General features: G+C 43.6%; 6 protein-coding genes across 34 annotated transcripts in view; 3 read left to right on the top strand and 3 right to left on the bottom strand.

The window, feature by feature from the left end:
* The window catches only part of ABLIM1 (actin binding LIM protein 1), a 199,220-nt gene extending 149,119 nt beyond the window's left edge, over nt 1–50,101 (top strand). For 6 of the 22 annotated variants that reach the window (XM_027648231.1, XM_027648230.1, XM_027648225.1 and 3 more), the window contains 17 exons: nt 2,514–2,572; nt 4,967–5,029; nt 11,581–11,658; nt 13,741–13,896; nt 18,558–18,593; nt 19,876–20,005; nt 28,055–28,159; nt 30,421–30,468; nt 32,738–32,908; nt 34,570–34,661; nt 34,795–34,891; nt 36,897–36,958; nt 37,263–37,323; nt 38,282–38,289; nt 39,561–39,635; nt 42,606–42,686; nt 43,948–44,535. In XM_027648231.1, coding sequence (XP_027504032.1) covers nt 2,514–2,572; nt 4,967–5,029; nt 11,581–11,658; nt 13,741–13,896; nt 18,558–18,593; nt 19,876–20,005; nt 28,055–28,159; nt 30,421–30,468; nt 32,738–32,908; nt 34,570–34,661; nt 34,795–34,891; nt 36,897–36,958; nt 37,263–37,323; nt 38,282–38,289; nt 39,561–39,635; nt 42,606–42,686; nt 43,948–44,061 — 1,436 coding nt within the window. In that variant the 3' untranslated portion in view covers nt 44,062–44,535. Of the gene's footprint in view, nt 1–2,513; nt 2,573–4,966; nt 5,030–11,580; nt 11,659–13,740; nt 13,897–18,557; nt 18,594–19,875; nt 20,006–28,054; nt 28,160–30,420; nt 30,469–32,737; nt 32,909–34,569; nt 34,662–34,794; nt 34,892–36,896; nt 36,959–37,262; nt 37,324–38,281; nt 38,290–39,560; nt 41,236–42,605; nt 42,687–43,947 lie in introns of those variants that run through there. The other 16 variants (XM_027648216.1, XM_027648219.1, XM_027648217.1 and 13 more) reach the window with 16 other exon arrangements.
* Nucleotides 50,102–65,287: 15,186 nt separating this feature from the next.
* On the top strand, nt 65,288–135,018 carry AFAP1L2 (actin filament associated protein 1 like 2). 4 transcript variants are annotated; one of them, XM_027648183.1, is made up of 20 exons: nt 65,288–65,425; nt 108,679–108,807; nt 109,334–109,411; nt 113,921–114,012; nt 117,794–117,884; nt 121,576–121,659; nt 123,937–124,139; nt 124,686–124,865; nt 125,414–125,503; nt 126,285–126,369; nt 127,587–127,691; nt 128,332–128,543; nt 130,179–130,324; nt 130,931–131,042; nt 131,716–131,955; nt 132,044–132,221; nt 132,462–132,629; nt 132,901–133,082; nt 133,705–133,827; nt 134,184–135,018. In XM_027648183.1, exons 1-20 carry the CDS (start codon nt 65,410–65,412, stop codon nt 134,208–134,210), a joined length of 2,541 nt encoding a protein of 846 aa, XP_027503984.1. In that variant the 5' UTR covers nt 65,288–65,409; the 3' UTR covers nt 134,211–135,018. The 4 variants fall into 4 exon arrangements, with proteins under 4 accessions (XP_027503984.1, XP_027503983.1, XP_027503986.1 ...); XM_027648182.1 differs by having other exon boundaries at nt 123,934–124,139; XM_027648185.1 differs by lacking the exon at nt 121,576–121,659.
* A 6,163-nt stretch (nt 135,019–141,181) lies between these two features.
* Nucleotides 141,182–165,974, bottom strand: VWA2 (von Willebrand factor A domain containing 2). The gene is made up of 14 exons (XM_027648088.1): nt 165,906–165,974; nt 159,169–159,227; nt 158,486–158,560; nt 156,410–156,543; nt 154,839–154,948; nt 150,609–150,803; nt 150,122–150,252; nt 149,343–149,475; nt 148,640–148,695; nt 147,698–147,805; nt 146,278–146,859; nt 145,413–145,964; nt 142,239–142,361; nt 141,182–141,527 (listed from the first exon to the last, which is right to left on the bottom strand). The coding sequence occupies exons 2-14, from the start codon at nt 159,215–159,217 to the stop codon at nt 141,394–141,396; spliced, it is 2,382 nt and encodes a 793-aa protein (XP_027503889.1). The 5' UTR covers nt 159,218–159,227; nt 165,906–165,974; the 3' UTR covers nt 141,182–141,393.
* A 1,343-nt stretch (nt 165,975–167,317) lies between these two features.
* Nucleotides 167,318–187,592, bottom strand: TDRD1 (tudor domain containing 1). The gene is made up of 21 exons (XM_027648209.1): nt 187,379–187,592; nt 185,014–185,078; nt 184,698–184,845; nt 184,202–184,307; nt 183,051–183,090; nt 182,066–182,114; nt 180,451–180,534; nt 179,947–180,123; nt 178,635–178,742; nt 177,952–178,122; nt 176,939–177,187; nt 175,655–175,777; nt 174,245–174,355; nt 173,883–174,053; nt 172,719–172,964; nt 172,083–172,199; nt 171,751–171,861; nt 170,477–170,644; nt 169,917–170,138; nt 169,701–169,747; nt 167,318–168,239 (listed from the first exon to the last, which is right to left on the bottom strand). Exons 2-21 carry the CDS (start codon nt 185,068–185,070, stop codon nt 168,147–168,149), a joined length of 2,598 nt encoding a protein of 865 aa, XP_027504010.1. The 5' UTR covers nt 185,071–185,078; nt 187,379–187,592; the 3' UTR covers nt 167,318–168,146.
* An 8,254-nt stretch (nt 187,593–195,846) lies between these two features.
* On the top strand, nt 195,847–232,081 carry CCDC186 (coiled-coil domain containing 186). 2 transcript variants are annotated; one of them, XM_027647910.1, is made up of 17 exons: nt 195,852–195,965; nt 196,786–196,867; nt 209,683–210,370; nt 212,717–212,843; nt 214,779–214,907; nt 215,853–216,065; nt 217,544–217,663; nt 218,220–218,324; nt 218,661–218,759; nt 219,537–219,623; nt 220,171–220,313; nt 222,778–223,033; nt 223,648–223,837; nt 224,910–224,990; nt 226,025–226,235; nt 227,301–227,520; nt 228,214–232,081. In XM_027647910.1, the coding sequence occupies exons 3-17, from the start codon at nt 209,700–209,702 to the stop codon at nt 228,295–228,297; spliced, it is 2,736 nt and encodes a 911-aa protein (XP_027503711.1). In that variant the 5' UTR covers nt 195,852–195,965; nt 196,786–196,867; nt 209,683–209,699; the 3' UTR covers nt 228,298–232,081. The 2 variants fall into 2 exon arrangements, with proteins under 2 accessions (XP_027503710.1, XP_027503711.1); XM_027647909.1 differs by lacking the exon at nt 196,786–196,867 and having other exon boundaries at nt 195,847–195,965.
* ADRB1 (adrenoceptor beta 1) lies at nt 227,527–262,740 on the bottom strand. Of its 4 annotated transcripts, none has more exons than XM_027647914.1 (3): nt 261,463–262,740; nt 251,766–251,820; nt 227,527–228,113 (listed from the first exon to the last, which is right to left on the bottom strand). In XM_027647914.1, exons 1-3 carry the CDS (start codon nt 262,738–262,740, stop codon nt 228,109–228,111), a joined length of 1,338 nt encoding a protein of 445 aa, XP_027503715.1. In that variant the 3' UTR covers nt 227,527–228,108. The 4 variants fall into 4 exon arrangements, with proteins under 4 accessions (XP_027503715.1, XP_027503714.1, XP_027503712.1 ...); XM_027647913.1 differs by lacking the exon at nt 227,527–228,113 and adding an exon at nt 243,416–244,181; XM_027647911.1 differs by lacking the exon at nt 227,527–228,113 and adding an exon at nt 248,799–250,072.
* Nucleotides 262,741–287,130: the final 24,390 nt, after the last annotated feature.

Here is a 287,130-nt window from a genome sequence, read left to right as displayed (position 1 = left end):
TTCTGTTAGAAATATGTGGAAAACATGCAAAAGGAGAACATGGAAAAACAAACTGTCTGTCTTGGGGCTTTCTATGTTAAGGATAGTTTGAACAATGCTAGCAGAAGCACTCTGACTTGGCACTTCTCCAACACACAAAAATGAGAAAGAAGCAGCACCAGAAACTTTCTCTTTCCCTTTGACTACCTGGTAATACATTATTATATGGGCTGCCCAGAAGGCTGTTGCTGAGCTTAGGATGTTGCCCAGTATTTAGAGGGATGCTGATGTTGAAATAATGGTACATGCAAAGTAAAAAGCTGAATAAATGAACATGCTAGTTGGTGTTTGCCAAGTGAGCAAACAAACATATATTAAGAATGGGAATAAGTACAATTTGCTGAATTATTTCTGGTAGAAAAAAAAAAGAGGAGCGATGCAGCTTGAGAATCTGCACCATTCCAAGCATTTCAAAATAGATTGGCATGTTTGGATGAATAGATCATGAAAAATACTTACATTTAGTTTCCTAACCTGCTCTATCTGATTTGAGTTTTTAAATTTCACATCTTCCAAATCTCTTATCATTTTGTGGAAGAAAACTCACAACCATTAGCTAAATTTCACCATGAAAATGACATCCAGACTTGCATTTCTTGTTCACTTTCAGCAGCTGCAGCATTCTCCTGGGGTGTCCCTGTAATTGTGCCAGTCTGTGATAAATACTGCCCAAAATGCCCTCACAGCTTTTTCTTTGATACTGGGGATAGCTTAATAGGAAAGAATCATAGAATCATTAAAATTGGAAAGGCCTCTAAGATCATCAACTCCAACTCTTAACGTAACAGTGAGGCACAGAGGAATAGGGATCATTTTTCTCAGTGCCACACAGGAAAGAAGCTCAAAGCTGGATTTGAGAGTTGAACCTAAACCTTCTGAGTCTTAGCTCATCCTTGAGCAATAAGTGTCATGTTCATTAAAGTGTTACTCAGATCACTTTTTGTAACGTGATACGGACTTACAACAAGAACTCTCTTGCTCCTGAGTGGACAGGGCACGCCTGTCTCCTGATCTGGCAGACGCTGTGGGGTCCTGGCTCTGAGGGTGCTGTTTGTTTACAGAGAAGGCTGTTGGTACGCTTCTCCCTGTTGACTGATGGTTTCCCCCTGCCAAATGCACAGTTTCTTCTTCCTCGGCTTGGACTCGAAGCCAAACATCTCAGCCCCTTGATCCAGAGTCACAGTGTTCTCTCCTGTCTCCTGATGATGGTTATGTTGTGTACTGCTGGGAAATGAAGTGACTCCCGCTGGTCTTTACTTCTGTACCACACCATGTAAGGGTTCATTAGAACAAAATTTCCAGGGGCCCTGACCCATACCTCCCCTGGGCTCTGAGGGTGGGGTTTCCTCTGGCTGCACTTGAGCTAATAGTCACCAGCAGGAGACCTGGACTGCTCTGTTTGGTTTGTCTGTGGACAGAGTGAAGAGGTGATGTTCCCCCCTGCAGATAGTTCAAGGCTCTGTGTTGGCTTTGTGGTGACTGGAGTGAAGAATGAATTTGACTGCAGATGCAGTCAGTGTTAAAAACCAGCATTAGCTTTTGCTCCGTTTCAACTTGGCCAATACCTGCCAGCAGCTTCCCAGCAGTGACCACATTTTATACTCTGTTCCAAAGGAGAACTGAAATGGGATGAAAATGCTCCTTGCCCCTGGCATTGCTCTGCCCTTGGGAACAGCTGAATATTTCCATTTTTACAGCATGAAAGAATTCCATATTTTGGGAAACAAACGGCAGAGGCCCTGACTTTTTTAGTAGCATGTATAGCTGGAAATACCAGCTGGAAATACGTGCCACTGACCTTGCAGAGCAAGGGAGTAGGAGTGATATCTGTGCCAATGACATATGCAGTGTGCTGGGATCTGGGGAGAGGCTCTTTCACATGCTGCTTTGCACCACCTGCCTTACTGGCCTCTACAGCCCTGTAGACAGCTCTGACTCTGCCGTGTTGTGAATTTTCTAATTTTGCTTTTCATTTTGCATAAGTGCAGGGAAGAAGTAATCTGAGTGATACTTTACAGTAACTGAATATGACACTGACTGCTCAGTGGACTTAGAGTCAGAATTTCCTTTTTACATGTGGTGTAGGACATAAGGGGAGAACAGATCAAGTAACCATGGTCCAGTTCCTTTGCTCTTAGTCTCCACCCTGCCAGAGGAACCCTCTGTCTTTCTGTTCCTCCAGCTGGTGCTCGCTGACTCTCTTGCTACTTGAGCCTACTTGATTTTTAATTAAGAATGTGTGCAAAGTGCTTTGGCAGCCCCAGGACGAGGCTGCTGTAGATATGCCAGGGATTTGAATATCTTTTAGTTTCACTTGTATTTCTCAAAAACTAGACTTTAATGTGAATTACTTGCATAGTTCATACAGATTCACCACCTGATGCCATGAAGTGATTCGCTTTCATAACTGACTTATCATAAGCAGAAGTCATCTGCTTTTCTCTGAATAAAGATGGGTTTCTTTCCTCCTTCAGGTTCCACTGTCTGGCATCCCGACTGTAAGCAATCCACTAAGACAGAAGATAAGCTCCGGGTAAGCTGAATTCATGGCAATGACACACCATACATTTTGTACACACGATAATTGAATGTTGTTTTTAAAAGAGTGACTTTTTCCATGTTTTTTTCACATAGCTGTCACAACTCTGGCAGAATATACAGTGGAGGCACTTCAGAGGTATTGCTCTGATTTTTAGGCTTACCACCTTCACATACCTGTCTCAGTGCACTGCCTTAAAGATAGTGTCATTTACTGACATACAGACGTGGCAAAGTATTTAAGACACTTCATTTCATATCTCAGTTGTTGTGAGAGAGACTCTTAAGGAGAAGATATGAACAGGGCAAATGCTACCATATATTTTAGTGGGTTTGCACATCTGTGTAATTGCTTTATAGTTATCCCCTGTTCTGAGTGGTTATTTGTAGCATTTAGACAAGATGAACTCTTCTTCCTTTGCCATACAAATAAACCTCAACCTGAAGTGATCCTAATTTGAATGCCAAGAAGAGCCACAGTTACCCTCGGAGTCACTTCAGCATATCCAGACAAACTTTCTGGATCAAATCCTGACAATAATGCTGCACTGATGAATGCTAGAGCCTGGCTTTTTGTGTGCACCAGGCAATTCTAAGCCCTTATTCACTAATTCATCTTCTGGACAATTTACTCTTTTTGATATCTCAGTTGGTCCCTTGAATTTTGCTAATTTGTCAGGATGTGAGAATTAGAGACTCCATGTGAATAAAACATCTTTCAGACAGGGAAACTAAGAGGTACTGGTGTGGAGATACCTACAGTATCCTGTGGGTTGTCTTCTCTGTGGGTTTCATTCATTTCTTTAGCATTTATTCCAGTACACTGGTCTGTAGAACATTCTCTGCAGAGAATTTATTATGATCGTAGGTAATGTGCAGGTAAATTCTAGTTGTGCAGAGTCCGTGTTACTGTGGGCAAAAGTATAATTGGCCCTACATGGGTATGTTGTCTATAATGGCCTAACATCAGTGCAGGTGCCATCCATCATTCACACATTGTTCTGTGCTGACTTTTTATAAGAAAATGGAAAATTATGCCAGACTGGATTTTCTTCCTCATTTAACAATTTGAATGTAAATTTGACAGTGTTTTGGCCATGCTTAAGTGTCAGAACACTTGTGCTTCGTGGTAAATGGTTGGGGTACAATACTTCCCTTTCACTTGGACTTGGGAGTCTTATCAAAGCACTCCTGACCACACTGTGGCCCTTACGAACCTTCTCCAGCTGACTTTACAAATCATTTGGTTTACTTCCATTCCCCATGGAAGTGGCCATAGTCCTCCTCAAGTATTTTCCTTTTTTCTGTCGCATATTCTGACATATCAGTATTTTTCCCCCTCAGCTAATTTTAATTGAATTGAATGAAGTAAATTAATTAATTTACCTGCAAGGCTTTTTTTAAGTGAGTTCTTGCAGGAAAATAAAGTGAAACAAAAGAAGGTGTATTGAGGGAACATATGAGAAATGTTACAGTACAGCTATCCAAGGTTGCCTTGTTCCTGAGTGAGAGAGTCTATGCAGAGGTTTAATATGTCTTTAAAAGGCATTGACAAATGCATCATACTGAAGCTGGCTGAGAGATGGAGCATTTTTAGCTTCAACACTACATCCCAGGTTGTCTACTCTGGTGCAAAGTCAGTCACTTTAAAATTAGTTGGAGTTCACTTTGATGACTTTGAGATATGCTTCATTCTATTGACCCAAATGAAGGAAGTAGCAAACAGGTAGGTACAGAAACAAACAAAACTGGGGGAACTATGTGCTATTTGAGCATGTCAGCACTAAATTAGGAATTGTATTTTAATTTAATTTCAGTTTCTTATGACATACATTTAGACCTAATGTGAGAATTGGAACCTGGTTTTTGAGTTGACAAATAGCCACTTTCAGGGTTAAGCCTAGATTTTCTGGTGGTTCTGCAAAAAGCCAGTGCCATTGCCTATTTGCTTGCTGGGTTTCCTTTCCCTATGGAACAAAACAAAACAAAATAAAGAGCCCTTTTATCACTGGAGTAACTTCAGAAGTTTTCAGCAAGTTCTGTTTTCTTTTAGTCACTGAATTGTGATCTAAATTAATCATCATTCTAGCTGGTCAAGATCTGAAAGGGAGTTCATTAAAGCAGGGGTTGCTTTACATCTTCCCCCCATGGATACTTGTGGAATATTACAAAGCCAAAACAAACAGAAAACAGAACAACCATAATGTATATTGTTTAGGTGTTTATTTAAAACTGTCTGGCTGTTCATGATTCTGCAGTGATCAGTAAGTAACACAGATACTATAACGCAAGTAGATATTAGTAACTTGATTGAAAAAAGAGCTTAACCACTGAACTGGGGAAACTGCTTTCCTTTTCACTCATTTTTCCCTTTTGTGTTTCATGACAGCATTCCTCATCTGAGTTCTTTTATCCAAAGAGTCTGGTTCTGCGCAGGCCACGCTCTGCAGAGGTTTGCTGTTGTGTTTTCATAGTGTTGATAATGATCTTCTTTACTGAGAAGATTCTTCATTATTGTCATTTGCTGCACTTGCTACTAGTCCTGCCACACAGCTTTCCTGCTATCACTTGCCACCATGGGCACTGACGCTGTATTTTGCATCACTTGTTTCAGTGTTGCTTGTTAATGCTCACATTTTTTGTTGACTGAAATGCTTAAAATTAACTTATTTTTTTTAGGTTCAGATGAGCTTTTGGGGGCTGTAGTATTGGTCTTCCAGTATTCCAGAAAGTTTTTCCCATGAAACAAAAAATCAGAGTGCAAATATGAAGCAAATGAAAATGGTGAAAAGCATCTGACTTTAAAGTAATGGTTAAAAAGAAATTGTTTTCCATGAACAATTACTTATGTTTTTAGGAAAAAAAAAATCCCATCAGTTAAATCAGTTCTTTTTTTATATGTATCGACCAAACACACATGAATACTTTAGTTGAGAAAATGTCTACAAAATTCCAGGTTTGGGCATATTCCATGTGCTACCTGAGAGCATTTGCCTCTCTCTAATCTGGCGCACATCCACATCTCAGTTGCAAGGTCTTCCCTGTCCTCTTGATTCTGGAATAGCTTTCTACTTTCAGACTTTGTTGTGTTTGCTTTGCACTTACAAACACCACCCACTTCCATTTCTTCTCCTTCAGGGCAGTACTTATTTATTAGGTGTGTCTGCTGTGGGGGACATGTGGCTGTGCTGCATGCAGGTGCACCTGAGGTAGTTTTCACCTGGTGATGAAGTCAGAATGCTCTGGTATGGACTTAGCACAGGCTGGCAGTGGGCAGACAGGCTGAGAGAGTCCATACTACTGGATTTCCATTGTGTCAGTTCATGTGGCCTTCACATCTCTAATTGCAAAGTAGATGTGGTCACGTGTCAGCCAGGGCAGGATGCGTGTGATAGATCCAGTCTGCAGGATGGTCTTAGGTGGTTGGATCCAATACTGTGATTAAATGGGGGTTAATGCAAGCCCTGTACTCTCTGTCCTGCACAGTAGTTTAGTCACTTAACTACTCTTGAATATTACTCTCTGCTAGCTACAGATCTGTGTATCAAGAAAATACAGCCTGTGTTATCCGTGCTCTTAAGAGAGCAACGTCTCTTCAGTCCTAGGCTTTATGGAATTGAATGTTGGAGTCTAAGAACAGCAAACTGTGGGACCATGTAACTCATCTTTTAGGCTAGTGTAGTGATTTTTGCATTCAGCTTAGCATACAGTGCTGAAATCCAGGAGCCTTAGGATTAAAAAACCAAATCCTATCCAATAGAAAAATATGCAAGGCAAAATAGGGGCAGCCCACGTCAAAATAAAGGAATGTTCTCTTCCTTGCTTTGTAGACTGTGTGGGATACAGATAGCTTAGGGTCAGATGAATATCCTCTTGTATAAATTTGGGCAGTACTAAATTGTGTTTAGATTTATGTGTGGATTCTACTAAGTGTAACTCAAGGCAGAATTTGGCCTCAAGTGTTCTGCAGAGTAGACACAAAGATAGTATCATTGCTGTTACTATAAAGGTGGGCTAAAGGTTTGAATCTACATGAAGATTGTAGTTTGAAAATGGTAGGGTGAGAGCCTGTGAATTTCCTGGGAAGCTTATATTGAATTCATTATGTTCTGGACTTCCCACTTTATTTTCTTGTTCTTTCCTATCTTATTCTTAACTGACTCTTGATGAAGGCTAAGTTTGCATGAGTAGTCTTGTAAGTGTTTGGTACCAACATACCTGCAGTGATTACGTGCTGAAAATTCATTCTCCTCTCTGGCGTTAGTGCCTAAAAAGGAAAGAAAAATTAGTTGTAACATATTAATATCTGTGTTTGTGTGAATTTGAACTAAACCTGTTCACTGGTTTTGTCTTGATGCATATATAGTGCAGAGAAATAAGAAATGCATGCATTTGAAGGAAACACCCTTGTAAGGAGGAGGGTACAGTTAAATAGCAGACAGGCACAGTGAATGCTCTGACACAGAGGGGCTTTCTTGGTCTTGTACACAGCCACTGGAAATTACTGAAATCTGTAGGAAGCCTATGTTTTGTGAACCCTGGTTCCAAGTCCTAAATAACTACAAAACCTTGCAATTGATGAAGCAGGTAGTCAGAGTAACAAGCGTTGTACTGAGAAATCCCAAATCCCTTGGTGTTGCAAACTCGTGTCAGCCAAGTAGAAGATATTCCATCCTAAACTTCTAATAACTTATTTACAAACATGCTTCACTTAAAGTAGCTTCTGAGGTTTAGAGAATTTGCTGAAGCTATAATGTTAAGTGTTATTAAGTGAAAACATATTCATTCCTCTGCAGCTATTATCACCGCCTTGCATAATGAACTCTATCAAAAAATTAAGGCAGGTACTGTAAATGGGGACGATGCCTTTGTTAAGCAGTAGTGCATCCACTTGACCAGATGTTCTTGGGATCAGTTTTGATCTGGTTGCCTGCACCTGTAAGTTTTTATAGAGCATGATGCTGAACATCTGTACTTCAGAATGCCAGAGCCACCACATTGTAGCAGCATTTGGATGATGTGAATGGCTCTAGGCTCAATTCTTTATTTTTCTTTTTTTTTTAGAAGTTATTTATTTAGATGGTGCACCATGCATGATGACATGACAAACAGAGGTAAATGCAGATGAACATCTTAAGCTTTGCAGTCCAATATTAAAATATCAAGTTTATCAATTTGGGGCATATGCATGGGTGATATGATAATTGAGCACTCAATTCACAGTGAACATAAGACGATGAGCATGACAGTTGGTATTACCTCTGCCAGTCTGCAAATGAAACTGGTAAAGAACTTCTGCGTTGAAGTCAAATGCATGAAATGAAGAACAAAAACAAAAATAAGAACTGTGTGATAAAGTGGGAAATACCGAGTAGTCTTGTAGATACTTTAGATGCTTTGTGATCTGTTTTTTTCCTTTGGCTTCTTTAATGACATGCATGACTTTTTGTTGACTGAATTTCTATTGTTTTTCTTCATATACTTCATAGAGTTTCTGTATTTGGTACAGACATCCCATATTGATATATTTACTACTGTTGCATCCATTTGCGTGGAAGATGAAAGAAAAAAAGTGATGACTCTTCTACTGTCAGAAAAAGTGGAGAAAGGCCATGTACCACAAGAAAAGAAAAATTAAAGATTAGTTCTTAATCGAATTTTTCTTGAAATTTCTCTGCGCAAAGGTGGCATTATGAAAAGCTCTACTTTCTTTCCTTCAAGAAAAAGAACAATGATACCAAAAATGTTCCAGATTTGTTTGTAGAAGGAGTAAGGCAGCTTAACTTGTTTGGTTGCTGGGAGTGTAGAACAAGTGAATGCTACTGTGATGGAAGTAAATACCTCTAAATTATTGTGTTCATATTAAAGATTGTTTCCTTCTTCTTTACCTGTTTTTTTCCAATAATGTGTGCAAGACAAGCTCACGTTATCACCACATCTCCAGTGTTAAAGGTTACCTAAGGGCTAGCCACTATTCCTGTTATTTACCTGTGCTCTGATCAGCTCCCCTCTAAGGTGGAATTTACACCCCACTGCAGTTACATCAACACAGAACTGGACCTCCAGCGTGTCTCTTGCCAGCTGTTTAATGTAAAAAGTCACAGTGGTGTTACACAGGGTCAGGGATTCTCAAATGCTGATGAAAATGTAATGTACAGGTCTCTTAGGAGGGGAGCCAACCATAGCAACTAAAAGTATGCCAGAGGAACAGCTTTTATCAAGGAATCTTTAGTGTATGTTTGTTAGGCAAGCAGCATAAATGTTTTTAAGTGTGATGCAATTGTCTTTAGGGGAAAGTGCAAAAGCTGTGAAGGATTCCCATTCCATATGGGAAGCAGCAGAGTAGGAAACAGCCATCTGCGATGGAAACAGCATGTGTAATTCAAAACAAGAAATAGGGCAAAGTGAGGCAGGAAGGGTGAGTGTAGATGTAGAAGTCCTTTTTCATGCACTGTCTTTGAGGGTATGTTATAAATGTAAACAAGATACAGGACTGGGAGCTAATAGAGGAACCTCAGAGTTCCAGGTCTACTTGGATTCAGCTCCTCAGGAAAGGAGCAGCGTGTGCTCAGGCAGTGGATGGCAGGATGGCATCCTGCCCAGGCTGTGTGGAGCTTTGCAGAAGATGGAAGGTAAAATTGATGTACACAGAAAGAATTACCTAAAATAGAAAACTGGTTTAAAGGGTGTCATATCTGGCTCATGACCTTATTAATGGAATGGTAATGAGGAACTTGGAGCAGAAACACAGTGAGGAAATGAGGAACAGGTGCAGCAACATGCCGGTCCATCTGACAACTGCTCCTATACTCCAGGATTAAGAGCACCTAAGAAAGCTGTTAGCAGGATATGGCTGAAACTATCTTCCTAAGATGTCTTAACTTTTTTTAATAAATTCACTGCAGTGATAAATGTAAGTGAATTTTCCTTAAATGAAAAGATTTTTAGCAGTGACACTAAGAGGTGAGACTAAGGAGGTGGGCTGAGGGCTGAGAATTTCTCATTTTTTGAAGCAATTGCAAAAGATCCAAAGGGCCTGCCAAATGGGAATAAGCTATAACTACCTCTAAGACTTGTTTTCCTACAGCATGGAGAATTGAGCAGACAAAACTCTTAAAGTATGTCTGCCAAAAGCCAAAGGTAACAGAGACACCCCTAACAGTACCTCAAGTACTTAATACTGTTCCCTCTGTTGTAATGAAAACAATTGTTTTCCATAGCAACTGCAGCAAAATGCTACATGTGTCTCCACTCAAACAGAGTGAAATGGAAGAATGGAAGGGGGAGTAAAGTGTTTCCCAATGCCAGCCAGATTTTCCAGCTTAATTCTTGTAACATTTCCATGAAACAAGTGGTTGTTGTTGGATTTTTTGGTTTGATTGCATCATGGGAGTAGCTTAAGGGCAGCTGAAAAATTCCTGTCCCTTTTGAGATGTAGGAATTTGCAGCTACAGAGAGAAAAGAAACATGTAAAGGTCCAGCTGAGAAAGTGTTCTCAGATGTGCTCTGGAGAGTATTTGTGACTTTATCAGTCCACAGCCACATCTGCTTTCTGTTTGATCTTAATCTTCACGGGTTTTGGTGGCACATACTCAAAGCCTTTTATTCCTCTGGTGCTCCCTGAGTGTGGTGATTTCATTTCCACAAATGAAGTCAGAGAAAGCCTGCTGTCTGATCCACAATCAGTCTTCAACATTTCATATATGGATGGTTCCAATAGATTTCCTGGCTATGAAATTAAAAGTAGAAAGTCTCTGAGGTCAATTGAAAAATCCTTTCAGGAAATGTACGCTTAGAGATAAGAAAGATCCAGTAGCCTTTTTGTGTTCACTCCAGTACTTCCTATATAAAATCAGTGAGCCAGGCTGTCAAGCCTTGATTCTCTTCAGTGTGTACCTGGAGGTCCCTTAGTTCAACGTCACAAGCTGATGAGGTAAGGACTGTTTACCAGGGTTTAATTTCAAGTGACTTTGAAGTATCCCAGTGCACTGGTGTCATCAGAGTCATCTGCTGACGCACTGCTTTTTGATGGGATTTGGTTCTTTGCAGCCACTTAGGGAGCAAAAATTGTTTATGGTTTCTCAGTTGCAGGTGGGATATGGTTGACTACCTTTGTGTGTCTGCTGTATGCCAAGTTCAGGAGTAGTTGCCACAATAGCAAGAGTGACTTTTGATCAAATATATGTTTTTCAAATTCATCAGGTTTTCAGGATCCCCTCATCTCAGTGATAAGTTTTCTCCTCTCACAAAACTTCCCCCAGGGCATCTGTTTAGTGTCTGTTTAGTCCTGACAAAGTGTTGGAAAATCTACTAAACATAATAGCACTCGCTCTGTAGGGGTGGGACTGTTCTCATGAATTTCAGACGTTGTCATTAAACATCATGACTTTTGCAGTATGAGGAATCATGGAATTTCAACCAGCAGTTTGACTTCCCTGCTGCATCCTGAGATGGTGCTGCAGATATAGGGAACGGCTCCAAGCAAAGGATTTCAGGTCCTTCTACTTAGGAGGACTGCATTCAGTTCTGTATTCATAATGGAAATCCATTGATTGAACACCTGGAAAGTGATAATGTGTGTGCTGTGCTCCTCACAACAGTTTTGTCTGCTGAACTGCTGATACCTCTAGTGGTTTGTGAACTAACGTTTTGCTAAAATGACCAGCAGGACTATCCTGGATGGTACTTTGGTTCCTGCAGTGTCTCTGGCAGGTGTTGTTTGATTTTGTTCATTATTGTTGTCGGTCTAGTCTTTTACGTTGTTTGATTTAGAAAACCTCCTTCCCCTCTCACAGCACTCCTTCCCCTACCAAAAAAAAAAAAAAACAACCAGCCCACTTGCCTCACAAGATTGTGAAATTTACCAGAATGCTTGCATTTGTGTTGACATTTTTTCCTTAATTCAGTTAATTTCAAGATGTGTGCAGATTTCTTCATTTAAACTCAAAATTACCAATGTTGATGGCTTCAGGTTGCTTTCAAAAGTTACTTTTTGTTTTTCAGCCTACAAGAACGTCATCAGAAAGCATTTATTCCAGACCAGGTTCCAGTATACCTGGCTCTCCAGGCCACACTATCTATGTAAGTATTACTTCTGAGGAATAGGCTGCTTGCACATGAAATACTCATGCTGAAATGAGTCACTGTTACACTGATGCCAATGCCTTTATTCTAGTGGTGAAATCATTAATTCTCCATGTAGGTTTTATAATTGTAGGACTTCGAGGGCAGAGTAGGCCTTTTCCAGGTCACATTTCCCTTGGAAAGATACAGTAAATCTCTTGAAGTCACTTCATGATGTGAAGGGGGACAGAAAGCAGACGGCTCATTTGGCTTTGTAAGGGTTATGTGAGGAGATCTGTGCACTTTGATACACAGTTTTTGAGAGATCTGCTGTCTGCACTTGCAGGATGTGGGGAGGAGAGTCAGCTACACTGAAAGAAGCCTGATTGATCCAACACCTTCTGTTTCAGAAGTCATATGTTTTGGTTGTGAAAAGAAGGGTGTTTTGAATTTAAGATCAAAAATGTAACTAACCATAATGCTGAATCACTGATTTTATAGATAACCTTGAAACTATATGGGTGAAAATGTAATGTAAGACACAGAAATGTATCAGTTGCATGTATAATAATGCAGAAAAATCACCAAAATCACAAATCTCAAGTCCTGAGTCTGAGTTCAACTCTGGTTCTTCTGTGCATTTCAACAACCACAAAAATTAGCTGATATGTGAAAGGTGTTCACACTGCAGGTATCAAAACACACTGCAGGTATCAAAACACAGAGCATGTCCTGGAGAACTGCCATTCTGCTGGTAATATATTTTATAAACTGTAGTGTATGAAATTGAACTGCTGCTCCAAATCAGTCTGTAGGGCAACATGGTGGCTTAGACCGAGGTCTACAAAAAATATCTATACTTATTTATTTTGAATTAAGAATATCCAGACATATTTGTGTCTCATTAACAGACTGTGGTAAAAATACTACAGAAATAACATGTGTTAATATACCTACATATTTTATGGTTACATTTGTTTAAGGTGTTTTATTATATCTGGTAAGGAAAAGCTAAACAGATTTGAGGCTGTTTTTAGACAGTGAATTTCCCAGCTATTTCAAACCTAGTTTCTCTAGCAAAAACTGTTCTGTATTGTTTCTAGTTTATGGCACTGCTTAAGAATCACAAAGACCAGTGGTTGTTAGAGAGCTTGGAAAGGCAAATGCATGTTAATCTGAAAATACTAGGCCCTAGTACTCAGAAAGAACAGAACTGAGTGTGAGTTTTGTTATGCAGCCCACTATGACTAAATAAAAAATCTAGTAGAAGTGTTGAAAAACAATTTGAGTATCCTTCTTCTGTAAGGTAGGTAAAAATGTATGATGATATTTTTTAGAAATCTTTTTATAAGGAAAGATATTAGCTCTCTAAACATAAAGCCTCTTTGTAGCTCCTTCTAGTGTATGCGTCTGACTTTGGAACTGATTTCCTACTTCCATTTTTAACTAGTCAAGAGTTCCTTGCAGTCTTAGTGGAAAAAATAGTTGATACCAGTACCATGCAGTTGGTCAGCAGCGGATGTCTTAGTCAGAAGCTTGGGTATAGGATGAATGAAGAGTGCAATTTAATAATTTCATGTGGGAGTTTGGATACCCAGTCCTCACAGTCCTCCTTGTCTTTTTATTTCCTTTTAATAAGTTCTGTTTCCTCTTGTGTGCACAGTTATAAGTTGAATACCTGTCTGTGGTCTTCAGCATGGAATCCCCTTGTAATCTCTGTAATCTGCAAACTAAATCGATGTTATCACACATTTTGCATGTGGGAAAACAAGAGCAGAAAGGTGACAATACTTGCCTGAGGCAAAAAAATGAATCATTTGCAGAGCTGAAGTTTCCAGCTCACTACTGGGGATAAGAAACTTTTGTATATAGAACTATATATGCCATGTTCTTTCTTCCCTAAACCAAGAAAACAGTGTGAACTGTTGCAGAGGAGGCCTGCTGGAGAAGAACAAGAAGCATTCACTTTGCATGTAGAGTGCCAAAAAGAGTTTTCATAGCAACAGTGTGACAACAAATACACAAAATCATAAATTGTGTAAAACAGAAATTGCCAGTGCATTTGTGTAAGTTAATTTATCTTCTGTCTTTGACCTTCAGGCAAAAGTAGACAATGAAATCCTTGATTACAAGGATTTAGCAGCCATTCCCAAAGTCAAGGCTATTTATGACATTGAACGTCCAGACCTAATTACTTATGAGCCATTCTACACTTCCGCCTACGAGGACAGACAGGAGAGACAGAGTCTTGGAGAGGTAATGAACCAACTAGCAACTCATTCCGCTGTGTGCTTTGTACAGAGCCTGCTTCGCTTCTAATTGACACTCCTAGATGCTGTTGCTGCTGCTGTTCACAGTGCTTTTTGTCTGTTTTGTCTGGGGTTAATGGGAACACTCATGATGATGCCTTGTGTGTGAAACTGCACAACTGGACACCAAATCAACACCAGCCACTGGCAGAGGAATGGCGGGGGGAGGCTTGCAGGCTGTCTCCGTGTGAATCCTCATAACTCTCATGGATATCCTAGTCTTTGGGTACAGCAAAGTCCAGAATGTGGGGCAAAAGCCTCATGTTGTGCTGGGGAGCACTGATATTCACAACACAACGTGAGGTATACCATGATATTCTATGGTAGAAGCAGGACTTAAGAGCAGCAGGATACTTTATCTCACACATACTGAAGGGAAATATATTGCCGGAGCACTTTGCCAGACATTCTGGATAAAATCTGAACTGGGTCAGGATGAAGTGCTCTTCCACCTGGGAAAGCAGGTTAGTTGTATTATAGAAATACCTGCCTCACATTTTAAACTGCTAATATTTAGTAAGGATTCCTGTATCATGCAATGATAAGAGAAAGCTATCTCTATTTTCTTAAACTTGTATTCAAAAGTATCTTTCAGATTGTAGGGTCCCCAGTTTTCTCAGGTGAATTTCCATAGCTGCAGTTACTATTTACATGATTCCAGTGCAGACTGTGAAGCAGGTTTTGTCATGTAATACCATCTTTCTGTAAATCAGACTTCCTGAATGCAAATCTAAATGGACACGGAAATGGATTTACCTCCTTGCAGTCTCAATGACTTTACTGATTACAACTGAATTGAGTATGAATTTGAGCTGAGGAGAAAAGAATTACAGTAAATCATTCAAGCACCAGTGGTCTGTAGATGCCCAGATCAGTGTGACTGATAATCTGCTTTCTTAGCAGTGTTCTGCCCACCAGCAGGTCAGAGCTCCCTCAGTTTTTCTCCTTTGTCCTTTAATGTTTTATTTATAGCTTCTTAAATAATAACATTAATTGAAAATTCAGGACACTATTCAGCTCAGGAATAAAATAAAGAGATTAACGGGTCAGAACATTACAGAATTTCCCTCCTCCGATTTATGTTGGTAGTGTATCCAGCTGGCACCTGGTTCAAAACCACTGAGTGGTCACCATTGGTGACCTCTGACCAATTCCAGCAGGCCTGACCCGTTCCACAAAACCCACTACAAACACAAGTCTCTTGTTAGTTACAGAGGAAGAACTAATTTCACCAGAGAAGGTAAACTATTTGTTCATCCTTAAAGGGAAGCTCCTTACTGACAAAGCAGCATGTTGGAAGCTGATAAAGCAGTATGGTGTAAGTTGCCTGCTTTTATGCTTGTTCTGGGAATAAGCAAAAGCCTTTGGGGTTTCCTTATATCATATTTTCACCAGCATTAAATTCAGTTAATTTCTAGTGAGTACAGAAATTTGTTCTGGAAACAGAAGAACTGGTTTTTTCACACAATGCTACTGCTGACTTCTGTCACCTTGGGCAAGTTACCTCACCTCTTTGTATCTGTTTCTCCTCCCTTCCCTTGCCCTGATGAGAACACAAGCCCATTGGGGTAGAGTGGTCCCTTACCTTGTGTTTGTGTTGTGATAGTCGAATGACAACAATCTGGATACATCTACATCAGTCACCATCATCTTTAAAAAGCAAGGGAGGTGACATGTTTAGTCATGGCAGGGATTTGCAGACTCTTGAGTGATTTAACCTGCATTCTCTTTGCAGAGGGGGGGGGGGAATTGGTGATGTTAAATAAAAGAGGACCCTGAGTTTATTCTACACTAGAAATGCCCCTCACCATGATTAAAAAAAAAAAAAAAATGGATCACCAGTCTCAGCTAAGAAAGATTTCTGTGTGTATAAGGGAAATGTGCAAGAGGCACCAAAGTTGATCCAGAGATGGAGTCAAACCTTAATTATAGGGAATGAGCTACAAAACAATGACATACTTTAGCCACAGAAAGTGCGAAAACACAGCATGAGACTGTCATCCTCATTGCAGTGGCAGGGAAGTGCTCTGCCAGGTTTCCCACTCATGGTCCCTTTTTCAGGAGAATCCCGATGTTTGTGGAGCTCGGGAGGCAGCGCTCTCCCACAGCTCCCCCTCGCGGGTGAGCTCCGAGCGTGCACGAGATTAAAAGATACGAATGAAATTTGCAAATTAATTTTTGCTACCGAAGCTGGCCCTTAACACAGTGATAATGTTTCCAGAAATCGTCAGATACTCAAGTTCTTTAGCTCTTGCCATTCTGCCCTGTGAGCAGCAACCTGATGAGTACCGAAGTCTTTTCTCAGCTCTGATCTTTGTTGTGTGTATATATATATATGCACACACACACATATATATGTGGAGAGAGAGAGAGAGAGACAGAGAGAAGGAACATTTTAGCTCTGTGTCCTTTATTTCATGTATTCTCTCTATTGAAAGCACTGAATGTCCGTAACAGCTTTCAGTAAACAAGCTGTCATAAAATGAGAAAAAGTTTTTTCTAATGTCGTAGATGCTTCAAAATGGAGAAGGCATCCCACCTGGTAGTTCAATTAAAAGACAGTTAAAATGGCATCAGTGAGAACTTGTGTTACAGAAGTACACCTATAAAGTTTGTAGAAACTTCCCGGAGCACAAAATGACCTGTGCAACTTCAGGTATTAGGGCAGTAGAGGTTTCACTGTGTCTTTGGTCAGAATGGGTCCTTTTCCACTTCCCATTCCCCTTCCTCTTCTTTCTCTTCCCTATCTGGAGTTGTCACTCTGTATTTCCACTGGTTTACTGTTCTGGAAAAGAGCTGCTTTTCTCAGCCATCTGCACGATGTATTTCAAACTGATTATAGTGTAGACTCTGCAATACACCAGGTTTTAAAAGACCTCATAAACCCTGAACCAAACATTCCTTGGCAGCCTCAGAGTTTGAGATATGACAGCTCACCTGTGCATGATAAACAGTAACTTGGCTGTGGAGTGTGGTTCCATTTCTCAAAAAGCGACAAGATGATGTCAGGTAGTGAGGGAGTAAAAATATATGAAAGGAAAAAATATATGGATTCAGCAGGCTACTTTCTGGACTGCCTTCCCAGTCTTAGATTCCTGTGACTACCTTTTACTGTAGCCATCACCTTAGCATCTAGGTAACCACAGCAGGTGATGGAAATTTGTTTATTTAGAGTAACACATGAATTACTAGTAGATAAATGGGGGAATGCACCTCACAATATGTGGTCTTTTGATTCATATTAAGAGTTTTAGATTAGCTCTTGGTTTTTATGGAGTATGATGGTCCAAAGCACTGTGTATGATACGTTTCATGTGGAGCAAAGCTTTTAGAGCTGCTGTTGTTAGATTATAAGAATTAGGAAAATAAGAATGTAGAAGACATTCAAGGCTTTGACTGAAAGTGTCAAAAGCAGTCTTTAAAAACTTTATGGAAAATTGCTGAAAAGGAGATGTTCTGTATCCAATAAAAAAATGTAGCTCCTTTGTTTGGATACTTTGCATTCCCAGTGTCACCAGCTCTGTGAGATTTAATGGTCTCTCAATGCAAAATATATAGCTGGATATTTAATACCAGAAGTTCTGCATATGCTTTACACTACTGCTGTTGTACATTACTGTAGTAGTTAGACCAGAATCTGCAGTTTTGCTTCTGAGATACTATCTTAAAACTATATCATTCTGTAATAATTATGGTCTTATTTAAAAGCATAATCACTTGCCCAGTTTATTATGACAAATAATATTGAAGTTTTGTGCACAAAGAAAATAATTAAGTCCTCATCTTCCAACTCCAAATTGTCTGGTGATTAAAGGGCACATAACTGGTAATTATACATGGCCTTTATTCTTGTTCATACCATCAATGTATGCATAATCATATGTCTCATTTCTAAAGGTATTTCTTGCCTCAGTTTCCCTATCTGTGTTATAGAAACTTTTCATAATATTGTGCATATTTCTGCCCACTGGCCTTTGTGCAGTTCTTTCAATACACTTGCTTGTAATTCCTGTCTGTTCTTACATAACCATGGAGGAACACAGAGATTTAAAGGAGGTCATATCAAAGAAATGTTGATGACAACTACATGCTCCTTTGCATGAGTATGAAATGTAAGGCCTTGGGGAGAAGCACATTTTTGCCAGAGTGTGTGCGTTGGAGGAAAAACATGCTTCATCCTGAAAGATATTCTGTATTTTGATTTTCCATGCAAAGCTCTGAGTTAAGTTTATTTACTTTTGATTTCCATTTTAAAGATTTCTTCATAACAGGCATAGTTATTAAATTAATAACTCTTTCTGATTTTGATCTTCACAGCTATGTTTTAATTACCACAGTGATTAGATGGCTAAGATGATCTTGCATACTTGACTGAATTAATCACCCATGTAAAGATTCTCCCAGAAACTTTAAACTTCAGTGATTTATGGACCAGTTCCTGAGCAATGTGGAAAAAGCAAATTCTGATGATGGAATGGCCTCAGTAATTTCTGCATTGCCACTTTACATTGCCATATATCAGAGTATCTGCAGCAATGTTTAGATTACCATTTTCTGGCCCAGTGAATGCAATGATATTTCATAACCTTATGTTTTATGTCTTTGCAGTCTCCAAGGACATTATCACCTACCCCTTCTGCAGAAGTAAGTCTGGTGGAACCTTTGGGGGCAGTCTCTTACTGTGATTACAGTTATTCAGTTGAGCAAACCCGGGTGTTGGTTTTGTTATCAGTCTGATTCCTCTCAGTTTGCCACATAGACATGTTTTCTAATATTGAAACTTAACAAAAATTATTTCTAAGAAGGAAACTTAAGCTCTTATTGACAGATTGTACAAAACATGAAGCTGCCACTCCTCCTCTATTGCTGTTTGTAAAGCAGAGCCCTTTGTCCAGCAGGCGTCACTTCTGGTACATTCCTCCTTCCTGTGGCACAGTCAGATTCCCATCCTGAGAGCTGGATGATTTACATCAGATAAAATGCTGCTCTAAGCAACTAAATGATAACTCATGTTTGCTACTGAAACATTTGCAGTTTTGTCTTGAAGAAAACAGAACTATGGTTTGGTTTGTTTTTGCATAGAAGTTAAATTGAACATCATAATAAAATGAAATTAATATATAAACCATTTGGGAAGTAATTTGTCATGATACAATAGATACTATTGCTTATGCATTATCATTTTGAGGGCGGAGAGTGTTGCTTTTTTTGCACCGTAAAAGTTGTACTCATTTCTATGTGTTGAAAAAGTGACTATAAAATTTCTTGTAAATCTTCATGAATTAACATCAGTCCTTTCCCTTTTGTTCTAGTTTGGTTTGCTTTGTGAGGTTTTTGGGGGGTGGGTTTGTTTTGAGGGGGTTTTTTTTGTTTCTTTCTTTTGTTGGCTTTTTTCCCCAGGAAACCAAATAAATTGAATTTCGCTATATGAGAAGGTGTCATGTTTTCTGATGCAAAGGGAATCTAATTTGGATAGTAAATACCTATTGATGTAGCTAGTTGTGACATATGGTAAATTTAGGCAGAGAACGCTGTGCTGTAGCTTTTGAATTTTTGCTGCCAGGTTAACCAGCTGAAGGCAAACTCATATGTCTTGTGCAGGACATTGCAGGACAGACATATTCTGGCTGTAGCTTCCCTTGTGGAGTCACGGAATGTGGGCAAATCTAGGATTATATAGAATTTAACAGAAATTACAGGTGGGGTTGGAACCTTCCAAGAATGAACTCTGTCCTTGACTATAAAAATGGATTGAACTCTTTGGAACAGATCACTGGAGAACAGTAATAATGAAGTAGGTTGAAAGTTTAAGGGATATTGCTGTTTCAGTAGCTTCAGCTGATGCCTTCAGATCCATGGAAGTTAAGTGCTGCTAAAGGTGTGTAATGTGCATTTACATTTATTAGTGAATGTTTCTGTTCTGCAGGGTTACCAGGATGTCCGGGATCGCATGATTCACAGGTCTACTAGTCAGGGCTCCATCAATTCTCCAGTGTACAGTCGTCACAGCTACACACCCACCATGTCACGCTCCCCTCAGCATTTCCACAGACCTGGTAAGGGCAACTGCATTAGAAGTATGTGTAAAACTATTGTTTCTTTATTATGCCACTTAGTGGTGCAGTGAAGCACTTGTTTCTTTTAGGAGTGAAAAGTCAGGATTGAAAAATTGTTGCATATTTTAATATCTCGTTTTCTATCTGTTTTTTTTGCTCTTGACTGTTGTAGTCTTTTGCACTAGGCTAATGAGTGTTGCTTATGTCATAAATATGTATCTTCTGGTTTCATTTCCGATCAATTATTTTTAAAATATTTGTATGTTTCTGAAAGCAAGCAAATATTTGCAGCAGTGAATCACAAACTTCATTCTGGAATTTGGAAAAAGTATCACATATTGGAAACAAAAATTATGGCTTGACTACACAGAAGTCAGTAATGTAGGTTTACTCCCTTCTAAAAAATTCATTTAAAGCTTGGTACCACCATAGAATCTCATATTCAGCAGCAAAACACCCATATGTTCCAAATTGTTAGTCATTTTTTAAAGCATGTACTCATGGTTCACAAGGTATCTTTCTTAATTAAAGCCATAGGCAATTGCCTGGGAACACTTGAAAACACAGACTTCATTTTCTGTTTTAGCAGTGATGTGCAAGTTCTCTGTGCAATCTAGAAAATGTACAGGTCGTTCAGGTTCCCAGTGCATTCAAAATTACTGGTTGTGTATAGAAAAGCTAGACATAAAAATGAACTATTCATCCACACCCAAACAGCGTAAAAATGTATTGCTAAATGCTATTCATTGAAGACTCTTCAAGACTGATTTTATTGTGTATGGTAATGAATTAAATCTTTGTAATCTGTTTTTAAATTAAGTGATACAATCGCACGGTTTCATCTTCCTTGGTGATTACAGCTGAACAGTTGGGATGCCAAAAGCCCATATGCAATAGGAGCTGCATTTTTAAAATTAAAGATTTATAATAGAGCCACCACTGTGGAACTTGAATGCTGTAGCCATTTCCTAGTGGGGGTGGGCTGAAAGCAGCCAATTGTGTCTGTCAGTGAATGCCTTATTTACGGGACCCAGGGGAGGTGGGACAGAAGCAAATTGTGTCTGATACTTAGTGCTGACAACATGACTGTGTTTTAAGATGACGTTACAACTGAAACTGAAAGAGACTTGAAAGCGTGAAAAAGCTGCAAACTTCTGTCTCTTGATTCTGACAATTCTGAGGGGATTTTTCCATTTATATCAGTTGTGTCAGAGATATGAACAAATCCAGGTTCTATTCCAGACTCTACTGTGATTGAGTTTTACTGTCTGTGTTCAGTCAAAGACCTTCCCAGAAGCAGTCTCTGTTGATGTAACTCTTGTGATGAGTGGATGGGCTCAAGCCACAGTTTGGATCCAAATATAAAATCTTGAAAAGTCCACACCCTGAAGGATTTTCTAAGAAGATATTTGTTCAAACTTATCTCTGCTCATATGTTCTCGTCTTTGACTCACCTGTTACTGTTCCTCACGTGACAGAGAAGTAATTCTGTCAAATTCATTATTTGATGTTTTCTACTCTGCTTTGGGGTAATCACTAACACTACTTTAATAATTTTTCTACAGTAATTATTTTCCCACAATAATTATTCATGTTGAATAATAGCACATGTATATTTACCTGTTTTCTCCTAATGGCACTTCTTTTCACCATGTTATTTGCAAGAATAATTTCTCTCTCAATAAACCCAGGGGCCCCAGATATCTTCTCTTTTGCTCCCAGCTAGCCCTTGAGAGAGAAGTGAACTGCTGTATTGACGTTGTCAGCATAAGGTTCTTCAAAAATTGAGTGCTACATACAAGCTCTGAAAAAGTTTGCAGCCTTTTCCTCCTGCTGTGCCCTAGCTGATGTTGGCAGCATTTTTGGAATGTCTTAAAACTATAGAAAACAGCTTGCATGCCTCTTGGCTGACATTTTTTGGTCAGGCACTTTCCAAACCAGCTGCTTTCTTAACTAATTGAGCATCAGTGTTTGTGATGTTTGCATGCTGGTAGCAAGCTACTTTCAGGTAACAAGGCATAGATCAGAAGCTCATTAAGCCAATAATGTTATGCTAAATTAGTGATGCAGTACAAATCTAAGCCTCTCTTCTAATACTTCCTGTAATTTTGTCTAACATTTATGAACCCTTTGGTACGTCTTTAACCTTTTTTTTTTTCTCCTTCCTTCTTTTCAGAATCCTAATTGTTCAATGCCTTTTTTCTTTCCCTTCCTCTGAAGCCTCCTTCCCTGCCTTTCTCTTATTGTTTTTCTTTGTTTTCATTGTGTTCTGCCCCCCGACTCCCTGCTGCCGCAGAGCTGCTCCCTACTGGTGTGCAGCGCTTGTCATACCTGCGCACGAGCAGTCTCAGCTCCTCTCACCATGACTCCCGCCCCAACTCCCCCTTCCGACACCACTTCATCCCCCATGTCAAAGGTAAGGAGCCAGGCCTCTCCAGGGAGTACCCTCCAGGCTAGAGATTTATTAGCATTCTGGCAAAGCTGATAAGGTGTATCTCTGTAAGGTGGTCGTTGGCTGTGTAGCTGAGCATGCCTCGAAATGTGCTGTTGCACTTAGAACTACGTTAGCATAGACATAATGTCCTTTTTTGGAGGAAATATGTCATTTCTAAGGGCCCTAGTTGAAGAGCCACCAAGCATTTACCTGGTAGAAATACACAGAAAACCACTGTCATTTGCTATTTAGAACCTGTACGTGCCTAGTTTAGCTTCTTTCTAAAGCAGTGCATAACAATCACTTTAGCAGTTAGCATATAAAATTTAATTATTAGTTCCACATTCTTAAAGCATGCATCGAGAAATTGACTACACTATTGCCTGAATGAGAGCAAGGTGATCAAAAATATGGAGAAGAAAAATGTTATATAAATATCAATGGCAACAATGCAGTTAATCATTATTATCCACATTGGCAATGATTAGAGCCCAGCAAAGTAAAATTAAAATCTCCAGACCTTTCTTCAACTAATGTGAATTGGCAGGCTCTGCTAAAGGCAGTAGCATTGCAATGATTTACATTATTTAAGGATCTAGTCTTTTACTAAATCTTTTATTTCCCATTATTTGTTTTGGAGAAGGATTGTTCTTTTATTGTATCCCTTCAAGGAACTGATTTTTAACTCAATAAGATTTTAGTTTTGTTTCTTGCTTTCTGTGAATGTAGTTTTATGTTAATTTCTACTGGAGCACTCTGACTGGGCCATCTCTTCTTTTGGGGGAGAAGGTCACAAGCTTATATCACTTCAAGAACTCAAAAAGAGGTAGCTGTGTAAATTGAACATAGATTCTAATCTGGCAGCATTGATGAATGTAGTTAATCATAAATTGGAGATAATCAAAAGCAGTTTCAAGAAAGTTGTTGCCATGAACTTTCAAGAAAGTTGTTGCCATGAACTTTCAAGAAATGATAATAGATCTCAACATCATACATCTTTAGGCATTCAGATCACCATTACTAATTTTATTCTTGCCTTTTCTTAGATGATTTTTGTTAATCTGCACTGTCCACCTTCCTATTATGTCACTATTAAAAAAATACCTCACTTAAAAAAATTGGGACCCTTAAAAATAGATACAGTGCTCATTTCAGCATGCAGTTAATTCATAGTCCTTGCAATTTCAACATTTCTTTGCTGTAAATAAAAATGAATGCTCACACTTTTTCAAGTGGCATTTTCATTCTTTTTCAGTTGAGAAAATAGCTTCTTCAACAGATAAATGAGAAGAACTATTGGAAATCCATGCTTATTGTTTTCAGATTTCAAAGAATTACCTGGTGTATAGATCAGGTGTCTCTCTCAGTTATTGGCACAAAAGGCCAAGTGGGATTGCAAGCGCTATAGGCAAAGGGGTGGGGATGGTTTTCATCAGATATGCCATGGAAGATGTTGTAAGAATCCACAATTTTCTGAAGGCCTGAGCATCATTTGTATGTCGTAACTCGGCAAAGCTCATGAAAGCTCAAGTTCATGTCACTGTGACAGTGTTCACCACGCAGTGATGTTGTACATGTGAGAAGGGGCAAGTAGCAGGTACCCATTTCTTGTAATTCACTTGGCTGAACTGAAAGAGCAGCCAAACAACTGGTTGAGAGGAAGAAGCACAGTGCAGCAGAAAAGGGAGATCATTCTGGCACTGGCTGCATCTAATGGAGCTCCCTGGTATTCTTACCTTTAAGGGATTGCCTCGGGTATTCTAGGTGTCTGTTTTCAGAGTTTGAAGAACTGCACTCTTTTCCTGGAGTAGCATTTCTGTGTCTAATAAGGAATTAGAACTTGTAAATGTATCTGAAATGAGGACAGTAGCACTGTTTGGGGTTAATTAGATGTGATGGATACATTTGCAGTGATTCAAAAAAGAGGCGTCATGTGGTCACCTTGTTACTTGGTCAGCATTTCTCACTTGTACTTTTAGCAAGAAGGTGAACTTGATGTAAGTTTGTAAGAAAGACCTCAAAAAGCTGTAGTTTTAGGGTTTCTTCTTTTAAGAGTCAGAAAATATGGATCGTGCCTAAACTGCTTTGGTAAAGGGGTGTGATTTCCAAACGGCATAATGATAATTAAAGTGTTATATGACACATTTCACTTGTGTTATTTTGTATAATCAAGCCAGAAAAATAGACATTTAGACCAGTTTCAGTGTGTTTTCATACAACATAAGGTTTAAAGGCAAAAGTCAAGAAATTGGAGGAGTGAAAGGGACTAAATATGCCTCAGAAACTCTTAGTGAAGTTTTTTGATGGAACATATATGTTGAATAAACTGGAAAAGCATGTAATATGCATCAGCTTAGACTTCATCTAATCTGATTTGGACTCCCCATTGAATTTGGTCTTGTCTCAATAAAGTACTGTCTTTGCTATAAAAGAATCAAAACAAGTCCACAAATGAAAGAAACCCTGACCCTTCTGAAATCAGAGACAAAGGTCTTATTGAGAGCCAGGATTTCATCTCACATGCCTAGAATTTTTCAAAGGCATTCAAGTGTATTGCAAAGCTCCCATAAGATTTCCATATAGAGAGCTCCAAAGTATTGTGTATTCCTTTGCTCACAGACCCTTCCTGTGAGGAATCTACCCACCTTTATAGTGAATTTGGGCCTTGGTTTTCATAGGTTCCTGCTTTCCTTCCCTGAGGCATCTTTCTGAAATCAAATAATCTCTGTACATGATAACTATTTCCAGGGTTTTGTGGATGCAGCTGAAAGTTCTGCTCTGGAAAACAGCTGTTTTGGCTCTTCCATGATTTTCAGTTTTGTGTGTGAAATAAGAGCTACACATCTGGACAAGGTGATGAATGATACTTTGACAAAACCTGGATAGGACTTAGGGTTTCAGGTATTTTTGTTTGTTTTCCTATGTTTATTGAGAAGTAGAGCAACTAGACTGCAAGCCGACAGAAGGCTCAGTGTTGGTTGCGTGTGGGTTTTCTGTCCTGATTCTGTGAACTGAGCTTGTGAATCACACAGTGAGCCCAGTGGTGATTTTACAGCTGCATCTGAAGCACTTAAACCTTGTTCTGAGAGTGATCTCCTCAGGGATGGTCTAATGAGAAGCTAAGTACATGTACTATTCCCTCTTGCAGAGGTTGGAGGTAATGAGTCTGCCATCCTAGCAGGTGTAAAGGAGAGTTATTTGTCACTACTGGTAGGAGTAATTAGAAAGGGAGAGACTGCACAGGAACCCCAGGAAATACAAGCCAGCAGAGACATCTGTAGAGCATCATGTGCAGGATGGTACCACAGTAATTGTCTGGTACTGGATGCATTATACAGCATTACCAGTTCTCTCTAAACAAATTATCTGTGTCCCAGATACAAGATTAGCCAGCACACATTTATTTGTGTGAGCATACTTAGTTGCATCTGGCTGAGATAGGGAGGGGTATAAGAAGGATTTCTTCCCTGTATTTTTAGCGTTGGTGATTGAGGCATTGCAAACTGAACATGCCCACATTTTGACTCCCAGTTCCCAACAGGTAAAATGTATTTGTGACTCCTTCGTTGTGACAAGTCCACAGGTCAATAAATCCCTTTTGTTCTTCTCTTTCATTGAGTGAACTAATTGCTAATGGAAGCAGAAAGGCGGAGTGACATGTCTCTATATCTTGAGACTATATCAATATTGATGGGCGGTTTTTTGCCTTATGGAATAATGATTTTGCTGAAAAGTAACTCATAATTTCTCAGTACAAACAAAAGACATAAGTAAAATCAGCTTAACCAAGTGAGGTGTTTCACCATCACAAAATCTCAAAGGCTGGAGAAGTAGAATTGCTAAGTAAAGGACCATAGATTGAGATATGGCAAAAATGTTTTAATTAATCATTCATACTGCTTTTCAGAGTTAGTAAACCTAGCACTTACTGTTACTTGGCCAGAAGCTCAGCATTGCTGCACCCGAATTAGAAAACCACTATCAAGTCACGTGGTTGAAAGAACATCATGTCTTTTAGGGCTGAAATGTCAAAGTGGTAAATATAGAATTTTGCTCATGCATTCTTCTGGAAAAATTTTGTACAACCAAGCCCCCTGAAATGGGCATGTAGTTTATAAAACATGTATATGCAGATGGGCTAACTTGTACACTGGCAGAGGCCTCTGTGGCACATCTCTTTCAACAAGGTTTGTAAAGAGCATTTTTTTCTCCCTTTTGGTGCCTTTTACATTGGCAGATGACTGTTCAAGTAAAAGATGATTTTTTGTGTAAATTGTAAGGAAAACTTCTTTTTTTTCTTCTCCCACACCTATCCCTCACCCCAAATATATAAATAAGAAATGTGCTGAGTCCAAGGTTTTGGGTCGTCTAACAGGACATAGGAAACCTGTAGGTGAAAGGAGGCCTGCAATTTCCTTTTTCTTGTGTTTTATAGCTCTCCTGTACTTGTTATCATTCTCATCACCCCCCTACTCCATTTTTTTCTTAATCTGTTTTCCTAAGGTTTTCTAAGCCTTTGTGCATATTTGAAAATGGAAGGGATTTGATGTTCCCCTTCTTTTCACTATTGTGATCATCCCCACTCATGTAAAATAAGCACCCATGCGGATGGTTCTCCCTAGTATGAAGAATGGCACAGTGTAAAAGGCAGCAGCATTCTTTTAAGGTACACACAGAGCCATGCGTTTGGATATCTGGCTGCTAAGTCTTGATATTTGGGGATCAACCAGCATGGTTCTGCAACAGCCCTCTTGCTCTGGCAAGACACAGGAACTTTCAGGGCCGTTGGATTGCTGAGGTGCATTGTTAGGAGGCAAAGGAGTCCCAATAAGAGTAATCCTACAAGTGGAACAAACAGTGTGTGCAAAATGGAACTAAAGTTTTTAGGCATTAGATTCAGGTTTGGTAAATCAGCAGTGGTGAAATATTGTCATCAGAGCCCAGTTTGGCATTGACAGAGATTTGGAGTGTCACCAGCAATGCGGGTGCAGCCACCAGATGGGCTGCACTGCTTTACAAATTATTTTGGCATATCAGAATTTTTCTAAACCAGTGAAAGAGTGTGTAATGAACAGTTATGCCTTTTGATATGGGCCAAGTGAGCTAACAGCTATTTTCTGTTTCTAGTTTCTGTACACTTTTGGTTTAGTGAACTGTAGTAACTGCCAGTATCTGCTTCTATCTGCTTTCAGTTTGCATATCTAATGCTGTGCTCCATGTTTGCGCCTTTGAATTCCAAATATCAATCTCCATACTAAAAATTGATTGCCAGGTAACCTTCCATTCTTCTTTTCCACACTGCCCATCTAAGCACCAGCTCTGAGCACACAGCTCCTGCCTGCATGCCATCAGAATGAGTCTGAGCTGCTCAAACCTCAACTCCAGCCTGAACATGAATTTTTGTCTCTGCAGGAATATCAGGGGGATAAAAAAAGTCACCCAGGGCTACCAGTTCTCCTTATTGTTTGTATTTATATTTTTGGTTCAGCTTCTTCCTGGAAGTTTTGATTCCACCAGTTTTGTTTGGGTGTGATTGGACTTGCTTTTTTTTTTCTTTTTCTTTTTTTAATTGCTCTCCTTCTTCTCATTTTGTTTTCTCCATTTTTTCATTGGAGGCAATGAGCCGTCCAGCGGTCGGAACTCCCCTGTCCCCTATCGGCCTGACAGTCGCCCTCTCACTCCAACTTACGCTCAGGCCCCTAAACATTTCCATGTTCCAGGTAGGAGCTGGCACTGTATGTGTCTTGGTGTCCTGTCACAGTGTAGAATGTAGCCTTTGTAACTTCTGTCTTGTCTCCATCGTTTCACACTGTTTACCATGGGTTTCACCCTCAGGGTTTGGAACTGCTTCTCGGCTTGCTGAGAGGAGTAGTGCCTTAAGAAATATGGGGCTTCGTTGTGATTTTTGCCTGTTCTGTTGGTCAGGTGTTTCACTGTTAGAATGTCTTGGTTTTCAGAGTCTGTTTTTGGCCTGTAAGCTGTATATGAGCTACATAGGGCTAGATTTTTCTCCCAGTTGCACCATCTGAGCACCAGCATAGCTCTGCTAATTTTAGGAGTTGGTTTTGATTGACATGCAGAAAAGAGGTGGCCAGTGAACCATTACGTATGTTGTACATTCAGATTGCTGTGACTTGTTTCAGTTTTGAACCCAATAATTCTAGTTTAGTGTTCCTTTTTTTTAAAGCAGGTGAGGATGTTTCTTTACTTGTTTAGTGCAATGGCATGGTGTCCTCAGGCATACCTACAGATCCACAAGGATATATATATATATATATATATATGCCTTGGGATGTCCTCTATATAAAAGGCAGTGTCTGTTTTGAAGTGAGCTGCAGAGTTATTCCAGCATCTGAGAAGATCATCTGTCTTGGATTTTGATGGGATGAGGCTGTGTCCCCATAGGGTTGTGGACATGCATCTGACTGCATCAGTGCTAGCTGAAAGCCTTATTATATCCAGTTATTTTTCAGATCCCCTTCAGCCTAGTGTCCCTCCACGCTGCCAGAGGTTACTGCTCCTCCTCCATTCCTCAAATCTGGCAAATAAACTGTTTGTGTGCACTCCCTTCAGCCCCAGCGTGACCTGGCCTGGCTAAGGTTGGCTGGTTTAACCGCTTACGCTAACCTGGCTCACTTGGACTTGCGTGAGCTGAAGCATGAATAGCTGTGATAATCTCGAGCACGGTGGGAGAGTGGTGCAGCCACAGAAGGAGCTGTGCTCCTGTCTCACTTAGAGCTTTGTGGTGTAGATGTGCGCAAAAGCACTGCATGACTACCCTTGTGATGTTTGTACCTATTTGCTGGTCAAGTGGCCATAACTGATCACACGAGTGAGATACCACAGTGTCCTTGAGTGCAATGCGTTTGCCTGTATAGTTAAGGATGTGGGCTCTGCAGAGCAGGGTTTGCCTCTGTTTCAATGGATTTTTAGGGTTAGCTTTCCTTAACGCCAAAGGCAAGGTTGTCTTCTGTAGCACTTTAATTGGATCTGTGATACACCACATGTATTTCTGAAATTCCTTTTCATCTTTCATTCTGTTGTAACTGAAAACTTTTTTCAGGCAGAACAAAGTAGCAAAATGGGTTTCTGATGTTAATTTTCTAGTTCCCAGTAGCTCGTTTTGGTCTTCTAATAAGATTTTGGCACAGTTTTTCACTGTAGCACTGATTTTGGATTAACTTTTGTTATTTGTAGCTGTGCTGAATACATGAAATGTTGGCTTGGCTGGGAAGGTAGTTTAGAACAAAATGGTTCCTGTCCTAGATTATTGTTTGTAAAAATACGGTATCTTTTAGACATGCTGTAGATTTACTGCATTAGAGTTCTGGGAAGAGTTTTTATTCTGATTTACATAAATGATATACAGTGTGGTGGGCCTTACAAAAGAGAGTTACAGAAAAAAAAAGAAATAAAATCTATCCTTATGGTTTGAGAATTAGTAGCATATCAGTTAATACTGCATAAAGCATCCCTTTTGACTCGCTGAAGTGGGCCTGTTCAAAACAATGTCCAAGGCAGGTATTTTGTGCTCTAGATTTTGAAGTGAATTGTAGTCTCACTGCATTCTCCTCTGCTCAATCCAGCCAGTCAGTTGGAAAGAAAATTGAGCTGAAGCACAATTTTCCCCAGAAGTTATTTGGGATAGTTTTCCCCAAATGGCTTTTATCCTCACCATTGAAATGTCTTGCCTGCTTACATTTCTTCTCTAATTTATTCCACTTTAAGTCATGACTTGATGCATCTACATGTTACAGAATCAGCTCCAAAGGACTTCATACCACATGTCTTTGACTTTTCACTTGTTCTTATATTTTCTTTTCTTTAAATAATCTGATTTTGTACAATACTAGAAATAGCTTTCTGGCTTTTTCTTGTTTACATCCTTGATTTGGTCTGTCTGTTGTTTTAGTGCTGGATATCGTTATCTACAACTGAAGTAGTTTTCATATTCCCTTTTTTCTGTGTCTTAATATCACAGATCAAGGTGTCAACATTTACAGGAAACCGCCCATCTACAAACAGCACGGTAAATGATCTTTCTCTTTTTATTTAAAAACTGGAATGCCAACTGAATGATAAGGTGTGCAGATTAGTGAAAAGCATTCAGTTTTTAATTTGTAAGCATAAGTTTAGTAGTCGAAGTTTGAAACAGCTGTTATTGCATGTCCTGCCAAGTGGTTACGTTTTAAAGCATGTTGTTTCATTTGGATCATATGGTTTAATCTTGGCCATGTGGATATTAATGGCAAAATTGCCACTAGCTGGGATTTTGCTGTTTCTTTAGCATTATGATGCCTTTCAATATTTCACTTCTTTAAATTTATATTTTCACAGTACAAGTACCGGTCATGTTAAAATGCATTAACAACAAACTCTTCTCTGATGGGGAATTCTTGAAATTTCCTTACTTTAAACAAACGCCATATAATAATTTACTTCAACAGCAAAGATGGAGATGTTATTATCAGACTGGAATTCTGAATGTATCTGTGGCTTCAAATAAGAATCTTTAATTAGTGAAGGTATTATAGGTGGCACTTATCATTGACAGGGCTAATTTGATTCTCAGACCCTGTGAGACAGCTCAAGTAATACACTGTACTTGTTTTTCCAGGGGTTTGGATTCTGAGTTGGACAGCAGTGTTAGTGAACTAAGCTTTTTGATGGAGATGTTGCTATAGCAAATCTGCAACACCAGTGATGGCAGAAGGCCACTGCCTTGCCTGTCATTAGTACTGCAGGACAAGGTCCTGTTACAATGGAGTGTGTTCACTCTTCCCTCCTCCTGTGAACACAAAACTGTGCATAGGAGATGATTTTTATTTACTGTGGTGAAAGACAGATGACTCCACTTCTTAAAGACTCTTGAGTTTGCATCCTTTTGCAGACTTTTTATCCAGTGAAGTGTATTTAGGGTTAAGTGGCAAATTAGCAGTTCTACCAGGTTTAGATGAACAGTTGGCTGAGAGGCATTGAACTGAGCTGAGCAGGAAAGCCCAGAAGTCCGTTCTGCAGTCAGGAATTGCAAATTACGCTGCTCTGGTATTGCATCAGGGTTTTTTCCTTTCTTTTTTTAAGTTTCAAACCATATGCTCATTTTTGAAAAAGTCTTAACATTGTTTCTGTTTATTTTTATGGTTTTAATGTATCTCCTCACCTTCCATTAACATGTGAATGTTTAACCTCTGACATCACCAATTCTAATACGTAAGTACTGTTTGAAGTCATGCTTTTGTAAAGTCTGACCAGCTTCCTCCATGCCTGCAATTATGGTTAGATTTTCCCAGTCATAAACTGGTCAGAATTACCAGTGATATCTAACACTGATGTTCCTAAACTACCCTGAACGTGTTGGATGAGCAAACGGGGCATCACTTCGTTAACAGATGTCTTTCTGTTTTTAAAACAAAAAGAGAAAAGGAAAAAAAGTCCAGCACCCTTGCTTCTGATACAATAGCTTCATGTAAGTGAAGGTGATTTGAGCTAACAGTTTGCATCTTAAGAGGTAGTTAAGGCTGGGTTTAATGTAAACTGAATCCTATTGGATTTTTTTTTCTTTTTAATGTCAAGAAGTGAAAGCCATAATGCACATCCTCACATGCTTTTATGAGACTTTGGCTTAGAATGGAATCTTAAGTGGATGCCCATGGCTGAGCTATTTTATTGATGAGGTTCAGTGCATTGCAAGTGCCTTTCCCTGCCAAGTTGATCTGAATGGAGTTTAGTATTTATTAATAAGTTTATATCTGCTTTTGCTACTATTGCATGCTATAAACAAGAGCATGCAGCAGAAAAAAAATTCCCCTAGTTAAATATATTTGTTTCAGGTTTCTATTTTTTGTTTGTTTTGCAGCTTTTCACAGAAATATAGGAAATAATTATCATCAGTAGTGTTAAAATTAGTACTGTTCCTCTGAACTATTTGTTTTCTTGCCCTAGAGGGAAGACAGATCAGTACATAAATCTGGGTTCATCTTCATTAATAATCAGCTGTCCTTAAGAGATATTGATGAATACTCTTAGGCTGAATTTTCTCACTCTTGCCTAATCATTCTTCCACTGTGAAATCCTAGTAAAATCCAAAGCTGATTTGGGGTTATTTTGGGAGTGGGAATGTGGGAGGAGAGGAAGGTTCGATTCCAGCCTATTGGCAAGAGAAAGGCATTACCTTGCTTCAAATTGCAATTAGAATAGCAAAACATGAAAATGTTCACTTCTGAAAATTAACTGCTTGTAAAGTATAAAATTTTGCCAGAGTAAGGAAGACCTTTGTATCGATACAGATTATTACATAGCTAAGTTCCCTGATTGCCATCTAGATGCAGCTGCTTTGGCAGCACAGAGCAAGTCCTCCGAGGATATCATCAAGTCCTCCAAGTTCCCAGCAGCTCATGCACCAGCACCCAACGAGATACCAAAGATTGAGACGGACCACTGGCCAGGTCCTCCCTCCCTTGCTGCCATAGGTATGCAAAAGCAAATGGTGAAACGATGCGGCTTGAAAGGTACTGGTAACCAAAGTAGGTTAATAGTGGAGCTGTAAAAATGGGTAGTAAAGGTGGCGTCCACTCCAGATGTTCACCACGAAGTGCAGCTCTTCTGGTGAGACCACTGAATGTCTGAATCTGAAACTGTTGAATTTTGCTGAGTAGAAGAGGTTTTGCTAAAGGACTTTGGAACTGATCACACAGATTAGCCCATAGGAAAATTTAGTGAACTCTAGTGCAGTAGCTTAAAAAATGTGGTGTGTCACACAAGCCTGACTTCTTTCAGTTATTCTATTTAATCTTTTAGTCCTAAGGTAATAGCGGTTATGCCACAGAAAATATTATTGCTTCCAACCACATGACTAATTTCATGGCAAGAAACGATGTCTGAATTGGAACAATTAACAGACTAAATAAGTCCTGATTTTCAGAGTTATTGTTTCTAGAGACTTTGTATTTTTCTTCTGTGTTGTAGCACTAAACATATTTTTTTTCTTTAATTCATGTGCATCATCATTTTAGATTTTTTTTGTTTTGCTTTGTATTTTTTCCTCTGTTAATTTTCATTGACCCTATAGCATAAAATAAGCTATCTAGCCTGGTTCATTCATGAAGACATGTCCGAAGCACTGAGGTGGTGTTTGTTTCAGGTTTCTGTGAAGGAATGTATGGCTTTCATCACAATGGGATCTTCAGAGAAGTACTGGGAGAGGAGACACAGGGTGGGAGAGCAGAGTGATCAACTGAAGGGGCTGCACATGAAGCAGCAATTTTTTGAACATGTCCTTTAGATAGGATTGCAGCCTGAGAAACATCAGTTACAGGCATAAAACATCTGTATATTTGAAAATCTACATACTTGAAACACTGAGTTTGTCCAGCATAGAGCTGGCGAATAACTATATCAGATATAGCCTGTGCAGAAAAAAATACAACTGCTGTCTAAATGCTTGCACCAATATCACATTCTATGTATTCATGGAAGAGTCCTGGCATCCAAATTGGATTATTTCTTAAGGATATTCAAGAAAATAAAAATTATTCAATAAAAGCTAAGGAACTAAAAGGTAGAACACCTATGTCTTAGTTAATTTTAGCTTTATCCAATGGATCAAATTAGTTTACTTCATTTAAGACTAAAAATAATGCCTTGTTTATTTCAAATATGAGTATTCATTTAGGAGACTACTAGTTTAATTTTCCATTTGAAATGTTAATTCAGATTTGCTTTTCTGAGTCTAGATAAAAGTGTAAATGTAAATCAGACTTTAAGTTTTCAGCTGCTGATCTAGTTACTGGTGCTGTTAAACCCCATGTTTCCAGAACTAGCAATGTGAGCTCCTTTTCTCTATTACATTGAATCTTGGCTTTTGCATCCAGGACCATTGTTTGGTTTGGAGCTCACGTGCAGTTTAAGCTGTTGTTTATTTTATAGCAAGCCTGATAACCATAAGGCAGGCTATCCAAGTGAGTTTTATTAAGAGTGAGCTTTGAAAAAGTCTTTTGACTTTGCAAGAAATTACTGCTTTGTTTATTCAGCAAATCAGACTGACCAGTACTTTGAACCGGCATTGAAATCTTCAAGCTGTGATTGCACTGGTACACAAAGCTGTCTCTGTACTGTGGTTTTATGGAAGCAGGAGCTGACATGAGACGCAGATCAAGTGGAAGAGAGGAAGATGATGAGGAGCTACAGAGGCGCCGGCAGCTGCAGGAAGAGCAGCTCATGAAGGTGGTTATGAATTTGTCTTCATGCTATTTCTGAACATCCTGCAGAAAGGGCCCCTTTGTTTTCTGTAAGATGTTTCTACCACTGTCTTGATCAGCTTTATTTTACTGATATATCTTTTAATTGTCATTTATAGCTCAACTCTGGTCTGGGACAGTTAATATTGAAAGAAGAGATGGAAAAGGAGAGTCGCGGTAGGTCAGCCCTTTCTGCCAGTCGTTACGATTCTCCAGGTAATTAATGTAGGCAATAGAGCTAATAATGAACAGTGAATAATAAACAACATGTTTACACATACCAGGCAGTGTCCCAGAAGAGAGACAACTGGGAAGACTGCTTGATATGTGTATGTGTGGTGATCTGCCCTGAAAGAGTGACCTAATTCTTTACCTGGTTTTGGTGAGGGTGGGAGTGTCATGGCTGGGTTTTAATTAGAAGCAATATGAAGTTGAGGATTCAGGCAATTCTAAGGAGACAGATGTTCTAATATAAATAAGGAGTGAACTAAAGTGTTTGGTGACTGTCACATTGCATACGTGCTAATAGACTGGGCTATTCAAGTACAATAACAGCTTTTGCTTAAACTGATGGTTCCTCTTCCTATTTAGTCTCTTCTCCCAGGGAAAGAAAATCAGCAACATTGACCAGAAGAGCTGCATATTTTGAACACAGCCAGAGTTTTGACCTTGGCCAACATTTTGATTTGGCTGTATTCTGTTCCAGAGCAAAGGCAAAAAAGTTAACTTTGATTAATTGGTGGCTTAGAATCTTTGCCTCATCCCACATTTTGATATACATTTGTGGCCTTCTCAGACCTCCAGAGAAGGGTTTGGAGATTTTATTTCACTCGTTTCATTCACCGTGCATTGTAACACTGCAGCTGTACTTTGAGTCAAGAAGGGACAAGATGAGTCTTTTTGGAGTCTCTGGAGGAGCTGCCAAGCAGACCAAGATTTCCTTGTGTTCCCTGTTGTATAAGTGTATTGCCTTGATGGTCTTGGAAAGGATGCCTGTGGCTCTCCCTCACTGTCTGTAATTTTTACAGGGCCAGAGTCTACCTGCTCAACTCAGAGCTTATGATTTCTTTATTAACCTTAGCACAGGATGGAGGACTCCTTTGTTTGTGTCCGTCCCTCTTTGCAGGGATAATCAGTGCAGTCATCAGCTGCCTTTTGTGGAATCGGTGGCATCCTTCCCAAAACTGCTAATTGTTGGCAGCAATAGTGCCTCAAGTTCTACATTCCCCACCCTCCTGTGGTAAAAATAACATTAAAAACCACCCAAAATTGCATTTTTATTTGGAGGATCTTGTCTGAAGGAACTGTATTAACTGTAGAGTTGCTATTGATCACTATGCTAACAATCTTTATATTTATCCATGTTTTTATCTATGTTTAAAAATACACTCTGGACATTTCAGTAATTATAATTTTGGTTCAGAATGCCAAATTCTCAACTTGTTTGAATTCACTTAGCACTGCCCATTCCCGTAGTTCTCCAATTATTGAAGTCAGTATTCAAACACCTGTCAACTGCAGTGTTACAGGACCAAAACTAATACCCTTTTCTCCTTTGCAGCAACAAGTGGAGAGCTGCAGCATGTGAATAAGGGAGAATGGAGTGTGCTGGCCATATGCATCTTGGCTTGGGCAGCAGCAGAAACTGCACATGAGTGCAATAATCTTTGAGTGGGAAGGATAGACAGGTTCATTCAATTCATGAAAGGTTCAGAGGGTATAATGATATATAAACCACATGTACCACTTAGGAGAGTGGAACTGAATGGACCTGCCTGGGAGACTTTAACAGGAAACCTCTCCAAATACTGCTGATCTTGGATTCTCCATGTACTTTATTTTGGTCCCATCTTAAGTTGCACAGCAAAACTTTTATCTAGATAAGGAATAAAAAGTTATTTTGCGCTGTTGGCTGATCCCTGAGCATTACTTTCAACTCAGTGGAGAATATTTTGATTTTGAACCTGACAAAACCACAGTGCCCTTTCTTGATGATCTGCCACCATGGCACAATAAAGCTGCACGTAACTTAGAGAGTGTGTGAAAGTTTGTGTTGAGTTTGAGGCTGAAAGATTAGTTTCTTAAAGTCAGTGTGTCCGGTTGTGTATCTGCTTGACTACTTTAACTGTGTATTTTATGCTAAATCGTTCCTCAAATGTTCTAACTTTTGAGTTTCCATGGGATTTTTCCAGTAAAATATTTTCCCTTCCTCATCCAACAGCACATGCTTCAGCCTCCAAAACCTCTTCTCTCCCTGGGTATGGAAAAAATGGACTTCACAGGGTAAGAAAATGGTGATTTTGAGAAGTGAAAGGTGGCTTTAATTATCCATGGTATTTATTTCCATATTAACTGTATTGGATTTTCAGTTTGATTAATATTTCTTATAAGACCAGCTGAAGTCAGACAAAACCTAATTTCCCTTCCCACAGACATTGTTAAAAAAGCAAGAAACCAATGCAAGAAATGTTGTGAAAATTCTGAGGGAAATAAAAGACATAAAGCAATTTCTTTTGCCCGTATACCAACCTGCTTGTGAAGTCATGAATTGTGAATTTATGTGCGTATCCCTCTTTTCCTTTTACAGCCGGTGTCTACAGATTTTGGTCAGTACAACAGTTACGGGGATGTGAGTGGTGCTGTAAGAGGTAAGGCTCAGGAGCCTTTTTGTTACAGTGTTGGATCATTTCTGCTGTTTTATTTTAAAGTTGTGGATGTGGTTACTTTGTATTTGCTCAATACTTTTAACTTCCTCTGGTAAATTTGACAATTAACTCAAACAGTTCAAATACCTGTAGAAAATATTGGGTTTATTTTGCCAAATCTGCTATGTGGAACTGATCCTGTCTATGCCAAGGGACTGCTTTAGTATTGGATCAGATTGCAAGTGAGTAATGTGTGTGTTATCAGGAATATGAACTGAGTTCTGACATGGTGTTTTCTGTCTCTGAAAATTACCATCCACCGTGCAGTCTGAAGAATGTGCCACAGTGAAGAAAGGAGGATAGTGCCTTCTAATCCCCATTGCTGCTCATGATCTTCATTATGACTGAGCTAGATGTGGTTATCAGTCATTGCCTAATAAAAATTGACAATAACATTTTGAAAGTTATGAAACTTTGAGACTTAATGTTTTGAAATGTTTTGAAAGAGAGAGCTATTTTCCAAAGTGAGATTGATCCTGACTGTCTTAGGTAACCTATGGTCAGGCATCTTCTGTTGGTGCTTGAGTCTCTTAATAGGCTGTGGAGGAATCTAGGCAGCTACCTTGTGACAGAAGTTACTTGAGCTGAATCCTGCTCTGCACATTTGAATTTTTATTGGCTCTTTATTCACTTGATTGTGGCTGTGGATCTCTTAATATTTCCAAAGTGACCTGCTTTTCCTGAATGAGAAGCCTGCTCAAAATAAAAAAGACTGCAATACTTGGAGTGTTTGAATCTACAAACTAAGTCCAAAATTAGAGATGTTTCTAGCCCTAGAGAATCAGGTGGGATTTTGGAAAGATCAGGTAGACCAGAAGACACAAGGATTATCTGATAGGTTGTAACTGATTCCTGTTCTTCCACACTCCAAAGCTGATGAGATTTCTCTTTTGCTTTTCAGATTTCCAGGTAGAGTACGGGTTTTCATCAATCAACTGACAGCAGAACCTAGAGCATCTACTTGTTCAAGTCTGAATTTCTGCTACAGGGAAGGGTTTCTTAAGACAATAGCTTTGATTTTCCTGCATGTTTAAGCATAATCACCAATGTAGATTCTTATCAACAAAAAAATGGGCACAGCCTCGGATTCCTTCTTGTTACCTCCCCAGAGCTGGGTTGAGATGGCTCACACCAGTTTTGTGACTTGCTCTGTAAAATCCACTGTCTGTTTATACATGAGTTATCTGTAGTAGTCACCTCTGGACATGTGAGGGTGGATTTATTTTCAGCCTCTCTAGTACTGGCCCCAGAGACATATAGAAAGTCTCTCCTGGAGGCAATTTTTTCCCATAGCAGGAGCTTTGAACTCTTCATTTTTACCCTGGAATTTGCTCTCCAGACAAGATGGCTGATCAATAGTTTTCTACAGTGCTGCAATCATAGATGAGCCAGAAAGAGGTGTGCTTGCAAATAGAAACCTTTTTACTTCAAATACTGCCTGCAGGTTTTTTTCCAGAATGGTTTGAGTCTAACTGGCTCCTCAGCACAATCCCAATATGAAGTTGCAATTTGAGATAGAGTTTAATTACTTGGATATTTTGTTAATGGCGTATCAAAATCATGATGATTGGAAAGATAATAAGATTATGGGAGGGGAGCAGAGTTGTCTGTGTATTGTGCTCCAAATGTTATTTCCTTAGAAACAGTGTCTGTGTCAAAAACAGCACCTTTTTACCCTATCCCCATTTGTGTTCATAGTAAAAATTTCCCATTGTAGAGCCAAAAAAAAAAAAAAAATCCCTCAGTTGATACAGTAAATGACAGGAAGGAAAGCCCAGAGGTATAGGAGAGCTTTGTATGCTACTGGGGAGGATCTGAATTAATGTTTCTGTGTATTTGACTAGAGAAGAACTTTACTTAGTCACTGGGGTGGGAAAGGGCCTACCACTCTCTTGGGGTGCCCAGATCCAGCTGGGAAGTGATACTGGTGAGTGGGAAGCTCTCACCAGCCTTGGCAGTGACAGGAGGCTGTGGTGGCAGAGAGGATTGAAAGATCCCTCTGTGAGCCTCAGAGAAGTAACAATGTAGTAGCCATGGCAATGATCTATAAAATAAGACTAAGTAGTAAGACTTGAAGGAAGTCTCAGGGCAAATTCACCTTTGTTTTCACCACTACTTGAGTGCCTTTACCCTCTGTGTGTGTAACCTATGTGTCTGATGTATACCTGTATCTGATGCAGTCCCTCCCGGATGGTCATGTCCCTGGAATGAGAATGGACAGAGGAGTATCTATGCCTAACATGTTGGAGCCAAAGGCAAGTGCAGATGTTATTCACTTTCCTTCAAGACAGTGAAGATTTGACTGTGAAATGCAGATAAAATATGGGAAATGTCTTAGTTCCCTTACTTTTCTTTACCTCACCTCAGTCCCTGCTCCTTATGTGCCATACCTCTCCCTTTGTTCTGGACTTTACCTGTTAACAGGTGTTAGTGCTCAGGCAGGCTGAGGGCAGCCCAGGTGTGCTTCTTGGGATAAGGAAGCTTTTCTAGAGACAAACCGAAGGATACTGAAGGTGCTCAATAGGCAGTTCTCTCTCAGACTTTCACTAGCCAAAGCAGCAGGTCAGACTCAGTGGGAAAATCTCAGATCTGTCCAGTTTGAAAAGTGATGCAGAATATTGTGGCTCACAACACACTGTGGAGGCTGTCATAATGTAAAAATTAGGGAAATATATGGATCTTTGATTGGATGTCTGTCTGGATCTGTTATTTAGCTCTTGGCACTGTTAGCCTGACCACCTGTCAATAATGTTGAATTCCCTATATGAGAAACTCTCCAGGAGATTCACTGGAAAAAGAGACGATGTCAGCTAATTATAATTTAATGTACAAATTAAAATGCTTTTACAACTATGTCTAGAGATGTCAAAAATGAACATAATACATAGAGGGAATTAAACCAGAGCTGTGTTTTAAATCTTTCTTTATTACTGGTGAACCTTCCATGAAATCATGATTTTGCTAAATTTACAAGGATCAGAATTTCTACAGTTAAGTGAGGAGCTGGTTTTGCAAACCAGATTACTATGTGTGCTTCCGAGTCACCTCCAGACAAACTGTACAAGGCAATAACCCTGGCTTTATAAGCTGAGACCCCAGAGCAATGTATAGTTACAAGTGGTTTTATATATTATATAAATAAGACCTTGGGGACATTATCAACTCCAGAGCTACTACTTTTTATTCCAAATAATTTCTCTTTCAGTGCAATAGAAATTCTCAAAGCCACCACTGCTGTTGATGCACCCAGTGATTTGGAATGTTATTTTGGGTGACAAATTCTGTCAGTATTATTAATGATAAAATTTTTGGCAATTTTGATGTGATAATAGAACACTTCCTGTTGATGTTTATAAAGGTGATGCCAGACCCTCAGCATGTGTGAATTGGCACTATTTTTATTCATGTCAATGGGCCAACAGTAACTTAAACCTGATAAAGTAGAAGAAGCTAACTCAAAGTCAGCATGAAACACATGCAAAAATTAGTAACCTTAAGAAGGACCAAATCTTACCAAATGGTTTTCCAGAACTGACAGAATTTGTGCGTCCTGCCAACCCAGATTGAGACATGCCTTGTTATGAATATTTAAATATAAAATGTACTTATGACCGTAGATCTTGACTTAAACTCTGCCTGTTTAAATATGAAAAGTTACATTTCAGTTTCCTATAATGCTGTACATGGTAGCCATTTCCAGTATCAAACATAAACAATGTAATTCCAAGTATAGACTTAATTGTACAATTGTGACAATGTCAGAGTCTCATAAGAATCATATCTTACAATTGGTATGTAAGCACACATTATTTAAGTTATTATTACTTACAATAAACTCAGTGGTGTGTTCACTGATGCCTGAATGTTATTTATTATATTTTTGAAAAGTTCATTGGGACAATTGTTAACAATGGAATGAACTTAATTGCCGAGTACTGCACAAAAATTGATTAGGTTGAATTTCTTCTGATGTTAAAATAATGTAATTAATCACATTTGATAATAGCTACTTCTCCAGAAGAGTTTTGGTGGTCTCACTCTTGTTCCCAGTGGACAAGGAAGACAAGACCCATAAATGACAGTAAAGGCTGAGCCAGTCGCCACTGAAGTTTATGGAAAAACTTCACTGACCCCAATAGGTGTTGGATGAGGGGTCTGGGAATGCTGCTTTCCCAGTCTGCAGAGACATGCAATGAGAAGGACTCTAGAGAGGCTCTGGCAGATGGAACATAAGCTCTCCTAAGTCGTTCCAGGCATGGAAATGTCTGCCCAAGGAGAAAAATCCTAGAAGAGAGTTTTATTTGCCAGGGATGATTCCAGAAACTGATTTTGAGATATTCCAAATCCTTTCCAAGCAGCATTGTATCTATTGGATTAGGCTGATTTAAGACCCACTGACAGTAAACATTTTACTTCAAAGAACCTGTGCATGTAAAACATGGAATCAGGAATTGATTATGTACCAATGTCTGACTGTGTATAAGTTCTGGACATTCTTTAAAATGTAAAGGGAAATCAAGGGGAATGTTAATGGGAGATGTGCTGGACACATACTCTTCTGAAGCAGATTGAGATGCTTAGGACAAATATGTCTACAAAAGTATCTCCTTTAATCCATGTGTGTATGGCACAGCCAGCAAACACAGTGGGCAGTTTTTTTGAATTCTTTAACTGTCCAAAAAGGTGAAGAAAATTATGTGATAAATTCTATTGAATGCAGTGGCACTGACAAATTAATATCTTGTTGATTCAGAGATCTGAACTTTTGACCTTTTTTTTTTTTTGAAGTCTGCTCACTAATTGTCTGTCCTTAGAGCTGTCCACACTTTGACAACCATTAGACCAATGAGTGGCAAATGCAGTTACCTTAATAAATTTTTACATTGATGGATGAGAAAGTGTATTGACTAGAAAGGACTCCATCTGACCAAAGCCAGACGATGTATTATATACAACATAAAAATGAGTGGGGTGGACAAGTACATAGTGGCTTCACAATATGAGGCAGTTCAATACTAAACAAGCCCTGGCTATGTCCAGATGGGCTTGTCTTCCATGCAACATTAGGAAAAAATGATAAGAAAAAAAGAAGCTGTTAATTCCTTTGAAAAAGAAAACAAGTGTTTGTGTGTTTATGAAAATGAGACACATTTTGTTCTTTCTGCTTTAGACTATAAATATAAATATAAATATCTCTTTTTCCCCCTTTTATACATTGTTAACAGATTTTTCCATATGAAATACTCATGGTGACCAACAGAGGGCGAAATAAAATACTAAAAGATGTAGACAGAACCAGGCTTGAGGTAAGAGAAGCAAGTTCCTAAATGCTCTTTCCTGCTGAAGTTGTTTATCGTTTGTGACAGCTGAAACACTGAAGTGTGGGTCCTGGCTAGACTGGGAAGATTTCTCAGCACTAATCAGGGAAAGAGGAATCAGACACTGGGAGGAAGCAGCCTTATTTCCATTAACTGTGCTGAGCTGGGAGCCCCACGCCTCTGTCTCCCTGCTTATGGACTGAGCTTCTCACCCCTTATGTTTTCAAGCATTTAATAATATACTTGTGGATTCGTTAAAAGCCAAAAATTGCACACGTGTCATAGGTGCCATATTGGAATGGAGCAATACTTTGTTAGATATTGGATCATCTTTTACCTAAAAGTCAGTGTCAGCCATCCTTGACAATCAAAAGTCATGAGTACTGTGACTTAGTGGACTGTGACTGGATGATATCCAAAACTACAAGAATTTAAATCTCTGCCAACAAATAAAAATAGTTTACAACTTCGTGGATTAGAAAGACTTAAGCAGCCCAATGGAATCCTGGGGATGTTAAAGTCGTTTGTAGTTAGTTAATATTCTGTGGAGATGAATGGAAGGAGCCACAAAAACTTGGGTAATTTGGTTTTATGCCCATTTTTAGACTACTAGGTATTTGATCACTAGTCAGAATTCAAAGCTGTATTACATTAGTGCCACAGGGAACTCTAGTGCCATCCAGTGAACTCTAAAGTGGCTGGACAAGAAGTAACTTGTGCATGGGACAGACAGCACCAAAAACTGTTTCACTAGCAGTAGTGTGCCGGGCAGTTAGTCTGGCCAGACATCTTCCTTCTCAGAACTTTGAATGTAGCATGTCAACCTGTAACCCTCCTGCAGAGCTCTCCTGAAACCCAGTGTCTGTTTGGACTTCCACGTGTAAGCAGAGGTGACTTGCTAAAGCCTGGGACAGGGGTGTGCAGGAGCTGGTTTTGTTCTCTGGTCTATCAGTGCTTGTTGGATGACTTCAGACAAATAATTTTTCTGTCTCTTGCTTATTCAGCAACTGAAATAGTTCCCCTGATTTCCTTTGTAAACTTCTCACACTTAAAACTGTAATTGATTCATTGGGCACCTGAGTTCATGAGGACTTGGATACATGTATTGCAAAAGCCTTATTTTTTCCAGCAATGGCTCTTACACAGCAACAGGAAATCCCTAAGGCACTCCTACCTCCTCTTGTGTCTCTTTGGCTTTGACTGACCATTGCCTTTTCTCCTTTTTTTTTTATTTTATTTTTTTTTAAAGCGTCATTTAGCACCTGAAGTTTTTCAAGAAATATTTGGCATGACGATACAGGAGTTTGACAAGTTACCTCTCTGGAGACGCAACGACATGAAGAAAAAAGCAAAACTCTTTTAATCTCCCTTTAAACAAACCAACAAAAAATGATGCATAGGATGCTGTATCATACAGTCCACACTGTTTGGAAGCAACTACTTATCCACCAAAAAGGGAAAATCACATAGTGGCACCTCTGTACACAGCAACTGAACAAGATGAACATTTGCCCTCCTGGAACACAGAGAGAAAATATCTGAGCTCAGAAACAACAATGATAGTTTTCAGGGGTGTCGACCTGTTACATGATATGATACAAGATAGAAAACTGTTCTGTTCTTCTCCCTCAATGATACTCCCTTTACTTCTCTCCACAATATGATGGACTTTATTGCTAGAGCCAGGAAGTGCCCTTAGGATGCCTTGTAGACTAAAGTAGTTGTAACCACTCCAAGAACTGGAAAAGAAAATATACATATATAAATATATATATATGTATGCGTGTTTGCCCGTGTGCGCACCTGTATTTATATCTATCCATCTATCTCTGTGTGTGCGTGTATGTGTGTGTATATATGTGTGTATATACGGAGAGGAAGATAGATAGGTGCTCTGTAGTGAAGGAGAAGCCCCTTGTAACTTATCCACATGGTCACATAAGTCTTTCACCCAGCTGTTTCTTACTTGGCACTCTTTTGACATGGCATCTTCTTCATGTGAAACAACCTGCAACGGTGGGCGCTCAGCTCACTTACAGTACGTACCAGTTGGATTTCTGAAAAATGGATTCCTTGTATATATTTGCTAGGATATAGGAAGTGAATTGCTGTGTGTGTTGTCAGTCTTCCCTTTTCCACACTTTCTGCTTGAATTAATAAGGCTGGAGAGTAACCAGTCCTTTGAATAATTTAAGATCACTTAAGTAACGGGAATGATGGAGAAGAGTCAGTTTTCTTGTAATTTACTCCAGGAGATGGGTGGGTGGGGGTGGGAGTGGGAGTGACAGAGTGAGAAAATGCTTTTTTAAGTGTGCCCTGGTTTGCACCCAGAGATTTTGGGACAAACTCCCTACTAGTAATAACTAGTACAGCTCATCAGACTGCAGTGGAGTTGTAGGATTTTACATTGACAGGGAAGGTTCTCTGCAAGCAAACATGCAAATTCATCCCTCTTAGGGAGGGATGTTTATGAATTAAAAGGTACCACCAAGGTGCCGCGCTCTGCCAATAGAGGCTTTTGATTAAACTGCAGTTGCTGTTGTTGATATGGCACAGTGCATGGGGCCAAGCACTCTTTTTAGTTAATGTACTTTTTCACTTGTGCTTGGAAAAGAGGGCACAGACTTTTTTTTTTCCTCTCTTGAAGCATCAAAGCTCCAGCCTTGGTTATTTTTATTTCCCTTTGTGCCTGACTGGTTTTTGAAGAGAGTAATCATGCAAGACAGTTTCTGAGCTGCATTGAACTCCTTATTGCTTTCAGTCTTCTTCCAGTATGCTGCAGCTTAAAAAACTGCCTGTATATACCTTAACTGCTTCTGGGCAAGTCCTATACATAGGAGGACATGAGCACCAAAATAATTGAATGAGTGCATTGTGGCTGCCAGGTCAGCTTTTTCTCTTCTGTGGTGCTTAACTGCCAATGCATACTGCACTAATGAGCCTGTCTCCTGATATGGGAGGGGGTCGTTTAGGTTCTGTGTCTGTCAAAGAATATCAAGGTTTCCTTTTTAATGCAGAAACTTCAGGCACTGGAGACATCAGAACCTTTGTATTTTCTGTTCTTTGAGACATTAGTGTTCAAATCTGGAAGTTAGGAAGGGGAAATAGTCCCATGTAGTTGTGAGATTCAGTATCACTGTGTTGAGTTCTCTATATCACCAAATGACATTTCACCATGAACAGTGCAGGGCAGCCCAAATCCTGCCTCTTCTTTGCTGGTTTAGGAAGTCCCGATGCAACAGATCACTGAGGTTCCTTTGATAAAATCTGAGATGGAGATCCAGTATATGAGAGACAGAGACCAGTGATCACCACCTGCTCCACGTCCCTATAGCTGAGGGAATGGTGAGTCTGTGGGACAAGCTGGAGAACATCCTACCATGGAGATCCAGCACCACAGTCCCCACTGAACAGAAGTCCCCAGTGAACACTGTGACACGCACACTTGTGAGTGAGCTCTCTGGGTAGTACTGAGATTGCAGCAAGAATCAATGTAACATGTTTTAACTTTATTTTTCAGAACATGCATCTGAAAGCTTTTTAGAGGAGCACTGAGAAGTGCTAGTTAGGGGCACTGGCAGATGCATTTTTGAGTGACTGCTGAAACCAAATCCATATGATTGCAGAACAGCAATGTTTTACAGTCAGGGAATTTGTGAATGGTGGGGTCTCAGAAATTCAGTGTGTTACCTGCAAGGTGTGGCTTAATTTTGAGATGAGCATGTGAGTTTTAATGCATTTAAATTATTAAAATTCTCCAAATTTTGTTCAGCCCACATCCTGTGGACAATGTGTGCTGCTGCCTCTCAAACTGTTAGGCATTACGGGTCTTTTAGTCCAAGTCACCTTGACAATACACCTTTTAGATCTGAAAATTTGGTCTCTCAAGGATGTGAGCTGCCAGTCTGCATTTTTCTGTCCCCATCTGTAGATTACTATTGAACTTCTCACAACATATATGAATAGACTACCCAGTCATTTCAGAAATGACTAAGCCATGTTGTTTCCTCACCTCTGCATCCTATGCAAAAAAAAAAAAAAAAAAAAAAAAAGTTGGGAAGAAAAGAGAACTTAGCCTCCTAGGCTGTGAAGAATGACATGGTAATTTGTATCTGCCTCATCAACTGAGAATTTAGAACTGTAATTGAAACTTGGGAAGGAATGAAGAGAAGCCAGCTTAGATGCTGCTGAAACAATTCATCTCTAGTTGGATTTTTTTGGCCACTGCTGGTTCACATCTCACTGGTGTGGAGCAGTCAGTCAGTTCACAGCCCTCTGCACTAGACTTAATATTGCTTTATTTCTGATTAAGAACATGAAGGGGTTTCTGAGCTTCAGTTTCATGCCCGTAGTTACTTCCCAGCCATTTACATGTAGACACACCCCAAGCGATTTTTGTCTGTCCACAAAACCCACACTGCAGCCAGACATTGGGGGGGGGGGGGTGTTCTCTGCAGTGGGCTCTTAGTGATTGTCACTGCAACATTTTCTGTTCTTTCATCTGATCTTCCCACCTAATAAAAATGAAATGTAGCCCCAGGGAGAATTTTCTTTGTAAGCAATTAATCACTCTCCTAGTATCAATCGAGTAGCAGTTCTTTGTAATTCCTCTCTTTGATTTTCTCTTGAGATATGTCAAGAGTTGGACTAGATGATCTTTAAAGGTCCCTTCCAACCCAAACCATTCTGTGAGTCTATGAGTATGCCTTAAGTACACACTTATGTTCTTCTATCTCCTGCAAAGCATTTGAGCTTCTGATAAAGTCCCATCCCATCAGTGCTGTCAACAGAATTTCATTACCAAGAGGACTGAAAACTGATTGCTTTTGTCTTCTTTTTTCTGCTTTAGGAGTGATGTAACAGCAAAGACCAGTCAAAGCATTGCAAAATAACCACGTGTACAAAATGGAATTATGTATACATGTGGGTTCTCAAACACAGGTGCACATGTAACACACACACTTCCCATTTGGAGTTCATTAAATGTGGTTGGTGATGTGTTGAGGGCATGGCTGCAGTGTGCTGTGAAAGGGTAGGCTTGGAGAACAGTGAATTCCTCAGTAGCTGTATGTGGGACAAGATGCCCCTGTGGCTCCAGTAGTGCTCTTACTTCAATCAAGACAGATCTCATTTCTCCTTACAAAGTGCTATAGTCCTAAATCTGTACTGAGGTGCTTGCTTCCCTTTTCCTGTTGCAACTTGGAAATCTTTTCTGAGCCAAGTAGTTCAGATGTCTTGCTGTTCAAGGGAGGTCATCAGGACGCTCTTTTGTAAAAGTTTGCTACACTGAAATTAGACACATTTTGAAGTGAAATCCTTTTCCACAAGCCCTGTGTTTCCTGGTAGGGTAATAGCAATGGACAGAGAAGGGTAAAGGTCTGAGAAGGAGGACTGGCATAAGCTGGGGTTTGGCAGGGTGATGTTTAGCAGGATTAGAGGAAGACACTGGTATGAGCCTGTAGTACCTGTTTCAAACTGTGGGGAAGTCAAGTTTGGAGTTCACGGCGTATGAGCATCTAGGCTGAAATTAATAGTATGAAGCTGTTAGAACAAACAACAGAAAAATTAGGCCCCAGAATGGTAAAAATAAGAACATCCTCTGAACTCATCAAGGAATTACTTATCTTGGCTCATTCTGACTTAGGAGGAGATCTTGGCATAATTGGACCATAGCCTCTAGGAGGCTATGGAAACCACCCTTTTTCTCACTCCATGATTCATTGCTTTCCTTTGGAATGTGTTTGTGCGGGAAAATGTCCACATCCTGAAAGTTATCTACAGCAGTGAAGAATACTCAGTGATAATGATGATGCAATAAAACACTTGCAGGAAACAAGAATATTGACTAATCTGTCCCCAAATGCCACTCATTTTTCCATGCCAGAGAGACACTTAGGGCTTGAATCCACAGCTGCCTTTCCCATTCAGTTAAACCCCAGGTCGTGGTCCAGTTCGTGCCCTGTCAAACTTTTTGGCCTTGTCAACACACCTGCTAGAGTTCATCATAGTCTTCAGGGTAGATGCATAGCAAGGGCTGGTCTTGACAATATGTGATATGTTTTCACCCCATTGCTGTGTAATGAAGAGCTAGAGAGAGCTCCTGAGCACTGAGTGTGACAGCAGCACAATGCGCCTTTCTCCTTTAATGTAGAAACACCCTTATTGCTGTGGGCTGCAGCATTACTCTGGCTGGTGAGTTTTGCCTTGTGGTTTCTCCCACGCACCTTTTTTTGTGCTTAATAAAATAAGAAACAAACAAAAAAAAATCTATCACAGTTTTCAGTCAGACAACTCTGCTGGTAGGAGCTATGTGATGCCCATGTTTGGCAGGAGTATTATTAATTTTAATGTGAGCATCAGTGCAGGAAGTGGGAATGTAATTGGCCATTAATGTTGTTTGCCTGTATGCAAAATAAATTATTTGTTGCCCAGAGGGCTTCTAACAGGGAAATAGATGTCTGCTAATGATTTGCTCAGAAATGCTTGTCTGTGTGAAGAGGTAATACTTCCATGTGCACTGTGGTCTTTTTTTGAGGTGAAAGAGAGATGACTGAAGGCAAGCAGTAACCTGTTCTGTCAGGATCACCACAGTTAATGTAAGTGTTGCTCCCAGGACTTGCAAAGCTGAGGCCCACAGGACCTTCCTCCTGGGCATTAGGAAATGCAGCATTTCAGCAGCAGAAGCAGCTATGGGAATTCCAGCAGTGCCTTACCAGGCTGAGTCTCTAGCTCCCTTAGGCGCTTTGACAGGTCCCACTGGACACTTGCCTGGGCTTTTGTCACTGAACACCTTCAGAATGCACTTCCCCCCCAGATGCAAACCCGCTGACAGCAGTGGAGCCTCTCGCTGGCACCTGCACCCCTTGGGCCAGGCTGTCCTGGCAGGCGAGGCCAGGAAAGCCTCTGGCCACTGTGCACACCCACAGGAGCTCTGTGTGTCATTCCCAGGTCAGTCCTGTCCAAGTGGCTTGGTCCTTCTGGACAGCTCTTCCTGTAAGGGGGCCTTACAGCTGGGGGCTTTTTTTAAGCTTTGGAAACTGAAACTAATTTTTTAAAGGTATTCTTTCCTTTAAATCGGTAGACTTTGGCAATAGGATTTTTTATTATTTTATTTTTCTTTTCTCCTCCTTCCACATGTTAGAAACCAGCGTTTTGGGGAGGTGTCCCTGTGTTTTCCATTCACCTGTCTCTCTCTCTGAGTCTCTGTAAAAGTGAATCCATGTCTTGTCTGTACAGTAAGTCTGCTTGTATGCATAATGAGAAGTTGAGCTGGGTTGCTGTTCTGTACAATTAATGTTTCCACTGTCATACTGCAAACAGCACATATTGCACTCCTGTGCCACTGTAATCTGCATCACTGTTGTACTCAAGTCAATGAATAAAGTTTGGAGCTTTATTCTTAATTTCTGGATTCACGTTGCCTCATTTATTTTGTTTGGTTTTTTTTCATCTTGCAGAGTTATATCAAAGTCCTCTTCCAAAACAGGTGTGCTGTTTTGGAACAGCACACCTCTCTCTCACAGAGAGGTGAGATATGAATGACCAGAGCAAGACACATAACAGTTACAGTGAAACTCTGTGAAACTATGAGAAAAGGTTTGAAAATTGACACAAGGCTTCTCATAACTAAGCCACCAGAAATAGATGTTCTTGCAAACCACACAGAAGTGTTAGTATTGTTGTCAGTTATGGTTTAAAATTACTAGAGATATCAATAAGGTCAACTAGCTATTACGTCAGCTTCAAAGGCTAAAGGGTTTCCTTTCTTGATCCTTGCAAATTCATATTAAATGTTAGACACATCTTGGAAAGATATTTACATGTGTTAGTATTTAAAGTTAGGTGTTTGCTTAATTACCTGGAGTTTAAACCTGCCTAGCCTTATTCTGGGTGTGGAAGGTGGGGGAAGATGCCATTCAAGGAAATCTCTACACAGGTTCTCTCACACAGCAAATGTACAGGTTCCCCAGGGTTTTACTTCAATGTGTTGAGAGTGCTTAAGGACTGAGTCTCAGATGAGATGGAGACTCAGGTTCCTGCTTGGAGAGCAAGAGGTGGGGAATTCAACACCACCAGGAAGTTAGCCTTCAGCAAGGTTCATATCTGCCCCATTCACTTCCCAGGCCATACCTGTATTTTTGCTGTAAGTGTGCTGGAAGTTGCAGAAGAGATAAATCCAGCAAAATGACCTGGTGTCAGTTAGATGCTTCCTTTCTTTGTATTGCTTACTCCAGAGATTGTATTTTTGCTGTGAGTGGGACAAAATCAAGTCAAAATCAGAAAATCAGATTCATTTATTACAACTCTGGACATACAACTCAGTGAAGGGCGGAAGCATCACTCCAGTGAAGTATTTAAACACAGGTTTTTGCTCTCTGTTTTGCTGCAGGGCATAGCTGGAATAGCCCTAATCCTGAACTGGACAATTTGTGCATGCACAGTGGAGATGACCTTTGCTTTGAACATTTAATGGTCTTATTTTCAGCAGGCATAGCCCATGGACTTCAGCAGATTGGCATGTGTGTTCCAGTAGCCCTCCTTTCTCTATTTCCTCCATGTTTATAGACATTTCCTGCCTGCGCACTTCATAGCCCTTGGAGCTGCCAGACCAGCTATGAATGAGGGCATAATAACCCATTTTCTATCCTCTTCTTTTTAGGATCGGCTCTGAGAAACTTCAGGATTTTTTGTCTCTTGTGAGCAAACCTGGGCTGACAGCACGTGCTTCTGTGCAGGTTACTGGTGGGGAGTGCTGGGCAAACCTCAGCCAGGGAGTTAGGAAGACACAGGGATTTTTTAAATGTCTCCTTATTTATATGAAAGGCAAACACAGAGCCTGAGACCTTTCTTTAAAAATGTTTTATGCTGCTTATTTCCTCTTCCCCTGGACAGCCAGATGTCATGGAAAGGTTTCCTCATTGCTCTGCAGGGCAGGACCCCATTCCCTGCCTACCAGTTTGCAGCCTCCAAGCACTTCCATGTTAGCTGTTCCTTGGGCATCTCCTGTTAACCTCCCTGGGCATCTTCACACCTCTAGGAAGTAAGGAAGGTCTGCCCATGAAGTACCTGCTTAAAAGAACACAAGTGTAGGTCTGTGATTTGGCCTTGGAACTTTTCTTGAAAGTTTACCAACAATAGAAAAAAAAACCCCAAACCAAAGTCGCCCTTTTGAATCATTTGCACTCTTGAAAATCCACCACCTGTGTGTCGGGTCCCTCCCTGTAGCAGCAGTTACAATGCAGTGCCAGCCCCAGGACGTGTCCTGCCAGACCAAGCTCTGGAGATCCTAAGCAGCAATCCCCAGCTGAGGATCACTGACCCAGTGTAAAGGAGCAGTTGCTCCATTACAGCCTCCCCCAGCACAGAGCATTGGGAATATTTTCACTGTGACTGCACTTCCACGTAGAGCAAATTCACAAGGATCCATTCCAGTCGTCAGCCCCACAGTGTGACAGTGCCAGCCAGCCTAAGCACGTTTTTAATTTCGCTCCAGTTAAAATCACAAGCCCAGTGAAATCTAAGTCCAGGGTTTCTTTTTTTTTTTTAATTGTTAGACCATTTTTCCCTGCTCCCCTCCTCCCCACGAATTATGCGAGGTTTATGACCCCTGAGTAATGACTCTGGAATGCACTGCATCCTACAGCCATCGCAAGGCATCTGGCAATGGGAATCTTCACAGCATGTAAAAAATATACAGATAATGCCATTGTAAATAACTTAGATCAAAACAAGTCAAATGTCAGTGCTAATTTGCTGTCAAGTATAGCCCAAGACCACTTCCTCCTGCAAGAAGAGAGACTCAGTTCCCAAGTGTGACTTGCTCCCCACCAAAAGACTCTTATTCTCCACCAAAACTCTCCCCAAACTCTGAATTAACAAGAGTGGGAGGTTTTTTCCCCCTTGCTGTTTTATTTTTCTGTAGCTTTTGTGCCTGTCTGCTCCTGAGTCCAAGGCTGGGAAATGAAACTTCAGTTTTGCCTGACATTTTTCTATTGTAAAAAAAGGACTCTTGGGAGAGATATTTACTGTTTTCTATGGCTCAGTCAGAGGGCAAGAGAGAAAAGTTGTTCCAGGAGTTCCCATTACAAAGCATTTTTTCACATAGGCTCACTTTTATTTTTTAAAGACTGGGAGATTAAAGAGCCGGCAGCTCTGGAACAGGAAGTTTGCTGTACATCCAAAGGTCAGGTGGGTCTCAGACAGCCACTGCTTCCAGCTCTCTTTTATATACACACTGCAGATTAAAATGTACATCCCGGGCTGGATGTAGTCATGGCAGTGATAGGGGCCCAAGGGTTCGGGGGGGGAAGGAAGAGAGGGGGAGTAGGAAAACAGCACAGCGCAGTCTCTCCACGAGCTGTGATTTCATAAGACAAAGCACTGGGTGGCTGTTCAGTGAGCTTAAGGTATTCCCACGCCCCCACAGCTTTTTCCTGCCATCAGATATGTCAGCATGACTGCTTGTGGGGTCGCTCTCAGTGACATTTGGGAACTGATCCTGCTTAAAAAAACATTTTTTACTTTTTATTTCATTTCATAGCATTGTTGGTTTTTGGGGGTTTATTCTTTTTTAACTGAGTCAGTTCCTTGCTTTGAGTTAAGCAGGGGCCTCCCAGAATGGTTGTGCTGGCAGGAAAAATGGGGTGGGCACAAGTGAACAGCAGGGTCTTAAGAAAGACTTAGAGCAGAACACATTAAACTACCAGTGATACTGCAGTCTGTGTGCCATGAAATCACAGTCTCAAGTCCCTGGCAGAGAGGGCAGTTGGTGGCCCTCCCTTGGTTCCTTCACCTCCAGCAGTAGCTCTGCACCTTAGGTAACTAAGTAGTCAATTAAGAAGGGTATCATCTCCAAACCCCTCTTCATTCACATTGCTGGAGTCGGGTATTTTTTCAAAGTCAGGAGTGTTTCAGCTGTTGCCCTTGAATGAAAGAGGGAAGGGAGGAGGTGGACTAAATCCCACCTTCAACATGCATCTTCTGGAGAGGGGGCTGTTCTGCTGGCAAAGGAAGCCAGTTGCAGACTGGCCTTTCTTGGAGAGCCACTGTACTGTCATGTTATCCTGTATGCCACTGTTCCATTCACTCCAGGACTATGCCCAAGTGCAAGGGGATGAAACACCAATGTCTTTCCCCTTTAGGTATTCCTCATTGTCTTGTGGCTGTACAGCAAGTCAGGACACACAAGTTCAATGTTTTCAGCTTTCTGAACTTGGGCAAGTCATTGAAATTCTCTAGCCTTCAGGTTTCCCTCATACCCTTTGTGGTCTGGTTTTGCTAGAGGGAATTAACATGTGTCCTGTGGATCCCTCCAGTCTGTGAGGCAGGTTAAGCCCCAGTAAGGCATTTGATTGAACAATGCTTTGGCAAGTGTGGCCAGAAGCTTTTGCCTATTTCTGCCACTTGCCTTAATAGACTCTGGTCAAGAGGGGAACCACAGGGGCAAGGTCTGTGGGCCAGAGGGCCAAGGGTCACACTGTATGGGTAACTGGAAAGAGCTCTAAAAGTTTTGCATTGTCCTTGTAATATTGCCTCTGCAAGTGGCTTTGCTAAGTTAAAGAGTCTCCATTTCCCTGTGAGGTTGGGGAAGAGACGCCCTGAAGAAGGGTGTGGGGGTGGAGGGTGAGCTGGTTGAGCTCTGAGAGCCCTACAGTCTGTGCTACATTAGTGTTCAGGGCAGAAGCTGGGACCGAGCCCTGCTAGGCACACTTGGTGGTTATTATAATGTCTTTGCTAAAACTGTGGCAATTGTTTGGACATAAGTCAGGAGAAGATGGTCTCTACAGAGTAAAGCTCTTCTTTGTGAAATTCCCAGTATTCACAGTTGGCAAGAGTAAAGGGCTGGATGTAAATTAATAGTGTGTCCCTGGGCAGCCAATGAAGAAGAAACATCAAAAGGTGAGGCAGGTCTGGCAGGAACAGACTGACAGATTTGAAGGCTGATTTTGCTGCTCAGGGTCTCCACATTTGGAGTAAATCTTTTATCTATTTCCATTATTTGTGCTACCCCAGCCCCCATAACACCAGGTATTAGAGGGAAGAGTTGATGATAGAACTAAACTTCTCTGCAGGACTAGCCTAGTAAGGTTGCCAGAGGGAAACAGGGCTCCCCCTTGGCTGACTCTTCTGGATTTAGGCTAGATACCACAGAGAAAACAAAATGCAGCTCAATCCATTCAAGGAATTCATTGACAAATGCTGAGCCTTTATGTGAACCAAAGTGTTTGCTGTGCAACAGGAGACAAGGTAATAATTGAATCAGGGTTTACAATGAATGAACTGCTGCTGAGAAATGCCTACTTTACAGCCTTGATATACTCTGGATGTTCAATGACTGCCAGGAGCAAACTCTGTGGTATCTCAGTTAGCTCTTACCCTAATTATCGTTTACAGGGGAGTTGCAGCTAGATGAATGAAGACTGCAATATAAAGGACTTAAGTAAGATTTATTGATGAGCCTACATGAATAATTCCCCTTGCAATGATGCATTTAAGAGCGCAGATATTGTGGGAGGAGGGAAGCCAATGTTTGATATTTTGAATCATTTTAAAGTGTGTGTTTTATTTTTATGTTTTGGCTTTTGCTGTTCCCTCTAACTATTCCCTTCCAGAAAAAAAAAAAAAAGTAATCCTCTTACAAGCTAGGTTTGTGAAACAATAGCAGGTAATTTAAAATAAACTTCTGTTGAGAGCAATAAATATTGGATCAATAAGTGAATCTATGATAAATGGGGTGCCGTGGTGCTCAGGCAGCCCAGAGCATAACACTTCAATGCTCTGATGTTGCTCTGACCTCTTGGCACTAAAAGTTTGGCTTTTCTGTAATTAACTAATTGTTCAGCTTCCTGAAAATTATGTTTGTGCTCTTTCTCCCTTGAGAGAAATCCCAACAGAGGACCCTCTGGAGAATTTTCCTGTGTTTGGCCAGTTTGAGTGACAATGAAGGTACCACTAGGGCAGGGAGATCACCCGTCTGACTGGGGGGAAAAGCTCGCTGAAAAACTGACCCTGTGAGGAAAAAATGAGGAGCTTTTAGTCATATCAGCAAGCCCATCAGCCTCGACATACAGCCAACCTGTTGTCAATGCTGACATAAGGGAAGGGATGAGGGAAGGCATTACCACTCAGTGGCAACATGTTTTTAAATAATTTGAAAGCACATCTGGCAACGCACGTCCACAACATGTAAGCTGAAGTCACAGCCACTGCTATCCTGCCAGGTAACCCTGGCCATTCCCAGTCCCACTGAGGGCCAGAGAGGCACTGTGGAGGCTGTAGTGGAAGAATGCCCTGAATCACAACAGCTGTGGGCACACGGAGGGCTCTGCCCCATCCCCATGGTGACCGCATTACTGAGTCTTCAAATGAAATTGTAAACTGCCCATTGAAGACTGGAGCCAAGAATGAGCCCTCAGCAGAACTTATCCCTAGAGGCAATCTTGTCCTAGTAAGGGCTAACACTGGCTAAAGGATACCTGTCTTTTGCTGCTCCCCCATTCTACTCTTGCCACTGGGAGCCACTTTCCTCCAGGAGGGACATTCCCATGACTCTCCATTCTCCACAAATCCTGCCCCCCTTATCTCGTCTTTCTTTTCTCAATCAAATTGTTACATATGGACAAACATGCCCATTACCTCTGCTTTATCTTTGCCTGGCAGACTCCCTGTCTCTGATCCCACAGGTTTGGCCTTGCCCCACCACAGTTCCACCAAAGCAGTATTAACTCCCCTATAGGTCCCAGGATTTGACTTCTTCTCCTTATGGGAATACCCGGGAAAGTTCATCCCAAATTAACTAAACTAAAATAAACTAAATTTACTAATAATTTGCCCTGCCCTCCGCAGTGATTTTCAGCCTGAATTGAAGTACCTTAGTTAGACTAGCTCACTGTGGAATGGAGTAAACCAAAACAAATGTAAGACACTTGAAGTCTGAAGGTTTGGTAAGATCTTCTGCAAGTCTCTGGTGAGATACTAAAGCCTCTGCAGCTCACCATATCATCACCTCTCCTCTGCTTTATGTCACCTGCCTAAGCTACAGCACTGAAGCCACTGGAGGTGTGAACCCTGTCTGAAAACACATGCAGGTTATTTCAAGAAATGTTCCACGGTGGTTGAACTACAGTCACTTTGTGCTGAGAACTAAGTGCCACAACAACAATAATATTTGGTGGGTGGCCAGTAAGAAGTGAGTAGGGGACAGAACAGACTCCCAGACAAGACCTCTTGTTATAATAACTTCAGTTCTGAGAACTGTCTATTAGCAGAAACCTCTTCCTGTGGCAGAAACCCACACATCCTCTTGCTGTGTCTGTCTCTGGAGAGGACGAGCAAGGTGCATCCCAGATGGACCATATGTACCTCTGCAGTCACCTCCCACCCCACACCATCTGTTGTGGCTGCAACTCTCTGCTCCTTGGGAGATGATGGCTTGAGTGTATAGGGCCTCAGGCATTGCAGGACACTCTTCACTCCTGCCACTTGTACGTGAGTTGATGCACATTGTTGCCCAACTTAGCCAGTGGCGACCCCAGTGACCTGTGCCCCTGGGCGACTCTCCCAGTTGCTCCCGCCTCCAAAAAGCCCATTTCTGGGCACCTGGCCTGCAGTGTGAAATAGCCTTTGTGTGATATTTTGTCAGCTACAAATAATTGAAAAAGGCCTACATAAAGTCCTAATTGTGTCACAGAACAGGCTCTTCAGTCATCCATCTTCCTATTAAACTTGTGAATTTCAGCTACACAGCCCTGTTGGAGTTATTTTCCCCTTCCCCTCCTTCTTCTTTTAAGCTTCTATTTATATTCTCTCAGTTGTCTCTGCCAGAAGATCTCATGTGGATACATTAGGCCTTTTCAAAAGGAAAGTTGGATTACAGCGATTTTTCTCCCCGTAGGACACAACAGCTTCATCATTCATAACAGAGCAATACACTATAACTTCATTATAGATGGCATGAAGCTGGCCTATTTAAACAGAATACTTAATGATAGTTGGGAAGGCAAGGGAAATTCAGCTCCACTGCTCTACGTGCAAAAAGGGAAACTGCATTTTTTGGTATTTACTGAGGCAGATTTCTTGACTCTTAATTAAATCTCTTTTCACAGGAACGAAAAAAAAAGGTGAAAGACTCAACTGACATGGGTGAAACATATTACCTGGTAGTCAATCCCACTTTGGCAGGTAGTTTGACACATTCTAACATCTAATATTAATAGCAGGGAAGGAAACTTGGACTTCTCCATAGTGCTCAGCTTCCACTGAAACAAACAGCAGTTTGTTGGTGCTCTCCTGTGTGGACCAGAGGTACTCGCTCTTTCCCCTTGCCCACTTCAGCAGTACTGACCATAGACACTCTGCTTCTTAACTTCAACTGAGTAGAAGTGGTTTAGGCCTAAAGAAAAGCTGTGGACTGAAAAACCACTCTTTTTGGGAAAATGCCAGAATAAATAGCCTTCTGCGAGCTCACAGTTGACATCAGGCTACAGTTTGCAGTGATGATGAGGGAGGCTTAAAAAAATCCCAGTGAAAATGTAGCAAGATGTAAAAATTAAAGTTTTCCCATATTTTCATAAAATTAGTTTTTCTTCTCACCTGGCTAAATTTTAGTTATGCTGAAAGGTGTGAAGAGTTCAGCTCTGTTGAGGCGAATCCTCAATTGACAGCTTGATAGTCCACACAGCTTTTTTTCTTCCAGCTTGGGAGAGATTTTGCTCAGTGTTGGTTTACTGGTGAATTCCATAAGTGTGAATGAAGTTTCTAATATTTTTCTCAGCTGAAAGTCATGATTTCCTATCTTATCCCCTCAAAAACTAGTACCATGGTGTCATGAATGAGTGTTTTAAGGTCATTTACAGTTCGTTGGCAATGTTCACTCTACTACTTACTAGATGGTTAATGCACACAGAGAAAAAGCAAACTATGATCTAAAGTCAGTCAATCTAAAACCAAAATCAACTCTAAAAATTATCAACGTGGAGACTGGGGTGGGGAGGTGGGGAAGGAGTAAGGATAAAAAAGAATAAGGGAGATCCTTCCATTGAGTCAGAGTGGACCCCCTTGCCAAACTTAGCCCCAGAACTGATCAATAGTTTAGTCCTAAAAGTTTAACAGCACTTAAACTTAACAGCACCTAATCAATAGCTTGAGTTAAACAATTTAACAAAAGATTCAAATAGAATTTACTATAAGCACAACAGTAACTCACAGACCTAACTTACTTACAAATCCGAAGTACTTAAGAATCTAAGAGAGCAATATTCCTACATCAGTACATCAGCATAGCATATTCATACCCACATGCGTAGACTTAAAAGAGACTGTACAAGGTATATACCTGTGAAAAAAGTCTCCTTGAATTCAGTGAAATACATTGGATGCCTTTGCATCTTCTCAACAGGTGAAGGGTTGAGCCACGAGGAGTGGGGGTATTAGCCCACGCTCTATCAGCATTTGGTGATGGTCCTCAAGGTACAGCAAACATGAGAGTTCACTAGCTCTGAGAGGCCCCACTCAGAGGGTGGTGCTGGTCACAGCCCAGTGTGGTCCAGGAGAGCTCAAAGGGTGTCTCTTAGGACCGCTGTTTATAGCGTCACAAAAGACTTGGTTTTACTTGTAGTGATTTTCCATCCTGGCCACAATTCAGGTGAGTAACTTTCTTTGAAAGTTTGATAACAAAAACATCATTCCACTTGAGTTGTTATTCAGGCAAGAAAAATAAGTTTCCAAGGCTGTTTTTTAAAAAAAAACCAGGAGTTCGTTAGACAGCACAAGTTCCTGGGAACAGACCACGTTTCTGACAAGCTCAAGAGGAGCTTAGCCCAGGTGCTCTTCAGCAAGGCCAAGGCCTAACAAGCATTTCAGAGGCCCAGGGGGAGGGGGAGATGCACCACCACACATGGCTAATTATGTGTCAGAAATTTGTCTCAGAGACTCTTAGGAAGCTGACAGCCATGTCCTGTGGTGCCTGTGAGTGTTACGTGCTGTAATACAGTGCATTGATAACCCATGAGGTCTGCTGATGTGAGGCTGGAGAGAAGGGGAACAACGAATGCTTTGGACTCCTTTAATTGATATTGAACATTGTCAAAGGAAAGCTAAGGGGCTTCTCTGGAGGGGGTAGAGGGTCTGGAGCAGAAAATAAGTATAAGGAAGAAATGACTCAAGGAGGAACAAATGCTGTAGCTGTTGAGCACACTGTCTGGTCAGCATGTCTCATCCTTTGGCCAGAAGAAGGTGTTCTATCTGTTGAGGGAAAAAAAACAATTCATGCTATTAGGGCTCCCTGTAATTTGGTCTACAAGCAGTTTGGACTCCACAACTGAAAAGGAAATGTCAAGGAATGGGAAGCCAAGACAAGCTCATCAAAAAACATCTGGTCCTGCTGTCCTTAACGGGAAATCCCCCCCCTCCCTCCAGCTACCCTCTTCCCAGCCATGCTCTTTTGAAACTGTTAATGTCTGAGAGAATCCAAAACATTGCTGGAATGTATCAGTGATGAAGCTTTTGTATAGCTGAGCAGCTAAACAGCTCTGAGGCTGTTTGTGTTAGAGTTGATTGTCTTGCCTTTCATCAGCGAAAGTCAGAAGTGGCCGGACAGAAGTCAATGGAGCAACACCAGTCTAAGTAAGGCCAGCTTCAGCTGGGGGAGAATTTGGCCATTTCTTCTATGGCTAGAATCATGAAACACTTCACAGGAAAGAAGAAAGTCCTTAAAAGAAATACCCATAGACAGCATACTTGCAAATTATCTGGGATGAAGGATTCATGTTCTTCAAAAGTATTTAGTCCTTTTCCGGGGAGTGGCTTTGCTTGGAACAACCATGCTGTCCCACTGACCCATCTTCACTGACTGAACCCTGGCAAGCTCCTTGTGCCTTCCTGGAATCAAGGAACCAGTGTAGTCTTCAATAAAGCCTTCATAAAGGTTACTTCTGGGGAAAGATTGCTCCTCATGCTCCTAAGCAGGTAGCCCAGGATCTTTAACATGTTTCTGCAGTAAGCCACGTGGCAATGTAACTTAGTACAGCCCCAGATAGAATACCATGTTCCCAGGGCCTGGGTGGCTCAGAGTTTCAGCATGGAGTGTTGAGTCTTTGATCATATTAATCAGGACAGTTAGCAAAGTTCATCTATTTGAACCTCCCTGGGGAATAAGCAGAGGACTCTGTTCAAGTTTCCAACACCAACTATTCCCTTTATCCCTTAAATCAGAAAATCTGTAAGACAGGCAGGATTCAGCAGATCAGAATTCAAAGACATTGATGAGAGCGCCATGAAGATCCTGAACTCCTGTCAGTGTCTGCTCTATGCTCCCACCTAGAAGGAAGATCAGGGAGGACTATCAAGGAGACAGCTCAGCTTGTGACTGATGAACACTTATCTAGCCCCAGCTATGTCCCAGGTCTCACCTGCTTGCTTGGACATGCTCATGTGGTCTCCTCCTTCCATCCAGCTGAAGGTGCTTGCCAGTTACCTGGTATTGTCCCAGTCCTGCCTGACTCTACTGCAACCCAACTCGTCCTCCTGAGGTGGGAGAAGAATTTTTAGTTTTCAACCATTTCAGCACAGAAGTTGGTCTAATATCTAGGAAAATGACACTGGGAAGAGAGAGATCATTTGGCCAGAGGCAGGGGGAGGAGAAAGTCTTCTCCCTCTCAGAGATAGCAGTGTTGTTTTGTTGGGTCAGCTGTAGGTGGATCCACAAGCTTCATTGCTGTTCAGAGGGATCCACATATGGAGAAAAGGAATTCTCTACCCTCAGATTATGACAACATTGCATCCAGGGATGCCAAAGTGAAGAAGCCTTTGCCTTCCTGGTTTCTTGGCATTTTACAGGACACACCGCATCTTTAGTCTCAGATCTGTCACAAAACTCACCTCTGGTCAAATCTTTCTGGAATAGTTTTATTCCTGCTTGACCATAACTGTCCACAGAGATGTTACACCCTTATCTAAGTGGATACCTGTGATGATATTTGGAAGAAAAGAGGACACCAGTGCACCACCATTGATCTGATCACATCTCCCTGATAACCCTTGTCTACCAAGCCATCTTATTTCTCTATCTGTCCTCCAGGTGCCTGCACACATGGAGTATTTGACACAACTTCCCATCTTTCAGGAGCTTAACAAAAGAAAGTTCACTTTACCTCTGGCTGAGCTAAGTCTTGCTGAGTAGACTCCTGGACTAGATTTTAACAGCTTTGATAAGCTGTTAAAATGGGGAAGAGAGAAAGAAGAGCCCTGTGAAAAAACGCATGCTTAAACCAGGAGAAAAGCAAGCCAAATGCAACCAAAGAGAAGAAAGTAATATTATAGATTTAGACAAATATAGACATTAAAGATTTTGCTGATGCAAATGATAAGTGTAACATCAATAGAATTAATGAAGCAATATACACCTGCTTAGTGTCAATATTTAGGGAAGAAGAAAAGCATTTAACATCACCTGTGGATAAAAGAGAGGATTAGGATCATGCTTCTGCACAAGGTATTTAGCAAATTATTATAATTGTTTATAGGCTTTATTTAGGCTTCTAAATTTATACTTGATTCCTTCTCTATTTCACAGGAATCAAAAGTGCTAAAATGACAGGATGTAAGGCCAGAGAAGCAGAATTACATCAGTTGAAAGACACAGCAGGGTACTTGAGAACTTTAACCAAAGATGCCAATCTCACTAGCAGCCAGATTACCTATTAATACAGAAAGAATATCCAGGGGAAAAAAGTATTAAACCATGTAATCTATAGTATGATGCTCTGTGCTGAAGGATTGGACGTCAGCCCCATAAAAAAAGACTTGAATAGGACGAGCTTGGCCCTCAAGGCTTGTCACACCTGAGTCATCACTAATAATAAGCATCACTAATAAGCATCACTAATAATAAGCAAGAAAAAAGCAAGGAATACAGGGGTGCACAGGTAGATGGCTGTTATTTTATTGGCTTCAAGAAGCCCCAGCAAGAAAACCAGTTTACAAGTGTTTTCTCTAGCTGAGCACAGTGGCAAACACCTAGACTTTAGCACCAACACTGGGAATATTAATTCCTCATGCTAATCAGGGTCTGAGTATTTCCCAGTTTTATTAAACCTCAGAACACAACAGCCCGGCTGAAAAAAGAATACTCCAAAGTATTTTAGGTACTTCCTACTGCAAGAGGAAGGGGGCAAACAGGAAGAACTTGTATTCCTCTGGCATTACTATTTGTCCCACTGTCACCTGCCCAGCAATTGCCATGGGCCTAACCAGCAGTCCTGGGATTCCAGAGCATCCTTATCATGGGAGGGGAAGGAAGGGACAAGCAGGGGATGTAAAGGCTCTGGATCCTGAAGACAGGAATCACAGGTATCTGATGCCTTGATCTTTCAAATCATCTTTAATTAGTTTGTTTAACTGGTATTATCCTTAATTATTCCTGCTGAGTTCATAATGCCTGCTCATCTGATTCAAGATACAGTCACATGTCAAAGGTTTGCAAGACCAGGGCCTGCCCTAATAGATTTTAAAAGCTAGAGCCCAGAAGTATCTGGAAATTGCTCTGAGAGAAGTATTCCTACATGACAGACATATTTATTTAACCTGTTTTTTTCCCATCATTGCAGACTTCTATCTTCTTGCTGGCTTTGATGGTTCAGGTGTTTGGCTTGCCTGTCTCTTTGTGCGGTGGTTATGTACTGGTAAGAGCTGGGAGATGCTCCAGTCTCAGCTTCTTTGAGTGGCAATATCTAATTTTGTTCTTGTATGGAAAGTTCCTGTGTGGCACAAGTCACTTTCCAGTTCCACCAGCCACACAAATCCTGTTCAGGGTGTACTCCCTGCCAAGTACTGCCTGGGAGGGTGGGGGCAGGAGGGGCACACAGGGACCTGAGGAGTGGCAGGGCAGCGTTCTTCCAGCCTGGCTGCTCACTCTCCATGTGAGCCAAGAGAAACTGCTTATGGCTATTTTCAGAAAATGTAAGAAAAGCCATATGATGGAGGCTTGGGTTTTTTTCTACATAAACAGCAGTAACCTTTCCCAAGTCTGCATTGGACCACAGATGTCAATGGTCTGTGGGCTGACAGGTCCAAAAATTAGGAAATACAGATTTTTTTTCTGCGAGCCTTTCATTGGCTTTGTCTAACTCTCCTTGCTGACACCATGACCCTGATATCTCACAGAAACAATAATGCTCCCCCTACCATCTGACTCAGGTAGGTATGTGGAAATTGCCACTTTTGAGTACTCCAGGCTCTTTAGACGTAGGTTGATGGCCAAGAACCCAGCTTGCATAGCAGAGTCCACGTGCAAGGGCTGTGAGCTTTGGGGAACCCACCCATCTGTTTACTGCCCTCTGCAGGAAGAGGTTCATTTCCATTGCAGGCCACACCACCACATTCCTGCCCATACTTTCAATCCTGAGACAGGCCCAAGCTCTGTTCTGCCCAGACCCCAAAGGGGGTCAAAGCAGCAGGATGAGGATTAATCTTAACAACGTGATCTTGGTGTGACCCTGGTGTGACCATTGGCTTCCAGTGGAGGGAGGACGAGATGCTCACACAGAGAGCCAGTGGATGCAGCTCTGGTGAATGATGCAGAGCTTCATTGTTTTTCAGCTCCCAAGGAGAGCAGTTAATTTTCTAGGTAATGGTTGTATTTTTTTTCCTCAGGAATGGTGGAGCTGCTCACTCCAGTTAGGCACCTTGCCATAAAGGCCCTGTAATAGGCAGGAATGGCTCCCTTTTCCTCACAGTGACAGTTTAATTCTGAAGAGAAAATTTCCCCTATAACCCTCCTAGACCTTGCCGATTGTAACTTCCAGTACTTTCATTATTGAGATAAACATTAAATCCCTGCAATGTCTTTGAAATATTGTCCTGAAGACAGATTGTCACCTGTGCCCTATGAGGTCAGACTGGATGCCCACTTGTCCATGTGTTATTATTTGTGCACTTTGGACATGCTAGGTCTGGCTGTCGTGGTGGAAGTCCAGCAAAAATGTCACTGGAACACAAGAAGAGGAACATTTTCCTGTGAGATCAGCTCTGTCCGGGAGGAAGGTCCCACTAGGAATCCTCAATAAAGTAGCTGGAAAGGAGAGTGCAAGTTCACTGGCTTTGGGATACAGCTGCCCCGGGGAAGGCGGAAGGAAAACCCAACTTTTCAGCCTGCCAGCCCAGTGCAACGAGGAGGTGGGTCCCCGGGAGCCTCCTGCCTGGGGTCTTGGCACTGAGAACGACCGGGACCACACACGGCTATCCTGGGATAACCAGCGCTCTTCTCTGAATGCGCCCAAAGTCCCACTGCATCCGGAGCACACACCATCCCGAACACGGGGAGCAGGCAGGGCACCCCCGCCCCGGTACAGCGCTGGGGAGCAGCGAGGAGCCCCAGGAGCCACCCACGGGCTCAGCGCGGCACCCCGGGGTTCCCCTCTCCTGCCACCGGCCCCAGCCCGGCTCCGCTCCCCGGGACCGGCCGACGGAGAGGGTCCGCCCCCCAGCGCCAGCTCTCCATCCCAGCCCCAGGACCGGCTCCCACCCCGGAGCGCCGATCCCGGCCAGCTCCGCGGCTCCGGGGCGGGGCGGCAGCGCGGGCGGGGCGCCCCGGGCCGGCCGGGGGAGCCGGCGCTGCTGGAACAGGAGGATACGGGAGCGGAGCGGAGCCGAGCGCAGGCAGTGCCGTGTCCCGGAGCCCTCGGGAGCCGCTGGGCTACGGCCCCGCTGCACCCCCATGGAGAAATACAAAGGTGAGGGGACGGAGGCGTCACGCGTGTCCGTGTCCCGCGGGACCCGCCGGGGGGTTATCGGGGACCTGCGGGGGCGGCGCTGGAGGGAGAGAGGTGTGGTGGTCCTGGGGGGCGACAGACCCATTGACACTGTTGTTCCCTCGAGTGGGAAACCGCGACGGTGGTGGGATGTGGCGGGCGGGGGGCAGCTCCCGTGGGGATGTTTCCCGGGAGTGGGACTGGGATCAGCTGCGAGGAAAAGGGGTCCCCGCGAGTGAAGCCTGAGCGCAGTTCCGGGGGTCGGGGAGGGTTTGTCCCACGAGTGGAACCGGGCGACGAGGGAGAGGGTCCGGATCCGAGGAGGAGGAGGAGGCGGGGAGATAGTAGGGACGGGAGCCGGCTCCCAGGGGAGGCAGTCTCCGGGAGTGGGGCCAGGGATCGAGGTCCCCGCAAGTGGGGCCGGGATCAGCTCGGGGATGGAGGGGGAGCGGTCCCTGCGAGTGAGACCGGGCGGCGGGAGCCGCGGGGAAGGTGCGGGGCAGCGCGGGCGGGTCCCGCCCGGGGATGTGAAGTCTCTGCGTACCTGTCCCGGGCACCGGGCAGGGAGGGAGGGAGGGAGATGTGGAGAAACTTCGCGTTTTATCCGATTCACAGATCGGGACCTTTTTTTGTCACTTAAAAGCAGCGTCTTGTTGCGTTTTCTGCAGCCGCTCAGTTGTCTGACATTGCCGGCTTCGTCTTTCACCCTAAACCGCTCATCTTCGCGGACTTCCAACCCTCCCAGGCTGAACAGGCACGACATTGAGTGTCCTGTTGTCTAAACGCAAATAGTTTTGGTGGTTAGAGAGAGGGCAGGCGAGCAGCTCCCAGCTTTCTCTCTGGCAGGTCTCATCTAGGCTGGCTGTCACCCACAGCCCATTTATTTCCCCACAATCAATGGCTCTGGCGCTTCCTCTGTGATGCCGCTTGGTCGCAATCACCGAGATTGGCGCATCTCGGGTCCGTGCTGCTATGGGCATTCTTGGACACTTCTCAAACCTGAGCGCTCCTTGCCAGCTGAGGAGGGAGGAGGTGGGGCGAGGTGCCCGGGCAGGTGGCGCTCAGATGCGTGTGGGTGCTCTGTGATTTCTGCTCCTGCTGGTGCATAAAAGCTTCACCTGGAGGAGGCAGATCCAGCACTTGTGTAGCACCGAGTAACTTTGCAGTAAATTTTACCTGTTGAGAGGAAATGTGACTCTTCTTGTAATGGCTGTTCTCCTCATGGAGCTTGAACGTTTAAGTATGGAACTTGGTACTAAACAGATGTATTCCTGCCTGACCTCATTTGGACTTGTTACCATCAAACCAGGAAGGTTTGGTTAGGCATAGTAGATGCATCTGAACTAATAGCCCTTGTTCCTTAATCCTGCTTTGGTGGGGACTTTGTTTGTCGAGGTATCATACTGTACGAAGTTAATTTTTGCCAGGACTGTGGTTTTTTGACTTTAGTATTCTGACAGGGCTGGCACTGTGCTGCCTGTTGCATTTTGATCCTTTTCTTTCTTGTAATTGATACTTTACAGGCCTGATAAGCACAATAGTAATGTACTGCAAAAGCGATGCTAAAGATTATATTACAAGTCAAATATTGTGTGGTCTTTTTTTTTTTTTCCCTCCTACTGGCAAGGTCTGCACAATTCCATTCAGTTCCAGTAGTAAAGCAGTAGATTCATTAGGATTCAGCTATGTTTTGTATATTGTCTCTCTAAATATGCACACTGCTTCCTCAGAGCAGCAGGGATGTGTTCTGCACATGTGTAATGAATAGCGAGCGCAACTGATCGCAGAGCCTTGCCAGTGCTTTTTGTGTGAGTGGTAACGAGTTTGGGAGCATGGGAGAGGGAGGGTGTTAACGAGGCACCAAGGCATCACCAGCCCTGGGGGGGCAGCCACAGGTGGTGGCCACAGCTTGGTTAGTGGGTGGGAGGTGTAACTGGACTCACTGGGGCTGGTGAGGTGCAGGGGAAGGGCTGGGCTGGAGGAGAACATGTGGGAGTTGGGAGCCCTGAGGAGCAGGTGGAGAAGGCAGAGGAGTGAGTTGTTATTAATAAGCACAGAGGGATATGTGTCTGTTCTGGTGGGGATAACTCGTTGCTGCCATGGTTCAGGCAGAGTGCTTGTGCAGAGAAATCCTGTAATGATAGAGGTGCACAGACTCAATCAAACAGGGCTGTTGTGCAATGAACAACAGCCTGTTGTTTGGGGAACAGGAATTTGACTGCAAGATCTCTCCTATTACTTAAGAAATTAAGCTTGCAAGCATCAGCAAAACAGCAGACTTTCTTTCCTTTAAACACAGGTAGGGATGTGCATTAATCTGGATTCTAACCTGGCACGTGCAGGAGGTGTCTCTCCTATTTCAATGGCAAGTGAAACAGCCACAGGAATCTGGATGGGTGGAGTGTGCAGGGCCAGGTGGGATGGGAAGCTGGGTCTAGTGGCCAGCAGGGTGATACCAGTGGAGTGGGAATCGCTTGGGCTGTTGGACTTGCATGGTGGGAAGTGAAGGAGGAATTGTGAAACTCTCCTGGGAATGGGCTTCCTTTCCCAGTGACTACAAATGAGGTTGCAAGGCCAGCTGCACAGGAAGACACTGTGTCTTGACTCTTATTACGCTGTTTAAGCTCTGAAGGATGATCTTCACGTGCAGTAGGGATTTTTCTGTCAGGACACTCTTTAGAGTGCCTTCTGTTGGTGAAGATGCTATTTAAAAATCCATCTTCTCTCTGTCATTAGGAAGTATATGTGAGGCATAAGGAGCACCAGACCCAACAACCCAAGGGGACATAGGGAGACCTGCAGAGGGCAGCTGTGAGTGGGGGTGGTCACTGTACCCACAGCTGTGTAGTGACAAAGACAGAGCTGTTTATCTCTTGCTCCTCCTCTGTTTTCTGCAAGTGTTCTCTGGCTTTCTTCTCATGTGCTTTGCCTTTGCATATGGCAGCCGTCCCATCTTGTGCTCCCTGTTACAGGGGCACTATGGCTTCTTGCCTACTCCTTGCCATGCTTATCAGACATGGCTGGGTGGTCCATGACCAGCCATCTCCAGACTCCTGGAGGGGAAGATGTGCTGAATGTGCTGTTACTGATGAGGGGTATGTTGGTGGCACCTTTATCTATCTGCCATCCCTTCAAGTCCTCTCAGACCAAGCCCTTGTCACCACAGTCGCGAGTGATTCCCTGTGATGCAGCCCTTTGCTCATAGTCTAAAATGTCAAGTGGTGTGAGCCTTGAGAGATTTGTAAGATTATTATTGTATTTTTAATGTGTTAGAGCTCTGTAATGGAAATCAGAGCAACTTGCAGCTCAGTTCTTCAAAGAAAGGTGTTTGGCATTCATGTTTTACTATCTCTGTTGAGCAAAGATACAAGTTTCATATCTCTTAAGGTGGGTCTTCAGTAGTGTTTGCAGTGCTCCCCCACAGAGATGAGCGTTGTTTGCCCATGGAGGAGAGGTGGTCTTCTTAACAGAGGCCAACAGTTTAGTGTTGATAAGGATTAAAATAGAGACATGGTAGAAAGAAGGAGTGTTTTCTTGCTAGTTAACATGTTTTAACTGGGAGGGTAAAGGGAGGTGAGTGTTCGAGGCTTCGGCACGTGTACTTTTTAACAAGTTATTGCAAATACAGGGATATATATGCTTGGGATTAAACTGCAAAGTGGAGACATGAATAAAATATATGAGCCCTAGCCTGGTAGCAATCTGAGGCCCTTTATAAACTCTTGTTAATCAGAGTCGGAAATGGATTGATTCATATGAACATGATCCCATGTCTCTGTACAGACATATGTGGTTTCTCCTCAGCTGATCATCCACACAGCTGTTGTGTTTAGCTCATTGTCTTGGTGTGGCAACTGGAGAAAGCAGGGCAATGTACTGCTCTGTGCCAAATCCAATACAACTTTCAGCTGCCAGGCTGAGCATTCTTTTAAATGCAGATGAAAATTAATGTAATGCGTAACCTCGTAAAGTATACAGTAACTCTCACTTCTGTGAGAGTGACCCTGATTGGTTTTGGAGAATGGAACACACTCCCCACATTCTGCTGGGGAATAGGCAGCAAAAGTGCAGTTATTTACTCTGCAGGGATTGAGGACATGAAACCTTTTTATGTAACTGAAACCACAGCCTGACTCAATTATACATCTGCCATGTCCACCCTTCCAAACCATCCTACACACTGTCACCTGTGCCAGTGTAGTATTTCTGTCCCTCTAGCACAGCTGCGTTTCTTATTTAAACAGGGCACATGAGGATGCTGTGATTTGTATTGGGCACAAATGAGGCTCTCTAGAGCTCTCCACACCAGGACGGGCTCACTGCAGATGGGCATGAGGCTGGAGGGATGCTGACTTCAGCTCCATTTGATGAGCAGTGGTGGCCCTTGGGGGGGTTTGTGTGTAACTACCAGGTTTGGGGTGCTTCTTTTGCTATCCCCAAAATAGTCTTTGAGTTTTGCTTCATCTCTTGCGAGTAAGGGGCAGGGATCCATGCAGTGAAGAGCAGTGGGACAATACCCCTGTAGCCCTGCTGTTCTAGGGTCTGTGCTCCATCTGTATAACTACCAAAAATTGCCAAGAGCCCTGCTCCTGAAGCTAGGAGAGAAACTTTCTTCCGGAAAAAAAAAAAAAAAAGGATAAAAGCTAGCTCACAAGCTCTGAGCCTTTGAGCATCTGCTTTTGGAGTGCTCCTGGCAGGGCATGAGCCTTTACCCTTGTGGTATCTTCCAGTGTGTAAGTCAGTCTTGCTGCCCTTCCTTCACACACCTTCTCCACTCCCTGCCGTGGGCTCCGTGTGCCATGCTGGGCTGGGGCCGGAGGTACCATGTGAATGAGTTTATTGTTCGTGGGTTGTCACTGATCGCTTTCATTGAACACCCACAGCCCAGGAACACAGGGAGTGTCTATGCAAAAATGCTTGTACTGCTTTATTTAGACACATGGCTGGCTCTTTCAGCTCCCAGCAGCAACAATGGACTGGGGGCAAGCAGGCAACTGGGAAGCTCATGTCACCCAGGCTCTGCAGGTCTGCACAGCAAGGCACCACAAGGCTTTTAAATCTGAGTTCTGGATGCCTGCTCAGCTGCATACTTACTCCTCAGCGTTTCCATCTCAACATACAGCACATATGAAGGGTTTAGTGACTCAACTGAACCCCTTAAGGTTTTATGGCAAATCCAGGACCTGAATCCCAAGCTCCTTAACCAATGGTCAGTGCTATGCTTGCAACCATCCTGCCTGGGTCAGGGAAATTGGGCATGCTGTTCTGTTAAGAAGTCTTTGTAAACTCTAATTTGCTGTACCCTCTGGAAAGGAAGGATTCATCTAAGGCAGGGAAGTGCATCTTCAGGCAATAGCAACCAGAGAGCCCAGAGCTGTAGTGGACATCTTGGGGAACCAAAAATAAGAGGTGCACCTGTCATTAAAGATGATGCAGAGCATGTGCACCTAGGGCATAGGTGTTCCTGTCTGAAGCTGCCTGGCTGAAGCACAGATCCAGACCCAGCAAGTAAATTGGAATCCTGCAGTCACACAGCCAGTTTGATGACCTGCATATTATTGTTTACTTCGTCTTAAAAGCTGAGTCATTTGTGCTTTTCTCTCAGATCAACAGACAAGACAGACTGGTCCAGTTGGTACTGCAACCTGTCAGCACAGCTCAGTGGGTCAGAGACGTGTCTGACAGGGCCTTGCCCCAAAGAGCTGCTAGTGGAGGTGCCAATACAGCCCGTTTCTGGGCTGGAGCCACTTATATGGCTCTGTCGTGGGTCTGGATAGGGAAGAAGTGTTACGGAACTGGCAGTTTCCCTGGTAGTAGCTGAGAGAAGGCATTTCAATTGCAAGAGCTGTGCTGCAATGTGAAGAAGAGGGGTTAAATTTGGGAAGTTCTTGCTGTGTGCTACAGTGCCTGGTTAAAAACCTTGTGTGAACTGGAGGAATGTCTGTAAAAGTTCACAAAAGAAAAATCTGTTTTGAAGCGTTCAGTAGGAAGATGCTGATCTCCCAGTACCCAAAGTTCTTATTTTTTAAAAAAATAAAATACTAAATTCACTTAAACCCAGGGAGCAGAGCTTTAGAAGGGAAAAGCCTCCAAAACAAACACAAGTTGCTAAGGGTGGCCAGAGGAGCCAAGCCCTTTGAGAAGCTGCAGCAAAGCAGTGCTGGCTCAGTGCCTGCACGTGCTCCTTCTGTGGGGCCGAGCCCTTGGTCCAAATCCGGCTTCTTGCTCCGGCCACAGCCCATAGAGAGAACAACCAGGGCTGGCACCACTGGGAGCAGTTTGGCTTGGGGCTGGTTGGCCAGGCTGGGTGGGAGAGCAGCTGTCGCTGGAGGAGGTGAATACAGTAGTTCCTGCTGCAGGGGGAGATTGGCTTCCCATTGCTACCATGAGCTGGGGTGCAGGAGTGGAGGTCAGTGCAGGACCCACAGTGTAGCAGGATGCTGTGGAGGGAAGGCCTGGGAGATGTGCTGGGTTGGTCTGAAGTTCAAAAGACAAGGGCTGAGACTTACTAAAGTACATTCCCTCCGCCCTCACTGACCTATTGCTTTCTTCCTGGGCAGAATTCCATAGAAAGCAAGTCTCAGGATGGTTTGGTGCATGGCAACATTGTCTTTGGTTATAAACAGCTCTGTCTGGAAGTAAATATCTCAGAATTATGGGATCAGACTGAAATTCCCGCATAACATAACTTGGCCATTTGCAATTTAATAAAAGCCAGTATTTCCCCTCCTTGGGTAGACTGTGCAGTGTTGCATGAAGATTTTTTCCCCTTTGGATTTTCTTAGGATAAAAGTATAGCACAGGTCTTAGAAAAAGCCTGGGAAATAGGGATCCACAAGTCTTAGCTGGCAGTGTAGCCTGTGGGCTTCTTATTTCTGGGATCTCCTCCAGAGATAACCAGGAACAGTAGCCACCCCCATCACTGGTGTGATGCACGTGTTTTTTCACTTGCTTTTGTGTCTTAGGAGACTGAATCTTTTTAAAAGTATCTTTAGATTCCCAATCTTGCAAATAATTAATGAGGCTTTCCAGAGTTGGCACTGAGTTTGGGGTGTAGAGGTGGGCAACTAAGCAGTCAGGATGCTTTTTGAAGAAGTTTGCATAACACTTTGGCAGGAGTGCTTTGAAAGAGGTGGGTCTGAGCCAGGAGACTTTTGTAGTTCATGCTCAAGTTGTGGCTTGAGCCCTTCCCTCTTGGATTGAGTTAGATGGGGAGCAAGTCTTGGTCTGCTGCAAGGAGAGGATCTCTGTCCTGGAGTCTGTGTGTGTTCTCAGGCAGGCAGCTCAGGCAGGTGTCGAAGGGAAGCGTATGTGCGGGCTACTGTGAGAAGAGATAAGGTGTCTGCAAAGAAATCTCTGATCCAAAGTTGCTCTGCAGATCTCATCATTGCTATTGTCAGTGCAAAGTATGACAACTATTAAGTCTTGGGAAGAAAGAGCTGGCTTGCAGAGAACCTGAGTTGCACAAGTTTTACACAATGTCACTCACTAGTGGCTTTAGCTGGAAGTCTCTCCGACAGTGTGTGTGAAATGTGGAGCTTTCTTCTACCGAGGAATGCAACCAAGCCAGCTGCAGTCCCACAGCCTTCCAGTAGCACTGTCAGTTTGTCATCTCTGGAATAAGCCCGTGTATGTGTCCAGACAGCCCCAGTGCCAAACAGCTCTGACTTCTGGTGGTCCTGCTGTGAACGAGCTGAAATCAGTAGAATGCAGAGATGCTTTTTGGTGCCTGCTGGTAACAGATACATGGTCTCAGCAGTTAGGTGGCCACCACTTCTGGTAGCAAAATATCAGAAGAGTGGAAATTGGGGCTGCCTTTAAAAGTGGAGATGTGGCAAGCCCAGGCTTCTGCAGCAGCTTGTGACAGCTGGAGGCTGTCTGTTCCATCCATCCCATCAGCAGCTTCATCCCAGCTGCTTGGCTGGCGAGCATGTCCCATCTCCTTTGTATAAATCCAGTGTCTTCAAGGATCCTTTGTGTTCTACTGTAGTCTCTAAAAATGTACCATGTTGTCTTGAATGGTGGGAACTTCTGCTGTTTTTATTGTTGTACTTTTCAGATTTCTCCATTGCCCTGGAGTATGCAGAATCTGGCAGAGAGCTGGGATTGTAATGTACCATTCTTCATCTGCTATAGAATTGACTGATCTTGGTAGCTGTTGGAATATGATAAAGAAGAAGAGAACTGCTCAGACTAATTGAGCTCAATCTATAAAGCAGCTGAGTTAGATCTTTACCTTACTGTCATTGTCTGGGCTGAGGGATGGGATGTGCGTTCATATCATCCAACCTCAGGCAGGTGTTTGGTCCCTGTTGGTAATTCAGTACTCATGCATGTGGGTGAAGGCAGCTCTTTTTGCTAAAAGACAAACTGTGTGTGACACTTCATGAGGTTGTGGAGGTGCCAGGCAAAGGCAGGCAAGCCTGGCTGCTCTGTGGTCCAGGTGCCCTCCTCCCCAAGCCTGAGGCCACAGAAGAGCTGGGGGCACACCAATCAGGGTGGTCCTGGCTCCACCATCAGCTGCTGCAGGGGTCTACAGTCTGCTGGGCAGCACAGTGGCTACGTGCTTTTTCTCCTGAATTTTTTCCGTCCATGAGGGTTGTTCACCTCATCTGGGACACGTTGCACTTGGTGCCTGGGGCTGTAAGTGTAGGCAGTGCTGGGCCTGCAGGTGCATTTGGAGTTCAGCAGCCTCACCTGTCTCATTGAAAGATGGTCACTTGAAAGTGCCCCAGAGCAGTGCAGTCACCAGTGAAATGTGTGTGTGACAGTTTTGGATGGTTTTGGTTTTCTCCCACCTCAGTGTTTGTACTCCACACTTACTTGTGTCTTCCTTCCCTGAGCAGCAGTGTCAGAGCTGGATGTGGTTGTTGGTCATGCTCAGCCTGCGTGTGGTCACGGTTCCAGTGACCTCTGGAATAAGTTATCTCTGCAGAGCAGCCTCTTGTGTGCTCTTCCTCCTTCACCCACCAATACCTCTAGCAATACCTCCTTTGGCTGTAGGAAGACATGAAGACTTCTTGTGACATTTCTAATTGAGTGTTACCTAATCATGTCTATACCTTAAGTAATCATAACACTAAGGAGTTAATAATATAAGCCATTTTCTGCTAACAAGGACCTGTCCTGTTGCAAGGCCAAGGCTGAATGGGTTAAGGAGCAAGAGAAATGTTCTCTGAGGTTTACAGTGGAGATGCGCTCTCCTCAAAACAAAACCAAAAGGTCTCGTTTCTTCTTACTTATGGAAAATAGAAGTTAGCTACCATATAATTGAGCAAAGCAACACTAGTAAATTATTTACTCAAGTTAAGCATGGTATTATTTTATATAAACACAGGTTTCCATTACTGCTTCAACTTTATTCCATCTTTTCTCCTCTAGTCATGTTACAGGATACACAGGTATCCATGCACGATGTCTCTCACCTTTCTCTAATGAGCAGTGCTAACTGATGATATTATCTAGTTGCCCAGATGCCACTTCAGTTTAATTTGCTGTAGCTAGAGCTTTGAAATTGTTTCCCTTGTGAGATGATACTTCCTGGAAATTAGGTTGACTTCCAAGTGCTGAAAGGAATTATTGACTTGTTAGGGACTGGCTGCTGTAATGCAGTACTGTACAGACCTTGTAACTGATTAAAGTGTGTCAGAAAATTATCAGTGCTCCAAGTGTGGTTTGGCTTACATTTGAGTCCATATGAACCCCAAGGCCTGGTTCTAGAAAAAAATCACCAGTAAATCAATATTGAAGTATATTAATTACACTAACATATACTCTTGATTTCTGGGATATTGTGTTGTAATTCTCTCTCTGATCATGATCCACAGCTCCTGAGACACTGTTAATGTGGTCTGTCATCTGAGAGCTTGGATCATGGTAGCTTGTCACATCTTCAGCTCAGCAGGCTCTTGCTTTAATCACCTATATTTGCCAAAATACTGATCAAATCTGTTTCTGTGGGTTACACTGGTTTATACTGAGCCAGCATAAACTGGCAATATATGAAACAGAACAGACCTGGGCGAGGGTGCAGTTGCTTTAAGCCCATATCTGTTAGCATTCTGCACTGGTTAACTTCAGTGGATGTAGTTTTCATATTATGTTGTTCAAACATATGCTCTCTGAGTGTAGAAGAGACCTATTTCTGGAAACTGAAGTGGGAGTTGGCAGAGTGGGGGGAAGTGAAATGGCAATCAAAATTCCCATACTTTATCCTAAAGGCTGAATTCCCATGTCTGGCTGAGAAGAGAAACAAATGCTTTCTAGACCCAGGAGGCTCAGCATTCCCCGAAACAGAATGATTTATTTTTAATTCTGATAGTTCACTGGAGCTCTTAAAACTGTCATTGCTCTTTTGGTTTATTGTACTACTTAGAAATAAGTGCAGCAAACTTTGGACAATGCTGAGTTGACAAACCTGGGGTGCTGTAGGAAGGGAGAGAGCAGGTATGTCCAGCAGTCAGCATTGGCACCACTGGTGAGTCCATCCAAGCTGGAGCATGGCCTGAGTTGCAGGGGCAGCACTCAGAGGCAAAGATTGACTCTGGCTGAAATTTTGTATTAAACGGCACGGAATTTCGCGTTCATTTCTTTGGACTGGCTACGTCAGCCTTCCTTCAATTCTTTGGCTGAAATAATGACATCCCCTAAGCTTATGTGCTGGGCATTTTTTCATTTGCTGCTGATACCATTTCAGCTATGGCCAGCCTTTTATTCTTGTGGTGGTCAGTTACAGCTCCCACAGGAATGCCAAAGCCATAGGGACCGCCAGGGACACAGCTGGGTGTTGAGCACAGAGAATGTTACTTGTGTGAGAGGGTTTGAAGGTCGTATGTTGGGTGTCCTGGTAGTGCTGTGCAGGTGATAAAACAGACTATCCTCACAGTTAATATAGGCTGTTGACTGTCTCTTTGGAACTAGTGTTGCCCCAAAACCAGGATAAGGGCCATGGACTGTTGTGTACGACTTTCAGATTCCATGTTCGTACATCATTTGGCTGCTCGGTGTCTCCATTAAGAAATGCGTAGGTCTGGATGATACTCCAATGCTTCCTTTAAGGTATTCTTCTAACATGTGACTCTGGTCAGACAACTTCACCCTGATAAGCTATGATAAGCTATGAAATCTTTGCAGTTTGCTTTGTTTCTGTGCCTGATTGAGGTTTTTGTTGGAAATGCTCTGTTTCCAGCATATGTTCTTGTTTTTCCTGTGAACATGATTGCCTTTGGCCCACATTTAGGCAAGGTAGAAAGGGCCAAATTCATTCCTTGTGTCATTCCAGCGTAGACAATGGGCTGACCACAAGGGTCAGATTGGATCTAAGATTTACATTAGGTTTACTGCAATTTTTATCCATTTTTATTGATACATTACTTAAGAAATTACTTAACTGTATTTCTGGTGCACTTGATAAAGATGCCTTTGAATTTAATATAACGAGATCTGATTTGTGATAGAGGAGGAATTTCTTAGCCAAGCAGCCACGCTCACAGTTCCGGGTGCTAATAGCGCTGACACAGCTGACCCTTGCTCCAGACACAGTTATTTGGACTGTGAAAGATGAGGAGGCTCTGCTGCACTGGAGACATGCAGCCAAATCATCTGTGGACATCCCAGCAAGATCTCAGGTCCCTGGTGCTGAGCTGGCAGTGGAGAACAGACCCCATCTATCCACGCCATCTTCACCTTCTCTGACCCTTTAGGCTGAAGCCGCTCCAGCTGCAGATGAAATGGTGCTCCTAAGATGTTTACTTGTCCCAGATTCTGGGTTGGAATTTCAAATTTTCTTTCAGCCCTTGATTGCACAATTGCCTTCCCTCATTCATACACTTGCTTTTTATCAGTTATTCCCAAATGTGCAGGCCTGCTCTGCCATCATACTGGCAGAAGGAAGGAGAATGTTCCATTTTGAATATGTAAAGGGAGTTGCTGCTTCGTACAGACAGAACTGGCTTCTAGATGAAAGAGTCAAATACCAAATTGTTTTGTTTCAGTTAGAGCAGGAGAAGCTTTGATCTCGAGGAGATGACTCAGTCAGTAGCAGGAAACTATTCTTTATAGCGAGTTTAGAAATGAAATGTGAAGATTTAGGCTATGATGGCTTTGACATGTCAGTCATAGTATATACTATGTGAAAATGAAAACCATAAAAAAGCCATCTGAAATGAAGTGTGGAGGCTTCTCTGAAAAGAGAAAAAAACACTTCTGATGTTGGTTGCCAAGAGTTTTCCTGAAGTCAGAAAGGACTGGGGATGGGGGAAGATCATTCCTATCAAGATACGAATAATGAGCAATGTGGACAAAGCAGGAAGGGGAAAGACTTCCTGCAGCACTGCTCAGACCAGGCCAGGATAAAAATTGGGGTCTCCTGGCCCCAAGTCAGGCTCCATAATCTATCTGTGCTACCCCCTCTTCACCCTGCCTCAGTGCATCATCCCCTTTGTCACCTCTCACAGCTCTCTGGATGAGAAGGCAGACGCGGCCAGACCCTGCTTGGTCACTGGGTTGGCTCCAGTTGCACAGAGCAGGGATGGGCCAGCATCTTGCTACTGAGCTGCTTTTATCTGGAGCCAGGTGACGGGCTCTGATCAATGCAGCTGTGTTTTGTGGCACTGCAGCTGACAGAATAAACACAGCTGGGCCGCGGCTGGGTCTCTGCGCCTGCCGCAGCTCACATGCATGGCCTGAGCCGTGCTGGCGTGGCCAGCACCCTGGGGATGTGGTGAAACACATCTGGCTCGCCACAGAGAGATGCTGGCAATTCCCGGTGTGAAAGGAAAGTGTTCATTATTTCTGCAGCTTTGTTATCCAGCCACTGACTTGTGTTTTGTTCTGTGCTACTGTCTGTGCTCTATAGGCTACAGACAAATGGGTATCTACCTGAAGATGGCCTCAGAATGTTTCCTAGTTCTTTTTGATGACTGCAGGCAGGAGGTGGGGACTTCTTTGGCACAGTTGCCTTGTGAAGTATCCTGCTATTAACAGTTTATTTCTGCTGAGGAGGATGGCCCAGCCCTCAGCCTCACAATCTCAGCTCCTTGCCTGCACCGTCTCTGGCATTAATTCTCCTTCTCACCAGCAGACAGCTACTGGCTTTTCACCAGATTATTCTTCTGCTGGTTTGGCTTGCTGACAGTCTGGGCAGCAATGGGAGCAGGAACAGTGTGCTGGGGAGAGGAACCGGTCTGTTGGGTACCAAAGCACTGTTAAGTGGGCTCACTCAGGATGCTGAGGATATGCAGGTCCTTCAGTTATGCCTGGCAGCAGAGACTTCCAGTCCAAGGGCTTTCCTTGTCTATGTTGTAGCCCTAGTCACAGAATTTTTTACAAAATAGTAGTCTGATTAGGTGGCCCAAGCTTTGCAGGTATGCAGGTGACAAAATTAGAGAGGGAAAGATCTTTTAGGCCATCTAGTTTATCCCATTGTCTGGAAAGTGTGCATATTCTGGTGTTCTCCCTATCTAAATGCAAAATATTCCCAGTGAAGTGACTTGCCTCACTTACTTCAAGGTCTTGTGTATTGGGAGGTCTTGTTACTCTTATGGGTATGGTGTATAAGGGCATGTATTAGTGTTGGATATATATAATGGAAGAGTCAGATAATTTACTTTCTTGGCATGGCAAGGAAAAAGCCATTTTGATTGATGCCAAAGAACAGCCAGTGCTGTGATGTGAGAACTGGAGACGGTATGTCTGTACTAGGGAATGTGCTGGCAATGCAGCTGCCCACCTTCCATGCTGTCCCCAAACCAAAACCACCCTGGCTCTCAGTGTCACAGCCCACCTGCACTGAGCAGGCAGTGGCTGTCCCCCGTGACATCACTGTGCGATTTGTCAGGCTTGTGCGCATGTGAGTGCAGAGATTGTGCTTGGAGATGGGGCAGAAGCTCAAGGTTTGCAAACAGAAAATGGCAAGAGTGTGGCTGGAGGGCAACAAGGTGCTTAGGGGGTGCTGAGCTGGCCTGCAGGCTGGCAGCTGTACCACCCCTGTGGTGGTTGGGAGGGCTCTCTGCTCAGTGCAGCTGCTGAGGGGACAGCCAGGGCAGCCCCGCCGGCTTCTGGCAGGGTGCGCAGGTGAGGGATGAGGGACTGACTCCTTGCAGGTGTGCAGCAGGGCTGATGGATTGCTTCCCTTCCTCAGGGAGAAAAGAACAGGGTCACAGGTTCTCCCACCCTGGGGTGTGTGGGAGGGAGATGGCACCTGCTGTCCATCCTACAGCAGAGAGGGCTGAGAGCTCCCAGATATGATCAAATGCTTCTCTTCCTCTTCCAACTTCCCTTTGTACATACCATTATGATGATTTGTTTTGATGATGCATTTCCAGGAACTAACATCATTTTCAAAGACCTGCAGAGGCAGAAGGAATTTCTTTCTATGAAGGCTTGAGGAGCAGATGATTGCTTTAATTTTATTTTTATTTAGTCTTACTGTGGACAGTGGCTCTCCTGCCACAGAAAAGACTTCTTCAGCCTGAGGATCCTTCTATTAGATTGTCTTTCCCCTAAATCTCAATCTCTTCAATAGGATATTTTTTAATGTGTTTTTAATGAGGCTTTACTATTCGACTCCAAAGGGACTTGGAAAAGTCTCCACCCGAGCCACATGCTCAGAGCAGGGCCAACGCTGAATTCAGACCATCTCACTTGGGAATTTGTCCTGTCAGGTCTTGCAAACCTCAGAGGACAGACTTGCCACAACAAATTTTCATGGAGAATTTTTTTCCCCATATATCCAGTTGGCACCTCCCTGTTTCTAATCATGTCCACAGAGCTGGGTCTTCTCCTCAGTGTCCTCCTAGATGTTGGAGGGCTGCTCTTAGCACCCCTCCCACCATTTCAGCTGTTCAAGCTGAGCCCTCCTGCTTTGTCTCGACTCCTTATTGCCAGGGACTGGGTGCTGCTCTTGCAGTTGTAGATGCTGTAGCCTTTCCTGTAACTTTCTTGAGTTTCTTACCAGGGCAGCTTTTGTGTTCTTGTTGAACAAAGTGCTGATTTGACAAGAAATCTGAGCCTTCCTTTGCCAGGACTGCCTACGCCTGGACTCCTGAAATTTGGGAGGTGGGTGTAAATACAAATAAGATGGGAAAGGAGGATGGGAAGAAAAGTGTTAGGTGAATTTAGCCTGCTCTCTGACTAGTATTCTCAGATTGGATCAACATTGTAATTGATCTCTCAAACCTTAATCTACAGAAGTGCTGAAGTACTTCTGTGAACTTCAAGTATGTGAATAGCTCTGGTAGAGTTTTGTAAGGTTTCTTGCATTAGAGTTAGCAAGAAAATGGAAAATAAGTTCAAGGAATCTGGAAAGGAAGCAAAGGCATATTTCAGGGATACAAAGCGGGTTGTATCTTACTGTGTCAGTGGAGATGTTCTGCAGTTTTGGCTAACCCAAATAAAACTCCAGCAGTCTGTAGCATGACAGTGCAGGTGTACTCCTGGTTTCTGGAGGTGTTTTTGATGTTCCCGTGCTCCAATTTACTCCTGTCTTGAGTGCATGGAACTGCCTTTACTATAAAAGAGTAGTGTGAAAGTTAATGGCTTTACCCAGTGGCATCATGTGAAAAATGTTTTCTTGTGAGTAGCACTGGAAATGTGTGTGCTCTCAAAGAGATTGGAAATGTGAGCTCCAGTTCTCCAGGAAACAGCCAAAAGGACTGAACCAAAGGTGTTAGTGTTATCCAAGTGAAGCTGCTGAGAGATCATGATAGTTTTACTTCTTGACAGAGAGTTTTGTCTATTGGGTGGGACACATGCAGTGAGAATTTTCATCTACAGCCATAAAACTTTAACCTTTGCAGTCAGTTGGGGTTTTTGGACAACTTCCAGATCTCATAAAATTGATGTTTATGAATTATAAATAAAAGCAAATGTACCTAAAAACTTGGATGCCATATTAGCTACTCTTAATATATGTTGTAACAAAATGTAACTTCACTCCAGAATTGGTGGCAATCCTGAAATCTATAGCGGTGTCCTGCACTATTGTCATGGAGGTCTCTCAGATGGAAGGAAATTGATGTCATAAATGTATCAGAAAACCATAACAAGTCTGTAGAAATTTCTGCTTCCAGCAAAGGCCACAATTTTAAGTATAGGATAAAGAGATAATAAATTATAAATTCAACAGGGAACAAGGAAGTAATGTAGCAACTGCAAAAGATCCAAACATATGGAAAATTCAATTCTGTGGAGAATTAAGTCACTATTACGTAATGAGGATCAATGGAAATGAGCTGATGTCAGTATTGGACTGGCTTAATGCATGGATGGAAAATTGTTTTGTCTCAGAGAGACCTGCTAATAGGAGTGGAAGTTCTATGTATGCTGCATGTCCATTAACTGTTGAGTTTTTTTACCTAGGAGGGGCCTGATCCAAACCCGGCAGAAGTAAATAAGGTTTTCATTAACCTGAATCTCATTTGGGGTCTGAATCTAGAAGATCTGTAGGAGATGGCAAACAGTAAGAGCCTGGGTTGCACATCTACCTCATACTGGTTGTTTAGGGTGAAATTTATCCCTTTCTTTCCATCTGTCTGAACCTTTTGCACTACAGGTTACCTGTCTGTCCCTCCAGGTGGGGCCACAGTGGCCTAGCAGCCTTGGAAAGGCCCTGCCCAAGTAGGAGCCTGAACCCCCACCTGTGGACTGGAAGGGGCTGTACCTGGCCCCAGGAGAGAGGGATGTTTCCTGTGCCCAGAGAATGGGAATTCCAGAAATGTTGCACACTTATACCATTGCAGAAGTGTCCAAAGACCTTCCTGGCCTTCCTATGGCATGACTGTGATCCTGTGAGACTGAGCATGCGGTGGGGAAGGGATGCAGAGCAGAAGAAAAGCCCCTGCATGAGTTGTCCTGGAGGAGGACATGCAGCTGAGGCACCTGAGAGAGTCCTGTGCTTGGTGTTCTGTTGTGACAGGGCTTGGCAGCAACAACAACCTTAGAGCTTGTCCCTGAAAATGAGCCATCATTAACCTGGCAGCTGTGCAGGGAACACGTGAGTGCACTCCTTGGCGTGAGCAGGCTCTAGCTGATGTTACTGGAGGACTGTCCTTGGGAAGGAGTGGCAGCAGTGCACAGTCCTAGGTGTGCACGTGTGTGTGCTCTGGCCAACGTGAGGGAATTGGCAGCACAGGAGTGCATGGTGCCACAGAGCCTCCCACCTGGAAGAGCTGCTTGGGTTCAGCAGGAGCAGTCCTTCTTTGGCCACTGGCTATTGGGCACTTTGCTGGCCCTGAGAATCCAGCAAAGCATCATTGCTGCTGATTTGAGAACCAGGATGAGGTTTTGGGGGGTTCTAGAATGTGGTGGATTTGTGGGATTTTTATGGTTGGTTGGTTGGGTTTTTATGGTTTTCTTTCTGGTTTGTAAGTGAAAATAATGGGGAAGGCACAGCATATCATGGTTTAGTGAGAAGTTCATGCTCTGGGTACCTTGGACATTGAGACAGTGGACTGTGACTTACTGAAGGTGCATTTGAGTGATGAGTATCAGGCACATATTAACTAGAAGGGATCTTCTGGTGGGAATCAATGGGCTTCATGAGAGACTTTTCCCCATATGAAATAGGCTCAATATTCTGAGTTTTACTATGTATAAAAACATGCCTCTGAATCAACAAATTAGGGAGAAATGTCAGCTGTTAAATGTTAGTGGATGGAGCTGTCACATGAACTGAGTGTGTGGGTGGCTTCGAATTAAGACATGTCAGAGGTGGGGAGAGTAACAAAATAAAAAGGGATGGGATGGTCTGACCTTTGACAGTTTCCAGTCCAGTGAGAGCCTGAAGGGAGTGGGTGAAGTAAGTGAGGCTTCTAAGGGGGTCATCACAGGAGAGGACCTCAGTTGCTGAACACCTCACAGCCACTGGAAAGGGGAGCTGCTGTCCCTGCCCTTAACTCTACCCCAACCAGGCACTTCTAGTTGCTCTGTGCCTGCTCTGACAGACCACCTTCTGAGCTGATTCACCTGGCCAACCTAACACAGAAAAAAACCCACAAACCAGAACAACTCAAACCTTCTTGTTGCTGTGTGTACGTCCTTTGAATGAGAGCTGATGTGGTTCTGGATGGATACCATTGCAAGTGCAAGGAAGGGCTGAAGCTATGTAGCCAAAGAGGAAAGAGGAGCACAGGAATTTAATTAGCTGTGTGGGTTCCTTGTTTGGAAGGTTTATGGGTCCGTGAAATAACCTTGATGTTTCCAAAAGTGAACTCACTGAAAGGATATGGAGGAGGTTCTAACATGAAGAGAGCAAACAGGCTTATTTTCAGTTCCTTATACATTTCTTTTGCATTTCTAGGAAGCCTGTTCATCTTAACTCAAGAAATATTCTCTATGATATGGAATAATCACTCTTAAAATTATGCTACAGAGGTGAAGACACCCTTGGATTTGTGAGCAATGTTAAAGTGATTGTGTCCTAATTCCTACCCAGCAGCTATGCAGATCCATTGAAAGCTGGCCATTGTCTTTCCTGAGAAACAGCTGCTCAGAAATTTGGGTGGAAAAATATTTTATTCCTCACATTCTGGTGGATTTGAGGCTCACAGCTGGTGGAGAAGCCTGCCAAGGCTCCGCACTGTTTTGGAAATGTACAGTAAATGGGCATAAGTAGCTCTAAGCTGTTCTTGGACTTAAGGGTGAAAATGTCTTAATACTGGAAAGGTGTTGAATGTCTTTTTCAAAGTAGAAATAAATCAGAAGGGAATTGTGCTGTCTTTGCCAACAAATAAACTCATTTTGGGGAATTTACTGTCCCTGTTTCCACAGAACCTCTTAGGCTCTGCCTATTGGCTGGAGCTGTCCAAGCCCTCCAAGGCCTTTGTAATAATGTCTGTGTTTGAATACAATATTCAACCTAAAAAAATGGTTCTTAAATTAGATTTTTTGATTGATAGTATACATAATTTGTGTTACTTCAATCTGAGGACCAAATTCTCACTGCATTACTGAAAGTCTCCCATTGACTTCAAGGAAATTAGTCTCTAGATCTAGCAGACTGGGTTAAACCAGGAAAGGCAGACAGAAGATCTCTGTCAAAATGACTTTGTGTTAGCAAATGCAATTTCTTTAAGTGCCTTCCTGAGTAAACTATTCTGGTTTGCTTTTTTGAGCTCTCTTCCCCATCCACAACATGGAGAAAAGTTTATATGAAGTATTTTGTTTGACTACTGTAAAGCAAGTATTTTGTTAACTGTAAATTGAAAAGAAATATGTTTGTCCCAGTCTTAAAACCCGTCTCTGAATGAAAAAGTGGATGTTTTCTGGCTTAGGATGCAGTGGTGGTACTCAGACATGGGGATAATCTTGTCCACCTCAAATGTGTGCCCAGATTGGGATGTTATGGTCCAAGGGGGTGGGCTGTGGATGGGTGAGCTTGTAGATGAGTAAAGAACTGGCTAAATTTTGAGGCTGAATAAGAAAAAGATAGTGGTTTGTACTCAACCTGAACTCCTGCCTTCAGGGTATGTGGAGAGGTCCCTTGCCTGAGTGGAATGGCTGAAGGCTGTGTGAGCTGTATTTAGCCATTTTGTGAGAGCCCTGCATACACATCCTGTCTGTCCAAGACTGCTCTTATTTGTGGCCAGGAGCTGCTCATGTGTGGCTTTCACAGTGGGATAAATATTGTGTGTGCTGCCAGTATAGTAAGAGTTCTTCAGGTTGACTTCCTTCCTCTGGTTGTAATAGGTCAGTCTACTTGGAGCAACCCTGTCCATTGGTGAAGCTCAAATCAGGGTTTCTTTGATGTAGAGTGAATTGTTCTCTTGGGATGAAGTTCAGGCAAGAGGCCAAAAGCCCAAGACTTTAACAAAGGAGCATCAACCTATTTGTATGAATTTTGTATACACTATACAAAAGTTCTGAACAAGATGTTCTTCTAACCCCATGAAAAGAAAGGGCAAGAGAGAAGGTGTGATGCATTGGTGGGAGGCATTCAGATGCTGCCAAAATGGGGTGATGTAACTTGACACAGTGCCAGTGTTTCTGCTGTAAACTGAATGCAGGTGAATGCTGATTAAAATGAGCCCACACAGTATCTATCTGCTGCAACTGTTGTTTGGTTTAAGGTATCATCCAGAAATACAGGTAGGGGAACCATGTTCTGTCTATCTGATGATATATGGGTATTCTTCTCTCTATATTTTCATCCTAAAACAAAAATACAAACAACCCACAGATACACAATGTTGCTTGCTCTAAATAACCCCAAACACACCTTACTACTTATGTTTGGGTTTTGACGAGTAGACAGCTTGGGAAAATGTTGGCTTTATTTATTACACCCTCTCATCTTACAGTCTTGATGTGTGTAAAACTCTGGTAACCAGCTTGGTAGATGAAGGGAGAGCAGTGGGTGTTTATTGACTTAATTTCAACACTCTCCCATAACATCCTCCCAGGCAAGTTGATGAAGTACAAGCTTGAGAGGTGGATGGTGAGGTGAGGCAAAAACTGGTTGAACTGCCATGCTCAATGGATTGTGACTGGAGACATGAAATCCAGCTGGAGGCCAGTCTCAAGTAAAGTGCCCCAGGGGTTGATACTGGGACCAGTACTGTTCAACACCTTCATTAGTGGCCTGGCTGAAGGGCAGAGTACATCCCTAGCAGTTCTGTAGATAACACCAAACTGGGAGGAGTGGTTGATACACCAGGTGGTTGTGCTGCTGTTAGGAAGGACCTCGCTAGCCTGAAGGAATGAGCCAACAGGGATCTCCTGAAGTTCAAGAAAGAAGGGCAAAGTCCTGCCCTTGGAGAGGGATAACCCCAGGTGCCTGTATGTGCTGGGGCCAACCAGCTGGAAAGCATGTTTGCAAAAAAACACTTGGTGGACCTGGTGGACACCAAGTTTGAATATGAGCCAGCAGTGTGCCCTTCTGCCAAGAGGCCAGCAGCCTCTGGAGATGCATTAGGCCCAGGGTTGCCAGCATGTTGAGAGATGTGTTTTTAACCCTTTATTCATCCCTGGTGAGAGACATGAGGAATGGTGGCTCCAATGCTGATCTCCCTGGTACAAGAAAGAAGTGAACACACTGGAGTTGGGTCAGGAAAGGGCCATAAAAATGATGAAGCCAATGGAGCATCTCTTACAGGAGGGGAGGCTGAGAGAGCTGGGACTGTTCAGCCTTGAGAATAGTCACTTCAGGGTGATCTCTTCCATATATATGAACGCCTGGTGTGGGGGAGTAAAGAAGATAGACAGGCTTTTATCAGTGGCACCTGGTGGAAGGACAAGAGGCAATCAGCACAAACTGGAATACAGGAAAATTCCATTTTCTCTGTGAGGGCTGTTGGAAACTGGAATGGGTTGTTCTGAGTAATGTACTGCAGCTGACTCTGCTCCAAAGAGGGACTTAGATTAGACAGTCTCAAGAGGTGCCTGCCCACCTCATACATGGGAGCAGTGAAACCTCTCAGTTGCCAGCTCAATCCCTGTGAATGGATATCTGTGATTGGTGAGAAATCTGGGATGGAGCATACATTAGTCCAGGGAGTGTACATTACTCCAGTCCTAACAGATGCTTCTACATCTTCAGTAACAGAGAAGGAATTTTTAAAGAAAAGAGCACACAAACCATCATACAGTACTTCTCCATAGTGGCACAATCTGTGTCAGTCAAGGGATTTTTAGCTTCCTGGAGCAGGGCCTGTGTTCCCATAACATGTGATACAGCTGTATGGATGAACACCCATCCCATTGCGCTGGATCTGCTTTTGAAACCCTCCAGGTGTCTCTGAATTTGTGGCTCTAAAGCTATTCTATAGATGCAAATCTTGAGTGTTGACAGTGTGCTGTCAGGGCTGGAAGATGAGGCTTTTCTGTGCTAACGGATTTACTGCCTCCCTGATTTCCTCGAAGCACTGCTAAGTGTGTCATACAGAAAGTGGTTTCATTAGCAGTTCTGCTTGGCTGGAGGAAAAATGCACTCGTTTATTTATTTGGTTGGTTTGGTGTGAAGTCTCTCTTGGAAGGTCAGTCACTTCCCAGGCCCTTCAAGCTGCTGTTTTCCATTCCTTTGCTGTGAACAAAAGGTGAGCTCCCACCCCTGACCAGTTGTGGTTGATGTGGGCAGAGCTATTGGCCAGTTTGCCCTCCAGCCCAGCCAAGTGTGGTGTTTGCTGTGTTGATCTTCCTTGGCTGCCCTCTACTTTTAGAGGTCTGGAAGTGTCTCTGGGATGCTCCTCACCACAGGATTGTCACATTGAGTCTCTACACATATTGGAGTTCAGCTGGGCAGGAGGGACTTCTAGTGGAAAGGAACATCTGTTACTCCTTAGGTGTCACCACTGTCAAGGTTTCCATCCCTCCAGCAAAGCAGTCCTTAGCCAAAGGCTTGTTAATCTCTGATTTTTCAGGAGGAGAGGGAAGGGCTGTAAGTCTTTGGGATAACTGATTCTTTTTTTTAACTGAAGAGATTAGTTTTGTTTTAAATTACAGTATATTGAGTCAGTGTCTTTGACACCCACAGCTGTGTTGCTGGATGGGTTTGGTCAGGCAGGATCATCCCATGTCTCTGCTGTAGCTTTGTGCAGGATGCACCTTGCAAGGGGCCTTGCACAGCTGCTCATGGAGGACGCCACTAGCTCCTGTGCTCGGCTTTGCTTCTCCAGCTGGAGTGTTCCTGTTGGAAGGTGCGAGTGTGCCCAGCAAAACAAATGACATTGTTTTCACATGGTGTAAAACCACTCCCTGCACCTTCCCTTGCACCGCTGCCCGTATCCCGGCTGTAAATCCTGAGGGGAAGCAGCGAGCTGAGTCATCTGGCGCTGCATGTGTATTTATAAAACAGAAACGCTGGAGCACTGCAGGGGCTGGGAGGAGAGACTGGTGCTCAGGAGATCTTGGCCAGAGGTGGTGGGTTCCCCCCACATTCCGTTCCTGTCCTCAGGCTTGCTTGCTGACATGGATTGCCACTGAGGAGGCATCAAACTGCTGGGCTAATTTGATTGTTTTTTCCTTGCAAAGCCTCACACGTGAGCTGAAGGCAGGGACAGAAGCACAAAAAAGGCTTGCACAGGGGAAGAGCTTTGCAGATTTGCAGTGCTCACAGCTAAGATGAGCTGGCTGGTTGCGCTCACCCCACAGCACCCAAGGTGCTGGGGAGGATGCCTGTGCAGCTCTGGCCAATTTGGCTGCTTCTTGCCGTGGCTGCAGCCTGCAGCAATGTAACTTTGATCTCACTTGCACAAGGGGTAAGCAAGAGGGAGCACCAGGGCTTCTCCTGGGGCCACTTTGGAGTGGAGTAGCCTGTGCTGTGGCACAGAGGGGCTGAGCCCAGTCTGGTCCTGCGCTCTCAGGGTTAACTGGTAGTTTTGCAGCCTACTCACATTCCTTTCCATTCCCCTTCCTCCTGGAATAACAAAATCAGAGCAGGGAGATTTGGGTTATTGTGCTGGGTCTCTCCTTCTTCCCTCTGCTCTGGCAGCTGATCTCCTCTTAATGAGCAAAGTTGCCTGGGGGTGCCATTTACCCAGGGGAGGCAGTTTCCCCTGGACTGTTGCATTGATTTCTTGTATAAACTGCATGTGCAGCCTCCCTTGCGGGTGCCGTTAGTTCTGTCCCTGCTTTCCCTGAAAAAGCCGGTTCTCAGCAGAAAGACTGTGTTTGCAAAGCTTCCCCCTTCCTGGAAGGAGCAGGGTGAAACAGCTTGTGATCCTGATACTGTGTGATGGGGAAGTAGAGATAGTGAAGGAGGAGAAGTGCAGTGGGGAGGGATAGCTCCTTTCCTCTCCATATATCCCACACACATATTAGGAGAACAGGAAGTTTGCTGCTGAAGCAAATGGGCAGGAAATGGTGAGTGAATAAAGGAAAGGGCTCCTTCACCCACTGCGATTGCGACCTGTGGGACGTGCTGCTCAGGCCAAAGAATCCCTGCTCTTAATCTTGCTTGTGAAAAGGGCTTGCTAACTGGATGTAACCCAAATCTACCAGAGCTCAAAGCAGTAAGTCTGCATTGTGCCTTGTGGCCAGGCAAAATTAATCTGCACACTTGCAAGAAATAGAAAGCAAGTGTGACATGGGCACTTGGGGGATTGTACAGCAGCTGTCGTGGGGCAGTGGGGTCTTGCAGGCAGCACCTGACGAGCTTGAGCCTGTCCCTTAGCAGGGCAGTGCAGCCCCGGCTGGAAGGAGACTGTAGGGCACATTGGCAGTGTCTCAGTAAAGACTCACTCTCCCATCTGGTCAGGGTTGTGTGCCATGCTGAGAATCAGAACTTCCTATGCTGAGACCCCAAGATGCGGACCCAAGCCCTGTGTCCTCTTGGCTGTTTCACAGGTGGGCTGCTGCTGCCCTTGAATCTGCTCCGCTGTGGAGCACCAGGTATCGATTCAGGCTTGCTGGCCCAATGGTTTCCACTGCTGCTGCATCTCTCTGGCTCCCCGGGGTCCCCCTGGTTGGGGGTTCGAGGCCAGGGGATTTCTGTTTGTTTGTTTAAGAATGTTTTATTCATTTATTCCTCACATACAGTTCTCATCATTGCTCAGTCTGTGGCTTTCAGCTATCTTGAAATGAAAAGAAAATACATGTTTGTCTTCCAGCACCTTGGGAGCCAAGGGAACCCTTAACCAGAGCCAAGATGTAACGTGGCAGTGCAAACTCTAATATCCGATGTTCCCCCAGATTTGTAATTAAAAGCTGATGATTTTCCCAAGGTTACCAGAAGGACACTAGTTGTCTGGCTGCCATAACACTAAACCTGTTCCTATGGCAATGAGCTGATTGCAGTTGGAGTTTGTGCTGATTTCAGGCCTTTTTTTTTTTTTTTTGGTGGTTTTGTGGTTTTGAGTTTTTTTTTCACAATGAGTGCTGCTACGCATCTCTCTTGTTCCTGGTGAAACCAGGATCCTAGCACAATTTCTGAGGGCTGCAGCATCCCTAAAGGGCTGAAGGTAATGCCAGGGATTCTTCAGGGATGTCATGAGAAGCAGCCCTGTTCCCAGGGGTCCTTCAGTCCCAATAGCATCCCAATAGAGATGAAGGGGACCAGTGCAGCTCCTGTGGCTTCTCCGGGGAACTTTGCTGGTGCTGCTGCTTGGTCATTTTTTCTCATAGTATTTTTGTCAGAGGAATGCACCTCCTGACCCACTGCTTGCAGCACTGCCTGGGAGAGCAGAGTGCTGGGAGTGGGGGCCCAGCCATGCTCCAGCTGTGACTCGCCAAGTTGCTTCTATTTTGGGAATGGCTGGGTGTTTCCAGGTCTCCTGGGTACATGCTGAGTTTGCCTGCTTGCCTTTGTTAGTGCTAGCTGGACAATAGTGTGGACCTGGAAACCAGCTATAATTTATGGTCTATGTCTTTATTAGGTAAGCAAGAGACAAAATGCATCCTGCTTACCCACCTCTCCCCTTTTTGCAGAAGGGATGCCTGTTTGAGTGGGAAGTGCATAGGGAGGGCTGTGTTGGTGCAGGTACCACCCATTCTTTTCACCTGGTTGGTGCTACTAAGCCACACCTGGTGTAGCAAAGAAAGAAAAGGGTTTTTTATCCTATTGAAAATTCGGGTCCTGCTTCCTACCTGTATTAGAAGATGAAATATGTCAGGAATGAGCACTGTATACATCTCAGGAGTTCCTCTCTTCCCTGATGGCTGGTTGGGATGCTTTGGGAGATTTTAGACTGACTACACAGGCATGTTCATGCCTGCTCCTGCCTGCTTTGCTGCTGACACATCCCTTCCCCAGCCTGAACATAGGCTCAGATCCCATCACAGACTTGCCTAAGAGTGAGTTGTGAGTGCAAGGGTGCACCATGAAGGGATGGAGTTAACCATATGCTTTAGTTGAACCAGGGCCATCAACAGGCCAGTTGCACCAGCACTTCATATGTCTGCCCTTCCAAGTTGCTAAAAATGGGCTTATTAGTGATGGATTAGGGGAAATAGATGAATTGAATGCAGCCTTCACATCACCTCCTACTGTGCTTGGTACATGCAGGGACTAGAGGACTTTGCTTCAAGTTATCCACAACCCCACTGAGCAGGGATAGCCATGGGAGTGGCTCCCTTGGGCTCTTCAGCTGTAGCTCCAAGTCCTCCTGTTGCTGAATGACTGTCCCAGGCTCCTTGTTTCCATCTTTCCGTGGGCATCCTGAAATGTTTTAGTCCAACACAGCTCCCATCTGAAGTCCTTCTGGAAACCAGATGTGTCAACTCAGCAAGACATCCTGCCTAAATATTTTCAAACAGAAGTTCAAGATTGCCTTGTGACTCTTAGCAGTCAGACCAGGAGCAGGTCATACTGAATTGAGTTGCATGAAGGGGAGGTTGGAGCAGACACCGTTGTCCACAGGGCCTTCCGAAAGGTGACTGAGGACACAGTGGCTGTTTCCTAAGGCAAATACCTGGGGGCAAGCCCCTTGCAGAAGCTGCTGGGTCTCACCCTGGTAGGATGTGCTTGCTAGAACCACGGTCAGCAGCAGGAAAAGGGAGAGAATGCAGGCAGCTTAGGACATCAGTGAGGTTTTTCCTTCTGTAGTAGAAAAAAGGACACCATGGAAGCACTTCTTTGCAGCAGGCTGTAATTTCTGAGATGGGCTGTGACATGCAGGAAGAGGCTGTTTTGGGGATTCCCAGCTGTGCCTCCAGGTGGGGGTCCTCACTGTGCATCTAAGCAGGTTTCCATGCAGGATGCTGCACCAGGTCACAGGCTGGCATGGCCAGCGCTGGCCACTCTACTGGAGGAAAGAACACTGCTTCTACAGGAGATAAATTTGAAAAATTCTATCCTTCTCCTGTCACTGTGAGAATAAGAGATTACCAGTAATGCAGCTGGAGTTCATAGGCCAAATTTATTGGTAATTCCCAGCTGCTTTGGGATTTTGAGCTAATGCAAAAGGGCTATAAACTTAGTCTGTTAGTGCAGTTAACAGGAACTTATAAGGGCTTTGTAGCACCCCTCTGGGATGGAGTCGCTGGAGCAATGAATCTGGCCCAGGGGAACTCTGCTGGCATGAAAAGGTCTGGTCCTGGTATCCTCTCACACTTACAGCAAGTAGAAGGTTTTGCTGCATCCTGACCCATTAGGAGCTTGCTGGGGTTTTTTTATTTTTAATGTGAGAAGCTGCATAGAAACATTTTTCGTGCAAGTTCCTCAGGTCCTGGCTGGTATTTCTGAGTGTGAACAGCCTTTGTGGTGACAGTACTGACCGGGAAACCCTGGTCTCCAGCCTCTGAGCCTCAGAGGTCACTGCCTTTGTATTGCAGGGGCTCCTACCCCAAGGAACAGTAGCAGCATGTATATATGTATATGTAGGGGAATGGCTTAAATGAGAGAAAATGGGAGAGAGCAGCTCCAAAGGCACTGGTATTAAGTATGCAGAGGAGTTGCCTGTGATGCTGCGCAGTCTGAGCTTGGTTTTGGTCCTCAGTCCCTCCCATCCTAGAGGAAAGCTCTACTTGGCATGTGGGGTTGTTGTCTATTGAAAGGTGGTGGATTTTGTCTTTTTTTTTAATTCTTCAAAACAAACAAAATCCCAAAGTTTTGGCTTCCCACTGAACATGGAGTGGTTTGTGGTTTCCCGTTTCAGTGAAGTACAGCTTGCATTTGTTTCGCTTTCATCTTGGTTTTTCTCTGGTGTTTCGGAATCCCCAGAGCTGGACATCTGGATCTAATGTGAATTGGGAAACTTCTTCTGTTTGTGCCTGCATAAATCTGGAGTTTCCTGATGAAAGAGCATCCTTCTCTGTGCTTAAATTAAAACATTTTGATAGGCTTCAGTGAGGCTGCATAGATCTATATGAGATGGAGATACAGCTCCAGTAGATATCTGTGGTGACTACACAGCAATACAGTGCTACCGAGTATCCTCCAAGCATTTCTGTGCTCTCAAAGGAACGTTCCTTTTATAAGTAAACCAATTTATTCCAAGTGCAACCTTCCAACTTCCAATGCCAGTCCAAAAGTCCAGGTAGACCTGCTCAGCCCGTTGAGCTGACACATCTAAGGAACACCCATTTCCAGGCACTGACTACAGAGGTGAGTACAGGGAGCAGCATTCCAATTGCCTTTGATTCATGGCCCAAACACCCAGGTGGCTGCTTGCATATGGGTCAGGCTGATGGTACCACTGATATGTCCTGGAGCAAATTTTGAAGTGGTATCTTCACTTCCATAGAACGATTCCTTTGCCAATCTGCCACTGCGTCTGGAAATGTGGCACCCTTCATATACCTTCTTGTGATGAGCCTTTGTTCAGCAGTAGCTGCATTTGTACAAAAGATTGCTCTGTTTCCCTCAAAAACTGAGTCAGGAGTCTGTGAAAGAGAGTCCTCATGAGACCTGTGGGCATAAGTGACATAGGGTGAAAACTTTCATTCCATTGAGACTATGGTTGGATCAACAAGCTTGAAGCAGATGAGATCCAGCACAGCTTGAACTAAATCCATAAGGAACACTTAAATGCCGAGACAACTTTCAGTAAATACTTTGTGTTATGACATCCTGTGAGCTTCCTCGGAGAGTTACTGGAAGCCTGTTTAAGCTTGCCAAACTTCCACCAATTTTTTTTCCTGCACATGTGACAGATAAGGAACTTGAGAACCTTAACTGCAGTGACCCACTGAGCTGGGAGTGGGGGAAGTCAGGAGGGACTGGCTGTGCCAGGAGCTGCTGCTGGAGCTCATTCCTCCAGCCTGACTCACCACATCTCACCTGCACTTGGTGAGACAACACAAGCCCTGTTTACCTTCAGAGAGCTGTTGACTCATTTTAGTTGTCTCAGTCACTGTCTGAATATATGTACTGTTGAGTCTCTACTATAGGGGAGAGGTTCAAGAAAATGGGTATTAATGCGTTCAGGTAGAGAACAGATGTTGGGAAGAAATGGCCTTGGTGGAACACCAACTTTGGCTTCACTCCAAAACTGCACTTCTTCTGTCCTTGGATTTTATTGCAGAGGTCTAGCTTTGGCCTTTGCTTTACCAGAAATGTTGACACCTCCTGGTGGAAGGGGCTAAATGTTGAGTTTGTTGTGAGCCACTTCAGCTTGCTGAGGAAAACTAGAATAGACTTTTGCTTTTTTCAGCTACAATTTTGCTGTTGCAACCTCACATTTGTTTGAATCACCAGTTCAAAGCCTCCCTAGCACAGATCTCACAGCAGCAGAAATTTAGCAATAATCCTTGGCAGCTGGAAACCACTGAGTTTTGCATGCACTTTGATCTCTAACATCACACTTCTCATGCTGGAGCAGTGCTCCTGGCCTGGCAGGTCACTCACCGGCAGAGCAAACGTCAGTGTTCACCAACTCTTGAAGTCTTTGAAGCCTTTGCTTCAAAAACACCCCCAAACCCTGTGATGAAGGAAGATAAATTGTGCTATGTACAAAAGTCATCCTCTTAGAAATGTCTTATCTCTGAGGGGTTTGCAGAAGCCCTCTCCTCTTTGGGAATGATGAAAGCAAGACAGCTATTAATAAGCTGAAAAGAGAAATGGGAGCAGGAGGCATCTAGTTTTTGACGGTGGCATCTTTCTCATGTTTTCAACAACTGCAAGGATTTTCCATAAAAGTGTTTTGAGACACAGAAATTCATGAAACTGCATTTCTAATACAAACTAGAGAGAGCTGGGAAAGCTAAAGAAACTTTTTTTGGCAGCAGTTCATCTTTCTTAGCCTAGTGTACTTGTCCAATCTGTGTCCCTTTTAAATTCTAATTACTTCCTCAGGCACCACAAACACTCAGGCCTTGTCACTTCTTCCTTTGAAGTTTGCTTCTCATAATGCAGCCTCTTCTGAAGCGCTCGCGCTGTCGGTCAGCTAACTAGTCCAAAACATTTCCCTGCTTCAAAATCACTTAATTCTTTTTCAAGTACAAAGAACAACTCTCCTGTTGCTGTCTGCTGACTCATGCGAGAAAAGGTAGCATGCCTTGTGTCAGCCAGGAGACAAGTTCCTGCAGGCACCTCAAATAGGGCAGAAAATTTGAAAAGTGTGATGGCTGAGGTGGGAAGCAGAGATCTGGATGCAGGGAAGTTTGTTAAGGAAAAAACATGCCTTGGTGAAACCAGAGTCTGAGCATCAGTGAGTGCTGGGTGTGTATCTTTGCCAAAGCTTAGGTTATCAGCCCTCTTGCTGAAGTCATGTGATTTGACCTAAAAGGCTGCCTGTGATGAAGGGCAAATATCAAAGAAAGTGCACTTCTGAAAAATCTCTGAAGTATTTAACTGCACAGAAGCCTTTCCCAGGTTTGCCTGCACCTGGCTGGAGCTGGCCTCACTGGTCCTTACTGAGATGTCTTGGCCTGCATCAGGGATTTCAGTTGTCTTCTGCTGCTTTATACCAACACCCAGCCTCAAATGCCCATTTGAGGTGATGCCCTGAGACAGGCACAGAACTCTAGATAAGGATGGATAACCATGGGTAGGGAAAGTGCAATGTATTATTTTGTTGCTGAGAGGTTCCTGTAGGTCCAGTTTCTCTTATACATCTCTGAAAGTTTCCTGCACTTTCCTTGCCCCTCAGGAGGGGGATTTTGTAGAAGCATAAGTTGGCATGTCCCACTTGGAAATTTCATGATGTTATTCAAAATGGAGAGGAAATTTGGATCGTACATTTCTTGAATGCCATGAAGGAGGAGTTTGATGGCTTGAGCAGCCTTTGGGAGCTTGGCAGCTCTTGTGCCTGTGGTTTTTGGTCTGCATTTTGTGCAGTGTGTGACCTGCTCAGCTGCTTACCCAGGCAGCTGTAACAGATGTCCCTGCTGAAGGCTGAGATGGAGCTGATTGCTGCTCCCTACCCTTTCCATCTGGCTGCCAGGCCAAGTGCTTTTTCCCCTTAGGTATTTTTTCACCCAGGCAAATGTGGGGAGGCAGCAAACTCCCGTTGGTGTCAGTGTGAGAGAAATCACTGTTCTGGGGTGACTGCCTGAAAGAAACTTTGTTTTGGAGACAAATAAAAGATTATGTTTTTTTTCTTTTTAAATAATGTCAAGTGATGGACTAGACACCACGATATATAGAAGCTTTTCAGTGGAACAGAAAGAGACACATGGCAGTTACATCCCAGTTGCTGTTTGAGTTGGGACTCTGAGGGGGAAAGCCCATGCCCCTCTGTAGCAACATAAATGGATGAAGCAGCCTCCAGAGCAGATGAATTCAAATCCTTTCAGTTAGGGGAGGGATCTAAATCCACCTGCCCACCTCGGAAGTAAGGGTGAGAGGGCAACTGCCCCATCTTTGGGAAATTTAGCCTCCTCCTGCCCCCTCTTTTTTTTCATTCTGTTTTCTTTTCCTGAAACAAACAAGTAAAATCCATATTATTGTTACTGTATCTCAAAAACACACACATTTTTAATTGTTTTCAGTGACTTCTGCAACAAAATATGCCTAGTCCTAAAAAATGGAGAGTGTTTTCCTAGTCATTTGTCTTTCCTTCGTCTGAATGGCTGCTTCTTAGAAAGGCTGGGCGAGCAGATAACAATAAAACAAATGAAATTGCAACAAACCACAACAGAAGCAATCCTTGTTTTTTTCCTAACCTGAGAAGATTGAAAGACTGTGGCTTTGTGCTCCCTGGCTTTGCCTTTGGGGCTGGGGCTTAAGTTCAGAGTTGGTGGAAGGAGAGTCAAAAGGTGGAGTAGAGGTTTGCAGTGGCAGCCTGTGATGCCCAAGAAGTCCTGCTCCCTAAACAGGTAGCCAAAGCAATGTCTCTGCCTTCTCTTTTGCTCTGGACCATCAGCAATTTGAATGGCCAGCAGTTTTCTCTGCAGTGGGAAGGCTGCTAGGCTGGCTGTTCCCTCCCAGCTGGCAGGCAGTGGTGAGGATACGCATCTCTTTATGCCTTTGAGTTCTAAAAAACTATCTCAAGGGCAGTTCCTTCATGCAAGATGCTAATCGTGTCCTCGACAGAACAGCTTCCAGCACTGGAGGCAGAGTGGTGGACTAGCCAGGCTGCACTTAGCACTAAGTAAATAGAGAGTTCCTTCAGGTTATTACTCTCATTAAAAGTTACTAATTCATTAGTGCCAATGCCAAACTATAATGTGTTCCTCTTCTGAATGGAAAACACAGCAATGCGGTTTTGAGTGAGGATGGTGGGGCCTGCCCTAACCACAGGGAACCAGGCATGAGCTGCTGATCCCAAACCACTGCTCCATGAATGAGATCCTTGGGTACCAAGGATGACATAAGTGTTTATTAGCATGTAATGCTGAGAAAAGAAAAATGCCAGGCTGAGTAAGTTATAGCCAAGCTACAAGGATGCTTTCAAAGTCTCTTAAGAGGGAGATGAAAGAGTCAAAAGTGCGTTTAGAAAAGTTCCAAGGAAGCTGAACCTGCTGGAAAGACTTGAACTCGTTCATCAGCAGTTTCTTGTCGCGTATTTTCTGCTGAAATGGTAAATGAAAATAATGATCTAACTTTTAAATCTGTGTTAGGATTAGTGATACCTTTGGCATATTTATGTAGTGGGTTTCAGAGATTTAATTCAGAGTATTGTTCCCAGTCTGGATAACTGGCTCTCATTCATGTAAACAAAGTGCAAGACAGACAAAGTAAGAAAATCTTTTTTATCCGGTAAATGGTTTTTTTGCTGTTTTGAGAACTGTCTTTCATTTCACATGCCTCACAGTCAGGACAGAAAGGGAGACCTTTTCCAATTCATATGGAAAAAAAGAAATGCTGGTCTTTGTCTTGGTTTTCCAGTGCCTCAGCCCCCAGGGCTCCTGCTGGGCCCTGCTGGGGAGGGCAGCAGAGGTGCAAAATTATTGTCTTGTCCTGAGCCTCCTCTTTCCCCCTGGACATCTCTGTGAGTCTGACTTGCTGCTGCTTGGAGATGAGCTCAAGGTCAGGGTGCAGGTGGGGGCTTCTCCTGTGGCCCTAATGGTAAATCAAGGTTTATTTCTAAGTCTTGGAAGCATTTTAGGTACTTGCCTCTACCTTACCTTATAAGAGAGTCCCCCATGCAGTGGGACAGGTCTGTCACCATGAGTCAAAACAGGAGCCATCCATTAGGTAGGTCACTGCAGAAGTTGTTTATCTCAGTTGTTTATCATCTCCATGGCTTCTCTGATCTGTATTCCAGGAGTGTGGTCATCACACCAGGTGAGGCCTGGATCTGTAGGGTGACAAATGGGAGCTCACGTTGTATCTCCTCGTGCCACTAGTGGTTTACAGCGCCAGTAATCTCCAAGGCCACCAGCATCCTGACCCTCTGTCTTCCCTGGTTCTACTTTGGTTTGCATAGTATTCTGTAACTTATCCCTGTACACTCATGAGAACTACCACCATTTTTCCTGCAAGTATTGTCACCTGTGTTTTAGTAGGACATGTTTCTTCCACGTGGTGAATGGGACCTGTGTTGGCAGAGTAATGTATGTGCAGCCATTGCCTAAATTGGGTGGCTTGGGAGAGGTTCTCTTCTGAGGCTCCTCCCCATGAGTGACACTTGTTTTTCCCAAGGTCACCAATACTTGTTTTTATGAGTATTGGACAGAGAGCCTCCACTAAGAAAATATATTTGGGAGTTTCCTGGCAACATCAATTAATAACACAGATGACAAATGGTACCAAAAACTTGAACCCCATTTGAAAACCTCTTGAGTAATGAAAGCGATGTTTGGGGTGTGAAGCAGGGCAGAGCCTCTCTTTCTCTGAGCATCACATTAGGACAAGACTGGTGTTTCCCCACAGGGCACACATGTCTTGAAACAGCTTGTGGTGCCCAGCTGCCTTGGGAATCCAAAGCAAACAGGGGAGCTGCCTACTCCTGGGAGGCTGCTCTGCCACTCTGACTTCAGTGAAATGTCATGGTGGAGGTGTGGGAGCGGAATAAAGGTGGCATTTCTTAAACATAAGAGTAAGGACTGTCCTCAGGTCATCTGGCAGCCGTGCCTTCCCCTCGCGTGTGGGAGGGTGGGTGGGAGCTGTGGCATCCTTTGGTGGCAGATGTTGGAGCCCTTTTGGAAGGTTCTCACTGAGCACTGGTGACTCATGGCAGGAGAAGGTTTGCCATTTGGCCTCTTTGTAGTATTCCTAAACCTTACCCTTCCACAGTTCTTAACCCTAAATTGAAGTTTAGTAGATGCTGCTTTGCTTTGAATCTTGTTAGGAATGAGCGTGAGCTTTGGTCTTTGGTGATGTCTGTAGATTGGGGAATTTTGGGGGGATTTTTTGGGGGGAAGGGTAGTATTGTCTGTGGGATTTTTAGCAAATTTCTCTGTTGCTGATTATACATTGGGTTTCCAGGGCAAAACAATCTCTGGTTTGCACATTGCTACATCAACACTGCTCAGCACCTCAGCTTTATGATACTCCCTCCTGGTGTTTAGGCTTCCAGATTACCTGAAGAGGATGGATAAGGACTACATGCAATATTTGGACAAGGGATTGAGCAAGATTATTAAGAAAGAAATCTAGCAGTCGATGATATTTCTGTAGGCTCTGCCAGCCTACCCTGATACACTCGGGATACTTTTAAAACCTGTTCTTCCCCTGCCCTAGTGAAATAGCCTTGTGTGGTCATTCTGCTTTTCAGCTGTAGGCACAGAGGCCCAGCCCTGGCTGTTATGGCTTGAAGAGCTCTTGCTGCAGAGGAAACAGCAAGGAAAAGACTGGGGACGCCAGGGCTGTGTGTCTGTCTTTCTCTCTGACCCCAGAGCTCTCGTTTTTGCTTTCTCAAACATAATTGCTTTCCCCTTCTGTTATGTTCCTATTGTTTGTTGGAGAAATGATGCCATTAAATCAACAGAGAATGGTGGGAAAATGCTTTGATATGAGGCCTTAGGAGGGTGTGTGCATGTGTATGTGTGTGCTTATCCTCTCAAAAAAAACAACACAACCCTATGTGTATCTGGCAGCTTCCTTTAATTTGTGTCTTGCCTGCGAGAGAAAAATCCATCTCAAAATATTTTTGGCAGTTAACCTCCTTTATTTGTGTTGAAGTGGTACAAACTGCAGGGTGTCATTCCAGGGCTGTCATTCACCATCATTGTGATAGTTAATCTCGTTAGGACTTTGCATTTTCTCAGTCGCTGTTTTGGGAATGTGGTATTCTAGGCTTCCTTTTTCCATGGGAAAGAGGGGTCCTCTAGCTGTAGGCTCGGCAGGCATTAGGACAGTTGTGTGCCAGCTATTCTGCTGCTGTTCTGTAATGTGGACAAGGATGGAAATGTTCTTTCCTCCAGATGCAGCCGTGCAGAGTGATGAACAAGTCTACCACACAGATAACCCAAAGTCTACCATAGCATTTTGCCTACAGCCATGCTCCTTAACCCAGGAGCATGGGTTGGCAAAGACCTGAGCTGAGGTCCAGGGAGCACATGTTGCCCCATTCATGGAGCAAAGACTGCATTGAGGCAGAGGAGAACGAGTCTGTGCTGAACAGGCAGCTCTGGGTTTCCGTCTTGCACTGTGTTCCAGCAGTAGAGCCCCATGTGTTTGTGGCATGTATTTGAGTTTTTTGCATGTTTCTTTTTCTTGAAAGCAGCTGTTCTATTTGATTAGACACCTCTTAGTAGCCCGTTCCTGGATATAGCTGTGCATTACATTGGATAGCAAACAGCGGATGTACTTTAAGTTGCAGGTCAGGTGGTCACCCTCTCCCCCCAGTGAAGTCAACACACAGAGTGATGGAGAGGAGAGCAACACTCATGAGGCAGAAAAAAACCCTAACCAACCAACCACCAATCTTAGCTCAAAACTGAATGAGTAAGGGGAAAAAAAGCAGAAAAGACTGCAGGGACAGAAGGGAATCAATGGTGGAAGCTTCAGAGGAAATCATGTCTCTCTCTGTCACACCACTGTAGGATTCAACTCTGGGGCTTGGCAGCAAAACATGATTTCTGCTTCGCACAAATTGTTGGGATTGTTTTCCTCCCCACTGGGAAGAGAGCCCACCAGGCCCTGCTCTTGGGGATATTTACCTTAGAAAGAGTGTTGTCTTTAATATACTCCTCTGCATGACTTGGTCCAAATTTTTTTAGTTGACAGATATCTTTATTTGGATTGATCATTATTTCATCTCTTGACTACTGCACTGATGTTTCTTTAATTGCTTCCCTGATGTTTTCCTGGCTCAGTTCTGCCCCAGTAGGAGTTAACGTGTTACACAAGTGGTATGTGACCCGGTCCCCCACACGCTGAGGATGCGGCACGTCTCAGGGTGACAGTCTGATCCACCCCAGGTCCCAGCACAGTTTTCCATGACACTCTGTGATATGTTCTCATTTGCTGATGCTATGTACATCACTAAGCACATGAGCACAGACCCACAGTTTGTAGCGTAGTAAAGCTTTGGGGATCTTCTGAGTTTGATGGGCAGTCTGCTAATGTGGCGTGCTCCAAAGGGAAGAGGTACCAGCTTCTCTCAGATGTCATCCATCAAGTTTGTTTGGCAGTATGAGACCTCCAGTGTCTCACCAGTTGCTCTGTCATGGAAAGGCTGAGACTCTTTGCAAAGAAAGACATCACTATATTGAAGCTTCATGCGTACACCCTCCATTGCATACTAGATGATCTTTATAAGGCCCCTTCCAACCCAAACCTTTCTATGATATAATAAAGCAATATGGCACTAAACTAAAAGAGTCCTCAGTAAAAACTCCTTATGACACAGTAATTTTCATGTTCTGCTTCTCTTCTCTCCTTTTTTTTTTTTTTGTTAATTTTTCTTGGATGCTGTTTCCCACCTTCCAGCGGAGGGAAGAGGAGTCTGTTGTTTGCTCAGCTAACTGAAAAAAAGCTTTGTGTGCATTTTCTGCTGCCGTTTTGTTAAAGTTCAGAGTTCCTGGGTTAGAGCTGCCACTTCTCAATACGAGTGTTGTTTGAACTTCCAGAGCAGCCCACGCAGAGCTCCTTGGGTTCATCTGCACAGTTCACAGCCCACGACCAACAAAACACATTGTTTGCCTCTCTCCTTCCATGAATCATACTCTGCAACAAAGACAAGCCTAATGCTCGCAACATGAGTGTGAATCCAGGCGGTACTGGATTTTAGGTACATCAATAGAAGCAGTCTGAGTGGGTTTGCTTTTTCTTTCTGTTTTTCCTTGTGAGCACTCACTGTGTCTGAAAGTCAGACAGCTTTGTGACAGTGGTTGTAACTGTCTGACACTTGTCTGGCTTATTAGGAAAACTCTGATAGGAGTTCTTCAGTTCTACAGTTTTGTTATTTTGAGGAATTTTAGTTTGTCTCGGGACTCTGAATTTTGCCTTCTGTTTAATCTAGCAGTGATTCTCCAGTGAGAAAGTTCATTGTTTACCAGAAGCTTGGAGAGGGTTTTTGTGGGTTTTCCTTCAATAAACACAGCACTTCTCATTTTGCTGTGGGGAGATCTCTTTTTTCTACAAATATTTACATATTCATAATTATTTGTCTGTTGGGGAAAAAAACTGAGGAGTTTCAACTGGACAACAGTGGGCTGGATTTTTATTCTCTTCCCCTGAAAAGCTAGAAGAAGGAAGGCTCTCCAGTCATTGCAGGGACAAGTGTGGGAAGTAAAGCATTGTTTCTGATGATCAAAACCAGAGTGGTAAACCATAGTCTACTCTCATCTGCTTTATTCTGCTCATCACCCTGGGTGAAGGCTGGTGGGGTTTCAGTGTGAAGGGGATGCTTTTCAGAGGAGCAGCTTTCTGGGGTTCAACAGAGAAGTTGCTTCTTCCCAGTGCTGTATTCAGACGAGCCATTTGCCACCTGTCCTTCCTTGCATTCCATTGCCTGTGTGTCTCAAAGCCTCTGGCACCCAGAGCAGGGCAGAGGAGACATAACTGCTGCAGAAGGGCCAAAGCATTGCCGTGCCCTTTTCTTCACTGCTCCTTTCTCTGCACTCTCTCCTTTCTGAAGCCAGCAGGATGAGGAGAGTTGGTTCATCTGAGGAAGGATCTGCTTTGCTGTTTTGGAAGGTGGCCCGGTGTAGGGGTCATCCAGCTGTTACAGCTGTCACCATCCACACATCTGCCTTTCCTCACAGCTGAGGAGAATGGCCTTCTCTAGCTGTAACCGTGGGCGACTTTTCCCTCTTGCAAAGCCCAACTGTTACTGTAAGATTCCAAATTAGCCAAGGAGGCCTGGGCTGGGTCCTCCTCCTGCTCTTCTGACAGCACTTGCTATTCAGTGGCCTGAATGCTGCCTCTGTGCCCGCCTGTCCTCTCTGCACGCTCGTCAGCTGCCCTATTCATTTTATGCAGCAAAGGAAGAAAAGAAACCAGGGCTAGAAAGGAACTGCTTTCTGCCAAAGCAGCCCCTGGGGAATCCCAGTGCTGCCAGCCGGGGCTGGTCAGCAGGAAGTGGGGGCCCAGAGGTTGCTGTGGGAGGTACTGCAAGGTGGAGGCAGTCTGGGGAGGCTGGGTTTGAGCAGGGCCCTCAAGATACCCCTCAGAAGCCCCTCTGCTCCTGTGGACTGAGGCCTTCATGAACCAGCCTTTACCAGTTTTACAGTCTTGGGAGTTTCTGAAGTTTTTGAAGCAAAAAGCTTGGCATGACACAGGCGGCAGGTATTTACTTGGTGCTCGAATCGAGCTGTTTTCCAGCAGTTTAGCACAGCCCCCTCTAGAAAGGAAGGGTGAAGCTGAAAGCACCAAACCCAGACCCTGTTTTGGGCAAGAGGGTGGGATATCTCCCAGCACTTCAGGATCCAAGGACAGGGGAGTTGAGAACAAGAACTGCAGGCTGGGACACAGAAAAGCTAGGTCATATTCCTGATCTGCTGAAGAATATGAGCATATATTATTAGTATCCTTGGATTAATCAGTTAATCTCTCTATGCCTTAGTTTCCTGTTAGCAAATGATACTCCTTATCTTTCACCTCTCATCTCAGCAGAGAAAAGAGTTTGTCTTTTAGTATGTCTCTTATTACAGTTTTTTGTCTGGTGACTGGGGCCCTCTACCTTGATAAAATAAGTAATTGAATTTAGATTAAATGGTCTAACATAATCCTGCCCAGTGGTTACTAAAACACTTGAATGAAAGTTCATTCTGAGCCTGTCTTTCCATTTCCTCATAAGGCCAAGACATGAAGTAATTAGATGTAGATGTAGGTTGTTATTGTAGCACAATGACAGAGATCAGTGGTTATTGGTAGGAATGGCTTTTATAATCTAGTTTAATGGTCATTTACCTTTCAGTGACCTTGGTGTCAGACAAAATTGGCAGCTCTTTTGCAAGGAATGTGCTTCCTCAATGAGGTCTTTGCAGGCTGCTTCATTCTTGGCTCTAGCTTCTCATGAACTAGGATAGACACTGCTGCAATGCAAGAGACTTTTCTGTCTGCAAAGAAAGGCATAGACTCCTGCCAAAAGAAGCCCTTTTAAGTACTCTCCCTACTGCCACTGAATTTCTGTTGAAACAGATCAGTTGTGTTTAAAGCATTTCTTTGCTTATTGCTGTGACCAAAGTTGCAGACTTCAAACCCAGAGAGTCTGCAGTGGGCAGAGGCAGCCCAGGAGTTTCTGTAAAAAGGGCATTGTCTTGGAGTCAAAGGAGGGAGAACATATCTCATCATCCAGTTAAGTTCATGCAAGAGGAAGGAGTTGGTATTTCTGATTGTAAACCCCCCCATAAGTCCTTATTACATCAGTAAAGACGTGATATTTCTATACACTTTAAAATACACTCCTTTCAATGATGATCATCCACTCACTGCAGATGCAAATTGTAGGTTTTCCAGTGACTGTGATGCTCCTACACCTCTCTCCAATGTGCATTCTGAAATCCTAATGGGTTTTATCCAGTTACTGATGCCTTTTGCCATGGAGAAGAACATGACATGAGCTGTGCTGTGATTTCTAATGGTACCCCAGATCTGTGGCCATGCTTTGTAAGAAACTGGAGTAGGTCATATCCTGGGGCTTGAGAGGATTGGACTCAGTACAGGTATTCACAGTGATCTTGGCCAAGCCTCTTAATTCTTCTGACAGTCTTAACCTTAGAGGTAATCTCCTGTTTTCCATGAAGCAAAATGAATTTTTGCAAATGGTATGGATGTATTTATTTGAGATGGTACCAGAAAGATTACTTGAGTTACAAAGAAGTGCTATGAGAGTTGAGAAGAGTGATGTAGCTGTGGAAAAAGGTTTCACAAAAGCACCTCTAAGAATTGCACTGCCTTGTGACTTGGGCTTCTGTCTACTTCTGATTCTCTCATTCTGCTGCTCACAGCCATTTGATTTTGCAAGTATGTTCCTCGCATCTGCAACTATTGCCCTGCAGAGCAAACCTAGCTACAGGAATTACCTCTTTATGTGCTCTCGTTTCTAAACTGCTAAGGTAAGGAGAGCAAAACAGGGCAGCTTGGAGGGAGAACCATTTGTTTCAGGCTACTTTGGATAACCACCAACCTGGTTTTACCATGAGCATGTTCCGTACATCATCACCACAGCACGATAGGTCTTTAGCTGAGATCAGTCAGTAACTTCCAGCATTTGAAATCCTGAGATTGTTTGATGTATAAGGGCTCTCTGTTGTTTTTAATCCTATTGACCTGCTGGCACCTGCCGTGATGCTTGCTTGCACAGAAGATCTTATAGGCCCTCATCATATTAGTTCTTCTTACTTCCCACATTCATCAGTCTGATAAGTATTAGCTTGTGCTATTAGCTCTGATATAAGAGAAGGAATGGTCAGTGGTGGTTTGTTTTTGCAGGTATCAGGTTTGGATTGGGAATGTCCAGCTGAGATCAGTGAGATACTTGCATAGGAGCAGATGGTTTATATACTGCTTCTTGCTGGAGAAGAGCAAGATTAATCTCTCTTGAGTCCCTGAACTCTGAATCCATTCAAGGCTGACAGAGTCTTTCCACTGACCTCTGTGGCCCCAGGATCACATCCTAAATGAGCTGCTTTGAGTCTCTAGAAGCCTGAGTTCAGCTTTGGTGGGTTGGAAAATGTAACCTACTGTATGGACTGTGCTATTCATAAGCACTCAGCCTTGTGTGTGCTCTAGCTGTGGATGCCTGGGAGAAGAATAAAGTCATTTTCTGCAGTCGTGGGGGTGGAAGAGGGAATGGGAATTGTACCCCCTTCCCTGCAAACCCACTGTCGTGGCATCCACGTGAGCAGATGTTGGGAGCTGACCCACTTCTGGAGCTTCAAATTCAGGTTATGTGTTCTTTGTGCTGTTTCTTCTGATATCACCCCGACACATAAATGTCCTGTCCAGCTGGCCTGACCAGTAGGAACTGACCTCAATTTAAATTTTCTGAAGTGGGCCACTGAAGCAGATGAGTATAGCATGGCTGTGACTTCCCCTAGTGGGGTTTTCTTAAACTTAGAAGAAACAGGGTCCCTAGAGTTTGAGAGGAGTCGGTTATTTAACACCAAATCTCACAGTTCATTGCTTAATGGTATCAAGTGGCATCTAATATTGTCGTCAGCAAATACTACCTGTTTCCTCACAGTTTATGGAAAAAAGCTGCTGTTTATTGAAGTGATGCTTGTTTTCTCTGGGCAGAGCAGCAGCTAGCAAAACCATTCAAGTCAACACAGCACAATGCAGATGTTTTCCACTCCCTACTGGTCCTAAATCAGACTGAAGAGAATTAATTTGGTGTAGAGGGTATAAAATGAAGTGTGAGTAACTACCAGTTGGTCAGTTCCTCTGGAGCTGTTATTGATTGATCTGGAGTTGTTAGACTTTTACAGTCAAGCTAGTGAAGATTAATACAGTTTGAGAGCAGTAGCAAGTTTTCTCAATTAGTGTCTAGCAACATAAACCTTTACAGTATAATTTGTGCTATATTTATCAATTTTCTAACTTGTATTCACCCAAGGAAAGTTGCCTCGTGGCGAGAGATGGGGGAGTAAGAAGGTGATGGCTATCTCCTGTCCTTTAACAAATGTTCTTTGTCACTTTGGAGGTGATAGCTCTTTGAGCTAGAGATACTCAGATGTTTTGTATTATGAAACCAAAATAATAACACTTTCCTAGTTCATTGGTGTGAACTGTGACTCTTAGGGGTACCATGGGATCATACGATGTGGAAATGCTGTAAGTAAAGGGAATGGAGCATTGTCCAGTTAAGCTATCCATAAGTCACATTCCCTGGTGGTGTGCTGAGGAGTCATTGCCTGGCTGGCAGCGTGGTGGTGTCAAACCCAAGCTTCACTGCCCATCTCCTCCACAGATCCTCAGCATGAGGGACTGATGGAGCAGGGTAGCAGGGGAGCCTCCAGAAGGGAGGAACAGTCCCGGCTGGGTTTGGCCTGTTTTTCCCACACACTGTCATTCTTGTGCCGGCGCTTCCTCTCTGTCCACATAATACCCTGTTATTTCCTCTCCAGAATGGGCTCCTGCCACTGCTGCTAATTAGCCCGCGATAAACCTTGGTGTGAACAAAAGCAAGCAATTAAACGTCTGTTGCTTCAGCATGAGCCCTGTCAGCGAAGTGATTTGTTGGTGGCAGAGCTGTGTAGCACCTCCCCAGGAGGAAAACAAACCCATTGGCCTGGCTCAGCTGCTGGTGCTGGGGAGTGGTGTGTCCCAGCTGCTTGTTTCAGGTGTGCAGGCATGTCTTTGGTACAACAGGGTTTCCCGAGGCTCTGAGAGATGCTGCTGTCTTAAATTCCACATGGTACAATGATCTGTGAGGCCACTACCCAAGCAAGATAGCTTGAGAAGTTTCTGAATTGTGGTTTATGTATGTGGGGGTTTGGGGAAATTTTTTTGTGCTCTTTTTGGAAGACACACATAATAAACATTTTCAAATCAATACAGAGAGAGAAATAATCATAGAATGAATCAAAAAATCATAGATTGGTTTGTGCTGGAAAGGACCTTAAGTATCATCTGGTTCCAACCTCCCTTCTACGGGCAGGGGCACCTTTCACTAGACCAGGTTGCCCAGGGCCCCATCCCTCCCAAGCAAGGAGGAGGCTTAGAAAGAGAAAGCAAAAGGCAGGGCTTTGGTAGATCCCAAGCCAAATGAGGCTTGAGTGATGTTTGCCAGGACTCACGATGCAGGTATCAAGATCTTGCAAGCTGCTTTCATGTAATCTCAGCCCTAATGCTCAGAGTTCCTCAGGTTTTCCCACTTGAGGAAAAAGTCCTATTGGAAGAAGAATAGGTACTTACATAGGATTTCACTGGTGTATGAACAGACTAAGGGAAGTTGGAGACTTTTTCAGTTTGGGACCCACTTTCTTTCCAAAAATAGAGGTAGGGCTCAAGCTGGAAAATTAAATATGAATTATTTCTGGGCAGAAAAATGCAAAGAGTCTTGGAGCACATGGAATTAATGTATGTCCTCTTTTGACACACAACTCAACTGCTTTGCCAAAAGTTGTCTCTGTTTCTGTTGTAGCTCTCGAGCAGCTGCTCACAGAGCTTGAAGATTTTCTGAGGATACTGGACAAGGAGAACTTGAGCAGCACTGCTGTTGTGAAGAAGAGCTTCCTGTCTGACCTTCTGCGAGTCTACACCAAGTCCAGTGGTATGGCATGGAAAACCACGGATGGGGCAGTGGGCTGTCATGGGAATTGCTGCAGGGTCTTGGAGCAGCATTTTTTTGGAGGCTGGTGGGAAGCAGAGACATGAAAATTAGACAGAGAAAATGAAACCGAGTTTATTTTTGCAATGACCTCTAATTGTTTATGTAAAATTACTATAGTTATGTGTCCAGCTTTACAAGCAAAGGATTCCCAAGATTCCTGATCCTTTCTGTTTTCCATATTAAATCTTAAGTTTATTTAATCCACTTTGTAAGATACACAGGATGTACTGTTTGGCCAAGTTAATGTTTAAGTAGAAGTTTTAACTTACGGAATTTCCTGACTATAAAGCACTCTATTTTTCAGCTTTTTATTATTGCTTGGGGTTTTTCCTGCACGTTTTCTCAACCAACATTCTCTCCCCACATGTACTTAGCGGAGACACTTTTTACGTCTGTCTTTGTGGAAAAACTTAGCACTGTAAAAGCAACATGTGGGTATAGAGTTCACTTTTCCCTTTGGTTGCAGGTGGCGATGAGGAGTATATTTATATGAACAAAGTGACAGTCCATAAACAGCAGGGTGACCAAGACGACCACGACAAAGGTAGGGAGCTAAAAATTAATGGTTGCATCATGTCTAACAGGGTGATGAAGGCACACACAGTTAGAGCCTTCCTCTGCTGGTGCTCTGGCGGCTCTGAGGGCTGGTGCAGTTGATGGTGTGGAAGGACTGCCATTTTCGTAACATTCCCTTGGAAATAGTGGTCCTTGCCAGCACTGTGAGGTTATTCCTGGAAGTAGCACTTTGGAGGTCTTTATTTTAGGATAAAAATGTTGCCTTCTAAGGCTTGAAGCTCCAGTGGCTGAAATATTTAAAGAAGCCTTCATGCTTTCTTTGGCCACGAAACAAGTCACTTCACCTCTTTGAGACCTCGAAAAGTATGTGTCTTCTTTGCTGTGTTGCTCTGCTCTGGCCCAGATGCTCTGTGTCATCACTGAAGCAAGTTCTTGGGCACAGCTTGCACCCTTACCATCTGCACAGGCAGAGTACCTTCATCTCCCAGGGATGCATGAGTTCTGTGGTGTACAAGCCAAGAAATTAAACCTAGATAAAACATTCATTTCCAATTTAGATTAGCCAGGTTTTGAATTTGTAACACAGCAAATAACATAATTGTCTAAAAATGTTCTTCCTCTTTGAAGTTCATCGTGAAAGTTGTTCTTGATAGTTGTGTGGAATGCGATTACTAGTGACACACATCTCCTTAGTGCACTCCTAGTTAGAGGCTGGTCCTACCCCAGAGTTTCCAATCGAAAGGGATGAGACAAGGACACCTCAGTGCAGCCTGCTGTTGATGTGCTGGTCCTCCAGTAGTTGGGATTGCTCCACTTCCGCAGTTGTTTGTTTTAGTTTTGTTGCTTTGTGGTGGGGTTTTTTGTTTGTTTGCTCTGTTTTGTTCTTTAAACTACCTGCAGCTGAATTTGGGTTAAGTTCAAATGCCCCTGAAGACAGGATGTCCTCCCAGATTACGCATGCAGGCCCAGCATGATCTCCAGACAGGGCCCTCTGGGTGATGCTGTAATGCTCTATAACAGGATCACACAGCTTCCCAGTAGCACCCAGCAGTTTAGCAGCAACAGAAATATCTCTTTATGCAAGTTCATTTGGGTGGATAAAGCAAGGCTTGCACTCATCTGCCATGCTGAAACACGGGGCAGATTTCAGAAACTTTATTTTTAGGTTTAGGTTCTTTTATTTCAGACTTTTCCCTATCAAGGCCATGAGCCTGCCCACTCTGTCACTCCCTGTGGGACCTGGCACTTCTCTCTTTCTCTGTTTTCAACAACCTCCCTATTCCAAGTAAAATTTCTGAGTTATTTGGAAATGCTGAAGTCAGTAAGACACATGTGTGGGATCTTAGCCACAGCTGCAGCTGGGTGTACACCCTGATCTTGTCTCTGTAACTGGATGGAAAGGTCTGTGCCTGCAGGTTCAGGTCTAGCAGAAGGAGGGGGCCCTGGTACCCATTGGTGATAGGGGATGTGATATGGATCTCCCTGTGATTCTGCAGCTCCCTTTACCCTTTTCATCTACTGCCAGTCTGTGCATCAAAGGCCTGTGATGGGATGGGGGGAGAACACTTTTGTGGCTGAGGCCAACAGGACCTCTTGTGCCCTGCAGAGTTTCTTCATCACAGTAGCTGTGCTCAAGTGTGCTCTAGCAGCATGGGGTGAAGTGCTTTCCAAAGTGATAGTACATCAGCTCCAGAAGTCCCACCTCCAAACTTCAAAATATGCTATTTCTGCAAAAACTCTGACTGCTCTCTGTATCTGCTTGCAATTTCATCAATAAGGATTTAAGCTGAACACAACACTGCTTTTGTGGCACGTTAATTGAATTTGCTGCTGTGGGTGATGAAGGCACCATCATTTACTTGATCTCATGTACTAGAGAAGTACCACAAGTCTCTACCCTGTAAGTCCACAGGGCTATTCAGTGAGCCAGATGCCATCTCCTGGAAGTTAGCACTGTGGGGCAGGAGTCTGGGAGGTGGGACTGATGTGGTGGACTCTTAGCCCAAATACCAGGTAACATTCAGTTTTTCAAAGAACAGAGAGCACAGATAAGTAACAGGTAGTACAGATGTGAATTTTAGCAGGATTTTGGCTGGGTTTTCTTTTTCCTTCTCTTTTCTAAATTCTTTCCAAACTCCAGGTTTTAGAGAGACATCTTTATCAGAGGACACTTGCAAAGTGTTAGTGCTCATCTAGGGAAAAATACTCCTTCCCTCCCATCCCCGTAAGGAAACAGCCTGTGATTTGTGGTGCTGGCATGTGTAGCCAGAGAAGGAAGGGGTATGTACAGCATTTGCTGCGTAGACTCTCCATACTGAAGGCAGGCGTTGGATGCTTGTCCTCATACACTGGGCACAGCAATAGCTGCCCTCTACCACCACAGAGCAGAAAACCCTGGAACATCTTCCAGGGGTCTTGTCAGGATGAAGGTTAAAGTGGCAGTTCTTCTTTCAGAGAGCCTGAAAATCAAAGCTCCATCTCATCCTGCTCTGCTCCTCAGCTGGAGTACATGGGCACGCGTCCATGGAGGTGGGCAGGTTTCCAGCAGGGTGAGGACTGAAGCTGTGGTCTCCATCCCGTGCTCCAAGGGTGGTGGGAGGAGGAGGAGGAACTGCTGGTACAGAAATCAAACAGCATTTTCCTGGCACAGTGAGGCTCAGTGGGATGACTGCTGGGTTTTCTGGAGAATCAAGGACAGATGGACACCACTTGTGAAGGGTTTGACAGTGGTTTTTGCTGCTGCAATGATTTCTCCTCCTTGGAGCTGAGCAGGGGAGGCTCTGCCTGACACAGGTGGATGCGAGTTGACTTGTCTGATTCTCTCTGCTCAATAGGCCCCTAAAAAGTTCCCTGTGTAGACAACCATGAGTGCTGAGATAATCCCCTTTTGGGGAATAGCCACTGCAGCTTTAGGAAATCTTAACCTTGTTTTTGGTGCTTACAAAAGTAGCAATGGCCTCAAGCAGGTGCTGTTGATAGAAGGTGTCTTACCCTGAGAGTGCCACGTTGTTGCTCCTTTACAGAAGAGGCCAACAACCTGCAACAGCAGCCTGTAGGTGTGACTCTGGCAGTATAATCATGGGGTATTTTGGTAGGTGGATCTCCCCATGATCAGTTGTTGTCATAGGCTCACCTGCTTTACTCTCACCTGCTTTAGTGTGAACTTTACAAGGCATCCAGGAGCCCTACTTGTGGGGTGCAAACAGCTGCTTAGAGATGGTGTCTGTTCATCCGTGGACCTCTGTGTCCTCATGACTTATCAAAGTCAGCTAGTGCTGATGACCAGGAGACCAGCATCAAAGGGAGAAATCTGTCACAAGAGACATGTTTTGGACTTTTGTAGCATCAGGCCAGGCGCTGCAGGCTGAAGCCTGGCAGGGCAGAGCTGTTATTGTGGCTTCCGAGCCCCATGAACAGAGTAATGTGGTTTCCAGCTTCTATTTTTAAAGCCCAGAAATATGCAACAAAGTTCTTGCTCATATATTCTGAGCACAGTACTGACTGTTGCTGGGCACTGTGTGATGTCTTGGTGGTTTCTGTTTGTGCCCAAGGAATGTGGCTGGAGCATCAGCAGGTGACTGGGGAGCCGCAGCATCAGCTCACTCCAGATTTTGGAGCTAATTTCCTTACTTAATTTACTGGACTTGCAATATCTGGTTACCTTAGCCTCATTTCTCCAAGGTATTTGATGACAGACACTGTAAAAGGGAACTTTCCCTCTGTACAAGATAATGCCTTCAAAGTCTATAAATTTCCAGCCATTTGTGCCTTTCTTTACTTGTTCCCGAGCATTGCAGTATCTCAGAGGTCGTGGGATTTGGGCACTTAAGTTTGAGGCCACCTAAGGATTCTGTGGTGGAGGAAGAGGGGCTGAACACAAGTTTTCTGAGCCTTCAGTGTACTCCTCCAGCTACTGAATCACTGCTTGGAAAATCTGACCCTCCAGAGGCAGCCCCGGGTTGCCTGGAGTGGTTGTGCTGCCATATGCCCTTTCACATGTTTGGCCTGGGCTGCTTCAAGAGCAGCTCTTTCTTCAGCAGTGATTACTCTGTGGCTGACTTTTTTAAGCCATTGTGCAGTCAGCTAGACAGCCACCTTTGCAATTTGCCCTGGGAGCTGGGTGGTGTTAGGTCCAGTTTTTGGGAAAGGCAGCAGAGGAGCAGATAGTCACCAACCTGTTTGCTCACAGCAGCAAGGATCAAAGCTAACAAGGACTAAAGTGCCGTGGATTTCCAGATACTGTGTAGTGTCTGCCCATGCTGCTTCTCAAGACCCTTTAAAGTCTCAGCAGTGGGTCTGGCCTTCACAGAAGGAAAAACGTGCCCTAAAACCAGAGGTCAGCTCTTTTGCTGGGTCTCCTAGTGTCACATTCCTGGCTATGGCCTGAAATGACATGGTGGCCCTGCAGCCCTGCCTATAATTGTCACTGTGCTTTCTCCTGAAATAGCACCTCGCTGCTCCAGCACAGCCCAGGGTAGTGAGTGTTCTGCTGGGAGGTGCCACATGTCATCAATATAATTGTGATTCTGGCTTGCAGTGCTGGATCAGAGAAACTCCTTGACCAATGGAGACTCAGGACTGCATTTGTCACCTCCTCAGAAGAGCCTGCCAGACCTTCCCCCTCCCAAGGTAAGTTTTGTACATCCTTTGCTTTCCTGGGGATCTGAACCCCTTGACGCTTCACTGTTGTCATGCACCGTGCAGCATGGCTGGATGGAGAGACCTCTGCCCACGGGAGTGAGTGAGGCAAAGAGTCCTGGTGAGCTTTATTTAAAAAATAGTAATAAAATATTGAACTAGGGCTTTCCAGCTGTATGTTTCATCTTTATGTAGACTGCAGGTCAGTGTGTGGCTGGTGCAGGCGCTGCAGCTGGCTGGTGGCCTGGGATGGCTGGGCATCCAGAAACCCCTGTGGTTCCCAAGGCTTGTGCACAGATGGAGCAGGCAGCTGTGGGAACCTTGAGCTTCCTGTGAGTGTGCAGGAGCACTGGGAAAATTGGGCTGTGTTCCCCGCTGGGGAGACCCATATCTGTTGCATGGCAATCCAGGCTCAAAGAAGGAGAAGTGAGATTTTCAATGAAACAAAGGTGATGGTGGTTCTTGGCTGTTGCTTCGGAAATCTCCTGAGTGGTAAAGCAGCTGTGCCTGGACTGCTGACATGAACTTGTAAAAGTCAGAAATCCTTCAGCTGCAGGGTGCTGGGGTGGTCCCTGGGAAGTACCAGGATCTCCCTTGCTGGCAGAGTCTTCCTCAGTTTGGCCATTACCAGAGGTTTACTTACAGTTGCAGCACCTGGTGCTGTCTCTGCATTGGGTGCTGGTGTTATGCTGGTTGCACAGCCCACAGGTCTGCGAGGAGGAGTTTCTGGCACTGTAGATTTTTCTGTAGGGCAGCTATAAATCAGGTAAACACCATCAGGTTTCAGTGAGATGTTGTCTCCGTGCCAGCCAGCCAGCCTGGCTGTCCTAGAGAGGCACAGGTCATCCTTGAGACCCTGGATGATGTTGTTTAGTAGTTGATGCAATGTAGGAATTGCTGTAGCTGGGATTTCAGGATGTGAAAGGAAAGGAGGGCAGAGAGTATGTATGGGGAGGAGGGGGAGGCATGGAGGAGGATGGGATGGTGCATCCATCAACCACAAAGGAGGATCCACTCCTTTCCCAGGAAAGAGGGCAGGGTGAGGCCCCAGGACTGTTACCCAGAGGGCTATGTCTCAGCTGGAGTTAGCTGGAGAATCTGGGAAAGCAAGGGGGTAGGATGGGATGAGCTGACAAACCCCTGGATGCAGTGTGATTGCCTGCTGGGAGCTGCTCCAGCCCCTGAGGGCTCTGCCCACACAGCTGCCTGGAAATACAGTACTGGAGCTGGATTTGCCTAGGAGCAGTGGGAGCAGTGACCAGAGCAGGAATCGTTGTTTGGCTTTGGGTTTTGTGGTGGGCAGGGGTATAGCAGAGTGGTGGAAGGAAAGCACAACTGAGGAAGAAGCGCACAAGGCATTTTGCTTGTGCTTGGTGCAGCCCAGCTTTCTGATTGGGCAATCAGGAAGTTAAATGAGGGAATTAAAAAAAGATAGTCTGGATTTTAGCTGAGAAGGGTACTTTAGCTCAGAAGGGTACCTAAGCCATCTGTCTTCTCGCAGACCTGTGCTGGGAATTACCTTCTCCCACCTTCTTACCATTAGAGCTAACCCTCCTTGGATACAGCAGTCATGTACCTCCTTGCTGTGAGCATCTGAGTGTCAGTGAGCTGTTGGCAGCAGAGGTATCTGAGTGTCCTTCAAGGAGCAGGGCTGGGGAGAGCTTTAATGTGTGGAAATTGCTGTTGCGGGAAAATGGATTTTCCCTATCTGCATTTGTGGCTTCCAGTGTGGACAGGAGCAGAGGTGGAGGAGGGAGTAAACTCCTTACACAGAAACTGGGAGCTTAGAAGAGGCATTCAGATTAGATCTGTTTTAGTTCTGTGGAGTTTTCTGTGGTTTGGTGATGCTAAGGCACCCTGTGGTGTTGCTGTACACTTGTCTTTTGAGACAGAGGAGAAATCTGGTGATAAAGCTCTGCACAGCAGATTGTCCCTGGTGTCCACTGACACCAGCAGTCAGTGGCCAACCCAACAGGGGTGGCCCAGCTGGATCCCACTAATTTCTTTGGCTTTGTCCCAAAGCAAGCTTCAAACAATGAGTTCTGCAGGCTGTGGCTCAGACACTGGTGACCTCTCTTCTGCAGCAACTCCTTTGCTTTCCACAGCCATGCACAGAGAAAGTCACGCGGGGTGGATGCAGATGCCCAAGGTGGTTATATTTGCATGCTCATTGTGCCATAATGCAACAGGCACATGTTCTGCAAGGGCCAGCATGGTTAAATAATACAATATATACCCTTTGACTTAAGGTAGAGAGAAAACAACTCCACACTTTTAGAGAAAGAGAAGAGAAAAAAATAGCTTCTGGGACAGCTAAGGTGCAGTCCCACCTAGTCCCTGTTGGCTTCTGTTGTCTGTAGGAAACAAAACAGAGCAACCCCTTCCCTGACACTTGTGGGAAGGTGTCAAATAAAGCCACAGCGTTTCTTTGTGTAGGCAATTTGTTTATGGTCATAGCAGAATGTGAGCTGGCTACACGCAGGAGGCCACCACAGATGGCAATTACAGACACATTCCCTGGCCAGGGAAGGGATTAAGTAAAGCTTGGAGTGACTGGGTTTGTTTTTGTTTCTTTAATTTAACGCATTAGGACAAGTTTCTAAACCTTTTAAGTCTTTGGAGGGCAGATATTTTCCAGCAGATGTTTGCCTCCAGAATGCAAGCTCAGAGTCTTCTCACAGCATCTGGCAGATCCACGTAAGAAGGAGTTTTTGATGCAAAACACTAGAGAAGTTTGGGAGGTTGGCAGAGCCAGGGGCAACTCACCCATGTGGGAGCAGAGACGCACGACTTTGGTGTGGTCAGGGTTCCTCACTCCCACAGGCTCAGCAGCTTCCCTTCCCAGGCTGCTGCTGACAGAAAACCTTTTCCTTCAAAGCTGCCTTTCTGCTTCTGGGCACCAGCAGCAGGAAGGTGTAAATGTCCAGGTGTAAATGTCAAGGGCAGGATGGGCAGCTTTGAACTTGCATTTGATGATACTGGCATGCTGCAAATGGATTGATCTTGCCTTAGACTGCTCTCATGTTTAACAGCCATGTGAAATACCTGAAAAGTAGAAAGATTATTTCTTAACTTCACCTTTTTTTTCTCATGTGTTGGTATTTCTAAAGGATCAAGGCACTGTTTTTCCTGCCAGTTCTTGCTTGTGTTTAGGGAGGGGTTTGGCAGGCACCACAGGGATTTTCCAGAACTTGGGCTCTTTTCAAAGGCTTATTTTCCATCAGTGTTGTTTATCCATTTCCTTCATTTTTTGTTCAGAGCACAATTAAAGACTCCTGATATAGTTCCTAAAGGGGAGGTTTTTAGTTGTTGGTTTGCTATCAGTCAGAGACTTGAAGTCATGATCAGTGACTGCTCAGGCTGCATTTTCAGTGTAAAGCCAAGATTGCACCAATTGTTCTCCCTGATAAGGTAATCCATAGCACAGGGGATCATCTCCAGTTAGGATGAGCAGCTTAGGGGGGTCAGTGCAGCAGGCAGAACCCCCAGTTCAGGGTAAAGCCACTGGGTTGCAATTGCTGCTGTGAGTTGATCTTTGCAGGGGTTTCAGCAGTATGAAAGAAAGTACCATTTATGACACAATTACACAGTAATTTCAAAGAACTTCTTTATATTTGAGCTAACTGTACCACATCCTGGTGTACACATCTAAAAGATCTCATCCACTGAGATGCACTTGAGTGCTAAAAAACAAAGGACAAAGAGTGCCCCATTGTTTTCCAGGACATATTTTTACCTTAAATAATTTTTCTTTTCTGTATTTGTTTTGCAGATTCCCGAAACAAAACAACCTCCAGTCCCCAAGATCGAATCCCCAGAGGGATATTATGAAGAGGCTGAGCCATATGACATCTCTGTAAATGGTATATCGTGAAACTCTTGGGGGCAGGGGTTCATGTGGGAGATGGAGGACTTGAGGTTTATGAGAATGAGTAAATGAAAGCACAGACATTTCTTACAGCTTATGTGACAAGTTTGTTTTCTGCTGCTCATCACACTTGATATTACAGATCTCATGCTAGTTGGAAAGCAAAGACTACTGAGTTACTCAAATCTTAACTTTCCTGTAGAAGTAAGTAGTATGCTTGGGTCAATATAACATCACTGTAAAACCATTGCAGGTTCTCTTTGGATGTTTTTCTGGCAGATAAGCTGTAGTCAAACACAAAATTATTCAGGAGTGAGTGGTGAAGCTGTGGTGGCTTGCATTCATGTCCTAGTGCTCTAATTGTCCCCTTGGGGCTCAAAGTCCATGGCTCTGTTGGTCTGTGAGGAGCGATAACTGTTTTTATAATTGGCTATTTATTCAGCTCTATCTCTTGTGGCAGTTTAACCATCTTTACACTGGATTAAAAAGTCACGCTCCATGTGAGGGGGCAGTGTGTGTGTTCCCTCTGCACACACTCGCTGCTTGGGTCAGCATCTCCAGCCATGTCCTCAGCAGTCCACACCTGTCCCCTGTGGGTTCCCCACCCCTCTGGATGCAGGCTGAGCTCCCAGATTCTCACTTTTTATATGTATTCCTGCATCCTTCTTTTGGTGAACACCCTTCATAAGAGATTGCCTTCCTCTGATCTGATAGCGGAGCTGATCTTCTCATCGCTTTATAATCCATTTAAGCACAAATGAGACAGATTGTGTCGCTCTGCTGCAGAAGCAGATGTCTGCTCCTCAGCCTCGTCTGCAGCAGAATGCATGGCATGGGGCAGAGCTGAGTGGGGAGAGTTGGGGCAAGCAAAGAAGTGAGAGTTAAGGGTAAAAGATTTGGATCTAAACCCTTGGCTGTTGAGTCTGAGCTGCTTGTGAGAGAAGCCGAGTCCTCTCCAGCCCCAGTGTGCACCGCTGAGCTTTGAAGCTCCCTGGCAGGGAAGCACCAGCTGTGCCACTGTTTAAAGTGGCCGAGGGTTGACATATCTGAACAGCACTCACTGCCTGTGAGCACGTTGCACTCCAGGACAGCTCATATCTCAGCATGGGTCACTGTTCTCATGAGGAGTTACAGTGCTAAACAAAACAAGAGAGATGTAAAAAGATCTTTGTTTGACTGAACCATCCCATTTTGTCTGCAAATGCATTACAGCAGTGAACAAGAAGATAGACCCCAGGTCAGGTGAGAAAAGATACAGGCTCATTATGGCTGGGGTGCAGAGGAGAGGTCCACCCAGCTCTGCCATGTGTTTTGCTGAAATGCTCTGTGTTGTTTGGCTTGAGGTGAGGGCTGTGATGCACAGGGCGCAGGAGGTGAAGCTCTACTGCAGTTTGGGCAGCACAGGGTGCTGCAGCCTCATCCCCATGGCAGGAGGTCCCAGTTGCCTGCACTGTAGGATAAATGGAGGGGTTTTTTTACCCTGCTGCATACTGGGGAAGTGGATAATGTGTTAAGAACCATGGCATAAAAAGACATATGCCAGATTAGCTGGAGTGCAGCCATGGATCCATGTGCTGGGATACCCAGCTTATGTTATCCAGGCAGCTCCAAAACTAGCCCTGAGTTCAGAGACTTGGCTGGCAGGAGCGATAAGCACACACACAGCTTCCACCTCTGCTTTTGCTTGGTAACCTGCTGCTCAGAGATGCAAATACACCCACCATCCACTGAAATCTAGGCCAGTCAGATGCCTAAGGAAATGGGAAATCAGAGCCCTGCAAAAAGAGAGAAAAGCCCATATGGTGGGAGCACTCTCAAAATGAGGCAGCTCTGGGTGTCAATGGGTCAGTCTGGGACTGCTGTGAACTGCTGTTGTACCAGTGGGCTCAGTGTTTTACTGAGCAGTGTCACAGCCCTAAGTGTAGATAGGAGCCTGTGAAGCCAGCAGAGATGGGATGTAGGATTCCAGGCAGTCTCTCACCACTGAGATATGTGGTGCCTTTGCCTCCTGTGACTGCTCAGCCACAGGTCCCCTCTGCAGGCCCCAGCAGGTCCCTCCCACAGAAACCTCCAGGTGTACTACAATGCTGGTGGTTTTTAAGGTGGTTTGTGTGAGAAGGAAGACAGCATTGTGTCACTGAGTCTCTGTGCTTTTTGGCAGCTTCATGCTTGAGGTGGTGCCTTGGGCTGAGCCAGAAGGAGCAGGGAAAGATGTGGAGCAGCAGGTGTGTGGCAGGAGGAGGCTGGGGGGGTCGGGAGAAGGTGAAGTGTGCTGTGCTGTGCAGAGGGGAGGCTGTGCAGCACTGGGTGAATGCTGGTGCCCCAGTCTGCCTTGAGATCAGGCTGCAAGTCCCACAGTGCATGGGCAAACCTGCAGGTCCCTGTCCTGCTGTTTGTTTCAATAAGCACAAATTGACTTATCAGATGCTGATAGAACCTTGTAGCTGTCCTACACAGTGATGCTCATTGCTAGAAACTGCCTTGGGACCTTGGTGTGATTGCTGTTGCTAAAAGGCAGTCTGAACATGCATGAGTTTGCCTAGCCAGAGATGCCAAAGCCTGACCCCAGTAACCCCCCAGGCCCTCTGTGCTCACCCCTTTCCCCACAGGCTGGATAGGGAAGGGGCCAGCAGTCCAGGGAGCTGCTGGTGATGTTTCATAGAATGGCCTGAGTTGGAAGGGACCTTAAAAATCATTCCAACCCCCCTGCTGTGGAAAAGGACACCTTCCAGATCAGATTGCTCAGAGCACCATCCAGCCTGGCCTTGAACACTTCTAGAGGTGGGGCATCCACAGCTTCTCTGGGCAACCTGTTCCAGTTCCTTATCACCCTCACAGTAAAAAAATTTTTTCTAATATCTAATCTAAATCTACTCTCTTTCAATTTGAACCCGTTTCCCATTGTCCTGTCACTACATGATCTTGTAATAAGTCTGTCTCCAGTACTGTTTCCGACAGTATTACAGCATGAGCCTTGGAAGACACCCATATGTCTCCAAACAAATGGGCGTAGTGAAATCAAACAAAAATAGGAACACCACTAAAATAAGTGGGGTCACTGCCAAGAAAGGACATCAAAGCAAGCTTCCAGATGGGCTGAGCAGATAGAGGTTTCGTGCAGCATCAGAGGTGGGAGTGCGAGGCACTGTAACAAACTGTGGGTGTATTAATTAGAATAAAGCAGGCAAGCGAGTCCGCTGGGTCTTGCAGTCCCTCTTTCATCAGCAGGATTCCCGCCTCTCCGCTGGGGACTCCTCTGCCTTTCATTTTACAGCTCCAGCAAATGCTGCTGCCTTCCCTCCCCTCCTGGGCTGAAATGTGTTAAACCGTTATCGCCGCCTTTGCATAATTGGAGGGTGCGATAAGAAGCAGAGTGAAAGCGCAAGGGGCGGCTGTGGCTGCCAACTGAGCAATAATTATTCTGGCTGAAAGAGCTCCTCTGCCCTGGCTGGTTTTAATTACGATGACAATTATTCAATTTTAAAGGGAATCGCCTTGTTTGAGGGGATGGGTTGAAAATGTCCCTGTTTGAGGTCTCACCTTGCATATGTTGTGTAGGGATGGGACAGCCTCACTGGCCAAGGGGAGCTGGGGAACTGAGCCGGATTGACACCCTTGTTCTATGCATTTGCTTATCTGTGGCTTTTTCTCTTTGTCTCCCTTTCTCTTTCCTTTCGATTGTGCAGGTCTTTTTGGTAGGCTTGCTGCAGCTGGACCCAGGCCAGGGTTGCAGGTTACTGAGGGCGTTATTTATGCCACAATAACAATGGGTATGGCATGCTTTCCAAACCTAAAGTGCCTTTTTTTAACAACAACAACAACAAAAAAAACCCACCACCAAAAAATCCCCAACAACTCAGTTTTAGCAAAGCTTATCAGGTACTCCCCCCCGGCATTGCCTATTACCTGCATGGAGGGTAGCCACCTGTCCCCTCTCCCTGCCTGGTGTTATTTTTTGTGGCTTTCCCTGTGCTCAGGATGACAATGAAGAGAACTTCCCTAGCTCTTATTCCACTGGTTCTGTCGCTGATGTGGAGCTTATATGTGGTAACACTGGCTGTATTGACGAGTAGCTGTTTGGTGAATGGTTGAAGGTGCTCTGCTCGGGCAGAGGCAGCTTGGGTGTATGAGAGGGTTGGAGCTTCCTGCATCATGGCATTGATTTAGCTCCCTGGGAGGCCATGGGAAGACAAACAGGAAAGGAGAAGTGGATTTAGATAAAGACACCCAAGATCATGGCTGCACTGATGACTTGGTACTGCATGAGCCTTAGTAGTGACCAGTGTTGTCTCAGGTCACAGTGTTGTCTCAAGTCACCCAGGCAAAGTTTGGCCCAGTTTGCCTTGTTACATATCCTGGTAAATGCCTTTCCATCATGAGGCCACAGCAGTGTCACCAGGCCAGCAACGACTGCAGTTCTTCAAGTAGAGAGGAGCTCATCTCTTGAGGAACCGCACTTGTGGTTGTGGTTGATGCACAAAAGAGCAGCCAGGACTCCCACTGAGAGCATGGAAGAAAACTGCCATTTCCCCAGGAGAAAGGTGGCAGCTTGAGACCTTATGCCTCGGTGAGGGACACCAGAGACTCCCAAAAGGGGCCAGAGGGGCAGTTAGCAATAGCCCCATGTTGATACGGAGGGAGATTTAGAAGATGAGGTTCCCTTAGGCATTGTTACTGCTGCATAAGGAAAAGTCCCTAGCAGTGCAGAGGTTCAGCTTCTTGGTGTTTGTAGGGTTGAGAAACCTCAACACTTTTACTTCATCTGAATTTCTGCACAGGGTGCCTGTGGACAAGGTCTGCATAGTGAGAATGCATGGAAGGGGATAAAGGTTTTCCATAAAAGATGGAGAGTTGGAGATGGTGAGCCAGTAGTGTGCTCCATTCAGAGACTTTGAAAGGGAGTATTTGCTTTTTAATAAGTTTATTTGTTGCAGCTTTGATCACTTAGGGGATGTTATAGAGTAAGATTTCACTGGGGCTGTAGCTTTGTTACTGCATCTCAGTTCCTTTTATTTTAAGAACAAATAAACCCAACTGAAATGTATTTCACTGGAGCTCCTAATGTGTTTCTTTTTCTTTGTCTCTTTTCTGACTGCTTTTCCTCTTTTTAATTTGCACCAATCTGATAATATTACTTTTATGTAGATATTAAGATATGGTGAGAATCAAAATTAAATTCCAGTGAGAGTAACTTAACAATATTCCTCTGTGCTGTTTGGTAGGGCAAGAATGCAAAACCCTACACAGATGCTGCCCAAATCTTACCATCTTGCTCTGTGAGCTTATCTTGTGAATAAGAGCTGTACTGTAAATGCCAGCAGAGCATTGCAAATCCCCCTGCAGTCAGAGGGAACATTTTTAATGCTTCTGATGAGTCTGGTACCAATGATCAGCTAAAAACTCCAATAACTTACAATACATTAGATCTGGGTATTGAAAATCCCAATTCATCCTAGTAAGTCCTTTTAAAAATGGGTTGCTACTGCAACAGTGTATTACTTCAAAGCCTCTTGCTGTCCTTAGATGCTGAGTAGGGAGAGGGACCTGTTAGCCCAGGAAAGGGGAGTGACATCTCAAATGCAATAGATCTTTGCTTGCTGCATGGCCTTGCAAATACCATTTGTACTTCTGACATTCATAGGACAAGGGCTGATTGTAGTTTGCTGTTGCCTTAAAAATTGTGTTTGACTTGAAGTGGAAAATGTAAAAAGCATCTTTTCAGAGGGGGGGAAGGAAGCAGCAAACATCAGAAAATGTCTAAGGGAATGTTCTCGAATTTGTGGTCAACTGAAAAGTGTCTTTTGAGCGTTTGCTAATGGAGGCTATTAGGCACAAAATATTGCTATGAAATTCATATTGGGGTAGAAAGAAAAAAAGAATCTATGAGGGTTACTTTCCTATTTATTATCCTCCTGTAGGAGAGCCTCAAAAGACACATCCCTGCACTGGAAGCTTTTGCATGTGTGAGCATGGCTGAGGCAAAGCATTAGGCTCAGAGTTATTCTAAAAATGTATTTAATAATAGAGCTTTGCTTTTGTTATAGAAGATGGTGAAGCCATTAGTAGTTCCTATGAATCTTATGATGAAGAAGAGAGCAGCAAAGGCAAGTCAGCAACCCATCAGTGGCCATCCACAGAGGCCACCATTGAGCTGATGAAGGATGCCCGCATCTGTGCCTTCCTGTGGAGAAAGAAGTGGCTGGGACAGTGGGCAAAACAGCTGTGTGTTATCAAGGAGACCAGGTTGCTGGTGGGTAGATCCTCTATTCTCTGCCTAAAACAATCTGTTTGTGTGAGCTGGGGAGGGAAGTGGCACATCAGGCCATGTTAACAAGCTGGCAGAAGCAAAGTACTTCTAGAAGTAGTGTTTCAAAAAATGTGTCCCAGAGATCTCGAGATTCCATTCCATTTTCAGAAGGAATGTAGGCATGGGACTGCTGAGGGAGGCACAAAATTTTGTGGCCAAAATTCCAATTCCCCAAAATGCCTAGGGATGCTTTTGGGGAAACTATTTGAGGTGGTTAAGCAGAAGGGATGCTTATCCCACAGACTGACCACATACTTGACCCTCTAGCGGTGAGAGGTATTTCAGATTATATGTGCATGCATGTAAATATGTGTGTAGTCTCTGTACTTTGTAGGACACAGCTTTGTAAAACCTATAGGACCTTTTTGTGTTCAGTGTACTTAATGCATGTAGTTGGCACTGAGTCACTTACGGGGTTGAGTTCACACTGATGAGTGAGAGTGAAGGCTCCTCCTCTGCCTCTCACCCCCTCTCATCTTCCTTCCCCAGTGCTACAAGAGCTCCAAAGACCACAGCCCTCAGCTGGATGTGAATTTGCTGGGCTGCACTGTCATTCACAAGGAAAAGCAAGTGAAGAAGAAAGAGCACAAGCTGAAGATCATTCCCACGAATGCTGACGTCATTGTGCTGGGGCTGCAGAGTAAAGACCAGGCAGAGCAGTGGCTCAGGGTCAGTGACACTTTCAGGACTTACCCTGCTGGTGCTCCCATGCTTTGCTGGGAGACCATAGCTTATCTCAGCCCTGTCCTTGTGTGCTCTGGCTCCCTTCCTTGCTGCAAGCCTTTATACAAATATACCACTTCATTTTCATGTCCTGGGATAGCTTCTTCCTGCAGCTCCCTGCCGCCTTCGGCATGCTGGAGTCCATGTAGGGGCCTCCCAGCACAGCTGCTATGACGGGGGAGATGTCTGGCGTGGGTGCCCAGCATAAATTGGCTTAGGACAGGGGTGGCCCTTCCCCTGAGGCAGCAGCAGAAGAAGGAGCCTTCGTGGAGCCCAGGACGGCAGCGAGACGACGGAGCTGCCTTTGCTGGCAGCCTCTCCTAGCTGACTTGGATCCAGCAGTTCCTGCCAGCTGCCTGCTGCAACACCAGGACAGACCCCAGGGTCGCAGGGACTGTAAACCACGGGTTTCCCAGGCTGCTGGGTGGGGGAGAAGTATTGATCCTGTAGATCCTGCAGCTCTCTGACAGGCTATGGCTTCCCCTTCTGCACAGGTAATCCAGGAGACCAGTGGTCTGCTGTGCGAAGGAGGCAGTGAAGGCAACCAGTACATCCCAGATTCACAGCGCCTCAGCTACCCAAAGGTACATGTTGTATCTACAGAGAGAACTAGCACTTAGGCTTTTTAACCCTGTTCCTTCAATAAATAACAGTGTAGGTGCCCTAATTTTACCTGAGCAAAGACTGATATGAGTGTAACCAGACCCCTGTGCTGCTGAAAAGGAGCATTATTGGAACAATCTTAATTTTCCTTTGCAATCTTAATTTTGTTGCCATATCATTCCCCCCAGATTGACTCAACATGTGGGTCTCCACCATACAGGGCAGCAGCCACTATCTCATCCAATGGGATGTTTGTGTTCACCAAGAGCTTTGGGAGGGACATAGACTCTTGGACACCAGGGCTTGGGCCATCTCTAGTCCAGGTTTAGGTGACAGTACCCTATGAGCAGCTTGTTTCAAAACAGAGGGAGGAGAAAGAAACTTTTTTAAGTCTCTGGTGCACACCCAAAATGGACCTGTTTGGGCACCTGGCTGGTTCCTGTGCCCATGCCCCCCTACAGGGACTGTCAAATGCCCCTACCATCCAGGCTGCAGGGTAGGAGGCCAAAGGGTGACATCACCTCAGAGGTGAGCCCAGCTGGGGGTGTGTGTGTGCTGGATCTGCCCATGCTGAGCTCAGGAACAGTGGGAAGGGCACAGTGAGAGGGAACCAGCAGGGGATGTGTGGGTGTAAGCATCTGCTACGGAGAAGGTGGGACCTTGTAATATAAGAGAGGGGGGAAAAAGGTCCTTGTGGCACATTCTGTCTGGAGGAATGGGTCATGTGCATCTGCTGAGCTTGTGTCTGGTGTTTGTTGACAGGTGGAGGTATCTGAGAGATACTCTGCAGCCTCTGAGAGCGGGAGCAGCACGGATGGCCACCCAGAGACAGCTGAGACAAAAGATGGTAAAACCTCACCCTGGGAATGACAGAGAGAATGGGCCCTTGACCCTGTGTGAGGCGAGGGTTTGTGTAGCTTTTTCTGTCACTGCCACCTCAAGTGGACCTGATGCAGGGTGAAAGCTGTGTGTGCATTCACTGCCTGTGAATTTGATTTCAGTTTGATTGTGAGTTTGACTACATTTTTCATAATGAAGTAACAGGTGGATGTTGAGGTTTCTGAGGATCAGGATAGGGCTTGAGAAGCCTGGATGTGATTCCTGGTCTACCACAGAGTTTCTACATGTCTCTGGGCGAGTCGCTCTCGGACAGTTTGAGATGGCATAACTGCCAACTGAAGTGACTTTCCTCAGAGATGTCTGCAGAGAAACGTGGAGTCCTTTGTGAAATGCTGAGCTGCCCCCAGTGGGAGACTTACACCTTCACACTAGGGTGAAGCTCTAGTGTGAAGGTGTAATTTAAGCTGGGGCAGGTAAGTACAATAAAAGAGGAAATGGTCTATTAGAAAGATGTGGGACCCATCTCTATATTGGAGAGAGATAAATCCATGCTGGGAACCCACTGGAGTCACCCAGCAAATGGACTTCAGCTGCTGAGTCCCTCTATGCTTGGACTTCGTCATTTTGTTATGACAGTGGGAAGGAAAATCTGGACTAAAAAAATCCAAGTCAATTTCTTACCAGGATTCCCTGATGATGACAGAACCTTATGCACACACTGACTGATGTGCTCAGTAGGAAAATGCTGAAGAGACTCTTTGGATGTAAATTTTCCCTCTCCCTACCTTGCGTCCCTCTTTTATAGAAGAAAAGACTGAATGCAGTAAATGTTTATGGTTAATGGTTTTTAATTCAATTCTTTGTAGTATAAGAAAGTGAAGGGAGATTTGCACAGCAAGACCCATGCAAAGAGCCTTCCCACTGCTCCTACAGCAACTGGCCTTTGGTCAGAGCTAACCCAAGTTTAAGGCAATATAGATGAGAATCTCCAACAAATCACTAACTGAGCTTACTGGTGCCATCTTGCTCATCGACTCCCTGGGCTTGAGACTATTACAGCCTGTCCCTGAGTCACAGGTTTGTCCTCTGCAAGGGATGTCTGTGCTGTGGGTGCAGGACAGCAGTACAGGCAGCTTTGGGGCAGGACACCCAGCTGGGACAGCAGGCTGTGTGTATGGCTGTGAGCTGGGAAAGCCATGCATGTGTCTTTTTCATTTCCGATAGTTAAGAAGAAGGGCACAACTGGCCTGAAACTGAGCAACCTGATGAACCTCGGGAGGAAAAAGTCCAGCTCCATGGATAGCCCAGAGAGATCCTTGGAGACTTCAAGTAAGTGGCAGTGTGATCCCCTCTGCAGGGACCTGTCTCAGGGCTGGATCTCAGTGTGCAGGGCAGGATGAGCACCAGGCATCATCCTCCTCAAACATGCCTGTGTCAGACTGTCCTGCTGTTGGCAGCAAAGAACCACAGTCTGCTTGGTCCCTGCCAATAAATCCAAGCAGATTGTGGTGCCTCCTGCGCATTAAGGTGACTGTTGGGCTTACAAGGGCAGGCAATAGCTCGCAGGGTGACCCAAGAGGAAGGGCAGGTAATACCAGACATGCACACAGAGGACATCTGTGCTGCTCTTCCTTGACACCAGCCCAGGCTGTGGGAGTCCGCAGGGAGTTGTGTGGCCAGCTGGTATTTGACAATCTGGGGCCAACTTTGTCCAACCACTTCAGCCAACTTTGCTGCTCCAAACCTAAGCTGAATTTCAAGAGTCTCATTCTGAAAATATTTTTGGTTTTCACACTGTTTTCTATGGATAGGACAGCTTGTCCTTCTGCTTTTGCTCTTTAATTTTGCCTGTGGCTTTGTGTTGTGTAGTGGTCTCGTAACTTACCCATTAGACATCACCAAAATGAATTCGGGTTCTCTCAACTGGAGGGATGGAAAATATGTCTAAGTAAACTCTGTTTGCTTGCAGGTTACCTGAATGTGCTAGTGAACAGCCAGTGGAAGTCACGTTGGTGTCAGATAAAAGATGGTCACCTCCATTTCTACCAGGACAAGAACCGAAGCAAACTGGCTCAGCAGCCCTTAAGTCTGGCAGGTTGTGAAATTATCCCAGAGCCAAGCCCTGATCATCTCTACTCCTTCCGCATCCTGCAGAATGGGGAAGAACGGGTCATTTTGGAGGTAGGGTGTATATGTGCAAGAAAGCTCTGCTTTAAGTCATCAGCTTGGGTATCTTAGTAGGTCTAAATGCCAGTGAGGTCCTCCAGAGGAGCCCTCAGTCCAGCAAAACAGAACCTGAAGTGTGGGACTTGGGTTCATCTGCCTGTGGTCACCTAGGATGTGTCTCATCTAGCTGGTAATCCAGGCTGTGTCTGATGCTGGTGCCTCCAGAGGACCATTCAGCCTTCACCTTGGGCACTCAGAGTGGGATTAAGGGTCCTTTGGAGATGCCCATCTTTCTCTTTGAATACTTAAGTTCTGTGGACTGCATTCCAGATGGTTAATGTTAGATAAGAAAAATGTCACTTTAGGGATTTAAGTCTGTGGCTGGGAGGAACAGAGAACTTTATCTTTTAACAATGCAGTCCCAAAGCCATGGGTCATGCATCCCAAGTAAACTGATCATGGATCTGACCCTGAAAGTGCAAGTGAATTCATCTCCATCTGTTACTTTCCTTTGCCTGCATCCAGGACTGTTTATCTCTAATCTTAGTTCTCTCTGACGACAGCATGATTATAGTAGGAGGTGGACAATGTGAGCAATTTCCTGTATTTTTCCAGTGGGTGGAATATTTATAGCTAAACAACTGACTTTGAGGGCTTGCCGTGATGTTTTTGTTTAGCTTCTGGTGCAGGGTATGTCTGTATCTAAGAAATTTTGCCCAATTACAGATGTGAAAGTAGAGGTGCTGAGAAAATTTACATTTTGTGAATGGAAGAATCTGTATTTTGTTGGGATGTCAGACTCAATGTCAGACTCAATGTACAGACTGGCTGGCTGGCAGGCTTCCCAGGCACTGAAGTCTCTGCTAAATAAAACAGATTGAAAGCTTAAAATATGCTTTCCAGTTTGGAAAGTATATATATGTATATTCCCTTGCCCTGAATTTTACTTTGTGCTCACTGCTCTGACTCATTAAATCAAAGCAGAAGGTGGCTGCATCAGCCAATTCTTGCTTCAGGTAGAATCCCCTGCTACCAGGAGGTGCACATGGTTATTTGCTAGAGCCGACTTGAAGGCACAGTATTTAACTCTTCCTGTTGCAAAATGTCAAACTGCTCACTGCAGCTGGGAATTCGACCACGTTAAAGCAAGGGACTCTCTCCGATGCTTTAAACAATTTACTTCCCCTCTCTCCTTGTGCAAAAGGCCCTTGAAGGGGTTTAGGCTCTGGCATCAGGACCTCACAGGCTCGGGTCTCCTTGCCTGTCTGTTTTGGCAATCCCATTGCTGCACTCTGCTGGTGCAAAATAAAACCCGCACCCAAAACTGTTCCCAGCCAGCATCTCCAGCCCCAGAGACTTCTCTTACTCTTGTAGGCAGCTGAGTTAACACCGGTGAAAGGTAAATGCAAACTGACTAGAAATTTTAGGAAGGAGTTAAGCAAAGAGCTGCACGTATGTAGCTGCCAAATTTGTGAATCAGTCCATACACAGGGCAGCCTCGGATATATTATAAATACCCAGCAGTTCATCTTTCCCCTCGGAAGCCCAGAGAACTGCCAGCCTACTTCCCTACCCAAGGCTTAGCCAGCCTTAGCCTTGTGAGCGCAGAGAAACTGCTGCTGCAGCCTGTCCTGTCTGATCACCCTATAGGCAAAGTCCTCCGAGGAAATGGGCCACTGGCTGGGCCTTCTCTTGTCGGAATCAGGTTCGAAAACAGACCCAGAGGAATTTACCTACGATTATGTGGATGCTGACAGAGTTTCCTGCATAGTGAGCGCTGCGAAGAATTCCTTCTTGTATGTCAGTGGTAATGGGTTGGGGGCTGCATGGGGCTGGTAGAGGGAAGCAAACCTGAGCAGGGGTCTGTCCATTTGTGGGAGGCTGGCTGCTGTGGGAACAGGTGGTGAATTCACAGCTACAGCTCAGTCCCTTTCTTTAGAAGCTCAGTGTGTGACAATAAGAACACTTATTGTCCTACCATGGTGCATCTAGACTGAGCTGCAGCTTGGCCACATGCCCAGGTGGCTCTTGCAAAGGCAGGTTGGTGGGGTGGCTTGGTTGGGGGGTGCAGGGCTCTGGGCACGCAGCCTCCCAGTTCACCATGCCACTGGGGCAGGGTGATTGCACTGCTGTGGTGCTGTGGTGCTGTGCCCGAGGGCTGGGTGAGAAAGGAAAGCGTGGAGGGGAAATGCAGCTCCACTCTGGTGGGCACTGCTTAATGGGCAACAGGAGCAGTGATCCCACTGCTTGTATGGCTCTGCCTTCTCATTTCCTGCATCTGGTCTGCGTGGCTCTGCCCAGACCTCAGGACTGCTGTGCCAAGATGTCCCAAAATGCAGCACTGCAGAACCACACAGCAAGTCTGATCCCTCCTGATGGGATGTCCTGCTACCTGTTCACAGCCTCATGCAGAGGAAGTACTCTGAACCCAACGCCTACATCGACAACCTGCCCAAGGGCCGGGTGCAGCAGGAGGAGCTGTACGATGATGTGGATCTGCCCGACCTGCCTGTGGTAAGATGTCCAGTGCCACAGGCACAGGCCCTGCTGCAGTGAGCTCTGTGGGGACCATGGTAAACATCAGGCCATGGAGAGTTGCCAGCAATGAAAGGGGAAGATTTTCCCAACAGTGACAAAGGGGATTCCCAGACCCTGGGGAAATCCTGGTTTTTGCAATGGAGCAGAAGCAAATGCTGGAGAGGAGTTTCTAGGGAATGGGAAAGAGGTTTCCAGGAAGGTGCTATAGGAAGCTGGGATAAAATCCCCCAGTTTCCATCAGCAAACAGCATGGATTATGTCGTAATAGATAGTGGGGTTTTTGTTGCCTGTAAGGCCAAGTCCTGTGTGTAAGGGCAAGAACGATGGGTCGTGCTGGAATAGGAACTGTTATCCCGGGAAACGCAGAGAATCTGGCAGGGGTTGCTGGATGTACAGTGGTGTGAGGTACTTGCATGGGGCTGCTGCTACTACTAGAGACCTAAAGAAGGAGAGCAGGAGGGGCCTTTCCTTCAGTACACCAAAAAGCCTTGTATGGAATGAATTAGACAATGGGGTTTTAGTTTCTCTAAGGTTTTTGGAAAATACTCCAGATTGTGTGAGATGCCGCTGCTTTGCAGCAAGATGCTTCTTGTACTTCTGATTGCAGCAGATGGTCCTCCCTTTTCCGGGGAACATTCTCCTTTTGCAGGAAGAAGTACCCAAGAATGAGAGCAAATCAGAAGGGGACCAAGACAGAGTGTATCTGGATCTCACCCCAGTAAAGTCCTTCCTCCACTGTGCTGGCAGGATGTCATGCCAACCTTCTCCCCTTAGCTCACCATCTTTGGAAAGGGCTGCCAACAAGGCTGCTGCTGAGACCACAGCTGAGACAGCCCTCCTGACTAAGGAAGCCGAGCCCTGTACCAAGGCGATGGAGCCCTTGGAGCAGGTACTGTCCAAACTGTGGTGCAGGGCCAGGCTTAATCAGTGAGCCAGCTCCCCCCACCACATCATCTCACTTCATCTCCTCTCCCCAGAAACACCCAGAGAAGCCAGAGCCTGAGGAGGCAGTGCCACGAGTGCCTGCTGTCAAAATCCAGCCCCAGCAGCAGAGCATCGCCTTCCCCCAGCCGGCCCCCGAGGTGCCACCAGGCCCAGTGCCAGTGGGCAGCCCCCAGCTGGTGCCTGCACACCGGCCCAAGATGCCACTGCCAGGTGAGTGTGCTGCACAAGTGGCCAGGGAGTGCCTCAGCAGCAGGAGCTTGGAGGGAGTTGGTATCCTGTGGTTTGGCTGCTGCTGCTGTAGAGCAGCTTTACAGTGCCCAAGGGGCTGATGAGGCTCCTGGTTGCTGACTTCCCAGACCCTCGTGTGTGTTGTTTCCAAGCACCTGAAAAGGTTTTCCCTCCTGCTTTTTTCTCCCTGGCTGAGCTTGTTTTGGTGTGCTGTGTTTCCAGCAGCAGCAGTGGAAACCAAGCTGGGCAAGAACAGGACGGAGGCAGAGGTGAAGCGGTTCACAGAGGAGAAGGAACGACTGGAGAAGGAGAAGGATGAAATCCGGGCTCAGCTTACCCAGCTACGCAAGGAGAGACGGGAGCTGAAGGAAATGCTCGGGAGCAGCACAGGTAGAGCAGGGCAAAGTGTGATGTGTGGAAATGGCCCAAGGGATCACAGGGAAAGAGGGGAGCAATGAACCTGGGACCAGAAGGGCGAGGGGGAACTTGGTGCTTTGAGTCAAATCATGTAGCCTAGGTTGCACTAGAGCCAGAACTTGCTCTGCCACAGTCCCTCTTAGGGCAAAACATAAGGAAAATGTACAAGACATGCCCTGGTCCCTCCTCCCCTCATGAGCTCCCCAAGTTCCCGGCAGGCACCACGATACTCCTCCTTTCACAGACAAGAGCCTGGAGCAGAGACTGAAGGAGATAGATGAAGAATGCAAAAGGAAAGAGAGCCAGAGGGTGGACCTGGAGCTGAGCCTGGTGGAGGTGAAGGAGAACCTGAAGAAGGCAGAGTCTGGCCCAGTAACGCTGGGCACCGCAGTGGACACTACACACCTGGAGAATGCAGCCCCACGGGTATGTGGGGGGCACCCCTGGGATGCACAGCAGCTCTCTGGCAGCTAGGCAGTCACACTGTCTGAGCCTGCTTAATAATAATTAATAATACATCAGTATTATAATATGTAATCTTGTATAAAGTTATAGCATATATGTATTATCTAAGTATTATGTTATATATAACATACACAATGTAATAATCATCTAATGAGGTAACAGCAGTGTTGGAGTCATGAAAGGTGGTTGGGGCTCAGGAGAGTGGCTTAATTTTGTTGGCCTTGAGCAACACCCTCCAGGACTGTGCAGGTCTGGACGCAGCTCCTTCTGCACTCAGCTGAGCCAAGGGGTGATTTTTGCAGGAGGAGCTACAGGCATTTAAATTCCTTCTTGGGAACTTGGTTCCCATGAAATTAAGATGCTCACCACCTGAACCTTGCTCTGAACCTCTGCCTGAGTCCTCAGCACCCAAACACACCACACACACACACATCCTAGTGATGTTTTGAAATTGGCATGTCACTGAAACAATGTGCCACAGTACATAGATAGGACTGTAACTAGGAAATGGTGGGAAAAGGCAGCAATCTTTCTCAGTAGTTTGTAGTCATCATTATCTCTCTGATTTTTATTGTACATTCAGGTAAAAAGTGCCAGCCCAGCAAATAGCGCAGAGAACTCACCCGTCAACTCAGCAACGGCTTTAAAAAACCGGCCTTTATCTGTCATGGTCACGGGGAAGGGAACAGTCCTACAGAAAGCTAAGGTAACACATCAGTTGTACAGGAGAAAAATCCATTTGGGACAGCCACTGCTTTTCCCTCCTTGCAGTGGAGCAGATGGGCTGTGATGGGAGGGGTTGTGGGAGGTCTCATATCTTGGGAAGCACCCCTGACCAAGCACCATTCAGAGCACATCAGCCTGGTTTTCCTCCAGTCTTTTCACCTGGGTTTGCTTTGCCTGCAATTTAAATGAATAAATATGTGTATTGCTTATAATGAAGAGATATCCTGCAGCCAAAACCACTGAGGCACCAGATGATCACGTTGATTCTGTGCACTTTACAGCTACTGTGGCTTGCCAGATTTGCATTTTTACTAATTTGCCTTTATTCCTTGGCAGGAATGGGAGAAAAAGGGAGCTAGTTAGAAGCATGTTTTTCAGAGATGGACTAAAGACTCGAATTGCCCGTGCATGGCCCAGAGGATTCAACCATCTGTAGGTGGAGGTTGGGTGTGCAACACAACCACACACCAGGCACCTCCTCCACGTCGCGCCAACTCCTCAGACGCAGCAATGGACTCAACAGCTGCCAAAATGAGTTATCCCAAATGATCTTGCTCTTTTCCAGACAAATCCCAATCACGTAGCTAAAACAATAACAACCAGTGGCAATCCTTCCATCAAAGTCCTAACCCAGCTGATGTAAACAAGAATGTTACTGTACATAGGGGTGTTTTGTGTATTTCTACTCTGAAGGTTTATCAATGAGTTATTAAGGTTTCTATATTACTGACTGTAGTGGGTTCAGAAGGGGCCTCTGCTATTCTTTATACCCTGGTGGGTTTCAACCTATCCCGGTAAATTGCAGTGAACTAAAGTCTCACCTGCCTTGCTGCCAGTCATCATTCAGCTGCACTTCATCCAGCCTTCAGTCAAGGATGATTCCCACACCTGAGCAATGCTTGAAACACGAATGAGAAGCACACAGAAGCCTGTCCAGGGCCTTTTAATCAGTGTCCTGGTGCATTCCAGCATTTGCTTACTCCTACCAGCTGCAGATTTGACAGAGTATTGAGCTGGTCACCTTCTCATGCTGTAAGTTGTGTTACAGACTGGCAGCACCAAGAGCTCTGGGCAAAGAAGGTCTGTGAAGCAGATTCGGTTAATTTTCTTGAAGATCTTGGTCTCCATCACCTGAGGAGTTTGGTCTGGGAAAAAAAAAAAAAAAGAGAAATCATATTTGAAGGCCTGCTCAGTTCTTTTCTTGGAAAGGCGGATCTCAGTGTATCCTTCAGGGCTTGCCCTTTCCCAGGAGAGGGGAGGTAAAGCTGTCCCCATGCTCCTGCCCCTGCTGTAATGGTCTCTGATCCTCACAGAGCTGCAGCTGTACAATCTGCTGAAGACATCCCTGTGCAGAAGGGGCCCCTCCACACAGGCAGGGCTGAGCAGCCTGCCCTGCAGTGAGGCTGCACTGCCACATCTCTGGTGAGCTGCTGGCCATCTTGGTGCTATCACCCTTATTTCCAAATTATTAAACACTGGGCCCTGGCAGTGTGGCCCACAAAGCCCACACCTCTCTGCCCTAGCCACGCTTTCTAATGAAAATGTTGGATATTTGAAACTGCTAAACTTAGAGACATTGAAATTTGAAGAGGGGGCGGGTTGGCACAAATCTATGCACACTCTCCTCCCTTTAGCCTGCTGTCATCTCTGATGGCCTAGGGACACCTCTGCCTATCTCCTCTGATGGTCCTTCAGCCCTGGAGCCCAGGCTCAGTGACTCGGTTGGCTGTACAGGGCTGGAAGTGTTTTCCAACCCTACAAAGTTAAAGCAACACCAGTTCCCTAGCTGGGTTCTTCCTGGAGTCCTGTAGCTACACCAGTGAACAGCACCCAGAGTCAGGGTAAAGGCAGATAGGAAAAATGTTTTACCTTCCTCACCCTTGAAAATCTTTGACAGGCTTGAGATGATCTCTAAAGGGATGTTCCTTCTCCGCACAAAGGCCAAACAGCCAAGGGGTTGCACAGAGCTGTGAGATCTAGAGCTGGTGGTGGCACTGGGGTGAGTGAGAATGTGCCCAGAAGGGTACCTGGAAGCAAAAAAGGAGAACTTGCTCACATTTTTTTTTTTTACTTTAAAAGTGTCCACTGTGGTGCAAATAGAGAAATTGCTAATTCCAGACCTCAGGAGTAGTTTTATCAGCCCTAGCTGTCAGGTTGTCCCCGTGAAAGGACTTGCATGTAGGAAAAATTCATACAAATAAACCACTGAATCTTCTAGTTCAGGACCCTGGGGATTTCCCTCTCCACAGCACAGGAAGGCCACAGACACATGAAGCCTTTGTTTTGACCCATGATGAACTGGCAAGAGACCCTCTCTACACACTAAATATACATGTAGTACTATGCTCTCACCATACACCCACTGTCATCCTCCAGAAGTTGTCCAGACATTTCACAGTGGTACTGAGACAGCAATGGAGGAGAACAGCTCCGCTTTCCCCTCCACAGCCCAGTCGGCTTCAGTGATCCTGCTGGGATGTCTCCATCAGGGGATGGTAAACATAGGCAAGGCCTGAACAACACACTTCCCCAAAACAAGAAATGTTAAACAATGTCTCTGCCTCCCCATTGTTTTCCTAACTCAAGGCATTTCCTTTGTTGTAACTGTGACCTATCAAGTGGCGCTTTAGAGGGTTTTATAATAAAATGTTGAGTATATTATGTTACCAGTGTTTTTCTTTGTAATGTGGCTTGTCCCTGCTCTACTTTTCAGCAGATTTCAAGTATATCAAACCCCAACACTATTAGTTCCTATTAAGTTCCTTAGCTATGCAGCCTACAACTGCAATGGACTATAGCTTAAATAATTTATTCCTCTGTGATTGCAACATGAAGCAAAATAATTTTCAAAGATCTAACACAATGAAAAATAGCAGTTACCTCAACAATTTGTATGAATATATGTAATGGATTCCTGCCTGTATCTCCGTAGACAGCAGTCTTGCACAGAACCAGCCGTGAAAAATGCTTCCACTACCTTCCTCTGGCCACTAGATAGCAGCTGTGTGTAGGCTTAGCGCCTGCTGCAGTCACTGAGAACCAGGATGAGCTTTAGCTGGAAACTAAGGAAAAAAGTTAGTAGAGAAGGTGGTTGAGGCCAGTCTTTGGACACCAGACACCTCTGTGAAATACCTTTCAGTGGCTGTACGACCACTAGTTCCACTCCTGCAGAAAGTTTGGGAAGGCACTGTAGCTATGGCACAAAATCCTGGGGAAGGTCTCCCCTAGCCCACCCATTGACACAAACCTGCCAATGAGGCTGTTAGTGTCCTGCCAGCCTCTGAGCCCAGGAATCCCCAAAGCACAACTCCATTTAGAGTGGCTGGTTTTGTGCACTCAATGGGCAGCAGCAGCAGTTGCATTCCTCCTTCCCCAGCGGCGCTGCCCATCACCTATGGCTGATTTGGAACACCTGGGTACCAGCTCCAGCTGATAAAGTCACTGCTTTGTTAGTCACTCCCAGTGTAATTCTCACCTGTGCACAATGCAGCCAGGCCACTTGGGACCTGCAGTGTGTCTCATGCAGAAGAGAGACACTTCTGGAGGGAAAATTGCTGCTACAAACCATTTTTCTTAGCGAGTTTCTCACTTAAGTACCTCCACACTTCTTGCTGTGGATACATGGAACAACCGTATAAAAGCTCCTGGGGGTTCCTGATTAGCACATCAAGATTGCCAGTGGGCACACTGATTTTCAACTAAGAAGTGCCAGTTTTTAAAGGACGAAAAAAAAATCTCATTGGTGGAAAAGCTGACCTGAACATTTATGTAACTTGTCCTGGGTATGAATCAAATTAATTTATTTCTATTGAAGAGAGTAAGATTGCAGGGGTTTTCCAAGCTGAAGAAGCCAATTAACTTTAAGGGGAACATCAGCAGACCTCTTGCAGGATGACCTGGGTTTTCAGTACCCAGTGAGGGTGGCACAGTGGAATCCAAATCCCAGGTTCCCTACTGCAGCCGTTACAGTACAGGTACCATACACATTTACTTACCACCAAACTGCCATGATTTTGCTTGCTGAGGGAAGGTGGGACTAAAGGGGGTGACATCCATGAAACTTACTTAAATCCCAGTTTTTTAAAGGAGAAACAGGCTCCCTCCTGGAGCGACCACATGACTCGTGATCAGCCAAGGCTCACCCAGCAGTCCTACAGAGTGAGAGTAATTCATGGCTCTGTTAGTCACAGCAGCCCAGACATCTAATGATGACCTGGCACAGACAGCATCCTCTGCACTGCCTTGATGCCAGAAAGGATTTGTGCTGGCTTTGCAGGGACCCCACCTCCTCAGTGCCCTTGCCAGCCTCAAACATTGACCCAGCCTTAAGGGAATGAGCTCCCATCAGGTGAAGTCTCATTAAATATTTCTGATTGAATCAAAGCTAGTCTGAGAGATGAATTTAATAAGGAATCATGTCAGAGATCCAAGCCATTTACCTACTTACTCTTAATTAAAATTTGCAAGAGAAAGGGCCTAGAAATTAGCCAAGATTTTCAACTCAAATTTTTAAAAAGAAAATAAAAATAGCTCCAACAACGGCTCAGTGGTGTCCTGCTTGCCTGTGGGATCAGCAGGTCTCTCAAAGGCCATCCCATATATCAGCCTCTGTTACCAGCCTGGCTTTTCCGATCTCCTCCAAAGCTCCACCACCTTCTTACCTTGCAAAGTGATTTGTCCCATACAAAAAGGAGAGCTGGTGGGCACTGCCACTGCCAGAGCATCCATCTGAGGATCCATCCAAGGCTTCAGTGATCAGTCACATTCAGGAAAAAAGTCACAGCACCTGTAGATCCCTGACAGATGGGGATCCCTGGGGCACTCTGGGTACTGAGACCTCAGCCAGATGTTCCCAGAGCCGAAGGGCTGGGTTTAGAAACCAGCTTTCCTGAGCTGCTCCATGAGTTTCCAATTTTTCATATCATTTCTGCTTGAGAAACTGATGCACATGGCTAGATGTATCTCATCTAGCATTAAAATGTTGTCTCCAGCATGAGATTTTGTGGTCTGTGATTCCTGAATCCTACAGAGGTGTTTGTGCATCTGTGCTTAAAACAGCAGGATGGTAAAAACACAAGGTTTCCCCAACTCAGGACCCCGGCGAGCATACTTTGTCCCAAGGAAAGCCCCCACGCACTAAAAACATACCTACTATCTGTGCATTCAAATAAAGAACTCACAAACTAAGATTACATCACAACACATTTGCCACAAGGCAAAGTTCTCAGCAGCACTGTACAACTACCCTGCAGGAAATGCCTTTAGGCACTTGTACGAGGGCAGGTAAGCATGTCCCAGCTCCAGAGCTGTGTGCTGGACAAGGTAAATGTGCTGCTGTTTGAGAGGGCAGACTGATCCCATAGAGGACAAATGCCTGTGAGGAGAGAACTAACGATGCTGTTAGACAAACAATGGCAGAGAAGCCCCCAGAGCTGCAAACCCCCCAGGACAGCGGGGGTGAGAACTGGGGTCCCTTGGACCCTCCACACAACACAGGATGTGCAGGGAGGCTGGGGAGACTTTTCAGAGCAGCCTGAATAGCCAGCTCCACAGACCCTTCTGTGCCATAAAACACGAACCAGGTCTTTGGTGTCAGCTGAGGGTCTGATCTAGCCCATTCTCCCCACGAGAAGAGAAGACTGACAGTTTAACAACAGAGGCAGTGCTGAGCTACAGCCATGCCTAAGTAACATTAATAGATTAGATTCTCTTTGTATCCCAAATGTCAGTCCTTCAACTAAGCCTCTATTCTGCTATGCCTTAGGACACAGACAACCTACTAAAGTGACAGTGAAAAGAAAGGAAATTCTCCTTTCTCCTAGCCTGGTTTCTCCCACAAGGCATCACAGTGCTGCTCCTGTCTCAGTGCCAGCTTTTATCCTTGAGAGTGCTTTCAGACCATTCATCTTTTGACAACAAACCTGCAGAGCAATTTGTGTCTCTCTTTGTCCATCTAATGTTACTATTCAAACATGGGGCCAGGACATCTGGGTGAGGGGATTTTTCTTCTGTGAACAACAGACAGTATTCTCATGAGCGCTGGCAGCCACAGTTTTTACCTCTGCCTCAATCTCCTCCAGACCTGCTCACGCTCTCTTGATGTGACAGACACCATGGGAAAGGCAGCGGGAACACAACACTGAGAACTGTGGGCTCTGGGGGAGTAGTTATGTAGATTTTACAGTTTCATGGGCAAATTGATCTCGAGCTACAGTGAGGCTGATGCTCCAAAGGATGCAGGCCTGTGGCCAAACTGTCTCTGGAGACGTGAACCGTCACAGCCCACCAGAGACAACTGCAGTGCTAGGAACAAGATCAGCTTAAAACAATGAGGGAAGGCAGGAATGCAATTCAGCTCAGCTGTCCAGGTTCAGGCCAGGACAAGCAGACTTTTCCTCAGCCAGCTCCAAAATGAGATCAAAGCGACATGGCAAGCTCTAAGCCATGGAAACAGAACCAAAAAGAAGAGGTGAGACTTGACCTGGGATAGGCAAAAGGAAGAAATAAGAGAAAGTATGCACCAGCAAAGGAGAGAGCAAAGAGATGGCCAGCAGGAGAAGGAAGAAAAGGGTGAGTGAGATCTTGGTCCAGGCCCCTTCCTCCTCTGGCCTACTCCCAGCATGCTGCAAAGGCACTCAAGAGGCTGCCCTGGTCCAGTCCCTCCAGGTCAGCCTGTGGCTGTCAGATACAAGTGCTGCTGGAAGGGGAGGAGTGGAGTTAAACCTCACAGCAGATAGACCAAGATCCAAGACCAAAAGGATGGTACAAATCATGGCTCCATCCAGAGCCTAAACAGACCAGACCTTTGTTGCAAATGGTTGGGCAATTGCCCTTACTTGGTGTGTTTGCAGTACAGGTAACTGGATTTGACCTGGGTCAAATCTAAAAGAAAAGCAGTCAACATACCTACTAAAAACCCAGCAACACACACTGAGTGCCAAAGCTCTGCTTTAGAGTTGCATCAATCATTAAACACTCTTTAAAACCTCTTCTTATCAAAAATATGCAGCTACAAAATGCCCATGAAGATAAACCATATTCAATCCTTCCAAATAAATTCAGAGAAGAAAACAGCATGGACAACTTCTGAAACAGAACAGAGGTTTGTAATCAGTTCTCCTTCCTCTTCTTTGTCTTCCTGCATATAACAAGCCATTCACTCCAGCACGTGGCTGCAAGTGTGTAATCTGTTATAGCCCTTCAGCAGGAGCTCCAGAATTGCTCAAGCTTCTACATATTTTGAAACTAGCACAAAGATCTCTCAAAGTCTGTTTAAAAAACCAATCCCATGGCCCTAGGACCTGGATGAGAAAATGTAAAATTCCAGAAATAAATACTTAAACACAAATATTTATTTCAATTATAAAAGAAAGAGAGAACTGGAAAGCCCAGTTTGTGCAATGCAAGGAACCAGGAATGGCTTCAGCACAGTCTCTGCTACAGCAGCTCCATCACTGCCAAGGACAGTGGTGGCTTGCTAGATTGTGCTTGTGAGTGGCAGTAGAGTGTTCCTGGAGGGAGAACTGGAGCACTCGGCACATCTGTGTCAGTGTCTCTCATCCAGGTGCCTTTCAGTGGGCCAGAAGGCTCTGGAGAAGTGCTGCAAACCCCTTGGACTCCACTGCACATGGGAATGCGGAGGAAGAACTGGAGATCTTGGAGAATCACCCCGGGCAACTCCTGTTGCAGAAGAGAAGCACAGATGTGGGATAAGGGCTTTAGAACCAAGGGATAGGGTCATGCTTAGTCCATGACAATCAAATACACATCCTCTTGGCCTTAGCTGAGAGGTGTTAGAGGTCACAGGCTGGAATTCAGAACTGCTGGGTTCAGGTAAAAAGCAAAATACTTGAGAAGAGGGAAACCCACTTAAATTGAGAACTTCTCCCTGAGGGCACAGGGCCCCCTCTAGGGAGCCAGTGACTCCCAACCTCCTGACCATTGCTCCACTGCTGAAGAGGAGGAAGGCAATGGGGACGCTTTTGCACAGCGGAAAGCAGTGAAAGCAACAGGGAGGGGGTCATGCTCCAATAGAAATAGCTCCCTCCCATTAAAAGGGAGCTAGATCTTTCTACCTGGGTAGTTTAGGAGAGATTATTTCTTCTAGCAGGGCAGAGGGAAAAGAGGAACAGAACAGAGCAGAAGATTACCAAAATTTTTAGACCTTTTTAGGGTCCCCTCACAGCCAACTCAGTGAATGTACAAAACAGGACACAGCTTCGTGAAAGAAGCCCTTGTTCCCCTCACTAGCCCAAACCTCTCCACTTTCTGTTTGATGGAGACCACATCAGCACCAAACAGCTTGAGGGAGAGGTGGCGGTGTGGGATCTGTTTAGAGGGGCTGGGCAGAAGGGATGACATGTGCCGAGGTTGCTGTCTGCTGATCCTTACTGCTCTCACAGTGGGGTCCTTCCCAGCCATGGCACTTGCAGCGGTAGCTCCCAGGCCCCAGGATGCACACGCCCTGGTTCATGCAGGGGTTGGGTTTGCACAGGTTCACGGGGCTTTTTGCTTCTGCAACAAACACAAAAAGAAGAGCAGGCTCAGGCACATCTAGAGTATTAATAGCTAGGACCCACATCCATCAGGAGTGCTGATAAGTAACTATATATCCCAGGCATCAAAAAATGTCATCTAGGGCTAATGAGAATGGAAAAACACATTAATGTGGCAGAGGGTGCAAATTCACAACCCTGTCTTGATACAGAGGACTGTGTGTCAAGTGTCAAACTCCTCTGTGTTTAACCTACAGAACAGAAAAGCTTTCCTAGATATCGTAATCTGGAAGAGAATATTCATAATAAAGCTTAAAAGAGTGACATCATGTTAGGCAAACATCCCAGAAAAGCAAAAAGGAGCATCTTCAGAGCTATGCACTGAACACATGAGCACTTCCAAGCTCCCCACATCCAGACACTGACAATGCAGAGCAAGACACATGCCCTGCTCCAAGAGGTTTACAATCCCAGATGCCACTGGAGTTCAAACCCCACCTTGCCCAAGAGAGGACATAAGTTTCTACCAGAGAATAACAAGGACAAGAAGTCAGCTGGGAAGCAAGGCTGGCATGAATGGAAAACACAGGAAAAATTTCTGGGCTTCTTTTCTAGGAGGTTTGAGAGAAGCCTGCAACCACAGCCCAAGTTATTAGCCCTGTTGTTATGAAGTATGTGACAGCTTTCCCAACCCTCTTAACACAACAGAGCCCAGCTGTCAGCAGGGCTGGCAGTGTTTCATGCTGCCTTGCTGCCAATACATTAGATTAAGTAGCAGCATCCCAGAGGGATTTGCTTCCAGTCTGCTGGCAATACCACCGCCTTGTTGGTAGCGGTGTGAAATTCCTCTGCTGAACTGTGTGGTGTAGAGCTGCTAGCTTTACCCTTTGCTCCATAGTACGAAGAGCACAGAGGGAATAGAAAATGGGGAAGAAGGAAAGAATACAACTATTATCCCCCATCTGTCAGGGGGCTTTCTACAGCTTAACACACGTGGTGCTTGTTCTCCCTGTACAGACGATGATACATGCACATCAAACCTCAACCCACACTTAACACTGCCAAAATTGTAATTGAAATACTTTTTTTTTTTTGGATAGTCCTGAGACATCTCAGTCTTTAGGTCTGGTTTATTTTATGTGGATCCAAGCTGGGTTCAAAACCATTTTTGTCACCATGGGACATCTCAGATGGGGTCCTACCCGACAGTGTAGGACACCTCCAATGGGCGGGTAGAGCCACTGGCAATGAAAGCTAGGTCTCTTGGACACACTACTTATCTTCCAGGCACTGCTGTTCCCCAGAGAACTTTTCCATGCCCCTTGCTCTACATGTCATGTGTCCACCACATCCCTCCATGGCTGCTCCACAGCATAACCTCACAGCCCTTATCTGGGGGAATTTTGCTATTCCACCGGGACACCTTTTCTCTGAACTCAAGCCTGCTGTTAACATAGTATTTGAGAAAATACGCTTCTTGCACTTCAAGGATTATACCCTTTGATGATCCCAAGAACTTTTATTTCCATTAATGAGGTTTGTATACATTTAATGCTCGAGATCTTTTCTCTTAGACCCTGGGTCCTTTTTTCTGGACACTTCTCAGCTGAGCCTCAGAATAAATACCATATTCCACGTGTCCAGAGGCAGGGTCTGTTTCTCAAATACTTTTATCATGAGTCATAAATTTTTTTAAGTCCTTTCACAGACCATGGTTCTGTTATTGAGTCTTGGACTTGGGAGTAGAAGAATGAATGAAGGGCTTATCTAGTACAAACAGTGATTACCTGTACATAAAATGAAAGCAGTAATTCAGTCTCAGGAAATGATAAGTTCTTACCCTGACTCATTGAACCTTGCTGTCTCTTCCCCTTCATCTGCAGTGTTTCAGTTAATTTCATGGTACAGCACATTGTTTTTATAATAACATAGCTGAAAGTACCACTGCAACAGAAACCCTTTGAAAAGCTCCAGGTAGAAACCATCTGCACAGCCTGCCAGGAGATCGGCTCTTCACCCCAAAGAGAGGGTGCTGTATTTCTTTTTAAGCCTGAAGGAGACACAGGTATTCCCAGAGATGAAAAGGACCTTTGGTTGTGCTGAAGCTCAAAACATGCTTCTTCTTTGTTCGGTCTTATGAATGTGTTAAAACATAACAAAAGCAAATAACTAGATGTTAAACTCGGGCTATTTTGAATGAGAAACAAAGCATGGCATTTTAACTAGAAACACTTTCACCACCATTAACATGTGAAAATGAGGGTCCAAACACAGGCACTCACACTCAGCATGCAAGTGCTTCAGTCTTAGTATTAGAGCCTCTTCTTTTTCCCCAGCTGGGGACTGGCACTCAGGACTCAAAGTTTTGAAGAAAGTACATCTTTTTCTTTTTTCTTTCCCCCACAAACATGAGTTTTTACATGAATATTTGAAAATTCTTCCCTCACACTTTGAAGATAAGGATTTGGTCCTGCAAACAAAATTAATCACAAGCTGTCTGAAGGCCTAGTTTAGCAGTCCACAGGCTTCAAAATGGGCAGATCCCGATTTTAAGATTAAATCCTGTGCAACACATATAAACTCTTGAAGCCTACACCATAACTTCAGTAGTGAGACACTAAGGAGTAAAGGAGTAATGAGGTTGCAGACTCACCACTTTGAAAACATCTGGTCACAGACCTATTGAGCAAGACACTCAGGGACCAGCATAGAAACATGTGCCATTAAGCCCCCCCAGCAACACTGCAGGTAGTACAGTAACTCACAGAAAATTCTACAGATTTAAAACAACATCAGAAAAAGAACAAACTTTTTTTTCTTTCAGGGAAAGCAGAATAGCAGGGTTAGAAAGGGCCAGTCATACTATGCCCAGTCTCCACTGGACTGAATCTTAGTTGCTTACCATTCCTATAGGACTGCTTTGGACAGTCACCAGATCTCTAAGTCATAGTTTCCCCATCAACAAAATGCAGAAGATAGTATCGAGCTCACTCGGTAAAGAATCAGAAAACCTACAATAACAGCAGCTGGTGGTACCAACATAGAGAGTAAGGATTGGATGTCCTCTTACCTTCACAGATTCTTTCAATGATAAAGCCTTGGTAATACTGCAGGTCTTCATAGGAGGAGATGTGGACCAGGTAGCTGGGAGACCCAGCAACTCTCAGTAGCGTGTCCCTCTGTGCGTCCCCAATGACAACCACAAACACTAAGATGCCGTTGTGCCTCAGCTGCTGAGCTGGGGCAGCTGCATCCTCCAGTCCACCCCCGTTTGTGAGCAGCACCACCACCTTGTTGACACCAGGTCTTGCTCCCTTCTGCACGGTCATCACGTCACCATAAATATGCAGCAAGGCATTGCCAGCAGAGGCTGAGTCCCCAAGGAAAGGCACCTGGTTGATGGCTTGCAGGACAGCAGAATTGCTTGTGTGGGTGGCCAAAGCAAATGCAGTGTGAGCTTTGCTGCCATAGATCACAAGGGCAATTTGGGTGAGATCCCGGTTGATGGTGAAGTGGAAACAGCTGCTCCTGACAAAGTGCCTCAGACGCAGAAAGTTCTCCCGGCCAACTCCAGATGAGGCATCCACAGCAAATGTCAAATCAAGAGACTGTGCCTGGCAGCCTAGGTAAAAGAGTGCAAACGTGGTATCTTTCAGAATATACATGTACTCCTTTCTGACCAAAAAAAAGCAGTGGGAGGAAATTGTGGGCAAAATTCAACACTGCATTGTGAAGTATGATCTATGTCTCTCTCACACCAGTAGGTAGATCCCTCACAAAAAATCACTCATGGAAAGTTAGTCCCTAGATCTGTGACTGACACAAACCAAACAAGGATAATTATCATTCTGTCCTTCCCTCTTCACCACTGGAGTTCAGAACACCTCTTCATGGCTTAGCAAACTCATCCCACAATGCCCATACCACAGCCTTACCTTCAGCATTGTCCACACTGCAGATTCTTCTCTGCAGCTCTGGGATCCTGTTGAATAGGTCCTGGGGGTCAGAGTAGACAATTGTCTGCTGTGGATTGCCAGTCACTTTGGTCAGCTCTGCTCTCATGAAGCTGCTGCCTACACCAATCAAGAAGAGATTTCGGTCCTTCATGTACTGAGGGGCTTCTGCCGCTGAATCCTGGGACTTCGAGTCAGTGAGCAGGACAACCACATGTGGGAGATCATCCTGCACATCTGCAAAGACCGGGGTGCTCCTAAAACCGTGCTCTGCAATGTACTGCAGGGCTCTGCCTGTCAGGGTTCTTCCTCCACTGAAATCCAAAGCATCAACGCTCTTCATGAGACTGAGTGTATCCTTGTGTTGGCCCAATTCAATGGGTATCCTGACATCATCATCGTACTGGGCCACCCCCACGTTCATTGGCGAGTCCTGGCCCATCGCTGCCTGGAGGAACCTCTTGAGGAAAGCCTTGTAGCGCAGGAACCCTTCCAGTGTGACCCCCGCTGAGCTGTCCAGCAGGAAAAGGAGATCCACGCCACACTCCAGGCTCAACTTTGCTGCTGGAAAGGGAGACAGCAATCAGTCATTTACAGGGCAAGAAGACAAGCATGGCAGGCACCTCAGCTGGGGCCTGCTGGGAGCCCTGTGGTGTGGAGAAGGGACATTGTGTCCAGTAACCCAAACCCAGTCATGCCATGAGCTGCAGGACAAGTGTGCCAAGAGTGAGCTTTATTGGTTGGATGCCACATAAGCCTTTAAAGACAGGAAATACCTATAGGGGTCTGGGGGAATTCACGACCTTTTGGATGGCAAACTTCAAATCAGAAATGACAACTTCACTCTCTTAGTACAGCGGGCAAAACACTCTGAGTGTACACAATCACACACTGAAGAAAGGAGAGAGTCCAAGCACCAAACTCTCACCTATAACACCCTGAGACACTTTCAAGTAGGAGTCTTGGTTCTGGGGAAAGTAAGTACAAGGCATTTTCTAATGAACAGGACCTTCTTGGCTTCCTTATACTGAACTCCCCAAACCAGGACTTCCTCCTGGGCTCGTGTGTGCAGGGAGGGGACCAACAGACACATCCATGTGTCTCTCCCATTTTCTCTGTTATCCTGATCACATGGCACCTCCATTTACACCCAAAGGCAGCCACACCAGGGTGAGACTGTCAGTATTGATGCTCTCCATCTCCACGTGGTTTCTGAACAGCAGGACTCAGTCACTGGCCCTGACACAGTCGTAATCAGTATGGGAATAAACCTAGCCAGTCTTCTGGAGAAAAGCCCAAAGACTGCAGCCCAATCCCAGTCATCCCCATGGCAGTGCAAAGGGCACCACAAAGGCCCACCACAGCTGAGAAGGAAGGAGGCAGAGCACAAGTTCACACCTACCACAGTGGAAGTCTCCTCCGTATCCCACCAGGCAGAGGCAGTGGTATCTGTCCAGTCCCTCTGGGACACATGTGCCACCATTCTGGCATGGTTGGGAGTCACAAGGGTCTAAACAGGACCAGAAGAGAGAAAGACAAGGACTCAACAGGGAGCCTGCCCCTTCCCATCCTCTGCCAGTGTGAGCATCACCATTAATGGAAAAGGGGTCACAGCTCTGCCCCTCTTGCTGTAGAGTTTGAACTAACACAGGGACATGTGTACCCTCACCTCAATGGCAATTTCATTTTGGGATGGCTCTCCAGCAGGCAAGGACAAGAAAACAAACCAGACTGACCTCACTTTGTTTGCTTTGGAACAACACCACTGAAGCTTCATACATATAAATACAGAATTACTAAAGGTCCTTCTGCTCTGCCAGATTTACAGCAGCAGTGAATGAGTCTGTCTGGTCTGCTGCTTGAACAGTGTTGTACTGACAAAGAAAATAAAGCTGCTGTCACCTGAAAATGCAAATAGAACTGAAGGACCACAGCTATTTCAACAGCCACAACAAACAAGGCTGGCAATCAGCATGGCTCAGGTTCCCTGCTAAACTGATGCTGTTCATGGTAGCAGATCGATGGCTGGAGGCATCACTGCATACTCCCCTAGCTGGAGAGCAGTGGCACCCTGCAAGCACAAACCTCTTCCATAAGCACCTGAGTAGATGAGGATTCACAGGCTTCTCAAGTAGAAGAAGAAATGACAAGAAGACATTTTAATCCAGAAGAGCTCTGGTCATAGATATTATTCATGAGACAAAAAAGCTAGATGAACTATCAACTGCTTGCTAAGCATCACAATCTCTCACTCAGAAAAAAATTTTTAGAATTGAGAGCAAAGCCCTGTCTTTTTATTTTTTCCTGCTTCGTAAATAAAAATTTTAGAAGAGCAAAGTCCCACCTGGACATACAGTCCGGAAGCATCTGGATGGGTATTTTACCAAGACTCTCTTCCATCTGAAACAGGAAGAATAAGACTCATCAAGAATTGAAAGATTAACAAGATGTCTTCAAGGTTGACCTTACTGTGTTTTCAATGGAACAAATTTTCCTTTGAAAACACAATTTTTCAAAACAAGTATTTCAAAAGAAAACATCCATTCTAAGTAGTGTTCTCTGACAGTGACTGGAACTTCCCCATAGGAAAGTCCTTCCTAAGCTCCTCCAGGGCAGTCAAGCAAAGAAAAAGGGTCTTCTCTGAAAAGAAGAAAGCATGAGTGGACAAAAACAGAACCAGCACCAGCACAGGGAGCTGGACCTAGAAACCCTCTGCAGCACAGTCTACAGAGATGTAAACACAAATTTACAGAGATGTAAACTTCAAAAGATCTTGGTTCAACAGGTCAGAAACTAATCCAAATTCCATTTATAATATATATGGTGATCTTGGGCTAATTGTCTTCTGCTTGTCTCAGTTCCTCCTCTTACCCTTTGCTTCTCAGATCAGCCAATGGTCAGAGCAGAGCTTATTCCTACAACTAGAGACCATGTTTGCATCAGTCTTCATCCCAGTATAGAGTTAAGGTCAGACAAAAACCTCATTACTGTATCTCTCATGTTCTCTCAGCCCCACTCACTTGTAGAGGTGTGAGTGTCCAGCTCACCTGATGAAGGGGCACAGTGAAGCCTGCACTGCATTGGGCTGCTTTGAGCCTTTCCAACACACATAGTTCTCAGCCAGCTCTTTCACAGTCTCCAGGGTCCTGCGTTCACAAGGGTGGGATTCAACTTCACAGCCTGTGGCAAAGAAAAATGCAAACTAGCATCAATTGCCTGAAAACAGAACCATTTTCAACTACTTGCCAGCAGCAGACCAAACAGTGCTTCCATGAGACCCCAGAAGGGAAATTTTCTGTCAACAAGCTCACCAGCCTACTCCACTTTCTGGGGAGCTCACTATTCAGCCTCCTTTGCTTTGCTATAAATCTTGCACTGCTGAGTACAGGATTCAATTACAGCTTTTCAGCCCCCTTGCTGCCTTTATCATTCATGTATTTGATTTTCTTCTACCTCTGGACCACTCTAGTTTTATCTTTTTACTATCTCCAGCATGCCCCTGGTGCTTCCCCTTAACACATAGCCAAGTCCATCAGAAAATGTCACACAATTGTATTTATCCCTCTATCCTCCGTGACATACACAAATACTCATTTTCAAAGGTGAGCCGAGAGACAGAAAGATTTAAGGTCCTGCAGCTTAGAAGCATTTGAAGAGGTAGCTGGCAAGCACATCATCCAGTTTGGGCACCAGAAGCAGGTTACCTTGAAGTGCAACACCTGCTAATTCCCCTGTACGCTTCCTGATCCCGCCTCATCTTCCTCACTCAGTGACATGGTCCAAGCTCAAAGCCTGGGCATGAAGACAGAGCCAGGAGAGGGGTTACCTGGAGCAGTGGTACTGCAGACAGAGCCAGTCAGGGCACTGTACAGGCCGTTGGCAGCATCATCAGCATCTCCAGCAAAGAGCAGGTGCTGCTCGGGGGGTTCGCTGGCCAGCACGTGCAGCTCCTCCCACCTGCCAGGCAAGGGAGGGTTCAACTGCTTAGTCTCCCCCCAAAGAATTGTGTATCAAAGGCCAACCCTTGTGCAACAAATAGAGAGCTGACACAAAATCATGATACTGATCAAATAGTTTTCCAGGTCCTCCTCTGTTTAGTCTCAGGCAGTAGCACAGCTCTCCTGAGTGGAAAAGCTTTTCTCTCTAACTCTGGTCTTCTTTCTACATCAGCCACTAAAGCAGTGTTTCCTCCATGCCTGTGTTAATCTGCAAATTCCCCTTTTCTTTTCCCAAAACTCATATCTAGCCCAAGACCACCTCTCACTCACTAGGACCTGCTGCGCCTTCATTTCCCACTCTGGAAAGTTCCCTACCTTGGAAACTTAATTCCCACTGCAAAAACTGTGATGTGTTTCTCCTTCACCTGCATTGCAGGCATCGCAGTGCTGCCCTGGGACTTCCCATCTGAAATGATGATCAGGACTTCAGGGACACTTGAGTTTCTGCCACCAGGGAATCCCTTGCGGAGAACGTACTTCAGAGCCCGACCTGTCTCTGTGCTCCCACCTCTACAAAGCAAGGAGATAAAAATCAGAAAAGCAGAAATCAAAGCTCTTCTGCTACTGAGTTTACAATTTGGTTTTCAAATTTCCCCCCTCTGGTAATGGGAAATGTAGCATATTTCTGCTTGTTGCCACACAACACATCCAGAGAGATGGAGGGGCGTTCAAGCTGACCTCTGAAGGGAAGAAAACTAAATGTCATCTTGGACCAAAGACAATAGAGGCAGATTTGAGCACTGATCCCAGGTTCTTCTCCACAAAACCATCTAATCCCTCTTGCCTGGCCCCAGAAAAGCTGTTTCTGGTGGTGCAAGGAACCATGTACCTTCATATTTTGGCATATTTTAGCAATTTCCATATTCCCTGGAGAAGGGAATGTTCCTGAGGTATAAGCTGATTAGTTCAATACTCAGCAATCCTCTCAGTAGCAAAGTATTAAATCCACAGCAGGACTCCGGTGCCAAAGGGGGCACATTCCAGCAGTGTCATAAATCAGCAGGTAAAATGGGCTGCTGCTAAGCACTAGGAAAGGGCAGACATCAAGCCTTGCAGTTGTGCAATAACTCCCAAGGAAAAGCAATCTTGAATGCAGTATAAGTAGAAAATAAGCTACAGCTTGCCAGAGGACAGCTTCAGTCAAAGATGCTTTAGAAAAAATGTCACTCACTTCTTCTGATTTTATTAAAAAATAAGATTTGCTGACTCTTGGATGCCTCCTTAACCTGAGAGTCTGATTGCCCTGCTGAACCTGTAGATACTGCAGCTGTCTGTCTGGGAGGTAGTGCTGCACTTCAGTACAAGGCCTGGAGAGGTCCCTCTGGCAGCAGAGTGCACCCAAAAGAAGGGATGCTGACTGCAGGCAGGGAGGGCTGTGGCCAGTGTCTGCATACCAAGATGCATGGTGATAGCATACTAGATGTGAACTGAGAAGGAGCTCCTCACTGCAGAGGGTGCTAAAAATAAAGGAGAAGGGAATAAAAAAGGGGAGTGCTATACATACACAGAGATCTAGGAGGGGAAGGACAGGGTATGGTTATTTTCATGGGCTGCACATTTACTCTAGTTGTTGATTATTATTAGTGAGCTCCATGGGCAGGGACTGTCCTCTGCTTTTAGGATTTAACATTAAATGACTGTTAGAGATGCCTAGTCAAGACTGGACTCCATGTTCTATGTCCCATGAAATGTCATCAGAATTATATATAAAACTATGATCTCTGTCAGGTTGAGGCAGGAATGATTACATTTTGAGCCAAACACTGAAGTTTTATTTAAGTAAAAGCCATGACTAACATGATAGAGACCTTGGATAGGAGGTAGGAGATGGTCTCGCCTCTGTCTTCCAGGGTGAGGTTTGGTGGGCCATGCAGGTGGATCCCAAGGTGACTGGGTGAAATCATTCCCAGATGCCCCAACTCCCTCCCTACCTCCCACACTAAGAGCCTCAGACTGCCCAGGCACCTCAGGCCCTGCTGTGGCCACCTGACACAACCAACTCAAGCCTCACATCAACCACCCTTGTTCCCCACCCAGCCAACACCAAAGGCCTTGCTACAACACAACATGCTGGGTAAAGGATTTTCGTCCCCTGGAAAAACTGAGGGTAACCTCCACTGCAAGTTCTTCAGCTCCTGTGGCCAGCTTCAATCCCTGCCTACAAGGCATCATCTTTTTGTTGTTGGAGGGCTAAATTTTTGCTTATCTCAAAGGGGTAAGCCCTGCATGGACATGAGTCTCCCTCTTCCTTTCTTGCTAGTTCTCCATCTGTGATCTCCATCTCCAGATCTCACAGATCTGGTGATAATACAGCCACTAGATCAAAAAAGAGACATTTCCAGCTGCCCTCTAATTCTGTCCAAGGACCTGTGCTATAAATCACTTTCTGTGATTGCCCTTTAGGGCTGCTTTTACTGCCATCCAGAGAGAGCCACAGAAACCAAACCAGAAGTGTCACTCCTTCCTTGGAGGATTCATGTTCTCCTACACTGGTGTTGACACAAACACACCTTCATTTGCTTTCTGAACATCCATCCTTTGCTTCAGCATCTGATTCCTGATTTGCTTATTCTACAAAAGCATTTAATCATGCCCAAGTTCATTATTTTTCCATCTATTCTCTGATTTTCATAGAAACCTTTTTCATTCAGTATCTGCCAGGCCTTTTTGCTTTGAGCTTCTTCCTTTAGGTACTTCCTCCTCTGCCCTCCATCATGTCAAAGCATACTCGGTGGCCATGTGTTCATAGCATGTTCAAATCTGCCTTTTTCTGACCAGATATCTGTATCTGTCAGACATTTCAGTGAGAAGTGATATACATGAAGGAAGACACATTGTGTGTAGTCAGTGTGATGACTAAATCTTGACAAACTCAGTACACTGTGCCCATATGAGCCCTGAGGATTAGAAAAAGTCAATAAAGAGTCTCTGCACCAAAACACATTAAATTCAATTTCTTATCAATTTGCATTTGGAGGTATGCTGGGTTTTGACACAGTGGAAGCATGCTTGAGGCTTTAGTCCAATAAGGATTTTCTGAATCCAAAAGAGGTCCGGACTTTTCCTGCTGCTTTTCTTTAGGAACAGCACTAAGAAGGTTTCTCTCCTGTAACAAGCTGCTGACTTATATGAAAGAAATTCATATAAAATTTAGCTTCTGAGATTACCACTGAATATGGCTGAAACTGGGCAATGAATTCCAAAGCTCTTTGGACAGCATTCACAGAGAGAGACCAACAGTCTCTGAATAAATCACAAAAGCTTCACTTCAGTCCAGCGCTGTCTCCTTCCAAGTGCTGTCAGCTCTGTGCCTGGAGCACAGGGCTGAAGTCAGGAAATGCCTCACTGGCCAAAAGGCTCATCAGAAGCACATCAAGGAGCCTCTCAACCAAGATGACAAACACTCTTTTTTTTTTTTTTTTCAGAAGCCAATTGGAATCCATCCATAACTATTTTATCTACTTCAAAATGTCAGCTTTTCATTTAAACTGGATGAAACAGCCAAGCACAAGGTCATTATTTCTGTTTGATCTGTCAGTATCCGTCTGTTGTCATGAAGGAATTTCAGTGCCAGACACCAAACACTGCTTCACTTTCTCTGCTCTCACAGACTTTCAAGCAACAGCCAGAGAGGAGGATGTATCTTGTTTTCTGGAAAGTTTTTCCTGTAACAGTACACGAGAGGTTTCCTTGATTGGCTAAACTTATCAAAAGAAATACAGCAAAACCAGCCAATTGATCTTGCTTGAAAAATGCAAAAGTGATCACATTCACTTGCAATATGTACATCATTCTGAGAGCAGAAGACATCCATGAGGAATGCTGATATAATCTTTAATCCTAAAGCAGATCAGCTAAAAGAATAGACACCCACAGGCCATAACCAGTACTTCATCTATCACCAAAACAAGTTTTATTTTGCGGTGATTGTCAGATCCTTTGTAAATCCAAATGTATTTCTCTAAGATTAAAAGTTTGGATTTTAAGAGGCTCTAAGGACAGTGCTTTGAACTTCTGGCTCCATTTCCTGAGGTCATGGGAAGACATCCAAGTCTTAACATTCAGAAAGAAAAAAAGGTTTCCATCTGAAAACCTGATCCTCTTGAATTCAGCAAGCACTCATGCACAGATATCTACAGACCAGCAATTTGTCGCTACCTTTCAGGACATAGGAAATTGTAACCACCAAAAAATGAAGCAGCACATTGTCCTGCCTTTGCTTGGCCATGAGGGAACACCATGCCTGCTTTTCCATGGAGGGTGTAACCCACTGCCTGGCACAAATGGCCAGAAAAATCTGGAATTTACCATGTTATAGTAGGACTCTGAAAACTTTCTCCCCTATCAACTTTCCCTGCCAAAGACAGACCAGGTTGCATGTTTTTAGCAGGCTGTGGATTATGGACCACAGTGTTCATTCACCTCCCTCCCAGGGGGCACCACATTGTGTTTGGACAGCAAAACAGATGTCTGAATCTCACAAAACTCTCAATCCAGAAATTATTCATAGCCCAGAAAAAGAGAAGAACTGTAAAATAAGCTGACCTGAACAGAGTCCTCTTGATTCTCTCTTTCACTTCTTGTTTGGTTAGGTAAGAATCCAGTGGGAATTCAAGGTGGGGAGTTGAGCTAAACTGTATCATCCCCACACGGACCTAAAAGAAAAGGTTAAAGATTACGAAAGGTGACTGTGCAAGTTTACTCTTTTGATCAATTTACAAATTTGGGAAGACTAAATTGTATAGAGGCAAACTCTGCTTTCCCTGTTGAACCACTGGCACTCTAAATGAACTTAAAATAGAGCAGAAACCCCAGTACTATCTATACAGACTATAAACAAGGCAAGTTCATCTACAGGCAACAGGAGCCTTTGCTGCAGTTACAGGCAGCTTAGGATTTATATTTAGATCCTAGTAGCCTCAGGGACAGTAAGTTTATAAATAACACCTTCTATACCAACCCATTTAGACACTGTGCAGGAAATCTTTCCATTACTAGGAGCAGTTCCCTCTGGCACTGAGCACAGTAGGCAACACAAACCAATAACTTTTCTACTACTTCCTCTAAAACCCTTTTCTATAGTTGAAAATGCAAATGGACTAAATTGTCTGTATTGGGCAGTAGATCCAGAATATTTCACTGAAGTCTGAAAAGAAGTTTTATGGAATGTGACAACTTTGAAGTCAAAAAGGCTACTGATTTTCAGTCCAGTCTATGTGAGGATTAAGTGAAAGACTAGGGGAAGGATGGTATTTAAAAACCAAGACAAAACACAACACTAAATCTTCAAACAGTAAATGTTTACATTCTTTTGCCTAAGCTACATCGCAATTGGTCCCTAGATGCAAGTCTTTCAGTCAATTTAGTGTGCGCCACAAGAAGTAAATGTCCCTTTCAACCTGAGCCCCCCCCCAGCATCTCTCAAAGCCTCACACATGCACTGTGGTTCCTTTCCATCACTGTTCAGGCTGCAGAAAGCTTCCTGTGCTGTGTGACTATAAGCTGAGACGTGAAAGGTGAAAGATTTTTTAGGTGAAAAAATTATAGAAGGGAATGGTGACTTCAGCCTCCAAAGCTGAAAGCCCCTCTGCAACAGGGGCAGATCAGCAGCTTTCGATCTTAGGACCTGGAACAGCAGTGCTATCTGATTTGGAGGAGGTTTTCTGGGTACAAGTCTAAGCATCCCAGCTGTGGGAACCAGGAGCAAACACAAGACCCGCCTCTGTTGCCTTGCTCCCAGATCTCTCTGGAGAATCAGACATGGATCAGGAGTCATCAAAGACACAGGCTGTCCAGCATCAGGTTCCTCTTCCTGCTACACAGAGACCTTGTGTCTCTGACACAACCTTCCCAAAGACCTGACATTTATTTGGAAAGGTACTGGCAGGGAATCAAGTACAACCACCATCCCAGCCCAACCCAAGGCCCTCAACCAGGGTAGTGTTGTGGGACTGATGCACACCAGGAACCGCAGTCTGTCTGGCTTTTGGATAAATACTCTGACCTCATGGCATCTGGTAGGTTGGATTTTGCAATTTCACTCAGCACATTACCACTGGCCTTTCCACACATTGCCCACCTGCTTGAAACTTAGACAAGACATTCCTGACACTCACTCTGTCTGGATGGATGTCCAAGGCATCACAGAGCTTGCCTGCAAAGTGCTTGGACCTTTCAAAGCTTCCTTTGCCAATGCTGTAGGAGCCATCCAAGAGGAAAAGGACATCTAACGAAGCAGAGCACTGCATCACTGGGAGAAAAAAATATATACACCGTGAAACTGCACTTTGTTAGTCCCACTCTTTGAAAGTAGACAGCCAAGAGGTGAAAATCCAGACAGAGAAATGGACTTGCAGACGGGGGCCAGCCCAGTGCTGATGTCCCATCGCCCACAGGCACTCATGCTCTGGCCTGCAGCAGCTCCAGCTCAGCTCTCACAGTCTGCCAGGCTTTCACCTTAGAGTCCAGGTCCCCAGCCTGGTTTCCCAGCTCAGTGAAAGCACGGGAGCAGCATCACCAACTGCAGGGAGAGCTGCTCTCTCTGTGAGGACTTGCAAGGGTGAGCAGCAGGGAGAGGCGGCCGTGCCGGTGGGACCTGCAGACTCTCCCAGCCCAGGGCACAGACAGGAACACAGAAGGCATTTGCAAAGTGCACAGAGTTCCTCAGAGACCAAAGTGTTTCATCTGCAGCACATCTTTCAAAACACGCTCTTATTTTTCTAAACATGAACTCTCTGAACAGCTCCCAGACACTGACAGAAACACTTTTCACAAAAATCTGCCTTTTATCTTGTCTTCAGAGATGTGTCCTTGTATCACCCCTGCCTGCATGAACACAACTGCTCCCAAGTACAAGTTTCTGAGGTGCTTATGCTTTTGATAATTTCACTGACATAAATAAATAAATGGCAGTTTGCAGACACTGAAGAGTCATTTTCAAAGCATCTAAATGGAAATTTTAAAGTCGCCTCTGCAGCATTTACCAGAACCATCTTCAAGGGAAATTGAATCCAGAAGCTCAATACAGAGAGCAAGCACATCAAACCTTTGAACCATTTTGGCCAGTGACATTACTCTATCCCCATTATTATAATCTCTTTATTATCACCACTTTTTCCAAATCATTTCTGCTAGCCAAAACCTCAATTTATAATTATGGTTTTCTCATACCAGATTATAGGGATTGAAAGTTGTAAAGCATTCCCTTCTGGGTCACTGGTTCTTCTAAGAGGGCATCCAGCCTTGCCCTGGAGCACTGTGTTGAGGACAAGCTGGAGCACAGCCCCCCTTCCAGAGCCGTCCTGGCCTGTAAGCCTTGTCCTCCAAGCCGGGCTGAACGTGGAGATGCAAGAACCCGGTTTGCTGTCCCTGCCCCCAGCTGCCTGCCTAAGCACGCACAGAGAAATCTGCTGTGCCCCCAGCCCGGACTGGACTCAGCATGGAGAAATGCTCCTCAGGTTGCTCTGGAGTCGAGCAGTACGAGGAGGGAGCTCCAGCTGTAGCCATGCAGTTTTCTTCCTGGGACTTGTAAGTAGGATGTCTGCAGCCCACCCAAGGACTTGTGGTGATGTGCAGCAGTGAGGAACACCCAAACACAGCACCTCAAGATGGTATATATGAGCTGAACACATGGTGCTGTAGGATGGGGCTGTAGGGCATTCCCAGCATAGGAAAAAATGTAATTTATCACTTGACAGCCAACAGAAAATAATGGTTAGCAGGAGAACACACAATACAGTTTATCAGTGATTGCAAGTACATCTGGGGAGCTGCAGGTGAACACGGTTTGCCAGCCAGCCAACCAGAGCTCTGTCACCCCTACTCACAGCATCGTGACTGCTGCTGGCTTTACAGCCTGAAAAAACTACCCACGTGGGATGTCTGATCAAGTCTGTAATTAAACACAGCTCTCTAAATCAGGATTGCTTGAAGTCAGCTCTGAAGGAACTGACAGAAACACTAGCCAGCTGGCAAATAGCCAATTTGGGAAAAACAGAATAGGTTGCATCCCAGAAGAGCCAACACCAATGAGGAAGAAAGCCATGCTAGGGCAGAAGCAGCCGCTGTGCTGTGCTTGCCAGATCATTGCTGGGGACTGAATGGGTGCAATAAATGGAAAACAAACAAACAAAAAAAAAAAAGGAAGGAGAAAAACAGAAATAGAAAGGACTTGCTTTATAAAGCAAACTTACACTTGACAGCAGCTGAGATCTTGCCGACCATCTCCTGGTCAACATGGATTTCTAGTACGCCCAACACCAGCAAAACTGTGGGATTAAACAAATAATCACCCACGAACGCTACAAACTGCCTTACAAATAAAAAAACAAACCCAAAAACCCCCACACCTGCTTTAATCTATAATAGCAAAAATTCTGGTTTGCTGTATACATTTCACATTTGCAAAAAAATAATTTGGTGACACAGCAGTTTACCTATGACAGGAAATTCCTTCTAGCAGGGGCAGAGAAAGGATGAAAAATGCCAAGGACATGACTCCAGCACACAGGACAGTCCCTATGCTCACTGCTTGTGGGGACAGTGCAAGAATGAGAGCTAGACCAAGCTTAGGCTTCTGAGATTTCAGTCATAAGCACTGGAGAAATTTATGCACTTTTACTATGATAACAACTTCAGCTTTTCCCATATCAATTAGACCCTACAGATCAGTCACATATGTTTGAATTCTCAGAAAAGTTGTTTCTCCAGGTATATTATTTTCTCTCCTTCTGTGTGAAACTATGTTTCAGAAGTTTATTCGTAAACCTCCGGGAGGGGCACTGGTTCTCATTCCTCGGAATAAAGAACTCCGGCCAGACGCGGGGAAGCACCTGAGACAAAAACCACTAATGTAAAATGATGAATTTAAACATACCTCGGGAAAGCAGGAAAATGCAGATGGATGGAAGTGACAAGAGGCTCATGGTGACAAATCTGGGAGGGGGGAAAAAAAAGAGAGCAGTAAGAATCCAGTTCCTAAAGCCAGTTTCTTTACCTGCAGCTGATCATCTCCTTGCTGGGCGTATCAGGTGATGGGCTCAGAAACATTTTGTCTGAGGGGCAAAAGTAACTCCTGCCCTGGAGAGAAGGGTGGGAAACAAAAGGACAAAACATGAAAATGAGGGAAGGATAGAAAAGAAAATCTCCCTACTCATCTCCTTTCCTATCACAAGCAGGGAGAGCAGGCTTTGTAGGGGAGGGAGGGACCACCTAGTCTAGCCTGCCCTCTTCTCCTCCCCTCCATGCCCACCCAGACCTCTCCTTACTCCACGTCCCTCCTCTTCATTGCACCTTCCTCTTGAAGCTGAATCCCACCAGGGCCTCTCTGTCCCTCAGGAAGCCAGGGAGAGCTGAACACATCCACTCTGGGGGTTTACTGAGCACAGGGCAGAGCCGTGTCCCCCGACACGGCGGGAACCCATCCTGTGGATTCTGCCTCAGCCAGCACTGCTGCATATCCTCATCATGGGTCTTCAACAACATTTAACAATAGGCTCTTTCATGCCTTACCATTTTCCAAAGGCTGACTTTCTGGGGAGATGCTTTTATGTATAACTGTCCAGGCAAGTAAATTTTCTGCTCATTTTTCCTTTGAAATCAGCAAGGCTGCCATCACATCATTGGAGGACTTCAGTGACACTTTCAAGCATGCTCAGATTTAGACCAAGTGTGTCTGGCTTTCTGTTTCAAACACATATATTCGGTTTTTTGTACAGACTAAAAGCACTCACTAGAACACCCTTGACTGGATTCCCAATGAGTCTCTGCCTCTGTCATTGCAAAAGCAGAATTTCTTTGTGTAGTTAAAGACAAATAAGAGCGTATTTTATTACTAACTCTATTAACCAGTTGTTTTTCCAAGAAAACAGAGAGGGATTTTTCTCAGGAAAGCCTTGTCTGCAGCAAATTATATATTTAATAAGCAGATGGGAAAAACTGTGGCATGTTGGGGAAATCACCGAAATAGGCCCATTCCCATCACTCCAGGTGCCAATTCTTTGGAAGTGTAATCCGGCAAACCTTATGAGTCAGGGCAGTGGGGGGTCAACAAATAGTCTCCTGGGTGTCCCATGGGGTCTCCACACTGCCTGTCCCAGTCCAACCTTCCACCACCGCCCTCGAACACATCTGTCTATATTAGCTTGCACAGAAAGGAACATATGCAGTCAGAGGAAGGAGCTGAGCGATGGATCCTTTTTCTGTCTTGCTGTTTTACCTTGGATTTAATGTTCCTCAGTTTCCCCAATTTTTGAGATTGGATGCCAGCACCCCCTGTATTTCTACAAATGGGAAGACCTTATCAAGAGACAGGCGTGCTCCCAGGGATACGTAAAACTTTAAAGCCCAGGACACAAGCTGAGCTTTAAGCATCAGAAACTTCTAGGCCAGCTCCTCAGGAGAGTGGGAGAGACACTTGAAGTGATGGGCTTGTCTTATAGCAGAGTATCAGTCTCTGATCCTTCCCTCTGCCAGGGGAATCTGTAGCACCCATCCCAGACACACCTCTCAGAGCAAGGACTCATTGAGCCTATGCAGCTCCTTGCACCTCACACCCCTCTCATCAGACAAGGCAAGATATCTGCAGCAGGCCATGATCAGTTACCTGCCCAGGTCCACAATGAAGAGGGGATTAAGTGTCACCAAGGATTATTAACACAGTAACACTTTTGCCTTGCAGTACCAGGTGCTTTACAAGCATCACCCTTCATCACATCCTCTCACACCCCCACCAGACTTCATCAAACTAACCCAAGCTTGGTTAAGTAAAGGGAGGTCAACACAAAACATGAGTTCACCAAGGGAGCCCTTGTGTCCCTCAGAAGCTCCAAGCCCTGGCACATGCCACAGAGGGAAGGACATTCTTTCTAGAAGCTATTTCCAGAGCTCACATCACCCAACGGAGGACAAGCCTCTGCTTGCAACCAGATGTGACAGGTGTGTGTGAGGGGGGGATTTCAGGTTCTTTTCATACAAAACATTGACAGGTCAAGATGTTTCTACAACTTGGTCTTATCTTGGATTTAAATCAACTAATCTGCATGATGAATTCTTTGCTTTCAGTCCAGGTAGACTCTCAGCAGCAGGAATTGAAAGAAAACTTCATCATCACCTGCTGCACGTCAGCATTAGCCCAGGATTAGCAGCAGCAACTTTAGACAGCAGCTTTCCTGGGGGATGGGGTGGTGAGTGAAGGTCCTTTTCAGTTTCTCTTAGTGGCCATTAAGGAAGGGAATCTCAAAAATGTTTACCTCAGCTCAGAGTCAAAAATAATTTTTTTTTTTTTTGTCCAAACCACAGCCAGTCAGTCAAAACTCCTACTTTTGTACCCAGATTCTTACTCGGGCCATTTAAATATGATGACAACTTACGCGAAGCAAAGTAAGAGTATAACCACATGTACCTTATTTGGAGGAGTGAAACGAGAGGGGAGAGAGAGGTAGACGGGAGAACAGATCTTGGCAAGTACCTTCCCAACACGTCTTTCAGCATCTGCCAAATATCTGGGCTTGCTTATTCTTACTGATGAGACAAAATCAAACTGTGGTCTGAAGACACAGTGAACCCAGCACCATGGGCTATGATGGTCACCTGTGCTACCTGCAGGTGCACAACTGCACCTACAATGAGCCAAGCACCTGCCTGAGAAGGGAGTGGTGTCTGTAAGAAAGGGGGAAAAAAAAGGGTTGCAACTGGTCTCATGTACCTTGCTAAACTTGCCTGACATGAAACACCACCACGAGCAGCAATCCTGTGTGTATCCACATGAAAGTACCCCATTTCGACAGGCCCTTACCAGAACGGTTAATGTCACAAACACCACTTTGGGGCAAATGTTACTCTTTTACCGGGACAAGTAGGAGACACTTAAAGCTACCAGTCAGATGCTTTAATTAATAACCACCTCTTCTCAGAGACCCGGCTTGCAACAAAAGGGATCTCCAGCTCATTTTTCAAACTGTCCTCCTTCAATAGCAGAGGAAGCAGGAAAGATTACACTGCATATTCATTAGGACATATTCTTAACAAGCCAAGTGACCTCCTGTCACTGCCATTACAACCCTGTGGTGTTACACTTTTCAGCATTCCACTGGGCAGGACCAGCCTGGCTAGCAGAGGGGAACCTGCTGCTATGGGCTCAATCAAGCCAATCTTGCTGCCCTCTGTTTTAGTCTCTTTCAGCTTGTTTTCCATATGTAAATTGTACTTTATTCTTTTGGGTGAGGTTTGGAGGCAGGGGGCCATGTCTCTTAGGAGCTCCAGGTACCCCCTCTGCCCAGCCACAGGCATAGCCTGAGGACTGGGGGCAGCTAGCAGTGGGAGCTGAAACTGAAGGGGGGAAGACAACAGGGAAATGTTTAACTTCTCCTTAAAACAACATCACAAATTTCAGTCTAAAAGTTTTGACAGTGTTTTTCTCCAAGCTATAAACATGATTAAATTTCCATAAGATGCTCTGCAGAACCAGCTTATTTATTCTTCTCCCCCTGTTCTACAGCAAGTGAGATTTGACAGGCTGTTTTTGTCTGTGCAATAAAGGGCTCCTGTACATAAAAAAGACCTTGATCTTGCAGCACTGCTCACAGGGGCTGAGGGATCTGATACTGCAGATCAGGTCCTGTGTGACCCACAAGTTACAGAATAAAAGACACTTTTCTGACCCAAGAGCTTGAGCCAAACTTACTGTGTAGTTTGTTCTGACAGAAAAACTCATGCTACTGACTTTGCCTGTGGCTAGAGCAGCAGGAGTGTCTCCATGAATGCCTCACCTTTTTTATCTTTTGCTGGATGCCACATGCAAGACCACCCAAAGGAGGCAGAGCTGCCTCAGCACTGCAAGCACTCTGCACTTGCTTGCAGCAGCGGGCATCCAGGGTGGGTGCTGGGAAGAAATGTTTTATAGAGTGGCTGAGAAAAGTGGAATGGGGATCTGGGGAAATTTAGTGTCTTAGGACAAACCAAAGACAGTATAAGAAAACAAACAACCAAACAATTTAATTTATAGAGAGGTTATAAGAGCATACAGACAACCTACTGAGAACTAATTCAAGGCTATGGGTTCCAGTGCAATTACTGTAATTGTTTTTGTCACCCCCTGCCCAGAGCTCTGCAAATCTGGAAAGGGAATCTGCAGCTGGGTGTCTGGCCTGACCTGCACTGCCTTGCATCAGTCAAAAACTTTCACACCTGAGGTGGATCAACTACTGATCTACCTATGCCACAAGCAGGTGTGAATGGTTCCCAAAGAACGAAGAGGGAGAGGATCACACTCCCTGTGCTCTTGCAGCAGGCAGCTGTCTCGTGCATATCAGCAAAACAACATATCTCTGCTTTATTCCTTAAATGTACCACCACACCACACAGACACCTTTGTCCACGAACTTCCCAGAGGGACAAGAAGACCTTAGGTTTGTCACCTCATCTTACAAGACATAAGACCTCTATTATTTCACTTGGCAGTATTGCTGTCCCAAGAGTCTCCCCTGCCTATGTTCCCAGCAGTGCTGAAGGGGGTTGCTGTCTGCAGCAGAATCAAACTACTGGCTAAAGAGCATCAAGCTGGTAGATGAAGAAGTCAAGCCTCGAACCACAGGCACCAGCTTGGAAGGACAAACCTCGTAATAACCCCAAGTAGGAGTAAGGACTTGGAAATTGCTGTGATGAGTCTCCCTCTTGAGGAAACAGAATTCTGGTCTGCCCTTCCCAAGACACTTGATATACCAAAAATGAGGAACTGTACTTTTTCCAAACCTGTCAGCTGCAGTGATTACCTAAAGCAGAGGCTGAAGGGAGAGAAGAAACATCCTTTTTGAACATCTCTGGTATTCAGTTCAACTCTCAGAATACGAGACATGCTGAGATTATCTCACCTGGCCCCTTTTACAAAACTAACCCTGATGCACACCTTATCTTCCTGCTGCATCTCTGTGAGCCCCAAAGACAAACCACAAACCTGGGAATTATCTCCATGGTATCACTCCGACAAACATGTACAAGCTGATACCTGCATGCATTTTCAGAACAGCAGCCTGTGGGCTCTTCCTAAAGGCCGTACTCTAGAAAGTAAGAATCTTCCACATGGTTTTTTGTTTGTTTCCGAAACTGCAGTAGGGTCAAAAAAGACCTACTTTTTAAGTCATTCCATCTACTTATTCCTTTTAGAGTCTTCCTGGAAGACCCAGATATCTTTAGGAACACACACAGGAGATGATATGGTCGACAGCCCAGCACACAGAAGATGAAGAATGGCTCAGCACACACACTGCCTGTACAGCACAGCCCTCTCTGAATGAAATGGGAAAATGTGGTTGTATGTGGGACTTGTCTCACAGTAATGCCTCATCTTTACTATGCAAAATAAACAAACAAAGTGAAGTCAACTTAGCACAAGTCCCCATGAAATAATTTTCACAATTAGTAGGTCACATTTTAATGTCTGTTCACATTTTCCCAGATAACTCGGAAGCAGGGTCCAGCCATCTCCATTTACTTTCCAGTCCAGGCCACCGGGGAAGGCATCTTCATCCCTCTTTAACATACACAGAAACCAAGGTAAGAGGAGACAAAGTGACTTGCTCGCAGGTGCATGAATTTGTATCACAACTAGGAACCAGCCTGAGTCCTCCTCTACCTGTTGCAACATAGCAGGAAAAGCTGTTGTTGCTGTATTCAAAGACAACAGCCATTCTCGTTTCTTTATGAAGTACGAATGTCCAAACACATTACCTGTATCATTCCAGGTCCTTTAGTCCTTCCTTGATCATCAAGATTTAATCAAGTTGGTTTTGCGTTTTCTGCAGAAAGATTTTTATTAAGGACATGGGACACAACCTGTTGGAAAGCCTGCCCTGGCAGGTTCAGCACTTTCCCCTGGCCGCACCCTAGAAGAGCTAGAAACAAATCCATTCAAGCACTAGAGCGTGCGCTGGGTCTGGTTTTCTGGGTGATGGGGGATTTTGTTATTTTAATAAGGTGGCACGGCTCTATTCATTCGTTACAGAGAGCAGATTCACCACGTGTTGCAGCGGAGCCTGCCCAAATCCCCGCGACTGAGCGCAGGGGCAGAGCTGTGCCCTGGGCGGGACCACAGGCACACACCCGCCGAGGCTCACCGGTGGCCAGGCTGCTCCTGACCCGGAGCAGGACCTCAGCTGTGCAACCGGCTCCTTTGGGTGCTCCTGCCACCACCACCTCCCTAACCTCGGCTGGCTCAGGGGCTCCGACCCGCCGGCCGCATCCCGCTGCCCACGCACCCCTCCGAGGGGCCGGAGAGGTTTCGTTGTTGGCACCGATCCGCCCCGCTGGGGACCAGCCCAAGCCCTCCTCGGGAAGGCTCACCGTGGCTCCATCACCTCCTGATCCAGCCCGGCTCCGCTCCCCGCCGGGGCGGCCAGAGGGGCCGGGCCGGGGCTGCCCTCGCCCCCCTCCCCAGGGCCGGCGCAGACTACAGCCCACCCGGCCCCGCTGGGCGAGCGAACCCCCAGCACCTCTGCCTCCCCACGCGGGCTCTACCCTCCAAGGTAAGGGTTTAAGATGTTATCAAATAAAAAAGGAAAATAATAATAATGCATATATGCATATAAGGAAAAAAAGCCTGTCCGAGGTGCACTTTACCTTTTTTCTGCAGACTCTGCGCAGCTCTCGTGCACCCACGAAATTCACGAACAGCCTCTTCCCCTCTTGAATTTATACCATGCTCAGCTGTGACAGCCTCTCCTCCCCATCCATCACATCCTGCCACCTGCAACCTCGAATTGGGGCGGGGGAAGCAGCACCGGGAACACCCACATTGCCCTAGGTTGGATTTAAGAGCAACACTGTTGTATCCGCTCATTTACACGGACTTCGCACAGCTGAAAATGTCAGCGCTCCTGGAGCACAGCCAGCAGGCCTGGCAGCAGCACAGAGCACAAGTACAGCCAGAGGCTCCGGGTTACTCTGCCTTCTAACAGCTCTAAAATAGCTTCACGTAGGATTCAACTTTTTTTTTTTTTTTGAGACTGTTTTTCCTAATGCTTGTTTGTCCACAGAAAACACTCTACTGGTGAGTAAAAGTGCCATGTTCACACATACTACACCTAGAGGAATGATATAGGGGGTCTGTTTCAAAAATGTTTTGTTGCTTGGAGTTGTTTTTGTTTTGTTTGGTGGGTTTGTTTGTTTGGGGTCTTTTGTTTAATTGGGGGGATGTTTTGTTCTGTAACTGAAGATGTGCAACCCCAGGAGCAGAAAAAAACTCTCTGCAAGTCAGTATTTTTTGAAAAGCGTTAACTTCATATACTTTGGAGTTATAAATAGCTACATTTTTTAGGAATAAAGTGGAATTCACATAAAAGATTATTTCACTAACAGAAGCTATACTGAAGTAGGATCCCATTCCTCCATCAGCTTTCCTTATCCTGCTTTTCACTTCTGTTCTCTGTCAGGACACGTGGTGCCACTTACACATGCTGTAACGAGTCCCTACCCCTGAAAGCTGAGCAATGCAAGAATTCCCCAGCAAGAAAAGGACACAAGACGAGCTGTGTGTGCAGTACCCAGGCCCTGCCCAGCTGTTCTCTGTTCTGCGCAGGTCTGATTCGGAGTTAAAGGATACAGAAGTGGAGTAGATTGCACCTGCCACCAAAAAGCAGCTCCCACAATAAAAGCCAAGGAAGAAAGCATTACCCAAGCAATTAATTTAAAAGACAGGATGGTCCAGCTTTGGACAAAACATTTCTGCCTTACATAACAGGGTCAAAGGACACTTGACACAACTACAATTTTGGTTCAGAACCAGGGGCACAAAGAGAACTCTAGAAACCCAAGTGCAAGCATTCATCTAATTATTAGTTACTGCAAGAATATGATGCAACAAAAACTAAGAGGCAGGGAAAAAAATCTGAGGCAATTTAAGGGTAATAAAACATGAACTCAAACAAAAATATTTCACTTGCACAACAAGCTTTATCTCAAGATTCTTCCAATTTGCACAGAGCCCAAGCTTAAAATATATAGTTCAAGTGGACAAAAAAGGCTGACTGCAGTTTCATGAGCAAATGTTTATTATGTTCCACAAACATTAATGTGACATTCCTAGATTAGTCAGAAAGGACAACTAGGTACTCAACTACAGAAATACTGAACATCTGTTAATAATCTGACTAAGTATTTTTGTCATAACCCAGAATGGGTCTTTTCTGTTATGATGTGAAAACTTGATAGGGTAGAAATCTTGATGATGTAGCTACACACAAAACAGCTCTAATACAATTCACTTCAAAACAATATTCACAGATGCATAATATATAGTACAGGTGTAAATAAAGAACAGTGCACATTAAAGTGTTTACTGATTTTAGAGAGAACTACTTGTATGCAGTCCAAGACAACATTCAACCTTTAATGACACTGAAACCAAGTTCATAAAGAACAATTCTCTGTCTAACTTGAGACCAGAAATTAAGCTGAAAGAATAATCAAGGTTAGATAGACTTTTTCAAGTAACATTAATGGTACCAAAATTAAGTAAGCTTTATGATTACAATAATTTCCAATGCAAGTTTACAAAACAGACTTACAATGTAGTGGCCATTTCATAAACTTCTGTGCATTCAACAGGAAAATAAAAGCAAGAAGTTTAGCAGGACATGGTGGAATAAAACAAAAACAGAATAGAATTTTTAGCTTGCCACTTTGCAATTCTTCAAGTTACATACTTATGTCACAATAACAACCCAAGCATACAGATAAATATAGGTACTTAAACAGCAGAATCTCTACAAAGTGACTCTCATTTTTTAAGCTGGTGGATGCTCTTCCTCTTCCAAAAAAAGGAACTGGTTACACACAAATAAACTGGTGCCTGTCAGAGACTTAAGGCTGCAACAGATTTTTCATTTCAGTGAATCCATCTGTATTCCCATACTTGTTTAAAAGGAAGAGCAGGACCTGTTCATGCTTTTTAAGCTGTGGAATAAGCAGAAAGAATTAGAGATGCACAGTTCTGGTGTTTTTTAATTGCTGGTTTCAGATCATGGTAGATCCTGACACTACTAACTCAGCAAAAAACCATATTGGTTCCTTTCTGTTGTAAAATCTTCTGGAGGGGGGAAAATCCAGCAGAATTTTAGCTGACTTTCCCTGTCTATGTGAATGTGTCCCTTTCCCCACTTTTTTTTTTTTGCTGACGCAGCTTCCTCAAACCTAATTGATTAAATACTCAAATCACAATCTTAAATTTGGTTATTCATACATGTCTATTTTCTTATGTTTTCAGTTATATTATAATCATCTGTCTTCTCTTCATCTCTCATGAGACTTTGAGCAAAATCAGTACGGAAGTGTAACAGAAGATGATCAAACTGAAGTCAGAAAACATATTAGCCAGATCAAACTGGAAGATCAAAGAGACACAGAGGGGGAATGGAAAAGGGGGCTCAACAGCCTACACTGGGACAGAGAAACCAGCTACACCGAGGAACATTACTGCCTTTCTGCCAGTGAACTCCCAGTAACGACACTAACGCTGAAGCAGTGAGACTTTGAACAGAAGTGTTCTTTTTCTATCTCTAAAATACCATTTTTGCTTTTCACCTTGCTGCCTGTGGTTGGGGGAAGACAGGAAAAGTTTGAAACACCCTTGAAAGGGGTTTCTGTCTTTAAAGTTACATTTGCTTATTCCTCTGACAAAGAACATCACTTTGACAAAGGCTGATGCATCTTTTCTGGTGTACTTTTTTTAAGCTTTATCTAAAGTTCTAAACTTTTAATAAATAGCCTAAATTAAAATAGCAAAGGAGAAAGCTTAAAAGCAGAAAGCTTTCAAAAATTATATGAATATGCTATATCTGTAAGACATTTCAATTTTTTCTAAAAGGAAAAAAATAATCTTGCAACTGGCAAACCCTGTTACATATTCCAGTCTTCTACTGCACTCAGATTCTCAGCCTAGCTCCATGACTGAAACTGTGGCACATATTAATATTAATCTATCTATAATACACATGGTAAGAATTTTCTTACATATGCAACTGTCTGCCAAGTTGTGTACACAGCAAAACACAGCCATATTACTGAAAAAAATCCAGCTGCCCTTTGTCCAAATGACACAGGTGATGCAAAACACCAGAACTACCTTTAGACAACAAAGTAACGCTCCTGAGACTTCACACTCTAGAAAAATAAAGTAAGAGCCATATGTGGGGCAAAGTACAGACTAATGAAGTCTGTCTGATCTATACACTATCCTCCCTCAGTCTCAGGGTGCTTTAACTATTAGCACCCATAGAAAACTGAGGAAAAAGTGTTAGGATACACTTTGCATATCTTCCAGTTAGCTACTGTCTCCCTACTCCCATTTGCTTCCCCACATATGGTTTCTTTTAAACTCTAGAAACATAAGGAAGTATTGCTTGGATTGGATCTTACTTGCTCTTTTAATTCCGTGCAGCAGCATTTGGTCTCACCTCCATTACCTACAAAAACCCAAGCAAAGTGAATGAGTAAAATACACATGGGCACTGCTTCCCAAATTAAGAGGTGATGTGGAATTCAAGATTTTTAGAAGGAAGTTACTTAGACACCCCATGTGTTTACAAGTTCTTCAAAATAAGTAAACTGCAGTAATTAAGCGAGAGTACATACCTTGACAATCACTATGTGAGTTTTCAGCACTGCAGGATTTGACCAAACCTTGCTCTACAAGTTTTTCAGCTACATTCAGACCACCATTTTCACAGTGTTTCTCTACTGTTACTAACTTAACATCTCCATTAAACCCTTTCACTGTAATTGCGACGTACTGCTTCAATACCATTTCTTTCAACTTGTTAAGCAGTAGTGGAGACCACTCAACTTTCTCTATTCCTGCAAAAAAAAAAAAAAAAAAAGACAATCCAGTTTGTCATCTAAATAATTCCTTTATGATATGACTTGAATCTTACATGCATGTTTTTGAAAATATGATGCTAAATTTTCCAAGTATAAATAGCTTAAATGCTACAGATAATGAACTAAAAACATGCTTTCTAAAACAGCTTCTGCAGTGTTAACCAGTGTACTATTTCAGTGGGATCATCATGTTGTTTACCAGTATTAAGGAATGAAGTTTACCACCAGAACAGGTACAGCTTTCTAACGTTCAAGAAAACAAGTCAGGGGTTTTGGGATGTTTTTGTTTTGCTTATTTTTGGGACCTTTTTTACCTGCAAGTGAACATGTAATTGTCTGAAAAGGCAGCTTTAAAAAGGAATCAGTGATTGGCAGCACCTTTGAAACTGGTAAAGTTTCTGTGTTCCCATAGTCTGCATACAGTACTTTCACTGCAGACTGGGAAGCTTCTAGAACAAGAGCTCTGTACCACCGGCCATTACCTGAAAAGATTGGGACAAGAATAGTCACATGTGAAGTATCATCTTAAAAACACAGTTTATTCCAAGAACAAGAATCTATAGAGTAATATAGGAATTTTTAAACCCTCTGGCATATATATGACCACTTGACAAGGGAATAGTTTCTGACTGTTGTATTCATAAAGATACAAGTTTTGCTTTGAGAATATTGCTTCAACTTGCACAGGTAAGATTTTTACTACAGGTAAGATTTTTACTACAAGACTGTTTTAAGGATGTCTGCACACTCTGCTTCTAGCTCCTTAGCTTTGATTTTCAACACATACTCCCTCTCAAAACATAACTAAAATAAAAAACTTTAAAAAATCTCATTTCCTCAATTATCCTGAAGGGCAACAAGCAGTAACAACAACTCATCATCAGAAGTTAAAGACAACTGTCAAACACTTAGGTATACTCTGTACTCATGTATTCTCGTATTTTTTAAAATTCATCTATCTTGTTTTTCCATGAACTGTTACCTGATCTAGCACTCAAGTTAATTTTCAGCACTTGCCAGGTTGCTTGTAACAAGTCACATGCAGTCAACATTTATTCGAATCAACACTTTTTTTTTTTTTTTAAATAGTGAGCTAGGTACTAGGAGAGTATCCCCTCTTCTGAAAGACTAAAATAATAAATCAAAATTCCCTCACTGTTAAGAATATTTCTGACTTGAATTAAGAGGTCACTAAGCCTGGACAACTCGTTAGGCTAACAAGGCTGATCATAACCAGTGTCACTGCCCCATGCTCACACAAAGCAACAGTGAAAAACTGCTCAGGCACCCCCAATCCAGAAGTGGGTCTGCACTGCTCTGCCATGACTTTCATGGCAATCTAAATAGTAATTAGTTTTCTTCCCACTTAAAGCTCCATCCATTTTGCTGGGCACAACCTATTCCTTATTTTCTCTCCCTGACTGTCAGGCAGTTTCTTTGCCCTAAAGATGCAGCCAGACTATCCTTTGTAACAGCATTAAGAGATCTGTAAGCACTTTCAAGTTGGTGTTTTTCCTTTTTCTGAAGCAAAAATGAAAGCTCTGTTTTACCCTGGTCAAGGAAATACAAGAACAAACAACTGTCTCACCTGAAAACTGGGCACAACAAGCTTCACCCAGTTTTGGATGGAAGGGCTCTTTCTTACAAGATCTGCAATAGCTTCCTAGTGCAGCCAGCTCCCTATACTCGTTCCTTTGAACTACAGAAAAAAACCACTTGGTAGTTAAACACATTTGGGTATAATGAAGAGCATACTTCAGTTTTACGCTCCCCTGATCCCACCTTTGGCATATTTTATATTTTCTTATTCTCTGAGGTACATTTCCACACGGTCCAGTTCACTATAGGCATTCGTTTTATTAACTAGGTTGCAACATTGTCTTCTTACTGGTATTAGGAACAGTGAACGCTTTTTCTTACCTTCATTTAGAACTGGTACAGCGTAGAACAAGTCTGGGCTTACAATTTCTGTTACAAAGACCCTTATGGTTTCACCTACAGCCAATTTAAATGACTTCCAGTGCCCAAGTGAGGTTACTAATAGAAATTGTAAGAAAATGAAGTGTTACCACTATCCTCCATGCATATACATATTATAAGTAACTGTTACTTTATTTGATATTTATAATATCTTTTTGAATTTCAAAGACAACTATATGTCTTTCCTTCAGGAAGACAAATCTAAACCAAGATAACTGATGCTTAATTTGCTGTTCACAAACAATTGGCATATAAAAGTAGCTAAAGTTAAAAAAACACCTCAGAAAAAATAAGATATTGGAAAATAAACATGAGAAAAGTTTCAGTCATAAAAAATTTCTAATTCTCTATCTCTCAAAGAGTCAAACAGTATTCATTTAAGACAGACACAAATTTTTATCTTTCTCTTTTTGTCTCTAATGCCACCTGCAGGGCAGCTTGTGTTCAGCTGTAAAAACTGACAACGTAACAAAAACTATACATGTTTGTTACTGACATCAAACTACAGTGAAACAACAAGATCACAGTCAAAAGCCTGAATACTGAAAATCTAAAAGTTAACATTCCTTTAATTACCTTTTTGGTCAACAGACTTGTTTGGAAAGTTATTTTTATCTTGTAGAACTTCCTTTACAGCCAAATTTTCAGAAGTTAGTATGTCATTGATCACTTTTGGACAAACTGTGGAATTGTCCGTAAGCACCACACCTGCCCCATCTTTGGACAGGGAGGTTACGGTGGCTTGAAGCTCTAACCCTGAAGTGCACATATGAAATCTTATTGTAGCTTCTTTATTCCATTTGTTATTATGAGGCTTTATACCTAGGAAGTAAAATAACTGTTAAAATATCTCCATTCAGTAATGCTGACTTTCTTCAACATTATAATTTCCTTTAGAAAAACTTTTTTTTTTTTTCCTTAAAGCATAACTTGAAATATCAAGGCTATTTTACTACCTTAGGGAAACACATTGCCCTTCATCCTCTTAAGTGGTCTCCCTATTCCTCCTTTCTTTGAAATGAACACATTTCCTCAGGACTCCCAAGTTTTGTTTTCCATATTTTGTGACTCTATTAAGTGTGCCTTTGCACAGAAAACACAATTAAGACTGTTTATGCATTAGTATAATATGGCCTTTTTATCAAAAGAGCAGAAAACCCCCAAAGTATTTTAAGGGCGGGGGGGACACCAGCAAAAGACACTTCAATGAAATGTGAGTTTGAGCTTTTTCCTGTTTCCACATTTTTCATTTTTAAACCAAGTAGACCACATTAGAAAGAAATTATAACTGTGCAGAATTTTGAGTGATTTGCTGTAGAAAGGGAATTTTTATAAGATTGAGAAACAGAAGTATGGTGCCAAACTCTACAGGAATCAAATGAAACATCTAATTTCAGAGAACTGAAAGGCCAACTTGCTTCATTAAAACAGATTGGCTCCTTTGCCTGCAAAAATTTTGAGAAATAAAGTTGCACAAAAGCACATTTACTTGTGTTGCAGGGCAGCAACCAAAAGCCAGTAAGCACTATACAGAACTAAAAAAGTTCCCTTTGACCAGTAAATCAGTAAATGAAGTCCATGCAGATCACTCCACAGCGCTGGGAGGAGCTCAGGGAAGACAAAACAAACCCCAAAAGAACAAAATTCTGTACAGTATTTGCTTTCATCACCTCCTTCCCCCACAGCAGCAAGTCTCTAAATGCAACAGCTCTCCTAAGAGAAAGAACCCATAAGACACACCTGAGAGCCAGCATTTAATTGCTTGAAATGGAAGTTTTAGGAATGACGGTGAGATCTTCCGTATTTTATCCAATGGTACTTCCTCAAAATTTCCATAGTCCACAAAGCTCACTTGAACAGTTCCACCTGAAGTGATGTTTTGCACCACAGCACGGTACCAGTTACCATCTTCTAATTTTAAAAAAGTTTTTTAAAAAATAAATTAATAATTACTTCACACATTTGGTAAGTCTGCCAGCTTTCATTTTTCAGTAAACAAATCCAATTCTTTTCTATCCTCTGTACAGTGCAAACTATCAGCTAATTTTTTTTTTCTTTATGTTCACCCTGTAAAAACAAAAATATTCCAGGCTGTTACTTGCCAGAGAAAAAAGCACAGCAAGGTTCTCCATTCTCAGGCTTGAAAACATCTGGTGGAGTTTTCTGACAGTATTCAGACATGGATTTGTTAAGTGAGTTTAGAGCAAGCAATTCTGAAAATTAGAAAGAAAAAAAAATATGAGATCAACTAAATAAGCTGACTTGAACTTTATCAATACTGTCCACTGTATAGCTTATTCCTAAAACACTTCACAAGAGATTTCTGTGAATTTTAGAATTTCATAAAAAGTGAGGACACTGTTGACACCAAATTAACTATTTAACTCACTACACAGGCTTATTAGCAGGAAATGATGAGACAGCTGGTATTTCCTGACACATTAGTTCAGTATGATAACAAAATGACCAGTAATTCTTCCTGCTAACCAAAAAAACCCCACACTTTCTTGTAAAATCTAAAGTATATTTTACTTTATCACACCATGGAAACTACCTAGTTCAGCCAGTGCATATGACAAGTTATGGGATCTTACCCTACTCGTTTATTTTTTATACTGAGACCTTCAGCCTGCTCTATACACATCACTTTTAGGGAGGATTTTGGTCATTCGAAGTCTATAAACCATGAAGAATTTATACTATCCCTAGATAAGTCAAAGAATAAACATCTGTCACTTTTTAAGATCTGCCCCGTATTTTCTGTTTGAATGCCTTTAGCTTCCACTTCAGCACTGACTTTTGTCATGTTCTTTTTCTAGCTGGTTAAAAAGCCTTTATAGAGACTTCTGATAGAGAACCGAGACTTTTTTTTTTTTAGCTTATCCAAGAGGAATTCAAGTCTAAAAAGCTGCATTTACTCATTTTCATGTTACAATTATCATCTCTTTGTAAGTTTTTATAAATCAGAAGAGAGTATTAGAGGATAGCTCTGGTAAATATTGTTTGGGCACAGGGAACATGTCTCTTATTTACAGAATCATCAGGGCTGGAAGAGAGCTTCAAGATTATCTGAGTCTGACTGTCAACACAGCACTGCCATAATCACACCTAAACCACATCCCCAAGCGCCACATTCAGACGTCTCTTCAACATTTCCAGAGACAATGACTCCACCACCTCCCTGGGCAACTTATTCCAATGCCTGACCACTCTTTCTGTGAAAAAAAATTTTAGATGTCCTTTGGCTAGTTACGGTACTTCTTTTCACTTTCCTCTACATTCTTGGATTTTTTTATTCAACTGCTTACCTTCGACATTTTCAGATTTCAAACTGGAGTCACTACATAACATGATCCAATTTCTTTGCCACTCCACTTGTATTCTTAGATAAAAAACTCAGAGGTAAGCCTTTGTGCTATAAGCTCCCTTCAAACAGTAATTCATTAGAACTACAAAAAAAATGACAAATCAGGAAGCAAAGAAACTAGAAGAAAAAAGCAGAATAAACTTACCATGGGTATTCAAAATCTGACAATAGAATTCTCCAGGAGTGTACACTGTACACACTGTGACACTGACTGTTTGCTTAAGAGTTAATTTAACCCACTTGCATGTTCTTTTGTTTATCATGTCCTCTAGAGAAGACAGAGAAAAGGAGAGAATGAAAAGACATTTTTACAGGAAAAAAAAATTATACATCTTGAATGTTCATTCGTATCCTTGAAATTCTTGTTATAAATAGCCTGACAGACTATTTATAGTGAGAGCCTTTTTTGCAGAGTAAAATCAAGTAAGAGGAACATGCCAATTGCTTAATGTATTTCTCCACTACCAAAAGGAGGGAGCAACAGATGAACAGGGAAGAGTAATCACACGACGAGGTACAGACTACGTGGCAACAGCCTAGGCAAGAGGGACACTGGGGAACCTTGGTCTCTGGGGAACTTGAGCTTCAAGAATGGCCATGCTGAGATGCTGTTTCATCTGCCCAATGTCATGTCTGACAGGAAGGCAACATATCAAAATGTGTTTGGATGCAGCCACGGGAGTTACCGTTCATTTGAATTTTATGTAACATTCCTTACCCTTCTGAACAACAATTGTGTCCTGGCCACAAAGTGTCTAGCAGGGAAGATCAAAATTAAGGGATTTGAACACAGAGTTGACAAAAAGACTTCCTCCCAGTTTTCAGGACCAATGGATCAGGAGAGAACATATACACTTACCAGACACAGGATGGAAAAGAAGGATTTAACATGCTTCATAGGAGAGAAGCTAGGAATCTTCCTCCAGATTTCAAAGAAATCCAATATAACTTTTGCAAATGTCTCAGATAGAAGCTTCGGTTACTAAATGCAAAAATTTAGGCATAGCCCGGAAGCTCTATAGGCTACTGTCAAATTTTCAAGGAGTGAGTTAGGTGGGTTTATGTGTAAAATATAGGACAATGAAGATGAAAATAGAGAAAATACTATTTGCACTAATGGACAAGGGCATAAGAACAAGCAGGTACTAGCTAGTCATATCCTAGTTCAACTAGGAACCATAAGACTTTTAACCAGAGTCAGTACCAACTTCCAAAAGTAGGCAATTCAAACTTTGTTATGTATGCACAGACACACACAGACACACGACTTCTTCATGGCAAAGTTGCCATGGTTAAACCTTGGAGCTGTGAAGCCTACACTTCGTGAGCCAGACTGGAAAGCTCTGACCAGCAAAGAGCTTGCATTCTCTGTACCCACTCCAGTGGGAGATAACATAATGCCAGCTCAGCAGGACATGCTCATACTCACCATTTTCTTGCTTAACATCACTCATTGTGACTGCTAGTAAGGCCACCCTTGACTCCTCAGCTGCACAGCCTTCCTCTATGAGAAGGCTCGATATATTTATCGCCGGAGTAACTGATGCGTCCACAAGCTCCACCACAGATGTAGAACCTTCTTTATCCACTACTTTTACTGTGAACACTTTGTCTTCCACCAGATTTTTCATAAAAGAAGTACCTTCTGAGGTCCAAGTTCCCAGTGGTGGCTTCACACCTAAAAAGTGACACAGTATGGAAGGGTTCTGAGGTCAGTCCAAGTCTCACCAATGTGTGGAAAGGCACAACAAGGCTATGTAAAGCAACAGATAAAGCAGCAGTTACACCAGGTAACTCACCCTTACTCCTCATGCCCATAACAAGATTTCAAAACCAGTTATTTGGATTCTGAACTTTTTAATTAGTTTAATGAAAATCTAACGAAGATCATGTACAACTGGCCAATTACACAAAGACAAGCATAAATTCAGATTGATCCTGGACTGAGACAGAAAGGTGAACTAGGAACTGTCAATACCCTTTCCAACTTCACAGATTTCACAAGCCTATGGTGAGGAATCTATCAGTACTTTCACTAGATTTGCCATAGGGGAGTGGGACCAATACAGCTCTGAATTTTGAGATATAAAATGAAATCTACCAATCTACCTTCCCCTGCAGTATTAGAACCACAACAGATTTAAGAATTCCACAAATCCAATAAATTACTGATTGTGCTTAGAACAAAAGCATATGCAAAATCTAATGGTCATGTTCATATAACAGTTTTTCAGACACACAACTCAAGTCACCAGGTACATTATGAAAGATTTGTCACATTTTGTAGATATGCCACCACAGTTAAGAATTCTGGAAATAATGCCAACCAAAACCTGCATCCATCCCCATATTTCCATGTAAGATACTACAGGTGTGATGGCTATGTAATCCCACTTATTTTGCCTCTATGTAGTTTGAAACACCTTATAATTTATTTCCTACCTGCCAAGGAACACCTTATGGCTTGAGCTGGCAAGTCCTTTAATGCTGGAATCAAAGGACGAAGTTTCGTCAGCGGAACAGAGTCAGAATTACCATAATCCACATAGTCCACCAAAACAGTATCTTCAGAAGCATATGCTGTGACAGCAGCACGATACCAAAGATTGTCTTCTAGAAAGGAAGATACAGATGTTCATTGTATTTACTTGTAAATTCTGAGAACAGAATGATTTTTGTTTGACATAAAAAATACGTCTGTCTCAATACAATTCGGGACTACCAGGTCTTGGCTAAATAACATTTTGAGAAGCAGCCTATCAGAGCAGCATCATTACATATAATCCCATTTCTTCTGTCCCTTTTGTGGGATCTGAAATTTCAAGTATATATTCATTTCCAGCCATGGGGAGATAATACTTAGCAATGTACAAAACCCCAAATTCCTTCATGACCTCATAAAAAGCTACTCTAAATAATCTAAATCCAGTGTTAAGAGTTTGCTCAATGAAGGGACATTCTTAAATAAGTATTTTATAGATATAATTTCTTCAATCATTACCAAGCATTATCCACAGCTAAAAACCAGACAGAAATAAAATAAACTCTATGTGAAACGTTTTTAAACATAATTATAGAATGTAATTTTAAAGTAACGTGAATTAGTATTTTCGCTCTGTTTTTACCTGTGAACTGGGCACAGCACACACTTCCAACAGCAGGATGGAAAGATGGACTACTGGGAAATCTGCCACAATATTCATTAAGAGACACTTCAAGCTCAGCAAGTTGACCTAATGTTAAAATATATAAGTTTTGGAACATAGCCTGTCTTGCAATTATTACAAAAGTACACAAATATTAAACCTCAAAGCCTGGAAGAACATCTCGTAGTCTAATGGAAATTATTTAAAGAGTTTAACATAATAGCAAAAGAGTGATGAGACTAGAACTCTTCAATCAGTAAGATTGAAGAGGGTCCTCATGCAAGTGTGAGGAATCAGCAGTAAAGAAAAGGAATATGGAAAACCAGTGATGGACTTTTTGAAGAGAGGAACAAAACTGAAGCCAGTGGAAATTGAAAGCAAGCTAGTGGAGGTGTGCCAGAAAGAAACAAGGAAGGCAGCTCTTTAAACAACAGGCAGACGATGAGGGAGGTCACTTCTTGCCGAAGGACTACCCAGAATTAAAAGGCTGCAGATGTACACAAAAGAAAAATCCACTGCAGGAGATACACCAGACCACATCCAGCTGCCAAAGCCATTTTAGCTGAAAAAAGCTCACTGGCTCAGTCAGCACTGGGAGAAGGACACATCTCACCAACTTATTCTGCTTTTCATTCTCCCCCAGCCATCTGCTTATGGGCATTGTGGAAGATGCACCTGAAGGCCCTGCAGCCTCATGCTCTGGCCTCTACAGTGTCACTTACAGTCTGAAGTTTTACTCTGTCAGGAAGCACCAAAGCACTACTACCTGGCCTCCTCATACTCAGATTATTTCCTCAGATATCATACTCAGATATTCTCCTCATACTACATAACAAAGACGTTTAGTCCACACACCTAGTTCTCAAGGAAACACTTCCCTCCACTGTTAAAGGGAATAACAAGGTATTATAGGAGTAAAAAAAGTAATTACAAACTCAAAACCCATTTCTAGAACACCTGAGTGAACACATTTAACACTAAATATTTGTGATACAAATTGACTTCAGATTGCTAAAATCCAAGCCATATCACCTCTGTACTTTGCACTACTCAGACTGCCCACATATTAACACAAGAGCAGTTCGTAAGTGATATTAACAGCTAACACTGCCAAAAACTATCCTCTACAGTACTGTGGCTCTTTACTGACTGAAGCATGGCCTTAAGCTACAGGGAATCACTATTTCAGGTCAAACTACAAGACCAGCAACACCTCCCTCCAGCCACTCTCTAATGAAGAGAAAAATGCCATATTAGGCATCCTACATTCTGTTCCCAACACGTCACTTACAGGCATTGTCCATCTGCTGACAGAAGAAGGTGTCTGGATTTTGAATGTGGGAAACCACACCAGAAAATTTGTCTCCAATACTTAGAGAGACACACTTTGCAACTGAATTAGCACAGTGAAGAGAGTCTTCATCTTCAGGTATTTTCTTTTCACTTCCCTTTGAATGGTTTTCTGACACTGTACACAAAAAAGAAAAAAGGTTGCTGATCAAATGCTAGATGACTTTGAAAATATAAACATACTGAAACAGTTTATTCTTTTTGTTGATGTTTTAGACTTTGAAGGCTCCCGTCACCTAATCCACAAAACTGATGCTCACATAATAATCACTAAACAAATATTTCATACTATTAAGAAGTGTATGAGCTTCTGTCACTAGTGACCTGAAGGAAGCTTCACTAGCATATATTTTTAAGTGTGAGGGGATGCTGCTGAACAGCTTGAATATCATGCAATATGGGAGGACCTAAAATTCCCCAAGTTTAGTTTGATTTGCTTGCTTACCTCTTGGAGAATCTTCTCCATTGGCATCACTTTCTGGAATTAAGTGAGACTTCATTTCTAAGGGAACCTTATTTAGGCAGTTGCCTAAAATACAGATGTAAGAAAGTGATTTGCCATGTAAGATAGCCATCAGTTAGTTTCATTTCATAACTCTGCTCTGAGCCTGACCTATATCCCTTACATCCTTATCACAAGATGAGCATGTTTCTTTGCTCAGCACTTAATATGTTTAAAATGCAAAATAAAAGTAATTTCAGAGTAGCTCAACTACTTGAGTTTTCTGAACACATTCACAGCTCCAAGACTGTTTGACAAAATAAAATGAGCAAAGCAGTAACAATCAACATTTGCTTGCAGTCACTACTGTTAACTGAAAAACTGGTTAGAGCTTTTCAGACACAAAGATTCATAACTTACCTCAGTATTTAAGACACCGATTATATAATGAGTTACTAAGAATTATATAGAAATCCTGAGTTTCTTAGCTATTACATATTCTTTTTCTGATGCATGAGAACAGTATTCCAAGCTTTCAATATCATTATTTTCAAATGAAAACCTTAATATGGATGTTTAAGTTGCTTGTGAAGTCATGGGATAAATGCATTGAACATTTCAAGAATGCAGTGATATTTATGTGATGTTCCCTCCAAAAGGTTGGCAAGTTATATATTGCTTTGCCATTAGTGTGCTGTAAAGCAACCAAATGGGAAATATGCCCAGCACAATCCTGAATCAGTTGAATATACATGGGACTAAGCAGAACCATCCTTTTAGAGACTGCAGAGAGTATGACATGGAGAATAAGCTTCCTGCACACGAGGAATTTTAGCAAGCTAAGAGGATCAACCATCACTCCTTCAAAGTTTCTGTGGGCTGTAGATCAATGAAATGAATGTGCTCTCAGCACTATATTGTTCTTCCTCTGCAGGCAGAAGAAAACCTAAACAATACAGCCCTCCAAATATGACAAAAGGTACACCTTGTGTGTATTGATCTTGTTTGACAATCAAAGCCACCCAGCTCAACTGAAGAGCTGACTCCTCAAAGAATTCTGACTCCTCAAAGGTCTGTGCTTGGCTTGTTTCTATCCACTGAGGCTTGCAAAGTCAGAAATACAAACATTCTTACAGAGTCCTCCAACTAGATACAGCAACATCCAGTGATTGCACTTTCTTTGGGATACTTTAGTGAGCATGTATGAAATATAAAAAAGCTGGTAAAATCCTAGGTGGAGCTAGAAAATGATACTTTAATTTTTAAAGAGTTAAAAAAGGATGATAGACAGAAACAAAACAGTACCAAATTTTCATGCATCTATTAAAACAAAGAAAAAAAATAAGCAAGTTAGTCTAGAACACACTGAATTTATTGCTATTCTACTGGAAAAGTAACCTTACCAAAATTTAAGGTTATTAAGCCTAACAAGATATTTTGAGCACTGACATTTTAAGAATACCTCTATATGGAAAGGTAAAACAAAACAAAACAAGTTGGAACAGTGACAAAAGGAGAACAAAAGAAAACACTCATCTTTAAGGGTGTTGGGGAGGGGTGTGAACATAAAAGCCTGAGTTGCATTGGGTTTTTTCCCCACACTCAACTAAGTACTTACCAGACTCTGGAAGAACAACATCTACAGCAAAACTCAACATCAATTCCTCCTGTAATATATCAACAACAGTTACTGAACTGGAAAGAATTACAACTAGAACAAGAGGGGTAGAGGACTGTTTGCCCCCTATCTAAGCAACTAAATAATTGAGGCCTTCAGAAATATCACCTTGCCTATAAAAGGTAAAGCTGCTGTTGGGATTTGAAGTGCTATCAATTCAACTAACTTCTTAACTCTCTTCTAAAGAATTAGGCAATTAAGTAAAAAGAGAATCCACAGAAGCTGAATTACTCTACTTAAAACAGGTACAAGTTATGTTTAAACTGCAGTTGTTCAGCTGTAGCTTCAAACAGTACATGACAAAGGAGTTCTCTGTACAGTGCAAACATGAGGCTAGTTGGAGGCATGCACGTTTATTCCCTTGCACAAATACAATCCCAAGAAACAATGAAGACAAAAAAATCAACTCCTGCAGAAGAGTTCATAGGAAGACTGCAGGCTCAAAGTAAGATCAAGAGAGGCTTCAAAATATTACAAAGGAGAACTGTGTCATCTTTAAATCCTGGTACAGCAAAGAAACAACAGCTTATCTGCAGTTGTTACTGTTCAGTATTACATTAAATTTACTTCTCTAATAAACTGCCAAGGCTTCAAGCATCACCTCATGATCTATACAGAAAAGAAAGCACCAGAAGTTTTCTGAACTGGACACACTACATCGGTTTCCTTTCTATAATTCCTCCAGCAACATCATGCATGTCTTGATTTTTAACTTTTTCACATATGTTTTTTCAAACAATACCAGAGTTATCTCTGACAGTGCCTCTGAGGGCTCTGGATGTAACTATTTCTGAATGCTTCCCCCAGTAACTTTTCATTTGAAGTACTGGTCTTTCTAAAAGGAGAAACTTGTTCCTTTCCTGTACAGGTTAAACCTCGCTCACAGCAGATCCATTCAAGATACAGTCAAAATTGTATTCCATACCTTAAGACAAACTCCCTCCTTGGTTTTGTTCTTACTTGTACTGTAATCAAAGAAAAAATGTTAATTCTGAAGAACCAAAGACTGACAAGTAGCATTAATAATACAGTCTACTTGCAAATAGAAATAAAAGGCTGTGTTCATAATATGTGTTTTTTGTCAACCCTTATTCCTCATCCAAGAAAGTGAACTATATGTTAGTTCCCTATTAAGCAACACCTGGTATGTTTTTCCTGACAAACTGATTTTAATTAAAATTGAGAAATCTGACACTGTTGTGGAGTTCTGCTAACACCTTAATCCCAAGCCAACCTCAAGAACTATAAAATTGAAAAAAAAAAAATTGCTATTTCAGTAGAATATAAAAGTAATATTCAGGTAACATACATGCCAGACTGTCCCCATGTTCCCCTCCACATTCATCACTGCAGCAAAACTTGTCCAAAAAAACAAACAACCTCCTTTGTGTACACCTGGCTGCAGATTCACTGAACTGCAATCATCACTCCTTGCTAGAGACTGTCAGTTAAAATGCTCAGATCACCCCCTAAGCTGTTCCAAAGCCAGTCAGTCAGTCTGTGCTGTGTCAAACTAATGGTGCTTACTTTAATTGAAACAGAGTAGTGAGTGATCTATTGAGCATCCAAACCAGCCTGGTAAAAAACAGTGAGCACCAAAGAATGGTCTGGCTCAAACAACTACTTCTAATTGCAACTGTGCTCATCAAAGATAAAAATCCAGGAATTTCACTGACACTACAGCCACATTCAAAGGGTGCTCCTCGGAACCTGCAATCCCTTAACCATGACACTGCTGAGAGCAGAGTCTTGTTTCTCCTTTCCCTATGTTAAGAACAGCAATAACAAAGTCATGAGACAAACTGGTATCCTTACTGCATCCTCACCTGCTAAAATTAATGTTTTTGTTTTAAATCACACTACAGTATGCCTTAAGAACTCCAAAAATATCTTTCAAGTAACCCTTCTGAAGCAGCAGAGCTGAGTTTTCTGTCAGGTATAAGATAATGCAGTACTAGCCTAAGAACAAGCAACATATTTTACTATGACAGTGCCTTCCAATGGTCATTTCTGTTGTTTTGGGAGGGATATTGTCTTTCTGTGCAGACTATATGGCAGAACTTTTAACAAACTTACTTCTGTTTAATGGGATCACATACAACTCTATGTGTTGGCCAATCTTTTTTCTGACAATCTGCAGAGCAATAGTATGTTTGCATACATTGTGAACATCTGAGAGTTCCTACAGAAAAAAGACAGAAAAGAGAAGTCTGAGAGAAACATATATTGGAATGGACAAGAGCTGTTAAGATAATTGCTTTACAAAACAGCTCCACTCCTATTCTAAGCACCTACAAAGAGGTATTTGTATTCACACAGAGCTGTCAGACATTACTGCCAAAATGTCCCAAATTACTTCCACATTTAAGAAGGTAAAAACCCCACCACTTTTGATAAGGAGATGCTATCTCCTGTTTATCAGTTCTACTACTCCAACTATGTTCTGAATAGTCTATACTTGAGTCTCAGAGTCAAAAACATACATTCATTTTAAGAAACTTCTGAGCAAGCCTGATCCGCTTTCACTGACAAATATACTGTATGTCATAGACTACAGGACACAGGCACTTACCATACAGACCACAATGATGGCAAGTCCCGCCTTTAGGGGGTGGTACTAACAAACTCAAGAGACTCTCATCACAGCAAACAGAAAAAGCATTCTTAGAGAAACATTGCAATTTCTTTGGCTTCCCATTAATTGAGTTAGAATTTGAGTCCTGAGGAAGAAAAACCTGAAGTTATTCTTACTAGAAAAACGTATTCTGGTTTACAAAAACGTGACAACAAAAAGAGCTGAAACTTCAGAGTTGTACAATGAGCCACATATGCTGATCATTTCTGCTGTCCAGAAATGCTCGGAATACCTGGAGCGTGAAATAACTCACAGTATTTTCTTCATCAGCTGCAGCTGTCAAGTTTCCTCTACAAGTTTTGTCTTCCATGGAACTTCCTAGAAGCAGAAGTTTTTGCAAAGGGATCTGATTAACAACACTAACGCACGTCTATGTTATGGAGTATTTGCAGGAAGAAACAAGGATCTTGGCTATTCCTACTATTCTGCCAGCACATTTGAGCACGTGGGGATGCTAGGAACATGACACACTCTAGAAGTCACTTCTTGTTTTCACTCTGATACTACATTTATTCAATAATACAATCAGTGGTATTATTAAAGCCACAGTTTTAACTGTTCTGTGCTTACCACTCAATATAATGCCCATAATGTCCTCCACCCATGAATTTGCTTCAATTAAAGTTGTTCAGCAGGAAGAAAAAAAAATTACATAATTTGCAATAGTCAGAACAGGCAATTTTAAAGTAGCTGAAACAGTACAAGTTTCCTCATTACTGTTGACAATGTGGCCTATGTTATGTTTATACCTCTGCATAGTTTTGTCACATCAGTAAGTATTCAGAAACAAAATCTCTGAAACAAGAGATTCTGACTTTCTAGTGAGTGCCTTATAAACCTTGTAGCCTTTCCTGGGAGTTTTTTGTCTATCAAACAACTCTTACAAGACATTCAGCTAAGCCTGCATGCCAACACATTAGGAACCCTGTTTTTATAAGTGTGCAACTCATTCACCCACAAAGAATTTGTTTCAGTTGGAGGCTACACATGCCATTCGGAGCGTGTTCCAGTCTGGCAGGACTATTAACCCGAGGTCTCCACTGAGCCATCATAAAGCTTATGTGGCCTTTTTATCCCCACCTGTAAGCAAGTTAATCTTGTAAACTTTGCCTGAACTCTGGCCTAACATGAAATCAAATTTCATGAACTCCCCAGACCCAAGATGGTTGTATACCAAGCCTTTCCCACTCCTCAGCTTGCAGTAAGAGAACACGGATCAGACAGTACCTCTGATGAGGCAAGAAACATTGCTGAAGGAACTCCAACTCCCACTGTGTATATCTGTCCCAAATTCCCTGGTACTCCAATTATCCTGGGTTTTTTCCAATTATCTAAGGCATTTCATCCTGCACAGGTTTGGATAATTAGGAGCTAACTGTATTTATAAGGCATACTCGTACTGATGATGTTCATCAATAATCAAGCATATACACAATAATGGAAGAACAAAGTCAAGATACCTGTGTTAAGCTTCAGACAAAGTCTCTCTTATTGCACTTGTGCTGCAGTTAAAACTTTCTACTGTACTGTTTCTACACTTGTAAAAAAATATTGCGCATTGTTTGCTTACAAAATACTGATTTTGGTTAGATAATGAAAAACTCAGACTCAAAACTGGAAGTTTTTTAACAGGAAGTTGGCACCTGTGACCCTGATGCTTAAATCTGCACCTGCAACTTCATTATGTTGGAGATAAGGGGTTCCACCATCATGTAAAGGTTCACACCAGAGTATGACCAAAGATGGCTGTGGGCCAGGTAACTGCAAAAGCATGGATTTAAAGATTAATTCAGGCAGGCTCACGAATTACAGTATTTTTGGGTCATGTTCTGAAGCCATATTTCAGCATCCATTTTGGAAGGCTCATTCTCTACCGTTTGTTTCTTTAGTCTGCACGACAAAAAGCTTTCTAAGTTAGACCTTGACAATAAACAAACACTGCAGATTAAACAACGAAAATTCCTTCAGGAGAGGAACACACTACAAGCAGGAGTGGCCATCACCACCTGCACGTGAAGCTCGCTGGATCCACAAGAGATGTGTCTCTCTGGAGGAGACCTTGCTGTAGCTTGGGTAAAAAAAGTTTGTAGTAATAAAAAGCAAGGCTGCACTCCTGGGTTCCTCATGACTGGGAGCTCTGGGACAAACACAGGCTGCCTGAGAGGAACCACGGACCGGGCTCTGCTGAGATGAACTTCTGGTACCTGCTTTCCAAACGTTAACACTCAATATAATTATTTTAAGTGTAAAAGTCTTGCTATACTATATAGGCGAAATCAAATTAAAACGAACTTGCAGGTAAAGCAGAGCGGTTTTTGAAGCGACACTGCAACCCACTCAACCAGAAATGCACTGCCGTACCTGAACAGTAGTGGTAGGTGCTATTTTAATTAAGCTAATTCAACTAACTCAGAATAAAATCAGACTCCCCCGCCGCACGGCCTCCAGCCCAGCTCGCAGCCCGCCCGGCGCCTTTCCCCCCTTGACGGCCCCGGCCCCTCTCCCCACTCAGGGCAGCACTAACCCCACGGGCCGCCCCCTGCCCTCTTCTCCCCATCGAGGCAGCGCTCATCCTCGGCTGCCTCCGACCCCTTTGCCCCCCTCAGGGCAGCACTCACCCCCCACCGCCTCCGGCGCGGTTTCCTCCCCAGGGCAGCGCACACCTCGGGCCGCCTCCCCGCCGCCCGAGCTGCCGCACGTGGGCGGACGCCGCGGTGGCTCAGTCGAGGACTGACGGGGGCCGGAGAAGGAGCAGCAGCCCCCGGAGCGCAGGGACGGTCCCCGGCGCTCCCGTCCCAGGCCGTGCGGTCCCGGTGCCGCCGCCCCGCCCGGCCGGGCCCGCGCTCCCTCGGGGCGGGGCGCGGCACGTGCCGCGCGCGCGAGGGGAGCCGGCGGTGACGCCATCTCAGCCCGGGAAGGGCGGGCGGAGCAGCCCCGGGCACCGCGGGCCTATAGCGGCACATGCGGGGCCGCCCACGAGGCACAGCCGGCCTGCGTCAGGAATTGTGTGGACGGGAGGACCAGGGGAGTGATTCGTCCCCTGTTCTCGGCGCTGGTGAGGCCGCACCTGGAGTGCTGTGTCCAGTTCTGGGCCCCTCAGTTCAGGAAGGATACTGAGGTGCTGGAGCAGGTCCAGAGAAGGGCAACGAGGCCGGTGAAGGGACTGGAGCACACGTCCTGGGAGGAGCAGCTGGGGGAGCTGGGGTTGTTTTGCCTGGAGAAGAGGAGGCTCAGGGGGACCTCATCATTCTCTACAACTGCCTGACAAGAGGGTGTAGCCAGATGGGGCCGGTCTCCCAGGCAACCAGCAGTAGGACAAGGGCACAGTCTTAAAGCTGCACCAGGGGAGGTTTAGGTTAGACATTAGGAAGAAGTTCTTCACAGAGAGAATGATTGGGCACTGGAATGGGCTGCCCAGGGAGGTGGTGGAGTCAGCGCCCCAGAGGTGTTTAAGAAGAGACTGGACGTGGTACTTGGTGCCGTGGTTTAGTAGACAGGGTGGTGTTGGGTCATGGGCTCAATAATCTCAGAGGTCTTTCCCAACCTAGTTGATTCTGTGATTCTGAGGTTACTGCTGCAGCAGAGTGCTGGGTCAGACCCCTCAGCTGGCCACCACAACTGGTGCCTCCTTGTCAGTGTACCCTGTCCCAGGACCTGGTAGCTGTGGCTGTGTGGTTTTCACATGGTGTGGTTGTCAGAACCGTGGTCAAAAATACATTAGTCATAAATTGTATTACACCCAGTGTGTGGCAAGCGACGGGTTTGATTTTATTACTCAAAAGCTCCAATGATTTTCTCACTCTGTCTTCAACAAAATTCGCTGAGGGACAGTGAAGTATTACAGTATCATAAAATGATTTGGATTGGAAAGGACCTTAAAAATCATCTAGTTCCAATTCCCCTAGAATGGGCAGGGACAGCTTCCACTAGACCAGGTTTCTCAGAGCCCAATCCAGCCTGGCCTTGAACACCCTTAGGGATGGTGTTGCAAATTACAAGGAGGTGGCAGTTAATGAAATGTCATGAAGAGTGAGAGCTCCGTAACAAGTCAAGTCAGCCCAATCCAGTTAAGGGATTCTGTGGCCTCCTAAAATAACAAATTGTTCAGAAACCTGTACTCTGATGAATATGTATATCCCTGGCTAATAAATATGTACCATCTTGAGCCAGGTGTGCACCTTAGGCTGAGTTATCCCCTGTACATCTGTGCTCTAATAGACTAATGCCTGCTTCTTAATACTGCATTGGTGTTAAGGAGGGTTTTTTCCAATTTCAGTGACAACGGGCCATCCACAACTTCTCTGGGCAACCTGGGCCAGTGCCTCATCACACTCACAGGAAACGATTTCTTACTAATATCTAATGTAAATCTGCCTTCTGTCAGTTTGAAGCCATTCCCCCTTGTCCTATCACTACATGCCCTTGTAAAAAGTCCCTCTCCAGCTCTCTTGTACTGTTAGGTACCTTTAGGTACAAGGTCTTCCCAGAGCCTTCTCTTCTCCAAGGTGAACACTGATTCTCTCAGCCTGTCTTCATAGCAGAAGTGCTCCAGCTCTGTGAGCAATACTTCATGGCCATCATTACCCACGATTGTCCCAGTAATCCCATGCATTCCTTGGTGATCCCTGTAGTGTGTTGCTCTTACTGATGCAAAAAGATGAAAGAATAATTAAGAGTTACAAAATACTAGCTACAGGGAGCTACAGCACTTTCCTTAGCTGTTAATTTCAGAAAAACCTTCATGTTATACTCACAACTCTGTGCCTGAGCAGCCTTGGTCTTCTGACTTGGCCTCTCAGTGCTTCCCAGCAGCAGGCACACCCACATCTTGGGCCAGGTGTCCATAGCCCAGCAGCAAACAATGTGTACAGCTGCTTGCCATATTTTCTCTGATAAAATGAAAATTCTCTCATGACATCAGTTAGGCAGCCTTATTTCATACAAATTCAGAAATGTGTGAGATCTATGCAAAAGGATGAAATTTGATACATAAAATGGATGCATTTGTATTTTAAAATATTTGCATTGTGCCCTGCAGCCTAGAAAGTACATTACTTCATCTCCTTTTTCCAACCTTGCTTTCATTTGTCCTTTCTCCTTTCTCCTTTCTTTCCTATACAAGTATTTTCCTCTTTTCTTCTTTTAACTTTTGTTTCTCACTCTCATATTTCTATCTACACAGGAAAACATACTTCATCCTCAAGACTGCTGCAGTTATGCTACTACTCAGATATGATCTCAGGTGTTCCCAGTGCTGTGCAATTAAACTTTCAACAAAAATAAATTAGTCTGGTCTATTTTAGTGCCTACATTGTTGTACTTATTATTAAAGTGTATAAAATCAGTGATGGATTTTATTCTTACATGTTCTGTACATCAGGGAATAATTATCTCTGTTCACAGAGAAGTAACTGAGGCACAGCTATTCTGCCTTAAAGACATTTAGAGTCTGGCTATGACAGCATTTCAGTCTAAATCTTCTGTGTTTAAGTCTAGGATCCTGTCTGCCAAACTATTGTTCTAAGCATTCTCAAAGTGCGGAACACATCTAAGGGCTGCTAAGTTTTCTCTAGGTGGTTTAGATACCACCTACCAAAGCCAGAGGAGAGACTCTTCTGGGCTCCAATGAACTACCAGCCCTCAGCTGCAACCTGAGCAGAAGCTGACTGTATCAGAGGCTGCTCTGAAGGCAAGAGGTGAAATTAGGTGGGATTATGTGGGATTTCAGGAAATCCGTCTGCCAAATTGCCCAGCATTGCATATCAGAGTAGGCACAGTTGTACATTGGGAGGTTGCTGGGAAACAGGGTAATCATGATCATACAGCCTTCATTGCCTCCCTGCACCTTGTTCCTCTGTCCCTAAGGTCAGCCCAACAATCCTCATGCCTAAGAAGAACTCTGTCATTCAGACCTCTCTCTTTCTCCCCTTCTCTTTCTCTCAAAAAAAAAAGAAGAAGAAGAAGAATCCCCAGTGCCTGCTGAATCAAACAGTGCTGCCAGTCACAACAGTCTTTTGAAATTACACTAATTAACACTATAAACTGTTCTGGAAGTATATTGACAGATTACGATGAAAAGGCAAGTCAAGAATCCCACTGGAGGCAGAACTTTATCAGCATGTGAATAAGCACAAAGTTTTCTTGCAGTTAAGGCAAATGTTTTGGTTTTGTTTTTTAAGCGTCAGTCATTTGGAACTTTCCATGCCTCAGGATAGTGCAACAAGAAAGGGCAGGAAATGACAGCAGTAAAATTCATTCTAAAAAGAAAAAATAACAGGTCTGGCTGCAGCAATGGAAAAAAATAATAGAACGGTAGAATGCCAGGTCAGGTATACTATGAATACCAGAATACAAGGATCATCTGGTCATCTAGTGGCAAAAGCACACACTAGACAAGATGGCCTGTCCAGGTGAATATTAAAATTGTCCAGCGTTGGGGAATCTACCACTTCCCTGGGGAGATTATTCCAATGGCTGATTATTCTTATTGTGAAATATTTTACTCTTGTATCTAATTGGAATCTCCTCACAAGTGGCTTGTATCCATTACCCTTTGTCTTTTCCATAGGACTCCTTGAGTCTCCATCTTCTTTGTAGCCACCCTTTAAATACTGGAACATGGATAAGGTCTCCCCTGAGCCTTCTTTTCTGATGGCAGAAGAAACCACTTCTCTCAGCTATAGCAAGCTTCTCAGACCTTTGATCATCTTTGTGGCCTTTCTCTTTCCCCTCTCCAGCCTGTCCACCTCTCTTTTGTACAGCAGGGACCAAAACTGAACACAGTATTCCATGTGTAGCCTGGCAAACACTGAGTGGGACATGTACTTCTCTATCTGTGCTGGTGATGTCCTCGTTCATGTAGCCCAGCATCCTGTTGGGTTTCTTTGCCACAGCAGCATCCTGGTTTATGTTGTCCCAGGTGCAAGACCTTACACTTGACCTTGTTGAATTTCATAAGGTTCTTGTTAGCCCATTCCTCCAGCCTATCCATGTCTTCCTGCAGGGTAGCTCTCCCTTCCAAAGTGAAATATAAGTGAGTGTCAGAGGTAACTGAGCACAGTACTGTTAGCATGGAGCCTGATCAGGAGCAACATCACAGGAGCTGCAGGATGTTGATGTAGCTTGCCTGCAATTGTTAGCAAGAGCTTCAGGCTATCCTACACTTAGGTTCTGTAATAACTGTGCCAGTGTGTCATTAGCTGTAGGATCTAAGTGCCTAGGAATTAGCTGGGACACCACTGGGCTACATGCTGAACAAAGGACAGCCCACGCAACATATAGTGAAAATAGTTTTTTCCAGTTATAACTTAGAGCACTTGAGTGATCACAGTCACGCTTAGGATTTACCATGCATAGATCAGACACAACAGTGGTGGCAAGCAGCTTCAGCAGAGGTGCAGTCCTTACCTGACACAGAGAGGGAAGATGGGGTTCCTGGGGCTTTGTGGATGGGGCTCCCTGACAACCCCTGGCAAACTGTGCTTGCTCAGAATAAAATGGTTAGACAATGAAAGCCATTCCTAATGAAGAAAATAATAACTCTTCATGTAATCTTGACATGATGTGAAATGTAGGAATCGAGTCAGCCATCAGTAATTACAGTATAACAGACCAGTGTTCTGACAAATATAGAAGATGGGAGTTGGACAAGCTGGACTGTGCTCCCAACTCCTCCTTGGCAGTGCCAGATATGGCTCTTCATCTGCTGTTTCAGCCACCTCATTGTTTTCCCTTAAAGTGGAGTTGCAAACACTTCTTTAGCTGAAGAAGAAAACGTGTTTGTAAGCACTTTCAGCAAGCAAAGCTATACAAATGCTCTGTATAATTGACAAACTGGACACTGAGCAATTACATGAACACTTACTTTTCTTTTTCTTACATAACAAAGCATGAGCCAAAAGTTAGAACTACAACCTTTTGAATATGTGGGCCAAATTCAGCTTCTGCCTCTGCAATGCAGAGCTTGTCTAGAGTAGAATAGAAGTCTTTGTGTAGGACTGTCTGTCTTTCAGATGGTTAGTTCTCTCACTCAGGAATTGTTTTCCTCAGCATTTGTACATGGCAAATGACAGCTATGACTGGTTAATTAAGAGGTACAGTAATTCATTCTTATTTAATATGAATGCAAGCAGTTTGGGGAAGGGCTCTCACTGTGACATGTCATTATAATTTCCTAAGTATCTGTGGCTGCCTCCTGGGGATAAGATACTCTTTAGATGAAAATGTGACCTAAGCACAGGTATTACAGGAGTCAGAACTGTCAACATCAGTTCTGGTACTAGAGCTATGAGGAGTCTAGCTGAGTACAAAAAAACCCCTTTTCTCCTGCCTTTAAAGAAGAACTCCACTAACCAGGCTCTATTTTCTTAACCTGATTTCAATCCTGCTGAAAAAAAAAAAGTCCAGAATAAAAGGTAAAAATCATCTGAAATTCTGCCAGGTCTGGTGGAACACACTAAACCACACACAATTAGCATCAGTGAGACTACAGACAAAGTGTTCAGCAAGGCAGAAGCGCAGATCTTAGAAGGACGGGGGCCAGAATACATTGATGTCTCTGAAGTTGCCTTTCAATAACTAGAAGACGAAATAAGAAGCATTTGGGGACTGAAATGACTGCTTTCTGGAAAGGGACAATTTTTACTTATCCCTATTCCACACCTGATCTTTTTTGTATTTTTTAATGAGATGGAATGCACAGCATATTATGAGCAAAGCAAGGGATAGACATTTGCCTTTAAAATGGTATTTGGAGGTTAAAGCTGAGGGCACGAGTACTCTCTGCAACCTACTTTCATTTATGATCTAAACTTAATAATGCTTTTAAAGACATAAGCCTGCATATGACTGACTCCTTCACGGCTTTAGAAGTGATGGTAGGACTTTGTTTAGTTACCTGAAGGAGTATTATCTTTCCCAAAATAAAAATTACAGTTATGATAGCACCGAACAGTTTGCAGATTGATTTTCTCTAAAATCCCACTGTTCTTTTTAAGGATCTGTAAAAAGGTTTTGGCTGGGATAGAGTTAATTTTCTTCCCAGTAGCTGGTACAGAGCTGTGTTTTGGATTTCTAACGAAAATAATGTTGATAACAAACTAACGTTTTTAGTTGTTTCTAAGTAGTGTTTACACTACGTCAAGGACTTTTCAAATTCTCTTGCCCTGCCAGCAAGAAGGCTGGAGGGAACAAGAAGCTGGGAGGGAGACGGCTTGGACAGCTGACCCCAGCTGGCCAAAGGGATATTCCACACCAAATGGTGTCATCCTCAGTACAGAAACAGAGGGAAAAGCTGACCAGGGTCTGCTATTTGGGAACTCTCTGGGCATTGATCAGCGAGTGGTAAGCAAGTGCATTGTGCATCACTGGTTTTGTACATTCTAATTCTTTTATCATCATTATTATTAATATAATTATTATTTTATTTTCTGTCACATTAAACTGTCTTTATCTCAACCCACGAGTTTGAGTCTTCCAGTTCTCTCCCCCATCCTGCTGGGGAGGGACACGAGCCAGCAGCTGTGTGGGGTTGAGTTGCTGGCTGGCGTTAAATGACAGGTTTCAAGGGAGCATTTTCTAGGACCCTAAAATCTGCATTTGCAGCTCTGAAATTCCAAATACCTAGAAAGAATATGGAGAAAAATAACTTGCTATAAAATAAGTCTCCTAATTAATGTTTGCAAGTAAAGTTATGCAGCACATTCTGTTTTCAAGGTCATCCACAGTAGGAACTGAAAAAATCATTACTGTTGTGTGATGATTTCATATTTGCAGGTATGTGCATGGTTTTTTATGTATATAAAAATAAATTAGCCAAAATAAAGGAACACTCTGATCTAACATCAAAGTTAGGCTTGCTATGAGTAGGGGATTGTACTAGATACGTTTCTGAGGTCCTTTCCAACCTGAATTATTCAATGATTTTAACTTGCTTTTCTATTGTTATGATTAAGAACTTACTGCAGGAGAGATGCCAGTGCTTATTTTAACTGAGCTGCTTTAGTAAATACAACTACTTTCACTTAACAGCTTGTCTGCTAAGGTATTTTTTTCAATTTATTTTGTATTAAATAGAATGGCATTTATGCCTTGCTCTAGATTCCAAAAAGCTTTGTGTGCCACTGAAAAATTGCTGCTCCCATCTCTGAAATGCAGTTTTTGATGCCTAACAAATTTTTCACTTTTTTTTTTTTTTTTTTTTTTAAATCCAGTCAGAATAAGGAACGAAGTCCCAGCAGGTGTTAAGTGAAGCTGGACTCCGTTTATTAACATCACTGGACTGACTCTTAGTGGCACGTAGGTGCAGAGGGTTTTGATGTCGTGTAGGGGTTGGTTCTGGAGAATGAGGTGCTGTTTACTTAAGGGTGAAGAGATTCTATTAGTCCTTACTTGTGCACTGATCTTGCAAAAAGGAGAGGCGTCTTTGTGACCATCTCTCTGAAAACTCTTGAGGTGAAGAGTCCCTCCTGTACGGCAGGAGGGCTCCTCAGGGCTCTGGATCTTCGGTACCACCATGGAATGCTTGACATGAGATCCCTTGCCCAGAAAGGTGCATGTTTAAATAAGAAGAGGGGGGAAAAAGAACTACAGATTGAAATAATTTTCAGTCACATGCTCTAAATTCTCTACTGTGTGAAATCCCATATTCTGTTGGAAAAGACCTCTGAGATCATCGAGTCCGACCTGTGACCGAACACCACCACGTCAACCAGACCATGGCACCAAGCGCCACGTCCAGTCTTTCCTTGAACACCTCCAGAGACAGTGACTCCACTGCCTCCCTGAGCAGTCCATTCCAATGTCTAATCCCCCTTTCTGTGTGGAAATTCTTCCTGATGTCCAACCTGAACCTCCCCTGGCGCAGCTTAAGACCATCTCCTATATCCTGTAGGACCAGCCTCTTGGAGCTGTTAGCACCGTCAGCGAACGTGTCGTTTCGTGCCCCTGGATCACAGCGGATCGCAGCCTTTCGGGGCGCCGCTGGTCCCGGACCCCCGGGGGCCGCCCGGCCGCTCCCGCCCCAGGGCCCCGCCGATTCCCCCCGGTCCCGCCCCCGCTGCCGGGCCGGGCCCCGCCCGCTGCCGCCGCCATCTTTGTTGATGTGTCAGCGCGCCGGGCCGGGGCGGCCGGCGGGGATCGGCAGCGGAGAGCTGTGCGCCGCCATGGCGGGGCTGTTGTTCACCCTGCCGGCCGCGTAGCGAGCGGGTGAGGGGCCGCGCCGGGGGAAAGGCGGGCGGGGGTGTGTATGTGTATGTGTATGTGTATGTGTATGTGTATGTGTGTGTACGTATGTGTGTGTGTGGGTACTCGGTGGCAGTGCCCCCCAGCCCCGCGGGCGCTGCCGGGCTCCCCGAGGGGGCGGCGCGGGGCACCCGCGGCCGAGGGCGCCGGGGCTTGGGGGACGGGACAGGACGGGACGGGACGGGACGGGACGGGACGGCCCTGCCCGGCGGGGTCGGGGAGGGGGCGGCGCGGCAGTGATCCGCTTCGCTGTCGGCGGACGATAAACCCGGGGGGGACGTGGCCGCGGGGGCGGGGGGAGGAGAGAGGGAGGCAGACAGACAGACAGACAGACAGACTGACAGACTGACAGACAGACTGACAGACTTCCCCCGGGTGGCCGCGGCGGGGCATCTCCCCGTGCGGGTGGGGGCACTGGGCTGGCCACAGGTCCGTGGGTGAGGCACAGGGAGGTGGGAGCGCGGTGACACGGTGGCCGGGGGGTGCAGTCCTGCCTTGACAGCCCCTTCTCAGCCAGGACCTCCGGGCGGGCAGCGCTGGCTCTGGTGCTGGCTCGCAATCTCTTTGTTTCTTGACAGCTTTCTTCTCCACGGTGTTAATTAGGTTGTCCTGTTTCGTTTGGCTGCGTCTTGATTTCGCTGTATGGTTAAATAATTAGGTAACAAACCCCAGTAACTGTAAAGCCAGTATGAAGGTTATTTTTTAGACTCGGCTGCGGTGCTGCGGTACAGTGCGTGTCCTGGCTTTTGCAGATGGTATTTGCAAAAGCTGCTTGCCCTTCTAGGTTTGAAAGAAGGACTTCAGCGAGTTGATTATGATGTAGGCTTGCGGATTTTGGCTCTTATCCTGGAAAACAGTCTGCACAGGTGAGTCTGATATGCGTATACTGCCAGTGAGACTCTGTGCAGACCAGCAGAGGATTTCTTGTGAATTTGAAACCTGTGTGTAAGATTAGAAGTATGGCATTCCAGCTTTAGTGTTGGTTTGCTTTACCTTCTTGTAAAACTGCTTTACAGAAGTCAAAATGTTGCAAGCAGAATACAGTAAAACCTCACATGTGGCCAGTGTCTCAGAATGTTTTGTTGTATAAGGAAATTGTTGTAACAGCATGAGCCACAGCTGCTTTTCTCTATCTGCAAGGAAATGTAATCACTAGTGGCTATGAATGCCTGTGTTGCCATTGACTTTACGGAGGAGATGGTTAAGTTCTAGAAATATGGAAACTGAAAGTGAAGATGTTTCAAGAGATGGTAAGATAACATTTGAAATGACATTTTATGAAAAAAACCCCCAAACCTAGTTCTGTATTGCCTTTGAGTCCTCCTTTTTCTGAAAATCTTCCATCATCTATTCTTGTCTTGGCTTTAAAACAGTATTATTCTATCATTTTATAAGACTTAATTTGGGGTTGTTGACAGATGTTTGTTCACTTTGTGAGTTTCAGTGTTTCAAAGTGTTGAGAAAAGGACTGAAGAATCAAATACAGAGAGTGTTTTTTTAGGTCATAGTTAGCAGCTGTGTTGCTTAACACTACCCAAGGCTAATATTGGATTTCCCGAAGCTGGCTTTTTAAAGAGCTATGAAAAATAGGAAGGCAGGTGGTTTTTTTTATTTTTATAGTGTTATTAGGCATGTTGAATCAGTAGTCTGCAAGTTTTGCTGATGTGTGGTTTCCAGGAGGCAGTATCCTATACTTAGTTCTGGGCTGGCTTGTTCTGAACTGATTTTCCTATTGCTGAAAACAATATTGGAAAGCCTTATGGATAATTCTTATCTTCAAGTCATAGACCAAGACCCTGCTGGATCAGATTGAGGGTGAAAAAAAAAGCATCAGAAACAAATTGATGTCATAATAGGGGACAAAATCATGACCCTAATTTCAAGAAGTACATGGAATACTGGTTGATTTTTTTTTTTACTGTGATAATATTGTATATAATAATACCTCATATTAAGTAACAGAAGGCAGTCTTCTGTAGACTTACAGTTGACTTGTTCACATCCTTAAAGGACTGAAGTTTTTTACTCATTTGTTTCCAGGGATATTGGAGAAACTCTCTAGAAGAATCAGTTTGAAAAGAGTAGAGCCTTAACCGTCCCCCTGAGTGGAGTTTTCCAGTATACAGTGATCATGCAGACAGTAATGCCATGGTTGGAATTTTACAACCCATGTTCTGGAAACAACGTGTGAAAAAAGCCATTTAAAGCAAACGTGCTGTCATCTCCAATGCCAAATATGCTAAAATCTGTATCGTACAATGCCATAACACTACAGGTTTGTGAGAAGGTCTGCCAGGGCTCCAACTTCTGTAGTGTGAACAAGAGTTATGGCTTTGTTATAGAAGACCTGTCATAGAATGTGCGCTCAGTCGTAAATTTGATTTTTTTTATCCTCCCTTAAGCCATTCTTCTTTGCACAGGTGATGTTATCAGTGTCAGAATGTGCATGTGAACAGGGCAGTAGTAATAATGAGTGCCCTGGCTGCTACTGGCCCCGTTGTAAGCAAAGCTGTAAGGATGATGCTGAAATCTGAAAGGTTAGAGTCCTGCCGTTGCTGGCATTGCTTTGATTGCTGAAGTGGAGACTCATTTTCTTGAGAGTTGTTCTGTGCTGAAGACACAGAAGGTTGCAAGTCTGTACATAAACCCTTAAGTATCCAAGTCTTATGAAGTCTACAGTGAAAGGATGCTGTTGCTAGAATGTTGTTTTCCCCTGATAGATGAGCTTCCAACCTTCGGACTAGTATGACAAAAAATAACACTCTCAAAGTGTACCCCGTGGCTTGAGATGGGAACAAATCCAGCCTCACTTGTTAAACCTTAACTGATGGACTTTATTTTGGAGTGGTGCTGTTACTTGACTCCAGACATGGAGTTAATATGACCATATTATTAACACTTGCACGAGGTTGGTGGAAAACCTGGTGGTGCCCTGAAGGAATCATATGCTATTGTTCAACTATCAAACTTGTGATGTAAGCAAGGATAAAGTTTGAGTAAACCTTTTCTTCTAAAGTACTTGTCCCACATTCAAAGAATTGATAGAAATGCTGAGCTTTGCACCTTGGTGCTGGCATGAGGCTGTGCAGTTGGTGCTTAATAAAGTAAGATTAAAAAACTGAGAAAGTAATTAAGTATTAAACTGATAAAAGCAAGGAAATCCTGAGAGTACCCACTGTGTACATGCACTGCTCCACTCCCTTCCCTTCAAGCATGTGCATCAAAGCAAGTCTTTGTGTGAGCTGAGTCAGGAGCTGTGTCAAGTTATGCTGGGCTGGAGGACTTGATGTCCCAGTGCACAGCCAGCTTTTCCACTTGTACTGCGAGTCACAGCTGTGCTGTCTGTATTGCAGTCCTCGAGTGTTTCTGTGTGGATGGAACCATGTTACATTGCATCTTCCTTCTCACCAATACCCCAGTAATCTTCAGTCTGAATTACAACAGTATCGTCTGTTTGATCTTGGACAAACGTGAATTAATGTCGGGAGAGCTGGTGTAGGTGGGACTCAGGTGTGTTTCTTTTTTTCCTATGTATGCTCTCTGTGAATGCAGGAATACAGGAAGACCGTGAGTGTTTTGAGACCTCATGATCACCCTTTGTTTTGTTTGAAACACCAGCTGTGGTGATCAACTGCATCTCTTCTTAAGCTTAAGAATTCTTAGATGGCATGATGCTTTTCAGTCCAGTTCATCTCCTTTTATTGTGTTTCATCACTTCTAATTTGAGTGGCTTGCTGCTCTGATTAATGTTATGTGCAGAGTTGTAACCAAATGTTAGAACCTGAAGCCAGAAGGATTTTTTTGAAATTCATCTCACACTAGATTATGTGAAATATCTGATTTTGTGGACCTTTCTATCCCAGTCCCTTTTGATTTAGTTGAAACCTTTGGTTTGTCCCTCTACAGAACTGCTGTGCAGTAGAGCTGCGTTTCTTATCTTGTTGTGTGGAATAGAACTTCTTTAGTTAAATAATCTTTTTTTTTTTTTCCTGTTATAAACTTCAGTCGCAAATAGAATTATCTCTAGGGTTTCAGTTTTTCTCTTCTGCAGTATTGCTGGTGACATAATGCTTAGTCTGGGAAAGTAATTTTTGTCAGAGTTCTTTTGAAAGATACCATGCAAAATACAGGTTAAGTTGGGTATTAACTGGGAATAACAGTTAAGTCTGTTTTGCCAGTGCAGTTTGTTTTGCAATGTGTTGAGCAGTAGACAGTAGTTAAGGAAAAAGCGGCTTCAGAAAAAGAAACCAAAAACCTCACCCAACAAGTGAAGTAAAAAGGTGTGTTCACTCTGTTCAGATTAGTTTAGGTGAAAGTATTATCAGGATTACAGTAAGATAAACAAACTGAAAAAGTCTCTTCAATTTTATTTTTAGTCTTACTGTCATGGAAAATTCTTAGCAAGAGTTCTAGTGCAGTGACAGGTTGGCACTGACTTGGGAAAGCTTGAATAATGATTATTATCTAGTAAAGATGTGAAAAGCTTTTGAAGAGAGGCATCTTGGGTTTTACAATGGAACAACCCCGCTATAAGAAGATAGAAACATTTTTGTACCCCAGAATTATTCTTTAGCAGATTTTTTGGGTTGTCATTATATATATGGTGGCATGTAAGCTGTCCTACAGCTGCATTTCTTATCTGAGTATAGTAGGTTGGAATTAAACCTAAATTGAAGTGGCAACTGATTCTAACAGTTTTCTGGTGGTTAATGGTTACTTTAATGTCTCTGTCTTAGGATAATGTGTTTAAAGATAATAGTAGTTTATTATTCTGTAGTGATTCATCTAAGATTGTTTCTAATAAAATATATTGTAGTGTGATATCTAAAGGAGAGGAACAGTCCATTGTGGAACAAACTGTTCAGACAAATTATGGTCATTATAATAAATGCTATGGCATTTGCAAGGCTTTTTTACATGTAGCTTCCTAAAGTCTTATTTTGGTTGCTGATAGCTTCATATGTGTGTGCCTTTCAAGAAAACTCTAAAAATCATTATTATTCTCTTCAGTGTTCTTCAGCCAATAAATACTGATTAACTCTTCGAAATGAAGTCCATTTCCTGTGTTACACTGGGTTATATTGCATCTCATGTTAACTCGACTTTGCAATTGAAAACTGGCTAAATCATTTGTACTTTGTCTTTTGTTGCCCAGGAACTTTCAAGAGGGAAGTGGATTTGTAACCAAACTGTTCAAATGCTGCTGATGTGCAGTTTTTGCTTTTGTTGGGGTCTTCTGATGAGCATCTGAGCTCCATCAAAAACACTCTTATGACCATTGAAATTTCAGTCATATGTCACTTCACTTCATAGATCATGAGTGGAAATGGAAGGCAGTATAAAAAAAATTGTCCTTAGCACAGCCTTTAGTCTATGCTGCAGTGTTTGGGGAAAGAAGCAACAGATTGTTGTAGTATAAATGATAACTGTGGTTTTGTTAAAGTTATGTATTTGTCTTTGCTTCATGAGCAGTAGTACATAGAGATGCTTCATTGAGTGCAATGAGCTGCATGTAAAAATAAATCTTGTAAGTGGGAATCTTCAAAATAGACGTAAAATGCATGTAACATCCTCTTGGAAATTAATGACTGCATTTCAATCTGCTGTTGGGTGATAAAGAAAAGAAGACAGTGTTTTCTTTGCCAGTTATAATTTTATGAGGATAATGCTTTTCCTTTTAAAAAAAGTCTGTTGTCCACACCTCCCAGCTCTAGATTTAGCTGTTAGTTTGGACTTTTTTAGTAGCCTTTTGGTGTTTGTGTATTGGCTTTTATTATTATTATTATTATTATATCAGCTTTGAAAGGTTATGCAACTGAGTTAAAAGTATTTCTGTTTTCAGATGTAACATATCAATGAACAGGCTTCTTGATGACTGGAGAGCTGTTGAAAAGCCAGAGTAATGAAATAAACAGTTTCTGGTATCTGTTTAGACCAGCTCCAGCTTCAGATGCTTCAGTGCTCTACTTTGCTGTCTGAAGAACTGGAGGTGAACAAACAGGGCAATCATTGGGAAAGCATTACATTTCTAAGTGGTTTAACTGGGGTGTAGAACTTTCTGTTCATCTAACACTGGGCTATGCAGAGATAAAACCCACAACTCTCTAGATGTGAAGGCAAGCTGTATGTCTACTTTCCTAAATTCAGTTTTGCCAGAACTGTAGTGATTCATAAATGTCTGTTTCTGGCACCTCCAGTATCAAAATGAAGCTGTTTTTTCCTCTCTTGTTCCTGCAATATTGGGATCTGCTAGCAAAAAAAAAATCTTTGTAAACCCATATATCAAACAAGCATTTTTTTTGGTTGAATTGGAGAGAAGGATGCAGAAGAGCAGAAGTGTTTGTAAAATAATTAAGAATGTGGTACACAGAACAGTAACACAGCACCTGGAATACACAGCTCATTATTTTGAAGTTTTTGTAGTGCTACCTCAAGTTTTTTGGTCTGGTGCTAGGGAAAAGAAGTAATGATTTGCTTTCATTGGACAGTCTGAGGATCTTAAGAGTAAACCTCTTTTATAGGTATCTTTATAAGAAGCTCTCCGAAGAACAGGCATTATCCCTTCTGGTTATTGACACTGCATGCTAAAGCTGAACTGCATAGTTTGGAAACCAGAACCAATGTGGAAGGTTAGTGAGTATTACAGAGCATTTGAAGAGACTGCTGCTTAAGGGTGTTTGCTTAGACTTTTATGATGAATTTCCAGTGGAACTTGTCTTGAGAGTGCGCCATCTTATAGAGCCAAATAAAGAGTAACAGCAGCAATTTTGTGAGTTATTGATCCAGTTATTGAGAAAGAATGAGGAAGTAAGGATCGCAAATTACAACATAAAGAGAATTGCTCTGAAGCAATTTCAAGGGCCTTATTATCTAAGTAGGTTTTTCCTGTAAACATGTGGACTTTGTTTAGAGGTGTGCAGTGTTGCCTTAGCAAGTTCACAGCACACACTGCAGCGACAGAGGAACCCTATGGGTGCTGAGTTGACATCTGTGTAAGAGTGGGAGGGACTTCTGTGAACATGGACTGCTTGTGTCAGCGTCACCAGGTTTTCCTGTCACTGAGCTGCTTGCCTGGCCACGTCATGGTACTTAGGACCCTCCTGACTGTTGGAGTCAGCTGCCCATGAGCCATGGAGTACGTCATCTCTCCTTGTCCCACACCTGCTCTCTGAAATGCATCTTATCTGTATTGCAGCTTTGAGTAATTTTGAGACTTTAGTCTATTACTGAAAGGAAGTTTGAGTGCTGTGACGGATCTGAAATGGAAAGAGGAAAGCTTTGTAAATTTACCTTGTACTTCTGTTTAAAGATGAGCTTGTTTCATAGCCTAAAAAACCTGGGTTTTACATATCCAGAGCTGAAGAGCACATATGGTCTTAGCTGATGTGAGAACTGTTTTTCTGTGATTTTGTGGATTGTATGTGTACTTGTTTGGAGAGCAGATGATTCCCTCTTCATCTGTGACTCTGCTACAAGGCCTCTGTTAGGAACACAGCTATGAGTGGAAAACACGTACCCAAAGATGATGCAAACCCATTTCTTGTTGAATGGAGCTGACATAATTGACTGCTACTGTCCATTATATTGTGTAATGTGTGGTTGAATGTGTCTCCTGTACAGTGAACTGCATTTACTGTATTAACTTCCTGTTACTCCCCTTCCAGAAGGTTTTGTGCCTCAGAGTCACTTATCTCAATGCTCTTCGCTTTCTTTTCAACCCTGGGTTGACCAAGGTTTTGTGTGTGCACACACCCATGAAGCCTCTCTCTCTGCAGTATTTTTAAGCTTTGTAGCATACTTTTTTTTTTTCTTTTAAAGCAGTAATTTTTATTTCTGAAGACCATGACCATCAATCTGTTTGCTTACAGAACCACCCCAGGCACACACTTCTGTCATTCTTTAATCTCTTTGTTGTAAAAGAGCCCCACTGCAATAGTTACTAGGTGACAAGGCACACACTTTATTTTTTCCCCTTGTTGTTAGTGAGTTCTTCTAGACAGCTGCACCTCAGCAAATGCTTCCTATAGTTATAATTTGTTATGTTTCTTTAGATGTCCTTTTGCATTTATTTTAAAATTGGCTGAAGCAAAGTAATTTCCTCCTTGCCTATTTACAAGTTAAATGTTGATACTTTAGGTCATACTATCTATTTTGTGAAATTAAAGGTTAGAGTTAATAGGGAAGTCCTTTGTAGTGAGGGATTTAAAAGAATCATGTTTGCATTGAATAGGAAAATTGAAAAGTCAGGCAGTTTGAAATGACATAATATTGAATTAAAATGTACCAGATCCTCAGCACGTGCCTGTACTCACAGGATAGCAGGCTACAGTTGGGACAGGTTGTGTTCCTAATTAGATCTGTGCAGGCAGTAGAAAGCATACAGGGAATTGCTTTCATCATGAATTACCTTTCAGTGGCTGGGAATTAGCAGTACTGGAATGGAGGGGGGGGGAGAAGGATTTTCAACCTGTGCAGTGGATGAGCAGGTAAGGATGAGGGTGTCAATGGCTTTCCTGAAAAGTAGGAGTGTATGTACTTTTCAGCAGAGGAAAGGGGAGGATTAACTGTTGCAGAAACTGCTTTCCTCTGTGCCAGTGAATGGACTCTGAACTGAGAATTCACTGTTAAAGCATAAGCTTCTCTGTACTGCAGCTGAAGGTGGCTACAGGAAATATTTTTTCTTCTTTTGTTTTTTTTGCATCTTATAGAACCGTGTATCAAGATTTTTGATGTTCTACCAAGCTAATCAATACTTATGTTGTATAAGATACTTTCTTGAAGACCTTAAATGAATGATTGTCACATTCGTTGCTATTTTTATCATTTGGTTAGCTATTAATAGAGGATGCTTATATTGTGTAACAAAGGAAGTGAATGAAAAAATTGCTATTTCCTGAGTATTTGCATTCCCTTACATACCTGTGAGACCTTTCTGTCTTAGAAAGCTGTTGTGTTGCCCACTTAATGTATTGGCAGGCTCTCTGCTCCCTGCTTTTGATTCCAGTCACTTGTGCTATCAGCAGTTCAGCAGATAAGCACATCTCAATTTAAGTAGCATGATAAATGGTTGTAACCCTTGCCAGTACCAGCCTTTAATGTTGTGTGTCCTGTGGCTGCTGTTTAACTACTTATCCATTTTAAATTTTACTTTAGGACTTGGAGATCCTATGTGCTGATGCAGATTTAAACTCTAGTTTTGTGAGTAATGAGGAAAAGTATATATGGGCATTGCATCTTTGAAGAACACATCTTTGATGAGAGAAAACAGTATATCTTTAAGAAAAAGGCAAAGTTTTGCTTTTGAAGGGTACAGTCTGTATTCTGATGTATATATACAGGGAGATGTTTTGTTTGCTTGTGAAAATGCGGCCCGAGGGCCCATTAATCTGCAAAGCTAGTCTGGCTGAGCTCTGCTCCTGTTCCTCATTCTCTGCTGCTCACATCACCACATTTTCAATTGCTGCGTTTCCACTTGCTTTGGTTTGTGTTGCTGCATTGTGGGAAAACAACCGGCTGTGTCCTCAGCTGTGGAATAGGGGCAGGGACACGGGGAAGGTGTGTTAGAGTGTCAAACTAATTGTGAGCTGTAAATCAGAGAGGAGGAGGAGGACTGGTCAGACCAGTTGTTTGAGTGCAAAGAGTCCTGTCACAGCAGCAGCAAAGTGTTACAGGCCAGTGACAGAAAGCTTTTCACATGCTGCACTAGATGGATGGAAGTTATTCACGGTATGTGAGCAAGCAAGCTTGGGTTGGGCTGATCTCAAAATGCCAGTTGGAGAAGTTCCTGCTCTGGCTTTTAAGCTGAGTTGGTAGTGATTACATTATCTGTGGCATAGGGAGCAGAAGGGACATACACTGTGAGGGTGAGACAAACGTCTCATGGAGGGCATTAGGAACAAGACACTTGTGCTGTATTGTTAAGATGAATATCAGCCCTGAGGAAGGAGCAGAGCAGGTGGTTGAAGGTAGAAGCTTAGCAAAACAGTGCAAGAGGGTCAGCCAGTGCTCACCTGGCACTTTGCTGTCAATCAACACACTGTGTGCTTGTTTGGTGTTTGAACATATCATTACATAAACTACTCCACTTGCTTGAGTCAAGATTTGCCTTTTTTGATTGTTTTTGATGCCTTCTGAAAATCTTGTAACAGGCACTAAACTATTGTGTTTTCTTAAAGCGCAATATTACTTAACCTTAGTACTTTCCTGATTTTGAAAAATCATTTGTAAGGGTGAGTAGGGTGATAGAAGATTGACATTGAACCTGGAAAGGCATGAAGCTGCTATCAAATGTGTAGCTGGTGTCCAAATAATACCTGCAACTTGCTGTATTTGTGTGTTTGATGTAAAACAGTCAGATATTAGCATGTCTCATTTCAGCTAGCTACTGCTGGGCTGGCAGTGTTGATCCTTTTAAACTTCTTTCACACAAAACCTTTTGCTTACGAAGCCATGAGCCTTTCCTTTAGTAGAGTTACTGCAGTTTTCTGTCTCTGGCATTACAAAGGAGGTATCTGCTATACTCAGTTGCCTCAGGGAGGCACAACAAACTTTGGATGTTCAAGGGACATTTGAATATCAATGTGAACTTGCACTGCTCCACCTGATGTCTTTGTCTGGACATTTCTGATGTGAATATAAATTGTGATCCTGTGGTCAACTGTTAAGTTCAGTTTCTGTTTAAAAGTTAGTAATTAGAATGCAAAAAATAATACTACTCAGTGACAGTAAGAAAAAAAAAAATCTATGTATGTCATGAACAGATCCAGATAGATTTGGACAGATAACTCTAAAATGCAGTGTATTGGAATCAGAAAGACTGGGAACTTAACGTGGTAAATTTTATTCTAGGTACTATTGAAAATTAAAGTAGGACTGTAGGGAACACTGAATCATAATTTACTTTTCACGCTTTAACCAATTGGTATAGTCACTGCTCAAATTCTTACATTTGATACGAAACCTGCACTTAATTTATGATTGATATTAACTGTAAGCCATTATGGATATAGAGTAGGTGGCTTTTTTTTTTTTTCTCTGTGACTAATTGAGTTGTGTAAATAATTGTATTTCTGCTTCCATGTAGATCAGTCTTTCTCTTTAATTCACAGTGTTGTTTATAGAGGGAAGTAACACAATAAGAAAACTTAGCGACCTCCCTAATGTGCTCTCTTACCAGGGCTGTATTTTTCACTTGTTACTTTCAGATGAAGATAAACACCACCCACTTTGCTGACTGGACGGGAAATTTTAGGTATAACAACCAACATAGAAGTTCATGTATCTATCTGATTCTACCACTTTTTTCTTGTGGAAGTGGTGAACTGCAGCAGCTGAACAGTCATGAACAGGGTTGAGGCAGTAGTACATCAAACAACTGCACGTTTTTGGAGATTTTATAATACTTTACAAAATTTTTATTTTATAACACTTTATAAAAGGCTTAAAATAAGCTAAAAACCCCTCTGATCATTCTATAGAAAGCATCAACAAGAACTTAGACTGGATTAACTGCTATAGAAAAAAATACCTCAGTACCTTAGCTTTATGCTAATATAAAGTTCTTTTACAGCTGAATGGATAATAAACTACCTATGATTTACTAGAAGGTGAAATTTTCTTCCATCTTAACTGTATCATTTGCAAATTATCTTACGGTTATTGACTGTATTAAGTGCACCAGTCTCAAAGCATTGGTTTTTACTGACTTTTTAATAAAGTAGGACCTAACGTGTTCTGCTACTATCAAACTGAGCATAACTGCAAAATAAAAGTATTCATTCTTTTGATTACACATTGAGATTGTCAGTTGGGGTTTTTTTTGTTTTAGAATATCAGTAGTACGCTGTGAGCTTTCATTACGAGCAGAAGTTACCAGAGATTAGATAGGTTCCAAAAGAGCATTTGTTTGGACTGCACAAACCAAGTAGATGGATTTCTTGGCTCCAGTGTTGACCTAAACATAAATCATTTGAAGCAAAGAGGAATCAAGAATTTTATTAATTATTGGAGATTTGTTTGTAAAATTCTCTCGTTCCCCTTCTCTATTCTCATTTGTACCTGTCCCTTACTATTTGTTCATGTTGATTTGTACGGAGTTAGAGATTGTGGCATTGAGGTTTTTTGCTTTGAAACCAAAAAGGAAAAGTGGTTTGCATGTTACTTAATAAATGTATAATTCTTGTTTGATTACCTGTGACTCTTGTCCAGTCATGACGTGTTCCCTTTCGTACTCTCAGCCATATGCTCAGTTTTCATATGCTTTTCTCTTGTTGATTAAGGGGCAGTTGTAGCTCAGCTGTTGATTTCAGATCCTGGTGGTAGATGTTTTTGTGTGATGGTATTTCCTGGTAAAAACAGCTGGGCTGAAGGTGCTGCTTTCTTTCCTTAGCTGATTTTTATACCTAATAGTGCAAGGTCATAGTGGTAGCAATTAGTGACAGACCTAATGGGACCTACTTATCCTTCTGCTTTAGTGATGTGAGCCTTAGTATGGAATGTTGGCTAATAAGGCAGGACTATGGGGAGTGGAGCCAAGCAGTACAAAGGGGTTTCCTTTCAGACTGAGGCAAAGGGCAGGGCACAGAACATGGAGCTCAGTGGCTTGGACTGTGTGGCTGTGTGAGAGAGAGCTGAACAAATAAGAAAGCAAGGGTGAAAACAAGTTTGATGTTGCAAGGTGGCAAGGTTACTGCTTTCTTTGAGACAACTGTTGGAATAGCAGAGTTGAATTTATAAATGACGAATTTGCTTTGTTTTTAAATAGCCTGATTTATCCAGTATAGGGGGATAGGGTTGCATCTAAAAGTTAGGGTTGCTGTAATGAATTTCTCCTAATGGAAATAAGGGCTTCTTGTGCTTGCTAAAATTGCCAGTAGTCTTACCAGGCACCTGACCATCTGGAAATCCTGAAGAAGAAGATACAGTGTTATACCCAGGCTCTTCCATAAGTGTTCTGGCTATTGGCATCTCAAGATAGTGTCCTATTAGTAGAACACTTTCTGCAGAGCTTTTCAAGTCTTCTAATATTTGCTCTGAAAGCTACTTTTTGAGAGAGCAGATCTGCCACAGACCATCTGTGCTCTTCCACGGGGGATTTTGGTTTCTTGAAAGCAGATGGGAAAAGAGAATCTCACCCCCATCCTCCCCCAGTCCCTTCCCTTGGGTTCCTGGGTACACACACATTTGCTGTATGACTGCTGAGTGAGGATGTGACAGTAAGGAAGTTGAATATTCTGGCTGACTGGGGGGGGGAGGTCACCCTATGTTGTAAAAATGAGTAAGTCAAGACATATTGTTGCTTTCAAATAATTTGTAGGAAAGCGAAAGCTGTAAGACTCTAGATGGTTACTTTTTTTGTCATTTTATGTCTGAAGTGCTTTTCAGAGGTGATTACTTGGAATTTTTGTGGATTTAAATGGTAGAATTATTAATTCTAAAAATCTGGTGTTTTTATTGTCTTGGCATTTACTGTTTCACTAATTGCTGTTTGTTATCCCTGATTTCTCACCTTGTTTTAGAAAAACTTAATATTGGAGCATTTACTTAAAGTTGTGCTGAAAGAGCAACAAACTCTGCATAACACTTAACACTTTGAATTTTACTTATAAAGTAGCCTTTATCTCCCCTCAGTCTCTTTTGGTTGTGAATATAATATGTTGTGTAATGTGAATTCTACATCTAGATTTCTGAAGGAAGATTATGGAGGAACATTTACCAGAAATGCAAAGCACACTGGAGTCAGTCAGTCTGTCAGATGATGCCTCTTTCAAGACCCCGGATAATGAGAAGTGTGATAAAACATCTGGAATGGAGGACTGCTCAAGCATCAGTTATACTGGAGGTGTTGCTAGTGTCTTGGAAAGGGAATCGAATTTGCCCTCAGATCAGGATTCAGCAGCTGTTGGCATAAGCAGCAATGGGGCCTCAACAGAAGGAGAGCAGCAGAGTGGAGGGACAGGCTGCTGTGCCAATACCTGCTGTGAAAGAAAGGTAGAAGGCTCCATGAAAACTGAACATTTACCTACTGAAGAACTTGAACAACACAATCCAAAAATTAACCAGACTGAACAATCATTAATGGAAATATTACAGGATCTAAGGGAGGAGTCTGACTTCGTGAAAAAATCAAGCGATAAAATCTATTTAGAAAGCCCTTTCGACACAGACTGCACAAAGAAGCTTATTTCCACAATACATCAGACTTCCTCACAGGAGGATTTGCTAAAGGAAATAGAATCTGAACTCTTATCCACGGATTTTTCAAAGGAGCGAAAACTCCCAAATGGTGTGCAGAAGGGTGAACATGCCTTGGCTGTGTTTGAAAAATGTGTGCAAGACAAATACCTGCAGCAGGAACAAACTATAAAAAAGTGAGTATTTGAGTATGCTCATCACAGTTGAAGGTTTGTACTGAACAATTTCGGCTGCGTGCTGTGTGCAACCGCATATAACATTTTGATATGAAGCAAATTGTCTCTTTGAGTTGTTAAAAGGATAGTTAATGAACTTTTTCTAATTATATTCTCTAAATGAGGAATTATTTTTACTTGTGGTATGTACTTGTAAATAAAAGCGTGTGCTTAGATATCTGAATTCTTGCAGAATTTGGCAGGACCTGAATAGCCAACTGTGTCATTGAATAGCCTGCCAATGTCTAGAATTGCTTAAATACTGTAAAAGTAATGGTGAAATACAAATAGTCCAGGATTCGTTCAGTGCATATGTGTCTCGGGAGAAATGAATCTTTGTAAGTACTAACTCCCACAATGTGCATTTTATTTAGGTTTGAAATTGCTTGTTTCCTTTTCAAGTAATATTCAATCTCTTGTCATGATTTAGCAAAGCTGTTAATCAGCTGAGAACTATTCTTTGAGTTGGAAGTGTCATATATAGATGAACCAATGTCTTCCCACATTTTATTGGACAGCTTCTGAAGTACATGGCTTATAAGCTTTGCTGTAATGATCTGGGCTTAATAGTTCTACCAGGCAGTGTGTACAACATGAAGAATATTTCTGTTCATCAAAAGCTTGATTTCATGATCCCTTACTTGGTGTTTCATGTTTTGTTACCTCCTTAAAAATGTTCAGGTGTTTTTGCTTACAAAATGTAGCCTCTAATTTCGTAGTTATTCCTTTTCCCAGAGCTGGAAATGAGTGTCCTGCTTTTCGTATAAAGCTCTCCAATACCATGATATGGGAGGACATCAGAAGAAGGAAAACCAGATAGTGGGAGAGTCCCAATAGGGAAAATGTTCTCTTGCACTTCACCAGTTAACCTGAGAAATCATAAATGTGAGGAAAGTCAGCTGATGACAGGAAGGCATGAGAATGCACAGTTAGACATTCAGTAGTTACAGAGGAGGAATGGGAATCTGAAGTGATGGGTGTGTAGATAGTTGTAATTCCAGGAGTTCATGAGGTAATGAGTTTTACTTGTTTAAGGTAAACTCAGACAGGTCAGCGTTTTCAGCCGTGGACCAATTACTTCCTTAAAGACAAATGTTTATGTATATATGTGCATGTTATGTATACATACAGAAGGCTTTTTATATAAATATATCTTTGATCTCTCCAGCTGAACTCATTTGACTCTTGGGTCACCTGAAGAGTGTAAAACTGCTGTGGAATATGTCATGGTTGGTCCAAAGAGTATTCTGGGTTGTGTTTATTTTGTCCCTGACTTTATGATCAGCAGAATTTCTTGCAACATTGTTCTGAAAATAGCCAAGTTGTCTCCTATGATCAGATCTAAATATATATGTGAGCAGCTATGGCATAAATTAAGAATTTGTAATCCTGGAATATTCATTAATAGATCAAAACCAGATCACAGGTGCTAAGCTGTCTTTCACTGGTTTCTACTTCCTTATAATTTAGGAGATTAGTTTGTTTAGAGAAATTTTTTTTTCAACAGAGTGGAGCTAAAGATGAAAATATATGTGTAAAGGGATATTTAAATATTTTCTCCCAGGTAAATGCATGCCCTCCACAAATTCATGCAGTTAGTGGCCTAAAATAGCCACCATCTAACAGATCTGCAAACATGTAAATATATTTGAGACCTTTTATTCAGCAGGTCTGATAATGTAACTTCTGAGTTTTATGCTAGAAGGTCAAACTAGGTATGTGGTGGCTTCAAACAGCTGAGCTGAACTGGAACTATTGCTAAAAATTGAATTTTATAAGGAGCATGAACATGGACACTTGTTATATACCTAAGTTATAAGCTTAGGACTTAAAAGAATCAGGATTCCATTTCTTACCAGGCTGTGAACTTCCAGGGGCACTCTGGGTACTATTCACTTCACTAAGTGAATAAAATCTCTGTGTTTGCAGACATTTGACTGGTGGAACTGTCTGACTGGAAGTTACTGTTTTACATGTACCTTAAAATTACTAACATGGATAACTCTGGAGTTTCAGAGAGTTACCAGATGTCTCATGTCATCTGTATCACAACAACCCCAAAATACTGGAAACAAGCAATTTCCTCACAAGGAAGATGCTGCTTGCTGGTTTGGAGTTAAGTTTCACAGGCACAAAATTATTCTGAGGGTTTTTTTGTAAGGCTTTCATGAATTTTATTAGGATTTCTGGCTTCCCAATAAAATTTGCAGATCGAAGAGCAAAAATCATGTATCTCAAAATTGAAAACAAACAACAAAAAACCTGATGTACTTTGTTTTTAATTTCTTCTTTTTTTTTTCTTTACAGATTGATTAAAGAAAATAAAAAACATCAGGAACTGATTTTGGAAATTTGCTCAGAAAAGGACAACTTAAAAGATGAGCTGAAAAAACGAACAGAAACAGAAAAGCAGCACCTCAGCATTATTAAGCAGGTACAGATAACCAGACAGAAGTGCTGGTTAGTATCTCACCTGTATGTAGTGTCACTGTTGCCACTGTTTAATAAGACATGATCCCTGGTAGCACAAAGAAGAAAGAGATGCCAGTGCATATTATTCTGAACTTTTTAAGAGGATAATTCTGCTCTTCTATTTCAAGAAATGGTTTGAAAGCCTTTAGTGTCTTTGGATAAACTGACTTTGTATACAAGCATTTCCTCAGGGACTAGTTAGAACCACGAAAGGCCAAAGAGGAACATGGTGTGTGCATTGGTGTGGGCTGGTTTTAGTGTGGGAATAAAACGTATCACATCAGGTGTTACAAACCTGTCTGCTGATATCCCTACAGTTGGTTGGCCAGCTGATTACAGATGGTATCTTGGAAATCTGGCAAGAGATAGTATTTAAAATACTAATTTCTGTTTGTCAGAGTAGTGGTGACTATCCTGGTTGTCAGGTTTCTCTGTTAATGTCTGCATCACACAGAAATCTGTTCACAAAACAGTTGTCAGGCTTATAGTTCCAGAGGAATATATTAATGTGTCTGGAAGCTTAGTCTGTCTGTAGTCTGCTTAATTTCAAAGAGTCTTTGAAAATCCATGATGTGATTGAAAATGGAATTGAAAGGTCTTATTTTTAGGCTATAAATTAGAGTTACTTGTGCCTGAATAAATCAGTATGAGCAGCTCACTCATTTTTTTTAGTCTGTATTTCCATGATAGCACTGTATGATTTCGTGAAGGTATATCATGCAGCAATTGCTTTATCCCATTCTGAAAAAAAGCATTTGTGAGGGCGTTTGTGATATTACATGCTTGCAGGTAGTTTCAGAAAATATTGTCTTGGAGTGTAATAGTTTTATATGGTGGTTGGATAGCGCCTGGAATTGTAAGATACATTGCTGTGATGCACTTGAGTTTTCTTATTTGTGATTGTGAGTGTTTTATTGTTTGAATTTCTGAATTAGTGTTTTCTGATAACTTTCAAGTAAATGAAAGCTTGGCTGCACTAGCAACTCCAAGCAAACCGTGCATGCTTTTATGTTTAAAACTTCTTGTATGGCCAGTGATGAATTTGAAAAGCTGAACAGAGTGTGATCAAGTCATGTTGCAGTAACAGAAGCATTTTAGGTGGTTCTTGCCTTTTATGTAGCAGCTTGGAATTGCACAAAAATGTAAGACACTGACCCTGAGATCTTGCCCCTTCTCTCCCCAAGCAAACAAAACCCCATAATCTTGGTGAGTTGGCTTTCCCCTGGGACAAGGGGATAGTCTTTAGGCACAATTTGAACAAGGTTTGGGCAGTATCACAGCTTTATGTAGCCACCATGCTGCTCCTACTGGCCTTACATGACTTGGCAGCGAACACGTTCTGGGAAGTGTTCCAGTTAACGTGGGTAATTATTCTTCATCTGGATCAGGTCTCTGATTTGGTTCACTTAGTGGCTAAAAAGAGTGCCAGCACAATGACTAAGGTCCTCTTCATTTGCTGAGTTATTTTTCAATGAATTAATTCCCAGTCCAGTTCAGTATGGATGCATGGCTGCTTTGCTGGCAAGGTGACGGATATGGCACAAGGAATAGGAACAAAAAAAGGGTGGAAGGTGAAGCAACTTCAGATAGCAGCCAGCTCTGCTCTGGCATCTCAGCACTTGCTGTCAGTCTGTTTTTTTGTGTAGTAAATTACTGTGCCTTGTGTTTTACTTGATTTGATGCATCTTCAGTCTCACTGAAGACAAGAAGTGACATCTTTCATGCTTGTACTGTCATGCAAAAGTAGATGTTGATATGGGTAGTTGCATCTTGACAAGTGTAAAATACAGGTAAATATCTATTGAAGCATCTAATTTTGTGTGAAATGTTCCTGCCTGTATAAAACATGATCAAAGTGTTATTTTCCCTGTAATTATATCATAATGTTGTCTTTCAGCTGGAAGCAAGAATAGAAGAGCTTAATAAAGAAGTGAAAGCTAGTAAAGACAAACTTGTAACTCAGGATGCAGCAGCCAAAAATACTATTCAACAGTTGCATAAGGAGATGGCCTTTCGAATGGAACAGGTGATATAGAAAACCTTAAATTATTGAAAGTCTAATGAAAGAACTTGGTTCTTGTAGGAAACATCACTCAATAGGGCAAAATTTTCCAAAATTGGAATTAGAGTTAAACATGCATTTTTAATAACTGGTATCAGTGAATTTCCAAATAGCAGTTAACACTATAGAGAGCCTGAAAACTCTTTTTAAAAATTTGTATTTTTATATGTATGGAATTTAGCCCTCAAGGAAATCTCATTTTTCTTACCTCTAAGCTGAATTTGATTCAAAAGAAGCTAAAAGCTGGAAGTAGCTTTTTTCAGACAGGCTATCAAAAATTTAATATTTTTCTCAACTCCAGCACAAAGCTGTTATTTTCTCTTTATGTATTACTGAGATTTTTTTTTTCCCCTTCTTCATATCATATTATACCAGTATTTTATCTGTTGAATGTATTCTAAAGCTTGGTATGTGATTTATTTTTTTTTTCCCTAATTTGAAACAGAATTTGTTAGTGCTGGGGTGGGGGGAATCTATACAAATAAATCACTGAAAGTTAACCATCTGAAATATAATCCACTGGACAATGATTGTGCAGTTGGCATGTGGATGAGGGAAGACAGAGGACTGGTACTGAGTATTTGCAAAATTATTTTATTACTAAAACTTCCCAAATACACTTCTTCCCTTCTGAAACAACAAATTGTATACCAAATTACTGATGTATTGATAACTCACTTGAGATGTTTAGCTGTGAAGCTGCAGCTCCTCAGACACATATTCACCATTAGAAGTATGTGTCATTGCAGTGCTTAAGAGGGATCTAATGTTAATCTTTGCAAAACTGGAGTTTTTGAGTCCTGCCTTGTTATGCTACTCTACTGCAATACTGAAAATATCCAGTAGTGTCTTACAAAAGTTAATTATGAAACACAAGAATGATTCATTCTGTTTTGGTATTTTTTCAAGGCAAACAAGAAATGTGAGGAAGCACGCCATGAGAAGGAAACAATGGTGATGAAATACGTCCGAGGGGAGAAGGAGTCACTTGACCTCCGGAAAGAAAAGGAGATCCTTGAGAGAAAAGTGAGAGATGCAAACAAAGAAATAGAAAAGCATACTAATAAAATCAAACAACTTTCTCAGGAAAAAGGAAGATTGCACCAGCTCTATGAAACTAAGGTACGCTAAGTTTTACTGTATGACTGGAGTGAGTGATTAAAAGCGCTGTCAGAACAACCTAATCACTCGTTTGCTCTTGTAGTTGGTGAAAGAAACCTGCTTTCATTTGGTTTTGCTGTATAGCTGTGAAAACACCGTTCCTCCAAGTGAAGGGGAAGAAGTTATTGAGTTCTCATTGTCATCCTTTTGAAGTTCCTTTTAATATTTCCCTGAATATTAATTTGTGAAACATTACGAATATTTTTTTTTTTTTTTTTTACAAAATTGAAAAGACTATTTGTAGCAGATGTCTAGATTTTGAGGTAATTTCCAGGTTGTTTGGATTTTTTTTAAAGGTTGCAATGCCATTTAATTATTGTAGTCTTTTTTTTGCTGTTTTTCTATGTTTAAATTCTGGACTTCCTCTTTTGTAATACTAAAAAGTAATAATAAAGCAATAGGATTTTTCAGGCCCAATTCCAAAAGTTTGCCTTTTTTTTGTTTTTAGAAAGCAGTGAGAGAGAACTATTAAATTATTCACATCTTTTTGTATTGTGTTTTGCAATTCTATTTCATCTGAAAGATCCAAAAATTGATAAATGACTAGTCATCAAACTTATATTTGGGCCTCTTCTTGGGCAATTGTAATATGCACTGAAGGATACCTCCTAATAAAAGTACTAAAAACTATGCTTCTGAACCAAAAAAAAATCACCTTTGTGTTCTCTCTCATATGACTAGGAAGTTGGGAGCACAACTTCAGGTTTACTAAACAGAACTTAACATATTGTCTATGTTTGTAATTCCTGACTTTACACTAGAGCCCTACAGGAATTGTGCTGCCCTCATTGTGCTGCTTGAAACTCTATTTGTAAGATGAGAGTATTACTTCAGGAATACAGTTAAAGAGTTTGGCTTAATGCAGTAGTTTGTGGATACTGATGATCTGGAAGGCTACACCAGCAGTGTGTTTCTGTTAACATCCTTTCCTGGCACAGGTTACTGATTTGACTTGCAGAGGTTTTGCTGTCAGTGCTCACACGCCTGCACCTGCATAGTTGGTAACACCATTTCACTGGCATCGTGATTTTTGTCTATAGCCTTGTATAATGTATGACCTTACCACTTTGAACCTCATCCTTTTGCAAAAAAAAAAAAAAAAAAAAAAAGGAACAAAAAGAGGACTGTGCAGCTTTCATAAGAAATACTGGAGATCAGAACTACAGACTGTGCTTTGTCTTTTGACAGATATTTAATGTTAACATACACTAACACTAATGCAACCTTACCTTGGTATTCAAACCAAAGCACTATTTTAGGGGTTTTTTTTCCCCTGGATTATGGACCACAGCATAATTGGGCATTCTCAAACATGTGCATGATTTTGCAAAATCCAAACAGTAAGGAAAAAACCCCAGCTTGACACTTAAACAGGAGTCTTGTTGTAGGAACACTGGATGATTTAAATCAAAGTAAAACCTATTATGACATTTTCGTAGGATGGTGAAGCCACTCGACTCAACAGAGAAATAGAGAAGTTGAAAGAAGAAATCAATTCTCATGTCATCAAAGTAAAATGGGCTCAGAACAAACTGAAAACAGAAATGGATTCACACAAGGTCAGTGAAGCAGTGCTGATACCATGACATGAAAATATAGTCAGAGTAATGTAGTTGTTATACTGTTTACTTTAGAAATAGATTTTAATACTATATAAAAAGTGGGTTTTTTTAAATTTGAATACCTGCAGCAAGAGTCACAATAGTGCTCTGAGAGATACTGATACTGAAATGGAAATGTTGAAACGATGTGAGGGGAGTATGTATGGGGGATTCTGTTTAATCTGGTGATAAACTTTTATTTTCTTGTTGGGGTGTTTTTTGTTTGAATATTTGTTTAGTTTTTAAGAGATAGAGTTAAATCTATCATCTGAAAATCTGTCATCTTGGAACACAAGCAAGAGATCATTTTGTGCTACCAGTGTTGGGACAAGTGAAATTGCATAAAGCAATAGTTAAATGGAAACAAGAGGAAAAGTAATGTTAGACCCTTTGTTTTGCTAATACTTTCCAGACTGAAATAGGAAAGTTTTATTATGAGAAATTTTCTTCCTAGATTAAGTTAGATAAACAGGTTTAACTAGATTTAACCCATTCTTTATTACTCTTTTTATAGGAAACAAAAGAACGTCTCAAAGATGCAATGACAAAATTAACAGAAGCAAAAGAAGAAGCAGATCAGATAAGGATAAACTGTCAAGAAATGATAAAATCCTATCAAGTAGGTACACTTTCTCAGGATGTCAAATTAATGTTTAGTGTCTGAGTCTTCTTTTTCGTCCATTTCTATCTTAGGCTGTAGCAGGGAAGAATTATTATGTGCAAGCCACAAACTGAGATGAATAGTGACTGGTTTCTTTACTGGAAAGTTGTTGAATAAAAGGGAAAATGTCTTGATTGGTATGTGTCGTGGGGGTCTCTCTTGGCATGTTCAAGATAATTAGATATGTATCTGCAGAAAAGACTAAGTGATATGAAAAGCTGTCTGTACACTCACAGTATTAGAAATGAGAACATAGAGCTCTAAAACTCTACATATATTTCTCAATCCCTTTAGGAATCAGAAGAAATTAAATCAAATGAATTGGATGGAAAACTCCGAGTAACTAAAGGAGAACTCGAGAAACAAATTCAGGAGAAGCCTGATCACCTGGAGGTAAATATGTGGTGTGTGGAGTCCACACAATTGGTAACTTAGTAGTTAAGAATTCCATGAGATTTTAGTTTTGAGAATCTTATTTTAAGCTGCTTACATTTTTGCCAAACTCTTTGGTTTGGAGTTGCTGGGTTCTTTTGGCCTAATACTACATTCCAGGTGTCTGCCTCCAACGCTGCTTTTAGGAGGATGTTTTCAGATACTACCTTGGATTAACTTTTTAAAATGAGATTTAGGAGAAAAATGCAGTATAATGAACATGAAATATATGCTCTTTCATTTATAAACATGAATGTTGCTGTAATTTAAAGCACAAATTCAGATGATAGGCAGGCCTTTGTCTGACCAATATTTTGGCAAGTTATATGGCAAGGAGAGAAAAGGAACAGCCTCTGTTCTGTGAAGAGATTTGCTAATCTGACAGTGAAATTCTCTAATGATGTAGTACCTGCTCACAGCTCAAATATGCATATGCCATCTTCAGAACTGACCAAGTGTCAGTTTGCCTGGAACTTTCCCCAGGGGCTGTTGTGGCATAGACATCTGGTTTTAGCCATTTGTATACCTAAAACCAGTGTGTGTAATCTCTCTTCTCAGTTCAGAGAATAAAGAAGCTTGAGGTTTTGCTTTGCTTTTTGAAGACGTAAACCAACCCTTTGGGTTACCTGTGCTGCCTCAAGCCTCCTCAGCTGTTGGAATGGCCTGTATTGCCCTAGATTTTTTTGAGGTGCCATTGTACATTTAGTTTTCTCAATGAACTTTCCACCCTTTAAAAAGGTGCATCATGCCAAAATAAAAGAACTGGAAGACCTGAAGAGAACCTTTAAGGAAGGCATGGATGAGCTTCGGACACTGAGAACAAAGGTAACGTGTGCTGTGCTGGATTGCAATGAGGCTGAAACACAGTGTTGGGTTTTGGAACAAGACTACATTCAGTCTCTTAATGGTACTTCTACTGGCTGGCATGAGACTAGAAGTCTCATATGGCCTCTGGTAAGGCGTATATGCTGTCTATAACTTGTGGACAGTCTGTAGATTAGCGTGTCAATCACTTTATCCAGAGCAGGGAATTTAGCTCAGTAGGACTGCAGAAAAAGGAAGGAAATAAGGGGTTGGCTTGGTAACTGGAGAAAGATGATGTCTGTGGATCCTGGTCCATTAGGCTGGTAAATTTGAGTCTTTGGACCAAACTAATGTTAATCACACTTGTTGTTTCATTTTTTGTTTTGTTTTGTTTATTTTTCTGACTGTATTTGATCTGAAGTATTTTGGGATATTACTTTAAGCTACTTGGAACCACCAAAAAATTAATACGTGAGCTTTTTACAACAGTCTAGACATACTATCAGAATAATTTACCTCTGAAGTTTCTGAGACTAAATAGTTTCTGATTTATTTTTTTTCTGTTTAGGTAAAGTGTCTAGAGGATGAGCGTTTAAGAACAGAAGATGAATTATCCAAGTATAAAGAAATAATAAATAGACAGAAAACTGAAATTCAGAATTTACTGGACAGAGTCAAAACTGTAGATCACCTACAGGATCAACATCAGAGGTATAGCTGTGCCTTTGAGTAATGACTTAAAAGATTATCTGAGATGTGGAAGTGTTTTCTTTATTGAAGTTACTGATACTTTGAAATGGATTGTAATCTGAAGAATTCCTGTCCTAATTTAAGTGTTTTCTTAATTTAAATCAATATTGCTAATACTTGAGATTAACCTTGGTAGTCTCTTATAAAACAAGGGGATTGAGATTGATAAATCTAATTCAGTGTTTTTCATTATTAGAATAAGAAGTGCTTGATTTCCAGCATAGGAAATTAGGCCTTTTAGGTGTCTGCCAAGTGCTTGTTTTATTGAAAGACTGGGGAGAACCAACTAAACTGGGAAATAGATTGCTTCACAAATGTGCAGTTGTGATGGATGAAGGAAAGTATTTCATGAAAAGAGTTTTATGTACTTGACAGATGCTGCATTCAGACAGTATGGAGCACTTGTATTTCTAATAGACTGGAATTCATTCTGCTGTGTCAAAGTTTGCTCATTTAAGAATGTGAGGGAAATAATCTCAGAGAAGGGTTGGGCTCATGCACAGTTCAGGAGTGTCTGAGCATAGTCATGTTTCTGTGTGGTACATATGGACCAGGATATACAAATGCTCTCCACTCTGCTGGTTCTGGTTGTGCTGCATACATGGAGATAGATAAATGTCAGCTAAGCAGAACCACCTGCATGTGTTCCTCTTGTGCTGTTAAACAATTCTCATCACAGAAAAACACTTCAGTAATTATAGACCTTCCTAAGGGTTTAGACAATTAAACTCTTTCCATTTACTGTGTGCTGGTCAGCCGTATTGTCACCATGTCATCAGCCTTTCTAGGGAAACTGCAATGAGTGAGAGACAACTGAAGCCTACACTTGGATCAGTAACAGTTATTTTTCACTTGGAATCTTGCCAAATGAATTAAAGCGACTGTGATCAAAGTGTGAAACTACAAATGTGTCTTTCCAGTTATCTTTTCCTCTTGGTAATTGAGACATGCTTAAATATCTGTCTCTCATTCCTATTCAATTTGGATTTTTTTTTTTCAGTATCTGTGCCATACAACATTTATTATTGCTACATCCAATTTCATATTGTCTTTTATTTCTCTTTTAAAAGATTTTAACATGTTTTTGGTACTCCTTAGAATGGTAAAGTTGTGCAATATCAACCACAGATTTAAAACTTGGACTGGTAAATTCCTGTTACCATCTGTGAAAGAGAAATCCTGGAATTTTGCCCTTTTTTTACCTGTTATTTTATAGAATAAATAAACTTAACTGCCCTTCATTTTCTTGGAAGCAAATGGAAGGAATTTCATCTTCATTCACACAAAATTGTACCTATTTTCTTCATGAGAAAAAAATAGAGGAGTCAGATTTCTTTAGCCTAGGGAAGAAAAGATGGAAGGCAAACATCCTGAAATGTATAAAAGGCTATATTATACAGGGAATGTTCAGCTATCCTTGTTCAGTGGAGCAAGATGATTTTAGGTTGAATGCTGGGAAGAACTTTGTGGCTGAGCTGGATACTGATCACCTGCAGCGTTCCCTGGTCTCCCTCACTGGCAAACTTGAAGGATAAGCTAGAGATCTCTTTTAGAATGGTCTAAACATTTAATTTTGCCTGGTTCAACCCTGACTGTAGGCATGGATTTCTCCTGTCATAATGAAACAACATATTTGAAAGTGTAAAATATAAGCATAGCCTTCTGGCATAGATTTTTAAATGGGAGCTATAGGTGAGATTGCAGCACAAATGACTGAAAAAAATCAGTGTGGTGGTTGTTCAACCTTAAGTCTTCTGAAAGATGGAATTAGCCTAAAAGGACTTTAAAGGCAGGGTGCAATACCTTGGATCTTATCACTTTCTTTAAAGTGTTGATGATAACTGAAGATACAGCATTTTTCAGTCAAATGGATTGCATGTAATAGATCAAAAGTGTCCTAATGGGAGTGTTTCAGTAGAAACAAAAACTTGTTTTGTAGAGGGAGGGACTTAATTTTTGGGGAAGGGATAGTGGAGTAAGATAGGTCCTTTGATTCATTGCTTGGATAAGGATGTTTCAGAAATCACTGTACTGCTGCCTAGAGAAGCCAGAACTGGAGTATATCCCCATCTCTTGAAGACAAGTCCTCTTACAGAATGGCCACCTTTGCAGACCTTCCTCTTACCTGCTGGATCTGGTTTTGGGGGTTTTGTTTGTACCCTGTTCTGAAGCTCAAGAAGTTGAATGTAGAGAGATGTTCTTCCTTGAAGGGAGCTAATGCCTGCATGTCCTTCTGTGGGGTGCACTGCAGCATGTCATGAAGTGAAAACTTTGACGTTTAAAATCATCCAGTGACTAACAGATGCCCCAGGGTCACTAATTGTTCCCCTGCCTTCTTTGAACTTGACCTGAATGCCTTTATTTCAATAAGATGTCATGTCTTTAAGCTCAGGTTATCCCTAATAAGATATAATTGTTTTGACAGAGATGAACAAGAAATCAATGCTTTAAAGGAAGAAATAGATGGTTTCAATTCTCTGGTTGCTGATCTCCAGAAGGACATTGAAGGTAGTCGGAAAAGAGAATCTGAGCTATTGATATTCACTGAAAAATTAACCAGTAAGAATGCACAGCTTCAGTCTGAAAACAATTCCTTGCAGAGCCAGTTGGATAAGCTTTCTTACAGCGAAAGAGAGCTGCAGAATCAGCTGGAATGTGTCCAACAGACGAAAGATGATCTGGTGAGTACAGTGTGCAGCTTGATTTTTGCACTAGTAAGATGTCTGATACAGATAAAGATGTTCCACATGAATACCACCTTGTGTCTTTGCTTACCTGACTGCAGTTTCTCATGGTGTTTGCCAGTTTGGTAGAATAGTGGCAGTGGGATATGAACACCTCATGTTCCTAAAGGAAAAGAAATTCTGAGGTGCAATGCACTGGAATGAGGAGGTGTTATTGTGTTGCTCTTTCTGGGAGTAGAGAGTGGTTCTCTGTGCAGCTGTCATTGAAACAAACGAAAGGTTGTAATATTCAGTGAAATTTATTACTGTAAACTTTCTCAGGTCCTGTTTGTAGTATGAGATAAATGTAATTTTTAGTAAACTTAGTGTGTCGTGGAAGTTAATGTGACTGTACTGTACAGCTCTACAAGGCTTTGTACTTTATCATTCAGATGTTTTAGAGATAGTTCAGGAATCTTACTATTCATCTGCAGGGCTATTGTTCAGCCTAAATAATAAATGTAAAATGTGAAAGATTCTGAGGTGAAAAGTGCAGTTAGAGCTGTTGAGCATACAGTATGGTTAGGCTAGAATGTTTTTGTAGATTACTGAAAATAAAATTACACTTTCAGGCCACCAGGTTACAGAAGGAGGAGGATCAACGGAAGCTGGAGGTTGAGACGCTGCAGACCCAGGTGGCATCAGAGCAGGAGGAACGAGCAGCACTGAAGACCCAGGTGGATGAGCTCAAGGATGACCTGGCTACCCAGAAGCGCAAGCACGCAGCAAACCTGAAAGACCTCACAAAACAACTTCAGCTAGGTAGAAATTATTTTCAGTTATGAGTCAGCCCCCCTCTGTAAATCCCTTCACAGTGTCTGGTAGAGAGCTGTCTGTGTGTGTGTGCACTGCTTGAGTGTCACCCTTCAAGCTCTCCCTGTCCCTAATGAGAGTGAGTGAACAAGTTAGATCTTGTGGAAGCTGCAGTTATGGACCTTTGTGTCAATTTTTGGTCTTAAATGTAACTCTTGAAGTGGGCTTAGACCTAAAATGAAAGATTTGTTTCAAAAGAGCTTGGTCTTTGTTATGATGTATGTGACTACTGAAATGTCACTGTGGGTATATATGGATCCTGGTCTGTGTAGGAGTATATTCAAAAGTTGCTAGAAGTTTCCTAGTTGCTGACTGTATCAGGAATTGCTGGTGACAGTTATTTTTTTAGTACTTTAGAACACTTCAGTTTTTAAAAGCTGGATGTGGAGGGACTGGTGACTAACTTTTTCTATAAATAGAAGCCATCAAATACCCAATAATACATATGTTCTGAATGCAAATAGATCTGAAGGTAATCAAGTCTGTTTAAAGTGTGTTTTAAAGATGTCCTGTTGGCATTGTGAAAGACAAGTTCCATACCCCTTTTTGTACATAAAAGAACAGCTGTGTGCTTCCCTTCTTGATCCCTAGTGAATGAGCAGTGCTTCTGGCACAAGTACTGCACTGGGCTGGCTGTAGTGATACAGTTATCAGATGCTGGAACAGAGCTGCCATTCTTCTATTCAGGAGTTATTTACATGGCAGTCCTAATCAAAAGTAAAATCAAATTTAGTCTTACTGTTCCCAGTTAATCCTATGTATGACATTACCCGTTTCAATTGGCTGCAGTGTTTAGGGATTGTGGCGGATGATACATTCAGGTGCTTCATGGTCAGGGATGGAGAGAGATGGGGAGCTGTTTGGTTTTGGGTTTTATCTTTAGTTACTACCATTATCTTTTGGTTTTCAAGCCATGTTAAATTAGTGCAGGTAGAGGATTAGAGTTTTTGTATGTTGGGTAACACTGTAATTTTTAGTTTTTAATCTGCTGTTGGTAACCATCACTTTGTTACACTTTTAGCACGGAGGAAATTGGATCAGATTGAAAATGGTAATTATGACAAAGAAGTCAGCAGCATGGGGAGCCGTTCCAGTTCATCAGGTAATACAGCACAAAGCAGGGCTGCCAAAAAACCTTTTGATCTTAACACAGCTGCCATGATGTGCTGCCGTGAGCCTCTCTCTTTCTGTGGTTTGTGCATATGCAGTGTGTGGGCAGCCTCCCAGTAAAGCTGACAAAATAGCCTTCAAGCACCAAAATGGACTTTGGCTGACTGCAGTTGTAGGTGCTTAAGATATTAAAGTGTAATGTTTATGTATCTCAGTTCTTTTTAAATACCTATCTGTTTTATTTTGTTGCTTTTATGTTTGGAGGAAGCTCAGAGGACTCCAGTTTATACAGGACCCTTTTACATGCTGCCAGAGGCAAAAAAAAAAAAAAAGAGCAGTGTCTTCCAGCATTGTTTAATTGCCATATTGACAGTTGCAACTGTGTAAATGATAAATCAATTAACATCATTAGAGGCATCGGTGGGTTTGTGTAAAATTCATTACTTTCTATCTGGGTTAGAACTAAAGCAGTGATCTTCAGCACTGAAAATGACATCTGTTTCCTTCCTTTGTATCTTTGGGGTTTAAGTGGGGTTTGTTCTGTCAAAGTGTCCTGTAACATCACTATATGAGAGAGACAAATGCTTAGAAAGAAGAACAGAAAGTAGAGAAAGTACTTCAAGCTTTAAGTGATCAGTGCTGTGGAGTGTTTATACGTAGGGCTTTGTCAGTCTGTCCAGTTTTCATAGTGGTGTAATTTTAGTGGACTCCAAAATGGATATATTTAAAATCAGCTCAGTCTTGTACCAGGTTAATGAATATGAAGGTATTTAAGCAAGAGGAAGCATTATTGAAGGAAGCACCCTTTGGCTAAAGGAAGTACGCCCATAAGAGGGGACTGCACTGCTGTCTCAGCCTGTACTGGTGTAAGGATTGTTTATAGAAAACCCCACTAACGTACAAGGGAAACCGACATCCTGAAGAAAACATCCTGAGCTCCTGAAACAATGAATGCATGCACTGCACTGGTGGGGCACTTCTGGAATAAATGCAAAAAGAGTTTGTACAAATACACGTGTGTTTCAGGGTCCCTTAACGCGCGCAGCAGCAATGAGGATCGGTCACCTGAGAATACTGGATCTTCAGTAGCTGTGGATAGCTTCCCAGAGGTGGACAAGTCTGTCCTGGTTGAAAGAATACTGAGGCTACAGAAGGCACATGCTCGAAAAAATGAGAAGATGGAGTTTATGGAGGATCACATTAAACAACTGGTGGAGGAAATCAGGAAAAAAACAAAGTATGTTCTGTGCTCTGTTTATACAGTTTGTCAGTGTTGAGCTGATGTACTAGATAAATAGTCTGGATTTTATGTAAGACAAGTAATTGTCTAAAGGAAAATGTTTAAAAATAATAAAAATATTGCAGTGACAGTAGATTTTAAAAGTAGGATTAGTCTTGGGTTTTTTTTCCTTATCTTTCCCTGGCAGTTATAGTAATTGCCAGGTTTTTGACAATTATTACTATTACTAAATTTTTTCAGGAGGAATAGACTGCTACAGGTGAGTTTTTGTTAGCAAAATGGTCACTAGGTGGCTGATTTGAGGTGGGCTGCTGCCACTGGCTAACAGAAGAGTCCATTCTCTTCCTGTGCTTAAAAGAGTGCTGATTGTAAGTGTTTTGGAAGGAGAATCTGCATAACTGCAGTTGGTAGTCTGGCATATGTATCAGAGAAGTAATGTATATGAGCCAAAGGTGGCCAGTAGTTAATATGTGAGACAAGATTCCACTTAAATGGAAACCATCTTACAGGATAATGTCTGGAACATTAGTTAGGAGGGGAAGGAATGATGGCATATGCCTTCCTCTGGAAAGTGCACTTGCCTGTTAAGAATAGCCCTTGCTTAATGAGTCCATACATTTATGCCCATCTGGTCCCATTTCACAGAACATGATCACAGCTTGGGAAGAGTCCTGAGAAGAGACTGTATAATTTTTGTCTCATATATAGAAAGCTTAAGATTCTCTGTCTGGAGTCTTTCAGTGAAGAAAAGTAGAGACATCTTTTTTAAGTACCTTTTTTGTCCCAGTAGCTTTTCAGAATACTTCTAAATAAGAAAAACCTTGTGCATTGTAGTGCCTCATCTCACCAGCATCTCCTCTATCACTTTTGGTATCCCAGGTTTTCCTCTGACTTTGAAATTGCAGGAGTAAATTTTTACTGTCTTTTTAGTAATATAGTACTGCTTGTAAATAAAATTACTCGTGTCAGGAATCTGAAGTTACTTCAGTGTCTGACTTTTCACTGCCTTTCACAACAGCATAACGCTGTGATGTTGTTGTTTTTATTTCTTTTATTCCCCAGAATTATTCAAAGTTATATTTTGCGGGAAGAAGCTGGAACACTGTCATCAGAGGCCTCTGACTTCAACAAAGTACACCTGAGTAGACGGGGTGGGATTATGGCATCTCTGTACACATCTCATCCTGCAGATAGTGGTCTCACATTGGAACTCTCCTTAGAGATAAACAGGAAGCTACAGGCTGTGTTAGAGGATACATTACTGAAAAACATTACACTGAAAGTGAGTACCTATGCCAGTTCTTTCATTCTTGTGCTTCTGAAATGCTGCCTTCAGAAATGCATGGAGTTAAAAAGCTTTTCAGAAGTCAGCTCATTGTGAATTGGTTAACCAGAGAGTTATATGGCATGATCCATGCTGAACCTCTGGTCTGGGACCCTTGGAGTGCAGTGCATTGATGGGTTGATGCTTGAAATAAAGTCTGGCCTGCCTAGGCCTTCAGCAGGGCAGGGTCTCTCTGTGCTCTGGCCCAGTCACATGGAGCCAGGAGCACGGGCTCTGCCTGCCTGGCCCTGTACCAGCACCTGGGTACCCTCCTGAGCTATTGGGGCAGCACCTCTGCTGCAAGGGAATGAGTCAGGCTGGAAAACAGTGTGCAGGCTGCCAGCTGGACTGCAGTGTTCTGCAGAAGTTGGAGATCTCTTCCTGTAATTATAATTCCCCTTGAATGCTGTACTTTCTAGACATCCTGTACAATATTAGTAACTGCAGAAAAAGACTTGCTGAGAGGTTTGTGTCCTTTATTGAAGTGAACTTGGTTTTCTCCAACTCTGTCTAATCATTTGCATTTGTTCCGAGTACTTGAAAGTATCAACCTGCTGACATAAACAGTAATTTTGACTTATTAGTGTATTTTGTGCTGATTGACTCCTTTTCCTGGTATAACTTGCCTTATCATTTTTTTTCCCCTCAAAGGAAAACCTTCAAACTCTAGGAACAGAAATAGAACGGCTTATTAAACACAAGCATGAACTGGAACAGAGAATAAAGCAGACATAACTAAAACTTCTATGGACTAACCAACATGAAGATGCAGAAAAGGCAGGTGCTACAGACCACTGTTTTTTACACTTTGCCTGCCAGCACAAGCATCTGGTATTTTGCAAAAAAAGCCTTTGACCACAGAGGCTTAGTTGTGTGAGAGATTGACAGGGTTTGGCATCACTGTGGTTCTGTCAACCCAGTTCCAGCCTGAGGAGCTGCTGAATTTCACTACACACTACATTTATCTAGAACTTTTATTTGAAAGGACATACAGATGCTTTGCAGTGCATACTACATTTTGAGTGAGTTGCTGTGAGATTTTAATTTCTTCACTGTGTAATTAATCAGTCTCTTAATGATGGAGCTTGAAAAAAATAAAGCCAATTATGTCTTAGTTGCTTTTGAACATATCCAGTGTTACTGAGCTTTAAGGGCTTTCAGACATTATTTCCTTTCTTGAATATTATTTCTGATCCTTAGGTTGATTAAGCATTTTTGACATATGCATGGAAAAGTGCTCTGTCACAAAATTTTGGGATTTAAGTGGTGGCCACGATATTGCATATTTTCTGCTTTAGATTAACATTCAACTGCTCAGTTTCTTTATTCAAATGAAGTGAAACAACAGTAAAACTAAGGGATTAAGAAGCATTCTGATTTAGGTCTTAAGTACATGTAATTGAAACCAATGTCAGTTCAACAAATCTTTTAAACCCTTGATCTTTAGGCATATGGATCTAAAGAAGTCTGATATCAAGTAATTGGTTAATAAAGATTTCTGAGCTTCTGTGTAACTAACAGCATTTAAGAAGTAGGAGTGTTAGTTGCCCGTTGTTCTGTAAGTACACATAGACATGGTGATTGCATCTGTTTCAAAGCCAAATGGAAGCTAACTAACTTTTCTTATTACCTGTGGCTAAACCAGTCAATGAGAGTAGTGGTAAAAAATAAGACATATATATTTAAATGGGATTTTAATCTATTGTTGGACTGTGAAAGTGGCACAGAAATCTGTGCAACTCCTTGATTTTACTGTTGTAAAGAATTAGTTGGTCAAAATGGCACAAACTGAGGGCTGTTATTTAGTCCTTCAGCGTCTGAGAGTGTTATGGAGGAAGAGTATCAAGGTGACAAAATTTGGGTTAGTCACAACATCATGTTCACATTTTAATTCTAGGATAAATACAGGATCTGAAATATCTCTGTTGCAGCAGTAAATGCATAGTTTCTGTATCTATTGCCTTTTGACCAAAATAAATAGGTCAGATTACAGTGTAAATATATACATCAGGTTTTTATTAAATACTTGAACTTCCTATTGACATGAAAACAGAGTCCCTGTACATTTACAATAGCAGTGCTTTAGCTATTTTAATCAGAAGGGGGGGTGTTGTAAGAATCTGTCTTACTGCAGGCACCTTTTGCATCCTACACATATGAATGACGTAGGAGTGTGTACTCCATTTTCAGGAGCCACTGAGTTGCTTGAGCTTTGTAATGAAACACACAGAGCAAAAGGGCCTGATTTGGTTTGAATAGTTTGGTTCAAGACAATGAGATTTCCTTATTACTTTAAAAATAGGCATCTCTGAAAGTCCTTGCGGGATCAAGACCTGGTTTGTGGTCCAGAGGGCTTCAAGAGCCTGGGATGACAGGTCCTTTCAGTGTCAAAGGATCAAGTATCTCTTTAGAAAGGGAGTGGGAACAAATTGTTTAAAACCTGACCGAGCATTATGTAGAAATTGCAAGCCTTTAATCTGGGTGGGTTTTTATACATCTATTTTTCTAATTCCTGAGAGCAGTGGTTATCTGAAGTGTTAGGGAACTTGGACCAGTCCAGTCATGGGACTACCTCTGCTTTACTGTTGTTTAAGTGATGTAAAAAGGAAAATACCTGGCTCTGCTGGAGCAGATTTGTCACCAGCTTCCAGGAAGTGAACAGACAGTTGTTTGTGACTGAGCTAGATCTTCTGCTGAGAGAAAGTATTTTAGAACAATTTGCATGCTAAAACATAGCTTAGCTCTTGTATGTTTGTGTTTTCATGCTTTAATGTACCAGATCTCCAGATATTTTCAGGCGTTCAGCTGAATGACTCCAGTATTTTAGATACCATGTTAATATTGTAATCATTTGATGTACGTTCTCCAGGTGTACAGTGTGAATGAAGGAGAGGTGTGGTGCAGATGGAATCAGTGCAATGATGTGGAAATTCTTATTTCTTTTTGGCATGGTTGTTTCTCCTTTTAAGTTATTTGAGAAACCCAGTTAGCTGTCCTCCTGCCCTGCTGGCAATGCTGCTTACTCTTTGTAGCACTAGGAACTTTTCAGACTTTTTTTTTTTTTCTTGGTCATGGAGACACACAAAGCTGACAAAATATCACGTTGTTTACTGTGCACGGTACTTTCATGGACCAAAGTTGTCATCCACAGGTGTTACTTGAAACACATCTGTTAGAGATGGAAATGTCATTCTAGCTTGCACAGTGGCAAATGACTCTCTAGTTAGCCCAGAATGTGATGAATACCCGATGGTGTCAGCCAGCAACTTTACTTGATGATGTTCCTCATTTTTGAGAGGCAATGATGTATTAGCCATAAAATGTTGCTGGCAGGCCAGGTGCCGTGGTTTCCATGGGATTACTTGTCAGGAGGGTGATACTGTTGGTGCACTTAAAGAGAACACTTTCTGTGGAAAAATGTGTTCCTGTGGGGTGGTTCACACAGGTGAACACCAGCTGGTGTAGAGTGGCTGCAAGACTTGCTTGCAATCACATTCCACTTATCTTTGTTTTGGAAACTTTACATTATGAACCTGAAACTGAAAACTGTCCTCCGATAAACTGAATTTTAGAGATAAACTAATTATGAAGGCAGCCTAGAGCATTTAGGTACCTACCTGTCACTGAAATTCAGTGTCCTTTAGATGTGTAATTGCCACAGGCTGCTGTTGAAAATTCCCAGCTTGAAGCTAGTTGTGTCTTACAGGCTTAGTCATCTGTTTCTTAAATACTCAGGGTGCTCTTTTAATTCGAACATCACACATACAGATGTTGTTAGAGACCCTACAAGAAAGCTGCCTATGCTTTTCTACCCTCTGTAAAATTCAGAGCTTTCATTTTCTGAATGAAGCCAGACCCTCTGACCTGAGAAATACCATTTTATGCTATAGAAATCACTGGCTTTCTGCCATGTAGACTTGTGCAATATTTTTAATTATAATGTCCAGAAAAATGGAGATTGATTTCTTCCTTGGATATTTTCTCGTTATCTTCACTTGTTGCTGGCAACACCTGCAGTATCTCTCATGGAATATTTTTCATTACAATGGTTTGGTTCATAATTAAAAAAAAAAAAAAAAAGAAACTGTATCTCTGGCTTCCAGTGCATCAGGTGTCTGAATCTAGGAGGGGCTCGGAGAACAAGGCCTGTCAGAAAAGGGTCTTCACCCTTCCTGCTGTCAGCAGGAAGCACTGTGACTGCATACCAGCAGTAGGTGGCACAAGGAATCAAGTTTACCGTGTCCCACCTGTCCATCGGCAGATGGCTGCGGTGCAGGGGGAGCTGGGTGGTATTTAGAGCTTTTCCAAGATGGATGGGCGTTTCCTTCCCATTTTCTTGTCCTAACTGAAACTATGTTGAATCTTCCAATATATGTGTGTAAGTCATCCAAATATACACAGAATGTCTGTTGGTTTAATTTTGTAGATACCTGTTTCTGTATAAAGTTTTTGAAGATATTGCTATACCTTATGTATATACTGTACTTTGAAATAATAAACATACAAATGTATGAAAGTCTGTTTTGGGTCTGTGGTTTGTCCTGCTGTTTGTTTACCGCTGCCTAACTCGGGGTTGTGCTGAGGGCTCTCAGTGAGGGCCTGCGGGGGTGGCAGCGGGTGCTCACCTTTAGGGAGTGGGAGCCTCCCAGTCCCACAGTGCAGAGGTGTCCTTGTGATGCTTGTAAACAAGTACTCTGGGCTGCAAGGAGCTGGATTAACAGCTGACTGTTCTTGCTGGTGTGGAGGGCACCATCAAAGCCCCTTCTTATTCCCCCCCCTCGTGGAACAGGGTGGATTTCAGTGGATATAAGCAGCACGATCAGTGTTGGAGGCGTTGCTGCCCCGCCCAGCCTGGCAGGGCTGTGCTCGCTGCCAGCCTCCGCTTTCCTATTGCACCGTGTAAACAGGAGGTGGCAGTGCCTCTTCTCCGGTACTGCCAGTGGGTTTAACAGCAAAGCCAGCGAAAACAGGCCAGCACTCCTCTCCCTGCTGTACTTTATCCCTTGGAAACTGCGGTGGACAGGTGATAAGTGTGCTGCAGTTCAGTGCTGCAGTCCCAGTAAGCAGCCCCGATGCTCGACTCCACTTTTCCGTTGTGCAATATGAATTTGACAGTCCCGCAGTCACAGTGGCAAGGGCTGGTTCCTTGGCTGCAGCTCCACAGTTGGGATGCTATTTGCTGCTCTGATTTATTTATTCCCTTGTAGAGATCTAATGTGGTTTGTTTTTTAGCTACGATGGTATTGTTTTATAAAAATAGTAAGGGATGCTGTCTGGTTCCTGGCTGTTCATTGTGGCTGTGCTTATATTAAAAACCTGGGAATTGGATTTGGTGTGGGTTGTCCTGCCCTTGCAACCTCATCGTAGGGAGACATTAGAAAAGGAAAAAGGAATACTGTGAATGGGATAATAATGGAGTTTATTCAAGTATCTCCCTGAGTACCTTAAATTAGACAAGGTAGTATCCTATTTTCTGCTGAAATTTAATGGTAAACTACCACGAGCTTCAAAGGACTGGGGCTCCCGGTAAGTTTTCTGGTTACTGTTACCTGTCTGACCCTTTGCCAAAATTGTTTTGCAGTTTACCTTTTTTTCTTCCAGCCTTTTCCACTGATAGGAGGTACAGCTCTTGATGACAGATGTGACCAAAAATCAAGGCTCGTTTGTGCTTTCCTAATACTTAATGCTGTGTTTTGGAAACAAGAGCCTGAAGCTAAGCTTCCTCAAATACTAGTTTTGGCTTTGGTGGTATTTGCAAGTAGCCATTTGGTGAACCACTTCCCCTCCTGTTTTTAGGTCTGTATCTCAGGCTGACATAGCACAGCTCTGTGTGCAGAGGGTTCCTGTGGCACACTAGTGTTAAGTGCTTGGGCCTGAAGGAAGCCAGTCTGGTACTGGAGCTCTTGGGTGTTAAATATCTAACCAGTGTTAGCAGTTCGCTTCTCTGGCTGGCTGTGAACGAGGAAATCAGTGCTGCTATTTTTTCCTCCCTCTCTACTTTATTTTTAGGGTTTTCTTTAATAGCGAGCTCTGCTCAGGGTTTTGTTGTTGCGGTTGTTTTTAGGCTATTTTGCATTAAACCACAGTGGGTCTGTGCCAGATTTTGCAAGATTTTTGCATGCATAAATGTAACTGTTGCAGTAGAAGAGTGCTACTGAACAAGTTGTTCTCTCATCTAATGTGTCTAAATATGCTCTTTGATGTGTTTGTTGCTGTTCTGCTCCAGTAGATGCCCTTTAGCCAGGAAATCCTCTGGCCCTCGGGTCTCACTGTGCTCTTGACCAAATGCAGCTGCCCACTGATCTCGGCAGGGCTGCTCAAATGCCTCAAGTGGAGCACCTTGCTCACTAACCGGCTGAACCCTATGAATGTCTAAGAGCTTCTTAAGAAGGTTCTATTTTAAAATAATCCCATGTGCAGAGGAAAAGCAACAGAGGAAGCATGGAGAGAAGTCTGTGAGCTCTAACCAAAGTGCTGGTGTTCGACACAAGGTAGGTGAGCACAGCCTAGCAAACACTGCTGCTCCCTTTGGGGTGGTTGGTGAGTCCTTAAAAGCTGCCCTGGGCCATCCAAGCTGCAGGTCTTTGGGAACAGGTGCTGCCTTTGGAGATAGATTGAAGCAGGGTGCAACTGCAGGGCAGTGTTTTCAAGCTGCGCTGTGCAGGCTGCACTGTGAAAGGGACTGGTTAAAAATACTCTAGAAATGATAGATCTGAAATTATTTTAACTCCAGTCAGTGCCTGCCACAGGGGAGAGGAAGAAGGTGAGAATCACTTATATCAACACTGTGGGTAAAAGGAGCATATGGCCAAGTTAATGGCTGGAAAAACAAGCCTAGCACTGGTCAGCTTAAACCTGTTTTGTGAGTCTGTAAATTCTCTGGAAACTTTGGCAAGTACAAGAGGTTGAAACCCACCAAATTTTGGCTCAGAGTTCTGACCTGATCATGTTGTAAATGGCTTGTACTAATCAATTAGATTATCAGAGCAATATTGATTAGGTGGACTCTGGAAAATATTTAAGGTCTTCACCCTTCTGGAGAAGGGATCTTCAGCCAAGAAGTGAAATGAGAAATCAGAACAAGGTGCTGTCAGCTTCTCATGGACTTAACATCAGGAGTGACACAGGCTTATGGCAACCGGTCTGGAGATACCCTTTCCCCAGTCCCTTCCCCTTCCCATGTGTCTGATCTGGTCCTAGGGCTCACTGAAACCAATGGGGATGGCTGGAACAGGGAACAGGACTGTCCCACAGATGGTGTTATTGTCCACTGCTGTCCACCTGCTCCCAAGCTGTTCATGCAGCTCCCAATGCACTGCAGGTAACAGCTCAGCCTTTCGAGGCAAAGCAAGGAGTATTTGTTTTCCCTGGCAGTGCTGCCCTGTGACCTGCAGCATGTCAGAGGTGGTTGCACAGCTCCCACATCCTCCATGCTGTGGAGACAGAGCCCCTTGAGAGAGGCGGACAGCTGGCAGTGAAACCCTTCCACAGCTCCAGGTAAAACGTCCTTCGGAATCCACAGCTCCTTGTTTTGCTTGGCTTTAATCAGACATTTCTGGGGTCTAGAAAGATTCAGCTGGAGCCAAGCAAGTGTTTTCCATCAGCAAGGATTGGCAGAAGAAAGCCTCTGCTTCATAAACCATAAATCTGGTAAAGCAAGCAGCCATCAATCCAGGTAGCCATGGCTCTGGACACTGTGCTTTGAAGCCTTCATGGTCTTTCTTGGGCCATCCAACCCCAGTACCAAATGCTGGTAGGGAATGGCTGCCACTCTGGCACTTCAAAAATGTAGGCACACCTCTAAACCACGACTTGACCAAACACAGATTGGATTGAATTACCTTCACTCCTCAGGCAGGGGAGGCCCTTGGAAAAGAGATGTGGCAGATTTGGCAGTAAGCCTGGAGCACAAGGCTCGCACGTTACATTTTTTTTGTTTACCTGTATTATATCAAACTATTTCCTTCTCTCAGAATTTCCTTGCAGTCTACCACGGCTGCTTGTTGATGGTGAGAGATCAGTCAACGATTTCAAAGTGATTTGACCTTACTTGGGTTGGGGACAGAGCCCAGACCTTGGCTGGTAGTGGTCACCTTGTAATGTCAAAGCCACTGTGGTGTGTCTGTTCAGGCAAGTGCAAGCCATGCTGATGCACAGGGGTGGGTGAGCTCCCTCCAATCACACTGAAGAGAGCGGAATTTAGCTTTCCTTGTCTTTGGCAGTAGCTGAAACAATAGAAATGTCCCCAAAGGCCAGGGTATGCAAGCCAGCAGGGCTTCTCTAGAGACCAATAAATGGAGGAATTTACGTTTCATTAATTGTGTATCAGAGTAAACACTGGAAAAACACCAAACCAACCAACCAAAGCAGTGACTTTACCACTGACTGCTGGGGGAGGCTTCTGCCAAGAAAGCAGCCTTGGATCAGAGAGCAAGGAAGCAAAGCCTTTCCAAAGGGTGACTCAGAGCAGCCTTGCAGGCTCTTCTACTGACTCCCTGTCACCACCGTGCTGGATGGAGGCACGGAAGAGAAGCTCCTGTCTGGCCACAATCCTCTGTGTGCCTTGTGAGCCTGTCTCAGACACAGCTTCAGGGAGGTCAGCTGGGCTTCTGATCCCTCATGTCACAGAATCCTTTGCATTGGAATGGGCCTTAAAGATCATCTCATTCCAACCCTCCTGCCTTGAGGACACCTTCCACTAAATCAGATTGCCCGAAGCTCCATCCAACCTAAACTTGAACACTTCCAGGGATGGAGCATCCACAGCTTCTCTGGACAAACCGTGCCTCACCACCCTCACAGCAAAGAATTTCTTCCCAATATCTAATAAAAACCTTCTGGCCACTCTTCTTTAGATGCGGCCCAGAACACAGTTGGCTTTCTGGGCTGTCAGTACACATTTTCAACTCATGTTGAGCATCTTGTCAACCAATACCCCCTTCTCCTCAGGGCTGCTCTCAATCCATTCCCTACACAGCCTGTACTTGTGCTTGGGATTGGCCCGACACAGGTGCAGGACCTTGCACTTGGCCTTCATGAGGTTGGCACTGGTCCATCTCTGAAGTCTGTCCAGGTCCCTCTGGATGTCATCCCTTTGCTCCAGTGTGTTGATCACTCCACACAGCTTGGTATCATCAGCAAACTTGCTGAGGGAGCACTTGATCCCACTGCCTGTGTCACCGATAAAGATGTTAAACAGCATCAGTCCTGGCACCAACCCTGGAGGATGCCACTCATCACTGGTCTTCAATAGGGCATTGAGCTGTTGAGCACAACCCTTCTAGTGTGGTCATCCAACCAATTCCTTATCCTCCAAGTGGTACATCCATTAAACCCATGTCTCTCCAGATGAAAGACAAGGATGCTGCGTGAAACAGTGTCAAATGCTTTTTGCAATTGCAGACTATGTTAAGGTGGAAAATTCACATATTTTCTAACATGAGATAGTTCTTTTGTTTTTTCCATCTACTGGCCACCAGAGATCTGATAAATGCAACAGCACAGGAACCTTGAAGGAGCTACTGTCCCCTTACCAACCTGCAGGTCATCAGCTGGGGCAAACATCCGAGCGGGGACTAAGTCATTGGAGCAGTCAAGGAGGGACTGGAAAAGGAGCCAGTCTTCTTTGGAGAGAGACCAAAGAAGACCTGTTAGCTGATGCCATGAGGGCAACCAGAAAACCCAGCTTGCACTGTCAGGAAGGTAGAGCAGACCCTGTGATGAGCCTTTTGCTTGTGGGACTTTCCTACTTGAATGGAGGGATTGGGTTGGTCTGTGACACTCTAAGGCTAGGCCTGAATGAAGACTTTATTTCATTAAAACATCATGCTTGCAAAAAAAAATATTCCCTGGCTCAGTTTTGTTCCCTTGATGGGTTTTAGACGTAGGCAAGCTCAGGCTGAGCACTATTAAAAATGGTTTCAAGAAAATGGGGTAGTTGGGTGAGCAAAACCACCAAGAAGTGGTGTGAATGGCCCCTGCAAGTGCTGCCCCCTGCCCAGCTCTGCTCAGCCTCTCTGGCTGCTCCTCCAGGGTCCTCAGGCTGGGGGAACTGCCTGTTCCCAGAATTGGCTTAAAATCAATGTGCAGGGGAGAAGAAAAAACTGGCTAGCTGATGAAAGACTGAGAGATGGGGGGGGGGGGGGGGGAAATAAATGGTTTTTTAAAAAGGCTGTCCTGGCACAAGAGCAAACCCCACTTGCTTTTGGAGTGTCATGGCCTCTCATCTCTTCCACAGAATGAACTCAGGGTGCTGCAAGCCCAGATCTGGAGTGCAGCTGACAGCATGATCTTAACTTCAACCCTGAGGCATCCAAACATGCACTTCTGAGTGGCTATATATGAAAGAGAAACAGAAAAGTCTGGCTTTCTCTGGAAATGTGGCACAGAAATGGCTTGCACAATCGTATTTGCTTTGGAGGTTCTTTTTGGGAAGTGTTGCCTGTTCTGGGCTGTGTGTCATCTCCCAACCCCATGAATTTTCCCTTCCCCTCTTTATTCTCAGTGCTCCTGTGGGTTGGCTGCCTGTGTGGGAGCCAGGGAGCCCAGACCCTGCCAGACCTCACTGAGCTTCGTGATTACTGACATCATGTTTCCACCAATAGCAGCAGGACATGGCAGTGCAGGGACCATCCCCTGGGCTCAACCTTGTCCCTGGACAGAGACCACAGAAATAGCAATGTATGGGCAGGGGGAGAGGAAAGGAAGATGCATATTTTAACTTAAGGCATTTATAGGATTTCTGATGGGTTTAGAGGAGAAAACAATTGGGTTTTTTTGGGTGGGGTGATTCCTTTGGTTTTGTTTTACAAAAAGTACAGGCAAGAAATATAATTTGTAATATAAGAAAACACAATCCTCTACTGGCAAAATATACGTGTGATTTGACTGTCAGCTCTTAGAAGAAAGGGCAAATTGTGTTAAAACAGTACTGGGGATGAAAAAACATGAGCATTTGAATGAATTTGCCAAGAGCCCTGCACTACTGTTGTGGGAAGCTGGAGACGCCTCAAAAGAAGAACTTCCAGGAGTAAGAAACAGCTTTGCTAAATAGCCCAGGGAAAAATACAGTCTTAAGCCCATTCTGTTGGGAAAGTGTGCATCCAGGAAAGGACAAGCAAAATGTGACAGTAGAGCTGTCCGTAGAGCTGGCAATGGTGCAGTGACAGAAACCTCTCAAAAGTACCCAGATATCCTTCATAGTTCCTTTGAAATCCCTTTGCACAGCTGCTGACAAAGATCTGAAAATGTCTAGTGCCAAGCACATACATCTATCATGCTGGGTAATGTTGCATCATCATTTCTCGATGATTGTGTTTTCCTGTCCCTGTCCCTCTGTTGTCCCATGTGAAGGTTAGAGCAGAAGAACTTGGGGACCAGCAGCACTGGGCATTGCCTGTGCAGAACAAATAGTTCTTGATCTTTGCAGGCATCTTCTAGACACTGCTATCATAAAGAAAACTTCAAAGATTTCATGTAGTAGAATTACAGCTTTAATCCAAGATAAGTACTGATGTATGAAAATTAAAGGGGCAGAGTGTGTTTGCCAGTTGTGACTGGGCAAGGAAAGAATTGCAAAACCAGTCCTTTTGCAGTTTGGGTTTGCAGAGGCAAGGGCAAGGTGCACAAAAGGGGAAGCAGAGTGTGCAGCTAGCGAGTGTACATGTCTGCAGAGATGCCCTAACTGCAGTGCCAAGAAAATCAGACCTTCAGCCAAGAAAAACAACATTAAAATGATGCAATGACATAAGCTAAATGCTGGTCGTGGAATCTAAATTACACGCAGAACAATCAAGAAGGAAAACACCGACGACATTCGCTTGTGTAACAGGGGTGTTGACCTCACAGCTGGCAGGCAAGGAAGGGCACAAGTGCAGACACAAGTAAAACCAGGGATAGGAGGGGGGACTTGACCTTGCTGAAAGCATCAACCAGGCCTGTCCCTTAGGGGTGATACTGAAGTATCACAAGACTGCTCAGGTTTGTACATTTTAAACTAGTCCATTTAAAATCCGCCACACTTAAAAACCTCACTAGGACAGACTCACCTGATGAGCAGAGCAAGGCAAGAAAGCTGCAGCTCAGCACCAGGACAACTGCCTCTTGCTCAAACAAAAAGCTGGATAAGGACATGCTTAGCATTTTTTTAAAAAAAAAGAAGGAATACACTTCACCAAGGGCTTTGAGATCTCTGATCAGGAGACGTCCTACCTGTAAGATAAGTACTGAGGGTTGCACTGCAGGTGGGAGACAGATGTGGGTTATGTTCTCTAGGTTTCTGCTCCATGTCTTGTATAGGCTATGAAACTTTTGTGATGCTGGCACTACATATACTAGCAATGCAGTCAGGTTATAGAAATAGACATGAGAAAATGCAAATATAGATCCAAACAAAAATAAAAAACATCCTAACTCAGACCCAACACTGTATTGTGCTAAAAAGCAGTGAACAAAAATGTCTCATTTGGGGTTTAAAAGGCATTTTATTCACTCAACACCCTTTATTAATGGGATGTGTTTCTAGAGTATCTACTGATGAGTAGCATTTATTATATGTGCTTCACAGCTTCATCTATATTTTAGACTATAATATAAGCAACACAATACAACCCTTGATAAGTGGGAGAGAGGAAATGCATGCACAATACAAGATGTTCCCATCAAAAACTCATCTCCTCTTAGCGCACAGAGGACCTACAGGACACGGTCAGTGTTGCTCAAATACAAACACACTTCAACAAGCACCCCCTCAAATCGGGAAGGAGAGATCATCTGGTGCCTCTAAACACAACCTTCAGTTATCATGTCCTCAGAAACACCTGGATGATCCCAGCCTCGCCTTCAGACTGGGGTGGTGGGATGAGCTGCAGGCTCATTTCAGGCCATTTGTGGTGGACCCACGCAGCAACTCACCCCACATCCAGGCAGCAACTGAAGAGGGAGGCTCTTGCAAAGAGCTTTCAGTGGGAGCCTCCCAGCAGGCTCAGACCCACAGCCAAATCACTTCACACCCTGCCCTCCCCTCCTCTTGCCCCTAAAATGCCTCTTTGCTGGCAGCTTTGAGACCTACAGGCGAGAAAGGAGAGGCAGCACCCAGGGTCATCAGGCTACAGAGAGTACCCAAGAACAAAAGATTAATTTTAATGTCCTGGCTTCAAGCAACCTTGGCCAATAGCTTCAGGAAGTCTTCATCATTTATGCGGAGGAGGAAGCACCTGGAAATCACAGAATTAATTTGATCTGAAGAGACTGTGCTCTGGAAAAACACATGTGTCAGGCCCCATTACTCAAGATTGCAGGGGCAGGGACGGGACAAGCCATGAGTGGTGAGCAAGTTTGAGTGTGCTGGATGCCAATCAGTGGCATTGGTTCAGCCATGTGTTTCCTCAAGCCAAAGTCCCAGCTCAGCTTGGCACTGGGCTGTGCATGCCCTGGCTGGCCAGGCTGGCGTTGAGCAGGGAGCCATCCCTTCCCCACAGCCCTGCTCTGAGAGGAGGGGTGATATCAGAAATAACCAGGGGAAAAGGGAGAAGAGGAAGGTCTGGAAGGGCAGTTCTAGGCCCCTCCAGGGATGGACATCCCACATGGGAGCCAAGTCCCATAGGAGAGGCAAATCTCCTCTTCCAAGGCCTGACAATCCATGTGTGAGCTCGGCAGCTTGCACTGCATTTAATATAACAGGTAGTGACGAAAGCCTCGCTGCTTCTCATTGCACAGTAAGAAAAAAAGGTGACAGCTGGTGACAGCTGTAACCAGCCAGTGTGGGGCCAGGGCTGTGCAGTGCTCTGGGTGTTGGGCAGAGGTTTTCTGAGGTGGCACCAGACCCTGTTGTGTCCCTCTTTCTAATTCCTCTTAAAAACATTGAGTTTCAGGATTGTTTATCCTGAACTCCACTCCCCACACTGCAGACACTGACCCTGATGGCTTTTTAAAGGGGATATATCCATTCTCTTTGGCTAAATTTGCTTGTGAGTCCTTGCAGCCCCACCTGCTCTCACACCCCACATTTAGGATGTTTTCAGAGGCAACTGTAGTGCAGCAGGGACACTGTAGAGAGCTGGAGACTACCTACCATGGCCAATAGGCTCCTTATTGGAGGTGTCACCAAGTTGGGAGCTAAAACCACCCTTAGTATGCATCACTTCTTCTAAAGATGATACTGATGGCTTGAGAGAGAAAGTTCATTTGAACTTTTCTGTCCCAAAAGTAAGCCACTATGTTTTGGTGTGTAACAAGCAGACACAGGACTTCATGATGCCTTGATGTCATCTGTATGCACTCTGCCCCAGCCATGCTGCAGTGCAAACCTGCGATGGGGTTTGACTTTTGTTCTCAGTGCAGAGGATCCCAGCAGCTCTTGGGAAATCAGAGCCAAGAGACTGGTCTAAAAGGGGCTAAGGACATGTGTCCCACCCATGATTTCAATGATAATGATAACGAAAGACAGGCTAGTGACCAAGTACCAAACTAGGACAGGGAAGGAGGTTTGATTTCCCGTTGCAAACTGGGAGAACATTGCAAGCCACACAGCCTTGCTGTCGGCAGGGTCGAATGCAGACATGTTCCCCCCCAGCCCTTGTTTTGGCACCATGCTGTGCCCGAGCAGTGCCACATTCCTACATGGACTCACCTCAGCTCCATGGCCAAATGCTGCACATGCAATGGAGTTAAACAAACTCCAGCACAAAGCTAAACATTATGTGTGTGTTTATCACCCTTGTGCTCTGAGTGAGTACAAATAGGCTGTGCATTAAATCACACAAACAGGCTGAGAGGCTTCTAACACTGTTTGGGTCATGGCCTGTCAGGTGGTTGTAACTCAGTTGTACTTCCTAGCTCTCCCTTTCCTTGTGTGAGAGGCTGCCTTAGTCCATAGCTACCAGGGAGAAGTGGTGTTGTTGCAAGTTTGAGATGTGTCAGATAAAGGAAACGTGACAAAAATTCCTCAGTTTATCCACCAAGCCCATTTCACCTGGCAAAATTTGAAGTGCCACCTCTGCACTGCTGTGGGCAGGGGAGGGAGAACCAGAGCTTTTCACTGTCAGGTGGAAGGACATCCAGACCAGGACTGAGGCCACCCTATCTCCCCTCACCCCAAGCTGTGGTCCCACAAGCATTCAGCACATTGCACCCAGATAATATGTGTTGATGGGGGCTCAGAGAAGGGTTTTGCCAAGATGCTCAAGTGTCTTCTCCCATTTGGCACAGTTCAGAGCATGCTGCAGGGTCAGCAAAGGGGGTCAGCAAGCACAGGGAGCCTCTCAAGCTTCTCTAACCTGAGGAACTGCTTTTCTCTCAAAGCAGAAGCATTTCGTAAAATGCAACCACTACTTGAAGTGACCTCACAGGCATTTTCAGTAAGTGGTCACATAAGTCCTGAAGTAGTTGGACAGTTATTGGAAGAAATGTATGATAAAAGCCTTTCCACCCCCATCCCTCCCACCCCTACTTTATATTCCATGATTTCTTCCTTGTTTGAAATGATTCAGCAATAGACTCTCAGATAGTCTCCATCTGGTTAAAAATAGTTACTTGCCTCATATGGCTTTAGCATGGTACTGTCAACTGTAAAATGTTCCACCTTCCAAAAAAGTAGAGTGAAAAATGAAAGTGAGCTTTCACACATCATTACTCTCTGCAGTGAGACCTCCAGAGCTCATTCCAAACCCATCAAAGGAGGAGAGGCGGGCTGGGAGGGCGGGCAAGCAAGATGCTCGTGTTGCTGCCCGGTGCCCTGCGGGTCCTTGTGAAGCTTTGCCCCCTACACAAAAGTGACCAGGCTGATGGTTTGCTCATTTCCCAAAACAAAACACTAGATTATTTCCGAGAGACATTTATTTGTCGGATTTCTGGAATGTTAGAAGAGTTTAGTCATGGAAGCTGGATGTCCCCTGATGTCAGTTATGGGAATACACTCCAGCAGGGAACCAGTATAGCCCAGTTAGCTGAGTCACACTCCAATCACCCCATAGCACTGAGGCAAGAGGGCATGAGAGCCCAAAATCTGATCAGCCATCTCACAGCTATTGTCCTCTGTAGGCATGGGGATCAGTGATGGGCTTACACAGTGTGACTGGCTATCCTGGACTGAATGTGCTTTGGTGGAAAAAAAGGGTAATTTGATGGCAATAGTGGACAAATGGTGCAGGTGGGTTATTTCAGTTAGCTCTCTGTATCACTTGAATCTTGAATTTGTTTGCATTCAGGGCCAGCTGCTGGAGGGTGTGTGGTGGCACCCTTCTGCCACAGAGGTGTCACAGAGAGGTGGTATTGAGGCACTGCAGGGTGATAAATGGGAAGTGCATCAGGTCCAGCCTATGAGGGGGCAGATGGCACCTCTGCAGTGCCCACAGCCAGCTCCTGATGTTCCACCCAGGGAGGGAAGCATGGCACAGAGCTGCAGTCTGCCCCGGGGTCTAAAGTCAGAGGCTTGCAAGTCAGAGGCTTGCAGCCAGCAGCTGGAGCATTCATCAGGGCTTCTTCTGTTGCTGAGCAGCAAACAGGGTTGGTGATATCCACCAGCTCCCAGTGCTGAAGAACTTCAGAAAAGCCAGGGAGATGCAGAAGTATCCATTGGTTTTCACTGCACACCTCACAGCATCAGAAGTTGACTCTAGAGGCTGTATGACAAATTGCTGGTTAATACCCACATTAATTCATTTTTTCCCTCAGAGTTGCATTTACTGTGCATGCTGAGCCATCCTCTGCTCATTTCCTCAAGGTAATATGCTAAATCCTGCTCCCTGGACCATGGCAATCAGCTATTGCTGGAATACAATCAAGCTGCAGATGGCAGCTGAGGGAATCACAGGGATTCTGCATTGCTCAGCACCATGGTCAAATCCTGGCCAGCATTACTGGGGCAGGATTTGACCACAGAGCCAGACATGAGCAAGCCTGCTGCCTGCCCGTGGGGTGCTCTCAGTGCCCACCTCTGTCCTGGGCAGCACACTTGGGTGCTGCTGCTGCATTTGTGAGGTCTTGAAATACCTGTCACACTGCCATATCACCTCATATTGACCACCATAGTAAACATTTGTTCTGGGTCCCTCTTGACAAGACAAGGGATGAGTCTAGAAATTACTTCTACAGAAAGTGAGCGTTTTGAAGAAGTGCAGGAAGGGATTGAGCTTCCCAATTTTGGATGCCTACTTGTGTACCAGACCCCAGCTGTGTTTAAGGGAAGGGACATTTTCACATTCCAACAATTTTAATGCACTCCAGGCCTTATGCAATTTTTCTTTCCATTTACAATATTAGGTATTTTATATGATAAATCTGAAGTGTGGCTTTTGTGCATGAATGATACAGTTTCCATAATATTTTTTCATATGCAGAGACATTTTGTTTTGATCTCATGGGGCATGAGTCAACTCCTATTTGAAGCCACTGGACTCCTTCCAGTGACCTTCCCAGAGCCTGGCTAGCTGGGAAGATGAAGTCTGATGTGCTGTAGGTGCAAGCTATCATGACCTGCTGAGTCTCGGGGCAGCTCAGTAGAGCAGCTCAATCATAGAAAGGCTACATCAGGAAACATCCAGCATGCTTGGTGCAAAAACAGTGTCTGCCCCAAAAATGCATGTGCTGTAGCACCATAAGACTCCCAGATAAGTTTGCAGCAGTGTGCGTTCAGCCCTGCAAGATCCACAGAGTCTGCCCATCCAACACATGTGCCATTTCCTTTAATCTCAAGGCTGCAAGAGTCAGGGTGAGTTACAGAACTTATTTGGTCAAGGTCCTTGAGTGGGATGAACAGCACCCTGGGTTTCCTGGATTACCCAGGCCAGGCCTTCCACTCTTACAGAAGCAGCAGCCCTGTGGACCCAAACACTCCTAAGCATGCAAGGGTGTTTCCCATGAAGACCTTCAAGACTCCCTATGTGAGCGTGGGATCCCACACAAATTCAGGCATGTGCCCTCCCAATATGCATGAATTTTATCCCCCCTTCTTAATGACTCTCAGAAGAGCTGTTTCTTTTTTTTAGTAGGAGCAAGTTCCGAGGGAGAAATGTCAGGTTCCCCAATTCAGCAAAATTCTGGCAATTCGCCTCAGCTCAGAAAAGTGCCTCTGTTCTGCGAGGCCAGTGAGGAAGAGAAACACTCACACTCTGGAAGACTCAAAATGAGCAAGAAAGAGGTCAAGTGCCCAAAGCTACCGACTGAGCATCCTCCCTGTCTACATGGCTTGCATGTCAAGAGCTCTGTTAGTGACAAAGGGCTGGCCAGAGGTGTTTGTGTCATGATCCTCAGCACACAGCGTTCCTACCATCATTAAATGGCACTGTGGAGACGTTCAGAGTAGGAGTCACTAAGGAGGGCCCAGCAGGTGGTAGCCTCTGCCTGCCTCTGCTGCCAGCTCTGGCAGTGACCTGGGGCTGCTCCACAGGACTGGGGCTGCTCTGCAGTGTCCTCCACCACTGGCCCTGCTGAGGAAACCTCATGTGATTTGGAAATTAAGCAAAGTATTTTGTGTTTATGAAACAGCTCCTAAGAGTTTGAAAAAGGGACTAGTGGTGTTTACACACAAGCTGGACAGACTCTAACACGGTGCATGCTCTGTTGTGTCAACTCCTGCACCTGCATAAGATATTTTATAAAATCCCTGTGAAATGAAGGAGCCAAACAACTGGGTCTAATCAGCCCTGCCTGTGCTCTCACTGGAGCCGCTCAACATTTCTACTAATGGAGCTGCGGGATGTTATGGAAAATCTGCTCTCCAAAGAGCCTTTGTTCATGTCTGAAGTTAAGGCTGGTCAAAAGCAGGGAGTGGAGCTGTGGGGGAGCTGGTGCTGGAGCAGCCCGGGTGCAGAGCCCTGCTCCTGGGGCTTATGGAGTGCTCCCTAGGAATAGGGGAGACTTTGGAGGGAGCCCAAACAGCGGGACAGGGAGAGCAGCAGCTCAGCTAACACCACCTTTATCCCCTCTCAGGCAAGGAGGAGACTCGTCCAAAGAAGAATAAAGTTGAAGCACATTTTGTTGTGCTTTCCCAAACTACCAGAATTACCAAATGTGCTTTTCATTGTGGTTTTTTTTTTGTTACCTATGCCAGAAAGTTTTTGGACCCCTTCTCTACCAACACAGATTCTCCTCTTTTTTGTACCATTTGCAGAAGGTCCTGTCTGGCCCGCGTTTGCTCATAGAGTGACACCAGGATTCAGTCCACAAAAGGTTGTTGACCTGGGAAGAGAGCTTCTAGAATTCAAGGGCTGGGTAATTTCTTGGAAATTGCCTTATCAGCACAGCTACAAGCTGGAGCTTTAACAGCCCTCCCCGAGCTGCATGTCCCTAGTTCCTATTCCTGCAGTTTGCTATACATGCTGTACACATATGTTTATTTTGTAGTTTGTTATTTTGGGCCGAGATTGCCACAAAACCACGAAGCCAAGATCAATTGATTTTCTGTTACTGAAATTAGGTATCAGGGAATGCCCAAAGCAAGCCAGTATTGGGGAGCAGGCGTCTGTGCACAAGACTGTATAAAGGCTGATGCCAAGAACCTCACATGCCCTCCTTTGCTGGTGGAGAAGGGAATCAGCAGGGGGGCTCAGGGGGTGTTATCAGCAAAGCAAAAGGCAGTAAAACAGGAGCAGAGAGGCATTGGGTTTGCACAGCAAGGAGAGTCACCAGGGTGCAGGCTGGGCTCTAAGAGCAGTGGAAGTGGGCTGAGCGGGAATGGATGAGTGCAGCACTTCAGGGATTTAAACCAAAACCTTACAGTGCATTAAAGCCTCCTGGAGGCATGAGCCTGCACTTACACAGGGACTTGCTCTGAAGTTTCACAGGGTCAGGATGGGCTGGTTCACTGTGAATCCCAAGGGTGTTTGCAGTGCCTCAGACCTTCCCAGGCAAAGAAGATCTGGCAGCCCAGACAGAGCTGCCACCACTTGTCATCCCCCAGCTCCTCTGTCAGTGGCTTTGCCCAGCTCACGTTTTGGGACAATGCGTGGCTGGGCAGTCTCCATCCTACCCGCACCTGGGGAGCTGGGGAAGGCATCTTCCTGGGAAAGCTGTAGGGAGCATGGACTTTGCATCTGGGATTCAGCCCTCATCCCCAAGGGTCATGGTGCAGATCTGAGCAAGGACCTCAGCAGTGGCCAGCAAAGCCCCTTGGCTCACCTGCTCACCTGCTGCCCTCACCAGGACAGGCTGCTGAGCGAAGCCAGTGCCTGCCTTGGAAACAAATGTCCACAGAGCCACAGGCACACAGCACCAGCAACTTCACATCCTGAACCGCTGCTATGATAATCCTGTTTGCTCAGTCTTAGTGACCGAAGAGAACCATAACCAAGGAAAACAGCAGGATTATCCTCCAGCACCTGTTTCCACTGAAAGGATTATCATAGTTGGCTGCATCAATGATGTCCTCTAGGTATCACCATGAAAGCAGCCTGAGGGACATGGCAGCCCACCAGAAGACCTCTCTCCCCTTCTGCATGCCCCTTTCCTGGGTATTTTCTGGAAGCTCCTGACAGGCAAAGGCCAGTCCATGTGGATACAAGTATCAGTGCTTTCATGCCTGCAGCATACAGGCTTGCTCTCCAAATAGCATCATCTCCTGTTTGACTGTCTAACGGGGAGGCGGCGTGAGAAGTATGGGCTGTAAACTGCAGGGCTCAGAAGGCAGACAGCAGCTTTAAAGCACTTTAAAACAAGCTGTTTTTCCTGTTCAACATTCCTTGTGCTTTTGTGTTCAAGAGCAGGATCGGACCCACTCACCTCACAACCTGGAAGGGCTCTGTTGTGCTGCATTTACATCTACAGTGCAATGCTAACTGATTTAAGAGCTGTTTTACCGAAGAATGAAAATGCTTGATAGCAGAAAAATCTTGGAGTGTCCCTTAATAGTCCAGAGAGGTGCTGCAACTGCCCCAAGACCTTTGTGACATGAGCTGATGCCTCTCTCCATCAGTTTTTTCAAGAACATCCTTCCATCCCTTAAGCAGGGGCCTTGGAAAACAAATTATTGCAAACACAGATTTTTTTCTATAATGGAATGTAACATTAAAGTAAACACTGGAACATGGAGACAAACAAAGCAAAAAAAATCAGGGACATAATCCTTAGCTTCTAATGATTTTTGCAAAACATTGCTGAAATTAGGTTTTATTGGAACAAAAATGTATTTATCATATCTGTCAACACTGGAAAATTATGGTTAAATTACAAGTTTATTTTAAACTCTGACAATGATCCAGAAGTGATATGCTATTTATAAATAGCTTATCATACACCACAGTATAAAAAGTACATTGATCTTCTTGTTATTGAGTCAAATTCATTGTTATATATGAGATGGGAATTAGCTTTACCCCTCTGACTATAAAACAGAAAAAAATTAAAACCACAGGGAGGAGAGCAGTAACAGCCCACTCATCAGAGCCTCCTGAGAAAAGGACCATAGGAAAATAGGCCCATTGGAAAAGGCCACCCCGATTCCGAAGCTTATCTAGATCTGGGCTGAGACCAAGTGGTACCAAGCAGCAGAGATCTCTGAACCCCATCGTGGTGCACATGATCTCAACATCTGACCTGTATGAAAGCTGTTCTCAAGCCCTGAGCCAGCCAGACCCCTCTTTTAAATCAGTTACACTGTGGATGGGTGACTCTTTCCAAAGTCTTCACCCTGTTGTTTTTGGCCACAGCTTTGACAGGACAGCAGGACTGCAGAAAACTTCTTGTGCCAGCTCAGCTTCAAAGCAAGGAATGTCTTGTGGCCCTGATACCGAGTACAATGCACTGCAGAGACTTCTCCAACAAGGCTGAGTAACACATGTTATAAACTGGGCATTAAGTCTCACTATGCAGCTATTTTACGTGGCCAGGAACCTCCACAGGGCTGATGATGCTGGTGCCCCTCTGTGTGCTTGCTCTGCTCCTGGTGCTTCCCAGCAGCTCAGGGACCACGCTCATTTACCAGGGTAGAGCCTACCTGGGTTTTTAGGGGTGCTAACTGAGATCTCTGGCAGCCTGACGGCAGCAGTTGAGGATGCCCCTGCCAGAGGGGACCAGCGACTGTCAGGTGGAAGGGGATCAGAAATATTCTCCCCGGATATTTCAGTCTTTGAACCTCAGACGGAGGACTTTATCCAAGCTTCATTAATATCCCATTAAAAAAGACAAACATTCTCCATTGTTAGGGACAAGCTGAGTCAGTGTGCTCTGCTCTGGTCATGGCTATGGCCATAGCCCAGGCTACGTATGTGTGTGGGGGATGAAGATGATGGGCTGTGATACAGCAGCACCAACACAGCCCATCACGAAGCTGGCTGGCTGTGGAGCATGCAGCAGCCCAGGCCTGCAGGTAGTGCAGAGGTCATCACTGAAGTGGCAGGGAGCCAAGGAGGTGACTGTGGATAATGCTGCAGAGCTGCCTGGAGAGGGGAAATGGGAAGCTGGTGGTCAGAGCTGAGCTTGCAGGAGGCTCCAAGCAGCAGCAGCCAGGAGCTGAACGGTGACATGGGGAGATAAGGCTCTTGATGGATAGACCTCAGAAGGTTTGGAGGCTTTTGTTCTGCTTGGATAAGGAGTCAAATATTCACATAGATAAGTTTCAGAAATGCATCTGATCTGAAGTCTTTTTTGTGTAGGGCTGAAAATAGAACAAGAGAATTCCTCTGTGGCTTTCCTGGTTCCTGGGTTTTACTTCACCAGCACCAGGCTGACCAGAATTACCCGCGTAAGCAAAGCAACAGCCAGGACAGCTCTAACAGGCAGACCCTCCCTGAACCTCAGGCATTCAACTGTGCCAAAGTGCCAACCTTACTTACAGGCTGGGGCATAGGGGAGATGATCCTTTGCTTGGGTACTCTCTGTTCCTTGTCATCTTGGTCCACAGAGCTGCTATGGGTGAAAACACTGTGAAGGAAATGCCCTCACTAACATTTGTGTGTATCTTAACATATTAGTTGGCACAGAGTTTATATAACATTGCCTGGCACCGCTTCACTGGCAGAGTTATAACCACATGGAGCATCTCATTGTGTGCAAAGATCTGCAATAACCTGCTGATGCTGATGAATGGCTGCTGGTGGCAAAGCCAGATAGCAGCACCGATGATCTTGGCAGACTCCTACCCTCCTTGCACACCACACTTGGACCTAGCTGAGGGCTGCAGGCAGCACACCCAGGATGGCCAGCAATTATGTTCCAACTTTAAACTGCAGTGCTTGAGTGGAGTGCTTTTGGAGGACGCATAATTTCCTTGGAAATAAATTAGAGTGCTGTACTGTACTCCAGTTTCCTTGTACCATAAGTTGTTTAAACAGTTTCTCATTATGCATTTCCCATTCAGACAAAAAACAGACCACAAAGCCTGAGGCACCAAGGCTGGTAGGAAAATGGAAATCCTGCTCCAAGTAGGTAGAGAGCAGCTCCCTGGCTCTGGGCAGGCGCTGGCAGACCCAGGAAAGATTTGAGGCAGGAAGGAGCAGTAGCAATTTCTGGCTCTGTAGAGACCTTTCAGGTTCACCTTTGAACAAATATGGCTCTCAGTCAGTTATGCAGGATTTCTATCTGAGCAATTCCCCAGCTTCGACATGCCTTAGGGGAGACCCAGATCCAAACCCTGAGGGCAGAGCAGCAGAGGGCTTCCAGCAAGCCAGAGAGTCCACCCCATTTGGGGTCAGCTCATCTTTGCCTTCCCCCATGTCTCTCCCTGAGCTTCCCAATTTGCTATTTATAGCTTTGCCCTAATGATCCCCCCCATTCCACTCCCTAACTTTAACCTCTTCCTTGCCAAGTGGTGTTTGGAATTTACAGGAGAAAGTTGTTTATGTTAAATAGCTTTGTAACAGTTTCCTCCTCTGCCTCCTCCCTTCCTTCCCCAATAAAAGCCCTACAGTGTGCTTGGCAAAGCCTGTAAACAAAGGAGGGGTTTGGAGATCCAACCAGTTTTTGGTGAACCCAGTGGGGAAATAATGTCTCTTTTGAAGAATGTTAAAGCCTAAACTCATAATACTAGGAAACTAGTATCCACCCTAGGTAAGGAATTGCTTACTTGCAGCTACAGGGCATAAAATACAGATGTCCATGTAGTCATTGTTGGGTGCAGGGGGTGTGCATCTTGACCCTGTGTGTTTTCCTCACTGGTCAAGATGGTGTTGATGGCAGAAAACCAATGAGTTTGTTAAGCTCCAAATACTTCAAGTTGTGACAAGCGAGCAGGGAAAGGAGAACACAAAAAGGCAGCAGTGTTTTGAACTCACCTAGATTGATGAACAGAAGCACAAGGCAATGAAAATCCATTAGCCTGACTGTTCCCTCCAGAGGAAAAACAGGCACACAAAATCCAATTCATTATTCTCTTTCTTATTTAATGCTAAGTAAGTCATTGAACTTTACTACTTGATCTATCCATTTTCTTTAGTAGAAGGGCTGCAGGAAATCTTTCTCTTTGCAAAGGGGGTTTCAAGTTTCTCACCGATATCATGCAAAAAATACTTGGAGTGTATGAGTAAAAAATAACTGCATTTCAAAGGGAGCTTGAGCCATGAAGATAAGGATAATTTTTCTCTTCTGAAGCGCAGAACCAAAGAGTGGAGGCCCCTGGGAGCTGGGAGCACCATTGTTCTTCTTCCAGGTCGTTATCTGGAGACAGGCCCTGTGATAGACTCTGATGAGGCCACGGGAAGGATTATCTGCTGGGAGTGCTAATGGCATGCATTTGACAACATCAACTGTTTAATTTATGAAGTGACTTGTAATGTAAAGGCAAAGCAATTCACACAGAATCACAGAATCACAGAATCATCCGAGTTGGAAAAGACCTCCAAGATCATCAAGTTCAACCCTTGATCCAACCCCGCTGTGCTTCCCAGACTATGGCACTGATATTCATACCATGCAACAGCCCAAACACATCTGGTACAATTAAAAAGTATCCCATCAAAGCCCAGCCTGCTCTACAATCCCATTTACTTAGTTAAGGCCATGTAGAAATGTTCCACCTTCCTAAAAGGCAAAATCCTACTGGATTTTGTACTGTGATGGCAGTGTTATATAATGAGAAATATATTAATGGAAACTATCCAGCACTGAAATCATTCCAGCTTTTTTATCACCACATTCCTTGCTCCCACATAAGTGAAGTGTGCAGGAATAAAAGCAGTTAAACATCATCCACCAGAAGACACAGGTGATGGGGATTGCTCACAAGCCCCTAACAGCTCAGTGGTGCCCATCAGTGTTGGGATCCATATATACACTCTGGGCAAACAGAGCTGCTCTTCCTGGGGAATTATTTTTTCCACTGCTCATGGCTTGGGGCCATATCACCCTCTTGCAGTTGGGGACAGTTTAGTGTTGTCACCCAGTACCTGAGTAGCTCATTCAGCTCCCCTGGTCCTGATCTCTGCCAAGAGTTGAGGAGTTTGTCCCATGCTCTTCACCGTGGTCTCATGGATCATCAGACTTAAATAATGTTTTTCTTCCATCACAGGAGTATTTGTACAAAACTAAATTTATTTTCGTTTTTCACATGCAATGAGAGGCTTAATGACTTAGTCATTAAGCTTCTGAATAGAATATTCAGATCAGCCTCTAAAGGGAGGGAAGGTGTGGGTGGCAAGTCCTCCTTTTCAAGCATGGGTCAAGCAAAATGACAGGCCAGAGGGTGCTGGTCTGAGCCTCAGCTTCTGGAGCATCACCACTGGACATGAGATCTGTGGTCAGTGATGGATTCAAATCAGGGCTGCTACCAAAACAGATGATCTCTGCCCCATCACTCTGCATGTTTCCTATGACCTTCATGAATTTGTTTGTTACCCATGTTCGTGCAACCTGTGTGGCTCAGCTGAAACAAACCTTGTCTGAAAGGGCTGGTTTTCAGCCAGAGGAGCCCATTGCCCACATGGCTGCAAAGGCAGCAGAGCCAGGGTGGGCAGCAGGACACGCAATGGGAGTTGAGGGGAGGAGGGTGCAAGCACCAGCCCTGGCTTGGATGGGCTGATGCTGAAAACCACAGACATGCACCTACCCTGCTGACAGATAGCTGGTAACCACCTGGCAGTGAAACAGGAACAAAACCTCTCCTGTGGATGCTCTCAAGGTGGTTTAGAGCAGTGCTGCAACACCTGTTGTTACTGGCAATTACTGCAAGAGCAGCTGCCTTGTGCTCCGTATTAGGTAAAAGCTCGAAAAAGCCCAAGGATTTGACACAAGCTGTTTATGCTCCTGTGTCAGATCCAGTCTGGATGCACTGACAGCGTGGCTGTCCTAGTCTACTGATGGGAACCTGCCAGGGTACCAGCGATGCTTAAGTCGGGGGAGCGTGTCAGCAACAGGTCCCATCGCCCCCCCGCCTTCGCCTTTGCCTCCGCCTCCCTAGCAGAGAGAGGACAGCTCCTGCCAGGGGAGCATCCCACACTGCCCTGGTGTCCTAAGTGAGCTAATGGAGATTTTATTTGATGGCTCCCAAGTGAGTATTTAGGGGAAGAACAGATAAACAAAACACTTCTTGCTGAAGTCTTCGAGCAGGCAAACTGTGAAACAATGGGAGCTCTGTGGGACTCACAGTTCACCTGCTCCAGTCCTACAGGAAGCACTCCTCCCTCCACAGCACAATGCTGGGGCTGGCACTCACCTTTGTGCCTCAGGATACCTCTGGGGTCCCCTCTGACACTTGGGCGGGTGAGAGGGGCACACATTATACACCTGAATGGGAGCAGAGGGAGGTGACTGGGGGCACCGTGAGCTGTCCCTGGGGTGGCACTTGCCCATCAGCATGGCTTGCACAGGGCAGTGGCATCTGTAACCCCTACTGGACCCCTACTGGACCAGTCAGCACACTTCATCTGCACATGGAAACTTTAACTCGGAACACTGTTCTCCCTTCCCCACTAGGAAATCCTGCCAGGGGCTTGTCTCAACTACTACTTCTTAACAAGAGGTCTTTAAATTTTGGACACAAAACACTGTTTAAATTTTACCACCTGGCAAATCTTTTGTCATGAGCTATTGTGTTATCCCTGCAATTGTTTCTATGGTGGCAGGGAAGTCTGCAGTCCCCCTCTGAGGGAGGGCAGCTGACAGCCTTTGAGGAGGCTGCTGGCCCAGCAAAATGACTTGTCGGTAGCTGTAACCCAGCAGCTTCTGAGATTTTGAGCTCTTTAGTGTCTCTGTCTGCCTCTTTGGTGCATACACTTAGATCTGCCTTTCAAAGCATTGTGCCAATGAGCTTAAGACCAATTAGCAAAATGATTTTGGTAGGAAGAAGCTAAATATCATGGCTTTGAGAGAGACATGGGGCCAGGCTTGCAAAGGTACATCACTGCTTAGAGACACACAACAGTGGCTAATGGCTAAAGCACTGACCTAGTAGAAAATCCTCATCTAATCTCATTAAGGACAACAGGATTCAGTGCATTACACAGGATCAGAAGGGAAAGACACACCATTACATCTGAGATGCTCTGCTAATCATGGCAATGGCAAAAGTCTGGGTAAGCTTCTGCTTTCTCCTTTAGGTTGTGAACCTGGAGGTCAAGACTGATTTTCTATTTGTCTGGGAATTTTGCACTCTGTTGCAGCTGGTATTAATAAATTTGAGCATCAATCCTGGAAGGAATGGGTATGCCCAAACCCAGACACTGACCAGCATGGTACTATTCATGTCTGGATGCAGACTGCTGCTAGGGCACGACCAAAAAACTTGTGCTGTTGGGTGCTAAGTCTGAGCATGCAAACATTGCCGCGAAAAAACCTGGGAGCTGAATGGGGCAGGGAAGGAAAAAAAAGACAGTTTGTGAAGCAAATGTGCCTGCCAAGATGCCACTTTTGGTGAACCAGGAAGCTGATCAGCAGTTCACATAACAAACCTGAACATTTCCAGCACGATGGGCCTGATTCTGTCACTGGTGTTTGCAGGACAGAGCGATGACTCAGGGCAGTGGCACAGTCAGCAGCAGCTTGCACCAGCATGCCCGGCACAGTGGGCACACCCTGCAGCACCCACACGTCCCCCCCGCAGCACTGCCACCCCTGGAGGCCATGGGGCACCTCCTGCTTGGAACCACCTGAGAGGATGCTACTCAGAGGGAAAGGGGAGATGCTGAGGGGGTTGTTTGTGTCCTGGGAGCCATGGTTGGCCAGGGAGCTGCCTGAGCTGAGAAGTTGCTCTGGTGTGCTTTAGTCTGCTGCTGTTACCCAAAAAGAGTAAGAAAAACTTTGAGGAATGTTTTTTGGGCATGTTTCAGCTGCCAGTCCCGTGGTGGCATGGCCCTGTATAGAGGGTGTCTTACCTCTCACACTTCTTAACCTCTGTTTCCACAATGCCTCTGTCTGGTGCTTCCCTATCCAGTAAAAGGTAACATCTATAGCATGGCCAAAGATGTCCCAGTTTTTCTTTTTGCAATGACAATCCTGGGTTTGCTTACCAGCATCACCTTTTTTATCCTTTTCCCATCTTGCTCACTTTTTTCAAGCAGAGTTTGACAGCCTGAAGCTACTGATTTGAAAGGATAAATCACTCCTATTACCATGGGTCTGCTCCTCATGGATGGTCAGGCACACAAACATCTCAAAGAAAAAGCATATTGATTTCTTCTGCGAGATGATGATCACAAATATTGTTGATCTTACATTATACGTGATTGTTTATATAAAGAGAAAGAATCTTTACTTCCTCCTGGGACGTTTGGGAATTTGGCAGGCTTTGAAAGCGAGTCAGTGGTGCATAGGGGAATGCTCCTTCAGGGGGAGTGTGCTTACTGCTATTGCAGGAGATCACATTAGTGCTTTTGACACGATCAAACAGAAAGTTCCAGTTAAACAATGAGTTTTTAGGATGAAAAGTGAAACGTTAAGAAGGTGTGTACAACTCCATGAATTTGCTTCATTTCATTCGTTGACGTGGTGGTAACAGAACTATTTTTAGGTATAATCCTTCAAAGAGAACATGACTTCTCCTTTCTGATTAGTACAAAGCTGGCTGCTAGTCAAAGGATAATTATTTCCCAACACATCACCTAACACACACCAGCAAACAAAACACTCATTATCTGAGCTATCCAATATTAACTGTTGTTTAGCAGTTAACATTTTCTCGACAGCTTTAAACAGGACTAATTGCTCCAGCTTCATTAGCAGAGGTCATTTATTGTTGGTAACAATACTTTTCTGGAGATAGTCCCTCGGATGAGATTAGATTATCAGGTCAAATTCTGCTCCCGGTGGCAATGATGCCTGACCGCATTTGGCCTCACGAAAGTCTGCTCTTTCAGTTCATAGCTGCCCAATTTCCAGCCCTGCAGCTGATATATTACATAAAGGAAGTAAATGCACTCCACCAGACGGGAAATTACAATAAATTAGGAAAGTGTGCGGCACAAGAAAGGTTGGCAAAATAGCCATTTAAAAGTTATTAATAAAACCGCAACCTCAGATAGGGTTTAGAGAAAAAAAAATAAATCTGATAAAGAAGTTGTCCTTATAGTTGAAAACACGTCAGCAAAGAGGGAAAGCAGTGTTTGGAGAAGAACCGGTGTGGCCTGCATCACAAACACCCAGCTGATGCTATCAAACGCTGCATCTGCTACAGGCATGGTTCAGATCATAAGCCACTTTTTTTGCACATAGTTTCATGCTGATTGGAGCTACAGCCAGTGGATGCTGAGGGTTGCAGTCTTCAAGTGCAGCAAATTTGCAGGAGGGTTTCTGTGCAGCTCTCACAAGTGGGGAGTCCTTCTGCAGGGCCTTCAATAGCCTGCTGCACGTCTGAAACAGCCTCAACTTTCCTGAGCACATGGAAAACTGAATCCAGGCTTTCAATCCAATATATTCCCATTTAAACATGTGGAGTGAAGCAGCCTTCTTTTCAGAAGTGCTGAGCAAACACTGCTTAGAGTGAGGCCGGCGCCTGTGAGAATCTGTCATCTTCCATGTGGAAGACTCAGGCATCCTTGCCAAATAATTTTGGTCCTGGCAGCTGCAGGACATTTTCTCTGAGTGGATTTCTGGTTTACCTGTGTCTCTCTTCCCTGCAGGCCTGTGGCTCTTTGCTGTTACTTTCCTGCCCATGTACGTGTGCAGCTGCATGCCTACCACCTATACTTTCTGACTTGCAGCTCCAATTGCTAATCCACGTCTGGTTTTCGTCAGAAAAAAATATTCATCGTGAGCGTTTGACTCATTGCCTCCGGAGTATTTCAGCTGCCCCACAACACTTTTCAGAGTATCCTTCTTCTCTGCAGAGAACAGCCTGTTCTGAGCATGATCCACAGCAAACTGCTCGCCAGCAGCCTCCAGTTCCTCGGACACGTGTGTGCCATATGTCCTGCTCTGTCTGCACCGTTACTGTGCCACTGCTTGTCTCATGCCATGCAAGATGGACTGGCATCTGCCATCCGGGCTGCCAGGTGGATTACCTTAGCTGTCCATGAAGGCACTCAATGTGTCAGCCTCCAGACTCTTCCAGCAAGTCCTAAGCTGGCAGAAACTCAACAGCAGACAAATCATGATTGCTTTGCTGACAAAGCTGGCCCTTCTGCAGCCAATGGACTAAATTCATCCTACCTCAATGCCATTTCACTTGTCCAGGAGAAGCATCACCCAACACAGCTATTTGGCTGGAGAAGCTGAGCAAGTTCTGGCCATAAATTTCTCACCTAAGTCAGACCCTTTTGAGGCAAAATTTTCACCACTTTTTGAAGTCCAAGAACATAAGCGTTTGGGTGGTTAAAATTAAGTATGTGAACTGATTTATGAGATCAAGAGCCAAGTCCGTTAGATTGCCCTGCTCCATGCAGTAGGCACTGTGCTTCCCCAGGATCTGCCACCCTGCCAAGGATGAGGGCTTGGCAGCCACTGCAGCTCCCAGCTGGGCACTGGGGCCGGATCCTGTCCTGCTCTACCCAGCAGGAAGGGACCTGGTCCTGCCCTGGCTTGCTGCGATCCCCAAGGCACACAGGGAGAGCAGTGCTGCCTCCCCATCCTGTCCCAACCCCAACGTGCACAGCCAACATCTCCCTGCAGTCACTGACGTGAGACATTGCCATCCGGTGCGCCCTTCTGATCCTGTTGAATTTGCTGTAATCACAGATAAAACCAGATTTTAAAAAAAAAAAAAATCTGGTGGCAAAGCCCACTTCCCTTAGCTCCTGATCTGATGTCAACCCAGCATTTCAGGAACCCCATTTCACTATTGTCAAGGGAGACACCATTAACTGCAACTCACACCAAACCCCAGTAACATCAATGGAAAAGTATTATTTACTTTCCTGGTCCCTTTATTTTGTCTTTTCATAAAAAGCGTAACTTTTTTTCCCCGTGGAAACACAACATTAGAAATTGCAAAGGACAAATTCCATAACTTTGAAAACAAAAAGAATGAACAAATGGTTTCCAAAACAAACCATTAGCCACCACCCTAAAGAACTTGCTTTGGGAAGTGCTCTTCTTGGGAACTGATTTTTAATTAAACTATGCTTCTGAGTTTTATAAAGCTAAAAATGGCTTCACTTTTATTCTGCACTAGGGTTTTGTTGCTCTATCTGTCGTGTATTCATTTCAGTAATGAAAAACTTTATGAAACCACAAGGATACAGCGTATTTTCATAAAGCAATAAAGGAAGACACTCTTTTGAACTAGGGACACAAATCTACAGCACTTCTGTTCACTGTACCTCCTAACTTCGATCAGTCAAAAATTAAACATTCAGTTACCATGATCTGGCCCCCAAGGAGTATGTGACTGTCGGCAGCACGCTGCATGTGACCTTTAGCTTTATCATCTACCAACCAGGTACTTTTATTTCACTCAGTGACACAGAAGAGGTTTCTTCAGTGTTTAAGTTTGTCCCAGAGTCCAATCCTGCTCCAGTTATGCTTTTTCCATTCCCTCAAAGGGCAGCTCCTTTATTACAATAGGAAGGAACCAAAGCCTGGACTCCTCTGACCGGCTCCCTGGCTGCCATCTCCCCTTACAGGGCATGAGCCCCCCCTGGTACTCATTGGGCAGGGGTCTCCTCCAACTTCCTCACTCAGCACCAGGATCTATCCCACCGGACACACATCACCCACATCGCTTGAGCAGGATCAGGCATGAGGTGGACCTACTTGTGGGGTGGCATGTAATGCACATGGAGATTTCTTTCTACTCAAGACCATTTCTAGCTTTCAAATTAAACATCCTCTGTAATCTTAACTATTTGGTCTCTTGACTCCCGGCCTCGTACTCCTAACAAAAAAAAAAAAAACAACCAAAAAAACCCCCCCAAAAAAACCAAACCCCAAAGAAACTCCAATAAAGAATATATTCCAGAAAGGAATAGTTCGAGAAAATGAGTGTATTCATTATCAGAGTGGAAACACCTTGTCTTTTAGCCACTAATTTTAAGGGAAGTCACTGGACCTCAGTGCAACAGGAACACAACCTTACTGCGTTTCAAACAGGTTTTTTACAACACTGTGTCAGGAAAAGCCATTAGATAGAGTTGTATTGGTAATCTGAGCCATCTTTGGAGAAAAACAAATGCTGTTCTTCCCATTATAAGTAGGTATTGTTTCAAAACCTATAGAGACACACTTGTTTGTGCTGCAATGGTATTTATTGCACATAGACCAATTACTTACACAGTAGTAAATTGCACCAGAGTATAAATATGTTATAAAACACACACACAGAGGAAAATGGAAATGACACACATGTGCTAAAACAACAGCAGATTCACGTGGGCATTTGGAAATAAAAATAAAAATAATAAAGTCTCATAAGATATTTTAATTTATAATATGATATATTTACAGTACCTTCAAAAAATAATATTAAAAAAGTCACTCTCTCAATAAAACTATAACAGATCAGACAAAACCAGAAATCAGGTTCAGGGTCAGTGTTACTCAAACCTCCGTTTCCTTTTCAATTTGCGTGTGTGTGTGCAAGTAACATCTTCAAATAACTTTACAACTCTTAACACTGTGCAAGAAGAGGCTTTGCTGACATTTTTTAAAAAATGTGCAGTAAATTTTTGTTGCAGGGATTCTCCCCCTCCTCCCCCGTTCATCTGTTATTACAATGAACAAGCTGCAGAAGGCTCCCCCCCCCCCCCCCCCCCCCGCCCCTTTTTTCATAAAATCCTGTTAGCGGTATGTAAATATGCTGTTTAATATAAACATGGTCCGTTCATTCCCCTGTACAATATGCACAGTTTGAGGTAGAAGTTTCTCAGCCTGACTGCTATTGTCTGGCCGAAGGAGATAAGCGCAGTAACTCACTGCTTGCTGATGCAGAGGGAACAAGCACAAGAGTGTGGGTTAGGTTGTTTTACCCCCTTTCAAAATATACCAGTGCTCCTCATTACTCATTATTTTTCCCTATCGCTACTCTGCGGAAGGGAAGAGCACGGCTACTCTGAGCTCAAAACTCATCTTGGCAGCAGATCTCCAGTCTCGCCAGCCGTACTCTGTGCCCGGAGCACCTGCGGCACCGACCCTGCGCCTCCCAAAAACCCGGTGCTCTGGGTGAGGGGATGAACCCCAGGGCGAGGCGGGGGTGGCCGGGACCCCAAATGCAGCCGAATTCAGCCGTCAAAGGCTCGGGTTCAGCCTCCAGCACGGTCCCGGGACAGGCACCCGAGTGCAGGCGCTCCTGCCGCAGCCCCCGTCGACAGCGCGCTTCCTAAAGACAAGGTGGCTGTCCCTGGGACGGGCTGTTTATTTCCTTTGTTCTCCGGTCAGTGGGTTTCCTGTTTGCTGTAGTTTCGGATGAGGTATGTCGTACACCACTTCACCTGCTTTTATTCCTAAGTAAACACCCGCACTCTCCCTGCGAAGGCAAGGGATCGTTTCGCTTGGCAATAGCATTACCATCAGGCATCTGCCGGGGATTACTCTGCTCCTTCGTGTTTCCCTGCCTGCCATTCCCCCCCTGTCCCGAGTCTGACGCGGCCCCCCACGGCCCCCCTATACCTTGGACTCCGAATCGGAGGTTTTGCTATGTCTCTCCTCCAGGCTGGACTCGCTGCCGCCCCGTGTGCCCCCGTTGTAGTCGGACCAGGTCCCTGCCAGGCTGCGCTCGGGGGAGCCCACGGTGCTGATCAAGCCCCCGGGCAGCCGGGCCAGCTCCCCGCCGCCGCCGTGCAGCCACCGGTCGGCTTTCCGGCGGCAGCAGAGCAGCCTTTTGAAGGCCTTACGAAAGTCGGGGCTGCGGCAGTAGATGATGGGGTTGAACGCGGAGTTGGCGTAGCCCAGCCAGTTGAAGAAAACAAAGAGCCAGTCCGGCACCAGGTCCCTGTTGAAGACGTTGACGATGTTCACCAAGAAAAACGGGAGCCAGCAGAGGGTGAACACCCCCATGATGATGCCCAAAGTCTTGAGGGCTTTCTGCTCCTTCATGGCCATGATGCGGGAGCTCTTTCGCTTGCTGGCTCGGCCGTTGCCGAGGATGGGCTGGTGGTGAGGGTGAGCGGGCAGGGGCGTCTGCGGCTGCTCCTGGCTGCCGTAGAAGCGGCCCTCGCACCTATCGATCTTCCTCATCTGCTCCTTGGCCTCTCTGTACACCCGGAGGTACACAAAGATCATGATGAGAAGAGGGATGTAGAAAGAAATGACGGACGAGGCGATGGCATAAGCCCTGTTGGTGACGAAGTCGCAGCAGCCCGGGTCCTGGTAGCACTCCAGCGCCTGGGGGTCCTCGTCCCGCCACCAATGCATCATGATGGGCAAGAAGGAGACCAAGGCAGAGATGGCCCAGACGGTGCAGATGATGCCCTTGGCCCGACCCTTGGTCATGAGGCTCTGGTAGCGGAAAGGTGAGGTGATGGCTAGGTAGCGGTCGATGGCGATGACGCACAAGGTCTCGATGCTGGCCGTCACACACAGCACGTCCAGGGAGGTCCAGCATTCGCAGAGGAAGGACCCCCAGAGCCAGGTGCCCCGCACCACCAGCGTGGCCCCGAAGGGCACCACCAGCAGCCCCATCACCAGGTCGGCGCAGGCCAGCGAGGTGATGAACAGGTTGGTGAGCGTCTGAAGCCGCTGCGTCCTCCCGATGGCCGCAATCACCAGCACGTTCCCGGCCACGATGAGCAGCACCACCAGGGCCATCAGCAGGCTCATGCCCACAGCCCACTGCTGCGACAGCAGCTCGGCGGCGGGCAGCTGCCTGCTCCCGGGCGGCACCGCCGTCACCCCGGCCACGGAGCGGTTCTGGGGGCCGCAGTCCGGCGGCAGCCACCCATCGCCCATGGCTGTGCGGGGCGCTCCGGCCGCCGCTCCGCACCGCGCCGCGGGCAGGAAGGCGGCGCCGCCGCCGCCGCCGCCCCGGGGCTGCCGCATGGCCCCGCTCCGCGCCGCCGGACCGACCGCCCCGCACCGCCCCGGCACCAGCCCCGCACCAATCGGCACCCAGGGGGTGGAGACGGACCGCCCCGCCCACGCACCGGCGGTATGCCTGCCCGTATCTCTACCCGTATCCCTGCCGGCATCCTGCCGGTATCCTCGTCCGTATCCCTCCCGGACCCCCGTCTTTGCTCTGGCTACGCTCCTGAAAGGAGGTTGTAGCGAGGTGGGTATCGGTCTCTTCTCCCGAGCAACCAGCAGTAGGTCAAGAGGGCACGGTCTTAAGCTGCACCAGGGGAGGTTTAAGATGGACATCAGGAAGAAGTTCTTCACAGCAAGAGTGATCGGGCATTGGAACGGGCCCTGGAGGTGCTTAAGAAGAGACTGGATGTGGCACTTAGTGTCATGGTCTAGTAGACAAGGTGGTGTTGGGTCAAAGTTTGGACTCGATGATCTCAGAGGTCTTTTCCAGCCTGGTAGATTCTGTGATTCTGTGCCTGCCCCGCGGCTGCTGGGCACAGACCTCCTCCCCCCTCTTCCCTGGGACACCCACGCTGCCGTACGGCAGCCGCGAGGCAGGCAGGGGATGTGAGCGGGAGCAGAAGCTGGAGCAGAAGCTCCACCTCTTTACCCCTGTAAAAAGCAAAATGCCAGATCCCGGCACTATCATCATCATTCTCCACTGAAAAGTAATTGACATCCCCTCCCATGGGATGTCCCCCACCAGGGACAAGCCCCACACTCTCTCACAAGCCCCCTGTCACCAGTGCCTCCTTCCCCAGCCTGAGCAACCCCAGAACCCCATGGAAAACCTTCTGGCTTAAGGGATAATGCTACCAGCTCTGTGCAGAAAGCTGTGGCTTGTCCCCTGCCTTTCCCCACCGTGAATCCTCTTTTCCCCATCTCATCCAGCCCTGCCAGATGAAGCCACTGCAAGGTTGAAATGTGGGAGTCCCAGCTCCCCTTTCTGACTTTCCTCCACCTCACTGAACAGTTCTCTCTGGACTTAAAAATGCGGACAGCAGCTTCAGTCTGAGCAAACCACACTAAATCTAGGGACTACTCTAAGTATTAGTACTGTTAGTACCATTATTGGTGGTAATGAGCAATAAAGTTCATGAAACATCCCAAGGCTGCAATGCCCAGATAACAGACTTTGATCGAATCCCTGCTCGGCTCCTATCTAATTTCATGAAACCTGCTGCTAGCAACTAGTTGGATTGGCTTCCCATTTGCTTGCTTGGCCCTCTATTTGGCTCCAAAGCTGTAAGATTACTCTTGGGTGCATTTAACTGCATTTTACTCCTCTTTAAAACTTCTTAGAATAATGTGGAACAGCCACTGAGTAAATGAGAGCGATGTCCCCTCTCCTGCTTTTTTAATCATCAACATGTCTTACAGCAGCACCAAACATTCCCCACAGCACTCTGGGAGCAATTGGGAGCCATGGTTATTTTCTTTCCTCTATATATTTATTCTGCTAAGACTGCTCTGCTGTTCCAACTGGACCATAAAAATCCCTTCCAGGCTTAGGCTTGATTTACAAGGTCACAACCTGGGAAAAAAATATTTATTTATTTACACCCTATTTATTTAACCCTGACTAAAGGCCACACACCAGCATGGACCTGCTGCTTGGCAAACTATTCCCTCATGTTCCCATGGACTTTGCTTTGCTCCTCGTCATCTGCTGGACCACAGCATGACCCTCTTTGGTGGGAAGGGCAGGAGGCATGACATCTTCAAGAGCAGAGGGAGACCTTATGCCAAATGAAAAGCAGGATTGTGTCTAGGAATATTTGTCCAGGCCTGATATCTGTAATTCTGATTTAAAAAAAATAATAATCTGAAACCAGGTTAATGGAGCTGTGGGATAGAAACAATTTTTTCTTTTCTACGTTTAGCTGGAACACTTAAAGTACGAGCCCCGCGGTGCATCATTGAACCAAAGCCTTCACAGTTGAGATGCTTGGATGTATTTTGTGAATGTGTACAGTTCATTTTAGTGCAAAATCAGCCAGATAAAAATCTGATAAAATCTTAAATACTTTTCCCAAGATGACACTGAAGCAGTGTTGGGGATACTCTGTAGCTGTTTTGCTTGCTGTTCCTGGAGCATCATCCATCTGTCATCTGTCCAGATCCATTATTGCTGTAGTATCTTTATACAGTTAATAAATACCATAAACTAATAAAATGCCAACTCTTTGCCTATTGAGCTGTCCTATAAGGTCTCCAGCTGGAGGTCTCTTCCCACTCTAAGGGAAGATAAGCTTAAAGGTTGGAGAATTAAAGGAAATTACTGGCAAGTACACAATAAACCAGAAGACACATAATTGTGTGTTGCTTCTCAGTATCTTTGTTGGTTTAACACGCATCAATCTGGAATGTCAGATCAGAGCTGGAGCCAGAATGTCTTTGGGAAACAATGCATCTCCAAAGGAAAAAATAAGCAAATTTACAATTTCTGTACAGAACATCCCTCTGGCCCTTGCACAGCAGAGCAGCCAAATATTCACTGTAGGTTTAACCCCTTTCAGAGCGTCACCTTTTGAAAATTTCCTTTAACTCAGAATTTCCTTTTTTTTTTTTTTTTTTTTTTGCATTTCAGACAGTTCTTTGCCATGATTTTAATACCACTCTTTGTTTGCATATTATGTAAGAATGTTAGGTCAAGAGAAGAGCTTACAGCACTAAAATAGTTTGTTTCTACTTGCTCTCCACATCACAGTTTTTAATAAGCAATTAATTTATTTTTTCTTTTGGAAGTCATTAAAAAAAAGAAAAAAGAAAGCCTGAACTCTCAGTAGTTATTAGGAGAGATCAATCTTATATGACATAGGGTTGACAAATAGATCTGATGAGAATCAAAATGTTTTGCATTTGAGGAACCCTGTTGTCATGAGCGGTGAAGCTTCAACACATCAGGAACTGAAGTGTCCTATCTAGGTGTGTTTTTAATCCCAGTCCTTTGAGGTGGTTTGCACAGCTCCCTACCTGTCTTCTTGCCTCTCCCTCCATGCAAAACAGATTGCAAGATGAGGATCCTATTGAGTGGGTATGTTCCTGCATTCACAGCACTGCCCTGGGGAATGTCAGCAGCACCAGCAGCAGGACAGGAGACTGGGAATGGTGCTGGACACTGGGGCCAATCCCTTCCTTCATCATAGTGGTAGCTGGGGCAGTGCTGGGACCAGTGGATTTGCTGTTGCCAGCTCTGATGTGCTGCTGTAGGCCATCCCTGGATCTCCAGGGCTGCTCTGAGCTCTGTGTGCCAGGTCTTACATAGCCTGTGAGGTTGGTTGGGGAGGGAGGATGTTGGCAGAAGGGTGATGAATGTTTGAAGAAAGATGGTGGGATTAGCAGATGAGGAGAGTGGTGAGGCAATTTAACTTGTTGAAGACATAATCTCTTAATGTAGTTGGAGGAAAAAAAATTGTCATGAAGGGAGAGAAATAATTTAGATGAATACAAGGATATTTAAGGAGTGGTAATGTGATGAAAGGGAAAATTTGTTATTAATATCTGAAAGAACTTTTAGGACATTAAACCTGTTGGATTGCAAGGAGTGGCAGTGAATGTCTCATCACCCAGGCCTTACAGTTAGTTTGACAAAACTCTAATTCTCAGCTATGGATCAGATTTCATCATGTCTAAGATCCAGACATTCCCAGGTTTTACTTTTAGCTTCAACATGGTTTTTTTACCGTATCTCAGCAACTTGGCTCTTGACAAGTAACTTTCAGTTTTCTCCACGAAAAGAAAAATAAATTCGGTCATCTTTGCTACTGGGTAACTGGATGGATTTAAGGAAGCTTTACTGGAGAAATGCAATGAAGAAACAGTTTCTCTGTGGCTGTGACAGTGACGTGGACTGAGTAGAAATCTCCCCTGGGCAAGCAGTTATGAGGAGCAGTTGCCTTCCAGGCACAAGGGGTGATTGTGATGCCCTTATGACCCAGAAGGATCTTGTCTTCCTTGTTCAGCCTTGTTCCAGTCATGCCTTCATGAATCAAATCCAGGGACTACCGTTATCAACATAATGTCCTCTTAAAATATTAACTGTTTGTTCTCTTAAGGCATTAGTCAAAGCCCACTAAAATGCCTGGAAAGCCTTCCACTGATTTCAGTGAGCTTCATGTTGTTGTCATTCTTTCTCTGGAGAAAAAGGACTACATAAAAGCAAATTAAAAATGCTGCCCCTTTTTCTTTCTGATGTCTTCCTAAATCTCTTTGTAAACTTAGCATGCATCTGAGAATGATTTTGTGTTCGTTACCTAGACAGCTGACTAAAACCTCAGCTGAAGGAAAGCAGATGAGAAACAACTCTGCGAGTCCTCACGTGAAGTGATCGGGCTTCACCCTCTCTGTGCTGTCCCAGGAAGAAATTGTCACTTGGCTCTATTCACATTGGACATTTGTTATTAGAGAAATAGAGACATGATGGAACATTGCCACAAGATCCATGTCTCTTGTTTTTAAAATAAACATCTTTGCTTTGACTTGACGTTTATTTTCCATAAATGCCTCAGCTTCAATTTGGCATTTCAGCAACAGCGGGAGGCTGTTATCCTGTGACAACACGCAATTCCATTGACATTATCTCTTGAATACATGTGACAGTGCTCCAAATACTGTGTGTAGTTGATTTTAGTTAAACAATGTCATGAAAATATAAAGCAAGTGTATTGGACAACAGAAGTGGCCATATTTTCCAGCTCTATGCTGTGTGTAACACCACAATTACATGAGGAACACTATGTACTGGTGAGTGCTACCTTAGCAAGCACACCCTGAATTTGACTTAGGGGGTCCAAAGCAGTGAATGCCTATTAATTCCTGTTGACTCGAGGGCTGTGGCTGATGTGTTGGTTAGCATGTGCAGAACTGAGCCTATCAACATTTTGAAAAGCTCTAAACCGACCTGAACACACATAAGTAAATGCTGGTGCTCCAGAAGACCCCGTCACAGTAACCCAGCCCTTAGTTAGAGCATTTTTTTCATCAGGAGACTCTCTTACAAACGTGCCGTAATTAGTTCCCTTCAGATGATAAAAGAGGTGCAATGACTATATGTTTTTCTCTCTTACTCATCCACTGAGTAAAATGGTGCTGAGGAACAACCAAGTCAAAGCCTTCTAGTCTCCTGAAACCCGTGTTTTATTGTTGCTAAAAAGTCAAAATTCAGAAAAAGGCTGAGTTTGACCAGTGAGTTCAACACTATTCAATCCTCCCAGAGTGGACTGAGGAATCCTTTTTTCTTCCCTAGTGCTCTTTGGAAGTGCCCAGATTTTAAAGATCCTCTGATTTTCACCATAATATTGAGGCCAGGTCTCTATTTTCCCCAGTATTTCATGAGAATCGTGATGTTTTTTATAATCCTACCCAAAATTTTAAGGAAATATAGGGCCCTGGACTGAGGTGTCACTAGGGGAGTGAAGAAAGGCGCTATTCTGACTCTGGTAATGTGTCCCTTTCAGAAAGTGGGCTTCATCTTGTACGTGCAGAAGTCTGAATGGGAGTAAAACTCCTGGTTTGTTCCAGGTGTATTTATGTGCTGTAGAGAAGTCTAATACAAAAGGAGTTGCACCAATTTACAGTAGTGTAAGAGCTGGCTCTTTGTCTATTGAGATAGTACTTTTCAGTGTTCTCGCCCCCAATCCCTCTCCATCCCATTCAGAGGAGGTCTGCAGCTCAGCTTTGAAGTATCTCACCCAGGAGAAAATCTTATTTTGCCTTTCTCAGTGACATTTGCAGTCTGCATGATCTAGACGTGCTGTTGCTGTCTGGGCCTGACTGATGTCCTAGTTCGTAGAGTGCTTTTGCCATTGTCTTATCATTCATCCTGCAATACTGAATTCTTCTGAGGCAAAAATAATATTCAAACTTCTCTAAGAACAAGCATGTTTTGTGTTTCTGGAAGCCGAGTATTCCTTTTGCTATTGATGCAATTCTTGTGAAGTTAATGCCTATAAATATTTGACAGAAGCATTTTATTTACAGTTCAGACTAATATTAACCTGGAGCAATAATAATAATAATAATGTACTCATTGATCCAGATTATAACTAAGCCTTTAATTGCTCAGATTTCCAGGTCTACATCTCCCTATACTTTCTTGACATCAGTCTCCTCAACAGACGCAGTGGCACTGTGAGAAAAGCCTGAGTAAGGCTGCCTCTTTTTTAAGCATCAAGGATTCCTGTGAGAGGGGTGGCAAAACATTTTACAGCAGACCAGAAAATACTGCGGTGGCCAGAGCCTTTGTTTATACAGAGAGATTGTGGTCAGAGATGAGAGCAGAGGAGTGATGACTACAAGTCCTCTGAGATTTTACTCTGGTCTATTCCTGCCTCAATGCACACTGGCTGCAAGAAGTTGCCTAATTTCTCCTTCCTGAAGCCTACCCATCTGTAGGATGAAAGTAGCACACTTTGGGAAATATCTTCTCACTTTTTAACTGGAATAGAATTGGTGCTTTAAAAGCACCTCTTGAGGCATGGGCATAAAGGGCAATGAAAAGGCACAGTGACAGTGTTTTGGTGTCCAGCAACGCGCTGGTTAGTGAAGTGTGGCAGTCAAGAAACCATTTCTTTCCCCTTCACATTGTGAAGAACTAGAACATATAAACAAGTATCTGGAATGTGCAAAAAGGCTCACTCAGATGGCTTGCGGTGGAACCAGTATTTTCCAACATGTGGGAAATCTGTATATATGTTCTGAATGACACAAGACCGACTTGAGCAGCACGGCTGGGGGTCCAGCTCCAGCTGGCTGTGATGGTGGGTGATGGTTAAGACTGATTTAGATGTCTGGTCAGCCCACTGTTGTTGACTGAGTGTCTCCAGCTGTAGAACTGAGGCTTTGGAATCTGTAGGGAAATGGGTTAGGGCTCCCACTGGGAGAAAATACATTCTGAATTTTTTTTAAGCAAAAAAAATCAATTGCTGTTCATGCTAACTTAGGGCAGTACCCTGGGAAAGATCTCTGAATAGCTGAGGCTGTGTCACAACATGTGAAAAAGTTGTTCCTTTTTGTTGGCAATAAGAGTGCCTTTCAAAGCTTTTGGGGGATGCTGTGTTGCAAATTTTGCTTTTCAAACCTGTCTTTGCAGGAGTTCATAATGTTCAGTGACAGGCTTTTTCTAAGTAGTGGTTCTCCTAAGTTGCCTTCGTATCTTTTAAGCCAACTTTGATTTCTGTTTTTGTTGAGAGAAAAAACAAGTCTTACCTCAGATTTGATAAGCAGCAGTTGCTACCTATTAACATCTATTGAGAGCCCTCTGTCCTCTCAGCTAGGCAGCAAATGCACAACACTAACTTGCCGTGACACATACTCAGGTAGATATTGTCTTTACTATTCACTGAACAGAGCAAAGCAATGAAGAATGTAGCCCTCCAAAAAGGGTAGGGGTCCTAACTGCTTTTATTTGGTGCAAATAAACATAGGATTAGCTAAAATAGGAAGAAATAGTAGGATGCAGCAGTGATAGCTGGGGAGTGTGCAGAGCCATGTGAAGTTGCTATTATGTTATAAAAAAATCCAAAAGCTAACAGTTATCTTAAAAATCCACTGTAAAACCTTGATCTGATACTGTGGGGATTCTGTTTGTGGTTTGTTTGTTTGTTTCCTAATCTGTTGGTTTGGACCTCTCTGATAAATGTCTTTCATACCTGCTTCTGGAAACTTACTTGATGAGAAAGCTTTAAGATCCTTAACATCAACCTTGGATGTAGACAAGTCAAGATACTGAGTGAAAACTGCTGGGGTTCAGCTGTCACAAAACAAATGGTTGACTTCACCTATCTCATATCCCACCTCTGAGCTCACCTGCTACCAGTGCTCTGACTGCTCTGACTGATTTGCGGAACATCTGAGTCCTCTGGCAAGTGGGAAAGGAAGTGGGTTGTACCTACTTCTTCTAAACAGAGTCACTGTGTTTAGGACAACGCCTGAAGTAACGTATCTGCTTCTAATAACCTCTTCTTACTTATTATGAGATATCTCTGCTGACCATTTCTTGGTGGCCTTGGTACTGCTTCTTTGAATTAAGCTATCTGTCACCTATGCACGTTTTACTTTTCGGTAGCTGTGGACCAGGGCATGCACTTTTTTTTCTACCTATTATAAAATATTGCTGAGATGGTGATAAACTGCCTCGCTGTCCACCAGTTTGCTTATTAATTTGTAATAACCAATTAAATTATGATATTCCAGCTCTGCAGGTAACAGCATATTTCTGATGGCGAATCCTCTCTTTAGATACCCCCTATTGGGAAGTATCTTTTCAGTCTGCATTTAGAAACAGACACCTGATGTGAAAAGGTGAAGTGCTCAACATTCCCGTGTTTCCTGGAGGTAAAGTGGATAAACGTGTGTTCTGTACCTCTGGAAATCTGGACAGAATTTAAAGCCATATATCTACATTTTTCAATAAAATAATTATGATCTTAAAACATAGTTTAAAAAAAAAAAAAAAAAAAAAGAAAAAAAACCCGAAGTGAACCCTAAACCTGAGTTTGGTCTCAATGTCTTTCCTTTCATCGTAACTCGTTCCAGAGTACTTTTTGAGCTAAATTACTCTCCTGCATGTAAAGCCTTGTGTTGTACAGGCATTGGAGTCTGTCAAGAGCCTTGTCTGACTATAATCTTTGCTCAGAAATTTGTGATTGATTTTCTATCTCTGTTATGGACTCCATAAACTTCCAAGCAACAGACAATGATCCAGATGTCAGCCCAGTGCTGGCAGCTCCAGCCAGTCCTTACACCGGTCCTGACAAGCTGTGCCAGTGGTGCCAGATCACCAAAGACTTTACCCTGGAAAGTGAAGCCACAACACTGGTAACAATGTCAAAGGGTGAGCTCTGATCCAGCCTGGTAGTGCTGGATCAGATTCACAGGGTTTTTGGGGAGGATTGAAGGGCGCTCAGCCCCATACTGGATCAGGTCATCAGTGAGCAGCCCCACACCCCCAAGATTGCAAAGCCTTCTTAACAGATTCCTCAAGCTGTAATTAGTTTAAATTATTTTACAAAGAGGAGGGAAGTGTCATGTACCAATAGTGTTAGTAATCCCCTCAACTCGATGCCTCTGAACAGGGTGTCCCAAGTAGAACAAAATGTATTTCTTTTGAGATGACATTGCCTTTAAGAACATATTACAGTATTTGCCACTTCACCCACTCTAACCATTTTTCTGCTTAGAAAAATTAGCCAAGTTCTAGAAATTATATATTTTTGATTAAAAAAGGTGCAGAAAGAGTGGTAGTCAGTCAGTGTGGGTAAATCAGCAAAACTGTAGTGACTTCACTGGAGGCATTTAGCACAGCTCTGCCAGCCCTATGCTTTATTTTTGTTTGTGTCTGATGAAACAAAGTCTTTCTTGAATCGTATCTCAATTTTCATTGTAAGATTCTAATTTTGAAGTCAGTTGAACTAGAGCTCCCTTTCCCCCCTCCTCTTCAATCAGCAAAACATTTAATAATATACAAATACCTCCCTGTGGCTTCAAATTAAATTAATTTATGACCAAGTAACATAAATAACACCTACAAGAAATCGTTGATATACCTGCTGCTTTTATACAATGCTTTTGGATAAAAAAGGAGATTAACCATTTTTTAAACATTTTCTCTGTTAGCTAATATAATTAATACATATAACTCCCTCATATCTGAGCAGCAAAATCTTCCACCTGCCAAAAAATTTGTAATACAGTAGTAACAAAGCCGTAATTGCATCTAATAAATACTCTCTCTGCTCTTGCTGGGCTTTTGTGAGTCTGAATAGCTGTGAACCACTTTACAGTCCTCATCTGAAAGGTCTCCTATAGACCAAATAATATTACTATTTTAAATAGCAGAACTGTTATTGAGACACCTCTGTGTTCAAGCTGTTCTTGACAGTAACCACAGGCTATACTCGCTGCAGCCTCGCAATCTGAAGCTGCTAAGCTTGTAGTTAGCTTAGCTATTGTCACTCAGCAAACACCTCGTTCCTTATGATTTATTTATCCCTTTATTCTGCACACTATCCAGGAATGAGTATGGGGCTTTTTACACATTAATTATTCATAATGATTCAAGGAGTTTGTTTATGCAAAATGTATTTCAGGCCACAGGCTCTCTATGAACCCTTTGCCTTCCTGATTACTTTGTGTATTTGCTGTTCATCATGTATTATCCACAGAACTCATGGATCACTGCAAACTGTATCATGTGGCACTGCTTTTGTTTCCCAGTGGATGAGTCTCCAACACAGGAAAGGCATTTCTGGAAGGAACACAGGAGGGCTTCTGACATGAGAATTAGGGCATCTTATTGGTTCCCAGTTCTCTGAAGCTCTCATTCAACTACTTCTGAAATCACATATTTTTTTGAGGCTTGGTTGAACATTGCTCTCAACTTTTTACGGAATTTGTTACTGACAGTTATACTACAGTGGTGTTGGTGGTTTCAGTGAGATAGGAGAATGAGAGAATGTGGTCCTACAGAGTTAAACACATAAGTTATTTCAAAGTTGGGAAAGGAATCAAAGGGACAAGAGAGGACAGATGGCTTTCCCAGTGGCACCCAGAAGGAATGTTGCAAGGTTAGACTGTAACTCACAACTTCAGCATCTCTACTGGTGTTTGACCAGTGGGATTAGTGCCTACTGATTGCAAGGAACTTGTCTTTTCCTCTTTATACCCATTTCCTGCTCTTATTACTCTTGGCACCAGCTACTGTACCATGAAAAGACATTCTTGTGGGAGCAGGACTAAGGGGATAGGGCCCTTGTTTCTCTCTCAGTGAAAAGGTCTGCTAATCCTAACATACTCTAAGGTCTCTGGGGAGTGGTGACTGTGTTTACATGAGCACCACAAGCAGGAGTTACATGCAAGACATAAAATAGTCCCTTCACTTTATTGAAAATAGAGTAGCAAATAAATGCCTGGCATGAGGCTACTGGCAATGCCTGTGCCCTGATTTGGGTGCCAACTTTCAGAAATATGTGAGCCTACTGGCATGATCCCAAAAGTAGGCAATGAGAACAACCAGAGGCCTTGACACTGTGGCTGGAGTGGAAAGACTGAAAAGACTGGGTTTGTTTACTCCAGAGTCATCACTAAGGGGACAGAGCGAGTGTAAAATGTTCCTGCAAAGAGGAGGGGAATAAACTGTTCTCTACTGGATACAGGAGAAGAAGGAATGGTCATACATTACAGTAAAAGCCATGTAGGCTGCAGTGGAGACAGCTGGACTCGAGTCTGGGATGCCTGGGAAGGGAGTAACTTTGTGCAATTAAGTGAGGTCTCAGGTTAGAAGTTAGGACTTCTCCTATAGGTAGTAAAGAGAAGTATTAATTCTGGTTGTGCTTCAACTCTCTTTGAAGAAGGTTTTTTCTCTACACTGAGGGAGCCCAGTTTCCTACATTAGCCAATTCATTTAAGTGCCCAAAGTTAAATGTTATGAATCTGGGCCTCAGTGACTGGCCTTTACCCTATGGCTCATCATCAGACCCTGTGGGTCCTATGTCACAGTCTCCAGTTTCTGCTTTTATCATTGCCTTTCAGTTTCCTTGATACAGCAAATCTTTGCTTCACAAAAGCTTGAACAACCTTAACATAATATATATTTTCTGTTCTTTAGGAAGGTTAAAGTTTTTTTTACTGCACCAAACTGTGCAATGATTTGCCTTTTGAATATATAAACATGATTCTAAAGGCTTTATCAGCTAGATAATTTTTCTTCTAAAATAATTAATAAGTAGCATTTTACCTATTGGGTCATGTTCCAGTATAAGTACTAAAAAAACAGATAAAGGGAAAAGAGGTTTTAGTCTCAGTTTTCAAAGATTCTTTATAAATATAATCAACTAGTGTGAAAAAAACTAGAAAAAAGTACCATAGCAACACCATAATAACCTGGCTGTCCTACCAGGTCAGAAGATGAAGCACTAAAAACTTTATCTATAACCCCATTACTCTGAACTAAGGCAGTATTGGGGTATTGTCTTAGGTTATTTGCTAGGTTATTTGTTTTGTAGCAAAGAAGTCCTCCCCAGAAGAATCATACTTGCCCAAAACTCTTGAGGCTTTACATTTAGAAAAACCAAAGTCTGCCTTAAATGCTCTGTATTCTGGCTGATTTTTTGCTTTCTGTTTTTTGGTTGATTTTATTTTTTTTCTTGAGTTTTTGGGGTGTGCTTGCTTTGTTTTTCACACTGTGTGCCTATAAGAAAGTAAAAGATGAGGGTCTCCAATGAACTTTCTGGGACTGAAACTAAAATAGCATGAACTTGAGATTTAGACCTGGAATCAAAACACTTGCATTGGAAAAACTTCTTCAGCATGACAGGAAGTCTGTGACATGGAATATATTATATCTGTGCTTCCATGGGCCATGTTAGCAGCAGAAATGAACCCTGATGGAATGACTGCAAAGCATAATGGTGATTCCAGCCTGTCTTCTCAAGTCTTTCCTCCTGTTGTTTAATTTCAGCCAAGGTTGACAGAGGACAAAAGAGCTCCTGTAGAATAAGCTCCTATCAATGTTAAAAAATAGTATTTGGGTAGAGTGAAGAAAGCCCACCAGTGCCCCACTTGGGGAAAGGCAGCTGCAGATCTTCTTTCACAGCAAATATCCAAGAACCCACACAGCACAGACTTATTTGAAATTAAGCTCCTTACAGTTTTAATTTTCACATGAGTAATTGCTTAAAAGATTTTTTGTTGGAGTTACAACACTTGGAGGCTCTGTTGCCACCTACTCTTAAGCTCCCCAGCCCCAAGTGCCTTGAACCCCTTTGCTTCCTATCAACACATTAAAGACAAGTTAAAGCATCTCCTGGGAATTACATTCCTCTGTCCTGTATTTGTTCCCTGCAGCTAATCTTTATGTCATAGTCACCGCAGTTATTGTTACAAATGAGGACTGACTTTTTTATTTTGATTGCCAGGTCGACCAGGTCTACTTGATCCCTTAGAATCAAACACTATTCTTCTTCCAGCTCCATAAACAGCAAAGCTCCTGGACTCAGATAGACTGTAGCTACTGCTCTTACACTGCTGTAAAGGCATGAGCTGCATCAGAGCACAGCTTGCTCCTGCAGCTGCCTTGGCTCCAGAGGGGTGTTTGTGTCAGTAAACTAATCACACATGGCTTGGACAAGAGGCAGGCAGGAGCAGATAAGGGCCTGTTTTTGCAGAGTCCGTTCTTTGTCCACGACCATGTTTTGGTGAATGAAATCATCCCAGTGCAGACAGCAGTGTGACTGAGCAGGAAAAGAGCCTGGTTGCCCCTTAGTTACAATCCCCACTTAGTTATGTGCTCTGAGCCTTGGACAAGTCATTTAACCCTTGTGTGACTGCTTCTCTGAGCAGTCAAATTTTGTGTAAGAACAGTGGCATGTTGCCTGGAGGGGGTGAGCTGTAATACCTTTAAAAATAACACATATACTAAACATCCAGATACTTAAGAAAGAGAAGCAAAACCTTCTCATCGATTTCCCTATGTGTATGACAGAATAGGAAGAAATAGCACCTTTTTTAAGATTTGTCCCTCCAGTATGAGTGGTAAGCCAAAAACTGGGATATTTTTAGTCCTAGTGCCATGAGCTGCTTATGGCACAGTGTAGATCCATTATGAAAAATATATACTGTCTCTCTGTCTCTTCCCTAGATGCAATGCAAATAAATCAGCAGTTTCTTAGCTGAGAAGTTCCCACATTTGTTGCTTTGGTGAGTGAAATGGAGATGGTCTGTCTGTGGGTGCTGCCCACAACAGAAGAACTCCCTCTCTAGTGGCTTGAGGCCCAGCAGGAGCCATTCTCAACAATCACAACAGGCGAGTTATGTGTGCCCTGTTGGGCTTGAAAGCAGGCGTGCCTTCAAAGTAGAACCTGGTTTTGAAATTTTAATTGACTACCTGCGTTCTTAATTTCACAGGAAGGTGATTGCAGGAAGGAAATGGGCTCAGGTGAGCTGTGAAGGGAAAGAAGATAAATACTGTGAGACAGATATCAAAACTGTTGTGCTGTAGAAGAGGACTGAACATGGATGGAGAAGAATTTGTGTGCAAGGGAGGGGGGTTAGCAACTTACTGGGAGGTGTCCTGAAAATTAGGTTTGGGCAAGACACTTGAACATATCTAGGTCAGCTGAAGAAGGAGGAATATCAAGCAAAACTTCCTGCTAGCATGATCAAATAGGCTATGGAATCTTAGAGAAGCAGCAGAGATCCTCAGCATTACAGAGCAGAACAAAAATGTGATCAGCTGTGCTCAAGCAGAAGGGTACAGACCATCCCCTCTTTTGGAATTCAGCGTAGCAAGGACTGTCTGCTGTGAGAGAACAACATGACACTGAGACTAGAAGAGACTAGAGGGTTAATTTTGTGAAAACAGAGGACCCATGGATGGGCCGATCCACACAGTTTATGAAATATGGCAGGCTGGACTCCATACTTTCTTATTGTTTGATATGTCTTCCCTGGAAGATCAAAAATATGACTCTTCATCAATTACCAGTGCTGGATGTAGTTTTAAAACCTTGCTCAAGAGCCACATCCAGACACTCAGACAGCTGGCTGGATCTGAGCCAGTGTGATTTGACTTGAAAACAAAGAAAATTCTCCTGTGAACTGAGAGATCTATTACTATCAATTTGTCTTTTGTTCGAAATAAACCATTATCTGCTTCCTTAGGATCAAAGGTAAATAGTTCATGAACTCAAGAGAAAAGGAGAAAAGAATCGTTTAGCCAGAGAACTGTACATTTTGAGGCAGCCTGTTGTCAGGTCATGGCATTGTGTTCCCATGTCACTTATGTGATTAAACAGGGAAAAAGGTTTAAAAAAATGAATAAGCTCAGAGTTTTTTTCACAGACACAGGCTTCTTGCAGTGATCAGCATACAAGTCTTCAAGCTATGACTGCTGGATTTGTCCCTTCAACTTCAACTCACCCAGCCTGAATGGATGGAGAGTACTGTACCATGACTCACACTTAGCCTGTGCATTTATAAGCACTTTTGATGAGTTCTCTTCTACATCTCTCAATTTTCCACTTCTTTTACACCCCCAAGGCATTAGATTGTACTATATGTTTGATCCAGAGGTTCTTCTTGCACCTTTCTCGATTGGATGGGTTGAGTGTGGCATTACAACTATGGAGAAGAGTCAGTTTGCAGGTGTTAGGTCAGACTGGAACAGCTTCCCCTGTACAGGGTGGATTCAAGAAGAGAGCACAGGATGTGGCTGTAGGTCCTCGGCTTCCATGCCTGCCCTTCCTGATTCATCCCTGTTTTCCCATAGCTTGCTGAGGTAGGGCAGGGAGTTTGGACCTTGAGCAGGCAGGGGTTGCTCACTTACTGCATGTCTGACCTTGTGCTGATCAGTGCAGCTTTTGGAGAGCCTTATGTGTCTGAGAGCCTATTTTCACTGGGAGGCCACTAACTGCTTGTTATGAATAAAGTGCCTCTGGCTGAGAGTGCTTTGGAGGGTATGAGGGAGGTACTGTTCTGTAGCTGATGGTCTTGCAAAAACTATTTGCTGCCTGTAAAGCAGGTGGAAGAGTAAACTCTCCATGTGTTACTATCACAATTCTCCTCCTAAGCCCATCTGTAACCAGTCATCCTGGGCTTTGCTATCTGATACTTTTCCCCCCACATAATAGTTTTCATCAAGGAACCATCCTGATGCTTCTTCCCTTCAGGTTCAATAATCCAGCCAGTGTTCTGGGAGAAGATCTGCATTGTGACACTTTAACCCTCATATTTCATTCTGTAGACTGGTAATTTAGGAAGACTTTGGATTAGTCCCTGAGACCTAGGCTGGACTTGAAACAGCCTACACAGACCCCTTTCTGTGCCTGGTGGCTTCTGTCTCATGCCCGCTAGAGCACAACTGTCCATCAATACAGATGAAAGTTTGGATCTTTTCATCAATAAGAGATTATTTTTCTCTCATTATGTTTCAAACTCTGCTGCTTTGCTCAACAACACAGTGAAATCTGTGAAGTGTTTATTGCTGTCCTCCTTACCTTTCTCTCAGTGCATTAGCCATGCAAAGAACCCCCCATTTTTATCACACCCATCGTCATGACAACGCATTTGTGTGCTGCAGCTTGTCATTTTATAGCCTCTAAAGCTGAGGGAACAACACTACTGTACTTCAACTCCATGAGCTCCAGGATTTTATCCTCTTTTTCTGCGCTGAACTCTTTCGAGCTCATTTAAACTTGTTTACTTCCACTTCTCTGGGAAAAACAAGAGGAAGGATCCGAACCATTAAAGTAGGGAGTTGTCAGGATGGGCCAAAGAGGGAAGGAAGGGAAAACAAGAAGGGACATTAAAATGCCTGAGACAAACCTCCTCTATCATAGCACTGATGTATGGGATAGTTCCCCCCATACTCTTCTCACTTTGGATGTATAAACTTGACAATATATTTAGGTAATCCATTGTCTCTCAACCTTCTCTTTGCTGAAAGATGTTACAATTTGATGGAAGAAAGGAATCCTTCTTTCTGAATAGTTTTTTTCTTTCTTATCCCCAGATTCTCTATCTGTAACTGAGGAAGCAATTCTAGCCTACTTTAATATGCTGTTTGAGACAAGGATTATGTTTCCATGAGCAGGGGGTGTCTTCTGATAATGGGATCATGGCTAGCACTGTATTCTCGCTGGTGATTTTCTAAGCACTAAAGACCCCATCTAAATTATAGAAAAATGCCAGTGACTATGTTGATAAATAGGACAATCCCAACGGGCTTTAAATAGCACTTCACAGCTTTGAAAAGCCTCCCTCAAAATTTCCTTGCAAATGAGAAAGTTAACACCTGGCTGGAAAATTTATTAAAATTGCAAATGTTAATTTGCTTCTAGCTTGACTTAGATCACTCATCTTCTGCAAGCAAATTGCACAGAGAGATTTGACCCAAAACACTGAATTATTTGAAGAATATTTCCATTTCAAGAACATCCGAACTGGTGAAAATGTTACTGGAAATAATTATGCTCACTAGAATATATTGATCAGAGCCTACCTTGATGCTACAGAATTTTCCAAAGTGGTCTGATGGATGCCTCCAGGGACTTCACTTATTATCACTGCAGAAAAAGTTCCTGTTACACAATTACTCTTTTTTTTTTCCTGAGAGAACTAGTTCCTCTCCTGGCACTTGCAGTACCGCAACAAAAAGCACTTGAGACTACCTTCCGCAGTGAAATGAAGTTGTACTTGACACATAATGATATGAAATTGGAAGTGGAGTTATCCCTGGGAAAAGAATATGCAGCCTTAAACTTCCTCCCAAACCACCCATGACCATAGGACTGTTTTCTGTATTACTAAAGAGAACACAAAGATTTGTGTTACTCTGTGACCACTGAAAGGGGACTGAAAAGCCTTTCGACTCCTGGCAAATAAAAGGGGCCACATAATAAGATCTGGATATTAATTCGGAAAGTGTCCTTTCTTTGGCCTGATCCGGTGAGGATATAAATCAGTCATCTCTCCAAATTTCTTAAACTAATTTGGCACCTCCAGCTGCCGGGTTTGGGGAGGATCCTGGAGTGCAGTATGTGTAGTTGTCCTCACTTCAACTCCCCTAGCTTCAGGTCACTGTGGCTTATCAGGGGGACAGACCAAAGTAAGACAGGTGGACTGTGTCTTCTGGTGAGTTTCTTGCCATCCCTATTTTCTGTCATTTTGTATAAATGCAACAGACTTTGGCCCATTAAAACTATTTATGTTGAATTTCCCCAGCACACTGCAAGTTCTTCCCTTTCTGGTACAATCTCTTCCCATACCCCAGGGACACAGATATCATCCCAGTGGATCTGTTCGGATCTCTCCAGCTCTGTCCCTCTGCTGGGACATCCTCCCTCTAAGCAGCTGATGTTACTCCAACATGAAGAGAAAACAGAGTAGGTTAAGCTTGATTTTAATTAAACATTTCCTGCTTTCACAATGAAAGTGGAAAACAGATGTGGGTGTCTCCTCTCAAAGTATGAAGGACAAAACAATGCTCTTCAGGAATGGCGTAGATGTTAAACCCTTTGGCACATCTTGTCCAGCTCACTTTCCTTTGAAATCAGGCTGGGGTGATTTACTTAAAATGCTTCCCTCCTGTGCGTGTCACGAAGTCCTGCAGATGATGAAGAAAAAATGAAGACATCCTTAGAAAGCATCCCTTCTTCTAAACAGAAAGGATTCTTCAGAGTTTGTTTCCCCAGTTCTTAGCTCTGTAAGGAATGACAGGATGTGAAATATTATTTAGATTCAGTCTCAGAAAGGGGTATGATGTTTTGATTTCAGGAGGGCTGTATGGAATTGATTGTTTCCCATAACTCTGCATACAAGTTTTAACACTTCTACCTGGGCAAAACCAGTCATGGCTCCAAGATTCCTCTTTTGCCCTGCTGCACTCCTACCACTTGCCAGTACCTGTAAGTAAATCCAAAGGTACCTTTCTGGAATAAGGAACTGACTTCCCTGCAGGGGCAGGGAAATACCAATCACAGCCTGATTAACTAGATGGACTACTGATGTTGGCTCAGTGGGACACTTTATAGGCTTGCATATCTCATGGAACGATAAGGAACTCTAACCTGTAAGTCTGTCTGTCGCAGAAGACATGGAGTTAGTGCTTGCATCTATTGTTGTTTTGGCTTAAGTCCTGTAACTGAACCCAAACTTGTTGATCATGTGAACTGGCAGCACTCTGGCACAAGGTTGGAGTGAGTTGGCCTCTGGAGCAGAGGGATTAACTGGTGGCACCAAGGGTCAGTCAGGGATGTTTTCCTTGGAGTGCTGCCTTCCTCTTTATGTTGTACAGCACTGTGGGCAATGAATTAAAATGAAGAGACTCTGAGGAAGCACATGGAAAACACACTGTTCTCCTGCATAACCCGTGATCCTGCACGAGTTGTGTGGACACAGTTGGCTCTAACCCCATTTGGCTCTGAGAACTTAAGCCCAAACTCCAGCACAGCAACCAAAGACATGACCATGGAAAGTAGGAGAGGACATCCCTGGCCCCTGCCCCTCCTCCAAGACAGAACCAGCTTTGCCTTTGTCATTCTCACATATTCGCCACTTGTTTTTCAAAATCTCTTTTCACACAGATTCTGTGTCATCCTTAAGGAATCTGCAGTGCTTCCCTACAACTTCAGTCAAAAGGTTTTCCTTACTGTCTGTGTCTCCCATGTTACAGCTGATGCTTCAGCTCTAGTGCTTACAGCCCTATCTGCAGCAGGGTCACTCCACCTGCCTTAGCAGCCCAGACTGCTCACCTTTTTACAAACAGACAACATGAAGCTTAGCCTGTAATTCAGTTTGCCCCCTTTTTTGCAGTTATGTTTGATTATTTCTGCCCTGCTCTAGTGCCTTTAGAATTAGCTTTTTTTCCAGACTCGTGGGAGTTTTTCCTATTTGTGAACATATTTTGGTATTTTAACTGTGCTTGATTTGCAGCTCCTCTTAGTTTAGTGGCCTCTGCAAATTTAGTCTCTCTTGGTGGAATTGCGAGGTTTGAAATCATTTGTATAGCAAAGGTCTGAAACTGGAATTGCGAGGTTTGAAATCATTTGTATAGCAAACGTCTGAAACTGGAAGTGAATCTGACATCCAAATTGTACAGCTCTCCCAGAACCCAAGGGGCATTGGCTGAACTTTTGTCTTTTAATAGCCTGCATTAGCATCAAGGAATACAATTGTGGCCTGACACAAAGCTATTGTTAGAGATGTTTGCACTTTGCTAAATAGAATATAAATGTTCTCAGAAAACAAAGCTTCAGTGAAGCTTTATTAGAGAAGGCTATTGAAGCTCAGGGGATGGGAAGGCTCACTAAAGGCTTTCAGGTGTGTGCCCTTTTTCTTGTCTGCTTGTAGTTTTATTCAAGAGCCCATATTATGATCTTGGCACAGATAAAAAACCCATTTGTGTGTGATCAGGAAGCAATACTTACTACCTCATTTTTGGACTCTGCTACAGGGGACAAAAGCATATTTCTTTCTTCTGCATACAGACAGATATTTCTGGATAAGGTAGATTATATCCAAATATTAAGAAAACAGCTTCCAAGAAGAATTGCTCTTCTTCCTGGTACTAGTTTTGATTTTGCTCTTTCTTTAGTTTATAAAGGCTATTTACTATTACTTTGGCAAGATTTGGTTAGATGTGCAGCCCTGCACTATCAGGCATGAAGAGTTATTGTGACAGCACAAGCTCTAACGCTATCCATCTAGCCCATCAATCATGTTTCCCAAAACACCCAAGGAGAGAAAGTGATATTCTATCCACTTCCTGACTGTTTTTACTCAAAATAACCAGAAACTAGATGAGACTTCTTGAGGCCATGCAAACTGAGTCAGTGCAGTCCTGACTCCAAACTCATTGCCATTAAGACAGATCCTTTGCAATGGCAGATGATGATGATGACATTATGATGGCATTCCTTTCTGTCAACAATGCACAGCCCTTTTGCTCTTGTTTCCTGGACTCTGCTTTCTCTCTTACTAAGGCAGGTCCAAGGGCAAGGGACGAAGACCTGAATTCTCCTCTCAGGTTATCCTAATGCCCTGTGGGTCTCCTTGCCAAGTGGTAGAAGAACCTGACTTGGAATAAAATTTGTCAGAGCTCTTTGTTGATTTCTGTAGAGTCAGGATAATTTGTGCCAGGAGAAGCTTTCCCAGGACCCTTAAGAGGAAATAAACTAGAGGATTACTGGGAAAACTGTACTGATATTCACAGAAAACTCTAATCTTGTGTGTGAATATGGTCATGCTTTGGCTAAAGGAATTGCTGGCACTAGAGAATACGAGAAGTTAAGAGTGTGTCATTGAGAACAATCTGTCCTGGCTCCTCTTGCACTGGTTATCATGAGAGTTGTGGATAGGGATGGGGGCAGATGATGCTGACCCAGTCCCATCTGGTAGGGCTGGCCTATTCGTGGTTGAGGTGCTCTGGGGACAGCACTGGAGGGATCACTGCAGGAAGCCCGTTTGCCCTTTTAGAGCAGTTTATCTGCACTCTCTTGTCCAGCCTTCTGCAGAAGGCAGCAGCAGCAGAACAGGGGAGAAGGCAGAAGATATGTGGTGTCTGAACACAGACAGGTTCTTACCCCTGGTTCATCAGTGCTTTCAGTGAGGCTGAGAAACTGAGACTGTTAGGAGGTTCTGAGAGGGCAGAATGACAGAAGGGGAGCTGTTGCAGTATTTTGCAGTGTTCATTAGAGTAGGGCCCATCTGAGGTCAGTGTAACACAAACACAGGCAGGGATAGCTATAGCTCCAAATTAAGCTGGAAAAACAAAGGTTTAGTAAATGTCCTGAGATACCCCAAGTCCCATCAGAAGTCAGCAGCAAAGCCAGGATAAAAACTTTTCCAATGATTGATGGTTTTGTTTATTTTTAAAAATTATTAAAATCTCTCCAAATCCCTACTCCACAAGTTTTTGGAATTTGATGTAAAGAAAACATTTCATTTTAGATTCAAGCATTGTAGAATGTTCTAACATCTATTTTCTTGAACAAAAGGGAATGAAATTTCTAAATGAAGACCTATTTCCAGCTGGAAACCAAATGTTCTGGCTGGAGTTGCCAATGTGAAAAATTTCAGCTTTCACCATTTACTGCGGTTTGTTATTCATGGACAGTTGAGCAGAACTGAGACAAATTCACGAAGCATTTACGTTGCTGGCAGGTCTCCTCATGCTCTGATGAGTCCCATCATGAGGAGCTCTTTCTGCTGTGGCCTGCCAGGACAATTTGCTAAATCTACTATTTTCCAGTTGGCACCTGTCTTACCAATATTATTACCTGTGGCCTTTATCACTTGATAAAGCAGCAGCAGAAGACAGGAACCCCTGTATAGCACCTTTCTAGACCTGGGGGCTCTAGAAATCCAAAGAAGGGTCTGTTCTGGGTGTGTGTTGAGTAGGTATGGTCACGGTGTGAGCTTGGGTTGTGGTGTATAACCCATGACAGACACCCACTCCAGCTGTACTACATGCTGGGTGCTACTGCATAAAAATGGGCAACACTAGGGCATCTCAGTCAGAGCCTGCTCTTGTGGTAGAAGCTGGTTTTTGTCCAGCTGGAACCTGCAACTCAAGGAAGTATCCAGCTTGCTTGACTGTATCATTCCAGGGGTATCTGCAAGTTGGACTACCTGCAGACTGGTTTAACTATGCCACTAATTATTCAGCAGCCAGTGAATCTCTCCTAGGCATTCAAGAAGTCTTCAGCTTTCTGATCCCAAGACTGAATTATAAGCAGTTTCATATTTACCTGATATTTAAAACTATTTTCATTTATTTGTTAGTTTAAGAGAACCTTAATCTTTTTGTCACAGAAACATCACCATAGTGCTAACAGAAGCTTATTAAGCTAAATATTTGAGTAGAAAGAATGTTTAGCAGCTCTTTGCAGCTGCATGTGGCTTGACAGAATTTAAAATGACATAAAACTGTCTCCTCCCTTAGACAAATCTTAAAACTATTTATAGCTGTTTATCTATTATGTTGTAGCTCTTCATAGCTGTTTATAGCATCATGTAGGGCACTACTGGGAGTTACCATGGTGCTTGCAGGGAAGGGAACATGAGGACCTGGATTTTGGTACTATTTTCATTTAGCAACATATTCACGTGCATACACACATCCACACACTTCTAGTGCCAGTTGCTTGCTACTACAAAAGAACGAGGCTCCCTGGTGTGCCTAGAACATCACTCCTTTATGCTAGCAGGCCATTTGGTCTGTGTGATTTATTCCACATTGCCGCAGGCAAGTGCTAGTAAGTCATCTCCTGAAGATGGTAATGAAAAAACTTTCATGACACGCAGCAGCTGCAAGAAGATATAACTAGAGTGCATTAAAATTTGTACCAAGGTTTCAGCAGCTTCAGGGGTGTTCTGTACATGCTCCTGGGCTCCTGGGATTTGTGTCATAAAGAACATCAGAAAATTATGAAACAGCAACCTCCATCTCTGCAGAGAGAACACAAAATCTTAAAAAGGGGGGAAATGAGTTAACTTGTATGCCCAAAGTTCAAGCTATTTTCTGTTCAAGAACAGGAGAAACACAGACTTATGCTTTTAAACACAGACATTTACTTTGTTAACATACTTTTTTTTTTTTTTATAATGTAGAAGGAACTCACAACAGAGAGATTTAACCTGCAGTGATGTCCACTGTTGTTTTCTTTCTCTGACCATTTTGGGCAATGACACAGATAAACAGAATTCACTGGAGTCTGGGTTTAAGCTCCTGTCTCATGTTCCCAGGACTGTTGCCAACTTAATGAACTTTGCCCCAAGTTCTGTTTGGAGTTTTCACCCATGGTTTCACAAAACGTGAAAGGTATTAATGGTCTGATGATTTAGTGCTTTTCATCTAAGATGCCAATGTTTTAACATGAAACTTCATAAACAAAGGACCAGATTCTTCTTTAAAGTCAAGATGCTTTGTGCGCAAGTCAGCATGTCTTGCACAGAAACTGCGTGAAGATTGCTGCCATATTCCTCTGAATTTGTTCCTACTCAGCACAAGCTGGTTCATCTTTGCTGTGTTCAAACTGACAAGAGCTGCTCCATCTTACATTACCAGTCAGTGGCAATAAAAGAAACAATTCAGTCTATGAGTGAGCAGAGGAATACTGGCTACACAGTTGCTGTAGCCTCCCACAGAACAGAAATTCTCATTTTACTCCTACACAGCTGGGAGGTCATAGTTTCCCTGAAGTGACTTACCTGAGGCTGGAGTTGCAGAGAGACTGTGCCTAGCAGTGAGAAACCATGGCTTTGCAGAGGAAAATCTAATCCTTATTTGCTGGGTTAATTAAAAAATATGTTGATATTTATATTAAGACTCACAGGGTTTGGTTAAGAAATTAGGCTCATTATTTCTCAGCTTCATGGAACAGATTGTACAGTTGGTTAACCCAATGAATAAGCAATCTTGATGTTGTATCTCTGAAATGTGCTATCTGTAGCACTCAGAGACTTGTTTTCATGGTGAATACCATGGACATTTGCCACTTGCTAGAAAAAATCTCTGTTAACATATTACCAAGAGAGCAAAATCCAGGTTTGTTTCTCTAATAACGGGCATAGTCATGTTAACTTATTTTTGTTGCCTAGTTAGATAGGGAGTTGGCATCCTCCTGAACACTAGTCAGAGATACTTGGGAAACTGTTCATATTCCTTGGATAATACTCCTGTAGTTCTTAATAATAGAATACTCTCAAAACTTCTCCTGGGACATGTAACACAAGCAAATTGTGCTGTTTACAATTGTAGACAAAGCTAGGACATGT

This window comes from Corapipo altera, unplaced genomic scaffold (assembly GCF_003945725.1).
Source record: "Corapipo altera isolate COAL_440 unplaced genomic scaffold, ASM394572v1 56, whole genome shotgun sequence".
Lineage (NCBI taxonomy): Eukaryota > Metazoa > Chordata > Aves > Passeriformes > Pipridae > Corapipo > Corapipo altera.
The sequence above is the reverse complement of the archived record's forward strand: the minus strand, read 5'-3'. Positions and strand labels throughout refer to the sequence as shown.

Excerpts from the sequence above, each read along its gene's own strand:
- AFAP1L2 (XM_027648182.1), top strand. Across the intron at positions 108,808-109,333 it reads AGTCTACACCAAGTCCAGTG|GTGGCGATGAGGAGTATATT; the intron begins GTATGGCATGGA and ends CTTTGGTTGCAG. Across the intron at positions 131,043-131,715 it reads ATCTGCCCGACCTGCCTGTG|GAAGAAGTACCCAAGAATGA; the intron begins GTAAGATGTCCA and ends CTCCTTTTGCAG.
- VWA2 (XM_027648088.1), bottom strand. The coding sequence starts at position 159,217 with ATGAGCCTCTTGTCACTTCCATCCATCTGCATTTTCCTGCTTTCCCGA. Across the intron at positions 156,544-158,485 it reads GATCTCAGCTGCTGTCAAGT|TGATGCAGTGCTCTGCTTCG; the intron begins GTAAGTTTGCTT and ends TTTTTCTCCCAG. Across the intron at positions 145,965-146,277 it reads CAGTGTGGACAATGCTGAAG|GCTGCCAGGCACAGTCTCTT; the intron begins GTAAGGCTGTGG and ends TCTTTTACCTAG.
- TDRD1 (XM_027648209.1), bottom strand. The coding sequence starts at position 185,070 with ATGGAAGACAAAACTTGTAGAGGAAACTTGACAGCTGCAGCTGATGAA. Across the intron at positions 180,124-180,450 it reads TGGAGAAGATTCTCCAAGAG|TGTCAGAAAACCATTCAAAG; the intron begins GTAAGCAAGCAA and ends TTTTGTGTACAG. Across the intron at positions 168,240-169,700 it reads GCACGGAATTAAAAGAGCAA|CTTAAAAAGCATGAACAGGT; the intron begins GTAAGATCCAAT and ends CTTATTCCACAG.
- CCDC186 (XM_027647909.1), top strand. The coding sequence starts at position 209,700 with ATGGAGGAACATTTACCAGAAATGCAAAGCACACTGGAGTCAGTCAGT. Across the intron at positions 218,325-218,660 it reads AAATGATAAAATCCTATCAA|GAATCAGAAGAAATTAAATC; the intron begins GTAGGTACACTT and ends CAATCCCTTTAG. Across the intron at positions 223,838-224,909 it reads CACAAAACAACTTCAGCTAG|CACGGAGGAAATTGGATCAG; the intron begins GTAGAAATTATT and ends TTACACTTTTAG.
- ADRB1 (XM_027647911.1), bottom strand. The coding sequence starts at position 262,740 with ATGGGCGATGGGTGGCTGCCGCCGGACTGCGGCCCCCAGAACCGCTCC. Across the intron at positions 251,821-261,462 it reads CCTCCGATTCGGAGTCCAAG|GGAACAGTCAGGCTAATGGA; the intron begins GTATAGGGGGGC and ends TTTCCTCTGGAG. Across the intron at positions 250,073-251,765 it reads GCTTCTGTTCATCAATCTAG|AACAAAAGCCTCCAAACCTT; the intron begins GTGAGTTCAAAA and ends TTATCCAAGCAG.